This window comes from Tyto alba, unplaced genomic scaffold (assembly GCF_018691265.1).
Source record: "Tyto alba isolate M040663 unplaced genomic scaffold, T.alba_DEE_v4.0 Super-Scaffold_20000042, whole genome shotgun sequence".
Lineage (NCBI taxonomy): Eukaryota > Metazoa > Chordata > Aves > Strigiformes > Tytonidae > Tyto > Tyto alba.
Window position 1 is genome coordinate 8,786,411 of NW_024881293.1, and position 243,793 is coordinate 9,030,203.

At 58.7% G+C, this 243,793-nt stretch overlaps 15 protein-coding genes across 42 annotated transcripts; 6 read left to right on the forward strand and 9 right to left on the reverse strand.

The window, feature by feature from the left end:
• Window positions 1-89,559: 89,559 nt before the first annotated feature.
• Window positions 89,560-111,005, reverse strand: NPHP4 (nephrocystin 4). Its single transcript, XM_042794826.1, has 29 exons — window positions 110,921-111,005; window positions 110,289-110,454; window positions 109,620-109,751; window positions 107,371-107,543; window positions 107,010-107,074; window positions 106,584-106,739; window positions 105,442-105,578; window positions 104,919-105,085; window positions 104,697-104,823; window positions 102,523-102,705; window positions 101,720-101,849; window positions 99,422-99,468; window positions 98,632-98,819; window positions 98,332-98,523; window positions 97,499-97,683; window positions 96,730-96,890; window positions 96,145-96,325; window positions 94,963-95,091; window positions 94,583-94,785; window positions 94,287-94,513; window positions 93,994-94,183; window positions 93,757-93,840; window positions 93,523-93,679; window positions 93,137-93,222; window positions 92,383-92,468; window positions 91,863-92,034; window positions 91,145-91,324; window positions 90,233-90,376; window positions 89,560-90,116 (listed from the first exon to the last, which is right to left on the reverse strand). Exons 2-29 carry the CDS (start codon window positions 110,421-110,423, stop codon window positions 89,976-89,978), a joined length of 4,158 nt encoding a protein of 1,385 aa, XP_042650760.1. The 5' UTR covers window positions 110,424-110,454; window positions 110,921-111,005; the 3' UTR covers window positions 89,560-89,975.
• A 362-nt stretch (window positions 111,006-111,367) lies between these two features.
• Window positions 111,368-130,454, forward strand: KCNAB2 (potassium voltage-gated channel subfamily A regulatory beta subunit 2). Of its 8 annotated transcripts, XM_042794711.1 has the most exons (17): window positions 113,290-113,451; window positions 113,602-113,615; window positions 116,977-117,095; window positions 117,435-117,476; window positions 125,358-125,401; window positions 125,774-125,811; window positions 125,963-126,042; window positions 126,368-126,412; window positions 126,544-126,588; window positions 126,661-126,704; window positions 126,821-126,907; window positions 128,039-128,124; window positions 128,340-128,460; window positions 128,630-128,724; window positions 128,942-129,062; window positions 129,146-129,234; window positions 129,519-130,454. In XM_042794711.1, the coding sequence occupies exons 3-17, from the start codon at window positions 117,019-117,021 to the stop codon at window positions 129,606-129,608; spliced, it is 1,104 nt and encodes a 367-aa protein (XP_042650645.1). In that variant the 5' UTR covers window positions 113,290-113,451; window positions 113,602-113,615; window positions 116,977-117,018; the 3' UTR covers window positions 129,609-130,454. The 8 variants fall into 8 exon arrangements, with proteins under 8 accessions (XP_042650646.1, XP_042650645.1, XP_042650648.1 ...); XM_042794712.1 differs by lacking the exons at window positions 113,290-113,451; window positions 113,602-113,615 and adding an exon at window positions 111,368-111,390; XM_042794710.1 differs by having other exon boundaries at window positions 113,291-113,615.
• A 1,552-nt stretch (window positions 130,455-132,006) lies between these two features.
• On the reverse strand, window positions 132,007-162,410 carry CHD5 (chromodomain helicase DNA binding protein 5). 7 transcript variants are annotated; one of them, XM_042794841.1, is made up of 42 exons: window positions 162,266-162,410; window positions 161,188-161,315; window positions 157,067-157,246; window positions 156,102-156,220; window positions 155,340-155,578; window positions 153,914-154,038; window positions 152,050-152,173; window positions 150,016-150,182; window positions 149,717-149,935; window positions 148,846-149,049; window positions 148,541-148,752; window positions 146,931-147,062; window positions 146,279-146,387; window positions 145,791-145,982; window positions 145,505-145,705; window positions 144,966-145,103; window positions 144,291-144,412; window positions 143,540-143,713; window positions 142,637-142,778; window positions 142,291-142,422; window positions 141,726-141,843; window positions 141,122-141,246; window positions 140,496-140,727; window positions 140,281-140,406; window positions 139,974-140,146; window positions 139,125-139,299; window positions 138,560-138,652; window positions 138,048-138,136; window positions 137,741-137,874; window positions 137,229-137,373; window positions 136,661-136,820; window positions 136,429-136,508; window positions 136,182-136,311; window positions 135,535-135,624; window positions 135,020-135,160; window positions 134,716-134,824; window positions 134,402-134,534; window positions 133,769-133,964; window positions 133,319-133,482; window positions 133,115-133,229; window positions 132,942-132,992; window positions 132,007-132,658 (listed from the first exon to the last, which is right to left on the reverse strand). In XM_042794841.1, the coding sequence occupies exons 1-41, from the start codon at window positions 162,327-162,329 to the stop codon at window positions 132,985-132,987; spliced, it is 5,859 nt and encodes a 1,952-aa protein (XP_042650775.1). In that variant the 5' UTR covers window positions 162,330-162,410; the 3' UTR covers window positions 132,007-132,658; window positions 132,942-132,984. The 7 variants fall into 7 exon arrangements, with proteins under 7 accessions (XP_042650775.1, XP_042650776.1, XP_042650774.1 ...); XM_042794842.1 differs by having other exon boundaries at window positions 138,566-138,652; window positions 161,188-161,318; XM_042794840.1 differs by having other exon boundaries at window positions 135,020-135,157; window positions 161,188-161,318.
• Window positions 162,411-162,606: 196 nt separating this feature from the next.
• On the reverse strand, window positions 162,607-164,743 carry RPL22 (ribosomal protein L22). The gene is made up of 4 exons (XM_042794853.1): window positions 164,623-164,743; window positions 164,217-164,321; window positions 163,467-163,591; window positions 162,607-162,825 (listed from the first exon to the last, which is right to left on the reverse strand). The coding sequence occupies exons 1-4, from the start codon at window positions 164,632-164,634 to the stop codon at window positions 162,681-162,683; spliced, it is 387 nt and encodes a 128-aa protein (XP_042650787.1). The 5' UTR covers window positions 164,635-164,743; the 3' UTR covers window positions 162,607-162,680.
• A 528-nt stretch (window positions 164,744-165,271) lies between these two features.
• RNF207 (ring finger protein 207) lies at window positions 165,272-170,982 on the forward strand. Of its 3 annotated transcripts, XM_042794846.1 has the most exons (18): window positions 165,272-165,763; window positions 166,156-166,346; window positions 166,478-166,610; window positions 166,711-166,855; window positions 167,279-167,360; window positions 167,429-167,504; window positions 167,594-167,719; window positions 167,847-167,893; window positions 167,976-168,048; window positions 168,125-168,193; window positions 168,300-168,368; window positions 168,484-168,605; window positions 169,533-169,722; window positions 169,803-169,988; window positions 170,071-170,122; window positions 170,204-170,321; window positions 170,411-170,491; window positions 170,561-170,982. In XM_042794846.1, exons 2-18 carry the CDS (start codon window positions 166,156-166,158, stop codon window positions 170,739-170,741), a joined length of 1,941 nt encoding a protein of 646 aa, XP_042650780.1. In that variant the 5' UTR covers window positions 165,272-165,763; the 3' UTR covers window positions 170,742-170,982. The 3 variants fall into 3 exon arrangements, with proteins under 3 accessions (XP_042650780.1, XP_042650781.1, XP_042650782.1); XM_042794847.1 differs by having other exon boundaries at window positions 165,273-166,346; window positions 170,579-170,982; XM_042794848.1 differs by lacking the exon at window positions 166,156-166,346 and having other exon boundaries at window positions 165,273-165,763.
• A 1,212-nt stretch (window positions 170,983-172,194) lies between these two features.
• ICMT (isoprenylcysteine carboxyl methyltransferase) lies at window positions 172,195-176,612 on the reverse strand. The gene is made up of 5 exons (XM_042794852.1): window positions 176,348-176,612; window positions 175,679-175,767; window positions 175,434-175,603; window positions 174,433-174,650; window positions 172,195-173,629 (listed from the first exon to the last, which is right to left on the reverse strand). The coding sequence occupies exons 1-5, from the start codon at window positions 176,570-176,572 to the stop codon at window positions 173,447-173,449; spliced, it is 885 nt and encodes a 294-aa protein (XP_042650786.1). The 5' UTR covers window positions 176,573-176,612; the 3' UTR covers window positions 172,195-173,446.
• A 498-nt stretch (window positions 176,613-177,110) lies between these two features.
• ACOT7 (acyl-CoA thioesterase 7) lies at window positions 177,111-183,245 on the reverse strand. Of its 2 annotated transcripts, XM_042794850.1 has the most exons (10): window positions 183,114-183,245; window positions 182,438-182,555; window positions 181,991-182,147; window positions 181,395-181,486; window positions 181,146-181,260; window positions 180,474-180,488; window positions 179,753-179,839; window positions 178,807-178,923; window positions 178,395-178,579; window positions 177,111-177,750 (listed from the first exon to the last, which is right to left on the reverse strand). In XM_042794850.1, the coding sequence occupies exons 1-10, from the start codon at window positions 183,164-183,166 to the stop codon at window positions 177,646-177,648; spliced, it is 1,044 nt and encodes a 347-aa protein (XP_042650784.1). In that variant the 5' UTR covers window positions 183,167-183,245; the 3' UTR covers window positions 177,111-177,645. The 2 variants fall into 2 exon arrangements, with proteins under 2 accessions (XP_042650784.1, XP_042650785.1); XM_042794851.1 differs by lacking the exon at window positions 180,474-180,488.
• A 923-nt stretch (window positions 183,246-184,168) lies between these two features.
• On the forward strand, window positions 184,169-195,622 carry ESPN (espin). Of its 9 annotated transcripts, XM_042794866.1 has the most exons (15): window positions 184,172-184,500; window positions 185,192-185,385; window positions 187,544-187,730; window positions 187,820-188,002; window positions 188,111-188,242; window positions 188,326-188,545; window positions 188,625-188,905; window positions 190,453-190,614; window positions 190,703-190,877; window positions 191,156-191,182; window positions 192,283-192,428; window positions 192,525-192,806; window positions 194,788-194,867; window positions 194,948-194,959; window positions 195,049-195,622. In XM_042794866.1, the coding sequence occupies exons 1-15, from the start codon at window positions 184,207-184,209 to the stop codon at window positions 195,194-195,196; spliced, it is 2,523 nt and encodes an 840-aa protein (XP_042650800.1). In that variant the 5' UTR covers window positions 184,172-184,206; the 3' UTR covers window positions 195,197-195,622. The 9 variants fall into 9 exon arrangements, with proteins under 9 accessions (XP_042650792.1, XP_042650794.1, XP_042650795.1 ...); XM_042794858.1 differs by lacking the exons at window positions 194,788-194,867; window positions 194,948-194,959; window positions 195,049-195,622 and adding an exon at window positions 193,044-194,781 and having other exon boundaries at window positions 184,169-184,500; XM_042794860.1 differs by lacking the exons at window positions 194,788-194,867; window positions 194,948-194,959; window positions 195,049-195,622 and adding an exon at window positions 193,044-194,781 and having other exon boundaries at window positions 184,169-184,500; window positions 190,456-190,614.
• Window positions 195,623-195,734: 112 nt separating this feature from the next.
• TNFRSF25 (TNF receptor superfamily member 25) lies at window positions 195,735-199,531 on the reverse strand. Of its 2 annotated transcripts, XM_032993266.2 has the most exons (7): window positions 199,159-199,531; window positions 197,593-197,788; window positions 197,365-197,496; window positions 197,127-197,279; window positions 196,955-197,036; window positions 196,818-196,879; window positions 195,735-196,732 (listed from the first exon to the last, which is right to left on the reverse strand). In XM_032993266.2, exons 1-7 carry the CDS (start codon window positions 199,186-199,188, stop codon window positions 196,122-196,124), a joined length of 1,266 nt encoding a protein of 421 aa, XP_032849157.2. In that variant the 5' UTR covers window positions 199,189-199,531; the 3' UTR covers window positions 195,735-196,121. The 2 variants fall into 2 exon arrangements, with proteins under 2 accessions (XP_032849157.2, XP_042650802.1); XM_042794868.1 differs by lacking the exon at window positions 199,159-199,531 and having other exon boundaries at window positions 197,593-199,035.
• A 127-nt stretch (window positions 199,532-199,658) lies between these two features.
• Window positions 199,659-211,843, reverse strand: PLEKHG5 (pleckstrin homology and RhoGEF domain containing G5). 3 transcript variants are annotated; one of them, XM_042795039.1, is made up of 22 exons: window positions 211,690-211,843; window positions 208,598-208,674; window positions 206,507-206,636; window positions 206,234-206,333; window positions 206,093-206,153; window positions 205,914-206,005; window positions 205,699-205,835; window positions 205,474-205,622; window positions 203,840-204,025; window positions 203,508-203,678; window positions 203,337-203,432; window positions 203,198-203,248; window positions 202,924-203,073; window positions 202,736-202,846; window positions 202,510-202,659; window positions 202,280-202,417; window positions 201,877-201,996; window positions 201,650-201,782; window positions 201,456-201,571; window positions 201,230-201,384; window positions 200,389-201,156; window positions 199,659-200,278 (listed from the first exon to the last, which is right to left on the reverse strand). In XM_042795039.1, the coding sequence occupies exons 2-22, from the start codon at window positions 208,649-208,651 to the stop codon at window positions 200,269-200,271; spliced, it is 3,078 nt and encodes a 1,025-aa protein (XP_042650973.1). In that variant the 5' UTR covers window positions 208,652-208,674; window positions 211,690-211,843; the 3' UTR covers window positions 199,659-200,268. The 3 variants fall into 3 exon arrangements, with proteins under 3 accessions (XP_042650973.1, XP_042650972.1, XP_042650971.1); XM_042795038.1 differs by lacking the exon at window positions 211,690-211,843 and adding an exon at window positions 210,347-210,613 and having other exon boundaries at window positions 203,337-203,414; XM_042795037.1 differs by lacking the exon at window positions 211,690-211,843 and adding an exon at window positions 210,347-210,612.
• Window positions 211,844-213,016: 1,173 nt separating this feature from the next.
• Window positions 213,017-220,038, reverse strand: NOL9 (nucleolar protein 9). The gene is made up of 12 exons (XM_042794626.1): window positions 219,832-220,038; window positions 219,537-219,762; window positions 219,201-219,328; window positions 218,876-219,014; window positions 218,224-218,320; window positions 217,380-217,477; window positions 216,446-216,607; window positions 215,953-216,241; window positions 214,979-215,090; window positions 214,439-214,616; window positions 213,663-213,796; window positions 213,017-213,351 (listed from the first exon to the last, which is right to left on the reverse strand). Exons 1-12 carry the CDS (start codon window positions 220,021-220,023, stop codon window positions 213,223-213,225), a joined length of 1,884 nt encoding a protein of 627 aa, XP_042650560.1. The 5' UTR covers window positions 220,024-220,038; the 3' UTR covers window positions 213,017-213,222.
• Window positions 220,039-220,123: 85 nt separating this feature from the next.
• TAS1R1 (taste 1 receptor member 1) lies at window positions 220,124-224,838 on the forward strand. The gene is made up of 6 exons (XM_032993241.2): window positions 220,124-220,278; window positions 220,364-220,670; window positions 221,010-221,786; window positions 222,197-222,409; window positions 222,743-222,863; window positions 223,900-224,838. Exons 1-6 carry the CDS (start codon window positions 220,124-220,126, stop codon window positions 224,829-224,831), a joined length of 2,505 nt encoding a protein of 834 aa, XP_032849132.2. The 3' UTR covers window positions 224,832-224,838.
• Window positions 224,839-224,879: 41 nt separating this feature from the next.
• On the forward strand, window positions 224,880-229,798 carry ZBTB48 (zinc finger and BTB domain containing 48). The gene is made up of 10 exons (XM_042794627.1): window positions 224,880-225,388; window positions 225,484-225,707; window positions 226,448-226,559; window positions 226,922-227,014; window positions 227,365-227,451; window positions 227,761-227,915; window positions 228,479-228,615; window positions 228,981-229,145; window positions 229,251-229,339; window positions 229,436-229,798. Exons 1-10 carry the CDS (start codon window positions 224,975-224,977, stop codon window positions 229,730-229,732), a joined length of 1,773 nt encoding a protein of 590 aa, XP_042650561.1. The 5' UTR covers window positions 224,880-224,974; the 3' UTR covers window positions 229,733-229,798.
• Window positions 229,799-230,634: 836 nt separating this feature from the next.
• KLHL21 (kelch like family member 21) lies at window positions 230,635-240,600 on the reverse strand. The gene is made up of 5 exons (XM_042794625.1): window positions 240,514-240,600; window positions 238,498-239,579; window positions 236,687-237,092; window positions 233,798-233,870; window positions 230,635-233,410 (listed from the first exon to the last, which is right to left on the reverse strand). Exons 1-5 carry the CDS (start codon window positions 240,573-240,575, stop codon window positions 233,117-233,119), a joined length of 1,917 nt encoding a protein of 638 aa, XP_042650559.1. The 5' UTR covers window positions 240,576-240,600; the 3' UTR covers window positions 230,635-233,116.
• A 79-nt stretch (window positions 240,601-240,679) lies between these two features.
• On the forward strand, window positions 240,680-243,400 carry PHF13 (PHD finger protein 13). Its single transcript, XM_042794628.1, has 4 exons — window positions 240,680-240,850; window positions 241,306-241,407; window positions 241,805-242,357; window positions 242,755-243,400. Exons 1-4 carry the CDS (start codon window positions 240,812-240,814, stop codon window positions 242,979-242,981), a joined length of 921 nt encoding a protein of 306 aa, XP_042650562.1. The 5' UTR covers window positions 240,680-240,811; the 3' UTR covers window positions 242,982-243,400.
• Window positions 243,401-243,793: the final 393 nt, after the last annotated feature.

Below are 243,793 nucleotides of genomic sequence, written 5' to 3' on the forward strand. Positions count from 1 at the left end.
ACTTATATAGAAAAAATGACGTGTGAAATGAAAGGCCTGAAGAAACGGCATAATCTGTGTTTGCTTTGCGTAGACGTGCAGGGTACGCGCCCGCTCCGCTCCTGGGTGGCTGCAGCGTTGGCGCCGGAGCAGCTCGTTAGCGCTGCGGCTGAGCTCGGGCACCGAAGGCAGCGCGAGGGGACCGCGTCCCTGCCACCGCCTTAATATTAAGGCGTGTGGATGCTGACTGGGTGGGGATGAATAATTCATCACCGGGACAGGGAGTAGAAGGATTTTGCCTCATTTTCCTGCCCCATTGCAATCCTGTGTGCAAAGGGCATCGCCGCCCGCCCCGGCGCCTGTCGCAGCCTCCGGAGGAGAGCTGGGCTGCCTGGAGAGCATTGCCCCCCCTCCCATTCCCCGCGGGAGTACCGCTCCAAAGGTAGCGGGTTTGGTGGGTTTGCTGGCGGTGACTTGCGTTGCTCCACGCTTGAGATTGACTTTGCATCTGTTCCTCCCGTTATACGGAGCGTGTCGTGCCACAGTATGAAAAATTAGCCATGGATCTTTTTAAAAAAAAAAAAAAAAAAAAAGTACAAGGCTATAAAAGCAACAGGTTGGCGAGGAGCGAAGGAAGGTACCGAAGCACTCGGTATGTTGCGACTCCCCCGGCAGCCCATTGTTCCCTTGTGCCTGAGGGAAAACTGCTCGATCCTGCAGCTCTTCCCTCTCGCTGCCTTTTTCTGTTCCTCTTCCCCCCTCTTTTTTTTTTTTTTTTTTTTTTTTTTAAACTCCAAGGCCTCAGGGTGATAATTACTTTTTGACAGGAACAATAAGCCAAAGCTCCGCAACTGGCAGGGATAAATTTGGGTTGTTATTTATTTTAAATGACTAAACTGGTTTGCTTAATGCTCATCTCTCAGCTGGGGACACAGAAGGGGCAGCTCAGCTCAACCTCTCCCTTTGCAGCTGTGGAGGAAAGGTAAATATTTCCTTGGGCAGAAAGCTTCCACAGGCCTTGTGAGAGGTGGCAGCCACATCCTCGGGGCTCCCCTGGGAGTGGGGACAGAGAAGCAGAAGGATGAGACAGGCTGTCCAGGGTCCTGTCCATCCCCAGTGCCAGGGTGTGAGCATCCCGCGGGGCAGTGAGGTCGGACACCAGCACCCAGAGCCCGTCTGCCTTTGGCAACGCTGCCAGCAAGGGCATGTCTCCCTCAGGTTGCATCAAGAATTAAATTCTATCTAAATTTGAATATTTTTTTTTTTTCCTCCTGTTTTTTGAAGTTTGCCAGAAAACGTGCTAAGGAGGCTAATATAGAGGTTTAAGCCTTTCCAGAGCAAAGCCAGCTGACCCAGTTAAGTCACCTGTCCCCCGGCATAACAGCAGCTCTGCTAAATTCCTCAGCGCTGCCGAGGAGCCGCTGTAAATCCTCCCCGACAGTGTGAGGTGTCACATCAGGAACAGGGGATGGGGAAAAGCATCCCGCGGGCTCTGGGCTGTGTAACAGGGTAACGGGGGAAGCGCCCCGCGGGCTCTGTGCACAGCCACATCCTTCCCTGCGAGGTTTAATTTGGTCCCGGGAAGGATTGAGATCATCCCTTTATCCTCAGGCTCGCCCAGAGCACTGGAAAGGACTTGCCTGATGGTGGTTGTAGCTCTGCTCTGCTGTCACTCCACTGCTCACTTGCCTCTTTTGTTTTTACTTTATTTTCACACAAAAGCCAGTCTCTGCGGTACAGCCCTGGCAGGCAGCAGCCTTGGCCTCCCGTGCTTGTGGCTGGGTGCAGAGGACACTTCAAAGGCGCTTAATAAAAACCAGCCCTGACTATTCCAGTGTGTCATAGGGTGCTCTCGGGGTGCTGCCTCCTAGCACCCCTTTGGCACGGGTGCCGCCGGTGCCCCGTGCCCCTCCGGCAGCCCGAGGAAGATGCTGCCAAACCACGAGTGGATGTTTTACACGTACAACTGGGCCAGGAAGCGTCTCTGGTACGAGCTGCCGCAATCCTCCCAAATATTTGCATTGCAACAGATGTTACTTTATACATTTTCTTTCCCTTAAGTCTGTGGTTATTACTGAGAGGCAGAGATGCCAGGTGGGACTCTAACTACCAAAATCAGGACTCGTTCAGTGCTTTGATGACATTAATTAGCTTCAGGGTGCAAGTGCCAAGATTTCTCCAATTATGGCAGGTAAATCTCTCAGTCTCTAATAGTCTCATCTGAAGTGGTTCAAATTAGTTCAATTCCTGTTACATGGAGATCTACCTCCATACGCACCTATATATGCACAGTAGAAAACTGCTTGCTATTGCTTTGACTTTGGCCTATAAAGTTTGTGTTTACAGATGCAATAACTTTCCTGAAGAAAAAAATCTTTTTCCACTGACATCCATGTGAGGATGGAAGCCCCAGTGAGTCGCCAGCCCAGGGAGTTTTCTGCAAGAGTAGAAATGCCTTCCCAGAGCGAGCTGAGACCTTCCCGGCAGCCGCTGAGAACTTGTTTTCAGATCAATGTGGGAACAAGCTTATGGAATTATGAGTAAAACAAGAAAAAGCACCAAACCAGCCAGTTTTCAAGACGTGGAAGATGAATTTCAGACTGTCTGGGGAGCCTGTTCCTTCGAGGACTCTGGTTAGATGAATACTAATGCAGTTTTCCAGCGCTTTTGCGAGGAGGGAGGTGCTCGGCGCTGCCCACCGCGGTCCGCGGGGGCTGAAGGGCGTTGGGATGATGGATGGATGTCCAAGGCGATGCCTCTGCGCTGGGCAAACTCCTCTTGAGCAGTTCAGCCCAAGCAGGAGGAGGAAGGAACTTGAGAGAGAGCTGTATAGAGGGAATAATTCATGGGCATTCTTTGGCTGGAAAGCACCTCATTAAATCTGGGGGAGAACAGGGCCCATGGTCCAACGTTGCTGCCAGCATCGGGCAAGGCTGCCCGCGCAGGAGAAACCTTGTTGTCCTTGGTGTAGCTGCTCGGTGGATAAACAGCCAGGTTTAATCTTCAGGCCTTTCACTCAGACACCTTTAATCAGAACTGTATTAACTTATTTTCTTTTTTTTTTTTTTCCTTTTTTTTTTTTTTTTTAATGAGAGAGTATTAAATCCAAGAGGATTTGCAGCAGAAGTGAGTTTCATATCCCAATTTCCGCACCCAGGAAATCAACTACTGAGTCCAAACGTTGTCAGAAACAGTTACCAAAAAAAAAAGAAGAAACTCAAAATCTGCACAGAAGAAACACAAAGTCTTTGGTGTGAAGGGAAGAGGCGTATCTCCCTGGAGAATATGATAATTTATAATGAAACATTATCTACAGACCCATATGTTACATTTTCTATTTATGGCTAATTTGCTTAAGCATTTATAATGTGTACCCCAAGGGAGGACAGTTTGTCTTTGGGCAGCTGGCTAGCCAGGGAGGGAAGAAACGACACACTTCTTCATCCGAGCCCACCAGCAGCCAGGCAGCGAGCGGCACCCGGGCGAAAGGTGCTGGGGGCTCCGGGGGGAGGCTGCCCCGGCTCAGCCAGCTCTGGCCCAGCTCGCTGCGGTGCAGGGACCCCGGGGCAGGAGCTGGGGGCAGCTTTTCCTGAGCCACAGGGTATCCCTGGCATTTTCCCTGAGCATCTCATCCCTCCTGGCCAGACCTGCAGCGGGGGAGGCTGAGGAAAGGGCTCCGGCCAACCCTTCTGCTGCAATCAGGCTCAAGCTGGGAGCGGTGCTGGGTGAGAAAGCCCCGCAGCAGCCTAACGAGGGTGTGAGAAAATGATGAATGCTCCTCTCAGCCTTGCTACGAGGCTGAGGAGATCCTGGGATATAAACATGACAGTTTATATGCCGGGTCTGACTGCTCTGCTCTTCCCGGATGATACTCAGCCACAAACATTTCAATCACATCCTCAGCGAGGGGTGGATAACCCAGATGACTCTCTGAATCACTCTTTGCATCACTAAAATATTTTCAGATCTGATCCTAGACGTCTCAACAAGATGTTCACAAATCAGCCCAGGAATACATCTCCCTGCCTCTGATGTTCAAATTTTGCCCTTGAGCTCTCAAAGTAGGAGGAAAAAAAAAAAAAAAAAAAAGATGATTTGGAGATTTCCTCCTGCTATTTGACCCAGATGGCTCATCGCAAGCAGACAGGGCTCCTCAGGACCCGCGGGCCCCCGTGCTCCCAGCAGCAACGGCCCCACCACAGAAGATAATTCCCTTTTGCTCAGGCAAGGCTTGCCTGTCCAGCCGTGAGCTGCGTGTGGAAAGGACGCAGTTCTGCTTCGGAGGGAGGCGAGGGCTGAAGTCTGAGTTACGGGCGCCTTGCACCCACGGGGCTGCAGGAACAATGCATTCCTAATTCTGAAATCCCTTCTGCGCTCGGGGATGATCCCATGAGGATGGAGTGCTGATCGTTAATTTATCGGCTATCGGTAGTATTGGTGATAAGTTCAATCATGCTTTTCTTTCGGGGAACAGAAGATGACGAGCCTGGATTTCTGCTTTGGTGACCGTGTGTGTCCAGGCGCTGTTGGCTGGCCTGGGGCTGCTCGGTGAGAGGGGCGGGTGTAGGGCTGGAGCTGGCCGTGGGTGGATGTGTCTGGCAGTAACGTGCGCGTCAGAAATTAAAGAACATGCCAGTCAGCTCCTGCCTTCCTCTGGCCAATTACATTCCCATCCGGCTCGGCAGCAGTGGAGGAGAAGCTCCCCCTCCCCAAATACTCAGATGACAATTTTATAGATACTTCACACTCTGGCAACATCAATCCAGCTCTCAGCTTTGCCCAGGTTATTGATTAAAAGCATATTAGCGATCGATAGCCAGACTAATTGCATGGCTGCTGTAATGGCCGCGGTGCTTGGCAGCAGCAGCGTGCCGTCCCCCTCCCTCCCCCCTGGAAGCCGTGCAGCTGCCTGGCGTGTGACCGGGGATCTCACATCTCCCCGACACGGTATCAGCCTCCCAGAGTCGATTTCAATACAGGAAATCAAAGTGAACTATTAAAACTCATTACCATTTTTATCTCCAATGCTGCAGATTCTATTTGCTATAATTTTATTTGGATCTGAATGCACATTGTATTTGCATGGGCAAGAACGCCCTCTCTTTCTCCCCCTTGTTCCAAGGAATACTGAGTTGTAAGCAGAAGAACAGCAGCCACACGCATCCCTTTCACAGCCAGGCTTGGGAGAGAAAAGCGGGTTGGAAGTGCTGAAGCTCTGGTGCTGCAGAGCCACTAGGAAGCCTGGGGAGAATGAAGTTCAGTAATACAGGCAAACCTTTCAGCATGTTTAAGGATTTTAAACCAGTCAGCAGGTGTACTCGTTGGTGTTTTTCCTCATCTCAGTGCCTGTGGCCTCTGAGCTGTATAAGGACAAGCAGGAAGGACAGGCTCCAGTCAGCTGCTGGGCTCTGGGAGCCCCCACCTTCCCCAGCCCTCGCACCGCCAGCCCGGGCATCTTCTCAAGCAGATGCCGGAGTCGCTTCCTTTTGCCAAATTCAAAGTTTAGCATCTGTTTTTACAGTAAGCCATGATGCTGTTCCTCCAGTCCCCTTCCAGCGCTTTCACGGGGCCGTGCTCCTGCGCTCCCCAGGGGGGTTCCCAGTTGCCTTACTGGGACGCAGGGTGCAGCACCCGCCTCTGTCCCTTGAAACAGCTGGACTCGGTCCCCGGTGGTGCCGGGGCTGCTCCCTCAGCCTTTGGCACAGGCTTGGACTCCTAAGCTGGTGCTTAGGAGCAGCATCAAGAAGCTTGACGCATCCCTCGGGGGCTGGTGAGAGCAACTGCTGGGGCTGGGGCGGGTCAACTCCCCCTTGGTGGAGGGATGCCAGCCGGCAGCGGGCTGGAAGGAGCCAGCCTGGCAATTACCCCCGCAGCGTGCTGCCGGGGGGGCCACGGCTGGGTACCCCACAGCAACTGTCTGGGTCTCGCTCCCCCCCCCGCTCCCCGGGCAGACTCATTTTCACAGCCGCCTCCGCCCTGGGAGGAGCGGCACATTTCCCCTCGCATCATGTGCGAGCGCATCTCGCCGCAGCCCACGTGCTGGTTAAAGTTAGAAACAGATTGACACGATGCTAGCACCGAGACGGCGCGGGGAGCAGCACGGAGCGGGGAGCGGCAGGGAGATGGGGTGAACCTCCCCCCCCAGCAGCCAGGGGCTGCCAGGCTGGGATGGGACCGGCTGGATGATGCTGGGGCACGGGGTCATCCCCAACCCCGGGGTTCCCACAGTGGCAGCAGCACTGGCAACCGTATTTCCCATGCTGCTAAAAATGACCATCAAGCGGCAGATTAATACACACCTGTAAAGCTGAAGGGCTCAGATCTTCCTCCAAGGCTGGGCCTTGATGTTCTGCTCAAAAACACAAGGAGAAAGTGCCAGAAAGGGAGAGCCGCAGGCCCGTATTTTTAGAGCCCAGCATGTGGCTGTTGCAGCTGCCGAGGCTGCAGTACATTTGGGCACATTACAGCCAGTTTGAGGTTCTCCACTCGGACGGGCTGCTGGTGCTGTGGGTGCAACGATGCCCTTGGCTGTGCCGGGGCTCGCAGCTTCCTCATCCCCCAGCAGCCGTTTGATGAGAAAACGTTAATAGGGATGAAGATGCAAAAACGTGAATCACGAGGTGAAACGTTGCCTCGGTAATTTGAATGTGTCTGAGAACTTCGGGATCGTTTCCCTCCTGAAATAAACGGTGCCCAGTTGTGCTTGAACTGCGCGCTTGCCCCATCGTTCATACCAGCGACAGAAATGCGATAGCCGGGAGAAGGGTGACGGTCCCCATCCTGCCAGCCTCCCGCCTGCAGACGCAGCTGAAGGTGGCGCTGGGGACCGGGCTGGGGGACAGCGGGGAAACGGAGAGCTGAGACCACAGCCCTGAGAGCAAAGGCTTTTGTGACAGAGCAAAGCTGCTCTGCCCCTTCCTGGAGACACGGAGGGGGCTGGGAGCCCTCGTGGGGGGAGGCCGGGCTGGTGTGCGGGCAGCAGGACAAACCCAGCCGGCACCAGGAGAGGGACACGACCGCGGCGGGACATCACGTACTCCTTCCCATCCCCTGCTTTCCTTCTCTCTACCCAGCGTCAGTACGTTGCCATGATGTTTTTCATTATGAAAACAATATATTTCATAGTTTGCCAAAAGAGAATAACAATATTGATTTGCCCACAACAGCACATTTCATTTGCCATTAAATTTTTACAGGGCATAACGAGCTGTGTGGTGGGTGTGATCGTTCATGAGCATTAATGTAATAGCTTCAGTAGATGTGAACGTGGCTGGTAAGAGTTTTCATACAAATCAGCTGCTCCAGGGTGTTGATCCCCGGGTGATGAAGGCTCCCCAGCCCCAGGAACCGTTTCTCTGCTTCCCACCAGAAATCCAGAGGCTCCTCACCTGGCCTCCATTTCGCCATCACCCTTTACAGTCAGGCTCAGAACGGGAAGGGATTCAGAGCAGCAAAAAGAGGCTTATTCTCAAGGCAGAGAAAATGCTTCCGTGCAGCTTGCTCCCTGGCGCAGTGAACATTTACTCTCTGAAACAGTTTTCCACCTTGCAGCTATTCACGAGTTTCCCTGAGACACAGTTCTGTCTATCGATGCACAAAAATTCACTCTCTGCTACTGTACGCGGGGGCTTCGTCTCACTGTAGTTAAGGCTCAGGACACTGAGGGGTTGGTTTTCCAGCACTGGCTGCTCTGAAGTTTTCTTCACGTGTGCCACAGATGTTAAATCCAACTTTATCCAGCCTGACAGCAGAGGGAAATAATTTACAGCCAGGAAAAGACGGTCCGGCTGATCGCAGGTAACTTCCAAAATCTTTCCTAAGACATATTAGGCAGCATTTCGTGATTTCTCTGTACAATTTGTCATTGCTGTGCCACTGTAACTTCTGCCTGGTATTAGGTGCAGCAGATGGTCTGTGGCGATTTATATTTTAATGCCTAAACCACGCATAAACATACCATATGTAAAACCAGAGGTGTAGGTATAGTCGGCCTCTTGCTGAAAACAGGTCTGGCTTTCTGGCCCATGTCTCGTTCGCTAGCAATATCCTGTCTGAAAAAATAAAGTCCTGGCGTTTCTTAATTGGGGCACAATCCTCCCGTGCGCTGCAGCCTGCCGAAAGTCTCCGCCGTGTTAATGTGAGCTGCCCACTCCTCCCCGGCCGGGCACGGGGGAGCTGCAAAGGCATTACCCACCAGCTACCGCCGTGGCACATGGCAAACTCATAAAAACTACATAGGGAAGGAATATAATAAAATTTAAAAAGCTATCAAGCAATCGCTTGCTCTTTAACAGCGGAGAATCTCAGCACTTGGCTGGATTACCACCCAGCGTTGCACCAGCATGTGCCAGGGTTGCACGCAGGTGCCTCTTGCTCTCCCCGGCGCAGGCACGTACAGGAGGAGAGACAGGCTTTCCCAAAACGCCCTCCTTCACTGTGAAATCCTGTCCCCTCCCCAAGTTTTACCACGGGAATCTAATCTTTTGCAATGAGCAGAGGTTCTTTTTTGACAGCCAAATTAATATTCATTATTCATCAGGGAAGAAAATGCTGAGCTGTTTATCATTGCTTCATTAGATTTAGCCAAATACTGGTGAAACATAATTACTTGCATAAACTCCTGTGGCAGGGCTCGAAATTTGTAGTCGAAAAAGGAAATTTAAGGAAGGACGGTGGAAATCAGACTCGTGGGTTTTTGCAAAGGCCTGAGCTGGATGCCGGTGTCCGAGCTCGGCTGCTGGAGGAGGGGGATGCCGGGGTCACCCCACGCCTGGCGCTGGGGAGAGGCAGACACGTGCTTTAGAAAGTGTCTCCGTGGCCTTTGTCACCTCCTTTTCTGTTTGTTTTCAACCAGTGGGCAAACACAGAAGCTATCTCCCTGCCGGTGGACCTGGCCACTCCGTTTCTGCGTGCCCAGGGCCAAGAGCCGCCAGTTCCCAGTCCCTCCCAGCGCCGCCGGGGCTGGGAAAACCAGCAACATCCCCGGGCTTGAGCTCAGCCCCTCACGGCTGTCCCAGACACGGAGCAGGAAAGCTCCTTGTTTGCTCCCTTTAGCCACCGTTTTACTTTGTTCTGGTTTATGATGGTGACGGCCACGGTGGGGAGGGTCAAACCTGCCTCCAGCCCCACCCCCAGGTGCTCCCGTTGGGTTTCATGGGTGGGGAGGTGCACCCCGTTCCCTCTTCCCTTCCCACTTAATTAAAGTAATGAGGCCTCACCACAGTCCCCCCCCGGGTCTGGGCAGTGGTGAGGGGCGGCGGGAGCCCACCCAGGGACACCGTGGGTGCTCCCCGGCACGCCAAAGGCAGGTCCCCTCTCCTCCTCCCTGGGTCCTGGCAAACACGAGGTACCTCTGACAGACACCCCATGAGGAAGCAAAGGCTCTTCTCTGCCTTTCAGATCCACTTGCTAATTACAAAGTGCGTTCATTTTAGCACCCTGCTATCCCATAATTGATGTTGGATACCTCTCACAATGAGCCTGATTTAAATGTATACATGTTTCTCCTTCTCCCGAAACCCTGCTGGCTGTGAGACACCTAATTAACAGCAGAGCTTTCAAAGTCCCCCTAACAAATGCATCCCTGTGTTTCTTAGCAAAAGGACTCTCATTAGTAAAACTGTGCTTTGTGATTATTTATACCCTTTCTATAATTAAAAATTCTGAAAGCTAATTACAATTATCCATCAGTTTTTCAACATACCGGGTCTAGAGATCTTCACCTTTTTTTTTCACCATTGTTTTTCTTTTTTCACCGATGTCCTTCAGGTGCCCAGGGGCGTGCACCAACCCCCTCCCAGGCTCCGGTAGCCCCCTCCTCAGCGGCCGCACTCCAGGGCCGCCGAGTATTTGCATTTATGATGTGCTTTGCTCCGCTGCCACCTGCAACAGCATTTGCTTTGGGAGCTACAAGCAGCAGCGAGCGGCAGCAGCAACTCCTGGCTCCCCAGAGCCGAGGGAGCACGCGAGTTGCTCGTGCACATGTGCAAGGGCGCTCACGCACGCGTGCAAGGCACTTGCACGTGCGAGGCGCTCGTGCAGGTGTGCAAGGTGTTTACACATGCGAGTTGCTGGTGACCCACAGGCTGAGTTGGGCGCTGCATCCCTCGTCCCCGCCCGGTCACCCCTGGGAGTGTTGCCCACGTTGCCCCCCTCGTGTCATGACCCCCTGTTGTGCTTTTGGGGGGTTCAGAGCAGGCCTGAGAAGGGACTGTGAAAAATGATTTTCGAATAGAGCGTGTTCCCTGCACAGGCTGAGTCTGGGAAGTCATAATCTTAATATGAACATCTTTAAATATCCTTACTAATGGGCTCATTCTTTAATTTCCTGAAGCAATGACAGCTTCAACAGACCCTATATCACAGCTAAGATGGGATCTGTCACTGAATGGCTGAATTATATTTCATCCTTTATTTTTATCAGCTCCACTGACTTATTTATTACAGTTAGAGTCTCGGCTGGCTTTTGTCTGGCCTGTACTTTGCTGCTGCTCATAGAGGAAAAAGCAATAGTTTATAAAGCCATTTTCACAGCGTCCCCATAATTTCAGGCCATGTCTGAGGCTTCCTTTTGAATGAAACTCGGTAGATAAACTGTTATTCATGGTGATGCCTGTGAAGTCCTTGGCAGCCCCCAGAGAATGCTGCCTGCTTATAAAGGGCTTTCCCTCAGATTTATTTTTGAAGAACAAAGGGTAATTTTCCCATCTTCGCAGCAGCAGCCCACATGGCAGATGCTGCTCAGGGTGTTATCTCACAGCACTTTTTTTTTTTTTTTTTTTATTGAAAACGTAATAAAATCCCAGGCCGTGTGTGGCCGGAGCGCGAGCCCTGGGGATCGCTCCCCGCGCAGGAGCTGGTGGGTTTGCAGCAACCCTGGCTCTGCCGCGCGGTTCATCCCGGCGTGGGGGCGAGAAGGTGACTTCCCGAGAGCTTCGCACCCAGCCCGTCAGCTGGGAGCGAATCCCCGCTGGGCTTTAGGGATCTGGATGCCACAAAAACGGGTGTTATTGAGCCAATGGAGCATTCTTACGCGTTGTTCTGGATGCGTTCCCGCACTCCCTGCCCCGCTTGTGCGCTGGCTTCGGGGTCGTGCGTGTCCCCTGGGAGCGGGGAGCATCTCCCACTGCCGCACTGGGACATGGAGAGAGCTGCCAGCAAATGCCGGTGACCTCCAGCCAGCCGCAGCTTCAGGGACAGGGCGTTTTCCAGGCAGAAGAGGAGAGCAGAAAGGAGCTGGGGGAGCAGAGGCGAAGCACACGAGCAGCTCCGAGAGCTTCTCCCAAGGCCCAGCAAGTGCCAAAGTTAATACATTTAATATATTTGTACATGTTATGCCAGCCATTAGAAATGCGCTTGTTCTGTCATTGCTCTGAGGCAATCACGGTGAAGCATTTGTCCTCTGAGTGTACAGGGAAAAATCAGAGTGCCCTGAGCTGAATTTGCGAGCCTGAAATAATGTATGGCTTTATCCTTGGAAGGAAATAGGGCATTGATTGGAGGACAGAAGCTTGGCGCCATACTTAAAGCAATGTGACGTTTCCATTCGTTAGGGAAGCAAGCACAGTCGGTGTAATTCAGGGTGTAAATCACCGGTTCCCGGTCGCGCTCCTTCACCCCGCGGTCGGAGCGGAGCGGCTCTCGCCGAGCGCCGTGTCCCGGCCCCCGCTCAGCACCTCGTCCCGCGGGAGCAGCCGTGGTCCCGGTGCCGAGGCCGCTGCGAGGATCGGAGAGCGAGCACCGCCGTAATCCAGGGGGGAGTGCTGGGAAAGCTCGTACAGTCCCTACCGCACACTGATTTATCGGGCAGGCGGTGGGGCAAATTAGCTTTGGTGTAAATGCTGCTGGCCTGGCCCCAGCCTGCCCCACTGATCCGATATCTGCCCCACTGATCCGATATCTGCCCCACTGATCCGGTACCTGCCCCATTGATCCAATATCTTCCCCACAGATCTGGTACCTGCCCCACAGATCCAGTACCTGCCCCACTGATCTGATATCTGCCCCACAGATCCGGTATCTGCCCCCCGGGGCTGCTGTGCGGCTCAGCACTGGGGAGAGTGGGGTGAGGCAGATACAGGGAACTGCTGCAGTTTTCAGGTAGATGGTCTTTGCATCAACAGCATATTTCCAAGTCTTTTCATATTATTAAAAACCTCCTTAGCAAGTGTTTATATTCCTTCAGTTCCCATGCCGATATTAAGAGGGGAAAAAAAAGCAACTTCTGGCTGTGGTAATTATGAGATTGCTTGTATTGCTGCTGACACAACGGTGGGAGTATCCAAGCTGGATTTCTTCCTGGAGGAAGGCTGAGCAAAGACCCAGAAAAGAGCCTTTGCTGAAGCCTCCTGCTAGCACGCATTGCTGCCTGCACACGCTGCCCACACACGCTGCCTGCACAGGCTCAGGACGCCCTGCAATCCGCCAGCACCTTCTGTTCCCTGCTCCGGGGAGCAGTCCCAGCCTCGTCGCGGGGTGCAGGAGGGACAGCCCGTTGCTGCTCGTGAATAAAAGGCCTACAGAAAAATGCAGCCTGGGGACCGCGGTGGGACCAGCCCCGGGTGATGGCTCCTGCAGCCGTTTTGCGCTCGCGGAGGGAATTTCAGTGGTTCCCGTGCATCCATCTGAGGAAGCAGGAGCTCAGACGGGGATGGCAGGAGGAAAAGCAGCGGCTGCGTTGCTGCACGGGAGTAAAGCGGCTTCGGGAGCCTTCGGGATGGGTTCCCGCAGCAGCGCTGCGGGGGAACTGGTGCACACCAGGGTGAGAACAGGCTCCCTGCAGCCTTCCTGCGCCTCGCCCCCGCGCAGCTGAAACTGCAATAGCCACGGAGCAGCCAGCGACCAGGAGCAAACGCTGCGGGAGCAGCCCCTTAACGGCGTGCTGGCTCCCGGTGCCGGGCTGCTGCTGCCACGGGTGCAGGCTGGTGAGCCCCGGGTGACCAGCAACACGATGCCCGGGCTGGGACGGTGCTTCAGGGAGCGGCAGCCGTGGGAGAAGAAGCTGCTCGGCCCCTTCGGCCGGAGGCACTTTCCCCATCACAGCCCATCCAAATCATGAGAAATTTCTCTCTGGCCCTATAAATATTTAAAGTGACTTGCAAGGAGCTCAAAGGCTCCTATCTACCCTTCTTAGGCATGGTAATGATATCTGAATATGAAATTAGGAATAATTATAATCCATTCATCCCTTTAGTAACAAGTCAGATAATTCCAGTGCTCATTGGCAGAAGTTCTGTGAAAGTTTTCTGTCCTGTGTGAGCCACAGCAATTTCACTGCTGGCTCAGTTTGCAGCTTTTCTCGTTGCAGCAGCTCACGGTCTTTCAACGCCCGGGGTGAAGGGGCCGGGGGTGTGTACCTGCCCCGGGGCCACCCGGCTCTCCTGCCCCTGCCCTTGCACTGGAGCCCACAGAGTCTCCACATAGCACAAGCTCCGGTGCTGTGACACGAGCTCCGGTGCTGTGACACGGGCTCTGGCTTTGCCCAGCCAGCAGACAGTTTCCAGTTCCTCTCCCTGCGTGGGAAAAGGCATCGAGAAGCCTCCTGGTTTTAATTTAATTGATTCTGCTGTGGTTTTAATTAGCAAAAGGGGGATCAACCTCCAACTCTTTGGTAATGAGGGCATTGTTTGTAGCTTATTTATATTTTTCCATTTAACGTGCATTGGTCTTTATCTCATTGCATTTTTCCCCTTCAAATAACTCACTCCTAATTACCTGTTCTCATATGGATAGGACGCTTCCATTTCATCAGCTTGGTTTTTAAAAAGGCTGCTGAGTGTAAATGCCAGAGACCCGGCGCCGAGTGACGCGACTCGCAGCCGGCTCCTGTGCTCGCTGCAGGGGTCTCCTCTGTCTGCTGGGCATCGCCGGGGTCCCTGGGTCGTGGGCGTGAATCAGTGCTTGTATCTCAGAGCAAACTTCCCAATTCCAGCGGTAACCTGAGGAATTCCCAGGCACATCCAAGGATGGAAAGCCAAGTGCTCTGTTCCCAAAGCTAATACATATATAGACAACAGGAGAAGAAAGGAGCCTATGACTAAACGTTACAGTAGCCTGAAGAGCACAGCAGTATTTTAAGCTGCTGCTTGCTATCTTTGGACTGTGACTCTCTGATGAGTAACAAAATATTTGCTTTTTTTGCCTTTATGGGTCTGTCATTTCACTGGCAGAATCTTGTCCTACTGACCCGAAGAACCTCAATTTCAAAGCTATTAAAGCCTAATTTTCTATACCAGGCTCCTGAGACAAGCGCTAGCTTTCATAGAATAATCCATTTCTTCCCTCTGAAAAAAAAGAGAGGAGACGTTAGAGCAGCTGCTCGGAGGGAAGCCCAGGACAAGCCGTGCAGCTCCTGCCCATTTGCTGCTGCTCTGTGCCCCCACAGTGCCCTTCCCACGAGGAGCAGGCATGCTCCTCGGGTCAGTGCCCATTTACACGCTCCTCGGGTCAATGCCCCTTTGCACATTCCTCAAGTCAATGCCTCTTTGCATGCCCCTCAGGTCAACACCTTTCTGCACGCTCCTCGGGTCAATACCTGTTTGCACTCTCGTGGGTTAACGCCCATTGAGCAGCCCCAGCAGGCGCCAGCAACCTCCTCCCTTCTCATGGCACGAAGTAAACCTCCAGCCTCCTCCTCCTCCAAAATCCGTGGGTTTATGCCAGGAGCTTGGAGTTGATGAGGCTCCAGGGTGTGTAGCCGCTGGGTGAGTCGATCCCACATCGCTGCCACTTCCTTTGCCAAAAATATAAACGTACTGGAAGAGAAAGGCGTGACAGAGTAACGCCTGAACTGCGTTTCAGCACCTGGAGGAGGGTTTGCTGAAGAGCAAAGCCATGATCCCAAGGTGGGATGTGTTTTTCCAATCCATCACCAAAGACTGGATTTCGAAGGTTGACGCCAACTCTGCTGCCTGGCCTGCGCTCACTGATCTCATTATGGATCAAAGCACACGAGGAGGAAAGGGGCGGTCGCAGCGAAGGAAAAACTGCCAAGCAAAACCTGCCATTTTCTGGGGTTGGCATTGCCTTTTGGTTACTGGGGACCCGGTGATTGAGCAAACATCCCAAGGCTGCCTCCTGTAAGAGGAACAGAGGGAGCGTTTGGCCAGGGGATGAGAAGGAGGGGGACCTGGGGGGCATAGGGAGAACTGGGAGTTGTGTCGTGGGAGCAGAATAAGTTGGGAACCTGGGGATTCCCCACTTGGGTATTAGGAAACCAGTGGGAAAGGGCGGGTTTTTTGCTGGGCTGTGCTCTAGTGGGAGCTGCCCCGGCGCTCCCCTCCCGCTGCAAACCCCTCGCAGTGCTCACTCGGGTGCCAGCAAGCCCCGCAGCTGGCGGTGCTCCGCCGAGCCACCGCTTAATATTCTCAGACGTGATAACGCTTTGTTGGATAAGTGCTTTTTAAACCCTACAGATAGATAGAGTATCTGGAGTGGCATTTTAAAAGAGAAAATTGAGACAAGATTCATTACAGGCACCAGTAAATGTCAAACATTTTATCAACTGTGTAAAGTGCCGTGTTAAGCTGTCTTTTCCCCCCAAAGCTTGATTAAAACTATAAATGCCTTTTTAATATTAATATTATTCTCTTCTCTGTGCTGCTTGTTTGGTTATTTGCAATGGCAAGGCAGGGCTGGCGGTTAGCGGAGGAGGCAGCGTGGGCAGAAGCCGGGGTGCCGGCAGCGGGAGCCCTGCGGCTTCACCCCGGCGCTGCAGGTGCCGGGCTCGGGGCTGCCCCAGGGAGGGGAGCGGCCACCCACCCACCACCCTGTCCGGGCTGAGCCCTCCCGCTGAGGGACCCCCATCCTGGGCAACCTTCCAGGCTCGGTCCTGCTCGGAAATCCTCCTGCACGCATCTCCTACAAGGAGCGTTGTCTACAACAGGTCCTTCTCGCTAAGCTCTGTTTAATTAAAAGCTGGCTCTTTGTTGCATGCGCTAATTAGCACTCTTTGCTTGGAGGCTCAGACTCAATCAATATCTAAATCCGTGGCTGAAATCTAGTGCAATAATAAATAGCCGTGCAGGCTGTTTCACCAGGATCCCAGCGTTGTCGCTGGCGTTGTCTGCAGCGCGAGTTCCCCACCGGCAGCACAAACGGGTCTGCCAGTGCCAGCCCGGGGGCCGGGGGGACCCCGCACATTTCCCTCAAGACTCCCTGAACTCGCAGGAAACCTGCACTTCAATGTGATTTTCCTCCAGGAATTCCCTGCGTTCCCCCACAGAAGAGTAGCACGCCAGGGGAAGAGCCAGCTGGGCGTTTCTTGCTCGCAGGACGCTGCTCGCTTCCACCCATAGTGGGGTTCAGTCCTGCTCCGGGGGTGCAGCCTGATCCCCCCCGCAGCCCCTGAGCCCCCACCGGTCCCTCCAGCATCCCTCCTGCCCCCGCTGCAGAGCCAGACTGCGATTCTTTCACCAAGATGATCAGCACCAGCTTCTCAAACAAATTATTCATTATAAAAATTACTTCTGTTACATCTGATCTTCTTAAAGGGTGCAGTTTCTGATAGCGGAATGAACTCATGAAAAATACATGACCCGGAGCATCTCTAGAATATTTATTTCCCCAGGCAGTCTCACTCGGGGTGTTAGGGTGCTGCCGAGGGTGATCTGAGGTGCCAGGTGCCGGCACTGCGCTCTGCCCGTGGCACCAGCCGTGGTGGTGGCTGCTGCCCCCGGAGCCACCAGCTCGGGCCCCGTGAGACCTCAGCCATGGCCTTGGGGACTGGCATTTTGGGTTTGGACACTGGCATTTTGGGTTTGGTCACTGGCGTTTTGGGTTTGGTCACTGGCGTTTTGGGTTTCTGCCCTGCTCGGTTTGGCCAGGCTCTGGGGAACCGCGGTTCCTCCTGCAGCCAGACAAGGCTGAGCTATTTTTTCCTGTATTTTCTTGATATTTCCCTGCAAGTTCAGCCAGGAGCTGGTCTGGCAGCTTCAGCCTGCCTTCCTTTCCCTAATTGCATGAATAATACTGCCGTGCTGTCAGATGGACGTGCTGACACAATGAGTTGTGCTGGGCTGTGGCATAGCAACGAGGCTATCAATTAATTTTGTTGAGAGTGATAGGTAAAATAAATGATGGTAAACGAATTAACTCTGCCTGTGTGCAAATGGAAAGGCGGGCGGGAGGACGGTGCAAGCATGGGTCCCATCACTTCATTGCGAAACTGTAAATTAATTTTAAATTCACACCACTGTGCTAAATCTGCAAACTGATCCTTAAAGATCAGCACTTGCCCAAAATGATGTCATTAACTGGTAGAGATATTAACTGATGCTTCTTGCCTGTCACCTCGCACCGATGCTCGGCCTCAGCTCTATAAACGCCGCTTAGCAGAGGCCCTCAAAGAGCCGTGTACAGTGAGAGGAGGAAGGGATGTGGAGAGAAGCCCAGTGAGCGCTGGGGGGAGTCCAGAGGTTGCTCAGCTGTGATAAAATAGGCATTTAATGGCACCGGGCAAGACCGATGCGTGTTCTGTGGGCAGGGTATGATTCAGTCCCAGTGACTTTGCCTTCAAGTGCTCGCACTTTATAAATGAGGTAGTTGATAACTACTTTGCCGTCACTTAACAGCCCCCCCCCGATGGGTTTGGGGTGCAGTGGTCCCCTGCCTGGTGCCGGGTGAGAGCTGGCATGTCTCCCCTCGCTCCGAGGGACGTCCCCAAGGGAGAGACACGGATGGAGGACGCTTTTTGGGGATAACTTCATCCCCACATCAGCACTGATATCAACCTGTGCTTTAAACCGCAATATCAGAGAGTCTTAAATCCCACACCAAGAGCACCACTGAAATGGATTAGAGCCAGATATTTAATTACCACAGCAAAGATTTTATTTATTTTTTAGGTATGGGCTGGGAGAGGGAGGTTCACATGAGCACAGAGAAAACGGATGGTTGGCAACTCCCAGCTGTGCAGTCCTACAAATCACCCATGATTCACAGTTATATAAAGCTTCTTATATAGTAAACAATCTTGTTAATAAAAGCAGAAGTACAAGGTCCAATGTAATCCAGCGAGTGTGACTAACTGGATTTATAGGCTCGCTCCCAGTGCTCAGTGCAGAAGCAGACAGATCCCTCAGATCTTACAGGAACAGATTTTTGCAAAGATCCTCAGCAGTGATTGTTCCACCCCCCCCCCCGGAGAAGGGACAAAGCCATGGAAATTGGTTAGCGCAGTTTATATTTTTTCCACCTGCCCTTCCCAGAATGACAATCTGAACAGCCCCCACAGGTACTACCTGCTGTCCCCCTGCGTGGGCTTTGCCTCCGCAGAGGTGAGTCCAGAGCCCCACTCCCACCTTCCCCCCAGCCATGCCAGGGAGAGCCCTCTGCTCGTGCTGGGGCCTTCGCTGACCACCACCAATCCCTTCCCCCTCCTTCGGCCCTTCCCCGTAGGCTCTCGGGCCATTTTGGGGAACAGCAGTCAGTTGCTGCCCACCCCCTGCTCGGCTCGCTGCTGCGGGTGACCCTCAGGTTTGGCTCCGGCACTGATGGGCCCCAACTGCACCCCCAGCCTCGGTGATTTCTTGTTGGCTCAGTGTCAGGACAGAAAGTTCTTTTTCCTTTCAATAAAGCAGTGATTATGGGGTGACCATCACCTCCTGGGGTGCTTTTGCAGAGGCAAATGAGTTCCCATCATCTGCGGTGCTTCACATCTTCCCTGTAGCAGGAGCTTTTCCAGCTTTCCATCCCCAGGCCTGGGGTGTGATGAGTTGGGGCTTCATGTCCCTGTGATGGGTTTTTTGTGCCGTTTGTTGCCCCTGGAAAGGGAAGGATGAGATTTGGTGCACAGTCTGGAGAGGGGAGCGGGTTTGGGGGAGGGCTGTTGAGAAGCAGGCTTTGAGAGCAGCGAATATTTATAGAATATCACAGCAATGGCATTTGCAGATAATTTTGGATATTAAAGAAAAATAGCAACATTTGCTTTCCTAGCTACGCAAGGTATTTGTGCTGACAGCCTTCCCCGCAAAGGCACCGTTCCCATCACTCACTGGCAAAACCTCTCACGACTCTGTTCTCCTCAGACACAGCCACTGGGAGACTTTCATCCCTCCCGAGGCACCGCCAGCCCCAGCGCTGCCTTCAGCGTTCCCGAATCGGGGCCCCCGTTGGGCGCCTGCCCCGGGCGCTGCCGTGGGGGTCTGGGGGGGTGAGCCCTCACCCAGGCGGGGCCGCTCGTCAGAGGAGCAGAGGGTAAGTGGAAACAATCAAACTAATTTAAGCACCTCCCAGACCTCCGCCTTCACTCAAGTGGAGTAAAATTTTATAATTACGAGTGCGTGCTTTAATTATGTGTTTGAAGAACTAGAGGTTCAGCTTTGGTGTTTGACAAGGAGGAGCCTGTTAATTGGGTTATTTTATCACCCGGCGCACACCCCGGCCAGGTAACGGCACGGGGGGCAGCAAGCAGCGTCCCGGGGGGGGACGGGGCACGGGGGCCCTCCCCAGGGACTGTCCCTCGGCTCTATTTTCCCTGGCCCTACCAGTGCCGATTCGCCTGCCGTAAGCTGGGGTGCCATATGTCATCTTTTCCTACAGCCTTTTTAAAGTGCGAAGAACGAGACAACTGTGAGCGATGGCATTTCCACGCTCGCTACCACAACATAGGCTTTTGGGGAATAAACTCAGCCTATCCGGATACAGGCAACAGGTAGCGTGACAAAGCGCTGGGCTGTTGCTGAGTTTTGGGAAGCACAAGCGATGGCTCTGAGCTGGCCCTTGCGCCGGTGCTGCCCTCCCGGGGTGCTCGGGCTGGGTCCGGGGCTCTCGCCACAGCCTGCGGCGCTGCGGGTCCATAAGGGCAGCTCAACTCACCAGCACAGACCATCTTTCTGGCTCATCCAGCTGCAACAGCTCTTCAGGCCGCTAACGGACGAGATCCAGCCGCTGGCTGCGGGCTCCCCGCTTCCCTAATTTCCCATTTCTCTCTTTCCTTCCTTTAAAATTCTGCTTAACGCTCCCTGGGCTCAGGAGCCGTCGCAGCATCCCCGGCAGCGGCCGGTCGGGCTGGCTGCCTTATGTAACTTGGGGGGGACCTCACAAAACTTCCTTCGTTCTGAGACTTATTTAATTAAAAGCCAGTTTTATGGTGCATGCGCTAATTATAACTTTTTAGCCCAGAGGATCAAAATGAGCCTGTTGCTTATAATTCTGTAATTCAAATCTACTACAATTAGTTTGGATGCTCAGGAATTTTCAAAATAATTCATCTACATAAATGTGGTTTGCTGATATGATTTTTTTCTCACTTGACCTTTTTTGTACACTTATATGCAAGGAAACTGCCTGGGGATATGTTTCTCGCAAAAAGTAGGGATCCTGATTCTTGAAAGTATAATGCAGGCGAACAGTAATGATTATCCATGTTTTTTTAATACCGCAGTGTAAGATATCCCGGGCAACTGAGCATTGCAGAAGGGGAAACTGCCCTGGGGAAACACCGAGGCATTTTCTCTAGCAAGAACAACAGCAATTTCCCACTGGGGCAAGCTGCTGAGGTTTTAATTTGGTGTTTTCTTTAGAAATACGTAGGCTGCTGGAAAGCCGGACCTTGTCTGCGATCGAAAGAGGAAGGGTGGGAAAAGCAAGACCCCTTTAGTCCCCTGCTACTGACCTGCAGGTATTTCTCCTCTCGAGCAGCGCTGAGGATCCACAGCAGCAATGAAGATGATTTCAGGGTTTGTCCACGGTGCTTTTGGTGTAAAGTGTAAGATTCGGGGAGATGCGAGGTGCTGGCTGGCGAAAGGGGGGCCCGTTAGCACCTTGCTGGTGTGGGGGGCGGTGGGGCGGGCGCGGACCGCGCTGCTGAGTGTCCGCGGGGACGTGGCATGGTCCGACCCGGCGCTGTGCTCTCGGTTTCCTTCCCTCTGCGGCCGGAGGCGTTCGCCGTTGGCTGTGCCAGCGATGGCAGAGCCACCGGCCGGGAGAGCCGCCGTGTCCCCGCTCGCGGTGCCTGCGCCTGCGTTTGCCGGCGCGGGTTCGGGTGCCGGCGCACCGCGGCTCTGCGAGGCACAGATCCTTTTCGTCAGAGCGCACGGTCCCTTTGCCGCAAGATGGTTCGAAACGACACCCTCATCCCTCCTGGCACGTGCGCTAGGAATCGCAGTAATTCTGTGCCATGATGAAGCCAATTAGCGCCTCGGCTCTGCCCCCTGGGAAGCGCCCTGGGTGAGGATGCCTGCGCATCCCCGGAGCGACCTGCCAGGCGTGAGCCGTGCCAGTGCCGGAGTGTAAGCCCATGCTCCTGGCATCTCCGTTCCATGCTGGCACGCTGCTGCCGGGCGCCGCGGGGAACCAGAGGGAACTGGAGGGAACTGGAGGGAACTGGAGGGATTCAGTTGCGTTGCCTGCCCCAGCTGCGGGAAGTCACAGCCCCTGCGGCACATGCCCCAGCATCGGCACTGACCCACCCTGCACGAGCCATTCATGGCTTCTGTGCCACTTTGGGGCAGACTGGGAAAACTGAAAGGGAAAAAAAAAAAAAAAAAAAAAAAAGATACTAGTCTAAGTTCAGAGTGGACAAAGGCAATGCTGAGTTTATTCTAGATCGTGGATCTGGGCCTCCTGAGTACAAGCAGCGGCTGGTTTTCCTGAACACACACTGGAACACTGGGGAAACATCTCCCAGGAGTTTTTAATTTTCTGTCTGGTGGTTTCAGAGCTGTTTTCATCCCGACTTTTGAGCCTGGGCTGATGCGGGGAGGCTTCTGGCAGCGCTGGCCGGGCCAAGATGTGCTTCTCCATCAGCTCCAAGGCCGCCGGCCCCCACAGCTCCTCTCCCAGAGCACGGATCACACCTTCCTGCTCTGTCCGGAGCCAGCCTGGCAAGCAAAGGATGTGGAAATGTTTCCCACCGAGCAGCAGCCCCGCACCAAAGTGCTGGGCAGCCTGGGGAGACATTGCACCAGCAGTCCTGGCTTATTCAGAATGACTTATTTTGATAAAATAGATTAATTTGGGGGAGAAAGAGGCTGTCTGGCCCTTTTCAGGCTGATTTGGAGTAAATCAATGTTATTTTCCTTCTGCCTGGGTTTGTTTGCCATGCATCCCAAGCCCTTGGGTAGAGGCCGGGTGCCAAGTGCTGCAGTGGCTTGTTCTGGGCATCGGTGGGCAAGCGCTCGGAGCTGGGCACTGGGTCCAAATGCCACCTGCAGCCAGCCCAGGAGCCCTTACTCTGAGCTTCCAGGAATACCTGCAATGAGCTGCTTGCTCCACTTCCGCTGGGGAAGATCATATTTTTGCTGCAGTTCATTATAAATAAGCATCCAGGGAAATATTAAGTCAGGAATTAAATTCCAGCTACTTACAGGATTGACACAGGAGTACATCGTCTTAGTCTGAGGGGTAAGACGACAGAAGCTTATGTAAATCGAGCAGCTCACGTGTGGCTCTGGCTCCCTGCTCGGCTCGTGCAGAGCCCCTCGGCAGGATTTGGGGGTCCTGCCACAGGGGAGGGAGCAGGGGGCTTAGGCTCCACTGCTCAGCCCCGTCCTTAGCCACCTCCTTCCATCCTTCCTGTGCACGAGGAGTTTGCATTCAAAGGAGAGAAACGCAATGAATCTTGCTGAAAAGGTTGCAATCTGTTAATAAGCAAATTGCTCATTTAATTATCTTAATTATGGTTTCGCTGAGCTAATGTTATTGCCTATACAAAGGAAAAAAAAAAAAAAAAAAGGAGAAAAGAAAAAAAATCTCCTGGATTAGCAAAGCCTCGATTATGGGCAAGTGAGTAACATGTTCCTTTTTAAAGCCTCGGTTACTCTCTGCCGCGCTCGAGGGGCAGGGGCTGAGGAGCGGGACAGAAGGACGGACAGGCTGCTTCCCTGCCGTGATCAGTGCCGGTAGCTGCCTCGCTGCCGCAGGCTCAGGGCACGTCAAGGCTGGGTTTGCACTTGGCTTTTCACCGGCACGAAGTTCCCCGGCTTTGAAAACTCCGGGCAAATGCAACAAATGTGTCCAGAGCCAAGGAGGAGCGACCGACTGCCGTGGCTCGGTGCCCATCGCTGCCGTGGCTACGCATACGCTTTGATTTCTCCGTGACGTGGTAAACTGATGCCGCGCTGCTGCCGAGCGCTGCGTGGCTGCTGGCCAGCTGACAGTGGCATGGCCGTTTTCCAGGTGGGATTAAAACTGCATTTCCTCCTCCCTCGGCCGAGGATGGGGAGTCGGCAGAGCTCCGTCGGGAGATGCTCTTGGGGCAGCACCCGCTGGGGGTGGGCAAGCACCCACGGCTCCGTCCTCACTCCGCCTCCAGCAACCCCCGCCGGGCGGTGGCCTCTGTGGGAGGATGCAACATTTTGGTGTCTGAAACTCCTTACGGCCACGCACCGGCCGGCATAAAAATAACTTCAGGTTTTCAAGGTGCCCAAATGTCGGCTCTCACTGGCTGCCCTTGCAGAGCCCGTGGTAAAACAGCCACCGAACAGCAACGTGCTTCAGCATATGCTTAAACGCTGTGCTAATTAGGGCTTGTGAGAACATGTGTGGTAATTATATTTTTTTGCTTTTAAAACCACAGCTACTATTATTGTATAAATAGACGGAACAAAAGCAAATATGTTTGTTTCTACCTTACCTTGTGCGTTAGAGGAAGAAGCACCAGCTGCCTTAAAAAACATATTTATTATTCACTCAGAACACACTTTAAAAAAAAACAGGAATAAACAGCAAAATCAAAATATTTGGTTTCCACAGCAAGCCGAGGCTGCTGTAGGACTTCTTACAGCACAAAAGCTGAGGAGCCACACGCCTCAGAGCCACAGCCTCAAATGAAGGGAAGAACATTTTGAGATCAAAAGGTTCCTGTTCAGCTCGAGTTGCTTTGGCATCGAGCTGTCACAGCGCTGAGCCACGTCACTCCAAGAGCACGGATCCACACCCCACGAGGGAACCAGCCACCTCCACTGCTCCCGCAGGAGTGAAGCTTTTCTGAAACCCTCCTGTTTGCCGGCTCTTCACACCCAGTAAATCCCACCAGCCCCTTCAGTGGCCCATTTTGGCAGGAATTAAGGCACTGGGAGACCTTGCAGCACCCTGCGACTGCAGCAGCCAAAATTCCCCGCTCCGAGGTGGGCGGCGTGCATGTTCAGCTGCCGCACCATGTTTGCTCTGCTCGCCGGACAGGAATTCCTGGGCAGGATTCATGCAGCCAGCACCCACACAGACATGAGGCACATCAGTGCAGATGTTACTGGAAGAGATACCCACGGATACTGGGCTGGAAGGAGAGCCACCTCCCAGCAGCATGTGGATAAATTATTTAGAGCCTGAGCAGTCAGGCTTTTCTGAAGGATGCTTCAAGGCGTAGCAGGCGAGCATTTCTGGTCCCATGTAGGTCCTGATTGAGCATTTATGGTGATGGCACGTATAGTAATTACAGGCATTTTGTCTGAACACATCTAGGCATTTTCTCCTATCAAACTGGGGCCATTTATCAGGTTAAATGATGATTATGGATTTTGGAGGATGAGTTATGGGCAGCGGAGAAAGCAAGAGGCTCCAGAAAACAGAAGAGGGGAACTTCACCTCACACCAGCGCTGCCGCAGGAGATGCTCATCCCCGCTGCCCTCCTGCTCCCTGCACATTCCTCCCCACCTCTTCTTGGCCCCTCCCCATCCTGGGGAGATGGAATATTAGATAAATAATAGATAAATAACAAGTGCTGTGGCGGGTGCTCCCAGAAGCAGGGGAGCAAGTCCCGGCGCCGTTTCAGAGCAGCGAGCCGATCTCCGTGACCCCCTCACCAGCCCAAAGTTGGCCAAACGTTGGGGCGCTCCGGAGCCCCAGTAGCCAGGGTGGGAGGTCTGGAGCCACCACGGTGGGCACGGTTCCCACCACCCGCCTTCTGCGAGCTGGGGAGCCAAACAATCCGGTTTTCCCCAGCCCCAGACAGAACAAGCACGTCATAAATATTCATCCGCTCAAATGAAAGCATTAGCCCTTGTTTCCTCGAGTGGAACTAACTGAAAATTGATGATAGTTTTCTGAAAAATGCAAGATTATGTACACAGAAGCAATTATATGTAAACTTATTAATTATTTAACAGCTTGTTAATGAGAGAGTTTCGGTCTCGTGGCTCGGGCCGTCCCACCCGTTTGCGCTGCGGGCGGCCGGGCGCGGGGAGCCGGGGGAGCGAGGTGCGTGTCAGGGCCGGAGCGATGACCCCGGGAGGGCTGGGGGGGCAGAGCCCAGCGGTGGGGCCGGGCTCCGGCGGCGCAGCACACCCCGTCCGCTCCTGCTCCAACTGCCTGCTCGCAGCCTGGAAGCATTAGCTGCATCGTACGCTCTTGAAATTCTCATTAAACATGTATAAATGCAAATAATCTGATTTTCTAATTCAAGCAAACAATTTGCATTGATAGAGAATGCATGTTCCTTGAGCAGCGCTGGCGTGCCGGAGCAGCCGGCACCACGTAGCTGCCAGCGCCCACTTCGAGCCTCTTGTAAATGGAATTTCTCACTTTTATTGGAATTCCCCAGCAGCCCGAGCTCTGTTTTGTGCTCTCGGCATTAACTGCTTTACGCTGCTGGGTGTGGGAGCTCTCGGTCAGGTCCTGCTCTATCACAGATACGCTGCGGTCACTTTGGAGGTGACAGGAATAACGTTTCTCTCCATACCCGTTGTGGTGCCGCTTTCAGAAATGTTTTTCACATCATGACGACCCGTGCCAGAATGGAGACACGTGCCTGTAAATAGGTGCACGGCAAGCAGGGATTTGCAGAGAATGAAATCCAGCAAGCTGTTTTCCTTCAGCTCGGTGGAAGATTTGTGCATAATAAAAGTAAAAACTAATAAACACTTACAAATGCGAGTAAGGTGAGGTTCATTACTTATGTTAAGCAGATTATACGCATTACTTACAGATAGATTACATATGTGTTAGTGGACATGGAAAGCAAAATATTCCATGTAATTATATATGCGGATTCCTTCGCATGCAGGGGCAGCCCCAGCCCTCCATGCAGCAATGGGAAGGATGCTGGTTCCCCAGCTGAGGAGCAGGATCAGCAGGAGCCGGTCGGGCCCACACAGGGCTCGTTTGGGAAATTAAGCTCAGCTGCAGAGGAAGCGGCTTTGCTGGCAGAGGGTGAAGCTATAAATTACCCCATCAGAGGGCAAGGCCCCTCTTAGGGTTTTCATAGCTTTTCTCCCTCTGTGTGTTGTTCCAGAGCAGGAAAGCCTCATTTTTTTCTCACCAAGCAAAACCTACAAGCCCAGGGAAAGCTGCATTTCCCTCCAATTCTGTGCTGAATCGGTGTTGGGAGAGAATGGCAGGAATATCCCCTGGGGTGAGTGGTAGCAGGGACGGCTCTCCACGGTCCCTGCACCGGGCAAACCAAATCCTTTCCCCGGGACAGGTGAGCACCAGCTTTTCCTGTTGGACGTGCTGCTTGGCCGGCCAGCAGGGACATCGCTGCCCTCGGGGTGTCACAGCCCTTGGGGTGTCACAGCCCTCAGGGTGTCACTGCCCAGCCTGGGCTGCTCCCGCAGGAAGGCCCTTGGGAAGAGGCAAGAGCCGGTCGGGAACCGGCCAAATGGGTGAGTAAAGCACAAACTCACGGGCGGAACTGTTTGCTCTTTAATTCTCTTTCCCCTTCAGACAAGGGGATGTTTCAAAATGAAATGTAATTTAGATTGTTCAAATTTAGTATAATCTGCTCCCATATTTCAGAATCAGGTTGATGTCAGTGTTTTTCCCCCATGAGTTAATTTGCCTGTTCCTAAAGGTAGTGATGCAAGCTTTTGTTAACAGAAACCTGCAGAGATTGTGATTCAGCTTGGGCAAAGAGGAGAGCTGCTGGGCGGTAATCCAAGCAATGGAAAAATTACTAAGGACATCATTAGAGACACGTAGATCCCATTAGCATAAATGGCGACAGGTAGGTAGGGTTTCTGATGTCTTCGGGATCATTACTGGGAAAATGGGATTCCACGTCAGTCAGAAAAACACATTCCTGTACTTTATTGATCATTACTTTCCTGTGTACATGACAAGAAGAATGGATGTGACTTCTTTGCATTTTAAACATTAAAAGCTGCTGCAGAGGCTCCCTCGGCCCCAGCAAGGCAGGGCCCCTCGCCTGAGCCCACAGGCTTATTTCCACGGGCAGGCGTTTCCTCCCAAACCTTCACAGTTAAAAAGTTCTTTTAAAAGCTGCTAGCAGAAGCTGTTGACAGCAGGTATTTAGATGTCTCGGTGGAAAGGCTTGCTGCAGAAGATGTGTAGGTTTGAGGGGGGGGGGGGGGTTGGGGAGAGTGGAAAGAAGTCCTCTCACATTTTTGAATATGTATCGTTGATGAGGAGTTTCATTGCATTATTCATCCTGGAAACTGTAAACCAAGAAAGTTAAAAAGAGGAAAATTTCTACTGTAAGCTGAGGTGTTTTAACATGCAAATGACAGCTTTTATTCCTAGCAATAGAACTGCTAGATTTTTAATTTTACACGCTATGTGCTCGGTTCGCTGTCTGTGCAGACACGGCAGTCCTACAGCTCTGACTGGGGTCTCCCCTATTTCCACTGCTGTCGAGCAGCTCTCAGATCTGTGATAATTTAATTAGCCTGCCTTATTCTGTGGTGTCTGTTGGAACAAGGGAAAAGGATCCAGACATCCAGGGAGTTACTTCTTTGCCTGAGAACATACATCTCCTATACAAAAGTCAAGGAACAGCAATTTTCCCAACTGGAGATCTCATTGTGGGTTTTAAAATTGTAGATCGTTTTCATAGACACATGTCAACTGCTCGGGGGAAAGAAGAAAGCAATCTGTTAGACGGCCGAACATCGACACTACGGGGGAAGCTGGGAGCCAGGGCTCGCTGAAGTATGGCACGTCGTCATGTTTGATAGCTGGCTGAAAAACCAAGGTGCTTGCACGAGGGCAAAGGAATTTCAGAAGTTTAAAGGTAAGCTTTGACCCCACCGCTCGTCACTGTGATGCTTTGTCACTCTAAAAATAGACCGTCTCTGGCAGAGGAAAGATATTTTTGGAAAAGCTAGTTACTGCAGCCAATCTCCTGTCGTTACCGCAGCCCTGGCTTGGAGCCTTCCTTTAATTTCCTTCTGCACGTAAATTTTATGAAGTGCCAAGAGCGAGCTGGCAAGTGCCCTTGCAAAGCAGCGGCACTCTCCAGGTGAAGGGACCCCCTCCTCCCCGGGGGGGTCACATCCCACCCCGGCAGAGGTGAGGCGGGGGGTCCCTGTCCACCCTGACATGACATACAGCCCGTTTGCAAATCCTAAGCACCCCCCAACCCCTGAGGGTCAGCTGGGGGTGTCAGACCCGGGCAAACATCCCTCGATGCCTCTGCATGAGGGCTGGGAGAGCTCCGGGGGGGTGGGAGGGGAGCGGGGGGGGCGCAGGATGCTGCAAAGGGAGGGGGAGCACAGGGGGCATTGCGGTGTCCCCCCTCCCAGCCGGCCGGCCCCACACAGAGGTGCCGGGCTTTCAGAACCAAACTAATGAGCTGCTTGCAATCAGGTAGTGGGGCCCGAGAGCTGCAATTAGTCATCGCTTGGCTCAGGGGTCTCCGGTGAAGCCTGGTTTGAGCTGTTAGGAAATCTAATCCCGTGGGTCGTGCACGTGCCTCGTGGTAAACTGAAGGGAATGCCCCTGGCAGTTTATTTACCAAAATCGCTGCTCAAAGTGCGCTTTGAGAGGGACTCTGTGTTTAGGGAAGTCGGTAGGAATTATCAACTCCAGCTAGAAATCTGCTCAGAGCGTGAGGTGTATTTTTCTTTTTGTAAGTGAAAACAGGAAAGTATACTCTTCTTTTGCTCTGGGCTCCCAGCAGACAGCTCGCGCCAGCTCCGCCACGGCTTTGTGGTAATGATGAAAACTGCCTCAGATGTCTCTTACATTCACTGAAATTAATACCCTTCCTCATTAGAAGTGGCATGTCCAACTGCTTCCCAAAAAGTGAGCATTAATACTCTGATTTTCAGTTGTTAGACCTGTGCTCTGGCCTCAGAGGTGCCAAGATGGGGGAACGAGGGAGGAAAGCGCAGCTCTGGAGTTTGGGTACCCCAGCTCCATCCCCGCAGCATCAGTGGAGAGAAACACCCCTGGGGAGGCACAGGATCAGGAAGGTTGTGCCGTGACAGCCCCCACATCAGATCGCTGTCTCAGAGCATTTTCAGTGCAAGAAAAGGAGAGAAATCTTCACAGATGCAGCCTCGTTATCTATCTGGCATTTAAGCGTAATTTATGCCCAACGTCTCAGCACTTCTCTGGTAGGAAATTGCATTGTTGGTTTCCCATCTCTCGGCTTCTGCAGCAACTGTGTCAGAAATATTGAAATAAATCGATCCAACTTGAGTTCCCTGTGCATTTTTATTGTCGGTTTATCAACGCGAGCAAGGCGCTAAATGAGTTATGTTCATGGGAGGAGGAGGAGGAGGAGGGGGAAGGCAAAGGAGTGGTGACCTGGCTGCCTGTGCTCTTGCTAAAACAGGGTTTGGGCATCTCAGCAATCACGCTGCCTGTTCCAGGGATCTGGCTGAAGTCTCTGTACCTCGAGTCTTCCTTCTTTTCTTTTTTTTTAATCGCATCCTAATTAGGGAACCAGCAAAAGCTTTAAAAAAAAGAAAACAAACAAAATTAATGAGCAGCATCAGGGGAGGAAAAAAGTGTTTCCTGGCCAGAGTCCTTGGCATGGGTAGGAAATATCTGCTCCTCTTGGAGAGCATTTAGTCCGCTGTGAGCTGCCAGCTGAGGAAGTCAAGTGAAAACCAAGTGCCTGGAAGCCGAGTTCGCCGCAGCCTCCCCCTGCTTCGCTCATTTAGTGCCTCAGCCTTAGCAGTGGGTACTTGGATGTTTATTCCCAGACTAAATTGCTTTTGGAGCTCCGACTCATTTGTCAGCGAGAGAGAAAACAAGCTGTCATTTGGACTAACAGCCTTCACAGCTCCTTCTCCTGGCTGCTTGTGCTCGCGTCGAGGAGGTGCGCGGGCGAGCAGCCTCAGCCGAGGGCCGGTGCCGACCCGCTGAGCGCTGCTGGGCTCCGCGATCGAGGCGCCCACTGAGCAGGGGAGGAGCCATTAGCATCTTGTTAATTAAACCCTTCCACAAAGGCCCAGCCTGGCAGCCGGCCCCACACATTATCGTGGGGCTGAGCATCCCCGGGGCCAGTGGTTCCAGGAATCCCTGGGAGCAGCCCGGGCTCCCTCCCAGCTCCGCGGCGGCTGCGCTGCCCGGAGCTGCTCGGTGCCAAGGTTTGCCAAGGTTTACCGCACGTCGGAGCTGCAAACTCTTGCAGGAAGAGATTCACGTGTCTGGGAAACATCAGAGTCTCTGTCCAACGTTGGAGCTTCCTGATTCCTCTGGAGAATGGGCTTTGCTCAAAGCAAACATCACCAGGAGCTCACACAGAGGAGGAGGCTGCCTGGCATAGACCCCAAGCTAAGCAAGGGTTGATAGATCCCCGTAGGCAGCTCCTCTTCATGTACAGCATGGGGTAGCAGCTCAGGGGATGATCCTCCCCCGTTTGCATATCCTCCTGGACAATTTGGGGGTCAGGTTTCTTACCCTTGTGTTTGATTCTTTCTGGCCAGCGTATATTCTGGATGTGAACTTTTTAATTGTTTTCACTTTGAGGGGTTTTGGCTGGTTGGCCTCTCTTGCCTCTGGGGAACTGGTCCGTCCAAAAGCTGAGTCTTGCCCTGCTTTTGGGCACCAGCTGCCACTGCAGGCAGCCACGCTGCTTGGCTGCGGCTGAGTGTGTGAGTGCACACAGGTGAAATACTGGAGCTCTCAGATTCATTTTCTGTGGCTTTAAACCTTCCACTGCGAAGGTTGTTGGTATCATGGGCCACTTCTGCATCCAGTGCTCCCTTGCCTACGGCAGCGTTACCTTTCCTCCCAAGTGCTGAGCAGCAAATGTTCTCCTTGTAAGATGTGTGAAAAACTCATTGTGGGGGAAAGATTCATAAAACCGTATCTTCATCCTCAGGGTCTGCTTCACAAAGGCAGTAGGAGGTAACTCTGATCTTCACTACCTCTGCCGTACATTGGCCTGTGGAAGTCCTTGCTCCTTGTGCACGTGTGTTCTTTCTCTCTTTCTCCATGGACCATCCCAGCTCCCTCTAGAGAAATTGGTAAGTTCTTTCTAGTCCATGGGGAAGCAATGCTCCTATTCAGTAGAACTTCCAGAATTTGCCCCAGAGTTTTGGGTAGGAAGAACAACACAGTTTTCTTGCTTTGGCATGAAGTTAGGAACCCAAACGGAGACATTTAATGCCTCACAGGGATTATTAGAAACAAAAAAACATTGGAAAGAAAGCATGCCATAAATCCAAGCCTTTCTGTAAGCTCTAAATCTGTTACATGTTAGACTGTAGTCTTCTAAAACAAAAGTGACTGCACCAAATAGAGACTGTTATTGTTTAAATATTTCTGCTGGGAAATGCTGCATGAAGAGAAGACACAATAGCTGCCCTGACGCAGGATTTATTAGAGCAAGTTGGCACCAGCCTATTTGTAGGGAGCGGAATATGCGTGTAGAGATTATACCAGATTTACAGTGATTAATAATGGATTGGACACGGCAGACTTCAAAGGGTTTGGCTCCCTCATAGTTTGGTGGTAGGTTGAGTTGAAATAAAATTGCAGATTCGCTCCAGTGGTTCAAACAAGTCTTTTTTTCCCCTTGGAGAGCAGGGCTTTTGGCTGCCCAGCGGCAGCGAAGCCCCCGCTCCTCATGCCCTCACCCCCCTCGGCTCTGTGCCCGCCGGTACGGTGACACGCCGAGGTTGCCCCCCGGCTCGGCACGGTTCCCCCCGGGGACCTGCTCACCACCACGGCCAGACCCGGCTCGGGGGCTACAGCCCCGGGGGTGCCCCACTCCGGGAGAGCCGCTGCGCCGGCCGGAACGGCCCCACGGCAGAGGGAGGCGGCTGCCGGGGATGGGGCGGTCTCTTCGCCGGGGTGGAGCGGCAAGATCACCTACCAGGAGGGTGAGCAGGGATTCTGTCATCAGTCTGAGGGATTAAGCGAGCTGGGAAATGTAGGACATCCCCCTTGCTCACAGTGTCGTCTCTGCACGCACAGACCTCGAGCTATGTTTAAAGACTCCCAGCACACGCTGTGGCTGTAACTTTTGGCATTAAACACTTGAGATCTGCTCCTTGCAGCAGGAGCTCCCTCTCCCACTTTGTCTAGAGGCTCCCGACCGTGCTGAGGACAGCACAGCAAACAAAGATCAAGACTTTTGAAATTAATAATAGCGTACGCATTGTTATAAATGCGCTCTCATTTGATCTTTGTCACAAGATTTAGTGGAGTCCCTTGCCCTGTCCGCTCGAGCGCTTGGGTGTACGCACGTGCGTGTCGGCGTGCCGTCACACAGACGAGCTGGGAAAGGGCCAGGGCAAGAGGGAGCTGCCGGGGAGCCTCAGACTCTTGTACTTCCCAAGTGATAAATGCTGCGGCGTTAATCAAGCATTATTGCGTGTTTTAGCTGGGAGGCATCCCGAGCTAATGAAGACGTTTTCCCTCGATCTGCCGTTATCTGGGCGCCTGGAAGAACTGCGGAGTTGCTCTCGTCCTGCTCCCGGCAGGGCTGATGGGATTTGCACCGGTCCCAGTTGCCATGGAGAAAGTGTTGGATGACTTTAATACATCTCCGCGAATTCCTCCCCAGAGTTTTCCCGTGACAAGCTGGACTGGAGGTAGTGTATGAGAAGCTATAATCTTCCAACTCTATGAAAAAATGATTGATGGGGCATGAGGGGTGTAACCAGCTTACTGGGGCTCTGGCAGCACCGGGAGGGACCGGCCGCAGTCCCCAAGGGATGTGCCCCTCGGCCGGGGCTGCCCCGCACAGCCCTGAACCGCCCCAACCCCACTCTGCCATCCAAATCCCTGTGTCACCGTGTCCCCTGGAGCTGGGGGGGACGGGGACAGCGGCCGGCGGGCAGCCCGTGCTCCTCTTCCCCCTCGCCAGAGCCGCCGTGCCTCTCATTGCGGCAGGGCTGACCCCCACCTTCTCACCAACGTGCGTTCACCAGGAGTTAAAGGGAATTAAACCTCTATTTGTTTTCGCATCAATGTATCCCCATTTAAAAATCCTAATGTTTACATTTGCCTGTTTGGTTTTTAAGTTGATGAAAACATTAATCATTCATAAAAACAAAGGGAAAAATTACTTCTGGCTCAGCACGCCAGAAGCAAGTTGCTCACCTGCCCACATAGCCCGAGTTTTCATTTTGGGCTTTTGTCAATTGATTGACCGATCTGCCCTGCCTTTAACCTAAAAGATTATTGGACACGGACTCTGGTGGCATCCAGTAAACCTGAGATGGACATTTTCAAGGAGAAAGGAGACGGCAGGGAAATTAGAAGCAGTGGAGAGAGAAGGGTTGGCTGTCCAAACCTGCAGCTGTTTCTGGAAACTCCAGGAACGGGATGTGGGCCGGTGGGTGTGGGAGCCAACCCTGGGGCCAGATGGGGAGCTGGCAGTCGTTTTGTCAGTGCCAGCTCCTTCCTCTTCCTTTTTGACTTTTTATTTCATCATTTTTACCCACCTCCCCTCACCACCAGTGGTACTTCTAGCTGCTTTAGATTCTCTAAACATTTTCTCTTCAGCAGCTCACAGGCTTTCGAAATATGAAGTCCATCAATCACCGGGAAATGTCATCACCGCAGCGGTTTCTGCTCCCGGGCAGCCTCCATCTGGGCCAGGTTTGGTGAGTTGCTGCTGCCATAGCCAAAAACCGGGTTACCCAGCTCCTTCTCCTCCCCTTCCTTTGTTTTCCAGGGGATTTGTGAAATCCCCCCCAAATTCAGCTGCTCTGCTGGAGGCTGCCCCAGTGCTCAGCTCAGAGGATGATTTCACGTGGAGTGCCATGGAGAGGAGAGGTTGCACGGCAAAGCATGTGCTTCAGCTGATATGCCGGGGTTAAAAAGTAATTAATTAGCGAGTTTATGGTGTTTTCCCATCTGAAATTAAAAACAAAAATTATGCAGAACATACAAGGTAATTAGGAAGCAGCAAGCTACAACACACCTTCAAACGAGAGCTCTAAAAAGCATGATGTTCAGCAGCAGATTTTTAATGTAACAGCTAATAAAGGCTCATGCCCTCGATCGCGTTCCTGGGAGCGCTCATCACACTTCGCCCTTCCCTTACGGATCCAGGTAGGGCCCCAGCAACACCCCAATTTTTAATATTCTCAGTGCTTATCCATGATCAGATTTCCCATTTAAAATCTATTAGCTAAGATGAGAAAATTGGTTCATATTTTATGTGTCTAGTTTAATTTTTTTTTCCCTTGCATTTACAACTGGCCCCTAGTGTTCATCCACCCTCTAATGATTTAGCTGTGCAAGATGTTCCACCAATTTATTAGAGTGGAGTGCACAGAGCAGGTCATGCATATTAATCGTGAAGTTTTTACTACAGTTGGTTCAATAATCTGAAAGGGAAACTTTTTTTCTCTCCCTCATTTTTCTCTGCATGCCAGCTGCTGCTTTTGTCAGGACAGTTTCTCAACGGGGCGTCCCTGCCCACTGTGGGCAACGAGCCTGGCACCGGCGAGCCGGTGTAATGGGGTACGTATAGACTTCACCATCACCTTCTAGGAGATGAGGCAACTGTTGACCCATACATCTCTCTCGGCACTAAATCAAAGCTGGAAATTGAGTTTTTGCAGGATTTTTCCTTTCAGCCAGGTCTGCAGCACTGGCAGCAGCAGTGTTTGACCTGTGTGCCGCTCCCCAGCCTCTCCTAAACCGCTTCTCCTCCCGGGCACCTTGCCCTCCGTGCACCTTCCCAAGGACTCCTCGTTCTTCCGTGAGAGGTGAAGGCTCATTCTGGGAGCCGTGACCGAGGAAGCAGAGGGACGATGTGTGGGGATCTTCGTAGCCCTGGGGTGGCCAACAGCCACCCGGGCAGGCGGCCAGAGCTATTTGGCCACATAGCAATATTTCCCTGTCTGGGAAATGCTGGCCTTCCTGCAGTCCCCTTTGTATTCAGCAGCCGCTCAAGTTTCCAATTGCACTTTTGTCACCTTTATCCGTCATCGCCTGCTCTTAATTGCTGGCCTGGAGAAAATCTTTGGTTAGATGGGAGGTTGATTTAAACTATTTTGCTTAGGTTAGCATGTGGGGAGGTCCATCACAATGCTGTGAGCGCAAGCAGGGCTAGTAAGTCCCTGGGATAAGTCCGACTAATTAACATACAGCCAACTGCTGCTGCTCTGCTTCCCTGTTTCTTCTGCTTGTCAAACTCTGAGTTCTAACGTACATGGAAATTTTTAGGAACAATCATTTTACACAAAATACTGCATTTCCTCTTTCAGTGCGTGAGGTGGCTCATGGTCCTGCCGAGGCCGATGGCTGTTTGCTTCCCACTGGCACCAAAAATAGCGTGGGGGGGTCAGGACTGGCAGCCGGCTGGGGCAATTAGCCACGGGGTGGCTGGTTCCCCTCGGAGCCAAGTGAGGTGGCAGCAGGAGGGGATGGGGATTAAACAGCCAAAACTATGGTCTGAGCATCTTCTGCTGCTGGAGTCACGGTGCTGGACTTGTGGTCCACTGCTGTGCTGGCTGGGCAGCAGCTCTTGAGGGACTCCTAAATGAAGTTTCTGATTATTGTGGGTAGTAATCACATCGGTTAAATAATTTTAAAGACAGACCATTCTTTTTATTGTGTTTCTTAATAGTTTTCCCTATTTTTCCTCCATTCTTCAGCCTGTGCTGTTCAGCGCAGCACCTCTCACACTAAAAGGGGGGGATTGGCATGAGAAATGGTGGCGACGCGAGCCAAGCCAAACGGACGGCGGAAGAAAAATCGTTCTTGCAAAAACGCCAGCGTCAACCCTGGCAGGTAGAGAAGGAGAAAGATGGTGTTTGAAGGAGGAAAACGTTAAAAGCCTCTGTGGGATCAGTACCTGCCCGGGAAATATTGCCCCAAACTACAGCGTTGGGGGATGTCAGAGGTAATGACTCTTCTCTGCTTTATTGGCTTCACACACATGCTCTGGGTAATGACTGATCATGTTTATTCTGCTGTTTCTACAGTTTTTCTCTGTATTTTCTGTTCCTATTCGCTTTCTCCCTTGGTTTCCCTTCTGCCTCTCTGCTGTTATCTGCCCTTCCCTTTGATTTTAGGCTGCTCCCCCCCAAAGACAACAGGCACGTCCGTGTTCCCGGCAGCAGCAGCCGTAACTCTGCTCGGGTGCTCTCTCAAGCCCCCCAGACCTGTTCTGCCTGGTTACCCCCTTCCAGGTAATTCGCACTATCCATAATTTTGCCCCGGCTCACACTGCCCGGGTTTCGGGTGCATTTTCCAAGCCTGTCCCCCTATACCAACCTTCGTGCCACCTTTGCTTGTCCCAGCATGCTCAACCCCCAGAAATACCGAGGGGTCTCCCTGATGCACCAGCTTGGGTCGGGGGTGAGACTTTCTGTGATGAATTTGCCGCAGGAAAAGGCCTTTTATTTCTATCCTGGAGCTTGTGGGTGGGAAGGATTGGAGAAACGCAGTGAGATGCTGGTTTGCTCTCCCCTCTTCATGCCAACGTGCAGGCCAGGGCAGTGCAGTGAGGAAGAGGAGACAGGACCTCGTGGTGGTGAAGTCACCAAGGCTGGTGGGTGCAGAACAGGCACTGCCGGCACAAGGGCCTGCACGTTACAAGCTTGGTTCAGCGCCTGCAATCAATACGAGTTTGCTCGGGGTAATTCTTTTGTGTCTTTAGAACAGTTTATTTGGTTTCTAAAGTGCTCATTTTCTAGAGTAATTCCTCAAGCCTTGTCCGAGCCTCTTGTCATGTCTGCACTAAGTGAGTTTGAGGGCTATTTTCTAGTCCATTTTGTCATCTCTATTTTATTTTTTGGTTGGCTCTAAATTTACATTGAAGTGTAATTCTGTTTTGTTTTGCTGACTTGGGCATGAAAACACGTTCCCATCATCCGGAAACCCCTACAAGGCATCTGTCTCTCAGGCAGCCTGCTGAGCTTTATGGGTTCTGCTTTTTTCACCCCAAGCCCCTTTCCCCCGGTTTATCCTTCGTGGGGATGGGGGATGTGGGGGTGCTGTGTCCCCCCTGCTGCCCCAAGCGCCTCTGAAATCAAGCAGTAAATTAAAAGATGGCCCACGAGCACGGAGGAGGGAAGAGAAAGACTGATCTTTACAGATGACATTTAAGTCTGTGGAAGGCCGATGTATTTTACCCACTGTCACATTTAAAAGGCATTGAATTCGTTATACTGTTGAATAAATCTTTTTTTTTTTTTTTTTAAATGTATTTATTCAGAGAAGAGCCACCGCTTTCCAGTCAAGAGCTCCTCCTGCTAGGGCAAAAGCTTCCATCATGGGAGCGATCTGTCTGGCTCCCTCCAGGCTGGCCAGGCCCGGAGCTCGGACCCCACGCCGCCTTTCACGGGGGGACGAGGAGCTGAGGCTTTGCCTGGGGGAGCGGCGGAGGGCTGACAACGCGCCGATGTGCTCGCGCCCTGCTGCCGGTCGCAAAGGGTTAAGTTGCTGAGATGGAGGTTGGTAAATCAGGCAGGAAAATAATCAGGTCCCAATTGAAGTGAGGAGACGCTTGGCATTTTACAGCTTCTTTCATACACTTTACAGAAACTAATGGTTACACAAATAATACCTAGGGGATGATAACAGGCAATAAATAATTCAGGGCTCTCTGGCACCGAGCTGCCGCGTGCAGGTTTGAGGAGCGTTGCGGGGATGGATGTCTTGGGTCCCACTGCTCCCCAAAAGGCACGGGGGGACCGTGCCCTCCTCCCGTGCACTCCCCAGCTGCCGCGGGGGTTATCGGCGATGCCCTTCGCCGATGGTGCCGGGAGAAGCCAGAGATTTCCCATCCATGCTGGGACCGTGCAGCCGGCTCGCCAAACCCTTCGCCTTCCACGCAGGTTTGCACGGGAGCTGCTTTGGCGTCCGCCTGACCCAAGGAAATGTCTGTGTGTCTGCCTCCAGCGAGCCGTGGGTCACGGCCGGGTGCGCACGGGGAAACAGCTCTGCCCGGCTTGGTGCCTGCCTTTCTCACAAGTATTTGAGGTTTGGGTGGTTTTTTTTTTTTTTTTCTTTTGAGAGCCATTGTGCAGAATTCCCCATCTGCGGATGTAGTGGTTGCAGTTTAACTCCGCCGCTAAATATTTTGACAGCCTCTCTTCTTGCAGCCTAGCACAGCGTGTCATGTACGGTAACAGTCCCCTCGGCTCCCTGCCGCGGCACACCGCGCTCCGTGCCGGCACGCCACCTGCTCCCCTCGGCTGGAATGGGCTGGGCTGGGCCGGGCACCCACCACCCCCCCTGGGGGGAAACGCTCCCAGCTTGAACCCCAGAGCTGGGAAAGGGGGAGAGGGAGAAAGCTGGCTGTCTCAAGGCAGGGCACGCCTGGCTGCTAAGGGGGAGGCTCAGCCTGTCTCACCCCAAAAGATTCCCAAACATCAGGTCCCCCAACTGCCCCCCGGCTATCTTAATATTTAGCCCATGAACTTCTTGCTCTCTTAATGAAAACACAATCAGAAAAGTTGGTGGCAGGACCAACGGCTCAGTAAACCAAGAGAACAAAAACCTCCTCCATCACAATTTGGAAACAGGTTTTTTTCTTCTCGTCCCATTTTGGAGGGAAGAATTGATCTCTCTAATCCCTTACCTGTAACCATGAAATTGTATTTCCCTCTTAATAGGCCTACAAATGTTACAGATTAATAGTTTGGGAGACACACTGAAAAGGGCAGGAATACTAAAAAGGGACATTAGGTTTTGCTCACTTTGGGTTGCAGAAGCCAGCACATGGAAATGCCAGGATCTGTACCGGCTCCTTGGAGACCCATCTCAAACCCCAACATTTGTGCCCAATTCCTGCTTAAATGGGGCTGGGGAGGGCTCTAAGAAGCCGTGATCAGTTCAGGCATCACGCAGCTGCCCCTTCCCTGCCTCGTGAAGGAAGAGGCGGCAGCGGCAGACCCGACTCTTGCTCCACTAATCCCAGTTTCCCACGTGGGAAGGAACAGAAGCCTGGTTTTCCCATGCTGGGATGGCCACCAAGTCCCTTGGCCATTTAAGCCCCGCATCGGGGTGACAAGTGCCACCTTCCAGGCGGCAGAGGAAGCTCTCAACTCCTCCCCCACCGTCATCTCTGCAGCTTCGCCAGGTTTCTCCACAATTTTGCTTGCGAGTTTGTCGGCGCTGGCTCAGTGCTTTGATATTTGGGTTGCAAAACCCTGAGCTGACAATGTCCGTTCAACCTACGCTCCCCTCCTCGCGCCCACCGGGGCTGTCGTGCTCAGCAGCATCTCCACCGCGGACAATGTGTTGATGGGAAGCGCCTCCAGCCCCGTCCGCCCGCTCCACTTCCATCCCCAGGAACCTCCTGGGACCGAATATCCAAGAGGAAGCGGAGGTGAAAAATGTTCATTCCAGCCTGGGAATTTGGGGCTGCAAGCTGAGGTCCCAAACCACCACTAAATGTTTGAGGAAGAGGGCGAAAACGCCAGCCTCCCTCCCCGCTCGCTGCTTCCAGAAACGCGCACGGGCAAAGGAACGGGAAAACAGGGAAGCCCTGTGCTAAAGCTGGTTGATGAATGGAGCTGGGGCGTCCGTGGGGATGTTTTGGGAGGAGAGGAGGCTGTGCCCGTCCCCCCACAGCCCTCGTGCCTGTCTGGGCAATCACGCCCTTCGCAGGTCAACACTCGGCACAGCCCTTGTCACCGAACCGTCACAGTATTTAAATACATCGGATTAATCACTTTATCATCCAAATACAGGTGGATTAATGCAGTTGCTTAATACTCTGTTTAAGCAGCTGATTTCTAAAAAAAGCTAAATAATTGAGGGAATTATTGTAAAATTAGAAAACTTAAGAGTTTATTTACTGCTTATTGTCAGAGCTGCTGGCCAAGAAATGCTGGTGGATGCACACTGCTGTCCGGGGCTGGGGGGACAGCAGGGACGGGGGGATGGCAGCACCATGTAGCCCCAACTGTGGAAAACAGAAATGTGAGAAGTGGCATCCTTTTATCTCCCTTTTAGGCACGAGCCAAGTGTTTGCAGTGATTGCTCCTGCCAGTGTAGCTGAGTGCTGATACCTAAATGAAACAGGAAAGGTGAGTAAATAATTAAAAAAAAAAAAAAACAAACAAACTGAGGCACCATTATTTTCTCTCGATCAAAGTACTTGTTTGCTAGAAGTGGCATCAGTGAGCTCTCGCTTCATCCTCTACAGCCTCTCTCCCTCTGTTAACACAAATCTGGTGAGCTGGTGCTGCCTGTGGCTCGACCTCGCCCGGGGCAGCTGAGCCGACAGCAGAAGCATTTGGGTTTTCAGCCCCCACGTTAGCATTCATTTATCAGCTGTGGAAAAGGCATTGTTTTAACAGGTCTCTATTTTTTTTTCAGTGAGAAGGGGCAGCTCCTTCACGCCACGTGGCAGCAGGATGATATGTCCTTACCAAGTTTTGCTGCACCGGCTCAGCAACCGGGCCGTACCCGATCCAGCACGGAGGCTGCAGGGAAGCGAAGTGTGATGTCTTGTTCTCCCCTTTTCTTTATTTTTTATGGCATTCCAATCACTTGTGCCTTGGTTCTTGTTGAGCACGTCTGCCGATGGAAGGCAGCTGGCTGGCTTTGGGGGGGCTCGTGGGTCGCCTCGTGCTCCAGAGACACGGCGCTCGCTGCCAAACACGGTGGGGAGCAGCGGCAGGAGAGCGCCCGGTGCTGCCGCCTGGGTAAAAGCCCCATTTCCTCGGCACGAGGGAACCACAGCTGCTGCCAAATGACAGGGGACATGCCGTTCCTATCACTTGGGAATGGCACAAAAAACTGGAGAACCGTGTGCTGTAGCGGGTGGAACCTCGGTACCCCCTTCTCAATCAGCAAGAAGAAGTGGTACAGAAGGATGTTCCTTGGTGGATGCCTGCCCAGGGCACGGACTTTGCTGCTGCCCTGAGCAGATGCTGGAGCTGAGGGTCCAGGTCCAGCACTAGCCCCAGAATCCCTTTGGTCTCCCCAAAACACAACCGTGGAGCAGGAAGGGGCCCCCAGAGCCATGGGTGGGTCTCCTGCCTGGACCACTGCAGCCAAGGCTGAGCAGGCAAGTGTGAAAATACCTGTTGTGGGAGGAAACCAGCTTCATCCCCTTGTGTTTTAATATGGGAAATGTCAGCTGCTCCTCCAGCTCCTCTCCTAAACAGAGAATTTATCTGTCAGCAAGCTAAACTAATATAAGTTGAATAATATTTGTTGATTAATGTAGTCGATGAATTTCATATTTTCTTTAAAATATTTGCTGCATATTTCTGTAAATTATTCATCTGGTTTATAAGGCAAAGCAAATATTTGTGAATAGATATGAATTTATGTGATTTATAAAAATGAAATATTCATGAATCATTTTCATTATTCACCTCGTCCTAGAATTGCTACATAAATCTGATCAAGCAAATAGATTTGGTGAAGCTCAGCCCTAATTTACAGATATCATGGAGCTCGCTGGCTCCCACCCAGCAAACCAGAGTGGATTTGGACCCAGTGTTTGGTGCATTCGGCTGCTGCTTGGCTTTGAGGAGAGGCAGGAAAGGACGCGGCAGCTGAGTCGGCAGATGCTCTGTAGCACCCGCTTCACGAGAGAAGTCGGCTTTAACCTGAATTTCAGCAGAAGCAAGGACAAGAAGAGGAGACTGACTTTCTCCCTCCCCGAGAAGGACGCCAGTGCTGCTGGGAGGTCGCGCAGTGCCGTGGGGAAGGGCACCAGGGAGAGACGTGTCGACTCAGAGGGATCATCGGCTGTGCAAAATAAGTGAAAAACTGGAAGAAAAGCCTCGCCATTGGGGGGCTTTGAACCCGGCGCTCGCAGATGCCCTTTGCCAGCCTTTGGTGAAACCCGAGTCAGTGTGGCTGTGTGGTCTTGAGAAGTCCCCCCGAGCCACCCCGGCTTCCCGCACATCCCTCCCCACCCGCCTGCTGCGGGGATGCTCGGGCTCCTGGGTCTGTGGGCGCTGAGCCCCAGGAGGGAAAGCTTTGCCCTCTGCTCTCTCCCACCGATGTCTGTGGAGCCCTCTCTTTCCGTGAGGCAGGCTGCTCTCCCATGCACATCCTCCAGAACATCATCTTTGCCCTCTACCTCTTCATTAAAAGTGATTTATTTGACCAAGCGCTGCCCAGAGATGTTGCCCAAGCGGCTGGAGCAGCACCTCATGAAGGACATGCTTGAGTGAGGGGCATTTATCTCAGCCTCTGCTTTCCAAAAAGCACCTTGGCATTGTGAAACGAGGACAAGTGTGGTAAACACTAACAGCAGAGCTGTGACCCCCAGGGAGAGCCCAGGGTGGCGCGGGACAGTGGGACCACGGCTGCCTCGCAGGGCCGGGGTGAGTCTGGGAAGGGATCTGGCACCAGTCTTGGGGTTAAAAACAAACAAACAAAAAATTTACCATTAAAAATTCTGTTAAGCAGATGCTTAACTTTTAGGACGTGAGTAACACCTCTGACGGTGCTGGGACTGTGCGTCTGCTTAAAGTTATGCGCACGCTAAGTGCTGCTTGGACCAGTGCCACCCGGCGCTCGCTGCTGCTCAGTAATGAACTCGGCTTTTTCAGAAGCTGGAAAATGAGCACTCAAAAATTCAGCTTTGGGGACCTTCATATTTTCCAAAGTGTTAAAGTGCTTTCTTTTTAAATAGCAAGCTTCCATTTAGAAAATAGACTGTTCCACAGATAGCATTATACATCTTCTGCCACTGGCGTGTTTTGCTCAACACTGCGCAGGGACATCATAAAAACCATGTGCTTAGCCAAGTGGAATTGCTGACTCTATTACACTGGTCAGAGAAAACCGTCTGTCTTCATCCTCCCTCTTACCCGTCAGAAGAGGCCAGCGGTTCAGCAGCGCTACGTACTGCACATCCCAGATCTGCAGCTGGAGCTGATCGAACTGAATTAAGCGGAAGCTCTTTGGCGATGCAGAACCCAAGGCTGTGGCTCCTCTCTGCCTGGCGAAGAGGTTGGATCAACCTATAGGATTATGTAAATCCACAGGAGGGAGGACGAGCAGTGTGGACCCGCCCCCGCACCCCCTGCTCCCGCGCTGAGGCTGCAGCCATCGGGGCACGCTGCTCTTTTCCTGGCACCCCAGAAAAGAGAGACCCGTTCCTGCAGTGGCTGTGGGTAGCAATGGCTCCTCGCCCTTCTGCGAGGTGGGGACAGCCGAAGGACCGAATCCCCCAGGTGAGGTGTGGGCGTGCGGGGACCCCCGGGCATTGGGGACCTACCTCCGGGCATTGGGGACCCCCAGGCATTGGGGACCCCCAAGGAGCCACTCCAAGTAAGGACACAGGAGCTTTGGGTCCCGGCAGCTCCCTCTGTGCTGCCAGCACACTCGCTCACAGCCCCTCTCCCAACGATCGCGTTGCTGCCTGCAAGGCTGAAGCAGCGATGTTTTATTCTGGCCAAGGCAGTTCCTGAGTTTTCTCACTAAGCTCCAGACTTGTTTAACCGTGCAATGGCATTTTTGCCCTTGTCAGCTCTGGAATCACCGCGGAGGAGCCGTTTATCAGCACCGTGTGTGCATCCAATCTCCAGAGCCCTCTGCTTCGCCTCCCGTTATCGGCCATCTCTGCAGCACTTAATGAATTAGCTATTTTGAGGCGACGGCCTAATGAATTTGAAAAGTTTTTGACCCTTTTATTGCAACGTCTCAAATATCAGGTATCTGGAAAATAGTTTTAATGTTGCATAGACCATTATGAGCCAATGTATTTATTCTGGGTGTTCTGCTCTGTGATGTTCCACAGAGCTTTGGGCCAGCAGCCAGCAAACTTTAGACAGGGTTTTTCCTTAGAGAGAAGTCTCCATTTAACACTCCTTCCCCACAGACCCTCTCTCCCAGGCATGTCACACCGTTGAGGGGCTGGAGGTTACAGCGGGTGGCAGGGAGAGCCGGCATCAGCTTCACTGGCACACCAAGGCTGGCACTGAGAAGCCGCCTGCCCAGCTGGTCCTTCCCAAAGCGTAAAGAGATCAATTCTCTCTGGCAGGGGCACCCAAAGGGCAAACAGAAGTCACCTATGGGTGCCTTCCCCCTTAGAAAACAGGCTGTGGTGTTGAGCGTGGGGTAAGACCCCCAGGATAAGGCGGCAGCAAGCGGTAGCTCGCCGGTCTGCACTGGCACGCTCCAGGAGGGCAGGTCGGCGCTGGCCACCGGGCACCGAGGATCAAAGCCTCTTTTTCCAGAATATCAGCGTTTCCATAAATACGCCTTTCCCGTCAGAGGGTACAGCGGGCTGCTAAGCTGCTTAATAGCTGCCAGCGGCAGCACATCCGACAGCGAGCTGGGCTCGCCGGCACCATCTCCCCGGACAGTGCCCCCACACGGGGTCTGCCCCCCCCCGGGGCTGCTTCTGAGCCCCCTCACCCTCTTCCTGCCATGAAGACTGTGTTCCCTCAGAACCAGCTCGCTGTTGGGAAGCCCCCGTCTGTGCAAGGGCATTTCTGCAGGTTTGAGGCACCGACAAGAGCGCAAAGCCCCGGGACAGGGCGGATTCTCCTGTATCTGCACGTCTGGCCGGCACGCCTCAGTGTGCCAGCAAGGGCCAGACCGCGCCGTGGCCGTGTCCCACTGCATCCCTGTCACCCCACGTCCAGCCAGGAGCACCCATGGGCACCTCTCCCTCCATCCCACGCCGCACACAGCTCCTGGACCCGGGATTTTGGGGGACATTGAGCCAACCTCTGCAGATGGGTTAAAACCACGTGGGTTGTTCCGAAGCGGGAGGATGCAGAGAGGTCAGGAGAGGTCCCGCTGCTGCAGCAAGGCCTCTGAAACAAGAGGGAACTGAGAGTTTTCTGTGCTTTGGCTCCAGCTCAGCAGCAATACACAGGTTTAGTCGCAGAGAGGAATTGCACCCTGGGGTTGGTGCAGCTGGAAACACACCAGCCAATATCAGCCCATGTTTGTCTGGATTTTTTCCTCCTGGCTCTACATGGTCTCAACAAAATGAAGCACAGCGCGCAGGTGAGGGATCTGAGCTCAGACAGCAAACTTTCTAGTTGCTTTGGGATAATACAGAATTTTACACAAGGAAGTCAAGTGTTTGGTGGCTTAGAGACGACCAAAGCTTTCAAGGAAGAGCAATAAATTGTCCCGCATTCGCAGTCCTGCTCTGGAGACACTCGCGCTGCATCCGAAGCACATCGCTGCTCCGGGGTCAGGGGATGCTGTTAAATTATTGCAAGTGTGCCTCAGTAAATGCAGGGTCCCCAGTTCCCGGAGGCACAGGATGCTTTCCTGGGGGCCACAGCGCGTCCTCCCCCACCACTGGGTCCCTCCTCGCACCCAGGGAGGGGAGCACAGAACGCAGCCACCGCAGCCCCGTGGCTCAGGGATTTCTCTTTTCAAGTTTCTCCCTTTCCCCTCTTTGCTTTGTTGAAGAAGTTTGTCATTTATTCAGTGAAAGAAAACCACGATAAAAATCTCTAGTCCTCCAATGGACATTAATTGCTGCTACTTTAGAGCATACAGGGCAGATAATTATATTTTTTGCTCAGCAACTGATGGACTTGGAAACAGCTTTTAACCCTGCAAAGGAAGGGAGAGTCATGCCACCTCCCAGGTAAACCAGGTACGTGTCTTCAAGCACTAGGACAATGCCTGCATTCCCCAGGGCAGCAGGAAATCCCACAGCAAGAGCTGTGAGTAGTGGAATTGAAGCCCCAAAGCATCTCGTGGAGGCTCTTCCCCCATCGCTCCAGAAATGCTTCTTGCAAATCCTCCCTCGCGCGGGACGGTTTGTTTGTCAGCATCAGGAAACAAATGCAGCCAAAGCCGTCGTTCACTCGTGGCAGTATCGGCTACAGTTTTAAGGTCCGTTAAATATGATTTAAATATTTTTTTACTCATTAGCAATAATTTAGAATTATTCTCTTTTTTTTTGGAAACTTCAAGTATGATTGTAATAGCTTTGTAATTTGGGGCTCTATCATTAAAATTAATGATATCCTAATGCTCTATGAGCACTAGAAAAGTCTGATCAGTTTTTTCCCCTTTATATATCATTACTAATAGAACATTTTAATGGCTGTAATTTCCAGCCCTGTAGATGGAAACCTAAAAATAGGAAGAAAGCCTATTTCATCATGCCATGCCAGCCCCTAAATAATTCAATTACATAGGCTGGAATATCTGAAGCTGGGTGTGTTCCCAGCTGCAGATAACCAAAAGTACTTGATATTACTTTTAGAGCTGCCTTCCCAAGGCTGTTTCCAGCCCAAACCTCACCAAAGCTGTCGGATTTGCCATCCTCTTCCAGCAGGGAACTGCAGGCACAGCTCATCAGCGGTTTTTCCCTCATGCTCGGGGTCCCTTGCAAGCGCACGGCGACAGGAGAGCCCGCACCCCTGGCCAGAGCTGCCCCATGCCAGCCCTTCCCAGGCTGTAAAGCGACTACCAATCTATGCAAAACGCGATCAGATGGAGCTCAGAGGGCTGTTAAATCGATCTGGCTGCTCTCAGGCATCCACATCAAAACAAAAAGAGGCTCCGCCGAGAAAGAAAAATCAAGGAAGGTTGGGGAAAATTACATTTATTTTCAGGTGGGCAGCTGGTGGTGGCCTCAGCTTGGCAGCATTGCCTCAGGTGTCCAAATCAATGTTTACCACAGGATGAAGCATTTAATGTAGGTTATTCTGAGGAGCTAATATTGGCCAGCTGCTAGCTGTGTGTTCAGGGAAGAAAGAAAACACTGTTATTCCAGCTCATTTTTGGGTTCCCAGCGTGGCGATGCTGCAGCACCAGCCCACGTTTCGGTTTGCCTTTCTTGTTAAAGTCCAGGTGCCGAAGGGAATACGTTATCGCCCGAAGAGCAGCATCCACATCAGCGAGCTGGAGAATAATACATCAACTTCAAATTGGCAAGAGCAGGCTGAGTAAAACAAGGTGCCGTTCCTTCCGAGGCGCCGCTTTACAATGCGTCGGGCCTGACCCTGCCGGTACCAGCAGTGATTAGCGGCTGCCAGCCCTCGGCCGAGACGCGGCACGAGGAGCTTCCCCGGCAAGATTCTGTATTTCCATTGCTCTGTACGCACGGCTTGCCCAAGTTCCCTGAAGCGGACCAGGCAGAGAGGGTGCAGGCACCCGGCTTTTCATGGGGATGGGAGGATGGGTGGGTGGATCTGCCACTCTGCTCCCGGCGGGTTCTCATTTTGCTCCTTTCCCCCTCACAGGTGAGAAGCAAAGTTACTAAGCAGGAGGATTTCCACTTCTGCAGCGGATCAGAAAATCACAATAGCTAAACATTTGGACTTGTTCCCAACCTATTGCTGCATTAAAAAATAATTACTGCATTAAAGATACAGCTTTTAAAGGCACACACCTAAAAACACCAGGGTTATCTCCTGTCATCATTTGAACAAAACAGGTCTGAAAATGTGGTGCCCTGGCAAAACACTGCTAAAATGAAAACGCTGGCCAAATTCCCAAAGAGCTGCGTTGGTCTGTTTGGCGCTCGGGGTGATGATGTTTCGGGAGCTGGGGTGTCCTGCTCCCGCCCCGGGTGCCGCACACACGTCCCACCCAGGCCAGCATCCCCCGGGCAGCAGCTCGTCCCATCGCCCTGCGCACGGCTGGCAGCCACCGGAGGGGGAATCCCCCCCTGCTGCCCCACTGGCACGTTGGGAAACGGCTTTATAGCACCTGGGCTCTTCTGTGGTTTATGAAAGGGTTGGCCTGCACGGTTCTGAAGGCAGGTCTTCGAGCGCTTTGAAGTGTTTTTCCTCTGTGCAAGGATCAACATTTGCTCAGAAAACAAGAATTTGTCATCACACTTCCCCCCTCCTTTAGGCAGCGGGAGGTTTTCCTGCCCAGCGCTGGGGGGCGCAGAGGAGAGCATGTGAAATCGTGGTGCGGCCCTGCTGAGCTCCACGTGTGCTGTGAACAGCCCCAGGACAGTCGAGCTGTGAATATAAAACCTTTCCACAGCAGTATGTTCAGCATCTGTGTTCAAAATTGATACCCTTTTCTATCTTAAAAATACTAAACGCTTTTTATCGGTTGCATCAGACTCCTCCGTGTGAGTACAGTTCCACTATCTGGTATTTGCGTGTTACAGTGTGGTAAAAGATAGTAGAACATTTTCAAAGCTGTATTTTGCTCTTTGGAAACTCAGTTCCTGGTGGGCTGTTCAAGACGGTGGTTCTCGGGTCCACCCCCCGCTGCCCCACGGACCTGCTGCCGCAGGCGCCGGCACAGATCCAGCTGCCGGTCACGCCAGGGCTCTGTCTGATGGCACTCGGCTTCCTTTAATGCATTCCAGGTCCTCGGCCGCTGCTCATGGAAGGAGATTCCCAGGTACAGGAGCAGGAGATGGCCGTGACCTCCAGCAGCGGTCTCTGAGCCCGTAATGCTCCCTGTAACTCTCCAAAACTTCTTTTCTCAAACAGTGCTCAGGGCAGCTATTAAAGTGTAATCAATCAGTGTCAAATAAAAGTCATCAGAATATGACTAAGAGTCTGACTGCCTGTAACCAACATAATTAGACGGTGAGGATTTTCTTTCTTTTCCCTTTCTGCAAGAAGACTAAAAGCCTCCAAAATTGGAGCTAATATCCTGTGTCTGGAACAAGGTGAATTCACATTTGACCTATTGTTCAAATAAAAATTCTCCTCAAATCCAGCCCAACCTGGCGACAGCACTCATGGCAGGGGCTTCAGCACAGACCTATCCAAAGAACACTAAAAAAAAATACAATCCTTGAAATTTGTTTCTGCTTAGTATGCACGATCAGGCAGATTTCAAGGGTGACAGAGCGGGAGAGAAGGTCTTTGTCTCGCTCATTAATCAGCGCCGTGCGAGCAGCCTTCATCCCAGCACAGGTGAGCATCACGCTGGAGGCAGTTGCTAAATAAAGCCGCGTGTGCATCAGCGGCGAGGCAAGGGACGGCGACATAAACTGGGCTGAGGTGGGAGAGAGGGGACGCGCCACAGGCAGGGCCCCCTCCCCTGTTCCTGGCATCGTCGCATCTCTGCTCGGGGAAGCTCCGCCGAGGACAAACGGCTGTGGGTGCTGGGTGGCCCTGGATGGATCCGGGGCCTCAGCTGCTGCCTCCCGGGCTGGGACAGTGAGCCTGGCGCTGCTCGACGCGGCGACGAGCGGGGGTCTGCCTGTCCCGTGCCAAAGCGGCTGTCTTTGCATCTCCACCAAAGCCGTACCGATTTCGTCAGGCTGACAAAAGTAGGCCGTGTTTCCATGTTCCATCACCCCCCATCTGCCCCTCTCGCTCTCAAACCCTCCTTCCATTTCTCTTGGCTTTATGCAGTGCTGCCGTCCCGTGGCACCCATCCGGCACTGCCTCACGTACCAGCACCCTGACATTGTCCAGCTGAGCCCAAGGCCAAAGTTACGGCTCTTATCCCACATTTGCAGAGGTGAAGCACGAGGCTTTCTGCCTGTTTAGCCATATGTCTGGCTGATGTTTACGGTGGGTTTTTTGCCTCCAGCTATTTCTTTTTTATTGGATATTTGATGTTTTTTGCCTGTCACCCCGCCTGTAAGGCAACCTGCGAAGGAAGCAAACAAATAAGGCTCTCATTATTTTGCCCTTTTTTTCTTCACTCCTTGAATGTTTTATTGATCCATTTCTTCCTCACCTCATTTGTGCATGTTTTGGCATGGAGCTTGTTTGGGCAGGCTTTTGGGAGGAAACGCCACGTCCTTTCCCAAAGTAATTCTGCTCCTGGTGAAGGTGACATTGCTAGTTGGGGGCTGGTGGCACCAGGGTGCTCTGGAGGAGCCGGGCACCGTGATGGGATCCCTGGACCACGGATCCTCTTCCCAGGGCTGGGGGAGGTCAGGAGCCCAGGGGGCGCTGAGCAGCCTGAGATCACAGCCCAGGTGGACATCCCCTGCCATCCTCCATGGGATCATCCACCAGCTTCATCAGCTGTCTGCTCCTCAGCATCACCCCAAAAAGTCCTCGGCATCACCCTGAGAGATCCTCAGCATCACCTACCTCAGGGCCCCACCTGTGCCGAGCATCACCGGGCTGCCACAGCCAACAACCAAACCATCCAACTCATCTACTTTCCTAAGCACTGAGTAATTAAAAAAACAGCGAATGGAAGTAATTCCCACTTACAAGGAAGGACCTGCTGGAATTCATGATGGGAAGGAGGCATTCAACAGATGTGCATTAGCATAATGTGGAAACGGCGTGAAGCACGATGCTATTTTTCTCCCCAAGCCTCTCACTGTAGCGGAGCTGCCCTCGCCTCCGCTTCAGGTTTTCCCAGCAAAAGGGAAAGTCAGAATAAAGAAAGTCAAGGACCGGTGTGGCTGGAAGCGCCAGTCAGTAAGCAGCAGCCTTTCTCCCGCGAGGGTGCAAACCAGCTCAGTAGCCCAGTGTAAGCTGGGAGAGGTTTCCATCGGAGGTGGAGGGGGTGGGTGAGCCAAGCTGGGGTAGTGAGAACCCCCCCCGGGGCACCCGGCCCCTCGCCGCCCCTGCAGCCTCCCCAGCTGCTGACATTTCTCCTCGGGCTCTGGCATTTATTTTAATCCGTCTTGGTTCTGCGTTTCCCTCTCAGGATTAGCAGGCAAAGCAGTGAGCCGTCGATACACAAAGAATAATTCTCCCTGTGTGGGAGTCCCTGTTGTCAGTCACAGCCTGCGGTGCGAGGGGGGAAACTGAGGCAGCCTCAGCATCCCGTGTGAGGGATGCAAAACCCCAAAAAAACAGGTTTTTTTGTCCCTTTTGAGTACTGGCAGAAGTCATCTGTGGTTAAAGGCTGTGCCTGTTGCTTGCTCACCTGGAGGTGGCCTCCCAGGGCGCGGGGCTGTCAGGTCCCCCTGGGAGCAGCTCGTCTGTGTGCTTAGGGCTGGAGGGCACACGCGTGTGCACACACACGCTCAGACACACGCACACACATGAGCAGGGGCCCGCCACAGGTCCCCAGTCAGCTCACACCGCTGAGATGGGTCGAGAACAGCCGCTCTCCATCCCTGCTCAGGCACTGCCCGAGAGCCAGCCAGCCAGCCAGGACACCCTGCATTGCTCTTCAGGCACCGCCTGGGAGACAGATGGACAGACAGACCACTTGCACATCGGGCCGGCTGGCTGGACAGACAGACAGCTGCTCACCGGCCGGCCGGCATCCTCCCGGCAGCACATCGTCTGCCCGCAGGCTCCATCTTGTGGAAGATACTCCGACGGAGCCGGGGTGGGCAGCCGCCCCTCGGCGTGGGATCCGGCACGCGTGGGCCCACTCGGCACCACCAGCGTGCTGGCACAGCAGGAGGATCCCCGGCGAGCTGGCGGCGCTGGCACCCAGCCGGCACCCCGGCTCCCGCTCTGCCCCCATGGGCTTAATAATACATTACACCCCCTTGTACAGTTGCTCTGAGGAATAAATGCAGTGGAATTTATTTCAACAGATGGAGGGCAATTTTCTTCTCGTCATTTAACCGACACACCAAGCGCGTCCCCTCACCGGGTCCCTGTGCGGCAGAAAACTGGCACGGAGAGCCACTGTTCTACACCATGCCTGTCCCGCTGCTCTGCCACGGGGAGAATTTATCTCTCTCCCAATTTCAGGGAATTGAGATTCAGCAAACAAGGGGAAGGAATGAAAAGCGGTGGCCAGTTCTGTTGCGCTAGCGATGCCTCGGGCTGCGGCACGGCAGCACCAGGGCTTTGCCAGCAGCAGCACTGGGCAGCTCCCGCCGGCCCCCGGCACCCCGCGCTGCAGCAGAGCGGCCTTTCCCTCATTACACCTCTCAGCTGTGGGATAAAACTGGGTGGTTTTCAGCCTGCTGGATGTTCTGCCTTCATTGAGGTTTATTTACCATATAATGTGACGCAGTAATTTCACTGTATATAATTTAATGACACATCAGGAAAGAATTAATCACTGGAAGCGGCGCTCGTGCCAGGCTGCTTGGCTGATCTGCGGCGAGTGGAGCCCCACTCCCAGCCCTCGCCACCCGGCCCCGGGCAGTGCAGCCCCTTGGGAGCGAGGGCTCGGTGGGCAGAAATGCTGCCGGCACCATCGCTGCCAGCTTTCTCGCCCCAAGCGGTGCCGGTGCCTGTGCCATTGGCTGTGCCCCACGGCTGGGGGGATGCGGTTGGAGATGGCACTCGGTAGGAAAACAGGATACACAAAACTCTCAAGAGCGCATCCAATTTCCACTCATTAAGCCATAATTTCCATCATTTTAATTACACAAAAGGCAGATAAATGGCGAGTATGCCTCTACTTGTACCTTTTCTCTTAATTATTAGTCCTTTGCACGGACCAGTTTGCAATGAATCAGCCTTTAAACAGTGTTCAATCGGAACATGTTCTGCTTTATTTGAATTATCTTGTTGGCCGATCATTCCCCAGAACATAATAAAACAAACATTAATTACTACTTCAGCGGGTGTAATCTTCTTGAAAGCACTCAGCGCTACTCAAATGCCATTGTAGCCTCATGCTCCACGCTCTAGGGCACGTGGGTAAATGAACTCATCGAGCAGGTCCGAGTACGCAAGCAGAGCCCGTGCCTGCCACTACAAACAGGCGGCTTCGGAGAGGTTTGGAAAACGGGTGAGTACGCAAAGGAAAAAGCCAAGCCCCTTGTCCAGAGAGGGTGGAAGACGCGGTGGCTGGGTGGGATGCAGCAGGGTTGGGCTGCACCACGTACCGCCGCACGCCGGGCTCCGGGCAAGCAGCCGCGGGAAGCTGCACCGACACTTGTGTTCCAGCGCTCACAGGGCTTATTTGGGTCTCGCCTCGATCGATTCGAGACATTTCATGCGGGTGTAAATGGCAGCCCGGGCATCACACTGTGCCTCGCCGGGGGCTGACGGAGAGCCAGGTTCTCAGCGAGTGCAGATGTCTGCTAAAACTCAAGCTGAAGGCTCGGGCCGAGGTGGCAAGCATGTGCCCAGCCTCGCCAGTCCAGCTCCTTTACCGGTCCCAGCAAGGTCAGTCTGGAGGCAGGAGGAGGGGAGGGGCTGGGGCCACACTTTTCGGGGGTGGGTGGGCTGCAGGGGCCGGGCGGTCCCTCCCCCCGGGAATGCTCACAGCTGGGGCACTCAGCACTCCCCCGCAGCTCGCCCAAAAGGGCTGCTGCAAACCCAGGGAGGGCTTTTGGGTGGAAGGAGAGGGCTCTGGTGTGGGGGATGCTCAGCAGGTTTCACTCCTGCTGAGCTTTGCTTCAGAAAATCCCTGCCTGGGAAAATCTGCTGAGGAAGCCTCTGAGCATTGGCTGCTGCCGGCTCCTGTGTGTGGCCAGGCTTTGCATCCCCAGGGCTTCCCTGCCCTCGGGAAAGGCTTTCCCACCAACACAGTGGTCAGAGAGCCAGGAAAACAGTGCGAGGCAGGGAAGAGGATTTTCCAGGAGCAGCCAGCTTTGTTGAACATGCGTGAAGCCTACTCACAGTCGCACCGGGCCAGCTCTGGAGACACGAGGTGGGTCAGGGTTTGGGCTTTCCTGGCTGGGGAACAGTGGCTTGAAGATGGCTCGGGAGGTCTGGTGGTCCTAATTGCCAACACTGAGGTTTGAAAGCTTTAGGGGGGTCTTGTCACCCAGGGAAGAAATCTGGGGGCACAGGGAGCAGGGAAAGGCAGGGCTGCAGCCAGCAGCCGTTGCGACACTGATCTGAGATTCGGGTGGTGCTGAGACTGTTTCTGTACCGGTTGCTGCAGGGATTTGTTCTGTTGGGGGCTTTCAAACACAGGGGAGAGAGGAATAAATCTCAATTCCCTACATCCTTCTGCCACGCTGACTTGCAGCAAAGCAGTGCACATCTGCCTCATTAGGAGCAGTACTTCTGGCAGTGGGGGTCCTCCCTCTAGGAGATAAGTGGGATTTCTTCCCACCAGCACATTTCGAACACTCCCTGACAAGGGAGACCCTCTGTGCTCCTGTGGCCAGGGTAGCCCTCCCATTTCCTTCGTGGGTTGTGGCTGAGGAAACATCTGAGTTGCTGGTGTATAGACGTAGCCTCTTCCTGCAGCCTCAGGGTGCTCCTGGCTGAGATGCCCCCAGGACAGGGATGGGTGCTGGCCTGGAGGGTGCAGACTCTCACTAGCCAGCTTGGAGATACAGCATTGCCTCTGGCATTTTGGCTTTTCTGCAAGCAAGGAGCGGCTTAGCTGGGTGCCATCCAGCCGTGTTTTAGCTGGGAGAGGGAAGAGACATGTCTAAAGCCAGGCAGCAGTATGACATTTTTTCAACTGGTTTAAGTTCAACATCATTAGACATTCCTCCTACACGTATCGAGGCACAGAAACGCTTCGGCAAGGTCTTTCCCTGGTGAGGCCGCATTCTCTGAAGCTGCTCCCCACCTTCCTCCTGCTCTTCCACCTGCAGAAACCCAGCCGCTTAGGTTTTCTCTTGGAGTTACTAAAAGCTTTAAAAATGAGGGCAATTTTCCTTGCCCATAGCCCCACTGCCAGCTGCAGTGCATTTCCAAGAGGTTCTCTGCATTTCATTAGGTGCAGAGCTTCTGTCTGAGAGAAATCAATTGCAGCCTGAATCTTAAAGACAAAAATCAATGGTAACTCTGCTTTCCAAGTGTGGGCTCATATGCATACATCGAGTGAAGAGGCTCGGGCCGCCTCCGGGTCTGAAGGGACCCTTATGGACTGTCGTGTTAGGCATCTGCAAGAACAGAAATCAGATATGAATGCAAAGAAAGCACAGGCTCTTCTTTGGGGTGCGGTTGTTTAAGGAGCTGGTTCTTGTCAGTGTAGGAATATACCCCAATGTAGTGAAAAATCCGTTGTCTGTGCAGGTTTCCATGGAGAGCTATGTGGAATCAAAACTTAGCCTGAGTCGATGTGTTCTGAGGCGTACCTGTTCAAATACAGGCACATGTCAAAAAGAAAATATCTTTGAGTATCTTAAATATTTGATACTGTTACTTTTAAAGTCTGGCTTTACATCTGTAGAAGAAAAAACAGGAATTTAAATATGCTTTTAAATAAGAAAATTGTTTCATGTCATTTTGTTAACACCCCAGCCACCCCCAAAAGGCTGTTTGCCCCGAGCAGGGTGCTCACAGCCAGGGTGAAGGGGCACAGGGCAGCCAGGGAGAGCCCCGGTCCAGCCCCAGCATCCCGGAGGAGGAGGAGGAGATGCTCTGCAGATAGAGCCATATGTTGTCAAGTTAATAAAAGACCTTGAAAAGCATAAATTCTCTGTATGCTGGCTGCTAGCCCAGGTGCATAATTTCCTTGCCATTGGGGGGGAGCAGACAGCATCTGTACAGCTCCTGTATTGTGAGCTAATGAAAAAGCCCACAATGAAACACTCCATCCCTCAAGGACGAGGGAGTGCAGGTCCCTCCTTCAGAGCCGTTAGTTGTGTTGGAGAGGAGCCTGGCAGGCTCGAGCAAGGCTTCCCCTGCTCCCAGGTCCGGGGAAACACCATCCCTGCCCCAAACTGCTCCAGCTCAGCGCACCTGGGGGTCCTGGGAGGCACAGCTGGAGAGGGGCTTCTCTGTGCCAGAGCCCCCGGCGAGCACACGGTGGGGGGAGAGAGCTGGGACCCTGCCTGCAGCACGGAGGGGAAGGAGCTGCTCCTGCAAAAGGGCCTGTGGCACGTAGCTGATCTGCAAAACTCCTTGCTGCAGAAAGGAAAAGTTTTGGGTGCGTTCAAGGGGATAAGTGTGGAGGGGAGGAAGCAGCGAGGGCTGCGGGACCCCAAGACCTTCACTCAGACCCGTCGGGTGCTGTGTCGGGCAGCCCTGGCCCTGCTGGCTTCAGGATTTATTCCGAGAAACTTTTTTTTTTTATCAGTAAAACAAATTCTCAATGACCCACCTGAGGTTTAGAAGGAACAGGGAAGCTATTGTGTATATGACTCACCCGTAATGCAAAGCCATTTCGTTTCTCATTTGTGAACCTGAAAATTCAGACATATACAAATTAATGAGTGTTATTATGAGCCTCATTAAAAGAACTGTTCTTTAGGGGGAACCATCTTCCCCAATACAACCACCGTGTTTTGTTTGCTCGGCTATTCGTCCATGGCAAGCTGTGAAGGTCTCAATTTCATGATGATTGACTTGCTGATCACCCTCCCGGTGAGAGCGGGGTCACGGTGGCAGAGCCAGGGCTCACACCCAGCCCGTGGAGACCGAATCCTGCCCTGCTCGGCTGAGGGCAGCCCTATGCCTCAGACACCAGGCAAATTCACTTGCGCGGCTCCAGCAAAGATGCCAGACGTTTTAGGGAGATAAATATCACTGATTTGTTTTTTTTCTGTCCTCACGCTCATGTGGACTGATCCAATACAAGTGTTCATCCTCACCTTAAGTAGAGAACCAGCACTGCATCTTGAAGCCTCATTTTCGTCTTTTGCCATTAAATTATATTAAAAGGGCTTTCATGTTATCTCTTAAGTAGGTGCTTTTCATTCCAGCCACATTTCCTCCCTTAATGCCAGTCTTTTCAAAGCAAGAGCTTGCCTTGCATGTACAGAAACAGAAGGCATCTTGGTTATTTCAGGCACCTTAAACACGATGGCGTGTTACGATCTTTCCCACGGGCACGCGAAGAGGCGTGATCTGTTCCTCCCCCCCACCTCCTGGCAGCCCCTCCAGCCCCTGGGAATGAAAAAGACACGCAGCAATTAGCTGAACACTGGCGTGTCTGGAGCCATACTGGCTTGCTGAGGTAGAGAGGCGTGTTTTCTATCGCGTGCCCATCTCTAACAGAGCTGCTGGAAAGTGAGGGCGGGCATGGATCCTTCTGATTGCAAGTCGTCAGCAATTATCTTTCTGGAAAAGGCTGTGCTTTCCTTGCAGGCGTGCAGACCAGGCTCCGGGGAGGCGGAGGGGTGCAGGAGGGGCTGCTCCTGCCCACCCACCACGGTGGGTTCCCTCAGGTGGATCCATCTCCGCCTCAGAAACAGGGAGGAAGCTGGCCAGCTTCCTGACACACCCCCCTCATGTTCCAACCGTGCCAACACAGTGCTGAGCCGCTGCCTTATGCCCCCAGTACCCACAGGATGGTGTCAGCTGGGGGACTGGGACCATCACTGGTGAAGTCTGCAATTGAATTGGTTGGGGAGGAGGAAGACGAGGAAGGATGGCTAGCTCGTGGCCTGACAGGAGAGAAACCATCAAGCCAGCATCACCAGTCCCTTGGACGCCAAGAACACCACTGACTAATTGGGAGCGATGCTTGGCCTGGGCCCCATTTGAAGTCTCGAGCAGATTTTTCTTTTACAATGGATGAAAAAACTCAATTTTCAAGAAGTGCATCAAGCCCTTAATTGGGATTTTAATTCCTAAATGGCAGCAGGTACGGCAGACCTGGCTCCCCAGGCTAATGCATCCTGGTTATTAGAGAGCAGGGGTACCCCTTGAACAGAGGAGAGGCGGCAGCATTTGCATAGCAATGAGGCGGTCTGGCAGTCCCTAAAAACAAAGTTGATTTCCTTTTGCATCTGAAAGCAGACATGAGTGGTACTTATTAATTTGAGTCCACCTCTGAATGCACTTAACGATTCAAGTCCAATTAGTTTTCAGAGTGCCCAGGTAGGAAGTAATCATTAAAAACATGTAAATTAAGTTACTGGGGAGCTTAATAGATTAGTCATTGACTTTCTAGCTTATGTTGGCTCTTAACCTTCAGCTTAAATTAATCACCAACAATTTCTCTAAACTGGCTGCAAAAGGTTAGAGCCTGGGGGCTGTGGCATCGCCAAACCCAGAGCTGACCCTGCTGGCAAGCGGGCAGGGGCTGGGCAGCTGCACTGGCAAAGGGAACCTTCCCTTGGCATCTCCCTTGGGAAAAGGAGCCCACACCAGACACTGTGTCAGAGAACCCCTCTCCTTCCCAAAGAAAAGACCCAGGTTGCTGCAAGTGCTTCGTTTGCGGGTAACAAGCTGCTGTGCCTGGGCTGGGGGCTGCCTCGGGCAGAAGGGTTGTCCCTGGGCATCGGAGCACCTGGGAGGTCCCACTCCCCTGTGACTTGCCTGGATCCAGAGCCCCAGACTGTGGCCTGCATCCAGGAATGATCATTTTATTCAGTAACAAACATGGATGTGTATCTTGACACGGTGCCTTGGGGACCAACAGATTTGTTGTGCAGGTCTCTGTCTAATTCTCCCACTGACAACTCTCTTGCCGGGCTATTTTCCCTCCACTTATCACTACCATGTTTCCCATCCTGTGGAAACTGAATCTCAGTTGCAACTGGAATTAATAAGAGTTTATCTGAAATTGTTAGGATACTCCTAATAGATTAGGAGACGCCTAATAGAAAGATGAAGTCTCCTGGGGTGGCACAAACCTCCCAGTCTGGGGAAAGGGAGCACCCACAGACCCGATGCTAACCCCAGGGCATCCCCCGGCCCGGCTGCCTGGGGCATGTGCCACCACCACCATGGGCCGCGACTTCATCATGGAGGGGAAAATGAAGGAAATATCTTTTAAAAAGATATCAGGCTGTGAGCATTTGAAAAAGCTATTTCTAAAATTGCAATTACCAGGAAAGAGAACAAATTACCACTTCAGGGACCGTCACACATGGAGAATCAGAGCTTTGGGAAATAATCAGAAGAATATATTCACAGAAGTGCATTATTTATATTGAAACATTTTAAAGTAAAGGTCACAAGGAGAAGCTGAAGATTAGTAAATAGGAAAATGCAAGGATCGCTTTACTGTTGTAATGATTACGGTCCATTTTGATTATGAGTGCATTAGTCGTCGAGACACACACTGCTGCAGATCAGTGCCCAGGCTTTCAGGAGTTAAGGAGATGGTGGATCCTCAGCGACACCTTTGCCTTTTCCTTCTCCGGACCAAACACTTGCACTGTTGGCCTCGTCCTCAGGAGCTGGGCAGCTCCCTGCTTCCCTCTCCTCCTCCTCCTCCTCTTCCTCCTCGCACCCTTCGGGGAGCTTCGCCTTGGAGAAGTGGATTCCCCTGGCTCTGCAGAGCTCAGGGGTCCCTCAGCTCCTGCACTTGCAGGTGACACACGGACCCTGCCTGTGCTGCCTTTCCACCACTCGCCTCACACTGCATCGAGGTCTTAGCGTTTATTGATGGTGCCAACCACTTTTAAAGAAAAATCCTGAGCATGGAGGGCTTTTCTCCCCCAAACCCAACAGTTCGTGTGTGCAATAGAGCGGAGCTGTTAACCGCGTTCCCTTCTGTGCCTTTCAGAGATGACTTCTTGTAAGACAGAGGTCGCTTTTTCCTCCCCTTTTATTATAATAGATCATTTTTAATACTGTGTCAACCTGTCAAGCTTCCCCTAGCTCCATCTAAGCTATTACGAAGGACTAAAAGCAGATATACGGAGAGGGCATCCTGAGCCCGCACGAGGCAGGATGGAATGGTGCTGGGCCGTGTCCCGAGCCCCCCGTGTGCCGGCTCAGTGCGTGGGGGGGACACGCGGAGCAGCCACATCCTCCGTGGGATGGAAGAGCCAGGCGAGCTGGACCATGAGGCAGGTTCGGCTGCGCTTGGCTTTGCTGGCAGCCCCCAGTTCCTGGCCTCCTCCCACAGTCCCTCCGTGCTGAAGTAGCCCTGAGAAAATATTTGCCATTTATAAGCAGCAAAAATAGGATTGATTTACTGTTGCAACATCTCAAAGCATGAAGTGGCAGTTTTACATTCGTATCACCCATTAGACATCTGAAGGCATCAGCACAGCCCATTTCATTTTTAAAGATGTACAAAATGCTCAGAGGAAGCCATTTGACATCCCCATTCTGGGAGCTATGATAGTGTGCTGAAAATAATACAAATGCATCAGAAGTCTTACGTCTCATCATTTCAGTCCCCGTTTTCCCTTTGAGTTGTGTCAGTGTGCTGCTAAAGAGCTAGTAAGTGCTGCTCTGTAACGTTTCTGTGTGTCACAGCTGCTGAAGAAGCTGCCTGTGGACAGTGCACTTAAATGAAAGCGGCAGGCGTGCCCACATCTGGCGGGCGCTCCCGCCCCGTACGCGGGGAGCATCCTGTCGAGGATGCAGGAGCACCTTAGGGGAGACGCAGCAGCATCTTCTGTCAGAGCCTTTTCTGGAGGCGGCGTGTCTGAGCAGCCTCTGCTGCCCAGGAGGAGGAGGAGGAAGGCACTCTGCGCGAGGAGCTTTCCTGCTCCTTGCTGAAGCTGGGCTGTGACAGCCTCTGCAGTCGCTGCCCTGCACAGGGCATCCCGTCTGCACCCGAGTGTGGAAGCGCACGGGGCGCATCGCCCACGGCCTCAGCTGCGCTGGGGGTACCCCAACTCTGTGGGGCCATTTCTCACCCTCTGGCTCTGGGGCTTTTCTCTCAGGACCCAGCGGCAGCTCCGTGCTGGAAACACTTGCAAATTTAATGGTATTAATCTGTCACCAGGTGCCAGGCGGGAAAGAGCCCGACTGCGCTTCTGAACTGTAAGAGCTGTGCACTGAATAGTGCCGGCCCTGATTTATTAACAAGATTTCACAGGCCTCTATCTACTGACAAATGGCCACAATTTTAGCCCTCCCCTCCCCCCAGTCAATACCTTTTAATCAAATCCAATAGCACCAAATTAAATTAAGGAACGTGTCCAAAATAACCCCAAAGTGCTGGGGGTGCTGGTCTTGGCACAGGCCGGCACTGGGAGCTATAGGAATTAACCATCTCTGTGCTGCCGGCGAGAGGAGCCCTGGGGGCCGGGCAGGGGAGGAAAGGTGGGGAAGGCTTCTACCCCTGGCACCGGTGCAGGGAGCCAGCTAATCCATGCAATCCCCAAATTTCCTTGCCTGAACTCCAGCGGTTTTCCTGACTGTACCCCAGCCCTAGAGCTGCTGGAAAACCCATTGGATTACAAGGTTTCCTGTGGCCAAGGGCTGCTCAGGCAAAGTGTTTCTACTGCCCAGGTTGTGGGGAAGCAACATGCTCAGGAAACAAAAGGACTAAATATATATACGTATATTGAGCACACAAAACTAACAGTGCTGTTCCTCTGCTGTCCAACTTGGCACAGACGAATCCAAGGAGCTGCATCCTTCTGCCATGCAGGAGAAGCTGGTGACGAGGGAGGGGACCTGCCACCCCTTCCCAAGGCTTTCCTCGCTGCCACCAGAGCTATCTTGGAACATTTTTTATCATTGCTCCTGTATTGCCCTCGCACTTCCGTCATGTTCGTGCAGTTCCCTTGTTGTTCCTTGGGGTTTGCTCTATTTAGCTGCTTATGCTTCGACTAAGTTTTAGAGCTATTTCTGCGTATGAATTATTCTCTGACATAATTTTGCAGCACTGGTTATATTTAGAGAGCTCGTTCATTGGGTGAGGCTTTCTCATTTTCCATTTCGTTGGGTGAGCTCCTCTGATTTCTGTATTCCATATTTCAGGCTCCAGTTGATGTGCGCTAACTAATTACATTGTGGGATGCCAGATGAGGCCGAGCTCGTGCTTCCTCCAGTTTTTATAGTGATCTTTATTTGTGATAACGCAGACGGCAGCCGTGGAGAGACACATCCCCCTGCGTGCGTATTACAACTGTATCAGCTTGCGCTAGATCAACTATGAAAGAAATTTTCACCATGACAAGAGAAAAGCTGCTGCAGTGGGACCCGGATTACTTTATTATGCTTTCTGTCTATTAAGGGCCCGGCTCTCTGCTGCCATCTCTGCATTTCATGTCCTCGGCCAAGCGCGTCTTTCTCCGGGGCAGTCCGGACAGCTTTGCAGGACAGCTGGAGCCTCCCAGTCCCGGGGGGGCTTCCCTGAGGGCTGCGGTGGTTTGTCCGTCCGTCCTTGCCAGGCTGGATGCTTCCCCTCCATCTTACACTGCTCCTCATCTACCACTCCTCGCACGGGCTCTCATCTCCCCAGACTCCTCTCTCACCTCGTTACCTTGATCTATTTTTAATGCTGCTCTTGGTTTTCCTCCTCGTCCTTCTGCCTTCCATAAAATACTTGGCTTTTCACAGCGTAATTGGCATTTTACAGGCACTCCTCTTGCACGTGCCCTGGCTCCCTCGACGGATGGACAGACAGAGGTTTCTTGGGAGCCTCCCCAGCCGCTCGCCCGGCGCTGGGCACCGCCGGCGTGCCACCGGGTGCCACGGGACCTTGATCCTGCCGGGATCCACCATCACCCAGTGGTGGTCATTGGTGACCAGCCCCTCTCCTGGAGCTCCTCATCTGGGCCCAGCAGCCTTCGGAGAGGCTGCTGGAGCCGCACCAGCTGCGCCAGCTGGAGCCTGGCAGAATTAAAGTCTTAATTGCCTGTGATAATTAAAAATCTGAGGAAGTTTCCCTAAAGCATGAAGCTGGCCCAATCCAAGCATGCGCAGTTACAGGCGGTGGAAGGACGTCTCGTATGTGCCTCCAAATCAGCCCAGTGAGGGCTCGGGGATGGTTTTGGTTGCATTTTTTGGACTCCTGCAGTGAAGCTGCCCAAGCCCTTTTCCCCAGGAGGGGATTTGATCCGAGCCCTGGACCAGTGGTACCGTGCAGGCAGCTTCTGCAACCTGCGCCGGCATCTAGCCAGCAGCTTCTGGGGAGGGGGCTGGCAGCGCTGGTTAAGAGCAGTGCCAGCCCACGGCTAATTAACAGCTCTGGAGGAAGGGCAGTGCTGGGGTGGGGGGCACAGGTATCCCAGCAGACTCCAGCCCTTTGCCAGAGGTTTGGGATCCATACGTGGTCAGCCCCATGTGCCACGGAGAAGGTGCCGTCAGGATTGAGGTCAATGAGGGGATGGCCGGGGAGGGACGGCCGGGACGGGGAGAGCTGCAGGTGTGGAGGGATCGGCTCCGTGCGCACCAGGACCCGTCTGGGCCACCAGCACGGGAGCTGGTGCGGGAGAGACTTTAATAACCATCTTCAGTCCTGTGCATGCAGTTAATGCAGCTGCAGATTTACGGTTCCAATTTAATTGTGCGAGTAAATTAGAGGCACCCAGGTGAAACCAGAGACAGGAGACATTTTCTACGTGCTTTTCCTTCCTTGGCGCTTGCCCATCCCTGTCCACCCCTTGGAGGGAAGGGCAGGCTCCTGCAGAGCTCGGTCCTTCCCCACCAAGGGAGGTGTCAGGGACGCTGGTGTTTGTCCCCAAAGGCTGGTGCTGTCCCCCGTGTGAGTCCATCGCCCCCCATGCCCCCCGCACGTCTCCTGGCTCTCTGCCCCTCAGCCTGGCCCATCATCCTGCCCCTCCTTCATCACCATCATCTGCTCAGGGGCCAGGCGCTCCCGAGACCGTTCTGGGGGGTGCTCCTCTCCCTGTTTGGATGCACGGCTCTGCGAGCACCCTCCTCAGCGGCGCAGGGTGCTGGGGGACAGCCCCTGTGCTGCAGACCCTCAGCCATTCCAGGAGGGGGTCACCTCTCTTGCTGGGGCCAGTGTTCGCAGCAGCCTCACAGCTCTCCTCCCCTGCTCAAGACGAGCCCTGGCCGAGCGTTGCTGCTGTGGGAGGATGACCTTGCAGCCCGCGCTCCTCCGCTCCCTCTCCCCGCCAGCCCTCAAAGCCGCGGGTGAGCCGCCGCTTCCCAAGAGAGAGCTCCATCAGCCCTGCTGACGGTGCATCCCAACTCCCAGCCATCAAGCAAATCTCATCAAGCTCCCTCCTAACCTTTGTGCAAAGGTTCTGAGAAATGCCAGGGCCGTATTTCACAAGAAATATGAGTCCGAGCAGTCCCAGGCTCGTAAAGTCTTCAGCAGCAGGAATTACCCAGCCCCTGACAAGCGCCGCAGCAGACACCTGGGGATGGTTTGTTTGGAAGAGGCCAACCCTCTGCGATGGATTAGGAGAGCCAGGCTTGCCTGCGCTGCCTTATCTGCCTAATAATTGAACGGAATAAGCTCTCTTATCTCTCTGGTCCGGCTTTTCCCTGGCAGTCTCCTTATCTCACAGCCCTTGAAGATTGCAAGCGGCCGTCGAGCCTCTCACGAGGGTGCTGCATCCCTCCGCTCCTGCCAGGCTTGGGTGTCCCAGCGTGGCGGGGCCACAGCCCCTCCTGCCCCTCATCCTTCCCTGGAGATGCGGGTCCAGCCGGAGGGGCTGGGCCGGGAGGATGCTCCAGCCAGTGGATGCAGGAGCAAGGATGCTGCTGAGGGCTGGGGCTGTGGCAGCCGAGCAGCGGCAAGGGATGCACAAAAACCTCATGTTTTCAACACGAATGACACCAGCAAACCAGCAAGGACCCCGCCTGAGTGCCCGGACCGCCCAGGGTTTCTGCTGCTGACACAGCGTAATTCTTGCCGGCGCTGTGCTCTGCTGCATGGTTTGCTCATTGCCTGGGTAATACAGGGGAAAATTGAGTCTGCTGCCGGATCTGGCTGTGGTTCGGGGGGGACGCACGGGAGGGTGGGCGCCTCTCGCTTGGGCGAAGCAGAATTGAACTCTTGGAAACAAACTCAGAGAACTGCTGCGTCCTTTTTGTTACTGACCCCTCTTTGCTTTGCCTCCCGTTAGCGCCTTTCATTGCAGGCACCCCAGGCCCCATCCGTCAAGAACCTTCATGCAGAGATTATGGGGGAAAATATTGAATGTTTGGGTTTGGTTATTTTATTAGCGGTTATTGTATGAGAAAATGGAAGATAAAAAGCAGCTGTGAGCGAGTGCTGCTAGATGGCAACGAAAATGTCAATGCGTCTTGGCGTACGTGGGCTGGCCGGGCTCGTGGCCCCGGGCTGCCAGTGGCACAGCTCTCTGGAGTCACCCCCAGCCACTAACGGCCCCCCAGGAGCGAGCTGGGCCCCCGGGCCAGGGTACCCCAGTGCCCCGCAGCCTCCTGCCCGATCCCGAGCCCTCCCAGGAAACCAAACGAGGCGGGACACGAGCCGTTCTGCTCTTTGTTCTTCTACCCAGAGAAGAGCTCTGCCGCGGCCGAGGCGCCCGGCCGAGGGTTTTGTTTGCGCCGTTCGCAGTCAGCCCGCGCGGAGAAGCACGTAATTGGGTCTCTCTGGTAAACTGCGCCCGGCTGAAGGCGGCTGCAGCTGTACGAGCTGATGGACCACTGAGGGGACATTAGCATGTGAAATGATGACCATTAACTTGATTAAAGAAAGGACACAACACGCATTTTGTTCTTGTATAGGAGCCGCTTCTTCCCATGAATTGTTGGTTGGGGATTTTGATTTCCTTATGCCAGGAGATAAAACACCTCGGAAGCGATGGGTAATTGCTTATGGGCTGAGTTTTTCTAGGCTAACCTAATCTTGCCAGGGATTTGCTTTTAGCTTCAATGTGAGGATGGATTTTCTTTAAGATCAGGATGAAAAACACTGTCATATATTAGAAACAGAATAAATGACTTCTGAGCACTGGATTTACACAGGCTTTTCTTAAGTGGCGGCTTACCCGAAAAAGCCAGCCCCGCTCCTATCCGCAGGACCCAAGGAGCAGCTGCAGTGGGCGCGATCCCGCCCGCGCCGTTGGCTCCTGGCAAAGTGGAGGAAATGGTTGGGTATCCTTGAGTCTGGGACGGTGGCACGAGAGAGTCTGCCCACTGCCCTGGGGATGGCCGGGTGGCATCGGGGGCTCGCAGCCGGGGGGGACGTCCCCACGTCCCCGGAGAAGAGCATCCAGCAGCACCAAGCAAGCACCGCTGCCCCAGCCCTCCCTCGCGCCACGGGCCCCGGGGCCGGCACGGGTCGGCCGGGAAGCTGCGGGAGCGGGCAGATGTGCTTGTAATTAGGATGCATCAAATCACTTAAAGCTGAAGACAAAGAAAATTAGAGAAAATGAAGAGGAAATGAAACGGCTCGCACAGATGCAGGAAAAATATTTTTAGTCCTTCTAAGTCCATGGCGTCTGTTGTTTTTGAAGAATCCGCGCTGAATCCTCCTGGGACTTGCTTCCTTTCAAATGAGGTTGCCATCTCCCAGCGCTGCAATTAGACATGTCCGCACAGCTTCTATTTAGTACAACCAAAGCACTTAATTTTCATTAAAAAGATGACATTGCGAGCAGTTATGAAGGACAGGCGGCAGCCACTGGTATCCATGTTCCTGAGGACAGAACGGGACACAGAGATGCATAAATTATCGGGTTCCTTTTCCACGTTTCTTCTTCTGCTTCTCTGCAGAGAAGATTGACTCAATTGTAGGTGCCTCTCCTGATACCCCTTTTTAAATCCTAGTTACATTTCTGTTAGATGATTCGGTATATCCATAAATTAGTGTCGAACATCAGTTTGGTTTATGGAAGTGCTGAATAATCTCCGCCTCATGTATATTCATGGTCCATACCAGGATCCCCAGCAGAGGAGGATGGGGCTGGTGAGCGCTCACAGAAAGGACCCCGACCCCCCGTGCACCCCCATGGAGTCCCACCGATTTACCACCAAGCACTCACTGGGCATCGTGCGTGCCGAGGCCATCACCGCGGCGTGGCCAGCGGCCCGGGCAGCTGTCCTCGCACACCAGCGCCAGCCTGGCCACTGAAACCCCGCAGAGCACTGCAAGAAAGGAACCAGGGCTGGGTCAAACAGGGTCATTTTTATTTCTCAAGTTTTCCACATCCATGAAAGCAAAGACTCATGTGGCTGAGCCTGAAGACAAACTGCTTCAAAGAGCAATTTTAATTGAAATGGTAATGATGAAAGTTTTGCAGCCAAAGCTGAACTATGCATTACAAGTATTCCCTCCTCCCATGAAGCGCGTCCATGAAGAGCAATAACAAAACAGGGATCTGTCATGAGAGCCCTTTGGCCTCAGTCTGCAAGTGGCAGCATTTTCCTTGTTCCATGGATTATCTTTTTCTCTGTAAAAATCCATAAGCGACTGTACTATCTGACTCCTCTGCAGCTTTTCCCCTGTCTCCCCCTTCCGTGTGCTCCAGGCCTGCTGAGCATCGCCACAGCATTCCCCACTGTGCCAGGGATCCCTGTTTTCCTTGAAAGGGCAAAATTTAAGACTTTTTTAGAAAGGAGAAGGCAGAGGTGCTGGAGCTGGGGCCTCGGCACGTCCCTCCTGCGGAGCACCACTCTCCCTGGAGCAAAGCTGGGCGGCATCGCCTGCCCCAAGGAGGGTCCTGGGGCTGCAGAAACACCTCTGGGGTATCTGACATTGCTTTGCTTTTCCTATCAAAGCCCAAAAAAAGGGCAGGGGCAAGGTGGTGGGAGGAGAGCCTTCATCTCCCCCACGGGAGAGCAGCAAGGAGGGGAAGGAGTAGGCAAGCCTGAGTTTGGGAAAACAGTCCTGAGCGGAATAGCTCTCATCTGATTTTGTTGAATAACCATCGAAACCAGCAATGTTTGCTTTTTGGCAGGCTGGCACCTGGGGATTTATGAAAACAAACCTGAGTGGTGGAGCCAATGAGGACAGTGCAGGCAGGGGATGCTGCCAGGGCGGAGGAAGGGGCTCAGCCACCTTGTGCTGCTGCCGGTGCCCAGGGAGCCCAACTGGGAAAGGGGCTGGGTGGTGCTGGAGTGACCGGTGCTCCCACAGCGCTGGGGCTTTCGGGTCTGTGTCCAGGGGACGCCCCTCCTGCCTTCCCCCGCGAGCAGCTGCCTGCGCTGCCAGCATCCCCCGGAGACACCCAGCACCGGCGCTGCGGACCTCCGGGTCACATCAGGGAACCTGCCCTGGGCAAGAACCACCAAAAAAAAAAAAAAACCCACACCTCTCAGTTCCAAAACATTATATTCATGGCACATTCCTGTACAACCTGTGACTGCCCAGAGCGATGGCCAGATGAAACCACGTGTAATTCTTATTACCCAGCGCCAGACGTTTGCTGTTGCGCTACAAAGCCAGGAAAGAACAAAGCGACATTCGACGGGGGGCCGTTATGAGAACATGTGTCTCTTAAGAGCAGAAGAACAGAAACGCATCTCGATGGAGCCGAGGAGCAGAGAGGGGCTGCCCCGCGGGGTCAGCGCCGGCGCGGCGTGAGCAGAGGGTCTGCACGGGGGTGTCATGGGGTCCCCTCTGCTCCGCACCTTGTGCAGGTCGTGCTGCCGCCGGATTGAGCACCGCTCCACTGGGTTAACCTAACCGGTGAAAGTGCCGAGCTTCCTGAGCGGGATGCTCCAGGATGCTCCCCCCAGGGCTGGGGTGGTTCTGAGCAGGGTCAGGATGGAGCCCCAAGGCCATGCCCCCCCCCGGCTGAGCCGCTGCCGGCTCCTGGCAGGAGCATGGAGGCCCAGGGGGTGGAAAGCTCCTCCACTCCCCAAACAGAAAACGAATGCTGGTTCCCCGCTCCTTGGCATTAATCTCTGTCCCTCCTGGGAAATTACGCCACGATAAATCTTTATTTCTCATGATGGCTTGCCAGCTTTAATAACGGTTTCACAAGGGACAGGAGAAGCCGGCGAGCCGGAGCCAGGGCACGGGCTGGAGGATGCTCCACTCCCCCTGCAAACACCGACAGGTCAGGACTGATTTATCCTCCTTCCCCAAGCCCTGTTTGTCCAGCTGTCATGTTGGGCCAAGTGAATAACTGCTTCCTCGGTAAATTTAGCCTCTTCTTAATCTTCAGGCATCCATGATTTTCTAGAATTTATTTGCTACCCAAATGGAGCTGGATGGCGAGAGATGTAGGTCTTCAGACCCTCCCTTCTCAACGATGCCCACCTTGCTCTTGCACCCACAAACGTGGGCAGAAGAGCCGGTCCCCAGTGGGTGCGAGCCGGAGCCGGCAGCATCCCACCCCGCCAGCCCCAGCACGGCTGGGCAGCACGGGGGGACGGCGGCTGCCCGGGGTCCCAGCACCGGCAGCACAGCAATGCTGGCTCCTGTTCTGCCGATGTCTGGAGGGAAAACACGTTGCACTGCAGCACCTCGGAAGGGCTGCTCAGTTGCTTCATTTGCTTGAATGTACGAATGTTGCTGTGCCAGGGATTTTTATTGTTTTCTAACTCAATAGAAAGCATTTGTAGAACTGTGTATAAGAAAAATGGAATTTGTTCTCGGTTCCCACGGTATCTGACTGGCGAATGTGAATAATTGTGTTTTCCCTTATTTGTGGAAGTAACTGAACGGCCAAATCCAATTACGTCTGGAAAGTCTGCTGCGAGGCAGGGACCAGCGTGAGCCCCGAATCTGTCTTCTCCGGAGCGGGGTGGCCGGTGCTCCCCGTGAGCCTCGGGATGCTCAAGAGCCAGCCTGGGCTCGGCCATCCAGCTCCCTCCTGCTCCTCTTCTCTGCTGAGAATGAAAAACGCCCAATGAAAACGTGACCTACAGATGAGGATGGAGACAGAAAGATGCTGCACGGGGAGAAAAGAGCTGTTGCACCTCACCCTGGGGGTCGTGAGAGCCGCTGCCCAGGGCACAGGGCCGGCACAGGGCTGGCAGGCTCCCCGCCTCCTTCCCCTCCTGACCACCGGCGATTCTCAGGGAAATGCTGCCAAACAAACCCCAAAATGGAGAGGCTGCCCCTATGACCAGCCCGCTCCCACAGCCACCCATATGGTGCTCGTAATGGCTTAAACTGGGTCCTGTAACGGACGGACAATCTGAGTGTGGGGACCCCTCGGCCGCCCCTCCAGCCAGGGCTGCGCCGCTCAGCCTGGCAATCCGGGCGGCACAACAGCTTTCGCCGGGGTGAGTGTCAAATGCTTTCGCAGGGAGTTACTATAGAAACTATCTCAACTCTTCTTTCTGTGCAGCCTCGTTGCTGCTAATAAATAGCCTCATTATTTTGCAAAAAGTGCTTTGGAAACCAGCAGCACCACAGTTCGGGCCAATACAAAATTAATGATTGAAAAGAGCGGGGCCATTTTTTTCCTGTACCATAAAAAGCGGGGAGGCCGGGGTTTCCATTAGGGAGAGTTATGGCTCATTTCTCAGCTTTTGCTGTATTTACGTTTTACGTATTTGAAAATGATTTCAGCCACTATCACAAATTACTAATTCCCACATTATGTTAAATGTCTGTGAGCAGGAATGGCTCCTGCCTATCAGAATAAACCAGTAATAACTTACTGGTGCCAGCAGGGACTGGCTGGGGAGCTGCCCGGCTGCTCCTGCCGTCCCAGCTCCTCCCGGGCATTTGCCGCACAGCTCGGGCGATGGTCCTGGGGCTCCCATCCCGAGGGGATCACTGGTGCCCAAAGCAATGGGAGCCCCAATTTTCATGATGAATTTCTCCTTTCTCCTCTGCCCCAGTGCTCATAGCCACCTCCACCTGTCTGCCCGGCTTCTTCAAATGTGCCATCGCCTTTCCAGTCCAAGCGTGCTCTTTGCAGTGCCCCCGAGCAGCCCAGGAGAGGACAGTTAAAAATAATAACAGGAAAAACACAATCCTCCAGGGAGAAGCTAAAACACATATTGCTCTTTATATATTAAAAGGTCCCATTGTTAATCATTTTTATTGCTGTTTCCCTCTCAGCTGGCAGCGCCCCGTCGGCGCAGGGCAGTTCCTGGGCTCAGGCGTGTGCTGGGGAGAGTGTGGGGTTTGTAGGATTTGCACTGGGGCCTCAGAAGTTTGTGGCCATCAGCCCTCCGATCGGCCCGACGTGGTCACCATCCCCTCGTGCACACCCCAATCTCACTTTTAGCAGACCCGTTCCTCGCTGATCCCTTCAGTGCTGGGGCTCCCACCGCTTCCCCTGGGCCTGGAGGATCTCGCCTGACTCAGGCTCCTCGGTCTGGCCCACTTGTGCCGTCTAGAAAAACCTCCAGATTTGGGTACCTAAAGCTGGAGCACCTCGCTCGCGCGGCCAGGCTTCACGTCACTGCGGATACCACTGGCATTGCCGCAACCGCACGCGTACAGCTCAGCACTGGGCCACTCGTGGAAGGGAAAATGGAGCATTTTGAGGGAAGAGCTCCCCAGCCAGCTCTCAGGCCACGTTTTTTCTGACAGACAGCCTGTCCTCCTCTCGCCGTGGAGAGTACAACCACTCCGCTGGGAAAGGCTGCGTTTTACTCTTTGCGCTTTGCACTGCCCATAACTGACTGAGTTCTGATAAATTAAATATTATAATCCATGGATCCAAGAGGAGAATAGTGCCCAGGAGAAGGTGAGTTCAGTATTTACCCTGAGAGAGGAAGGAAGCTGATAGTCCCCCCAAGAAACCATCAGCACAGGTAGCATATTGCTGTGCGCCTTCCCTGTGGTGTCTGCAGGCATCTCGTCTGTGCCACCAGTTTGCAAAACCTTCCGCAGCCAGAGTTTTCTCTCCTTTGCCTAGTAAAAGCTGGGCGTCATTGTTTATATTCTCATGCTATGTCTCTATATGTAGGCATTTTTGTAAAGATCTGAAAGAAAACTAGAATTGATCACACTGGTTTGCCCCTGGCATGAATCACCACATACAAATAGGAAATGCTGCTCTCTGCGGCTCTTCTTGGAGATCACGTTAATGACTTTCCGTGGTGCAGACCCAACATCTCGATGGGAGGCATCCAGGCATCAGAGAAAATGATGGGGAATATAATGAATCATTTGTCTTCCCTGGAGAAGGAAGAGTGGCAGTGGAAAAAACAGACCCTTAACTCTTCAACAGCCGCCTGCTGCTGCTGCTGCTGCTGCTGGTGTTCTCAAGGTCTCTGCCGGACAAGCCAAAGGGGGAAAAGGAGCGTGGGAGACAGATGAAAGAGGACATTATCATGCTGGCATGTTTTCAGTATTTAAAATGGATGCAGGCTTGCTCTCCAGAATAGCCTGGATGTCAGCAATTGCTTATTTTGCTGTTAGCAATATAGGACGGCTCATGGAAAAGGACGTAGCTTTCTCAATAACAGATAATAAAGTGGATTTGCCTTCACACGCAGAATCCTTCACCAGAGGCCCTGGGGATGCTGGGGGCACCTGGCGGGCCGGCGGCTGCTGGGACAGAGCTGAGAAACCAAGGTGGGGGAAGCCCCAGCCCCTGCCCAGAGCTGCCCTTTGCCCGGGGGGGGGCTTTCCAACCCATGGGCATCAGGTGGTTGCATGGTCATGCAGTGTGATATAAAAGGGCATGAGCCTTGAAAGCCTTGGGCTTAGGAACACAGCGACATGCAGCTCAATTAGAAGAGTATTTGCTCAGTGTGCTCAGCACCAGCCCCCTAATTACCGGTGGTGAACCAGTGATTTTACACAGCAGCACCAGCAGCTTCGTTCTACCGGGTTTGACCTTTCCTTTATTGAACAATAAAAATGGAAGTGCAGGTGAAAGAAAGATTCTGTGGGGAGGGCAAAGGTAATGCATCTGGACAACCTGAGCGTCCCCGTGATGAAGGACAAAGGGGTCTTAAGAAGCAGCATGGGGGTGAATAATCCAAAATTACATTTTAAAGCTTTATTACAAAATCTGCTAATATTTCTACAGTTGTATTAATATATTTGCACATTTTGCAAGCGGCGCCTCTTGAACAGTGGGGGAAGCACAGAGCACGAGGAGCCACACCGTTAGCCATGACCACGAACAAATGCCTTTGGACTAGGGTGCAGAGGGACCTCCCCAAAGGCAGACCCCAGCACCCCGAAACCTGGGGTGCTGGCGGGGCTGGCTGGTCCCCCACAGCTGCCACAGCCCTGCCCGCAAGAGCACCCACTGGGAGGAGCGGGCGCACCGTGTCAGACCCGTCTCCCTTTCATTTAAAAATACAGCAGGGAAGCTGCCAGGAGCTAACTGCTCGCAGGCAAGCTGAGCCGGGGGCGCAGAGCTGGGAGTGGGTCCATGCAAGGAGCGTGCCCGGGCTCCTGGCATGGGGGGGTTCTTGCTGTCACCCGGGTAGATGTGGAAGGGAATCATTTCTCTGTCGGCCAGGTTTGCAGGATGAGCACCCAGAAGCCGCTTTTCAGGTCACTTCTGCATCCCCACGGAGGCCAGAGCTGGCTGGGGGGTTGGTGAGGGCCACCACGGGGGAAACTGGTGACAGAGGAGGGGACTGGCCCGGCCCGGCTGGCCCCATGGCTGCAAACTTTCTGAGGGTGCTTCAGCTGCTGATGGCTGGGAATAAATTACCAGCTCCCATTTAATCAACTCTGCTCATTGTTTCCTGTTGAGTGAATTAAAAAGCTTTCAGTGGCACACAGAAATTGCGGTCCAAACTCATGACTGATAAATGTTCCCTTTGAACTTTAGCACAATAGGGGAGCCGGTTAAACTTTTAACATTTTTAATCATATAATTTATTTAAAATGTATTAGCTGAAAGAAAAGAAAGTGGAAGATTTTTTTCTTTCTTATTTTCTTAAAAGGAGTTGATGTTCAAGATAGATAATGTAGTCCAGAGAGCTCGCCTCAGACGTTACCATGAAAACCGAGTCCCACCACTCGGGCTGAAATTGCCAACTTTCAGCAACATCCAGGACTCAGCCAGGGCAGGAACTTCCCCAGAAAAGTTTGGCAGCATTTCCCCCCCAGAGGGTCCCATGGCAGAGCCATGGATTTGCACGGCTCTTCTTTAATCCTGGCTCCTCAGATCCTCAGTTGGAGTCTAAAGGTAACGTCGTCCCCACGGGACCCGCGGGGCAGAGCTCGGGGCAGGGCCCGGACGGCACCGCTGCACCTCGCAAGGCAAAACAGAAGCGACGGCTCCCCTGCCTCTGTCAATTAAGGAATTAAAGTTGTTTCCCTGATCAACCACCCAAAGAGAGAAATAATCAATCTAAAGCAATTTCATTAATACAGATGCGATCGTCTTTCTTTTCTTTTCAATAAAAATGTGACTTGTCTTCTTGCAGTCCAGTTCTGCACTTTAACTCGACCGGTGCTGGGATAAATAACCCCCAGCCACCCTTGAAGCCTGACAGCAAAACTAATATTTGCAATCTAAATAGGCCAAGTGCCTGCAGAGCATGAAGCGCCCGTTCCAGAGCGCACGGCTGCCCAGGTCTGCTCCCGGTGCTGTCGCGGTGCTGCCGTGGTACCCCGGCCCTGAAACCCGCGGGACATCCCAGCCGGCCGGGTCTCATTAACCACCGCACGTCCCAAGTGGAATTTGCACAGAACAGCACGGCGCATACACGCGTTACAGCCCAACGGGCTTTCCGTGATTATTGTTATTACCATAATTACCAAGGGAATTAGCAATGATGAAGTGTTGAGAGTTAAAGCACTGATGGCTGAAGAGCCGTCTGACACGTTGAAACGGTGAGAAGGGTTTTCCTCGGTGAGAGCCAACCCGCATTTTCCCGGGGTGGCAAACACGAGAGGGTGGCAGGTACGCAGGGCGCTCGGCACAGGAAAAATTCTCGGGATGCTTGGAGCAGAGGCTCTGGGCTGCCCTCGCACCAACGGGTGTAAGGAATGCTTTAGCTCACCAGACCGAAAATCAGTGCAAGAGGAAGGATCAAGGCTGGGCAGAGCCGAATCCCACCCGCCGTGGGCTGATAGCAGGGATGCAGCTGCAATTCCCTCCTGGCTGGCTGCTGCAGAGCAAATCCCCGCTCCGGCTCGGCACCATCCCTCACCCGTGGTGCTCGCCACGAAGCCGAGCTTGGGTTTGCTTTTCTCCAGCCACGTTGCTGCCGCCCAGCGCAGAGCTGACAGGATTTACACCCTGTCTCCAGCCGAACAGGGGCCCGTTGCTCCTCCGGCAGCTCACCCACTCCATTTAGCAGGGTGCCAGCACGGCCAGCACCCAGTGCCCCAGCAGTCCTCATCCCCGCACGGCTCCTACCTCAGGCAGCAGCCTTAAACCCGGCCTATCGATCTTTTTGACAACTTAATCTTTATTTGCTACTGACAACGATGTATGTCATTGCAGCCCTTGACACATCCGATGGAAAGAGCGCTCCAGACACCGCAAGGCATAAATGGCAACGCGTGGTTCGAGCCTGGCACGTCGTCCCCTCTTGAGCTGTCTGCGAACATCTCTGAGAGGGCGATGCTCCCGCCCCTGAGCCCGGCCCCCCCTGCCATGCTGGACATTCACAGCCATGGGAAAGTCCTGTTAAATCCAGCGGTCGCACTGGATCCCCGCACAGCCCTTCGCTCCGGGCACTCCACCGGCTTCGGTGCGTTCTCGGGGGGTGAGGACGGGACGTGCAGCGGGACGCCGAGCAGTCGCTGCCCCCTGCAAACCTTATTGCTGCCTCATAATCGATACCCCTGCCAGCAACGATGCCAATAACTTTAACTCTTGATAAATGGCAGGCATAAAACTGAGCTATTGTATGGCTAAAAGAAATTTAATTAAGGGTGAACAGAAGGGATTCATCACTTGGCAGCGTAGCTGTGGAAGTCGACTGGTTGTCCAGCCCCCATCAATCGCCTTCCAGCTCCGGCCGCAGCTCGGGCTGATGACAGCGGCTCCCTGGGTGCTCACAGCCTCAGGCCCCGCTCCCCAAAACCAGCCCGTCCCCGTCCCACGGCTCGGTGCCTCCCATTGCTGAATAGCCAAGCAGGTCCCCAGTCCTCTCAGCACCCCCTCAGCACCCCCCCTACCCCCTGCCTTAGGGCACATCCCAGCACTGGGGACCCGGGGTCACCCCGGTACCCCTGCAGCCATGGGGCCGGTCCCCTGGGCGGGCACAGAAGAGACTTTTGCCTTTGCTAAGTTATTTATTACAAGCCGCCTTTTCTTTGGGACTGACACTTATTTATGTCTGATTATTTTTCGTAACGTATTTGTGACATAATCAGGGTTTCCTCTGCACGCACAGGAAGACTTTCTTCATTAGTTATTAGATTTCAGTCCCAAAGAGCAAATTAGGGGACATGAATATTCAAATCTAATGCTTCTAAACTGATAGCACCAGAGCTTCCTCCGGAGGGGATCAAAGCTGTGGTGACATTTGGCTTCCAACTCTTTGCATTCTGGGGTTGAGGTTCTTACGCTTCCTTTAATTTGTTTTTTGCACTGGCGAGAGCTAAAAATAAAGCTTCCATAAAAGTTTTTCTTTTGGCTTGCTCGGCTGTGTTTGTTTTGACTTTTTATAAACACTCTTTGCACCGTGCTGACGAAGCTGGCCAGCTTTCTGCCGGAGGGGCTGAGGCTTTTCCAGCTGGTGCTCAGGTGCCGCTGCAGCGATGCTCTGCCCGCTCCCAGTTTGACACCAGCGCGGCTGCCAGGGTGAGACGATGAGCAGGAGGGACAGCTTGGGGATGTGCTGGATGGCACGAACTGCACAGCATCACAGATGGCTTCAATTTGGGCTGTAGCTTCCCCAAATAAGCCATTTCCCCCCTTTAAGCTTTTACAATCCCACCCCTGGGAATCCTGCGGCAGAGCAAGAGAAGTCAATTAAAATTGCTGCCGGCTCCGCTTTGCCAGCGAGCCCACTGCGGCCATGCAGGGCCGGGCCCACTGCGAGATGCCAGCACCTAATGTAGGAGAGGGAGGCTTGAAATTCCAAGTAATTTTGCAGACTCAGGCTCCCAGCCCAAGGTTTTTAAAGCCCTGTAGGTCAGCGGTGGGTTCTTCCTGCCTGTCAGTGCTGGCACAAACACCCGGTGCCGGGGTCCGGGACAGCCCCCCCAAGTTGGGCGTCCCTCCCGGCCAGCGGTGCCCCCTCGGCGGGGGCTCCCCAGGTGGCAACGGCAGGTTTAACCACGGCAATTAAAACAAGCACCTCCAGAGGGTAACAAATGAGGGAACGGGGAAATCAGGGGAACAAATGAGGGGAAGGGAGGAATGAGAGAGGAAGAACGTTAAATTCTGCACATTGGGAAAGAGGGATATTTTTAACAAATACTCCATTAACTGCCAGCAGGATTTCATATTTTTTTTCTTAGCGTGCAAAATGCTCAGGGAGCCTCAAATGGCGCGTGGTGGCAGCTTGGCTCCTCCACTCCCATCTGTGCAATGCTGCGTTCAAATTAACAGCTACACCAGAGCAGCCCCCACCCTGATGAGCTCCCCCAGCTCCCCCCCCCCCCCCCTCACCCCACTTCTGCTGGGGCTTTGGCTCTGCTCAGCTGGTTTTATAGGTCTGGGGCTGGACCCCCTGCTGCTGCCTCGCAGGGATGGGGGCAGGCAATCATCCTCGCCAGGATGTTATTTCTTTATAAGGGAAAAACGCCCTCTTTGCATCTTCGTAAAAGAAAACCACCCTCTGCATCCTGGCCTGGCTGGAAACGAGGTCAGTGCCGCCAGGACAGTCATCAGCGCAATTACTGGGAGCAGTCAGAATTTGTAGCTTCTCCTGACACGAGGACTCAGAGCGAGCACAAGTGAGGCGAGTCCCACGGAGTTAATGACTATGGGGGCGAAGCCGAGGGATGCAGGGGGGGGGAAGGTGGGGGGGCTGTGCTGTGCACATCACCCTCCGCACACGGGTGCACGGAGGGAAACAGTGACAGACCAAGACCTGGGTTTGGGGGAATTTCTGAGCACCAGAAAAAGAGGCAACAATTTACCAAACGTCTTTTATCTAAATTATGTGGCACTTCAGAAGATTAAAGATTTCACCGAAGCCGTCAGCCCCCAAGTTATCAGTCCCCAGGAGGAAATACGAGCTCACAGGAGCTGTGCCTTCGACGTTCGCAGAGCATTGGTGGTAATGGATTTCATCATTCTTTGACGCGGATTGGAATAAAAAAGCCTTTCCATGCAGAAGGAGAGACAATATTTCACAGGAAAGGGATGTTTGTGAAATCATCAGGCAAAGCAGCAGAAAACCTCTGGGCGAGGTGCTGCAAACCTCTGGAGGAGCATTGCAAACCCCCAGCACTTTCACACGTGTTCAGTGTTAACACCCCGGAGCCGCCGAAGCGCTTGCAGGACCCCGACCCGCTCCTGGCACTGATCCGTCACGCGGGAATTTCTGCCGATGGGCCCCAGCTCCTTTTTCCCACCGTATCGTGGGTTTTATCACGGCGCCCATCTCTTCTCGTAGAGTTCATCCCAACTTGCAGAGCCGCCAAGGCGGGCGCTCGCCCATCGGCTTGTTGACAATGTGGGTGCAGCCAGGAGGGTTCCCCACGCTCCCCAGGACAGGGTGCACGGCCAGGGCATCCCTCCCAGCCCCAGGACACCCCCCCAGCCTCGCACCCACCCCCGGCATCGCCTTCCCCTCCTTCCCCTGCCTGCGCTCATTAATAACAAACTGCAAACCAAAGCTAGTGCTGCGCACTCTTTTCATATCTAATTGCAACAGGGAGAATTAAAGCTGCTCCGAAACAAATGGCTATGCTTTCTGTGGATGGCTTTCGGGGGCTCTCGCAGTCAGCGAGGCGAGCCGGCGCTTATGTGCATAGAAGACAACGTGTCCCTGGCCTGAAGGCGACCACATGCCAATCCACCCTCCTCACTTGGTGGAACGAAGCCCACGCAGCCCCGTGTATGGCAGGGGGATCAATGAAACGGCGCTGCCAAGAAGAGCTGCCGGGATCCAGCCGGTGAACCCCCTCAGCCCCCCGGTTTCCAACACCACGTGAGCCCTCCGGGTTCTCATCCGTGCAGCTCCCACAAAGCCCCAGTAACGCATCCCAGTCACCACCAGCACCCAAACGAGCCAGGCTCAGGAAAGCGCCCTTGCCAGGGGGGACTCAGCTGGCACCACCACATCCCCCATCCCGGGGACTGCCGAGACAACTCCTCTAGAGGCATCGGGAATGCGGGGTGGATAATAAGGAACTCTAATAAACTCCCAGCCAGAAACAGCTTAGTTCATGTCCTGCCACTCAGGGCTGTGGCTTTTGCCAGTTCAGCCTCTGTTAATAAGTAATTAGGAGATAATTAACATCTGTAGCATACAATGGGAAACATCTGGGCCTCATAACATATGAGGAGCCTTTGAGGGTGATTAACAGGGTCCAGAGGAAGGAGAGCTGTGGGTGGCTCAGCAGAATGTTATGCTGGTGAGGACTGGGACTGGGACTGGGACTGGGACTGGGACTGGGACGCCTCTCTCCACCCTCTTCCCGAGCAAGGGTGGGAAAGCAGCATAGTGCCCACAGGAAGGGAGTTTTTTCAGCTGGGAGCTGATCACTCAGAAACTACCTGGACTTGGAGGAAAAACAGAGGGCATTTGGTGGAGCTGGAATTTATTTCTTATGACTCCTACTTAATTAAATATTTCATTTGCATAACCTTGTGCAGTTACTCACTTCTGTCATCATGAAATTCAGCCATGTGCAAACAGTTAGCAAAAATAACACACATAACTCAAACTGATGTTTGTTGTAAAAATGGTTTTACATGATGCGGTTAAACGGGCCTGACGTACAGCCCAGAACCATCTTTCCTTCGCCTTTAAAGAGAGGAATAAATCTCTGCATTGATTTCCCGGGAAATTATTTAGATTTTGCTCAGCTCCATCAGCTCATCTTCAGCAGATTTCCCTTTCTGATTGCTCCACTGCGAAGCTCTGCAGCGGAGGGACAGCTATCAGTCTCCCCACAACCGCTCACACATTTCTTTCCCTGTAAATTAGCAAAAGGCCAAGCCAAGGGGTCCTTAAGGTCTAATGTAACCTTATTAAACCTTTCCCTTGCTCTTAAAGGTTACCTGTGTTCAGGTCTCTCCAGCCTTTTAACTAGCAGCATGTGTGTTGAATAATGAAGCAGCCAAAAATACATAGGTGCGCATACAGAGACATATTTTTAGGGCTGCTCTGACCTTCTGCAGCTTGCTGCTGTCCTCCCCAGGAGACACCAGGAGAAATGTCCCTGGTGACACTTGGTGGCTGCCTGCGAGTGGCCTACGAGCAGGCAGCACCGTGCTGGGCGGCTTTCGGGTGGCCGGGGGGGCTGAGCGCTGCGGGATGCTTGGCAAACCCAGCTGACATTTCCCAGCATGACATTAATAACGGTGGGCTCACACCATGAACGGAGCTCTGGAGGCACCAGGGGAGAAGCCGGAGCATCCCCGAGGAGGGGAGCTCCAAGGTCGGTCGGATCCTGCCCTGCTTGTTTCTTTTCTCACCTGTGCTGGAGCGATGCTGAGCACCACAGCGCACCCTGGGTCCTCAGCCACCCTCACCACCTCACCGATGCTGCAGCCGAGCCCTCCTGCAGCCTCAAAAGGGCCCAGCACGGGGCAAAGCATCACCCCAGGCGGAGGATTTTCACCGTTACCTGAAGGTTTCAAAGGCGTTTGAGATGTTTTAACTTGTTAAGCAGGAATAGGTCCTGTCTGGCGGCCTCTGTGCCAGGCCCGGGGCGGCTGCAGCATCGCTGCTGAGCCTGGAGGTGGGGGGTTATTTCCAGGCAGCCACACGTTTCCCTGGGGCAGCTCACCGTCTCAGGTACTCGCCATGGAAAGCTTGTCCGGCCGTGCCACGAGAGGCTCCAGGGAGCAGCCGAGCCCAGGGTGCCCCACGGGACGCACCGATGGGGTTACACCCTGCACAGGGCAGCTGCTGTGCTGAATCCCCTCGTTAGCAATATTAGCAAAGAGCAACTAATCCTCCCCGTGCCTGCGCCTCCTCTTCTGCCCCTGGATCTTCCAGCTGCACCATCCTGGTGCCGCATCGCCAGCAGCACACACACTTGTTCCTTACAGCGGAGGAAGAAAAATTCAAAGTGTCTATAAATACCCGGGAAGGTAAATGCATTAACCTTATCTTGATCCCAGAGTGTAATTACATAAAGCCTGGCTCCCAAGTAAATTAGTACATTAATAACAATTTTGTGCCTGTAATTACTATCATTTCTTAGATCTCGCAGCTATTTGCTAATTCAGCCGCACATGTGAGGGCATTTCCGCCACTGAACCTGCCGCTTGCGATGGTCCAGCCTTGGCCAGACAGCTCCATGCAATGCTCAGAAAACCAGTTTTCAGACTACAAAGACTAGTCAGAGTTTAAAGAAAGCTGCTACAAACAAATCAACCCGATTCTCGTCCTGTGAAAGGGCTGGTCCCCACCTGGAGATAAGCGTTTCTGCCAGCCAAGCTCCCAGGGCAGCTGGGTGGGATCGGCTCTGATGAGTGAGAATTTAACCCGAGAGCATGAAGGAGCAGCGTGGCGTGGGACGTGCTGGTGTGGAGTGGGGCAGCGGCAGTGACGAGGAACCATCTACCTGGGGAAGGAGACGATGTTTTTCACAAGGTGCAGGCAAAGATCCCAGGAACTGCTCTGGGAGAAGCCCGTGGTCACCAAGCTCGTGGTGCCCGGTGCTGCTGGGCAAAGCGGAGCCGCGGCAGCACTGAAGATGCTGGGTCTGCCAGCGGCAACACACGGCAAACGTGGCTGCGGAGCCCCCAGGTGCTCAGGACCCCCCGGTCTCCCCCCTGGGAAGGTGCCTCTCCATCAGCTCCGGAGGAGGAAGGAGCATCCGCTCGGATTGCCATGGAAACCTGCACGGAGCGAGCGGCGGGGAAGGCTTTAATTTGAAGTGCTGATTTGGCTGCAGCCCTGGGAGCAATCGGCAGGAGATGAGCTGTATTAAGAAGCAGCAGGGGTGGGATGCTTCTCTGAAAATGGGTGCCAAAAGGGTATCTGATACCATTAGGCTTGAAAACCTGCTTCCAAAAGGCAGGGAGCCGAGCTGGGTGAGCCCGTCGCAGCGAAGGATTTATTTAATTCATTTGGCCCCTTTTTTCTGTGTGCAAATTACCCATGAAAAGACTCTGATTATTTCTTTTTTTTTTTTTTTTCCCTGAATTTATTCATTAATTTGAAGTGAGGGGGCAGATGGTTCGTGCAGGCAGTGCTCAGAGCATCCTCCAGCACACACGCCGGGCGAAGGCAAACCCCGCCGCCGTCCCACGCTTCAGGGACCTCAGCCACCGCTCCGCCAGCCCAGGTTTGCAAAACCACTTCTTGAGAAACGTGCGGGCCCCAGGATTTGGGTCGGGTATTTCCAGGGCCAAAACGCTGGCGCTGGCTGCACCGGGCACTTGCACCATCAACAGCTCGTGGGGCTCACCCAGGGTCGGGGGTGAGATGCCACACTAGTTATTTCCAGTTTGCCAGTGTTGGAGTTAATCACCAACAATTAATGGGTGAGATGGGATGGGATGAGGTGGGGTGGGATGGGTTTGGGGTGAGATGAGGTGGAGTGAGGAGCTGCACGAATCCAGAGCCCAGGGCTATTGGCGATGCTCAAGCACCCACCATCCGAGGGGCTCCAGCCAGAGACCCCCAAGGCCGAGCAGAGGCTTCCCTCCCGTGGATCCCAGGGGCTCCCAGGGCAGCATTGGGGGGTGCGGGTGCTGCTGTATCCACAGAGGCTGGGGGAGCCAGGGGCAGAGACCCCCTGCCCTCAGCTGATGCTCACACAGCCAGGCTCACTCTGGGAGAGGGCTGGCAGCAGGTAATCCTGGAATTACTCCTCAGCAGCAGATGTAAATGTTTGCCTCCATCCCCAGGGGAGTCGAAACCCGCTCTGAGGGTGGAGGATGGCTTTCATGATCAATTCTCTTTTACATCCTTTCCCCAGCACAGCGGGTATAACAGCAAGGCACGGCTGTTTCCCAAACCCTGGGTGACACAGCGTCAGATGCCATGAGGTGACTCACCAGAAATTTTAAGAGATTTCCAGCTGCAAAAGCAAAGCCTGGCCCATCCGGCACACGGCGGATAACCACATGTGCCACAACTCCAAGCAGGAAGGGCAGCCCCCGCCCCTCCGCGGCCCCGGCAGCCCCACGGCAGGTTTTCTGGCACCACTGAAGATGCTGGTAGGATCCCCCCGGGCGATTTGCACAGGGCTGGTTTTCAGCTGACTTGCAGTTCTTGTCTTTCTCTAGGACAGACACATCTTTCTTCAGGGAGAAAATACAAAGCACGGAAGTATAAGATGCTCCATCATACACGGAGCCACACAGTAAAACTAGCAGAGAGCTGGCCTAGCCCCCTGGCATCTCCCGTTCCCATCTCCCACTCCATCCATATTTTGGAGATAAACAGAAGGCCATAGCCTCTGAGGATTTTATTCCAGGATTTTTCATTTAATTTAATTACTGAAGTATGTTTCCCCCGAGATAAGATCCGCATGACATTTGATAAGCCGTACCTCCCGGCGTAGTCCACTCTCCCCATGCATCAGCTACCAGCTGAACAGCTTTACAGACGCTGATAAAGGGGTTTTGCTGCAGGAGGCAAAAATGTCCCCAGGAGGAGTGTTGGGGCAGCTCCATCGAACATCTCCCAGATGAACAAGGGGGTTGGCAGGTCGGGGGAATGGCGGGCGAGAATCAAATGTTAATCCTGGCTGGGAAGTGACGAGTGGCTGTCAGTGCTTGGCTCGCTGTGTCCCTAACATCACGGGTGAATCTGGGGGGCACGATCTGCCGTGCCCCACACCAGCCTCCAGCCACCGAGCCAGACAACCCGGTCCCGCTCCCCCAAACGCCTCATTGCCGGCTGCTGTGAGTGGGAAGAGCCTCGCCACAGGCACCTTCATTGCCTACAGCACCCACACAGGTTATTTACAAAGCTTAATAATATTTGGGAATAACAGGTAAACACTCCATGCTGTTGACCTTCACTAAGGCAGCTGCTGCTTCCCACCTCTGCACAATAAATTAATTGGTAAATGAACACAAAGCCTCAATTCTTCCACAAATGTCAAGCCTGGGACAAAAAGAAGGGAAATGATTTAAAAGCAGCCAGCAGTTTATAAATGCTACAAATTCCTCATTATGTAGCTGCAAATTATTATTAAAAACTAATCTGCATGTCAGCATTGGTCTACCTGCACAGAGCAGTCCGTGGTCGAGAGGCCCTGGCTCCTTCACATGATGGCTGCAGAAATTCCCATCAAAACCCCCCCAAACCAAAACCCTCAGACATTGCAAACTCGGAAACCCCACTCGACTTTAAACCCAGGCGGGAGATGAGCTCCGCAGGGAAGCAGCCGACGTTTCTCATGGTGGATTTTGACACAGATTTGTGAGCATCATCCCGGGCCGAGCATCCCCTCGGTGCAGAGGTGCTGCCCCCCCCCAGGCAGAGGCCACCGCTGTGCCGCTTCCCCTCGGAGCCCAGCGCGTTGGTGCCCATCGCCCGCTTCCCAGCGGGGCCTGAGGAGGCGGCAAGGATGGGTTTTGAAAATGCCCTTCACATCTCATCCATCCCGGCTGAACGGGAGCGCGGCAGCCACCGCTCAGTGGCTCATCATCGCCCCTGCCAGTGCTCCGCTCTGCTGGGATGCTCATAAAACACAGCTCCTACAAACATTGTTCCATCCATGGAACCTCCAGCCTGCTTTTGATTGAGTGCACGTAATATAGCTGCTCTTTTTGCAGAAAGGATTTTGAGCCTGGTATTTGACAGCCTTGATCTTAAAGAAATCCATTAAGAGAAGCTTTATCTCCATGTTTTCTAACCACTAGGTCATTTTTTTCTCAAGTTGGTGGTGTGTTTTCAGGAAGACGTGTGGGAGAAATAGGGAGTAAACTTCCCAAACTCCAGCACTGGGACTGCTGTTCCATATTTGGTCTACATGTTGCTCACCAAAAGATTTTTCTCTGCGGAAGAACATCTTGTGCCTCATTTCAGAGAAGTACAGGGCCTCAACTTCCAGGGGACAGGAAAGAATTGTAATTGTCCTCATAAATATCCCTTAGCATCTTCCCTCTGGAAGGTGAGCACCAGGAATCACATCTGGCTTCAGACATCGGACATCCACGGGTCCCAATACCGGCAGCCACAGGGACTCCGAGTTCATGTCCTGTTGGAAATGCCTTTTCTTCCAACTCAGATAGGAAAATGATCCTTGAAGACAAAGCTTTTAAAAGAAAATTTTTTCTAAAAGACAAGGTGCTGGGATCCTCACTGGGGTGAGGTGGAGCCGGGCACGGCCCGGGCTGTGCGGGACTGCTGGGATGCTGCCTTTGCACCTCAGCCAACAGACCTTTGTTTTTCACACTTTCCTCTGGAAAACCATCCTGAGGAAGGGGGACAGAGCCCGGGCTCAGTCTGCCTGACCCTGCCGATAATCCTCGAGGAGCCTGACACCCCTCTCCACCCTGCACTGGCTCCTCTGCAGTAATTTGCTTGTCTTAAAGCTAATGTATAATTACTACCAGCAACTATTTCTTCGCTGTGAAGCCCAACAGCTCCCTGGAGTAAACTTCTATGGGTTTTCCAAAACACTTTCTCGAATGAGGAGCAGCGTATTTCAAGTTCTGCTGAGGGAAAGGCTGCAAGCACACATCAGCACCCCGGGTGCAGCCGCCGGGCGCGGGGGCAGGTGCAGGAGTGGGGGGGTCACAGATCACTTGTCCCACCAACAGCACGAGAACATCGCAATGATCTTCACCAACGCTGTCAGCGGCGTCCACACCTTCTCCTTGCTTTCCAGCAGGTTTTTTGCTCTCCCCCTGCAGCCAGTGGCTCTGCCCCCAAGGAGGGTGATGGGGAGAGCTGGCAGCCCTGGGGGTGCTCTGCCTCTGCCCGGGGCGGGTCCAGGGCTCCTCTGCCTGTAGCGCTGCTGGTGCATCCAAAGAGCTGCTCCTCCGAGAGCAGCCGGGGCCCTTGGAGGGCCTTCCGCTTCCCCCAGGTGAAATGTACTGTTAAATTAAGAAAGGAAGGGCTGTGCGGTGCTTGGAACCTGAGAGCAATTACCGAGCCCCCAGCCAGCAAGGGTTTGGGCAACCTCCTTAAAGGCAGCTCAAGAAAAAAGTTGTTGCATCTGCATATAACAGAGAGATAGATATAGAGAGATAGAGAGAGAGATAGAGAGATATAGATAGATAGATGATAGATAGATAGATAGATAGATAGATAGATAGATAGATAGATAGATAGATAGATAGATAGATAGATAGAGAGAGAGAGAGAGAGAGAGAGAGATAGAGAGAAATAGATAGAGATAGAGAGATAGATAGACAGACAGATATATATAGAGAGATAGAGATAGATAGATAGATAGATAGATAGATAGATAGACAGACAGACATACAGACAGACAGACAGATAGATAGATAGATAGAGAGATAGATAGAGAGATAGAGAGAGAGAGAGAGAAAGATAGAGAGAAATAGAGATAGAGAGATAGATAGACAGACAGATATATATAGAGAGATATAGATAGATAGATAGATAGATAGATAGACAGACAGACAGACAGATAGACAGACAGACAGATAGATAGATAGATAGATAGATAGATAGATAGATAGATAGATAGATAGATAGATAGATAGATAGATAGATAGATAGATAGATAGATAGATATACACACACACGATGCTTTGCATCGCATGCATCGAAGTGAGCAGAGCAGCACTCTGAAAGGTCAAAAGGTTACCTGGAGCTGATGGCCCCTCACACGGCTCCTGCACAGCCCCCAGCAGCCACCAGTAGCCCCCAGCAGCCTGGCAGTGGCCGTGGCGGTGCCAGCAACGTGCCACATCCAGCACACATCCTGCATGCCGGCACGCAGCCAGCAGGTCAAGTTACCGGGTGCCAGCCACAGACAAAAACTAATAAATTCATCTCAGGTGAACTAAAGCGTTTCATTTAGATTTTGACCTTTCAAAAGAAAATGAATAATGCATTTCAAAATAAAAACTCATTTCAGACTTGAGACTCAAAACACTTCCAGCTGGAAATACCAAGGCAACACATGGCAACATTGAAGTTTTCTGGTTCCCTGGGTGGACAGAGCGCTGGGAGCAGCCCCTTCCCCAAGGAACACGGATCCACTGGCTGCTCTCGGCAGGGCCGTGGCTCAGAGGGCACCCGGGCTCCCAAGGGCTGTGGCTGCACAATCACACCAACGCGCCAAGGGAAAGTAAATTTAAAAAAAAAAAAAATATATGTATATATATATTTTTTTTTTTTTTTTTTTTGAGGCTTGTTCTCACAGGTTTCCCTGGGCGTTAAGTTGGCACGCTGCTCCCTTAAATCGTGGTGCCAGCAGCCACCCCACGGACAGCTGCCCCAGACCAGACTGCTGGGTTTTCTCTTCCTTCCTCCTCCTCCAGCCCCACTGGGCTCCTTGGGGAATTCCCGGGAGTTTTTCCAGAGCTGACAGAGCGGTGGATTTCCCCGGTGTTGCTGTTGCAGGGCACAGCATTGGGCTGCCCATCACCCTGGGCTCCGGCAGCACTGCCAACCGTGCTCATCCACCAATAAATTCATAGAGCAGCCATCCCTCCCTGTGTCGTTGGTTAATTGATAATGAAATTATGTCTGGGATATAACTGCCTGGAGGAGCGCCGGGCCGGCACGGTTGGCACGGGGTTTTCACCAGCCTCGAGGCCGGGTGAGGGGTGACGGCAGCCGCCCTCTGCGGCAGGTTACAGCAGCGCTGGCTTGGTGCTGCTGTGCCGCTTTCGAACGTGTCTATCAGCTTTCAATTTGGCAGAGGCTCTAAATACTCATTTCAGCTAATACAGAGACCCAATAACAGCGTATTACAAGGCTGGCAAGCTCCCAGCAGATATTATGGTGAGCCTTTGTTTAATTAGAGGTTTCTCAGGCAGTCTCAATTTTGTCCTCATAATGGGAAAGATAAACTGGGTTTAAAAGTTTGAGCCTGAGGAGTAAGTACCCTGCTGAAGCCTGGGCATCTCGGAAGCCATTTCCCAGTCTGAAAGGGCATTTTGCTGCTGCAGGAACTTTTGCACCCAACTCCTTTTTGTTTGTTTGGGTTTTGTTTTGTTTTGTTTTTAATTTATTTTCTTGTTTCTAATTGCCATCGAGGGTAGGGCTGGCTGGGTGTACGGCTGAGAGCTGGGGGCTGATTTAGCTGCTCTTCCTACCCCTCTGCTGCTGCTCTTGCAATGCCTCCGCCTGCCTCTTGCCTCTGAAAACCTGGTGGAACCCTCCGTGCCAGGGCTGGGGTCGCAGCAATGCCGGCACAACTCCCACGGGAAGGCAGCACAAGCAGCCGTGCACACACGTCGGGCAGAGCTTTCCACCTGCTCCTGCCTCCCCCAGGCTCCAAACACAGCCCCGGAAAGGTTGTTTGTTCTGAGGATCAGTAAAGTTCAGCCACTGTGGCAGCGCACCAACGGCAACTCCTGTCTGGGCAAACAAATGAATTTTGATGGGATTTTCCATCCACCTGCAGCTGGGGAGGGAAGGGAAAGGCGCCGGAGCGGCAGCACAGTCACCCACCACCCCAGAGATATTGAAACCACGGAAAGTGGCTCCCCATCTTCCCTTCGCCATGCGCCTCGGTGATGAGATGTGAGCCATGATTTTGAGGCTGAATTAATTATATCCTTACTGGAATCCAATTTTCTTCCTGGCATGAGTGAAACGGGAAGAGGACAACAAGTTGTATGCTAGGCAGGCGGTGCTACGAGTTTATTGTCATTAGCCAGGACGGCTTCGTTAACAAGCGTGAGCCCCGGGAGCGGCTCCATCCCAGCCCCTGCCCTGCAGACACTGCTCCTGCACTTGCCAAGGGCCGGGCTCCGAAGGCTGAAGCAGCACCGTGTGTGGCCCCAACCCCAAAAAACTGCAGCCCTCGCACCTCTGCGGGGGCCCTTTGATCTCCAACAGGAATGGGGCCGAGCCCCGATCTGTCAAAAAACCCCTTGGGATCAACCACTGTGGTTTGCTTGTGTTCAAAGGAAACTGTCTAGTTAAAGCTAATGTAATGAAAACAAACCCACAGGTGCCAGCAGGGCATGTGAACGCCCTACAAAGATTTCGGGGACTGTCAGAAGGGTATTCTGGGCTGAGGGGTTGCGTGGCTCCCACCCACGCTCCCTCCCTGGAAACACAGGGAACAGAAAACCCCAACCTGTGCCACCACCTCACCCTGCCCAGCTCCTGGTTTCCCGCACCCCACTTAAACCCTCAACGCAGCCGCCTCGTTACACCTCCGTCCCCTGCACCAAAGCCGCCGGCATTAACCGAAGCCACCAGCTCCGTCACGGCAGGGACACAGGGCTCTGCAGAGCATTCTGCCATGTACCTCAACACCACTAAAAAGGGACAAATTCTCACCCTGGTTTACCCAAACCAGTGCTGTCAGAGGGTTTATCCACCAGCCACGCAGGCAGTGCCGCAGAGCAGCAGCCGTGGGTGTCCAGGTCCCTCCCGAAGGAGCCCGGGACAAAAAACACGTTTCCTAATGGAAAAGTCTTTTTTCAGCTTTTCTTTTCTCGCCAGCCCTGCAGCTTTCGGGGTGCAGCTGTGGCACAGCTGTGCACTTTGGGGGAGCAGGCAGCACCTCACCAGTTCAGCTCAAAAGTTCCTGTGTCGGTGTCCCCTGGCCGCCAACACATCGTTTACCAGCAGCCGTGAACTCCTGGTGCTCGAGCTGCCGCCCCTGCCGCGGCCGAGGATACAGCACCAGCTCATTCATAAGCCTCAAGAAAGAGTGTTGTAGAAAAACGTAATGAAAATTATTCAGCTAATCTACTTTAATAACCCGACTTAGGGGCCTCTCTGTGCTGCAGACAGTATAATCATTTTTAAAATATTAGCTGTCATTTCCGATCAGTCCTAGGGAGGCAGAGGAACTCGGCACACAACTTCATCGGGGCTACTAATTCACCAGCCTCAGACCCGTAACGAGAAGCGGCTCGGTGCTCATGGGGGCACAACTCTCCCAGGGGGGGTGGGCTGCCCAGTGGGCTCTGACCCACCACAGCGAGGGGCAGGGACCCCCCCTCACAGGAGACCCCTCGCTTTGCCTGCCTCAGCTCCCTTCTTTCCCCACCTCTCTGGCTTTTTTCCCCCTCCAGACACTGAACCAAACACCGGCCAGCGCGAGTGAGCGGCGATAGCTGGGCTGGGAACGGGAGGAGCCTTTCAGCACCCACCTGGGAGGGGGCCGCTCTCCCTCGGCCCCGGAGCTGTCAGCTCACACCTTCATTTTCCCCCGCCATTCCCCTCCAGGATGCTCTGGGGAATTGGGGGTGTCACAGGGGACCCCCAGCGCTCCCCCCCGCAGCACTCGCCTCCGCAGTGTGGGGACGCTGAGGGTTCCCACCTCCCCCGGAAGCAAACACAGCCACATGCTGCCAGTTCTGTGCAGCAAATTTAATTCATCAAGGATGAGTAAAAAAGTACCGAAAAATCCCAGAAAACTGCTTCAGTGTGTACAAAACTCACTGCAGGATATAAAATACCTTAAAAATATTCCACAGAATCAGATCTGCAAACTTTTCAAGTTAAAAAAAGATTCCAACGTGCCTAAAATACAGTAATGCTTAACAAAAATAAAGACATCCTACGGGCGTGATGCGCAGTAACAAATACATCCGCTCTCCTCGGTTTGTGCAGACGGAGCCATGTGGCACCATGGGCACTCACGGCGATGCCCGGGGGCCCAACGGGCAGCAAGGGGCCCCGGCTCGGAGAGGTGACCCCGAGGGGACCGGGCTCAGAGCCTGCCATCGTGGAGCCGTGGGCTTTGCCATGGCGGGCGGGCAGCCTCACTGGTAGATGACCTTCACGCAGAAGGTTTCCTCGTTCTTGTCCTCGTGGTCGTTGATGTGAATCAGGATCTCCTCCTCGCCCACGCCCTGGCTCGGGGAGAAGCGCAAGCCGATGGTGTAAACCTCCCCGCCGGCGACCTGCAGGATGATGGGCGGGAGGAAGGAGACCTGCAGAACCCGGCCAGGACCCGCTCAACCCACCCAGCTCCCACCCAGCATCGCTCCATGCATGGTCCGGAGGAATGGGGACGTACCTTGAAGGAATCCTCCTTGAACTGCAGGAGGTCGGGCCGGTTGGTGCACAAGAAGTAGAGCCTGGGCGAGGGGTAGGGGTTGGTGTAGGTGATGCGCTTGTTGCAGCCTCTCCCGCCTCCCGCGGGCAGCGAGATCTCGAACGCCTGCGGGTCGAGCACAAGCCGTGGCAGAGGCGGCCTGGGGGAACAACGGGGGCCCCCCCCAAAGTGGCAGCAGAGAATTGCCTCCTGCACAGACGCACTGTGGGGCGATTCGGGGGCACGTCGCCGCCTCCTGCACCTGACATTTGATCTCTGCCTGCACGTACAAAGAAACCTCCTTCGAGCACCAGCATCCTCCTCACGCTGCCGCTGGCACCAGCGCGGTCACTGAAGTAATTACGAGCCCAAACGACAAAGAGCCAGGGAGCAGCTGGGACCCGGCAGCTCATTCTCCAGATAATTAACAGACATCCACGGGGAGAGCCACGGTGCTCGCTCAGGTGGCACTGGAGGCTGGCCGGCACTTGGCAGGACCCTGGGGCAGCAGTTTAAATGCCAATCTGAACTTCGCCCAGTACCCAGGGTTTCAGGAAAACGTTTTTAAAAGGGACGCATTAGCTGGGAAATCTATCTTTGAGGCAAGGCTTCTGCCAGCACAGTGCTAATAGAAAGCAGCATGCTGTAGCTTTAATTTCACAGCCAGGGATACTTCGGCGTTGACACTCCTCAGCATGGGACAGCCTTCAAAACAGCCTGAACAACGTTTTCCCCGTGGTCTTCAGTGAGATTACTCGAGCACTCGAAGGCTAAATGCATGCTCAGGGTGGCCAGCGCCAAAAAACCCGTAGATGTAAAGAGAGGAAGAAGCAGGAGACAGCCCCGGGTTATTGGCCGGACTGTCAGCACCGGCCCAGCGCCGTCACCGCGTACCTTGGAGATGAGGGGCTGCCGGCAGGCCAGGCAGAGCAGCCAGGAGGACAGCAGCTGGTGGGACTCCACATCCACCAAGTTGAGGTAGATGAACCTGCTGCCAGCCCGCCGAGGCCTCACGCCCACATACAGGTCCTGGATGCCGTTGGCAGGGAGGAGGAAGGCGCCGTCCGGATCCACCTGTGGGAACCGACAGCGGGAGCTGCAGCCACCCGCCGGGACCTCCGCGACGTCCAGCCGGGGGCGTGGGCTGCACCAAATTGCCCTTAAAACCCCGTGCACCTATGCCACCGCTGCCGAATCCCACCCCATGAACGCACTGGGGCCGGCTTCGTGTCAGGAAGGCTACAAGCACCCAGGGAGAGCCAGGGACTCCCTCCCCATGCAGGCTTTGCCTGGGGAGACTTTTCCTTTTGTTTACGGGACAGTGATGGAGTTTTTCTGCCTTTTATTATTCACATTCGCAATTATGGCTGAACAAACTCTAAAGAAATTGTTAGTCTTCAGACGGTCTCATTAACACAGATAATTTGCCCTCTGGGGTTTTGTGCCAATGATCCTACACGTGACAGCTCTAATCAAAAGATAATTATTGCAAACACTTTACGGCAGTAAACTGTCTGTAATTCCGAGGGGGCTGCCCTTCCCTTTCCGGAGGGGATTTCACCCGGCTGGTCCAGGCCAGCCCCCCGCTCGCCAGCCCCACGCTGGGGCTTACCTCCAGCTCCTGGGGGTGGGAGGTGAAGGCGCGCACCCTCCGCGGGGCCGGGGTGCCCCGCAGCAGCAGCGAGAGGCGGGCAAGCTGCCCGGCCGTGCAGCTGATGTCCAGGCGCTGCAGCGAGTGCAGGTAGAACTGCCAGATCTGGACGGGCGCCGCCAGCCAGGCATCCCTGTGGCACAGACAGACGGACGGGGCTCACCGACGGCTTCTTCTAAGGAGCCCAGCCCAGTCCCACCCGGCCCCAAAGCAGGGGCTGGTGCACAGGCAGCCCGCCTGGCTCAGAAGGCATCAGCGTGCACCCTGGGGATGCTCTGGCCAGGGATTACTTAAAGAGAATGACGTAAAACCCCAAGCTGCAAACGTTTTGGGAAGCCTCCTGCCCAGCTTTCTGCTGCTCAGCGAAGCCAGCCGGGCTCAGGGAGCCACGAGCAAGGAGAGGGTGGCACGAGCTCCCCTCCTGCCCTGCCACAGGCCCGGGGCTAGTGCTTCTCACTTTTTGGGGGGTCCTGCTACTTACGTATAAATAGCAACAAAGAACTTCTTGATCTGCGGGCTTGGTCCTCCGGCTACTTTTAAGAAGATGTCCTGCGGCTCCCCAGGTCCCTGTGTGCAGAAATCAGAGCATCGTTCCAACAGTTAACCTCAAGATCACACCAGCTAATGAGGACTCCAGGGTTTCCTTCCCATTAACAGAAAAACCCACCACCAACCCACTTAACGAAAGCAGATGCTTTCAGCATCTAGATAAACTATGTTATTAAGTTATTATACAGCTTGGCTGAGCTCTTCCAGTATTTTTAATTACAAAAGAGGATACAAATGACTATCGCATTCCAGGTCTGCATCTGTAATCAAATTTTGGCAAATTTTCCCCAAGTTTTCTAACAAGCCATAATCCAATTACCACACTGATGCATTTCTACAATGGTGATTAGCAACTACCCTTCGTCACCATTTGCACATATGTGCCCAAGTTTATTTTTCCTTTCTACCTCCCCCAGCTGCGGGGCAAGCCCGGGATGCTAAGCCAGGAGGGACACGGAGTGATGCACGGACACAGTAAGTGCAACGCTCAGCTTCGACCGCAAAAACGATGCGGCTCCTTTTAATTGGGAATAAAGGGCAATTCCCCCTTCAGCACTGCCAGCGTTTCATTACCACGGGCTGATAAATGGGGACGCTCCGTGGGTGCAAGGCATTTCTCTGCCGGCGAAAACAACCCACAGCAGGGGGACACAAAGGACAGAGAGATGCCAAAGCATAACCGGTACCATGGTTTTGGTTTCGCAAATGATGTCAGGGTCACTGCAGCGAACAAACATCTCGGGCTCCCCTCCCGGCATCCCCACTGGCGCGCCTGCAGAGGAGAGAGACCAACATGAAACTGTACGCAGCATTCGCTGCCCTGCGCCCCGCACAGCCACAGACAGAATCTCTTATGCCGGGCTACCAGCATCGCACGGTGCAAGGAATTAAACACACAGTTAACGCAGGCAAGAAGGTGAGGAGCGAGCAGGGAGCCCGAGGCTGTGAAAGGGCGAGGAAGCAGAGGTGGGCTCTCAGGTGCTGGCCACAGCTCCAGGCAGGTCCCTAGGAACCATGGATGGCGACTAACGAGGAAGAGCCCGAGCCCCCACCGGGCACGCCGCGGGCTCACCGGGGAGCGTGTGCCAGGGGGGCAGCCGAATGGTTTTCTTCAGGAAGGTGAGCTCCGGGTGGTAGAAGCGGAAGGTCTGGTCCACCACGTGGGGCTGCGGCTCCACCTTCACCCGCAGGAGCGCGATGGGCTTTCCCCGGCTCACCTGGAAGGAGACCTGCCCGGGGGGTTTTGCCAGTGATGCTTCTCCTCCCGCGCAGCCCCTCGAGTGGTGGTTTCACCCGGTTCCCTCACCTGGATGTGCTTTGTCTGCCCAGCCCCACTCTTCCCCAGGGAGCAGGCGGCTGCGTCGGCCCCGGCACCCAGCCCCGCCGGCCCCTGTGGGGTGTGAGAGTGGGTTGTGTCGGGACGCAGCATTGCGGCGGCTGCACGGTGGTCCCCGTGCTGGTACCACCCTGCCCCGCATGGGCAAACCCGGCCAAGGGAAGCGCTTCCCACCAGGAACAGCTCGAAACGAGGGCCTGCGCCTACCTGCACCGCAACGACTGCGGGGTCTGCCAAGAAGGTCTGGTATTTGAAGGGGATGCGGACGGTCTCATTGGGGCGCAGGTAGACCTGAGGCCTGCGGTCGTCACGGAGGTGGAACATGTCCTCCTCCACCGGCGTAACGTTCTTGGTCAGCTCCTTGAAGTGGCGCCATTCCCTCGGGTCCAGTATGACACTGGGTGAGCGAGCAGCAGAGGTGCTGGTGAGGACTGGTCGGGAGCCAGTGCCACCCTGTCGCCTCCCCACACACACAGGGGACACCCCGCTTCGGCCCCCACCTGAGCTCAGGGTGGTCGATCTCAATGGTCACGGTGTGCTGGACGCCGTAGGGGTTCCTCAGGGTGAACTCAAAGAACTCGGCCGTCCCCAGCACGGCGTGCACGGTGTGGGTGGCGGTGATGGCCTGGCTGAGCATCCGGGAGATGCTCTCGCCCTTGATGTGCTCCCGGTAGGCATCGATGATCTGCAGGTCCTGCGCGTGCCGGCTGCGCTGCTCCTGCCAGCCCTACGGGGAGGGGACCGTAAGCCCGGAGCCACCGTGGCACCCCTGGCCCCCCGCTGCCCCTCTCCTCACCGAGAGCTGAGCCGTCCTCCCGCCGCCGGCGTCTTCCTGCTGCCGCACCAGCGCCATGCGCCGCAGCTTGCGCCGGCGGGCGGCCGTGGCCTCGCCAGGGGCGGCCGGGGGGGTCGGCCTGGCCTCAGGCCGGCGGCTGCGCAGCGCGGCCGCCAGCTCGCCGTCCACCTCCACCAGCCTCCGCGCCCGCGACACCCGCCCGCCTGCGGGCACAGAGCACCGTGGCACCGACCACCCCCGGGCTCCGCGGTGGTGCGGGGCTGGGGAGCGCCGGAGCGGGCAGCCACCCCGCAGCTGGGGGCAAAGCGCCGGCACCACGGCGGCAGAGACCCTGCTGCCAAACCCGGCCCGTGCCAGGGGACCAGCCCGGCGGGACTCACCGCCGGCAGCGTTCAGGGACATCCAGCTGCCAGCCGAGATGCTGACAGCACCATCCGGCGCGGGCACGATGCGGGAGCGGGACGGCAGCGAGGACGGCAGCTGCCCCGGGGCATCCTTGCATGAGTGACCTGCCACGAGCAGAGACAGGGGTGAGCGGAAACCATCCATTTTTCACCGTTACAAAACTCTACTGCAAATTTTTATCCTCGCTGCAGCTCTTTACAAACAATTTTTAAAAAGCGGGAGCAAACATCTCGTTGCTGACGACGCTCCGCGAGCCCCATGGTGCTCACTCTGGAGCCTGTTGCTGTTACCACCACCAAGCCGCCTGCCCAGGGCCAGAGCAGCATCCCATGCACGGTGCTGGCCCCAGCGAGTCACCACCAAGCCCCTCGCCAGCTCCAGTTCTCATTTCTGGGTTCTCCACACTCGGGCTGCGGTGCTGCCACCGGCACGGCCACGCTCCCGCTAAGGTTACACTAAGTGGGGCCGGACAAGGCTCTAAACCAGGCTACAAATCCCATCCCATCCTTCAGGCAAGGGCACCAAGCTTTTCAATACTGATTTTAATAGCACTACTTTGAAATTTAAAAAGAAAAGAGGACAGGGGAAAAATAAAAAAACAAAACAAAAAAAAAAAATCCAAGGGTGGCTGCTGTCCTGGTGCAGCATCCCTGCTTCCTCTCCCCCTTCTTTTTCAGGGTGAGTTAAACCTCTCCCTGGGTTGTGGATCTCAGATTCTCCTTCTCAGGAGCTTATCGTCCCTTTGCAGGCAAAGTATGAAAATGACGATTTAAGATACCTTAAAATGGAGCTAATCTTTCTTCTGAAGATAAGATTTTAAAACCTGGAGTCACTGCACATTTATAGGAGAGAGAATGAAATATATAAAATAAAAGCAGCCAGCAGATTCCGGGAAGAACAACGTCCTTACAAGTGTGGTTTTTGGTGGTGCACAGCCCTGGGTGTTTCTCCCGCAGCCCCATGCTGTTTGCCAGCACCTAACCTGCCCGGCACTGGCCCCGCACCCCCGTCCCCGCAGCCGAGAGCCGCACGCCCAGGGGCTGGCACTGGGCCGGGAGCTCTGACCGGCACTGGAGGTCCCCGGCAAGGGACACGTGCCATGGGACACCGGTGCCGGCTCCCCAAACCTTTGGGCCGTGCAAGCAGCAGGTTCTTACCGACGTTGGCCAGGCAGAGGTGGAGGCGGCCCCTCACTGCCACGCGGACACCGAGGGGCCGCAGGGCGCCGTGCCGCAGTGCCTCCCGGCCCAGCACCGTCACGTCTGGCTCGTACTCGGTCGTGGCCACCTCAAGCTCGTGGTGGGTCCTGACGGCTGCCCGGCCCTGGCGCAGCAGGGGCTGGGGACAAGGCGAGGGATAACGAGTTACCGGGGAGTCCGGTCTGGTGGGGTAGGGGGTCAGGATGTCTCTGGATGTCCTAGGTCTGGGGGGGAGTTAGCCCTAGAATCCTGCAGGAGTTCCAGGGAAGTGTAAGAAAGTTAACGTTTTGCCATCACTTTCGAGGAGAAGATGACAAATCCTGTGATGAGGGGCTCGTCAGGCTGACATCTGCCTCGGCTACACATCAGGGCTGACAGCAGCTCAGCTACTAAAGGTGTGAGGGTAATGCAACAGCATCTCAACACGGGACCAAAGGAAAAGCCCGGCTTGTCCTTAACACTCCTGCACACTAAGGCCAGCGTCTCCTTCACCCTTAGCAGTCCCCAGGGCTTAAGGGGAAAGACCTCTGGTTTAACTGATACCTCCAGTTTAAGGGCAGCGGATCCAACAAGGAGCAGGGAGTCTCCATCCCAGACGTCAATCTGGAGGCTGTGCTTGGCCAGGTACCGCACAAACCAGCGCTGCTCCCCGGGCCGCAGGAAAGCCGGATCCACCATGTACTTCAGCTGCAAGCCCGGCGGCCCTGCGAGACACGCAGCATCGTCCTGGAAATGGAGCTTCTGCAGGCACCGGGACACTCCTCTGCTCCGGGGAAGCCTGCCTGCTCACACACCCACTCTCCTCCACTTAATGAACCCATTGGTCAATTAGTAAGGTCCAAGGCCCCCCAGGACTGGCACTCTCCCACAGAAACACTTGCTCTGTACAGATCCCCCCCTCCCATTTCCATTAACAGCTCCACATGGAGAAGGAGCTTCATCAGCCACGAGTGCCTGGTGTCTCTTGGGACCAGAATTCAATAAGACACAAAAGGAAACAAAGAAGAGCACCCAGCCAGGAGGATCAGAGCCGCTCACCCCGGGCGCCGTGCTCTCACACGTCGCCTTTCTTTTCCAAGGTGCTCAGCCGCAGCGGGAGCCAGCAGCCTCAGCGTGCAAATCGCACCACCTACGCTTACTGGGGTTTTACTTCAAATGTTGGACGTTTTGAACATTTTTCAAGATGTGCCACACAAACTAGCAGAGGTTTGCTATTAAAGCGGACACCAGCCCATTCCTCAGCCCGGAGGCAAGCCCAATTCTCACTGATGGAAGAGGAACAGCCATCAAGGATGATAAAACCAGAGCTTACCGGTGCCGAGGGTCCCATCCTTGTTCACCTGGACAAGGAGCTGTGCTGGCACAGCCGGCCCGGCCGCCAGCCCATCCGTGCTGACCAGCTCCAGCCGCGGCGTGGTGACTGGTGGGAAACGGTAGAACTGGAAGGTGAGAAAGATGGTCCTCGGCCACGTCCCCTCCGCGCCACCCCGGGCATCCCTTGAGGGAGAGAGAAGGGTTTGGATTTGCTCATGGCACGGCACTGCCTCCCCATCACGAGCTCCTCGTGCGTTTGGCACGCGCCGACAGGCAGAAGAACAAGAGAAGATCGGCAGCATCACAAGTATTTGGACTTCTCTGAAGACAGCGGGCATATGGTTTGCTTTGGCTTTACAAAAAGCTTCATAATTCCAGCTGTCTCCCGCCATATGCTGCGATGGAGGAGCCCAGCAAAGGCGGCGTTTTACCTTCACACAGCACACCGCCATCCACAGAAAAAAACACAAGTGGGGCCTTACCCAGCCAAAGCCACCCCCACAGGCGCCAACTTTCTCAGCTCCGTATGCATTTATGGAGAAACCCTGCATTAACTCACTTTTACACCACAATGTAGCTAATGGATACAATAAAAAAAATTGGACTATGATTTAAGAGTGCTTGGAAAGGACAAGAGCATCATTGCAAAATCCTCCAGAGCTTTGTCTCCAGGACGGGCGCTGGAGAAAGCAGCACCTTTGCAAGGACTTCTCTCACTCAAAGAGGGAAGGGGGTTGGGGGGGATTTTAGGAAAGGGCTCTCCCCCCCCCAACCCCCAGGAGGCCCCTGGGATCTGCCCACAGAAGGCACCACGAGGAGCTGCCGTCCCACCTGCCGAAAGCCAGGAACTGCAGGATTATTTCGTTGCCTTGCAGAAGGTCGGCCTCCTCCAGCTGTAGGCTGAAACTCCCCGGGTCCGCCGGCTCCGAGATTTCCACCGGCTCCTGGTTGCGGTCCAGGATCTCTGGGAAGCCAGCGGCGTGCAGGCGTGCCAGGGAGGCGCGGGAGAGCAGCGTGCGGGAACTGACGGAGAAACAGGGGGTGAGGCGCACGGAAGCGGGCGCGGGGGACCCCGGCGGGCCGGGTGAGGGGGGCCCAGGACCCCAGCAGGACGGGCAAGGGGGGCATCACCTGCCTGCCTGCAGCCCCACGGCAGCGAGGGGCACCTGCAGCGGGGTGAAGGGCAGCGCCTGCAGCCGGTCGCTGGCACAGGGCTCCGAGTCTGGCGAGCCAAGAGCGGCCTCCAGGTGTGTGATCCCCCCCTCTTGCCTAGAGCCGCGCAGCACCGGGGGCTGCCCACACAGCTGGGACACCGATAGCTGGGGGGAGAGAGGCAAGAGTGAGCCCCCTGAGGTGGGGGAGCTGCCCCCCTTGCTAACACAGCCCGGCTGCCCCCCTGGATTCGCACCTCTGCTTTCTATTTAGCTGCTGCGCTTTCCCCGGCAAGGGGAGGGATGGGGAAATGCAGCAGGAAGATCAAACCGCTTAATGCGGTCTTACGAAGCATTTCATTTCATCAAAAATATTTGTGTGCATTGATCCCTGCATCAAGATATAAAAAAAAAAGGCATAAAGAGGGATCTCGGTATTCATAGCTCTCCTTAAATCCCAGTAGCTCCGCACAAAGAAACCGTGCGTCACTGTCAGCACATACCAGGGACAATATTCCCCAGCAAATCTGGGCTGTCAAAAACCAGAACTGCCCTTACAAATACATCTGGACTGTGAAAAGATCTTGGGGAATCTTGCCCAGAACGTTACAGGCAGGCCCCGCTCTGCTCCCCTGGAGCGGGTGGATCTAAGCAGGATGCTCGGTGCCTCCCGGCCACAGCAGCCAGGAAAAGCGGTGGAGGAGGGGACCGGGAGCATGTCCTCGACACAGGGGCCATCCCCCGGGACCGCCACTGCCCGCGCCACTTACCCCCGGTCCCTGCGGGGAAGCTGCCGTTCGCAGCGGGGCCGCCGGACCTGCCAAAAGGGACGGGAGAGATGCTGCAGCAGAGCCGTGGCCCCCAGGCTGCACCCTCCACCACTGAGCCCCCCCCAACCCTTTTAAATTTTGGGGTTGAAACCAGCTCAGTGAGGTAGCTTACCATCACTTAACCATTTATTTGACTTATTTTTCCAATAAGAGTGTTGCCTGGGGGGGTAGCATAGCACATCTCCAGATCCATCCGTTATTTTGCCAGGAATTAGGCTAACTCTGCCACGAAAGGCAGCTCCTCCCTCCCCAGACAGTGCCGCGGCACCCTCCGGCCATGCAGCGCTGCCTAAGTGCGATGCTTAATGAGACGTGAAAGTTTTAGGATACTTAAGGTTTTCATCGCCCCTCCGTTATTTCTTGTCACTTCCTTCATCTGTTTGTGCATTCGTGCCCCGAAACGGGGCGAGCTTTATCATGTTTATATTTGGCTGCTCGGCTTGCGTGCCGGCACAGCTGAGCTCACGGGTCCTTCGCAGCAGACCAGGGGCACAGATGTTCTGTCTCTGCCTCCACGTGATGCTGAGACCTTATTTTGCTTTCACCACCACGTATACTCCAGCTATTTCATGCAGACTGCTGTGCAAAGGAAACCACCCTGTCTCCCTTACATCTAAAATACTGTTTTCTTTCCATTAGGAAGGCTTTGGCCAGCATTAAGGAGGGGATGGACAGATCCATCAGCACCACCGGCAGCTGAGCTGACAGAAGATGCACTTGGCGTCCCCTGGCCAAAAGGGCCAGATGGTGACATGTTTTCCAAACAGAGCTATACAAAAAGTTAACACCAAACACTTTTTGGCAGCTTGGGGTGCAGGCTGGCTCTCGTGCGTGGCCGCTCACCTCACAGCATGGCTCCAGGACCATCGCTGCACTTCCCGAGCAATCCCTGGTGCCACCAGCCCCCCGGGGCGATGCAGCTCATCCCTTAAAATCACCCTGCCAGGGCCTCTCCCCTCGCCGGGCACGCTGCCCACACTCCAGCATGCTCCCTGCAAGCCGGAGCACGCCAGCCCCATGCTGGGCTGGAAGCTCACCATCAGCACAGGCTCACTTCTCCCTTCACCCCACTGCAACTCCCTCGAGGTCCTGCCCGCCGGCAGCCCAACAGCCAGCAAAACCTCCCAAGCAGCGCCAGGGAGGTACCAGCAGTGATGCAGCCACGTCGCAGAGAGCCTAACCCCGCGCACCCCCAGATCCCTGCCCTTCACCCCAACGCTTTCTGCTCTAAAGCCCCTTCCAGCTGCAAACGTGGCTGCTCGCCGGCAGAAAGCCAGCACTTGCTGCAGCAAAGCCATGGTGCCACTGCCATCTCGTGGAAGGCAAAGCAGTGCCAGAGCCGGTGCGAGAACGGGCGTCCACCACACCGGGCATCACCCCGACCCGCCGGCTGGCAGCTCCCAGCTCGCCAGAGGAGCTGGATAAGCTCGTAAAAGGTATTTAAACACCTTCAGGTATCTGGAGCACCACACCAAGACCTATATAGGAACTGGAGCAGGAGCGATGCTGCAGGGGAAAGGGAAGTTTGTTTCCCACCGATCACAAAACGGTTGGATTAGAAACAAGGATTTCCAGGAGCCCGGGGCATTGACTCAACTCTGCGCCCAAGCCCAAGCCTACAGCAGTTTTCTTTCCACCTCTGACACACACAGCAGACGGGCACCGGAACCCCAACTACCCAGCACTCCTGCTGCACAGACAGACAGACGCACACGTGCACACACACGTACACGGCCTGGTTTTCCCCAGCAAGGCACTGGCACAGCCCAGGCACAATGACCAAACATGTGCTGCTATCACACTCCCTAAGCAGCAGCGCGACAAGATTTTTTTTTTTTTTCCCCCTCAGCCTATAACTGACACCTCTCCTGTCCTCACCCCTGGAGGGATTCTGCATGCAGGGAGACAAGCAGCAGCACTGGCAGAGAGCACTGCGCTGCTGGTGCAGCCGGCGCTGAGCTCGGGAGCCCGAACACCCTCAGAGTGACCCAAAACAGGAGCGGGCTGATGCCACGCTGGAAATCCCCAGGGATTTTGCACGTGGTTCAGCGCTACTATCAGTGCGGAATTCTGCAAAGTTAAAAAGCGAGAGCTGAATTCAACTCGATGGAAACTTGGTTCACTCTGGTAATTCATAAACTAGCTCACTGAAACGCCGCGAAGTTGTGGTTTTTCTCCTGAGCAGACACCAGTGCCACACTCTATATTTTAAATGTCAGCGATCTGGAAAACACTCACTCAGCAATGGCGTGGGAGGCTTCTCCGACTCGTCTCTGTCCTTACGTAGGATCTCCGCAGCAGTTACAAAATGTTCTTCTGAATCAGTGGAAACATGGAATTGGACAGTCCCAGACTCCACATGCTTCCCCTGAAATTGGAAATGCAATACTTTTAGACAGCGTGCTACACACAGCCTCCCTCATACCTCCAAGAGGTGATTCCCTTGCCCTGCAGCCAGAGAAACGGTGGAGCAAGCCAGAGGCAGAGCTAGCAAGGGGTTGTACTTTCATAAGCTGATAAAATACCTCTGTCCTTGCAGAGACAAACACTCACGCACCTGCCAACTCCACCCAGTATAAGATTTCACTGAGCAAGTTCTGGAGATGCTCATCCATCCCTCCATCCCTCCCCGTGGCAGGGCGCAGCCCGTGCAGCTTAGCACCGTGGCCGCAGTTTGGCCACCCCCCGTGATTCCCCAGCCCTAATGTCCTTCTGCTGATGAATACTCTGCAGTGATGTCTTTATCTTTCCCACGTGTGCCACTCAGTATAAGCCAGCTCAGGTCGCAGTAGCCTCCAAGAAGGATCACAATAACCGCGCTGACCAGCGGCACAGCAGCTCATCCTGCACGTCTGCACTAACCAAATCACGTGGCACCAGAGGGCCTGGGGGGCTGTCACCCAAACCTCCCCGCACCTCCTCATTCACTCTCAGCTTTGCAGAGCTTCCCACCGCCCGGCACTTAAACAGGCTTTGGCAAAGACAAAACAGCGAGCCTGCCCAGGCACCGGCAGCATCCCCGTGTATCGGCAAGCCCTTACCTGGCGGGAGCTCCTGCTGCTCGGTGGGGTCTGGTAGACCAGGGCCTGGCAGGGGCCACGGCGGGCACCGCCGCGCAGGGGCAGGACCACGTCCCCCTCGCTGACGCCCGGGCCGGGGCTCCAGACGGCCCAGCGCACCGAGCGCACGTCGGCCATCTCGCCACGGGCGCTGCCGGGCAGGGCCTGGGGGGAGCAGGGGGGAACGGGGTGAGCATCAGGGCACCCCAGCCTTGCCGACGGGATGGGGGAGCGGCTGCCGCTGAGCAGACGTAGGGACTCACTTCCCGTGTTGCAGAAACCGCTCCCCTTCAACCCATTCCAGAGACATGCCGCTTTCCAGCGCCTTATTTCTCTTTTGCACCCATTTTCCCCCCACACCTTTCTGCTCCCACCTCTTCACAAGCTCCGAGGAGCAGCAGGGGTGCTTCTCTGATGGAGAGGGACACACCAGTCCCAGGGAGAGGGCCTGGGATTGCGAGACCTCTCAGTGAAAGAGCACCGAGACACCTTGCAGAGTTTCAAGGTTTGCTTCTCTCCCCTCTGCCAGCAGCGCCGCAGGCAGAACCGGCACCTTCCTACGTGATTTCACCTCCTCGAGGCTGGCCACAAACCCGCAGCCAGAGCTCCGGGTCCTGCTGTCTCCCACCAAGCCCTGTACACCCATCCCACACAGCCACTCTTGGGGTTTTCTGGCATGGACCCGTTTACCCAGCCTGTCGCCGACATCCCTCCCCTTCCTGCAGGCAGCAGCCGCCCGTGCCCCAGGTAATTGCACCTCAGCCCTTCACCGAGTCACACAAGGCACTACACCTCTAGATTATGGACCAGCACAAGCTATAATGCTGACACAACGTAAAAACACAATATAATGCTTTTCAAAAATAACAGGGTGTTCATCCCTTGTATGTATTTAGCCACATAGGCTGAGACAAAGGCACCAGCACCCAGCCAAAGGGCTGTAACCCCTCACTCAAGCAGCTGCATTAAGGGATGTATGTTTGACCCCACAGCCCTGGCATAAAGGCTTTCACTTACCCAGGCGCGCACTCAGCCTCCCCTTAAACCAAAGAAGAGGTGCAGAAGCAAACTGAGAGGTCTCTACCGGCACCCACAATCACCTCGCAGCCTGCTAATTATGGCACGGGGGACAAGGTGATCAGCTCAGCAAGCGGCTTTGGGATTAACTGCTCTGCCCGAGGGCTGTGCTGCAGGAACTGGCCCCACCACCGCCCCAGCACCCAGCACACCCAGAGGGATCCGTGTCTGGAGCCCCAAACCTCTGCAGGCCCTTGGGTTTCAGCTTTGTAAAGGACTTGAACCCAACACAGAAATTCTGACAGCAAGGCTCAGCTTCTCCTTCCCCTCTCAATACAAATCCCTCCAGCCTGGTACCTGTGTCCCACTTTATAAATACTCAGTTCCCCCCCAGTTTTGTTCTGAACAGCTCTAACAAGAGAGGACAGTTGCTGCATTTTCAATGAGCATCTTAGCATGGTGATTAGGGCCTCCTAACAAACCCATGGCCATGGATTCAGCCATACTACGCGCTAATGGTTCCAACAGCAACAGGTGTCTGGAGGGGAGGACTGAACAGCTCACTAAGCTGGGTTTAACCTGCAAAAAGGTTAAACTGAAATACATGCAAACGATCGGCAAGTAGGTGTTAGTGAGCACGGACCCCTGCAGTCAATACAGAGACTTCTCTTGGCTTTAGGGTCCGGAGAACACCAGAAAAACCCAGCATTCAGAAAAAAATTAAAGAGCAGGACGGGTTAACTTCTTTTCAGCATAAATGTTAAATTCTAAAGAAAAGACTAAGTTAAAAAAGCTGAAATTTTCCAAATTAGCTGGCCAGAACACTATGGGACTGCTGCAGGCTACCCTTCTCCATATACATACACATGGCAGAGAAACGGAACCACGTGTAATTAAAATGATTCAGAGAGCCCATTGGCAGGATATTTTGCGCAGCGCTGCGGAAAGCACCAGGACACTCTGCGGGGCCGTTCATTGGGCAGCGCGGCCGTGCAACGAGAAGCCACTGCATCTTGGGGGTGCAGGACAGCAAAAGGGGGGCAGAGGATGGAGTTACTCAGCAGGGCTCACTCCCCCAGCAGCAGATCTCCGCTCTTTAATAAGGGCTGGAGACGAGGCGCACGTGTGCCCAGCCCTACCTGCCTGCCGGCTCTCCCCGAGCTGCAGAACACGTACTCCAGCTGGAAGCAGACCCCGAACGCCGGGTGAGGGACCATTTCGCTCAGGTGGATGCGGCTCCGCAGCACCAGGGCTTGACCCGCAGCCCTGTGCCGGGATGGAGAAGCGGCTGTCGGCAGCGCCCGAGGCAGGAGGGAAGGGGCAGTGGCAGCAGGCGTAGGGGGGGGGAGTCTCCCCCTTACCTGGCTCCAGCGCTGGGCACCCCCGGGCAGCTGCCCCGTGTCACCTCCGCCTCCGGCACCAGCACAGCCACCTGCGGTGCCTGGACGAAGCGCAGGCCGTTGTGGACACCGACGTGCAGCCGCCGCTCCCGAACCGCCACCCCAGCGCCGTCCGGCACGGCGTTCGCCTGCGACAGGCAAGTTTTCCAGCTGGGCGAGGAGGCACGGGGCGGCACAGCGTCCTCCCTCCCTGCATCACCCGCGGCCGGGAGAACGCAGGCAATTCGTCAGAAATGCAAAAAAATGGGACCCACCTCCCCAGCGGCTGATGGATATTAAAATCTTTTGTCTTTACGGCAGAGTTGGTGCAAAAGCAAGCAAAAGGCTTGCATAGCAAAAAAAAAAAAAAAAAAATTGGAGACTCCAAGCGAAACAAATACATGAGCACCATTTATCTGAACCTCTCCACTCTGCCCACAAACAGAGTGACGGCGTTACTGCTCGTGCACTGTGCTTTCCCCCGCCGTAACTGCACCGGCAGTACCTGAAGTAAGCGATCGCTGTTCAATAAGTCCAGCAGTTCTTCCTCAAATTCCTCCAAGGAAGGGTACAGCTGGACAGACAGCCTCTCCAGATAGCAGGTGACCGGCTTCATCAGCCGGGGTTTCTCTAGGCAGTCCCCTGAAAAGACAAAGCGGTGGCCACAGGTCATGGTGTGGCCAGGGGGGACGTTGCTGGGACCACGGGGGCACCCACAGCCGGACCCGAGCCAAAAGCAACACCGGGGAGAGGTCGTGGCCGTGCACAGGCTCCTGGCCACAGGGCCACCACCTTCAGGTGAGCGTGGGGTGTTTGCAGAGATGCCCAGCAAAATGTTCCGGCTTCACCCAGTTTCCCCAGCACACATAGGCCTCCAAGGCTCGGGAGAGACCTGGAAACACCCAACACCTTTGGTGTCAGTGGATGCAATCTGCGGGGCTACTGCAGCCACCACACTGCAGCGCTGGTGTGCCTGCCCAGCGAGCCGCTGGCTCTACCCTCTTCAGCTTCCGAGCGGTGGTCTCGGCAGCACCAGGGACTCGGCTGCTTTGGAGACCTCACTCAGCTTTAGCATTAAATTACAACCCCAAAATGGTTAGCAAAAGGGTTTTCCAGACAGTAAGCTGAAGAATAATTCAGCTGCAGAACCCAGAGTACTTTTTAGCCTGTGAATCTTCAGATCACATCATTTTAATTGCAGCAGCTCGAACAGCAAGGCGGCTACCCACAGGGAAAGATTAACGACGGCTGAGCGTGGAAAAGCCCGTCCCCCCAAACCTGCCAGACCCCCAGTGATCCTGAGCCCCGCCACTGAGGAGGATGACTCTAAACAAGCTGCGAGGGCTCCTCCTAAGACTCCACTGAATGACTGTAATTAAACCAACCACCACTTATCCCTAGCAGCTTCCCAGGAGCGAAGCAATTAACAGGAGAACAGACTGAACCCATTTTGACACCTCTCAGGCTGAATACGAATGCAAGGGCTGCAACCCCACCAGCCTGCGCGGGGGGAGATGCTCTTGCCAAGGGGCAGCGCTGCAGAGAACCCGCTGATGCTTCCAGAAACCCCATGCCAGCACCCTGCCCGCAGCCTCCCCGGGGACCCGCTGCCTTCAGCAGGAGCAGGGAAAGGGAATGAGCCCTTACCTGCATCTCCACGCGCTGGCAGCAAGCCGGGAACAGTCTGCAGCCCAGACACGAAAAGGTTTTCGGGAAGGAGGTGAAATATCGTCTCCAGGGGCTGGTGGGGCTTCAGGGTGTACTGCAGGTGGCTCTTCTCCATCACCATCAGGTATTTGTTCTCTGAAGAAAACATCCCGAAATGACCAAAACCATGGGAGACAGCTTCACGGAGCTGCTGTTAAAGAAATCGTTATCCACGAACGCATGCATTGGGAGCAAAGGAAAATCCAGGTTTGCCCAGCCAGGCTATTCCCGGCTGGCAGTAAGGCCCATGAGCTGAGCACTACCCGGGGACAGACCACGTATCACGTCAGCCGGGCACACACGGTACTCATCGGGGTGAGAGGCCGCCAAGAAAGGAGCGAGACACAACGTCTTGCTGCCGCTTACTTTCCACGGGGTCCTGGAAGCGTGGGTGCAGCAAGGCACGCGGCGTTCCATGGTACAGCTTCAGCCTGAAAGCAAAGAGCACACACACAGCGGTCAGTAAATCCACCCTGAAGCACATCTTCACCTTCCACAACGCCTCTGTTCAACAGGAAGAACCCGTCCTGCTCTGTACCCCTGGTACAAACCCTGTCCTGCAGGGAAAGGACAGGTATCACTGACAAACCCATCGCTGCTTCCACGGCAGTGAAGAATTCCAGGTGTCTAAATGCTCCAGGATCACCCTTACCCCCTCCAAAGCAGCTGGGCACACTGCCACCCCAATTCCCGGCGTGCCCCATCGCGCGGCAGTGGCGGGACCTACGCTCTGTCCTCAGCAGCCAGCTCTGTCGCCTCCGACCCGCTGCCGAAGAGGCGGATGAGTCCAAAGCCGCAGGAGAGATGCTGAGAGTCCCCATCCCCTTTCCCGGCCGTCGCCACCACTTCCACAACAGCGGCGATGCTGGGGTGCTTCAAGGAGGTGTGGAAGTAAACGGTCTGGGGAGGGGAAGGAGAGAGAAAGGGTATTTCCAAGCTGGCAGTGGCAGCTGCAGGCAGAGCAATGCCTGTTTCATTTGGACAGCCAGCGGCACAACCAGAATAGCCATGAAAACTTCCAGAGATCAGCTCACGGCAAGTGACCTCCGGCACCACTCAGAAACCTCAAACTCCTTAAATCTCAAACACCATTAACTTCCTTTTTTTTTTTTTTTTTTCTTCGTCTCTTTTTTTTGTTGCTAACACCCATTTTCCAGAGTAACTCGCAAGCTACACACCCTGCACAAGCGGGGCTTCAAGGTGCCCCTGACCTACAGCATTATAGCAAGTCCCACATGGGGAAAGCCAAAGGAGCTGGAAACCCTTTGGGGTGATAGGTGGCCTGGACCTGAGGGCAGGAGAGGAAGGGACACAGGTCACCTCCCCAGGACAGGATTTAAAGCTAGGTTAATCTTTCCATTAAAAACTCATTACAGCAGTGTCCCAGGAAAAACGTTTACTGTAATCACAGGCTGTCAGGAAGGGATAACAGAGAGAGACATTACCGCTTCAACCCAAGGAAATAAATCGTTATTCTATTATCTTTTATTGCAAAACGTTGAAATAATGACCGCTGGCTGCAGACCGATGCCTCACTTTGCAAGGACACCGAGAGCCCTTAAAGCGGATCCCTGATAAAACCAGGCTTGCTGTTCCTTTTGTGAACACTAACAACACTTCGCAGCAGCTCGCTCCTCTCCCCTCAGCCCTGGGAAGGGGATGATGCAGCACGGGGGGTCACCTTGACCCACCACACATGCAGACCCCATCCCCTGCCCCCACGCCTTCCTCCTCCGGTGCGGCTGGTGAACGTGCAGGCAGCGTGCGCAGGCAGAAGCCCCGCGTGGTGCAGGCAGGGGATGCCAGATCCCCCGAGGCAGCCAGCAGCTCCTCCAGCACAGGCAGCAGCGCCTTTCAGTATCATGTGCATCCATACCCAAACTCTTTGCAACACTAAGCTGCTGAACAGCACGAAGTTAAAACATCTCAGCGGTCGGCCACGCTGGCAGCCGGTCGCATCACGCCTGCAGACTGCCTCTCCTCTGCCCCAGCACTTCTGCCAGACCCCGAGCGCACTGCAGCACCCCGCAGCACGCTCTGCCGTAGCTTTTCTCCATCCCTCTTCCAAATAGCAAAGGGCAGCCAGCAATTAAAACACTCACGGAAGAAATGCACCCATTAATGCCCCTCACGTACCACTACCAATTTAAATAAAGGCGCACGGCTCTAATCAGTGCTGCATTTCATCTGCGGCACAGAGCACTGGAGGAGCTGGGAACAAGAGCTTAACTAGAAAACGTGACATTGTGGCTGTCTCCAACACTACAGGGCAGCAGGATCTCCCCAGTAAGGGTCACCCCAGTTTGCTGGTGCCCACAGGGGATGGAAGCATGGCTTTGGGCAGGTTGAGCTCCCAGGTAAGGAGAGGAAAGTGCTGCGCCGGAGGGCGGGCGGCTGCTCCTTCCCACTCGTGAAGAAACACTGCTCTCTGCCGCTGGCTCTGAACACAGCAGGCAGCACACAGCAGCTCCCACACCCCGGAGATAACCCAGGGCCTGACTTCCCCATTCCAATAAACTGCACATAAAAGTTTAATGCATGGGCAGTGTCTGGGGTGCTCCCTCGCAAAGGATCGGGACGCGCCAGAAGGATGAAGGGTTTGCTGCTGCTGCCTACGTGCAGAACAAACCGCCACGGACACGGCTGAGCAGCAGACAGACGGACAGACCACACGCACGCTTATGACTCGCTGCTTTAAAAGGCTCACGGCTACAGCGTGCTGCTCATGGGCTCCCAGAGCTCTGAGCTCCACTGCCACCAGTGCAGAGGAGGAAACCAGCATCAGAGAGCAGCTCTGGGCTGAACTGAAGCAGCGATGGCTTTTCCCTTCACACATTAAAACCGCCTCCTCAGCCTTGGCTCCTGCCACCTCCCCATGGGATCGTTGCCCCCCTCAGCTTCTCGCAGCCCCTTCCTGGGGGGCTGCCGGCGTTTTCCCAGACTCAGCCGCCCGCCCACAGCCCCCCAGCACCCTACCTCGTTGAAGGCCACCCTGGCCGGGCGTGGCGGGACGGTGTGGGCAGCTCGCCGGCCGCTCCTCCACGTCCTCCCGAAGAAGTGGTGGTAGGTGGCATCGAAAAGGGAGAGGCGCAGCTGGTACTCGGCTCCCTGCAAGGCATGACAGCACAGGAGGTGCCAGCCTCCGGGCCAGCTCAGGGACACGCCAGCTCAGCGGTCCCCAACGCTGCAGAAAACACACTTCAGTAAGAAGGGACAGATCATTCCCGTTTTCTACTAACGCCCAAATGAGGCACGCGGCCGCGTACAGCTTGGTGCCTTGCTGGACAGCCTGTCTAAAAGCAGAGCAAAAGCGGGGAAACGAAGTATTAAGCATATAATAAAGTGGTAGCAGACTTTTAAAGTGCCACCTGGAGATTTTAATTTAAAAACGCTTACCTAAATTAAAAATCAACAAAAATTAGATGAAAAATTAGTTAAGCGCTAGCTCAGATTTGCAGGTAAAAGCGCATGGGGTTGACACACAGCTCTGATGTGTGTTTCTGGGAGATTTATGGTTAGTTCCTCCCCCCCCAAAACAAATATCCTGGTTTTGAAAACCTCCAGTTCTGTGAGCTCTGGCCCACACGGGCAGCAGGTCCCTGCGGGACGGCCAGGCCCCGCTCTGCGGGGCCGAGTGCTCCCTACCTGGGCCAGGGCAGCCCCTTCCAGGTGCTTCAGGACACAGCGGAACGCCGTGGGGCGCGGCGGGCGGGCCCGGCTCCGCTGCCCGTGGGCGGGGAGGGCGCAGCTCTGCGCGAACACGCTCCCCCACTCGCTCATCTCCGTCCCCGCGGCGAGGGCGAGCGCCGGGCTGGAAAGGACGGAGGGAAGCGCAGGCTGCGGGAGCGCGCACCGAGCCGCGACCCCCCCACACACACCACCCGAGGGGCAAACCCCATGGGCGGTCGCGGGGCGGGGGGGACGCGCAGCATCCACGCAGCGACACGCCGGCCTTGCACACGCGTATGTGCACACACACACAGAGCCCCACAGACGTTCGTGCGTGTATGCCCCGACGGCCACCAATACACACGCACGCGTGTACAAGCGGCAGCCCACTCGCTGTTGGCGCACACGGGGCCACGGGTGCGCGTCCCGCGGCGCCGTGGGCAGGCAGGGACGGGCCGCTGCCCGCGCCAGGATGCGTGTGGGTGGCCCACGCCGCGGGGGGAAGCGGCGGGCACGCAGGGCCGACGCAGAGCCAGGGGTGTCCGGGCCGAGCGGCAGGACCCGCCGCCCAGCACCACCGCCGCATCCGACCCTCCCCGCGCACTCACCGCGCCCCAACGCCATCTTCTCGGGCCAGACCAACCTCGCGCCGGGCCGGGGGGGTGGCGGGACACACACACACATACAGACACAGACGCGCCGCCGCCGCTCCCCGCCCCGCTGTCCGCGCTCCCGCGCTCCCCCGCGCCGGCGGGCACCGGAGAGGGGCGGCGGCGGGGCGGCGCGGGGGCGGCGGCGGCGGTTCCCCCCCCTCCCGCTCCGCACGGGTGGTCGCGCCCGGCTCAGCATCGGGTTACTAGGGCGATGGTGCCGCACCGCGGGGGGCGGTGCCTGGTAGCCGGGCCCTGTCAGCGCTGCAGCCAATGGGAGCGGCGCGGGGTGCCCTCCCCCAGCCCGTCATTTGCCATGCGGCCGGAGTGGCGGGCGGTGCGGCCAATGGTCGGTGGGCGGGGCGGGGCGCGGCCTGCCCCCCACGAGGGCGCCGCGGCGGGGCGGCGGAGCGGCGGGCGGCGGGCAGGTGAGGGGCGCGGGGGGCGCGGGGGGCGCGGGGGACATGGGGCCGGGCACGGCGGCGGGCGGAGCTCCCTTCACCGCCCCTTCGCCGTCCCTCACCCCGCAGCGGCCCCGCGGGTGGGCCTCGGGCCGCCTGCTGCCGTGGGGTCCCCTCAGTGCGGGGGGCCGCGCCGTGCTGCACACCCGCGGGCGGCGGGAAAATGGGGCGGGGGGGGGGGGGGGTGATCCCACCGCAAAGCATCGTCCCTTGTTTTCCCGATCGGAGCCGCCCTGCGCACCGCGGACACCTTCCACAGAGGACGGGGGCTTCATTAACCGGTGTGACACGTTGGGCCGTCGGAGAGGAGAGCCCCCGTCCCCATGCCCCCACTGCCAGCGCTCCCCTTGGGCTGTCCTTCAGCCCTGCCTGAAACTCGACGGTTTCTTTGCCTCGCCAGCCCCTCTCCGGCCTCTCCTCTTCAAGGGTATTTTCCTTGTGATGGAGGAGCAGCGTCGGTCCCGCTCCCGCTCAGCCAGCGGTTAGGATGCTGGGCAGTTCTGGTTAGCTCAGGGGTCCCGGGAGCATTTGTGCGGCCGCCTCGGGCTCTCGGCCCGGCTGGAGCCCCTTGGAAGGCAAGCAGAGCTGTGCTCCACGCCGCTGCAAGGCAAGACCGGGTCACCGCCGGCTTTGCGTGGGTAGGGCATCGAGCCAGCTCTCCAAAAACCACAGGTTTCTTCCAAAAGCGTCTCTGGGAGCCATGGTGCAACGTCGTGCCAGAGCAGGCAAGCTGGGCAATATATATAGCCAGTATGTTGCATATATATTGCATATATGCAGTGATTTTCCAGCTGGTTAACAAGAAGCAGGGCGCTCACAGCTGCTAATGGAAGATACACAAGAGCTGCTTTTAGAATTATTGTTTTTATGAGGAGGGTGCCGTGGACAACCATCGCCTCCCCGCTCTTGGCACATGGGTCTGCGGGTCGGACGCGTGGCGGAGCACGAGCAGAACGACCTGGCCTGCGGTTTCCACTGTCTGCTGGGGAAGCAAAGCGGCCGCCGTGCTGCTGCTGGGGCGCGCTCCCCGAACAGGACGGGGCTCACAGCCCCCCCCACCTCTCGCATGCTGATGCTGGAGCTGCTGCGGCATGGAAAGCGGGCAGCCCACTGGGATCACCCACCCCGACGGTGCCGAGCGGGTCCCCGTCAGCGCTGGCACAGTTCGGAGCAGGCAGCATGGTTGCTGGCCCCGTCACCAGTAGGACCAGCCGGGAGGGCAGAGGAAGCAGCAGGATGCTGCCATGAAGCTGAGCGGGACTCAGCTGTTGGAGAGAGGCCGGGTTTTTCTCATTTATAAATGAAACAAGCACTGCAACGTGCTTCCGAAACCCTGACCCCTTTTTGCTGGCTTGGCCTCCAGATTTCACGTTAAATCCAGCCTCCAGCTGCATCAGTGCTGTTATCACTCCAGGATTACAGTGCCACGCTGCTGCCAGGGACCAGCCTGCTCCAATTACTGGGGTGTCTCCGAACCACGCGCTCCAGGGTGGGTTTTTTTGCCCAAGACAGCCAAAAAGCAAAAGCCACCGAGAAGGCGCAGTTGGCACGCACGGAGGAGGATGGGTGGCTGGCTGGTGGGACGCAGCGGCTAAGCGAGCCCGGTGCTGGGAGGCAGCCCCGCAGCATCGCCGGCGTCTGCCCTTGTTTTATTTTTTAAGAAAAACCCCCAACATGATTTAAGGGCATCTGATGATGGAAGCATCTGGCTGCAGGCTGCCAGCGGCTGCCAGACAAGCCTCCTCTCTCCTGAGCTGCGCAAGGGTGGCCGGTGCCCAGTGGCAGCCACTCGCTCGCCCACGCACGCTGCCAGTGCCGGGCTGCGGCGCCGACACGGTTAAGGCACCGGCAGGATCGGGGAGCCAGGATGCACGCCACGGCTGCACGCCACCGGCGGAGCCAAACCTGCCGAGTCAGGATGTGAGAGGCTCTGCAGCATCCCTGGGTGCTGCTGCATCCCGGGGCGCGGAGGGCTCGGCTTTGCCTCCGCCGCTGGATGCCTTTTCCCAGGGACGGAGCAGGAATGGGGTAGGAACTGGCACTCGCTGTCTTTGCCTCCCGGCTGCCGCAGCTGCTCGGCACCAGCACTGCTTCCCGAAACCCACAGAGCCTCTGGCTCTGCCGGCAGCTGGGTTTTTCATTTTTTTTTTTTGCCGCCTGACCGCACATCTCCATTAGAGCACCGGAGCCAGGTAGGTGCGGTGCTGGGGTGGTCGGTGCTGCTGATGGGTCCGCGGTGCCGTGGTGGTGGCTCGGCCATGCCTGGCTGGCAGCCCCAGAGCAGCAGGCAGCCTGCTCACTGGGGAGGCTGCCCACCGGGGAGCTGCGGGTGCTCGCTGGCCTGACAGACCCCCGTTACTCTTGTGCTGGCATACATGACGGCAAAGCAGGAATAACCCCCCCGTCGGATGTGTCGCGTGTGGTTTTGGGCTGTGTCATTGGCTCGGGGAGCCGAGCAGCAGTGGGTGCCTGAGCTCTGGCGCGCACAGCGCGATCACGGGCATCCTCACGTGTCGCAGCTGAATCCCCAATGCCTGCCGTGTGCGTTAGTGACCGGCTTGTACCCGCGCCTGAGCCGCGATGGCAGGCTGGGGGAACACTGCTGGCAGAGGGAAGGGGCAGGGCTGCTGCTCTGCGGTTCCCTGCAGCGCCGGTGCTGCAGGCGGGGGGCCGGGAGCAGGCGGGGGGTGCACGGGACCCAGTGCAGAGCATGAACAGAGAGGGGACAGCAGGAGGTGCCAGGTCAAAAGCCATTCGCCAGCCAGAGCAGGGCAGCGTGAGTAATTGTGCTAAAGTCACCTTTCCCATGGTGTGTTGGGGGGGAGGGCAGCATTTGCTGCAGGTGCTGTTTGCAAACCTCGTAAAAAGGGGGGACAAATGCCGGGCCGGGTACCCGGAGCGGGGAGCTGCTCGGTGCCGTCTCCCCTGCATCCCTTGCCTGAGCAGCTGGGAAGGGTGCTGGGGTGCCCAGGGCAGGGGTCCCGCAGCTCCCCCCACCCCGATGCCTCATCCTCGGAGGCTCAGGCTCATCGGTAGGTGCGGAGGTTTCACCCCTATATTCAAATTAATACCACGTGCAGTTTCACCTCCTTTTGCTCCAACCACAGCGTGTTTGGGAGGCAGTGGTCCGCAGACCATCCCCCAGGCTGGCCCAGCAGAACTCTGGCTCCCAGGGGCTTCCTGGCAATAAATCCTCCCCACAACCCAGCACCCACATTCTCCCGCCCCATCGTGCTGGCCGGGGATGGGGATGGAGCCGGGTGGGACCACAAGCTTTCGGGGCACCCTTGTGCCCAGGTGCCAGGCACGTCCTGCAGAAGAAAACATTTTTCTGCCCTGCAGAAACTCCTGTGGTTGCAGACTCGCGGCTGAGTTTTGCCGTGAGGAAGCTGAAGGTGTGGGAATGGTTTTGGAAAAGCACCAAACTGCTGGAATGGAGGGGACTAGGCTTTTGGCAGCACCTTTGGGTCAGGGGACCCCAAGGGGCAGGTTGGCCCCAGCGGCTGGGGTGCTCTGGCTCCTCGGGGTGCGGAGCCCTGCCCAGTGTGCCAGTGCTCTGGCGGTGCTTCCCAGCAAAGTTCCTCCAGTGCTGCTAGAGACTTGCCGGCCACCGCGCTCGGTCCCCTCAGCATTACCACAAGGTAATGGATAAGGGGTGTCGGGTCCTGCTGAAAATTGTGAAGAGCTGAGCTCATCGCAGGGCTGAGCTCATCACACCACAGATCCCCAGGATGCATAAACAGAGCCAGTCCTAAGCCCTGCACTGAGTTTGAGTCTTGGTTTGTGGCAGGGCAAGCAAGCAAGCCGCACGGCTGCCCCCACTGCGGCTGGGGCAGGGGGGGTCCAGCCATCCCCCAGCTCGCGTCACCTTCATTACACTGCTGCTAATTAAGTGATGCTGAGCGGGCAGGAAGCAGCTTGCAGGGGTGTGCGAGACGGTGCCAGGGCTGGTGGCTGCTGCTGAACCTGTGTTGTTGCAGGCGAGGGCCGCGAGGAGCCATGAAGGTGACACAAGCAGCCCCCGGGAGAAGCCAAGGGGGTCATGATGGCTTTGGGAGCTCAGCAGGGTCCTGCTCAGGGCACACAGTGCAACAGTGCGAGGCCCTGGGGGGCCAGCTCCCTCCTGCCCTCTCAAAAATAAACCTGGCTTTATTGAGCCTGCCTGCTCTCTAGCCCTGGGGTGGCTGCAGCCAAAGGGAGCTGTGTTTCTGCAGTGCTGAGGGGAGGAGGGAGATGGGGCTCTGCACCAGGGGCCACAGAAGGGCCAGGGGCTGCAGCGGGGCCGGGGGCTGCAGCGGGGCTGGGGGCTGCGGTGGGCAGGCAGGCGGCTCCGCGGGGATGGGCTCGGCTGCTGCAGCCGCTGCCATTGGGCTGCGTGGGCTGCAGGGGCTGCGCCGGCATGCAGGCACGGCGGGCCAGGATGCCGGAGGGATGCAGGATGCGGGAGGGATGCGGGAGGCAGGCACACTGGGCCAGGGAGAGGGAAGGATGCAGGATGCAGGCACACAGTGCTGGGATGCGGGAGAGATGCAGGGTGCGGGCATGCCCTGCTGCGATGCAGGCAGGATGCAATCTGCAAGCATGCCATGCTGGGATACAGGAGGGATGCAGGATGCAGGCATGATGTGCCAGGATGCAGGCAGGATGTGTGCCAGGACAAGAGCACTCTGTGCAAGGCTATACTCCCGCTGTGCCCAGGGCAGGCAGGGAAGGAGCCCGGAGTTCTCTCAGTCTCCAATCATGGGGAAAAAACAGCTCGTGACCTGCGGCATAAAGATGGCATTTCACAGGCATAAAGAAAGATGGGTTCAATTTTAAAATTAGCCCCAGTTTTGCAGGGAAATGCTTTGGGTCTCTGTGACACTGGAAGCTGCTGGTGGTGTTGTGGGGTAGGGAGCGGGAGCAGGACCACAGCTCCCTAGGGAGTCATGCCAGATGCCCCCCGGCATGGGGATGGGGATGGGGACAGGGAGGATCAGGGGTGCCTGGGGGCGAGCCCCCCTTTCCCTCAGAGCTCCTGCACCCCCACTCACACAATCACATTGCAGAAAAAGTTGAGCTGTTTTCCCTTCCTTGGCTTGTCCCTTGCAGAGGGACCCTCTAGGGGCTGCTTTAGTATTAAACACCAGCAAAATGTCTAATTTTTCATGCCCGCGTTTCTTCACCATTCCTTGAGGCGTCCTAAGACCTCCACGGCATTTGTCGGTGCCTTGCTGCCGCAGCTGGGTTGCCCCACAGCTTGCCCTGCTCACCTCCCCTGGGCAGCGAGGCTGGCAGCAAGCAGACCCGCTCTGCCCGCCCCGGGAGCCCCAGAAGTTGGGGGAGAGCAGCCAGGCTGGGGAGTCAGCGGCACAGGGCAGGGGTGGGATGGGTTTGGGAGTGGTGGTGGGTTAGGGCGGGGGTCTGGGGGTGGCAGAGCTGCCCAGCCACTGCCCGCGCTGCTGCCCACGCCGCATGCCCTTCCGGCTCATGAGCTTCTGCAACAGGAAGCACCATCATGCGCGTGCCCCAGAAACCCCCATTTCTTCCTCTTTTTCTCTTCCCCTGTGGCAGGGGTGAGGTGGCGAGTGGCTCCGGGGAGCCCAGGCTGGCTCCATGTATCCCGAATCCACCACTGACTCCCCGGCGCGACTCTCGCTGCGGCAGACGGGCTCCCCAGGGATGATTTACAGGTAAGGGTGTGGGGCGGCGCTGGGGGGGTTACTCTGCAGGGCTTCAAACCTGGGGCCACGGCACCCCAAAACCACCCCGGCACGCTTGGTGCAAAAACTTTCAGGACTGAAAATACCCACATGGCAGCAGCAGCATTTCAGGGCGCTGATGCCTGTTAGGAGAAGAGTGGGTACTCATGGGGAGCGTGCCAGTGCCCGCTGCACAGTGCTCCCCCGTGGCACGGTGCGGCGGGCATCACCGGCCCTTCCCACAGCCGCCAGCTCTGCCGCTTGCTCCCGCTCCGCCTTTCTAACGGGGTTTGTGGCATCTTTCTTCTCTCTCCCCTTTGCTGTCGGAAGCGCGAGGTACGGGAGCCCCAAGCGCCAGCTCCAGTTCTACAGGTAACCCAGCCCTTCCCCCTCCCCAAAATCCTCCTTCCCAGCGAGCAGACACGGCCGAAGCCCCGGCAACCCCGGGGGGATGCTGGCGCAGGTGCTGCTGGCACAGCACTGCCCTGCCCGCTGCCCAGGGGTCCCTCCGTGCTGGGTGGGCATCACCGGTGCATCACCGCGTCTTCGCCTGCTCGTGGGTTTGGCGGTGCGACGTGGGGACCCCACCAGTGCGGCTGGGTAGGTGGGATGATCCTCACCGGGGTCCCCAAGCAGCGGAGCGTGGCCGCAGGGCTACTGGGGGGGCATCCACCGCAGGGCTGCGGGGCTCGGCTTGGTGGGGACCATCCCGCACCGATGCTGCACCGGGAAGAGCCCGCTGGCTTCTCCCAAGGGCATCTCCAGGAACGCAGCCAGCCACTCCCCTGCTCCTTCCATTAACAGAAGCGTCATTAAGTGGTACAGAAGGCAATGCTTTACTCCTTCGCCGCCCCTCCCACCAGCCCCTTTTACCATCTGAAGTGAAGGTGGCACTTTGCCCCACACACTGTGCCAGCAGCTGCTTTGGTGCTCCCAGGGCTGAGCAGCCCTGTGGTGCTGGACTGGGGTCTGACCCAGCTGCGATGGGGCTGGAGACGAGGGGCTGCCCCCCAAGGGAGCCCTGGCCTCCCCGCTCCATCGCTGCATGTGGCAGGAGGAGAGGCTGGCCAGCATGGGGTCGGCTCGGTGGCACTGTGAGCGTGCCTGTCCCGGCAATGTGGCACCGCCGGCACTGCCGAGCCCGAGCCACAGGTGGGTTTTGGCTGCCAGCACGGCCAGGCACAGCCACGCACCCGAGCCATGGGGCACGTCGGGTGTGAGCGGCTCCCGGGGCCGGCAGGCAGGAGCCAGCTCACCCCTCACTGCCGCCCGTCTCTGTCACCCAGCCCCGTTTCAGGGCTCCTGCCCCAAGAGTCCGTGTTTCAGTCCTGCCACAGCCGAGCTCCGACCCTGCCGCCGTGGGGTCCGCAGGAGGGCTGCGTCCGCCTTGGGGGACCAGCTGTGCTCCTCAGTGGCCCCCGATTGTCCCGCTGGTGGTGCGGGACCTGTCACCACAGGGCGAGGGTCGGCCACGGGCGGAGACAGCGATGCCAGCGTTGCTAAAGCAGCGGCGCATCCCTGGGCTTTTAGCAAAGCGGCCATGAATAATTTAGATCCCCTTCACAAGGAAGAAAATCCCCTAATAGGGCTAATGGAGCGCGGCGAGAAAGCTGGGCTCTGGGGGGGCCCGTCGCAGCCGCCAATTGCTTTGGACGCCAGACACCGACACTCCCCTAATGCAAAAAACCCGGCAGCCTCACATCTCTTATAGCTGCCCCAGGGCAGCCCGGCTGCCCAGAGCTTTGGTGCTGGTGAGCAGCATCCCCGGCGCACGGGTGAGTCGGGGCCGGCAGCGCGGGCGGCGAGCGGGGACGGGCGCAGCTGGCGGTGCAGCCCGCGGCGGGCGGCAGGGAGGATTTGCTGTGCGGGGTGACTCAGGATTCGGTGGCTTGGGGAGGTTTTCGTTTTGGGGTTTGGGGTCTTTTTGGTTTTAGGCAGGCTGTCACCAACAAGTTCTCAGCTTGGCAAGCCGGGCTGAAAAGACGCCTTTCCAAGCAGCTACCCTGCGCACCCGACTGTCACCCACTTGTTGTGCCCCTGACGCACGCTAACAGTCCGCTGTTATCCCGCAGAGCCTGTGTCCTGTCCCCATCCCCACTCCTCCCCACAAAACAGCCTCTCCCGCTTGGGCACGGTGCTGCTTGGGCTCCGGCAGCTCCTGCAGACCCTGCTGCTTCTCATCCCTCTGCTAACAAACGGCCCTCAGACAAAGCCGCTGCCTCCACGCTCTCCCTGCCGCCCCGTAACATTGCTCAGCCAAAAACTAGAGAGGTGTCAGAGTGGGGCGGCTGGTGGATTCCCACCCTGTTCCTCAAAGCAGACCAGACCAGACGCCCCAGCCGCACTTGCTGCAATAATTTCATTGCAGCACGGTGAGGTCGTAGAGCAGCGGCACAGCTGGCTCGGACTTTTCCCTGCCATTGTTGGTTGAGGGGATCCCAGCGGGGGCAAGGGGATCCCACCGGGGCTGGGTGCTGCACCCGTGCCCAGCAGGAACCACCAGCTCTGCCCTAATTAAAACCACCAGCTGTGGAGAAGGGCTGGTACCAATGGTGACAGCTCCAGACTTCAGCTTTGAGGCACGGCAGGAAGAGGAGGCTGGTGGCCAGGGTTCAGTTTAGCTTTGCTGCAGGAGAGGGGTCCGCTTTGCCCATCTCTCTGTGTTCCCAAGCCCTTGCTGCGGAGCAGGAGGAGTGTGGGAGGGTCTCCAGCAGCGTTGGGTATCGCAGGAGCTCCCCAGGGTTTCGGTCACCCCTTGCCAGCTGCTGCTCTGTATCTTCTGGGTTTTCTTTTTCCTTGACGTCACACCTCAGTGGGAAAGTGCACTTTGGTTCTGGCTCCTGCTACCGTAAATGTGAGCTTCACAGGGAAACAAAAAACCACCGGTGGGAGCCTGGCTGGAGCCTGATGCCAGTGCAGCTCCAGCACGGTGCACTCCCAGCTCCAGCGGCCACTTCGGCACCAGCACCGTGGTTTTGGCCTCGGTTCCTGCTCCTTCTCTCAGGCACTGAGTGCAAGGGACGCTGCAGAGCACAGCAGGGAAATCGATGCCGGTGCCACAGCCGGTGAGATCTCAGCCATAGAGGCGGCGAGCACCTCCAGCGCGTAAGGAGCCCGTTCTGCGGCAGGCTATTTTCGGCAGCCTGTACCGGCTGGGAGGTCGCTGCCGCGGCTGCGGGGAAGGTGTTGGCTGGCAACACAGGTTGCGGCAGCTTGCCGCAGGCACGGCAGCCACCGGCAAGCACCCAGCACCCACAGCCCCTCTGCAGATGCCCACCCCCCCCAGGGGACGCCCACAGGGGCACCTTTCCCGTCCTGACCTCTTCCACTCGCTGGCACACGGTGCCGGATTCTCACCGGCGGCACTTGTGCCACCACTCACCGGGTCCCACCAGCTCCCACAGCCCTCGCAGGGATGCAAACCAGTGGCAGCCCAGCTGGTGCGAGCTGGGAGGCAGCGGGGCCAGGGCTTGTGCCAGGCTGCAGCAGCTCGCCGGGCTCGGGGTGGCCGTGGCGGGCACCCGCTGCAGCCCCAGCTCCCGTCGCCGCCCAGCCACAGGCAGCGCCGCATCCTGCCCTGCCGCGCTGCCGCCCTCTCCCTCCCCTCACTCTCCGGCTCCCCCGCCAAGGCTTTGCTCCGCTGAAGTGACTGGCTTTGCCAGGGTCCCTGCTCTCCTCACGCCACAGACCCACCGCAGGTCCTTGCAAGGGTGGGTGCCACCACTCCGGCATCACGGCGCGGGCACAGCTCTGCCCCGTGCCGTGACGGAGCCCGGTGTTGCAGCGGGGCGCTTTCCCAGCTCTCTCCGTAGCGTCGCTGAGGGGTCGGCAGCGGGGCTGGCCCGCAGGGCCCACTCTGGGGCGGCGGGATGCTCTCCATGACGTACAGCGAGAGCCTGCGCAGCGTGGCCAGCCGGCACCCCCCAGAGTGGGGGCTGCCGCCAGCCCCCCGGCCAGCGGACGGGCTGGAGCTGCGGCGGCTGCGGGACGTGCGGGCAGCGGCGCGGGCGAAGACGCTGGAGGAGTTCCTGCGGATGCACGGGCTCTCCATGGCCGACAGCACCGCCCGCGCCACTGGCATGAAGTACAGGTGAGGCAGCGCCGGCGGCGGACGCGGCGAGGGCTGAGCACACCCAGCCCGAGATGCGGGGACGGAGCGGGGGATGCTGCTTAGCGCTGGTTTTACACCGCATTGGGGAAAAGCCCGGCTTTCACCGATTTCCCTGTGCCGCGCCAAGGTCGGGAGGAGCTGGCGCCCTCGGCACAGTCTCGCGCGGGGCGGGCAGGAGAGGCTGCAGCAGGTCAGTGCCGTTACCTCTTGCTTGCTCCATGATCTTTGATCTCCTCGCTTGATTTTTCCCTTTTGTTGTTGGGAAGTTGCAAGTGCAAACGCACTCGGTGCTTTTAAAGATCAGGCGGTTGGAGCAACCAGCTACAGAGGTGCTTTATCCGTCTGACGAGCATTCATTACAGAGCTCCATTAATTTTGCATGTGTGTCCCGGGCACGGCGCGAGGCATCTCTGGATTTCAGCTGACTTTTGTCCTTGTTACCAGCCCGTGCCAGGGAGGACGCGCCAGGAAGCTGGGGCCGTCGGCCGCGGCTCCTCTGAGGGCGCATGGCTGGTTTTCCCAGCACATCCCTTCCTGCTCTCCCTCAGCATCACTGGTGGGGCGATGGGGTGCAGGGCCAGGCACCCCCAGTAATCCAGCTGGGGCTTGGACCAGGGGCACTGGGGTTGGGGACGGTGGCTGGTGCCCCCTGTGAAGCCCCAGGGACCGGTGGCTCTGCCGGCTCCTGCCGCGCCGTGCCACACCATGCCGCGCCATGGGTCAGGTTCCCCTCTGCTCACAATGTCAGAGATAACATTTACACCATGGCAAGAGCCCATCTAATATTCATGGGGCAGTTATTTATTGATGGGGAGAGGCTGGCACAGTCACTCCCAAGGATGCTCCTTTGGGCATGTGCCCACTGCCCCCAAAATTTCTGGGGTTCCTTCTCCACCGGGGAGCTGCTGATTGGGGCCAGGTCCCCCTCGCCCCGGTGCCAGAGCCAGAGCCAGCGGGATTACTAGGCTAAGGAGCTTTGTGGCAGAGGGAAGCAGAGGAGATTACAAGATTTCTCATTAGGTCAGGGCTGGACGTGCGTGATTTCCCCTGCAAGCCAAGCCCCAGCCCCACTCCTTCCTTCTTATGGAGGGGGGGCACGGTGGGTGCCAGCAGCTGGCACGCAGCCCGGGGCGCAAGAACGGTGCTGTGCCATGGCCGGCTTGCACCCCTCCTTCAGCAGGAGATTCTGGGCTGGCGTTTGCCTCAATCTGCTTAGCTCGCGCTGGGCAAAATTTGGGGGACTCACTGCTGGGGCCACAGCCCTGATGGGAGCAACCGGTCCAGCTTCGGCAAATCTCCAGGCTCTGCCCCCAGGGTGGCCGGCGGCATCACTGATCCCCAGGGCTGTGTATTTGGTGATGTGCAGGTGCTCCTGCCGGGAGATTTTTGTTTGGGACTTGCGTCCGCCTGAGAGGAGGGATGCTGTGCTGCCGCGGCATGGCTGGAGGGAGCCAAGCGGCCCCTTTGCCCCCGTGGCCTCAGCCCCCCCCCCCCCCCCCCCCCCCCCCCCGCGCCCCAAACCGGGGAAGCTCAGGAAGCATTGCCTGCAGGGGATGCCTCGGGGGGTGCCTCCGGGGGGGGGGGACACAGCTGCCTTGGCTCTCCCCTTCCTGCCCCCCACCTGCCCCAGCGCCGCTTGCTCGCTTCCTGAGCTCATCAAATATTGAGGGCAGGAGGGCTGACGGGAGCCGGCTCCGTGCCCGCCGCCTTGCAGCCCCCCGCCGTCACGTTGGCGGAGCAGCGGTGCGCGGGCGTGCGGGAGGAGCTCCCCGCCTCGCCCGGGGCGCCGGCTAAATTTAGGCAGCTGGCGCGGCTGCCCGCCGGAGCAGCATGCAGGTCTCCTTTGTGTGCTCCGAGCACAGCATCAAGAGCCGGAGCGCCGAGGACCGGCTGAACCGACAGAATGCCGGCAGCCCCAGCCTCGGCACCCGCGGCAAGTTCCGGGCAGTGGCCATGGTGGCCCGCAGCCTGGGGCAGCTCTCGGTGCAGAACGCCCCCTCCTCCAGCGAGTCCAGCATCAAGCAGCCGGGGATGAAATACCGGTAGGAGATGGGCAGATCCGCTGCCTGCTCGGCTGCTTCCTCTGTTCCTCTCTGGGCTCCGGGCAGCGGGGGGGGCTGGGGGGGCCCGGGTGTGCTGCACTCCCCTGATCCCTGGCTCGCGTCCTGCTCCGTAGGTTTCTCGGTGCTAAAAGTGCTGACCGTGTGCCCCCGTCGCTGTCCTCACTGTTTGCTCCTGTCCCCTCTCGGGGCGGCTTTGATCCAGCCTCGCGTAAAACCAGCAGGATGAGAGGGGGAGAAGGACCCTAAAATTTGGGGTAGGATTAGTAGCATCCCCGGCACCTGCCAAGGTGGGCAGGCTGCCGAGCCGGGGGGATCTGAGAGTCGCGATGCGCGTTAATCTGGGGGGCTGCCATGGCATCGTTACGGTGCTGCCGGAGCCTCGCCGCCCTGCACGGTGTGCACGGAGCTGTAAGCCAGGAGTCGGCCCTCAACTGCCCGCTGTGGGTCTGGAAACGAAGGGTGGCACGTTGTGCCCCCCCCAGCCAGCACCCACGGGGGCAACGCGCTCCACGCCTCTGGCACTGGAGCAGAGCACTGGTGGCTCCCCCCAGGGATGAGCCCGGCGCTGCGCATGAGTCCAGCCGTCACCCACCATCATCGTCGAAATCAGCCCAGTCCCCTCGCCCAAGCGCCCTGGGGGGGTCAGGGTGGCCCCCTCCGGCTCTCAACCACTGATCCCTTGTGGCGGCAGTGCTGGGGCCACACGCAGTGACATCCCCTGGGCTTGGCACTCGCGGTCACATCCCCATCCAGAGGAGGAGCGCACCAGGGGCCAACCTCTCCCAGGCTGACCGGCTCAGGGGATCCCCACCAAACACTGCGGGGGGGGCTGGTGGCACAGGGGGATGCTCTGTGCAAAGGGACGGGAAGGCTGTGGCGCTGCGGGGGGATGCTTGGCCTCCCCCAGTATCTGCCGGTGTCACCCTTGGGTGACCGGGCAAAGATGTGTTTGGGCAGGAGAGCCAAGAGCGGCGATGCGTTGCCATGACCCCCACCCAGCGGTGCCCCCGCAGCCTGGAATGGCCAGCACAGGGCTGGTGCCCCCCCCTCCACTGTGACCACCCCCCCATGTCAGGGGCTTGAGCCACCGCTGCCCCATGGCCTCTCACCGCCACGAAACGCTCTAAAAATAACGCGGGGTTGGGGGGAGCGCCCACACCTCCAGATGTTGGGCAATAACGCGGTGGTGCGGAAGGGAGATGCCCCGACACGGCTCAGCCCACGATTCCCCGCTGCCGCTGGACCGCGGCCGCTCCCTGCGCAGCTCCTGGTGCCCGTGCCGGCGATGCCGGCGATGCCGGCGGTGGTGGTGCCTCCCGGTTGCTACGCGACACCCGCGCGGGCGAGCTGCCGCGGCTCACCTACACTTTATTTATTTTAACGCTCGTTCCTCGAGCCTTTGTCATTTTTAACGAGGAGCTGGCTCTCCATCACCGCGGCGAAGGCGTCTGCCAGCCCGGCCCCCTTCCCAAAAGCTCTTCTCTGGCTCCTGGTGCCAGCCAAATTTTCAGGGGTGCTCCATTTCTCCAGGACACCACTCTGCTCCTGAGCACCCTCTCCCCATGCAAGCCCTGTGCTCCCCCACGCCACGCTGCAGAGGATGGGCACAGCTCGTGTCACGTGTGGGATGCTCCAGGCCTGACTGCTGGGCTGCCATTGCCCCCTGCCCCTGGCCTGTCCCCCCGCGCCGGCGGCACTGTCGGAGGAGCCGGACACGCCGGCCTCGCCACAGGGAGCCGTTTTATTGAGGTCACCGCCCACTGCCACTCTCAATTACCCTGGGGGGCACGGCGATTATTTCGTGTGCAAGGAACAGCATCGCCGCACCAGGGCTGGCCATGCTGCCGGTGAGCCATGGCGTGCCTGGCCTGGGATGGCTTTTTAATCAGTCATGGGGGGACCCTCGCTGCGGGACCATCTGAGGCAGGATGGGGACGGGGACCGGGGATGGGGACAGGGACCAGGGATCGCCACCTCACCTCTCAGCCCACGCAGACGGTGCGCTCGGTGACATGCGGGTGCATGCAACGGCGTCTTGGAGCTTTCTGGCAGCTTTCCTAACGGGTCTGTGTCTTCCAGGAACCTCGGGAAGTCCGGGCTGCGCGTGTCCTGCCTGGGCCTGGGTAAGTGCCAGGGTTTGCCGCGGTCCCTCAGCAGCTCCTCCGTCCCGTGGCTGCTGCTGGTGCTCCCTGGCCAGGCCAGCGTGCGCTTGCTCCAGCGAGGCTTTGCCAAGGGAAGGAAAGGGTTTTCCCGTGGCCTGGTGGTGGCTTTGAGACATGGCCCAGAATTTGTCAAATTATTTTCTCGTCTTCTCTTCCAACGTGATAGGAAGAGACTGGGCTGTGCTGGGAGCACCGTGCTGCACGCAGCAGGGCCAACCGCGGCCACTGTGTGCCAGGGCTGTGCCAGGGGAGCCGGGGTGGGTGGCCAGGGGCTCAGGGCAGCAGCGTTCAGTGCTCACTGCGCTCACCGTGCATGTACTCTCTCCTCTGCAGGGACATGGGTGACTTTTGGAGGTCAAATCACAGACGAGGTAAGGATCGTGCCCCGAGCGAAGCAGGGAAGGGATGGGGCCAGCGAAGCCACAGGCGCTGGGCTTGGAGCACACGGTGTGCCGGAGCTCACCTCCACGCTCCGGCTCTCGGCCTCCCCCAGCACTGACCCTCCCTGCTCTCCCCTCGTAGATGGCGGAGCAGCTGATGACTTTAGCCTACGACAACGGCATTAATCTCTTCGACACAGCAGAAGTCTACGCCGCCGGCAAGTAGGTACTCTGCTTCGGCAGCGGCACAAGGGGCCTCACCGCGCGCCCCAGCCCCGCTGAGCTGCAGCAGTGCTGGGAGTCTCCCGGGTTTGCTGACTGCAGAGCAGCTGGGGGACAGAGCAGGGAGCGCTTGCTCACACGGGGTGGTGGCTCGCGCAGTCCCGTGCTGCCTGCGGCACACGCGTGTAGCTGTGCACCCTCCCCGGCACGGCGAGCAGCGGCTGCACCCGGGGCACGGTGACCCAGAGGCAACGCAGCGTGCCCACACGCCTGCTTAAAAATAGCAAGCTCCCGCGTCGGCGGCTGATGTCCCCTTCCCTTGTAGGGCCGAGGTGGTGCTGGGGAACATCATCAAGAAGAAAGGGTGGAGGTAAGCCGGGCTTCATCCCTGCGTGGCAAATCTGGTCACCACGGTGCCAACGGGCTGGGGCAGCCCCAGGCGTGGCTGCATGTGGGGCTTTGCAGGTGCCACCACCAGTGACTCTCCGCTTCTCCCTGCAGACGGTCCAGCCTGGTGATCACCACCAAAATCTTCTGGGGAGGAAAGTAGGTAGCGCACCCGCCCCGTGGCAGAGCGGCCGGAGCACACCGGGCTCTCATCCACCTTTCCTTTTCCAGGGCCGAGACGGAGAGGGGCCTGTCCCGAAAGCACATCATAGAAGGTAGGGGTGCTCGCTGGGTGCTGCCGGGCTCGGCGCCAGGCTGTGCCTGCACCGGCTGCCTCACCGGCTGGCGGCACAAAGCCCGGCAGCGCCTGACGGTCCCGGCGCTGCGGCAGGTCTGAAGGCGTCGCTGGAGCGGCTGCAGCTGGACTACGTGGACGTGGTGTTCGCCAACCGGCCCGACCCCAACACGCCGATGGAAGGTGGGTGCCGCGCACCGTGCCGCGCTCCTCCCCGCCGCCTTTCGTTGCTGTCACAGTTGGTGTGTGCCAGGCTTTTATCTAAAGGGCGTTTTCCCTTCCCGAGCAGAAACCGTGCCTCCGCCGCCGCAGTTAAGCCTCTGCCAGGCACCGGGACCTGCCTCGGGCCGCGGCAGGGGCAGGTTGGGGGCGCGGCGGTGGGTCACTGCCCCTGTCCCAGCAAGCCACTTGCTCTGCTCCGCCAGCAGCAGGCGACTCCTCTCTCTAAATCTCTCTTTTATCACCAGGGGACCCATTTAGTTCCTCCAAGTCCCGGACTTTCATCGTAGAAGGTACAACCTGCCCGCACTCTGCCCGCACCCCAGCGGCACCTCCTGGGGCAGAACCCCCACTGCCCTGTGATTTCCGTCCCTCTCCCCCCGCCCCGAGCAAACCCCGCCATAGATGGCACAGGCAGCGGCAGCACAACAAAAACACTCCCCTGCCCCTTCATCTTGCGGTTAAAGGGGAAAAAAGCAAAGAGGCTGCCCAGCCTCCTTGCCACGGGGTGCCTGTTGCAGCCGTGCCAGGGACCGCAGCAGGGTCCCTGCTCGCCGGGGCGTGCGCTCCAGTGCCGGCCCGGTGAGCCTCGTGCCCATCGCTCTCCCCGCTGCCCGCCTTTGGCTGCAGGAGCGCGCCTTGGCTTCGCCCCGGCCTGCATGGCTCGGAGGCAGCCCCCCTAGAGACCCCCCGCGCCCCTCGCATGGGGTCGGGGGTTCCCTCCCTCCCCTGGATCTCGGTGCACGGGCGATGCTTCAGGTCCCTCCCCTCGCAGCGGTGCCAAGCGCGGTGCCCGTGCTGGTACCCCACGGGGCGTAAGGCCACTGCCAGGAGCCTCAGGCTGCTCCGTGCCAGCAGAGCGCCGGCACCACTGTGACACATCAGGGTCCGCCGTGGTCCCCGGCGCATCCCGAGCGGCTGCTCCCCCTGGTCCCCATCCTGCTCCTCTGACAGCACCCTCCGGACACAACCCGCCTCCCGCTTCGGTGCCGCGGAGCGGGATGCTCGCCAGCCGTCGGCGCGGCGCGAGCCCCCTCCTGCCGGCGCAGCGCCCCGCTAACCCCCGCCTGCCGCTGTCCCCTTCCCTCCCGACAGAGACGGTGCGAGCCATGACCCACGTCATCAACCAGGGGATGGCCATGTACTGGGGGACCTCACGCTGGAGCTCCATGGAGATCATGGTAGGGGCCCGGGGGGGCGCCGGGGGCGGCCGTGGAGGAGCAGCCCCGGTGCTGCCGGTGACGCTGATTTATTGAGACAGCGGCTGTCAGGAGCCCAGTGCTTGCAGATGCACTTGAGCCTTAATTATTTTTTGGGCAGCTGCTCGGGGCTCTGCCGGGGGGTGAGTGGGGGAGGCTGGGGGGGCGGGGCGCTGAGGATCCTGGCTCTTTGGCAGGAAGCATACTCGGTGGCGCGGCAGTTCAACCTGATCCCGCCGATCTGCGAGCAGGCCGAGTACCACATGTTCCAGCGGGAGAAGGTGGAGGTGCAGCTCCCCGAGCTCTTCCACAAGATAGGTACTGCGGCAGGGGTCCCGCCCTGGCCCCCCCAAAGCACAGCACTCCCCAAAGCCCGGCGCTGCCGCAGCCAGGAGGGGCACAGTGAGTGTCCCTGGGGCTGGCCAGCCCCTGTGCTGCGGTCCCGGGGACAGCAACATCAGCCCCCCGCTCTGCTCTGCCCCCCCAGGCGTCGGAGCCATGACCTGGTCCCCGCTGGCCTGCGGCATTGTCTCGGGGAAGTACGATGGGGGGATCCCCCCCTACTCCCGCGCTTCGCTGAAGGTGAGGCCAGAAGGAGCTGGGGGGGTCGCAACGGGACAGGCAGAGCCAGGGGAGCGGGGCCGGGGGGGTCGCACAGGCCCCAGGGGAAGCAGGAGCTCCAGGAGCCACGACCCGGGGGCGGGGGGGGCGGTTTGGGGATGCCCTGCCTGCACAAGGTCCTGCTACACCACCATCCCACTGTGACACCCCCTCTGCCCACCCCCCACCCCCCCCCCAGGGATACCAGTGGCTGAAGGACAAGATCCTGAGCGAGGAGGGCCGGCGGCAGCAGGCGAAGCTGAAGGAGCTGCAGGCCATCGCCGAGCGCCTGGGCTGCACCCTGCCGCAGCTCGCCATCGGTAAGGGGCTGGAGGGGGAGGCCGGGGGGGGCCGGGGGGGGCCGGCAGGCCGTGCTCAGGCTGTGCTCTCCCTCCCGCCCCAGCCTGGTGCCTGCGCAACGAGGGCGTCAGCTCCGTCTTGCTGGGTGCCTCCAACGCCGACCAGCTGATGGAGAACATCGGGGCGATCCAGGTCAGTGCTGGGTGCGCCTGGGGGGATGGGGCGGGGGGGGGGGCCCTCGCCACGGGGGGAGCACCCGCCTGCACCCACGGAGCTGCCGCTCCCCACGCTCCCGCGCCGCACCAGGGAAAGAGGGCGCGAAGTCAGTGCAGAAGTTACAGGGTTGGCTTGGAGCGCAGCTGAGCGGCGGAGACACGAGGCTTGGCCGGGGCTGAGCCCCACCTCGGCTTCCTGCAACTGGGGCGCGTCCCACGGGGGTGCACCGGGCCCTGCCTCCCACCGGCCTCCCCCCGCAGGTCCTGCCGAAGCTGTCCTCTTCCATCGTCCACGAGATCGACAGCATCCTGGGCAACAAACCCTACAGCAAGAAGGACTACCGATCCTAAGCGCGCGCGCCCGCCGCGCCGCCCGTTCCGCTTGCTTGCGCTTCGTTGGAGCAAAGTGGGGAGCTGCGGTTCGCGCCGCGAGCGCCCAGAGCCAGCGCTCCCACCCGCGCCTCCACCCCACCCGAGGCAGCCCAGCCAGCGCGTGGGGGAGTGAGCCCCCAAAGCCGGGCGGCCCGCAGTGCGGGGGGGGGGGGGACCCCAGTGCATGCGTGGGTGCCGTGGCCGGAGGCGGGGGGTGGGGGGTGGGGGCAGCCGCAGGGGTGCGAGCGGGTGCTGTACGCCCACGAGGCCGACAACACGAAGCTGTTCCCCAGCCCCTCGGCTCTGCCCTGCCCGCGTCGCACCCGCCCCCCTGCCCGTACAGGGGGTGGCCCTGCGGGTGGGGGGTCCCCGCCGAGGGGACTGGGCTCTGCGGGGGTCCCAGGGGCAGTGTGTGAGCACAGCCCCCCCCCCCCGGGCCGTACCTGCAGCTCCACCCGGCAGGACCCCCAGCTGTGCTGCCCCACAGACCCAGCCAGAGCTGCACCCCCCGCGGCTGCGAGGGGGGTGCCCACACACCCCCACAGCTCCAGCTGCTGGCAGAGCTGCTGCAGGCCCGTCTCCACCTCAACCCCCACAGCTACACCCGTCCTTATCCAGACATCAACAGCTAATTATAGAGATATACGTATGCAGATACATATGCGCACACCTATGAAAATTCCATATATAATACGTATACAGACACACAAATGTAGATGTCTCTTTGTGTATATAGACATATGTATCTATGTGGCATATGTATATCACTTATGGAGATATAGAGACGTGTACATATCGATGTAAATATATTGATATGGCTACATATATATTTGTATGTATATATATGCACACATACATGAAAATTACAAAGATATATACATAAATGTGTGTATATACAGATATATGTGCAGATATACCTCCATCGATACCCAGGTCTATATACTCGTATCTATACCTATATATAAACATATGCCTGCATATATACACAGACATATACATATTTGTAATTTAGCTATAGATATATCTCTCTATATATGTGTTCTCTCTGTGCAGGAACACACGCACCTTTGCCAATATCTATATATATATCTATATCCACATATATACATACACATGTACATCCCTATATACATTTACACATCAATATAAAAATTATAAAGTTATGTTCAAAACTGTAGCTCCACACATAGACATGTATATATGTATGTGTGCGTGTATGTATATAAATGGGGGGTGTATACACACACACACACCCCCTTGAGATATGTCCATTTTTCTCTATCTATACCAACATACCTCTATCTATATAGGTGTATCTATTTATATCTATAGAACCACACAGATGTTTGTATGCAGATATAAACATATATATACTCATACATATGTATAAAGTTACAAATACATATATATGTGTATACACACCTATGTATACTATATATGTGTAGCTATATCTATACACCTTTATCTGTATCTATTTATATCTACAGTTATGTATAAATATATAAAAGTTACCAATACATATGTATGTGTGTCTGTGTATATATACACACATACAGATCTATATACCTATATATCCATACAGAGATACAGATACATAGATATATCTACATATGCATGTGTGTATATATACATAATTAAATTACAAATCTATATGCGTCTATGTATATACACACACAAATACATGTGTATATACACCTATGTAAATACAGATCTAAACATCCATACCTACACATATATACCTATGCCTGTTATACACACCCTTAAATACTTACATATGTACATAAGTATATAAGTATATATACACAAGCACACATGTACTGAAATTACAAATCCATTATAAACACACATGTATAAAAATATACAGATGTGTGTGTATATATACACACCCCTGCACAGATCCAGCTGTGCCCAAATACCTACACCTTTAGCTGTACCTATATAGTGATACCTATTTATGTGTGCTTACATAGATATATATGCACACACATATATCTAAAACAATTCTATGTACACCTACACATGTGTGTGCACACATATAGATACACATCCTCATACAGCTGTAGGGGTATATACATGCATGTATGTAGATGATGCAGATATAGGTACATATATGTCCATATATATGCACCCATGTAAAAATCTCAGCATAGATCTACACACACACATGTATGTCTGTCCGTGTGTCTGTGTGTGCAGCAAGAGCTGGGGTGGGGGGGAGCTGCCATGTCTGTGTGTGCGTTTACACACGCATGTATGTGTGTATACGCGTGTGTGTGTATGTGTGTGCACACGTGTGTGTGTGGGCCGTGAGCGCAGGCGGTGCCGCCGCCCCCCCCCCGCGCCCCCCCAGCCGCTCGCCCCGCCAGGCCGTGCCGGCTCCTTCCGAAAGGATTTATTAAAACACAGAGAACAGAACCCGGGACACACGCAGCACGAAGTGAATGCGGGGGCGTCGCTCACAGCTGCCGGCGGCCGCGGCGCGGTCAGTGTCCCCGCGCTCACCGGTGTCCCCGTCCCAGCCCTGGCCGGCCCCCCCTCCACCCTGTGCCCCACACCCGGAGCGCCGGGACCCCCCCCCAGCCCAGTGCCGGGCTCCCCACGGCAGCGCTGGCGCGGGGCTGGGCAGGGAGGCGGCAGCGGGGCTGGCAGCAGGCATGCACTTGCTCAAACACCACGAGGACGCAGAAACGGACCGTACAGGGAAGCACAGGAGCGGGAGCCGGCTCAGCCCCGGCCGGGCACCCACCAGCCTCCCGCCCCGCGCCAATAAAACCAGACATAAACACCGTGACTCTACCTCCCTTCTCCGCTCAGCCCACCTTGCCCAGACAAACTCTTCAAGTCTTCAAGAAGAAAGTGCAAAAAAATGTACACGGAAATGAACCCCCACCCAGTCCCGGGCGCTCCAGCGACGGCGGGGGCTCGCATCGGTTGAAGCACACTTGAAGTGGGAGAGCCCGGCAGCAGCTCGTCGCTGCGCTTCCCCCGCTTCCTCCAGCGACGCGGCGGCTTTCGGCTGGGGGGGGCCGCTGCAAGGAGAGGGGGGAGCTGCCCGTCAGCCAGGCTACCGGCCCTCCCCCGTGCCAAATGCAGGGCAGGGGGAGTGCGCTGACCCCCGCCCCGGGCAGGGGCAGCCAACCCAGGGGCTTGGGGCAGGATCCTGCTCCCACTGCGGGTGCCAGAGCTGCGGGCCACATCCAGACACCAGTGCTGGGGGAGGCAGCGCAGAGCGGAGCCCTGGTACAGCTCCCCCCCAGCGCATTCCCACAAGGCCCTGGTGAACGCAACGGGGCGAGCGGCGTGAGCCCTTACCTCAGCTGGAACCGGGAGCCACGGGGGCAAATCATGGGGACGGCTAAATATCTGTGAGGAGAGAGGGGAAACGCTGGGCTTGCCCGCCAGGCTCTGCCGATGCTCCCGGCCTACCCAAATCCTCCGCCGTGAATTTCTCTGCCTGGGAGCATCCGCTCGAAATCCCGACCTACCGGTCACGTACGGTCCCAGAGGCATCTGACTGTAGTTGACAATCCCGCCCGGCCCGGGACCTCGGAAATTTGGCCCGAAGTTGTTGTTGTAGATCTGGGAGGAACCGAAGGAGCCCTGGGCAGGTAAGGAGGGAGAAGAGCCGCTGACCTGCAGCCCCGGCCCCGCCAGCCCCGGCCCGGGGCTCCGTCCCCGTCCCCGCTGACCTGCTGCACAGCGGGGTCCCCGCCGCGGGTGGCCAGGCGGCTGAGGATGCTCCGCTCCGACATCTGCAGCCGGGCGGCCACGGGCGGGATGCGGGACAGCATGGAGGGCAGGCGCGTCACGTCGGCCTTCATGTCGCTCAGCAGCTCCTCGAGCTGGTTCAGCACTGCGAGCAGAGCGAGGCGGCGCTCAGGCCGGGGTGGGGGGAACCCAGTGGACCCCCCGGAAGAGGCGGCACCTCCCAGCCCCAGGGATGGGTGAGCTCCAGCAGCCGGGAGCCGATGGCAAAGGGCACCGCAGACCCACCGCCGGCTGCACCAGCAGCGTGCCGCTTCCCAGTGCCCTCGCCAGCAAAGTGAGCTGGGGAGGAGCAGGCAGCTCCTGGCCAAGGGAATGCGAGATGGGGACACTGGGCATCCATCCCTTCCTGGCCCCCCGCTGCCGGCACGCACCCTTGTGCAGGACGGCGTTCGCAGGCTTGTTCCCAGCCAGGGACTCTTTGGAGAGGTGCTGGTGGCTCTCGGCAAGGCACTCCACTTCAGCCAGACGGGCGTTCAAGGCCATGGCCGGGTGACTGGGGTCTTGGGTCATGTTGAGGTACGCAGCCCTCCGCAGCTGCTCCTCGATCACCAGGGCCTGCTCCAGCAACTGGGGGGTACAGGAAGGGAAGGATTCAGGACCAGACCCTGCTCCAGTGTAAACCAGTACCGCTCCGAAGGCCCCAGTGCCCACGCGGATCATGACAGCAGGGCCTCAGTCTCAGCCCTGCCACACACCCCACTGGCCTCGCTCCCAAAAACTCCTGAGGAACAGGCTGAGCCCTTATGTTTTCTTATCCCATTCAGGCTCTGAGCATCCACCAGCCCTGACCTGTGCACCTCACGGCACAGCCCGTGAGCACCCTGGGACCAAGCCCCGGCTGCCAGGCACCTGCTCTCCTCCAGTGACCACGAGCCCCTCGCAAAGCCCACCGCTGCTCCCTGCTCCGCTCCCAGAAGGCACTGGCGGGCTCCCCGCCAGTTTCGGGGCACCGCTCTGGTCCCCCCCACCAGTAAGGACTCACCAGCCCTAGACCTGCAACTCGCCTTGAACCGCCGGGCAAGGAACTTGTTCTTCATCTCGAGGTAGTTCCCCTTATGTATCTCCGACTTGAAGGGCTCGTTCAGGATCACGTAGCGCGGGTCGTTCTGGATGTCCTGCCAGCGGGCATAGCCGTGACTGGTGCGGAGGGGGCGTCAAGGGAAGAACCAGCCAGCTGACAGCATGCCCACCGCCTCACCAGCCCCCCCTCCCTGCTTGTCACCGTGCCGTCACCCCAGCTCCCGCGCCCTGCAGAGGCCATCCTTGCCTCCCTGCCTCCCGATGGCGGGGGACGCGCTCCCACCCGGCCAAAGGGTACGTGACAATTCCTGCCAACAGCCAGTAGTCGTGTCGGCGGTGCCAGATGTCATAGATCTTGCCGGAGGAGATGGCAGCCCTCTCCTCGTTCTGCCACAGCGTGTGCAGCTCTGCGGAAGCGGAAGCGAGGAGCCTGGTCAGGCAGCGGGACCTCGTGCAGTGCATGAGGCAGGGCCAGCAGTGAAACCTCCCGGGTGGCCACAGGCACGGCACAAAACCGAGACAGCCCACGTGAGGCGAGGCCTCGCCCCGCCTGCAGCCTCTTCCCGCACAGAAGCAGCCAACGCCCCGTCTCCTGCTCTCACCTGTAAAGCCACCGTCAGCAATGTTGAACATGAATCGGAAGTTCATGTTTCTGTCGTCCTTCTTCCCGTCCTCCTCTTCCTCTTTGTCACCATTTTGCTGAGCCTCGCTTTGCTCCTTCTCTTCCACCTTGGCGTCCTCTGCTTGGCAAACACAAGAAACGGCGCCTGTTTAATGATGCTCTGACCGGTGCCCTCCTTGCCGCTGCCAGAGGAACTCCCCCTGAAGCCACTGTCGGAGGAGCCACCGGCCCGCGTGCTGCTCCACAGCAGCCGACCACCCGCCTCTTCCAGCGGGTCCGACCGTTCACACGGCCGGTGCAGGCCGTGCCCACCACAACGGCAGCTTCTTCTCGCTCGCGGCTCCCCGGCATCGCCGGAAGGCAAGCCCCAGCCGCTGCAGGTGCCGACGGCCGTCCCCCCCCCCACACACGCTCCCTCACCCCCATGCCAGGCCCCAGCCTTGCTTTGGACGCCCTCCGCACTGCTTCCCACCCCAAAGCCTCCTTCTGCCTCACCTGCTCTGACTTCTCTGTCCTCCCCTTTCCCTGGGCTGCTGTTCAACTCTGGCTTCTCCGAAGGCTTCTCTTTCTCTTGAATCCCCTCATCTGCAGAAGGGAACGGGACATGAGAAAAGCTCGACCTGCAAAATGCTTTTCAGGGAACAACTTATTGTCTGGGTAGACTTTCAGCACTTTCAAGTGATTATATTGTTTGTACATTCCAAGGCGTTCAAAAAACTTCAAACAGAGTATTCTTCTGCATTTTATCATGAGAACTTATTTAGTTTTCCCTCTTCCTTGAGACGTCTGGAAGAACATATTGCTGGGTGCAGAAAATGCCCCCCCAAAATGAGAATTTTTCATCATTTACAACCTGGAACCGTTACTTTTTCAGGAATTTCTGCAGGACCTTGTGACATTCAGGCTTCCCACAGTGACATGGAGAAGAGAGAGACCCGAGCGAGGAGCCTCCCACCAGGAGCACCGGCACAGCCGCGGCTGGTCCGGTGTGCGCCCCGGTCCCCACACGAATCCAGCCGTAGAACTTCTCCAGCACAAACCGACGCCACTGCTGGGTGCCGCAGCCCCGCAGAAGCCGCAGCCATGGCCCAAAGGGGAGCCCACGCGTGGGGATCACGTTCCTCCGAGCCACAGAGACTCGCCTTTCACCAGGGGCTCGGGAGAAGGCTCAGCCTTTTCACTCTCCTCTTGCTTCTCTTCCCTCGGTTTCTCTTTGCCATCACAGTTTTCCGGGGGCTCTTCGCTTTCCACCTTCTCTGCGCTCGCAGGCACCTTAACGCAAAGCACCCACACCAGATCAGCCCAGCCCTGCCCCTTCCTTGGGGAGCACTCCAAGCTCCCGGTCAGGAGAAGGCTTCCCAGAGGAGATGATGAACAAAACCACCCTACCTGGCTGTCAGACACCTTCCTGCACTTCTGCTCCACTTGGTCCTTCTCCTCCTGGAACCCGAGCTGCATTTCTGTTTTGTCTGTAGCAACAGCAAATCAAGGAAGGTACTGAACGGGCCACGCACGCTGCCAGGGCAGGCAGATACCTGCGAGAGCTTCTGGTGGCTTGGCCCTCCTCCCTTCCCAAGGCAGAGCAAAGCCCCCCGCCCCGGGAAGCCTCAGGCTCACCCACCCACAAGGGCCACGGGTCCCGTGGGCATATGTGCTGGGCTGGCCGGGACAGGGGTGTTGGGATCTGAAGACACAATCTCACTGGACTTCTTGCTCTCCGGGCCCTCGAGAATCAGATCCGGGGTGCTGTACTTGCCGTTGACATGCTCAAACTCCTGCACCTGGGGCAGACACGCACCATCAAGTCAAACACAGCGGAGACATTTCCAGCCCAGCGCGTTCAGGCTGCTTCACCCGCAGATGATTCACACCAGGGTCACTACACCCATCCTGCCAGGGATGTCTGACACTACAGCTGAGAGCCAACAAGTCTCCAGCGCGATTTCTCTTTTTTGCCAGCCAGACTATTAAATACTTGCTCGTCCCATGTCCCTCCCAAGGGCAAGAAGCGGAGGGTTTGTAAGGCACTTTGCATTACTATCACCTATACGTTTATGACAAAAACAGATGTGCACGGAGCCTGGGAGATTCAGCAGGGGATGCCAGGCAAGAGGCATCCAGCAGTCAGGGAAACCCACAAGTCTCCAGAACGTACCTGAAATGTCGTATTTAAGATTTTACTCACCCACCTTCTTCCTTACTAGTGACATGACGCCTATGCGAGTCAGGACGTGCTGGCGTGACAGCCCTTCCCGGGGAACACCGTCTGCGAAGGTTTCGGCACCATCCGCCCCGGGTTCACACAGATGCCTCATGAAGAGAGACACGTACGCCCTGCGGAAGGAAAGCCAGACCTCAGGGTCCAGCTTGGCCCATGGTCATGCTGCTGAGCCAAGCACCCACCCTGCCTGCTCTCACCCGTGGGCCGGGGCAGAGCCTCACACCCAGACTAAGATTTAGCCTGTGCTCAAGAGAACGACAGCAGCCCTCAAATGGAACAGGCGCTGTCTCCCCAAAAAGAAAGCCCGGTGGGAGTGTGCAGGCAGCTGGCTTTGTCACAGCACAGCCTCTGCCTCGCCCAGGGGAGCGCGGCAGAGATGGCAACACAAGGGGGTGATCAGTTTGTCCTGAATGAGCGAGCCGAGCGCTTCACTGAGATCAACCGGAGCCCAGGACAGACTTCGCCGGGCCCCCCCCCTACCTGAACTCCTTCTCGCTCTTCCCTCGCAGGTCCCGGACCAGCCAGTGAGAGTTGAAGGCGTCCTGGGGCGGCATGCCCCAGCGCATGATGGCGTTCAGGAAAGCCTTGCGCTGCCGGGCGTTGAAGCCAAGAACCTGCGGGGAGCCGCGGCATTGCCGGGATCACAACGTGGGCTGGGGAGCGTGTGGCACCCCGGAGCCTGGCAGCTGTCACGGCTGTGCTGGACCGGGACTGGTGCGCGGGTGCCTCGGCACGGAGCAGCCCAGGCACAACCATATCTCGTGCTCTGTCCGAGGCTGACACTCACCTCAATGTTCCCCCCAACTCTTGCCAGCAAAGGAGGGAGAGGCTTGTCCCGGTCGCTCTTCAGCTGCCTCCGGGATTGTCTTCTGCCACCTAGAGTCACGCAGCCACAGGGAAGGACGGGCTCAGGTCACGAGCAAGGACGGCCAAAGTGCTCAGGAGCCCCAAGCTGCCTGCGCTCCCTCCGGAGGGAAGCAGAACCCAGGCAGAGCAGCAGCCCGGGCTGCAGAATCCCTCCCGCCCAGCCCCTGGCCTCCCCGAGCCGGGATACCTGCTCCTCCAGCCGTCCCCGTCCTCCTGCCGCGAGGACCAGACCGAGGGCTGGCAGCGGCCAGCGAAGGAAACAGCCGGTCACCTCCCCTGCCCCTCCTCACCTGGCAGCCCAGCGGGGACACCTCCCCGAGCGCGGGCCCAGAAGCGCGCCAGTCCCTCCAACCCAGGTGTTTCTGCTGCACCCGAGCGCCAGGGGCTTCCCACAGAGCAAAATCCCGTGGAGTATCAAACGCATTAACTCACTCTGACCTTCTGGCCTCTCTTCAAAGTCTTCATCCTCATCCTCGGAGCCAATGGAGTACTCTGACTGGTTGTCAGAGAGCTCGTCCTGCCACTCTGCAGACCGCAAGGGAGGCCAGGTTAGAAGAGTGCCCGAGCAGCGGGACCCTGCCCAGGAGGGACATGCAGGACCGGCGTGAGCCTGCCCGTGGCTGCATCCGCTGCCAGGCAGCGAGGGGAGGACACAACAAGCAGGAAATCGCGTTCTCAGGTTTTCCAAAATTAGCATTCTCCTATACAGAAAAAAACCAATTTGAAAGATTTTGCCCACAGATGCGTTTTTTTCCTAAATTCTTCCACCAAAAACACCATTTACAGACCACAAAATAAAAAGAAAAAAAATCTTTGAAGAATTTCTATCCTGGAAAGTTTAGGAATCTGAGAAGTACAGAGCCACGCAGCCTACCAAACTGCAGGGAAACACCAAGCAACGGCTCAGCCCGCGTGTCCCTGGGGGCACCTGCTTGTGCAGCTCTCCAGCGCCAGCCCAGCCCCAACCCAGCCAGGAGCCGAGCAGCCGCAGCCGTACCCTGGTCCTCCTGCGAGGCGTCGTTGTAGTTGACCTGCTTGCGGATTCTCTTCCCTTTCCCCAAGTTCCTGGCCAGATCTTCCTGCTGCTGCTCATAGTGGTGCCGCAGCAGCTTCTCCCAGTAGTCGGGGTCCACATTCTCCTCTTGCTTGATGATCTCACGTTCCACCTCCTCCTGCAAACCAAGGCAAGAGGCTTGAAATCGGGCAGCCACAGACCTGCCCGCATCTCGCCGCAGCCTGTCCTCTAATGAAACCTGGCCACTGGCTGGGATTTGGCTCCCGGGTCTTTGCCCAAACATACTGACCTCGGTGCGGGGTTGTCAAAGGGCCGAGACAATCTCCCACCCAGAAAGAGCCCCTCCGAACACTGCCATCCACCCCGCCCTGCAGTGCCCGCGCTCACGTCGAGGGGAAAGCCACAGATCTGCAGAGACCTCCCAGAGCAGCAGCCTACGGTCGGCCTCGCCAGCAGATGAAGGAAATAAGTCAGGCAGCTAGTGGGAAAGCAGCCGGCGGCAGCAGCACCATGCCCGCTCCCTGTCTGCAGGGAAAGGGCCTTCAGAAGGACAGACGGCGCCTGCGGGTGCTTTGATGGAAACGAGGTCCTGTGCCAACAGCGAGTGACAGGGCCTGGCTTGCACGGGACAGACAACTGAGCTTCCTCTGCCTCAGCCCGGCCTGTCAGCCCCGGGACCCCCAGCGCCGGGACAGCCTCCAGCACCCGCGGATGGAGAGCAGGGAGGAGCCCTACCCCACGCCGAAACACTCGCCAGAACAGGAAAGGGAGCAGAGGAAACAGAGACGTACAAAGAGGTGCGATCGTAAGACATGATACTAATCACATTACCACACCGTCCTCTTCTCTCACAACATACTGGGCCACTTTAAAGGAGCTGAGATACTCGTTCATGTTCTGCAGCTCCGTGTCATCAGTCGCGTCCTGGTTTCGGTCCAGAAGTTTGGAGATGGCAGCATCGTCGTAGTGGATCACGCTGCTGTCATCCACGTCCTTATTGTCACCTGGAGAGCAGAGCGAGGGGAACAGAAGCACAAATCACTGTCGGAGGCAGCCTGCTCCCGGAGCCAAGTGAGCTCAGGTTGGGTGCAAGGCCAGGGAAGGGGACAGGCCACCCCAACAAGGTGGGGCTACACACCCGGTGGGGTGCCACCGTGCTTTTTTTTCACACCGGGAGTCACTGCACCCCCCTTGGTTGACAGCGTGTCAGAGAAAGGGGTGACAGCATCTGGCATGGCGATCCGCTGCCCCTGAGACACCATGCCTGTGGGCGTAAGAAGAGGAGAACGAGCCCAGCCGCTCAGGCAGGGCCTCGCCTCGCGCGGAGCATCCCCAGCTCCTTCCCGACCGCACCTTCCACATCATCCTTGAAGAGCTCTTCTGTCCCAAACTTGAGGATGTCGTCCAGCTCTTGCTTGGTCATGGAGCCCGACTTGGAGCCGAGCCCCGGGCGGACCACCAGATGGGTGAGCATCATCTTCCTTTTGGCCACCTGGGTGATGCGCTCTTCAACGGAGGCTCTGGTCACGAAGCGGTAGATCATCACCTTCTTGTTCTGCCCGATGCGGTGAGCTCTGCTGAACGCCTGCGGGCAGAGGACGAAGCTGTCAGGGGCGGCACTGAGCCGGCTCGTGGCCAGTCCTGAGCTAGGGTCTGCCCTGGGCTTTTGGAAACGCAAGTGGAAGCTCCCCAGAAGAGGAGGGGACACCCGGTTGTGAACAAGCAGCAGGAGAAAGCGAGAAGCCCACAGAAGAGAGCTGGTTTTACGTGCTGGGTCTCTCCCATGCCGCAGACAGGCCAGGGTGAGGCTGGTGGATGCAGGAAGGGGGCTCCTGAGCAGAAATGTGCCTCATAAATCCTGTAGAAAGGGTCGGCAGCTCTCGAGAGAGGAGACTGACACCCCTGCCCATGGTGTGCGAACAGAAGGCAGAGCCACACACGTACTCACTACACAGGAAGGAAAAAGAAAAGCCAGAAACCTGGATGTCATTGTGGGGATTCCAGTCAGAATCATAAATAATGACTGTGTCGGCTGTAGCAAGGTTTATGCCCAGACCGCCGGCGCGGGTAGAGAGGAGAAAGCAGAACTGCTGAGCACCAGGAGCTGAGAAAGACAAACCCACAGGTGGCAAACGGTGAGACAGAAAGGAGCACAGCTTACGTAGAAAGGTGCAGTACCGCGCTTCAGGGATAAAACAGTGGGAGCTGTCAGTCTAAGCCACCGGGCAACAGGCAGGGAAGGCAAGGAGTGAAAATACATCGTTCCCTGGGAACCCATCACTGGAGGAAATGCAGCTCCAGAGCCGAAGGGGAAGCGCTGCTGTCTACCGAGGCCTTGAAGGGAAACGCTGGAGTCCCTCAAACTAGGCGGCCTGCCGTTGGCACGCTCAGGGTTCGTTGTGGGACGCAACTCAAGGGCTTAACGACGCGGTACGAGCTGGACCTGCCACGCACAGGCAACCCCCCCGCGCCTGTCCTGCGGGCGAGCAGGGGCTCTGGGGCACGGCCAGCCCGCCCCACCGCCGGCCGCGCTCGGCGAATCCGCCCCGCACCCTCTCCTCGGCGAGGCAGAAACGCGAGTACCGTTAAACCTGTCTATGGCCTCCTGGCGCAGGCCGCCGGTGATGCCCCCGTCTATCCGCTCGTACTTGTAGCCTTCGTACTCCAGGAAATCCTCCAGCAAGTCCAGCATCTTCGTCATCTGCGGGCCAAGGCGACCCTGGCACGAGCGGCTCCGCACGGCCCGGCCCGGCCCCCCCCCAGGACCTGCCGCAGCCCAGAGGCCGAGGTGGCGGCACCGCCAACGGCAGAGCGTGGCCAACGGGCAACTGCCAGAGCCGCGACACCCGCGTCTCGTCTTCCAGAGGCGGCTCTGCCGGCCCCGAGGGGGAGCACTATTACTTTATCTCCTCTTTATCCATAGATAAAAGAGGTTTTAAACATTACAGGCACTCCCTCAGGAGCGAGCTGGGACGCAGCCCATCTTCCTGACTGCCACAGCTGCCTCGCTATCTGGGGGATAAGCTGCCACCAGCTCTCCCACCTACCTCTATCTGTTCCTAGCGCAAAATTCTCATACAGAACAAAAAAAAAAAAAAAAAAACAAACCTTAAAAATGTATTTATTATTAACCCTCCCCAACACTGACCTGGGAGAAGATCAGAACTCTGTGGCCTCCATCCCGTAACTTCTTCAGCATCTTTTGGAGCAGCATCAGTTTCCCAGAAGATTTGACCAACGAATTCCCATCGTAGGATCCGTTGGGCAGCACTGGGGCCTCCTGTGAAGGCATCCTGGTTAGCTTCTTCGAGGACAACGCTCATTAACTTCACAGAGAAATTCACATGTATTTCAAAGACAAAATCCTTGTATGAAACCACTTGCATGAAAACCCACACCATTAACCAAAGCAAGATCATGGAAACAGCCCCCACCGATGGCTTACACACAATATTTTGAGAAATGTCTTCATGGTGCAAATACAGTTGACGTACCACCGCCGCCACAGGAAAGAGGTACGGGTGATTGCAGCACTTCTTCAGGTCCATCATGATGTTGAGCAGCGAGACCTGGTTCCCACCACCCTTCGAATTCAGGGCTTCAAAATTCCTCGTCAATATGAATTTGTAGTACTTCCTGCAGGAACAGGGATGGGACAGACACCCATGTTAATTCAGCCAGATGCGGGACTGGCATAAACAGGACAGCACGGAACTAAACCCCACTTGTGCCAATGAAGCTTCAAAAGGGACATTTGGACATTTTTAGAAGAGGCAGCTCCACACCCTCAGCCCAGGGCCGGGTTTATTCAATTGCTCTGCGGACATCACAGCCCCTGTAAGCGGGATGGACTCAGGGGCACAGCGCCTAGGAACGCTCCCCGCTGCTGGGTATAAACCGAGCCTTGTCCCACCGTGCTGGGAAGACGCGCCATGCCCTTCCCTGGAAGTCCCCAGTCTCGGCAGAAGATGCTGCTGAAGCTGAACAAGTCAGCCCGAAACAAACAGAACTGAGCAGCATCCCCGGGGGCAGCAGCAAGGCTCCAGGCTGACGCCAGGCGAGCTGGCAGCACAGGCTGGTGCCCCAGTGCCAAGAACTGAAGAAGGGGGTTCAGCTCCGGCTTTCTCTGTGTCCCCCAGAACTAGCAGAGCCACGCTGACAGCCTGCCAGGCATCAAACGCTTCCCGCTGAGCAGCCAGGACTGCGCGGAGCCCAATTTAGCCAGACTGAACGTGCTCCCTGGTGAGGCATAAAGCACTCCAGCTCTTCCCGCAGCAGGCTTGAGGACAGCGGGGTGTCTGTGACCTGCCGAACCCCGCTGACGCCCCGCTGTGCTGCAGATGAGGAGGGGTGAGAGAAGCCAGCCACCCCGGGGGAGCTGCACTGGAATTACTCACTTCTGCATCTGGCTCAGCTCCACTCTCACAATCAGCTCCGTCTTGGCCGGCATGTTCTTGAACACATCCGCCTTGAGCCGCCGCAGCATGTGGGGACCCAGCAGATCATGGAGCTTTTTGATCTGGTCCTCCTTGGAGATGTCTGCAAACTCCTCCAGGAACCCCTCCAGGTTACTGTGAAAGCAGCCAGAACCGCACAGTGCTGAGCCAGAACAGGGCAGGCGAGGGCAAGGATATCTCTTTCTTTATGGCTTCAAAACAAGGGCAGAGCTCTCATGGTATACGATAAGGTAACTCCCCTGTGCCTATATCTGAGCAGAGCAAAAGCCAGACGAAGGAGCCACACTGGTGGCTGAGGAGAAATTTGCAGTAAATGCACTAATATGAGGTCTGAACGTGCTCTCCAAAGTACCTCTGGCTCCTCAGAGGAAGGGAAGAGAAGCCAGGTTTCAGTTCCTCACTCACAAATCTCCTGACTGATAGCAAGGCAATAGCTACACACAGGACCCAAAAGGTAGCAGTCCACAGGAATAAAGGTGGAATACATAAAATGTGCATGCAGCCACGGGGGCGATGCGCTTTGCCATCTGCCTGCCGGCACAGGGCAGTGACACCGGCACAGCAGTAACTGGATCCAGGCACCCCCACACAGGCAGGAGCCCTGGAAAACCGGAAAACCTCCGCCAAGCCATCGCGCTGGGCAGGTCCCGGCTGCTCTCCCTTTCTGGAGGGGGGAACCAGTGCAACTTACTTAAACCTCTCGGGCGTCAGGAAATTGAGCAGGTGGAAGAGCTCTTCCAAGTTGTTCTGGAGCGGGGTCCCAGTGAGCAGCAGCTTATAGTCGATCTTGTAGCTATTTAATACTCTAAAGAACTGGGAAAAGAAATGAGGTTAGGTGAAAAGAGCCCCGAGGGGCTGATTAGTCATCTGGGGACTCTGCAGCTTGCACACACAGAGACGCAGCAGTGACCTCTCCCCTCCACTGCGCACACAGAGCCAGACTGCAGCTTGCACGTCCTGCTCCGAGCCGTCCCCACTGAGCACAGGCAGCAATCCTGAACGCCCTTGGGTCACAGCGCCAGCTGCCTCCTGCGCCAGGACTGTGTGAAGGCCCCAGGGGTTGCAGACTGCATTAAGCCTCAGGTAAAGGGGAGAGGGAGGAGAAGGATCAATACCCTTCCACAACAGCCCATCAAAGGACTGCCAGGCAGGCAGCCAGGCTGCCACCTCCTCCACTGCTGAAGGGCTTTTAATGCCAGAGAGAGTAAATCCACGGGAACGCGGGTCCCAGGCAGAGCACTGTGAGGTGAAGACGTCTTTCAGCTCCCAGGGAGGAGAGCACAGAGCAGACCACCAGTGCTGGGGTGTCGTATCTTTGTGGCACCAGCCACGCCATAAAAATCGCTCACAAACATCTGCTACCTACTTTGGACTGGTTGTTCTTCAGCCTGTGCGCTTCATCCACCACCAGACAGGCCCACTCGATGGAGCCCAGCACCGCCTGGTCAATAGTGATCAGCTCGTAGGAGGTGAGCAGGACATGGAACTTGATCTGGGCTTCCTTCTGGAGGAGCAGAGGGAGAGAACAGCCAGGGTAAGAGGGCAGGGAATGGGACGGCCTCCACCTTTCCTGCTGCTGTACGTGACCCAAGGAGAAAAGGGGGGGCTGCCTGCACTGCACTGCAGAGCACCAGCCGCAGGGCCGAGGCACGAGTTGTGCCAGCAGAAAACCCACACCCATCTGAACGTTAGAACCAAGCCAGGGACTACAGGAACAGAAAAGGGTCTCACAGAAATCTTCAGAGCTCATCACAAATCTCCTGCATCCATAAACAGTGCCAGCTCCCCTCTCTGGAGAACAGCTGGTTAGGGACCTAACCAGACTCCCTCTCCAGGTCAAATTCTGCTCTCTCGCCTTCTTACTTATGATTAAAGCACTGGGTAGGGCACAGACTTAGCTCCCACCTTCATCCGGAAAACCTTCTTTCCACTCCGGATGGCGTTGTCTTCAAAAGAAAACTCATTTTCCCGGATGACTGACCGGCTTTCTTTGTCCCCCGTGTAGGTCACAACATAGAAGTCAGGTGCCCACATCTCAAACTCGCGCTCCCAGTTGATGATGGTGGAGAGAGGGGCACTGACCAGATACGGCCCTTTTGAGTGGCCCTGCTCGGGGAGACAAAGTCCAAACTGTTCTCCCTGCACCAAGCAGCTCTCAGCCACCTCAGGGACTGCTGGATGCTCCACTCACCTCCTTGTACAGGGAATACAAGAACACAATAGTCTGCACAGTCTTCCCCAGCCCCATCTCATCGGCCAGGATTGTATCCGTCCCTTGGGCCCAGGAAAATCTCAGCCAGTTCAGCCCTTCCAGCTGGTAAGGATGGAGCGTGCCTCCCGTGGCATCGATGTACCACGGCTGCTTGTCAAACTTCACCGTAGGCTGAAAAGAGAGACACACGACGCAAAGCAATGAGAACCAACTCCCCATCCTTTCTCTGCAGCCAAGCGCATCCCTCTTTAGCCTTGTGACACTGAACAAAAAGGACGCAGGCACGGACCCCAGCACAGCCCAGCCCTCGGGCTCCTCACAGCGAAACCATCCTGGAGCTTTCAATGAAAAAGAACAGGGTCCCCAAAGGAACTAGAGGAGAAAAACGTAGCAGGATGGGGGACCAGACAGACCTCCCTCTCTCTGGGCTCACACACCTTCACACTGCCACTGCCGTTCTTACTCACGTCCACGAGAGGCGTTTCTGGAGGCTTTTCCAGCTTCTCCTCTTTCAGCTTTTTCCCTTTCTTGTTCAGCTTCTTCAGAGGGCGCGTGTCTTCCCCCAGCATCAGCTCCCTGCAACAGCCACTGCGCATCAATGGAAGGCAGGAGGGCACTCCTCTCCCAGTCCCCAGGCCAATGGACAGACACCCCTCTGAAACTCCACTGCCTCTTCCCCACGGGAGCTTTTCTGGCCCAGTTAGCACAGCCACTCATGGAGTGTTAATTTGCCCCTCCCAACAGTCCACACAACATTACCCAAAATGAAGAAGAGCAATCTCATCAGAATATTGTGTTTTTTCCCCAAAACAGACAGGCAGCAGTAAGAGCAGGAAGACCAGGAATATTTCGGCAGCATAAACGTAGGGGAAGGGGAGCACGGGCTGGAAAAGAACAGGCTGCAGGATGTCCCAGCAGCCCTGCAGTGGCATTTCAGGAGGCCCAGCTCTCCGCAAGCGCTTGGCCACCGCTCTCTGAAGAGAGGTCCCCGCTAGCAGTGCCAGCATGTTCGAAATGGGGACACCCACAAGCCCCCCATCGTCCCAAACGCCTGCGCAGGCTGCCCCAGCTCTGCCTGGCTCTCCCAGGCTGCGGTCCCACCACCCGGCCAGCTCCTACCTGTGGTTCCAGTAGAGGTGTTTGAGGTTTTCGTAGTAGGGGATGTCTATCTCGTCGATCTCCCAGGTGCACTGGTCGTACGGCAGGTCTTTCCACTTGATCAGGTAATGGATGTCTCCCTTTTTGTCAAAGCTGTAGCACAGGGCACAAAAAGCCTGTCAGTGACATGACGCTCGGCCCCTGGGAAGCAGCTAGCCACCTGCAAACCTGGATGCTTCATCCTCTGCCTTTACCTACAGACCACAACATCCAGGCAGGGGTAGAAAAACATAAAGTATCAACACTTTCCAACAGAAATGCCTATTAATCTGCTGTGTGTGTTAAATCATTAAGCTTTAAAGGCTGCTCTTCCATTCCACTGAACAACTTCCTTTTCCTGTTTTACCAGGACTGGATGAATACCAGCACTTACCCTCTTTCTCCTGCAGCATTCACCGCTCTATCAAGTTTTCCTTACACTGAAAAATGAATAAACACACTGCCGAGTCTGATTATACGCCTACAGGGAAAAAACCCTTGCCTTATTAGCAGACAATGTAAAGCTTGCATGAAAATTAGCCAGGCAGCTCAATTTATTTTCCGCCAAGCAGCCTTCAAGCAGAGTTGCTGCTTGAAATTTCAAGTTGCTACTTGAAATGTAGAAATTCTATAAAAATTTTTCTCTAGCTGCTCAGTGTGAAAAAACCATCTGCACAGCACATTTCATATGCAGGAAATTTCTTCCATGGAAAAAAAAGGCAAATGTCAAGGCTTCGTAAGGGAGTCAGGCACCTGCTCCGAGTCCCCTCCTCGGGCACCGTCCCTGTCAGCACCCGGGGAGGGCAGTGGGAATAACGGACCTCCCGGGTACGCGCAGAGCACAGATCCCTGCTGGTACCTCACCCTCAATCGTGGGCACAGAGCGACTGTGCCGTTTCTGAGAGGAACAAACGAGCTAGATGGAAACGGGCCGCGGTTCCAAAGCAGCTTAGGTGAGCAGCAGCAGCTGCAGGGCAGTCGATGGAAGTGAGACCTGTCACTGGGTTGCAGCACAAACTTACAGAATGATTAGGCTGCAACAGGGACCCAAACATGTCTGGGAAGAGCGGAACAACTGTGCATCCACCTCTGGGAAAATTTACTGTCGCTGTTTTTAACGTGCAATGTAGCAGAAATTAAAATAAGGAAGGCATCGATTCCCTTCTGGCTTTGGCTTCATCTCAGGAGCAAACCTCCAAGGTGACAGAGACCTTGAAACAAGCCAGCAGCTGAAATCCCACCAGTCCAAGATTTTAGCTTTGCAAAAGGACAGGAGGAACTTCCCAGTTCCAGCAGGGAAAACTCAGCTGAGCCCAGAAATCCCGCAGCAGGCAGTCCCAGAGGCACATCTAACCGTGTAAAGTGTCCGTGTGGGAGCTGCACCCGAAGGGAAAACCCACAGAGAGCACAGACCTGCTGCCCAAAGCTTCATCAGCAGAACTCGCAGGGGCCCCGGGGAGCACGGCAGGGCTCGCCCCTGCCATTTCCCTCCCTGGCTTGCAGCGGCATCGCTCAGCGCCAGCGCTACCCGGGGCTCAGGCACCCTGGCACGCCGTTCCCGTGGCCCGTCCACGCCCCGCACCACTCCTCACCTGTGGTTCAGGATGCGGTGGATCATCATCCACTCAGGCTTGATGCCGTAGCGGTAGAACCGCTCCTCCATCTTGGCGTACTGGGGGTCTTTGTTCTTCCGCTTCTCCCTCTGGCTGTCCTCATCCCCAGAGCCGTAGTCGAAGGCCGGCGGCTCATCCATGTCGTTCTTCCGTTGGTAGTTGCGGTACATGACGGTGTGGTAGAGCTCCAGCTGCGGCAGGAGGAAGCCACGCTCAGCCCGCGGGCCGGGAGGCAGCGGGACGGGCAGGGGTGGCACCACCACAGTGCTGCCGCGCCAGCTCACCTGCAGCTCCTTGACCCAGGAGCAGTGCCAGTAGGAGAGGCCTGCCCACTTCACGAAGAACTCGCGCTCCGGGATCCCCTCCAGCACCTTGGGCGGGGGCAGAGCCAGCTCCGCGTCCGGCAGCACGGGCGGGAGCGGGGCGGCCGGCGGCTCCTTCCAGGCCCAGTGCAGGATGCGCTGGACTTTGCCCTTCAAGGGAGGGCACTGGGGATAAAAAAGCAAACGGGGAAGAGCACAGAGCTTAAGGGGAGCCCCTGTCAGGGACTGCAGGGAGGAGGGCGGAAGGGGTCTGGCAATGCCCAGCGGACGGCAGCTGTGCAGGCGCGGCAGGGAGAGCACAGCCAGGGCCCCGGGGAGCGTGCTGGCACAGCCTGTGCCAAAAGCTGCTGCCAGAGCGACAGCGCAGGGCGCAGAGCGACCGTGGATCCGGCCCCGGCTGTGGGGAGCCAAGAGTGGCAGACGGGGTGACCTGAACGGCCCCAGCCCCTGGCTGCACTGGGCAGCAGGCTCCACACACAGCCACCCCTCTGCCATTTCGAGGAGGCGGGACGGTCACGCCAGGCGTGCCTGAGAAGTGTCTGTGACACCGCTGAATCCCCCGCGGGGAGACGGGTCTTGCCACTGGGAAACAAAAACCCCTCTACACAGGCCACGCATCAGACGGGGCTTGGCATCCCGTCCAACGGCCGGCCGGGAAGCCGCCAGCCAGCAGAGCCCTGCCGGGCCCTGGGGTGCACATGGCCGGCAGTGCTGCTCCCCGGGGGAGGGGGTCTGTGGCGGGGGGCATGGGGAGAGGGCGCGAGGGACACCCGCTCCCGGGCCAGGCAGGTGCGGGAGCAGGGACGGGGCGAGGAATGTTGGTAACACTCACTGTACAGCGAGGGCAGAGCCATTCACCGTTTGGTATTTCTGGCAGCGGCGGGTTCAGGCAGTGGAGGTGGTAGGACGACGGGCAGGTGTCGCAGCACAGCAGCTCCCCACCGTCCTTACAGACCCGACAGAACTCCATGTGGTCGTCCTCCTCCTCCTCGCCACCTTCCTCTTCCTCCTCCTCCTCCTCCTTCGGCTCCCACTGGATGCCCTCCTTCTCCTGGGGGAGCAGAGCCAGCGTAACGCCGAGGGTTTCCGTCGCCCGTCCGCCCGCCCCCACGGGGCCCCGACCCCACTCACGCAGTGGGGGCAGCTCCACTTGCCCTCGGGGGCCTTCTCCAGCTCGGGGTCCAGGCAGACGAGGTGGTAGGCGCGCGGACAAGTGTCGCACAGGATGATCTCCCCGCCCTGCTGGCACACCTCGCAGTAGTCCTGGTGGTCCGTCTCATAGCCATCCCCTTCTTCGACTGCAAGCAAGGGACAGGCACGCAGTCAGAGGGAGGCAGAGCTGCCTGCTCTCCTGGGAGGGAACGGGACACTTGCTCCTCTACAATACAGTTAAGGAAATAAGGAAAGTGTTTCGCCTCGGACCCCTTCTGTCCCCCTACCTCTCTGTCCCTCAGCACCACAGTTCATCTTTGCACACAGCATCATCTCACCTCTGTCTCTCTTTCTCTCTCCACACTGTATCATCCTTTGGTTCCTTCAGGCTCTCAATGGAGAATGCCAGAACCTGGAGAGGTTGCAAGGGAGGCCAGTCAGAGAAACCTCCCCAGGTACCACCACCACCAACTGCAAACGCACCATGCAAGGGTGACACGGCCGAGGAGGAGGACTCCTCTCCTGGGACTACTCTGCTCTTCCTGGGTGCTCACTGGTGCAGAGGCAGGAGCTCTCTCAACTCGGCGCGGACAGGAAGAGGAAGGAAGGGACAAGGTCTTGCAAGCGCCCAAATGGCTCATCTCGATTCCCAGCTCTGCCACAAACTCCCGGCATGGACCTCCAACCTTCTGCTCCTCCAACACGAGGGCCCTCATACGGCAGCAAGCCAGAAGGAGAAGCAAAGCCCTTCACACCCAAGTCATGGAGCCAGCCCTGCCTCGTCAACCGACGGTGAGGCCAGCCAGCATCGCACCCTAACTGACCCCCAGCCCAGAAGCCGTCCTTCCATTTCTTGGAAGTAAAAACCTGTCAGCAAAGCTAAGAAGCCAAAGGACGCGCCTGGATCTGAAGCATCTCATCCCGAATGAGGACACAAGGAAAAAAGCAGCACAAGTCCTGCAGCAGCACAGGAGGCAGAGCCGGTGTGGGAAGCTGGGCAAAGCAGCACCGGGAAGCCGGGCAGAGTGGCACCGGGCCCCAGCACTCCCCGTCGGTGCTCGGAGCTGGAGCAGGGCTTGGAACACCTCAGTGCCAGGGGAACTGCTCTCAATAGCAGCACGGGGATGGAGGTGCCATCACATGGAATCCACCTGCAGCCCTCCGCAAGGGAAGGGATGAAGGAACACGCACACAAACACGGCCACGCAGCCGCTGGGAGACCCCGACAGATGCTCTCCACCGTGCTTCCCTTTTCCAACATCCTACCACAGATCTACCGCCTGCCCATTTCACGCAGACAAAAAGTCCCTTGTCTCAATGCCTTCTCGCCCGCAGCCTGCCCCACTCCGCTGGGAGCTTGCCACAAGCCACGTCTCCCCTGGGACTGCTCCTCAGAAAATCACTTCCCTGGAAGCCCCACAGGTTCTGGATCTTTGCTGCTAGCAGACAAATCCTGGCGGGATCCAACGTGCAGGCAGGGTGCCAGCTGCCCACAACGCACCCCGGTGCCCAAAGCGCAGGCAGGGTGCTGGGGCGGGCTGCCCAGCGCTGCGAGCAGGCAGCGGGACGGGGCCGGCGGGCTCTGCGGCACCGCGGCAGGGCAGAGCACCGCGACCACGGCTCTACCGAAGCAACCCTGACACAGAGCTGGCTCGGGGGCACCGGAGCCTTGGTCGGTGGCTGATGGCTGGAGAGAGGCCCGGAGGGAAAGCTGACTGCGGATCGAGGGAAAAGCCCTGCTGGCAGGCTGCTCTGCCACCACCGGCACAGCGGGGGTGAGCCAGTGCCCCGCGGTCGGACCCGCTCGCTGCCTTCTGGCAGGCACGAGCCCACCAGCAGCAGGGCCCACACAGCAAGGAAGCACCTCGCACTCCACACACACGGACAAGCACGAGCACATCCGCTCCCACCGAGCCAGCGCCAGACACAGCCTGGAGCTGCAAAGGCCGGGAAAGCACCATCTGACGAGGGAAATCCAAACAGAACAGGAACAGAGTACAAAGGATGGCCTACTCCTCTTTTTCTTTCTCCTCCTCTTCCCTCTCTTCCCCAGGCCAGCCGAGCACTCGGAGCGCACTGAGGAGCTGTTGATGCTGGCACTGTCGAAGTCGGATTCCTCCCGCTCTTCCTCTTCGCTCTGCAGAGGAGAAAACCAAAGCGCATACAGTCCAACTGCTGGCATCCCAGCAGTCACTCCCCAAGAACGTCGCTCGGCAGCAGAGCAAACCCCAAAGACCCACATAAACCCACGGGGGAGCATCGACCAGCGGCTGAGCTCCTTGGGGCACCCTCCCTTCCACATGAGCAGACTCTCCAGAGCCGCCGGGACGGTGGCAGGCAAGCACCTGGCACCGACAGACAGGGTTCCCAGGAGCGGGTCACAAGGCATTAGAAGCGGGGAAATCTCCTCTGTCAGAGCCGTGTCCCAGCCAGGCAATCCGTAAGCGCAGATCTGGACCGTCACTGCAGCCTGAAGGCACCTACCGCGCGCTGCTCAGCACCGCACAGGGACGCCTGGTCCAGTTCACAGCACCATCAACGTGCAATCGCCGAGCAAATCTCAGAGCACATTTAAAACACATAAATCGGCGTGTCAGCTCCCTGACAAAAGGTGGGCTCTGGGCTTCCCCTGCAGCCTGCCGTCCCCGCTGGCACCGAGTGCAGAGATACGGCACGGTGCGGCTGGGAGGCACGCTGGGAACAGCTCAGCACCTCGCAGGCATCGGCCCGCTGCTGGGGCAGCGTTATCCTGGGTGCAGACACCCAAACCAGAAAGGCACGGGGGGACGAGCCCCGGCTCCCACTCCTGTGCAGTCAGGGGCCCCCTTCTCCACCGCTTGGCAGAATTTTGCTCCCTCTCTCAACACCTGTTTCAGCTCATGTCAGCCTGTTTGTGCGTGCACATACGGATTTATGCTTGACCTTCCTTATGACGTGAAAGGAGTTAAACAGGCCCAGCTTTTAAAAGCATCAAAACTTAATAACACGTCTGAATTCTTATTCTCTAGACTTACGCATGTAAATCCCCAGTTTGCACACTAGTAATTGGGTGCTTTGCGCTCCGGCTGCAGCAGCAAGCCCAAGCCCTTTGTAACTCTCAGAAAGGCGAACGCACAGATCCAGAGTGCACCCAGAGGCAGGATGAATTTTTCATGATGTGTGATTGAAAAAATGCAGCAGCGAGAAGCTGCCTTGGATTGCTTCTTTCGCTTCAGCCTCTGATGCACAAAGGTATTTACAAACAAGTTGTGTTATGTGCATTACAGAGTCAGTGAGCTCCAATGAGGGCGAACTAATGGGATTTTGATCAGTAATAGTATCAAGACCTACAAGAGTTCCACCCCCATTCAATACTTATTTAAGAGATTTATTCCTTAAAACACGTCTGATACTCGTGTGCTGTCAAGAGCACAGCACACAACCTGCAGCAGAGCCCTGTTGCCGTGCTCTTACTGGGAAGCTCTGGTACTCCTGGGCTATGCTGCGGGGCCACAGATGCCCGGAGGCAGGCTCTGCTAATGTAATTAAAGCATTTGATAATTCTCTTTGACGTACAGTTCAGCTGGAGTGCAAGCCCTGAAGAATTCCTTTGCAAATGAACTCTGAAATGGTGGCATTACCAACCTCATCACTGCAAGTAACTGTGGTTATACGGCTTTAGCAGAAACCATGCCCAGCTGCGATGTCTTTACAAATCTGAGCCTGGACACAGCTCTCTGTCACAGGGATGAACGAACGTGCCGATCAGAGGCTGGTGACTCGCAGAGGGGCATGAACAAGGCTGTGACACCCCCTACACGAGGAGGATTCCAGGGGAGGGCTTGTCGCAGCATTTCCCTGCTGCACCGCCCCCGCACCCAAGGCTCCGCACGCTTACCGAGGAGCCCTTTTTCCTTTTGCTGGGGATTCCTCCAAACCGGAATTTCAAGCCTGCCATCTTTTTCCCCTTCCCCTTTTTCTTCCCGTCTTTGGAGCCCTTGATTTTCTTCCGCACGCCTGGACCTGGAAAAACAGAAGACTTGTTTGGTACTCTACAAACTGCTGTCCCCCCAGATCACCCCCCACCCAACCCAGGGATTTATAGGGACAGCGAGAGAGCGCTGGGGATCCCGGGGAGCAGGGCAGCGGCTAGCACCATCCACAGAACACATCCACCAGGGAAAAGGCTGCACGCCCAGACCCAGCGCTTGGGAAGAATCGGGGGCAGAAAGCATCTGCCCCAGGATCCAGGAGAGGGTCGGCAGCCCACGGACCACAGGGCTGGGAGTACCAAAGAGGGACTTGGGGGTCTGCAGGGCGGGGAGAAAAGAGGCAGCCACGGAGAGGCAGGAACGTGGCGCGGGGCCCACCGCACGGGAAGGCTCTCGGTCAGCTGCCAGCTCCGAACTGCTTGCTCAAAACTTCTCAAGGCGTCAGGAATTGACGAGTGCACAAGTGGAACAGCAACCTTCCCAAGGAGGAACATGGCGCAAACCAAGGGAGATCCCTCCCGTTCCCACCACTGCTCAGCTGCTACAGCGCTTCACACAGCCCCCTCCAAGCGCGGGGAAAGCAGTACCAATCTGCTGTCAGAAATAGGAAATGCCGACAGCAGGAGACCCCTTTCAGTACAAATAAGACTATTTTCAGAGGAGCTACTGCAGATCTATACAGTCGGCTCCTTGCAAGTGGGCTTTGAAGCCAGTCACCTTCCACCCAACTGCCAGGAGAATAAATCCCTAATTCTGAAAAAGAGCTGCAGCCTTACTGCCAGTGCCTTTCCATCGCTGAACTCCTTGCCGTGTCAGAGATGAAGCACCCAACTCAACTGCCAAACGCTGCACATTCATCTGGCCAGATCATACCTGCTCTGCCAACGCACCTCTGCCCTAGTCTTGCTAACCTCCAAATCCTCTTCAGCTTGGACACCGGACTCGGAGGATACTGCTGGTTTCTGGAGGGATTTACAACCCTGCAGAATCCCCCACGAGAGGAGATGGCACAGGAATACATGTCCCAATCACTTATCCAAGATAGAAGAATGAAGCTGAGCGTTAATTGCCACAAACTGCCAAAAATCCAAAAGGTGCAGAGGCTACCAGAGTGATCTGTCATGGGTCACAAACCACAGCCCCCTCCAGGAGTTCTGCGACGGAAACGGGAGCCGCAGCCACACATCTGGCGCTACCTTCGCCTCCCCCGTTTGGTGAAGCTCATCTCCTGCCGGGATGTGCTCTCCCACCTTCGCCAGCCCGAAGGTGTGGCCCAGCAGGCGGGCAGGACAAGAGCAGCCACTCCGCTCAGCCCCCCGCGGCTGCACCTACCCTTGCCCTCCTTGGTCTTGGCCTTCCTGATGACGGTGGGCACGGCGCACTGCTGGGGGCTGGCGGCGAGCGGCGGGGTGACACTGACGGTCTCCACAGCTGCAGCGACGGCCGCTGCCGCCGCTGCCGCCGAGCTGCCCTTGAACGGGTTGTTGGCACTGAACTCCCGCCACTTGGCACCGAGCACGGTCATCATCTTGGACATGGGGATCTTGGGGTTCTTCTTGGCGATCAGAGGCCTGCAGGGGAGGGGAGAGGGAAAACCACGCATTAACAGAAGCGCTGGATGCGCCTCTGCTCCCGCTCGTCGTGTGCTGATACTTCAGCCCAAGAAAAGCACCAGTTGCTGTGGCCCCCTGGTAGCAGCTCCACTGGAAAGGCAGCAGAAAGCAGAGCTTTCTTAAACAAGTACATATACAAAAGGGGGCACACCTCAACTTCCTTTCCCTGAAATACCTGTTGTGTTTTGAACGGCTCACAGTACACGCAAAAATTCATTACTGTTGCACAATTTTTCTCGCGTAACTTCAAATAAGCACACACCAAAAATGGGGGTTTGGAGAGAGGGAGAGGAAAGAAACACTTCAGCTGTTTTCCAATCAATCCTGCAATTAAAATGGAGTCCTGAGGACTGGGTCAGGTGGGGAGAAGCAACAAGGAGATCATGATCCAGAATTTACTTCACAACTTCACCCACCTGACTGAGCAATGCCCAAACCTCAACCACCAACCAAGGCCCCATCCAGACCTACAGTTTCCTACCTGAGGAACTGGCTGAAAGCCTTGTAATTAGTCAGAGTATGATAATCTTCTTCTGAGAAAACATAATCTACATCATCGAGGCCCCATTCTTCCATCAGCTGGGCTGAGCTCTTCGGCTCCTGTAGATTTAGAGACACATTTAACATAAATGACCGTGGCTCCGCAGGCAAGCAGCACAAGGCTGGGTCTGTCACATGCTCCGTATCAAATGCTCTCCCTATGCAGCACACGCAGGGATTTATTTCTGTGATTTATAAAACAGAACATGCACAAGTGCTTAATGAACTAATGCTTCACACACTTCCAAGAAGCAAAGTAACACGGCACCATCTGAATGCTCCCTGCACCACATAATACAACGCAAAGCCTTGGCAGCTTTCATGTCTCCAAGAAACTCAATTTCTCTCTGCACACAAGACAAACAACAGGCAAATACAACTCTTCCTCTCCCAGCTGTTCATCTGCAATCTCTTCCTCAACACAAGTTTCTCATGAAACCCCCAGGCCCCTCCTCTAAGCACAGGCTGCTCTGCCACTCCATCCTCATGTTCAGAGGACAGACGTGATGAATCTGTTACCAGTGGGATATGGGCAGACGATCCAAGACAGCAAGCTGCCTCAGACTAAGAAGCTGCTGTCTGTAAGGAGATCCAAGCTACCTGAGCAGGCCCCTGACCTCAAAGTAAAACACACTGGCTTCATCACCATGAAAGGTTCCGTGAGGACTTGTGAGCGCACATCGCCGCACGGCCAAGTCCCCGGCCCGCCGGGCAGCACTCTGCTTACGCTGCCCTGCTTTACACAGAGGGAACTTCTCCATCAGCACAAGGCAACTGGCCAGAAAACATGGCTCGGTTCTCACACAGTGACTCGCTGAATGAGGTAACTCGAGCCCTGGCAGGGATCTGGCCACACCCTGAGATCTCATGTTTTAGCACAAGCTCAGGGTAAAGGAATTGTTGTACCTTCAGACCTCCATCTTCATTGTCATCCTCCTCTTCATCCTTCTTCTTCCGTTTTGGCTTTTTCTCCCTCTTGTCCTTCAGTTTTTTCTTCTTCTTTTTGTTGGGGGAATAGTCGCTCCCTTCACTCTCAGATTTCTCCTCGATCTCCTCTTCGTTGTCTGACATTTCATCATTGCTCCCCTAAAACAGAAAGTGACAGTGGAGAAAGAGCAGGGCCTGCCCCCCCTCCACTCTCCTCCAACAAACCCTCCCAGCCAGCACAAAGCAACTGCTGTCACCAGCCAAAGTCACCCCTCCCTCGAATAACCCTGCCGTTACATTGCGGGGCTGTGGGAAAACACCACGAAAATCATTTGGGAACAGCAAGAAGCACCTGACCGCAGCAGACAGAGAGAGAAAGAAATCCTTGGTTTATCTGGCAGTGTTTCTTTAGGGTAGTTGTGAGCCCCAGCCAACCTTCTGCCCCAAGGCCCCCCCCTGTAAATGGGGCCATTCCCAGAGCCCTGTAAACACATCTGCTCACACAGGGAGACCCATGCCCTGTGGAAGCACCGGAAACAAGAGAAGGTCATGCGATACGGATAAAACTGTGTTCTGGAAAAGCTTGTCTAGGCCATAGTACGTGGGATGGAACCTTCATGCTTTTCCCTCAAGACTTGTTCAGCAAGGAGGGCAAGAGAAGCAATGCTGAGCCACAGCTGTGCAGATGGATGCTGGCTCTGCCTCCATATCGTAACGTGCTCCTCTGAAAGTGCCCAGACACCGCAATACCACAGTGTCCAGTTACCATTCTGGTGAGCAGTGGTACGAACAGAAAACCAGGAGACAGAAAGCCAAATCAGTGAATGTGTGCATTAAAAATAGCTGCATAGTCAACCAAAGAGTAATGCCTGAGAGGCAACTAGCCGCTCTGCTAAAAGATCCCAAATTTTCAGACAGAGAACACTTAGACAACATTTTTAATTGCTGTAACACAGGTAACATAGGATGTTCCATCTTGTCTTTGCTTACAGCTTTACACAAATATAGTCCCATTCTTCTACCACCGTGTGAATGATAAAGAAACTAAAGGAAAGGAAGAGAAGGTCTCTTTGGCCACGTGCATCTTTTAGGTCACCAGACAGTTATTGTGCTAGGGTTTTGCTTTGTTGCTGTTTCCTTTTTCTGTCCAGCTAGGCACTGTGTGCTACAGGAAGATTTCAGCTGTCACAGGCATAAAACAGTCCTGGTGGATGCACAGAATCTTGAAAGGGGCAGGAGAGCAGAGTACGTCAGGTGAGCCCAGCTGAACTCCCTCACTTTCAGAGACAGGTGGTCACATGAAACCTCCCATCGCCAGTGGAGACTTGGTCACACACAGCTTCAGCACCAAGGCAAGCCAACTGCTGAACGGCTGACAGATGATTCTGCCTCCCCACAAGAGACCAGGCTCAGATGGCAGCACCGAGCTGCCAAGAGTGGTCAGGCAGAATTCGGGCTTCTTTCTGAGAGAGAATGTGACCCGCTGCCCAACTGACAGCAACCACATCACCATCCTCAGGACCACTTGGGTCCCGAGGGGGCCTGCGAGGGGAAGCACGGGAACGACCCCACGGGGCGGGGCTCAGCACCGTGGCAGCACTCGGCCCCGGGGCTCAGCACCTCGGCGGCACCCGACCCGGGGCTCAGCACCGGGCTCAGCACTGCAGCAGCACCCGGCCCCGGGGCTCAGCACCGCGGACAGCGCCCGGGTTCAGCACCGCGGACAGCGCCCGGCCCGGCGCCGCCACCGCCCGGGTGCCCCCGACCCCCCGCCCAGCCCAGCCCCTCCAGGCCCCCCCCGAGCCCCTCCCCAGCCCCTCCCCGGGTCCCCCCCGGCCGGAGCCGCCGCCCCGGCACCGGGAGTTTCTCGAAACGCCCCAACGCCAAGGGCTGCCGACGGGCACTTTCACTCAGCCGCCATTACGGAGTTCGGGTCCTTCTGGGTTCGGAACAAATCCAGCCTTTGCTTCAGCAGGGTTATGCACAGTTGTAATTTGGCACGGAATAATTGGTTGCCATGGTAACTGCTGCAGTACAGGTTGAAATTCTCCCTCTCCGCTCCCTGTTCTGACAAGGACCTTCATCTCCATACGCTGAGGTTCAAACCACAGCCTGGTTATTTGATGCAGATTTTTCCAGGGGTTTGCAGCACCAACTCCTGCAGCGGGGCTGCCATCGGTGCCGTGGCAAATGGAACGCGTTCCACTGTGGCTGATGCAGGCCAACTCCTGCACAAGTGCAGCGGGGCAGCTCTCCGGCCCCACGCTCCAACAAAACCACAGGGACTACAGGGAGTCAGTCAGCCATGGCGCAGGCACTGGCCCCACACCACAGGCTCATGCCTCCCACCCTCCTCTAGCAGGGGGAAAGTCCACTTACCCCAAAAAACTCTGGAGGAGGAGTTTAAGAAAAGGAAGCCCTGCTCAAGATGCCCCTGTCTTCTATCTCCTCATCCCAAAACAGCCTGGGTACTGTTCAGTGCCTACTGACAGCTACAGCACCAGCCTTTCACTGGCTTCAATGAAAAAGGGATCAGTCTCCCACAGGCAGAACCAAGGCTGGTTAGCACGGCCCACACAAGGCATAAATTAAAAAACCACGCGCACTCAACGTTCAGCCTGTTATTTTCTCCCCACTCCCAGTAAGGCAGCAGTCAGACTCAGCCCAAGCTGCTCACGTTGCTGCTGGGCTCGAGCAGGCCAGCGTTGACAGAGAATGAACAGACGTGAAAATACCACAGGGTTTTATCTTATTTTCCCCCCACCAGAAAAGCAGCATAAGAAGAAAAATGCATCCAATGATGGCAAAGGCACATGGAAGCAGAGGGCCTGAGCCAGCTTTGTGTGGCATCTGCAGAAAGAGAAGAGCATCACCATGGCCATGAAGGAAAACAGCTTCCTTGGGGCCCCGACTTCTGCAAACAGCTGTCAGGCAACGCAGCGCAGGACGGAATCAGTTTTCTTTAAATCAGCAGCTCATCATGCTCTCATCAGCAGCAAAAGCACTTTAATGCACTACCTCGTCCAGCCAATCTGGTTTTACAGATCCCACGGGGTGCGGCTGGAGGAGGGGATGACTGGAGGAGATCAGCATCACTCAGCCCTGGTTTGGCAAGGGAAGGGCTGGGGTTGCATCTAGTCAGGCTAAGGAAGGAAGGGGCTGAAGACCCTCCGCTCTTTGCCTTTTCTTCCCAGTAGCCTATTGGCATTTAGTCAGCAGAAGCTGACACACAAGCCGTCTGCTCCCGTCCTCGGGCTCAGCGCTGCCCGGGGCCGGCAGCACAAGGGGCAGAGCCTGCACGGTGCAACGCGGCAGCAAGCCCAGCTCTGGGACCACATCGTGTCAGAGCCAGGTGCCCCGGCAGAGCGCAGGCAGCACCGGACAGCAGCCCCCCAGCGCAGCCTCGGGAAGGCCTGGTCCTCGAGGACATGCCGCCTCGTCTTTGTTTTCCTACAGAAGGCCCAAGAGCCCTTCCATGTGCCAGGTCACAAAGGCCCCTACACTGTCTCACTTGCAAAACTCTCTGGATGAGCGCAGCCAACACCGACGTCTGCAGAAACCTCCCAGCCCTGCCCCAGTCATGCCAACGCGGTGGTTTGCATCTCCCTCCTCAGAAACACGAGCCCCAGACGGTGCATTGGCACGGGACATGCCAGAAAGATTTACTGCCTGCCCCCGGAGACAGCGGCAAGGAGGTGCTGCACTGCAGTGTGGGCAGGAGGGCTTCAACAATGGGGATGGACAGTGCCATCACAAACACTGTGTGCCCCGCTGCTGAGCCCCTCCCAAGGGGGGGGCAGCCACAGCACTGCCCGAAGGCGCAGTGGCCACTTCTCCCCCCAGCCACTCTCCAGGGACCACTCATAGGGCAGATTTCCACCCCAGAACCTCTGAGCTGGACAAGAACCACTCTCGCCCTGGCTCTGGGTCACCTCCCAGCCAAGGAGAGCACCTGCTTGGCAAGGGAACACCCCGATAACACCCCCCCCCTCCACCCCCAGCCACCTGAGAGGTGCCCGTGGCCGTCAGTGCCCCGAACAGCCTGCTTCTGCACCACGGCCCAGAGTGTCCCAGCCCAGCATGAGAGCACACAGCGTTACCTCCTTCTTCCTCCTCTTGATTTTGGCAGCCTTGCTGTCTTTCAGCTTCTTTGATTTCTTCTTCTTCTGCACAGCAACTTGCTCCTCTGCGAAAAACTCCTCCAGTCCTTCCAGCACCCCATCATCTTCTTCTGGGGACAAAAGGGACAGCTCACGCGGACCAACCGCACAGGCATGCAGGGCACCATGCACGTGTTCACCCGGGCGGCAGCATCAGGCCCTGAGACACGGAGCTGGGGGGCCTCTCCCGCAGCCCCTCGCACCCACAGGTGCCCCTCGTGGGAGCCCAGGCAGAGTCCTGCCCGACCTGGCCCCCCCACATCCCGCTCCCCGCCACCGCTCGCACCAGCCTTGGGCCAAGCTGAGGCGCGGGGAGGCCCCCGCACGCCTCCGGCTCTTGCTGAGCTGGGCCCGCGGGTACGAGCGCTCAGCTTTTACCTTTCAGATCTCCAAGTATAGCCCACGAAAACGGGCTCAACGGAAGATGAATGAGGAAGACCTTGCATGGAAGGTACCGGCCGCAGCTCCACGTTCAGAGCATGACAGGCACGGGGCTGTGTTCACAGTGCAGGGTCGCCGGCCATGGGCACAGGCACCCACAGGCTCTCGCCTTCCCACCCCCGCTCCCTCCCCACACACAGCGCTCCCCAGCGAGTCCCAGCATCCTGGCCAGCCTTTGCATTTCTTTAAGGCCTACATCAGTAGGGGTTTTTTTTTTATTATCATTTCATTGTTTATACAGTAATAGCGCTCCAGAGTGGTTGGGACGTTTCTGCTGTTGGGTTTCAGGCGGTGCCGGTGCGGGCTCGGGCAGTGCAGGGCCGGGCCCGGCGCGCCCCCTCCCCACACACCGCCCCGGTACCGGCCCCGCTCCCAGCGCTTTGGGGCGGGAACACCGCGCAAGGACCGCAGCCCGGAGGGTCCGGCCCGGGAACGAGCTCGGCCCCCGGGGAGCCGCCCCCCGCCCTCCCCCCGAACCGGGGCCGCCCCTCCGTGAGGCGCCGGGATACCGGGGCTGAGCCGGGGCAGCGGCGAGCCGCGCCCCCCCATTTTCCCCCCCCCCACCCTCCCCGCCTACCCGAGACGTCCTCCTCGTTGTCCGCGCCGCCCAGCAGCTCCCGGCCGGCCGCCGGTCCCCGCATCCCGGCAGGGGCCGGGGCCGAGCGCCGGGCGCGCCCGCTCCGCGCCGAGATGGCGGCCGCCCCGCCACGCCCCCTCCCCGCCGTGACGCGCTCTCGGCCACGCCCCCCGGTGACGCACCCCCGGCCACGCCCCGCCCCCAGCCCTCTCCCCTCCCCTGGCGCTCCCCGGAAAAAAAAAAAAAAAGAAGAAGAAAAAAAAAAAAACAACAAAAAAAAAACCAAATCCCCCCCCGAATGAGCCCCCCGGGGGCCCGCCAGCCGCCAGCGGAGCGCGGGGTATCAACAACTCTCCCCGCCGTTTATTCCAGGAAAGCAAAACTGTACAAAATGGCTGCCGGGCGGCGGGCCGGCTCAATCCTCCTCCTCCTCCTCCTCCTCATCCTGGTTGATCTGGAAGTAGCGCAGCTCGTAGCTCTCCTTGCTGTTGGCCACCACACGCAGCCAGTCGCGCAGGTTGTTCTTCTTCAGGTACTTCTTGGTCAAGTACTTCAGGTACCTGCGGGGGAGAAGTGGGGTGTGAAAGCGGTTCTGTACCCCCAGATCCGCAGCGTTTCTCCAGCGGCACCAAGGAGCCTTTTCAGGGCACTCTGACCCCCGGGCAAGCTCCATACACAGTGCTTTTGGCAAACAAAAACCCCCGTTCCCATGGGCTTCTACCTGCACAGGAGCAATGCGTCCCACCTGACATGTCCCAGCAAAGCTTCTACCAGGAAACACCATCGCCAAGGGATTCACACCGCCAACGCCGCGACACGGAGCCACGGAAATTATTTCCCTCCCCTCTTCCCACCACTTCAGACCTCCAGCTGCCTCACACGAACCACGTTTATGGAAGCCAGAGAGAGGACAGGCAACCATGGGAAGCAGGAACCCAGTAGGACGAGGTTAACAATACAGGAGCAAAGCAGCTTGGCGGCATACCAAACCCCGGAACTCTGCACATGGCATCCCTCTGGCCACCCACCCCAGCAGCAGGAAGTGGCCACACGTCCCCCTCTCACACCACTCACAAACAGAACCACCGCAGCGAGTGCCACACAGCACTGAACCCCGCATCGGCACGGCTCCAGCACCAAAACATCCCCTTGGCACCAGACCCTCCCGCCGGCGGGATGCGGGGCCGCCCTCCCGCCTCACCTCTTGGAGAACGGCACCTCCGACGTGACCGTGATCTTGCTCTTGCTCCTCTCTATGGTCACCACGCCCCCGCCCAGGTTACCCGCTTTGCCATTCACCTTGATCCTTTCCTGCAGGAACTGCTCCTGCAAGAGAGGAATTGCCATCGCTTAGCCAGGGCTGCCAGCTCCCGCTGGACGAGGCCTCCCCAGTTCGCTCACACCTGGCGCTTCAGCTTTCTGTTTGGAGCTGGGGAGGTGAGAGAAGCACCATTATGCCCTGGGAAAGCAGAGGGGAGCCACCTTCCTGCAGGCTGGGAGGCTGCGAGCCCGCCAGCACCTGCCACAACTAATACAACCGGCCCACTCAGAGCGGCACGTGAGTCCGAAGGCACTGGACCAACGAGGCAGGGATGCGCTTCCTGCCGCCCGAGGGGACAGCCAGTGAGTGAGGATCCTCCGAGGGCACTTCAGCCCCATCAACACGCGCTCATGCCGTCTGAATGGACACAGGTTTACCAGGCAGCATAGAAACGCAGCACTCGCTGCCCTCACCGTGCCGCACCACAGAACGGACAGCTCGCCCCACGAGGGGTGAGCGGTAACACTGACAGGTGGGAAAAACGTTCGCGCGTCGACTACAAAGTGTTTAAGAGCAATAAACGCCCGGTCGCCTCCAGCCCCACTCGGGCTCCCTTTGTCTGCAGAACGTTTCCCGGCGCTGCCGGCTTCGATGGTGCGCGGGGGCTCGGGGCGGCAGCCCCGCACTCACAAAATTGGCGGCGTCCATGATGCCGTCCTCCACGGGGTGGGTGCAATCCAGGGTGAACTTCAACACCTGCTTCTTTTTTTTGCCACCTTTCGCTGCGGGCTTCTTCTGCGAGGGAGGGAGTGGAAAGAGAGAGCTGTGAGGGATTGGCGCCGAGCAGCGGGCCCGGCGGCAGCCAGGGGGGCCGGTGCGAGCTCCGCGCTGGAGGCCGGGGGGAGCGGAGAGGGTGCGGGGAGGGAGCGGGAGCCGATCCGGCGGCAGCGGGGGGCGGGAAGGGCCCAGCCGGCCGCACGCCCGGCGCTGGGCGGGCCGGCCCCGAAGGAGGCCCAGGCGGGGGCCCGGGCGGCACCAGGGCAGGCGGGAGGGTGACGGCGGGGGCAGCGTGGCCTGGCCGCCGGCGGAGACTCACCACGGGCGCCATGGCGGCTGCAGCCCCGGGGCAGAAAGGGAGCGCGGCGCAGCGCGCATGCGCGGAGAGCACGCTCCGGCCGCCGCGGCGCAGGCGCGGGCCGCCGCGCCTCCACGCGCCCACGCCGCCGCCGCCGGGCCGCGCGCCGCGCACCAGGCCTCCCCAGCCGACGGCGGAGAGCGTCGATGGCTTCCGGGCCCCCTCTCACGCAACGCCTCGCAGTTGTTCCGCCAGCGCCTAGTGCTGCCTGGATGGGGCGGTGGGCAGCGCGGGGGCGGGGCTGAGGGCGTCGGGGGCGGAGCTTCGCTTGGAGGGTGGGGTCAGTGATAAGGGGCGTGGCCTCCGCGGCCCCGGAGGAGGGGGGCAGCAGGGATCGGGGTGGGCGAGGGGGCACCCCGGGGTGCGCATGTCCCTGCACCCCCACCCGAGCACCCCTCGGTGCCCCCCTGCACCCCTCTGTGCTCCCCTGACCTTCAGGGTGCCCCTTGCACCCTGAGGTGCCCCCTGCCCCCATATGCCCCTGCACCCCCCGCCGGAGCACCCCTGGGGTGCCCCCCTGCACCCCTCTGTGCCCCCCTGACCCTCAGGGTGCCCCCTTGCACCCCTCGGTGTCCCCCCAGGGTGCCCCCCTGTCCCCATATATCCCTGCACCCCCTGCCAAGCACCCCAGGGTGTCTCCCTGCACCCTTCAGTGCCCCCCAGGGTGGTCCCCTGACCTTCGGGGTGCCTCTTGCACCCCGAGGTGCCCCCCAAGGTGTCTCCCTGCCCCCATATGTCCCTGCACCCCCTGCCCGAGCACCCCTCCATATCCCCCTGCCCTCCAGGGTGCCCCCTGCACCCCTCAGTGCCCCCGGGGGTGCACCCTCACTTCCCGGGGCCATCACCAGGCCCCACGGTCTCCCGTGCCCTGGGTGCACCCCAAGGCCATATAGCCCCGTGTCCCCGCAGCCCCTGCACCCCAAGACCCCTCCCTGGGCACCACAGGGCTATTTTTGGGCTGTGGCGTGGCCACCATCCAGCAGTGCCGGGAGGGGGGGGGGCGGGCCCATGTCACGGGGGCAGCCAGGCCTCGGCAGCGCTCTCATTCCAGCCGGCGCTCAGGGAGCAGCGGCAAGGCACCCCAGCTTAGGGACGGGGAGAGGTAAAGCCTCCTCCCGGGGACGGGGGCTCCCCGGGGTGCCCACGGAGGGGACGCCCTGTTGCGAGGGACGCTCATTCCCGGGGGGACACCCAGTCCTGGGGGATGCCCCCACCCCTGTTGTCCTGGGGGGATGCTCCTTGGCAGGGGACACCCCACCCCAGGGGACACCCACCCCACCCAGCCCGCGGTGTCAGGGGTAAGGGGTGCTTTGGGGGCAGCCTCATGCTGCACGGCTCATAACCTAAAAATAGGCTGCAGCTCGCAGGCCCCAGGGGACAGGATTCATCCTCCCCGCAGTGGGTACGGTGCCTGCGCAAAGCGGTGCCCCCTGGGCGCAGGGGGGGAAGCGGGGTGCAGGGAAGGGGGGGGGGGCCCCGCTCTCTGTCCCACAGATGGCCGGCGGCATTTTCTCACCGCTGGGGAGCTGCTCGGAGCTGGAGAAGGCCAACTGTCACCCGCTGGTCTGCCTGCTCTGCCATGAGCCCTACCAGCACCCCTGCCTGCTCGACTGCTACCACAACTTCTGCGCCAGCTGCCTGCGGGGTCGCGCCAGCGATGGCCGCCTACGCTGCCCGCTCTGCGGGTACGGGACAGATCCTGCACAGGGTGGGGGACACCGGCACCGGGGTGCGCAGCACACGGCCGCCAGCCCGGCGCGGTCCCCATCCTTCTAGCTCCATCCTCTCCTCTCCGTCCCATCCCTGTCCCCTCCAGGCACCCCTCGGTGGTGAGGGGGGGCACGGGGTTGCCCCCCGTGGACCGGCTCCTGCAGTTCCTGGTGGACAGCTCGGCTGACAGCGAGGAGGACGTGCAGTGCGCCAACTGCGACCGGCGCTGCGCCAAGGCGGTGAGGGCAGTGGGGCTGGGGGGGGGGGCGGGACAGGCAGGGGACCCCCGCCAGGGCTGTACCCACCACCAGCCACCCACCCCCCCAACACGCCGCACAGGAGCTGGACACCATGTGCTTCTGCAACACCTGCGGGCAGCCCCTCTGCGCCCCGTGCCGTGAGGAGACCCACCGCGCCAAGATGTTCACCCGCCACGAGATCGTCTCCCTCTCCAAACGCACCAAAGACATCCACAAGAAGTGCCGTGAGTGCTCCGCCATGCCGTGCCACACCATGCTGCACTGTGCCATGCCACGCCGTGCTGCGCTGTGCCACACCATGCCACGCCGTGCTGCACCGTGCCATGTCACGCCATGCTGCACCGTGCCACACCATGACATGCTGTGCTGCACTGTGCCATGTCATGCCACGCCGTGCTGCACCGTGCCATGCCACTCTGTGCCATGCTCCACCATGCCATGCCACGCCACGCTGCACCATACCACACCATTCCATGCCATGATGTGTCACTCTGTGCCACGCCATGCCATGCTGCGCCATGCCGTGCTGCACCATGCCATGCTACGCCATGCTACACCATGCCATGCTGCACCACGCCATGCCGTACCACGTCATGCCATTCCATGCCATGCCGCGCCATGCTGCCTGACTCTCCCATTCCTTGCAGCACTGCACGAGGAGCCCTACATCATGTTCTCCACCGAGAAGAAGTCCATGCTCTGCATCAACTGCTTCAGGGACATGCAGGGGTGAGCATCCCTGGCCCCGCACCCCCCACCCTGTACCCCAGCCCGTGCCCTGATGCCCGTGCCCACAGGGAGAGCCGGGCGCACTGCATCGACATCGAGACGGCGTACATGCAGGGCTGCCAGCGGCTGGACCAGGCGGTGATGGTGGGCAGGACCGTGGGGTCTGGGGAGGTGGGGGGGGGAAGGCGTGGGGGTGCGGTGCTGGCCGCAGCCGCCCCACTGCCCCCGGGCAGGCTGTGAAGGAGCTGCAGACCTCCACGCGCGAGGCCATCGTCCTCCTCAAGGCCATGATCGAGGAGGTGCGCAACAGCGCCAGCGAGGAGGAGGCAGCCATCAACTCCCTCTTCGGCCGCATGCAGGTGTGGGGCGAGCACCCACGCACTGTGCCCCGCGCCCACGTGTGCCCGACACACAGCACGGCAGAGCCGGGGCAGCGGGAGGGGACCGGGGCGGCTGCGGGACATAGGGCTGCCATGCTGTTTGCAGGAGCAGCTCTCTGAGAGGAAGAAAACACTCCTGAAAGCTGTGCAGAGGTGAGGGGCCGCAGGATGAGCCCCCTCCCAGGCTGTGTTGGGGTGCCCCACAAAGCCTGTGCCATGCTCCACTCTGCTGCAGCCAGCACGAGGAGAAGGAGAAGGCGTTCAAGGAGCAGCTTGCCCACCTCGCTTCCCTGTTGCCTACCCTGCAGGTAGGACCTGGGGCTGGGCAGGGTCAGGCTGCCCCAGCCCCGAGGAGTGCTGGCAGTGACACCCCCACTCCTCTAGGTCCACCTGGTAACCTGCTCGGCCTTCCTGAGCTCCGCCAACAAAGCCGAGTTCCTGGACCTGGGCTATGTGAGTGGTGCCAGCGCTGTGGGGCGGCTGGAGCATCCTGCCGTGGTGCCAGGCTCACGGGCTGGGTGCTGAGCACCCCTCAGCACTCCTCGCTGCTGCCTTCCAGCAACTGATGGAGAGGCTGCAGAGGATCGTCAAGCTGCCACACCGCCTGCGACCGGCCCAGACCAGCAAGGTAGAGCTGTGCTACCCGCCTGGGGCCCAGCCCCTGCCCTCAGCACCCCAGGGGCAGCCCCAGCTGCTGGCTCTGCCCTGGCCTCAGCCGCGCTCACCCCCGTCTCGCCCCCCAGATCAACAGCGAGTACCGGGCAGAGTTTGCCCGCTGCCTGGAGCCCCTGCTGATGCTCAGCCCCCGTCGCTCCGTGGTGGGCAGTGCCGGCGGCATTGGTCCTGGCATCACCGGCACAAACATGTGAGGTGCTGGGATCGCAGCCGGGGCGCATCCTGCCGCGCACGCCGCTGTGTCCCGCGCATCCCGCCATGCCAAGCTTGCCCCCGCTGCCGCCCTTGAGCCTGTCACCTCGGGGACAAGTGCGGAGCGCAGCTGCGCTGACATACGACAGGCTCGGGGGCTTCAAGTGACACTTCTGGGAAGTGGGGCTGGCAGCAGGGTGTCTGGGTGAGCCTGCACCCTGCTCCCCAGCCCGGCCCCCCACCGCGGTCCCTGGAGGGCTCTGGGGCCAGCTCCTGCTCGCCCGCACACCCGCGGCGCCGCAGCCTCTTTGCCCGCCACTATTTTTATCAGAATTTCAGGGAAGTGCCCGGCCGTTCCTCGCCTAGGATATATTTAGGCCCGTTGATGTCACGGCAGCACCAGCCCTGCCAGGCACTCCTGGCTGGAGAGGACAAACAGGAGCTGCCGCCCCATGGGGACCGCTCCTCGCCCCCAGCCAGGCTCAGCACCGCGGGGCGGCTGAGCTCCTGGGGGCTGCAGGCCCTGGCACGGGCAGGGGGAACGTGGCACCACACGGTAGGACTGATGGCAGCAGGGCAGCAGAGCCGGGGTGGTGGGATGGGGGGAAACACAGGGGCAGCGGTGCCCACCAAGGGGACAGGAGATACCGGCGGTGAGGGAGTGAGCTGCATCCTGAAACCGGAGCGTGCTGAGCTCAGCGCCTGCCTTCTCCTGCCGCAGCTGGTCCCGAAGCTGTGGGCATGGGGAGAGCAGCCCATGGAAATGTGACTTTTAGGGCGGCGTAAGGTGCCTCGGACTGACTGCGTGTGCCTGGGCGAGGGAAGGGACGCACAGGGCTGGCACGTCCCCAGGCACCCCGGGGGTGAGGGGCCGTGGGTCCCCGGCACCTCGCCTGCAGCGTTGCCGGTCACCCTCTCCGCACAGGCTCCCCGGCGGCCAATGCTCCAAGACGCTGATGGTGCCCAGCAGCCCCCCCGCCGGCGATAAAATGTCCACCGGCCCCATGGTGCGGAAGCCGACGATGCACCGGTACATCAGCACCAAGGTCCTGCTGGCCGAGGGGCGCGAGACCCCCTTCGCCGAGCACTGCCGCAGCTACGAGAACACCTACCGGGTAGGGAGCGCAGGCCGGGCCGGGCCGGGCCGGGCCGGGACCGGGCTGCTCACGGGGCGATGCCCCCCCGGCCCCCGCAGATGCTGCAGCTGGAGATCCAGGGCCTGAAGGACCAGGTGCAGGAGCTGCACCGTGACCTCACCAAGCACCACTCGCTCATCAAGACGGAGATCATGAGCGAGATCCTGCAGAAGTCCCTGCAGATGGATGTGCAGATCGCGGCCCACTACTCCGCCGTGGAGATGATGCGCAGCGTCTTCGAGGAGGTACGGCCGGCGCGTCCCAGCGGAGCAGGTTCCCTCTGTGCCGTGCTGCAGCACGCTGCCCAGCTCCCTCTCCCCCTTCCAGGTCTGGGAGGAGACGTACCAGCGGGTGGCAAACGAGCAGGAGATCTATGAAGGTACTGGCGAACCCCGAACAACCCCCCTGTGCCCATTGTGGGGGGGCAGCCGTGGCCACAGCCCGCTCCTCTCGCCCCCAGCCCAGCTCCACGACCTGCTGCAGCTGCGGCAGGAGAACAGCTGCCTGACCACCATCACCAAGCAGATCGCGCCCTACGTCCGCTCCATCGCCAAGGTGAAGGAGCGTCTGGAGCCCAGGTGAGGGACATGAGGAGCTTTTGAAGCTGGGCTGGGGAGGGGGGATGGGGTGACATGCACATCTGTGGCTCACACCCATCCCGCCACAGGCTGCAGGAGCCCCGGGAGCCCAAGGAGGAACAGGCACGGGTGCTGCTCAAGATCTGCGATGACAGCGAAGCAGCACCAAGGTAGGTGATGGCGAGTGCCCGGTTGCCAAACTCCTCTCGCACCCTTTCCCGGCCGCTGACCCTGCCAAGGTGCCTTCCCTTCCCCAGGGAGGCCTCGCCTGGCAGCAAGGAAGGGGCTCCGGCCAGCCCCGGGGAGGGCTGCGTGCCCAGCAGCACCCCCAGAGACCCCTCCCCGAAAAGCAAAGACTGCTGCAGGGGCCAGCAGAAAAGCGAGGCCGAGAGCACTGCCCAGAAGGAGCTCGCACCGTAGAGCCCGATGCCGAGCAAGCGCACAGACCCGCTTGGTGCTCAGTGCCCAAAAGCCACGTCCCCATTCTCAACCAGCTCCTCTCGCCTTGTGCCACGAGCGAAGGCAAGAAAACAGCCCAGTAACGCGGTGTCTGCAGCGTATGGAGAGCTTGCCTCAGGGCAGCTTTGTTCATCTGAAAAAACAGTTGTCTTTATACTCTCCCTCTCGTGTGTTAGAAGTGAAATAAAAGGGCACAAGTGTACATGTCTGCCTGGTTCTGTGGCTCTGCACAAAGCAGGCGTGCCAGCCCGGGGCATCCAGCTGCTCTTAAAACCACAAAGTTTGTAAACATGGTGAAAAATAAAAATAAAACAAAGCAGACAAAAAAGACTCCACAAAAAAACAAAGCAAACAAAACAAACCAACAAAAATCCCCCAGATGTACAGCCAGGAGCTCACCACAGGGTCTCAGAGCATCCTGCGAACTGCCAGCAGGCAGCAGAGCAAAAACACAGGCAGGGCACTAGAGACGCCCTGCCCCTTGCGCATCCGTGCGATTTAAAAGCTTACCAAGTGCTGCGGCGCAGGAGGGCAGGGCTGCACGGCATCCTCCGGCTTCTCGCTAAAGATTCAGACGCCTTCCCCAGGCCTGGGGAGCTCCTGTCCCCTCACCAAGCTGGCAGTCATGGGATTCAGTCTCAAAAGCACCAAAAGGGCTCTGAAGGTTTTGCTCAAAGTGAAGTTTATCCCTTTTTTTTGGTGCCAACGCATCCCACCTTGGGCAGACCTGCCACTGCACAGATGGAAGCGGGGTCAGAGCTAGCGCTGGCACGCTCCCGCTGATTAGGACTGAGGAGCATTTACTGCAAAGAACAACCCGAGAATAAGGTTTAGTTTCGATTGTCAGTTCATGTCCAACCCAAGCGACAATTGCTGTTTCAAAGTACACTTGTGCAACTTCACAGCAGAAATGTCAACGCCTACAAAAACGTTAGTTAAAAATCAACTTGTCCAGGGCACATTGGCTATGATGGAAGGTCGCAGGTTCCATGAGGACGTGTGTTGGAGGCACTGAAAAGCTTGAGCAGGGGCCTATGAGCAGCTACGCAGAGAAACCAGTGCTATCCAGCTGATGCATTTCCATGTTTGCTCTTTTCTCCCAAGCTAAAACCACGCTTGGTAAGAGACAAATATTACCAGTGAGGGCGTTAAGCTGATGCCCTGTGCAGAACGGGCTCTGCAACACAAAGCAGTCCCGGTGGAGAAAGGACTCTGCATGGATTAAGGGAGGTGACAGAGAATTCGCCCCGACCCTGCAGCTGCGTGGCCTCGCGAGCTGCTGCGAGTCACAGTCGTGCTTCAACACAACACCAGAGTGTTCTGAAAAGCCGCTGGGAATTATAAAAGTAAGGATTCCGGTTTCCATGATGTCACCGGCACGCCAAGAGGTCTCCAAATAACCATCAGACAGAAGTTGGCAAGATTTTTTCTTGTTTTTTATATTAAAAAAAAAAAAAATCAAAGCAATTTCCATCAGTGCCCCCTTTCCTGAGCCACACCACAGCAGCTTCACCAAGGAACACCGCAAGCCCCAAGCGTGAACTGACAACCAACTTGTTTCCATTCCAGCTAGGAAGAATAACTCAAAACTCAAGAAAACAGCGAACCTCTTTGGTATATAACGACAGAATAAGTTATACCACAAAGCTCGAGTAGGAACCATTCCCAAAATGATAACTTTTAAAATAGCGTTAGCTAGCCGAACTTTTTTCCTGTTTGGAGAATTTCCGTAGAAGCATATCCTAGCTGCACTGACATCCCTGCTTTCGCCCAAAAAAGCCGGCAAGGATCTCGAGTGCTAAAGCCCTCAGCAAGCCCAGCAGCTGCGTTTTTTTCCCCAACCCAAAATCCTGGGATCTCTGCAGGACGGAGGCGGCCTGGGAGGATAGGAAGCAGCGCGATTTGGAAGCAGGAAGAGGGAACAGAGGTGGTGGTGGGGAGGCCCGGGAAGGCAGCGGCCGGAGCGGTGACTCCAGAATTTGCGGCAGCGGCCGAGGGAGGAGGGAACAGACTCGCTCTCCTGCTGCTTTTCGGAGGCGATCGCAATCCAGCGGCATGAGGCAAGCGGAAAAAAACCCTCCCTGTGAGCATTAGCGCCCGGGGAGAACCGACGGGCGCCGCGCTGCCAGCTCTGCGGCACGCTGAGGGCCGTAGCCCCTGCACCTGAAGAGAGGAGAGCCAGGGCTCCTGCGAGCCACCCCAGCGCCAGCTTGCAGAATCGGGCCTAAAGAGATTAAAGCCGCGCTGCCTGGCTCGCAAGGTCAAAAAGCTTTAAAATCTAATTATGCCACAGGAACAACCTGCTGACCGGCGCCTTTCCTGCACGGGGCGGGAGGGCAGAGCTGTTCTCCGGAAGAATTGGCCCGGAGGCGTTTCAGTACAATTCAGCTGCTGCAGGCAGGAGGGGTCGATTCTCTTTAGGGTCGCTACAGCCTAAGTTGTCTGGAAGATCCCTGAATGTGCAACAATGAACTTATCTCGAGGAGGACGAACTAGCTTCTGATCTGCTAGTGACCCGGGAGGCTGCCCAGCTCTGCAGCCCTTCGCCCAGCTCCTCCTGGGTGGCCGGGAAAGACTATCGGGTTACTCCCGATGCCACGCATCGTCCCTCGCCCCACGGCGCCTGGAGCCGGGCGTTCGCTCAGCCAGTCTGGTTTTCGCCCGTATTACAGTTCCACTTTGACTCCTTTAATAAAAGGGAGACCCGACGGCACCTTCCTTTTATACTCCAGGTACTCTTCTCCAAAGAAGTGGATGAGTGTGATCTCCTCCTCCTCGACCCGCTCCCTGAAGAAGCGCCACGACACCAGCGCGTAGCCCACCATGCAGATGGGATTGCAGAGCAACACCTGCGAACAGACATGGGCCGTTAGCGTGCCCCTGCCTCCCAAAGAAACCAAAGCTACCTCCCTGCCCCCACAAGATAATCACCCTTCATTGTTTGCCACGAGGTCTGAGCACTCTCCAAAGAAAATAAAAGATCCCAGCGCTTTCTATGGAATATCATTCCAGGGAGAAATCGGTGCTTATGAAGAAAGCAGCTCACGGGCAGCTGCTGGCTAAGAGAGGTGCCCCAGCTCTGGAGAGTGACCACGCTGCTCCCTGTACAGTCTTTATGGTCTCTCTCCAGAGAAATAAAATCAAATGCCAACCACGAGAACAGCATGACTAAGGCAGTGCTGAGCTCCAGCTCCACCGCAGCTGGCCGGGGCCCTGGGCACTCTTAGAGGGAGTTTTCTTTGCCATCCAGCACAGGACTGGTATTTGGCAGCAGTGAGGTTGAGTCTGACCGCTTACAGAAGGCATCTAGCCACAGGGATGCATGGAAACTCTGGACACCAGATTTAGGCTAGCAGCAGATTGCATCCCGAGCCTCCCAGGGCGTTCCGGGTCAAACCCCAGCCCTGCCACCCCTGCTTATTCCACACATAAAATTAAGGTGATGGGTTCTTCCCAGAGATCACGCGGGGCAGAGCACTCGGGGTTTCCTGGCCCCCCGCATGCTGGTGGGAGGCGGGAAGGTGTCAAAATCTGCATCCTGGTCACCCCTGCCGCTGACCGCCAGCGGTCTGCATCCCGTTACAGTGGGCAGCGTTAAGAAGAAAGACCCAGGTTATAAGTCGAAAGTATCTGAGCACGTTGTATACAGTACCTGTGTTCCAATACTCCAGTAAAACCATCCCACGTAAGACGGGTGCCGGAACCACCCATACACCCCACTTGTCACCAAAGTATGAGTATCCGATTTCTCGTTCTGAACAATATGGTTGAAGTTGGAGCCAGCTGTGAGCATGGCCGCTTTCCTCAGACAATCCCCAAAGATCACCATCAACAACCCTACAGTACTCAGCCAGGTGATCTGCTTCAGCTCTGCAAGTGAATAAGGACGGGTCACAAGAGGTTGACACAGGTCACGCTCGCGGTGCGGGGTCACGGGGGGCTGGGTAGGCGGGTGGGCTTTCCCCCTCCCCTCTCAAAACACAACAATGCAAAAAACACAGCCAGCGCTCTGTGTGCTGCCATTCTGCCACCAAAGTAAATAAAAATAGTGTCCCCTGCCAGGGAGGCAGCCCCTACACGGGGTCTGTACATCCTGGTTGCACATCTCCCTAAGCGGAACCCGGCATCCAGGCAGAGCTCGGCTTTACAGCATAAAGCCAACATAAAGCACAGCCATGCAGACGTGGGGAGCTCAGCAGCCCATACTGCCATTATGGAGTGGGGAAGGAGAACATCTCCCGTCACCCAAAAAAAAATGGAAGCACCCCAGATTGGGCGAACAGCAACAGGTTCTGCTGGTTTGATTTTATTCCAGGTGAAAAGAAGACGCCCAGCTGTAACTGCAGCGTCGTTCTTTGTACCACCAAAGCAGCTTGAAAGATGCAGGCAATAAAAAAAAAAAAAAGAGGGCTGAAGACCTGCTGCATGGCAAAGGTCAGAGCCTGGCGTGTCAGAGCGAGGGGGGTGCTCCCTCTGCCCCCCGAGGCTGAAACCGCAGGGCTTTGAGCACAGAGAGCCTAACGCCAGGTCAAAGCCCTCCTGCAGGTCAGCAAAGCGGGGGTGGCCAGCGCTTTGCTACCAGCTGGCCAGGCACCGGGTGAGCCAGGGGCCGCAGGCGGGAGGGCGGGCGGCAGGGAGGGGATGGTGGCCGACCTGGGAAGAGGAGCTTCTCCAACGTGAACTCCACCCAGGAGGAGAAGGCAGCCAGGTTGTACTCGAAGCTGTGGTTGAGCAGGAAGGAGTCCAGCGAGAGGCTGCGCGGGTTGTTGATGGCCGTCACCAGATACTCCGAGTAGTGGAAGAGGGAGAGGGAGCAGACGTACCTGCGGGGAAGGGAACGCTTGGCATGGCCGGCGCCCGCTGCACCCCCCCAGCCCCTGGCCCTGCCCTCCCCTCACCATCCAAAGTGGCGCCAGGCGGAGCGGCCGGCGCTGAGCAGCAGCCCACACCCGAAGGCGAAGCCCAGGAAGCAGGCGCGGACGGCGATCTGCGGGCAGGGAGAGGGAAGACAGCACTGCCACCACCGGCCCCTGTCCGCCCCCTCCGGGCCCAGTGACCCCCCAAGACCTTCCTCCGTCCCGGTGACCCCCCAAGACCTTACCCTGATCCCTGTCCCACCCCGCCCCCGACGCTTCCCTCGGGCCCTCCCAAGACCTTCCTCCAGTCCCCGTCCCCACCCGAGACCTTCCCCCAGGTCCCATGAACCCCCCCGAGACCTTCCTCCGGGCCCAGTCCCCAGCCCGGTGCCCCCCCAAGACCTTGCTCCGATCCCCGTCCCCCCCGAGACCTTCCTCTAGGCCCGGTCCCCGTCCCCCCCGGCCCGGTGCCCCCCCAAGACCTTCTCCCGGTGCCCGTTCACCCCCGGAGACCTTACCTCGATCCCCGTCGTCCCCCCCGAGGCCTTCCCCCCGGGCCCCATCCGCCCCGCCCGCCGCCCTCCCCGGTCCCCGTCCCCCCGCTGAGGCCTTCCTCAATCCCCGTCCCCCGGCCCAGTGCCCCCCCAAGACCTTACCCCGATCCCGGTCCCCATTCCCCCCCGACATCCCCCCCGTGCCCCGTCCCCGCACCCTGTAGAGCGGCCGCGGGTAGAGCAGCAGCAGGGCGGCGTTGACGCCCGCCACGTGCAAGGCGAGCGCCAGGCGGCCGCGCAGGCCGGGGGCGGACAGCACGGCGTGGGGGGAGCCCAGCGCCAGCGGCAGCGCCGCCACCGAGGCGCCCAGCAGGAAGGCGGCCAGGCTGGCGCGGCCCTCCCGGCCCAGCCGCCGCGGGCCCGCCGCCGCCGCTGCCGCCATGATGGCGGCGCCCGCCCCGCCCGCGTCGCCCGGGAAACGGCCGCGCCGCTCTCGCGAGATTGAGAGCCGTCCCTGCGCAGGCGCAGCAGCCCCGGAGAGGGGCGGAGCGCAGGCGCCGTGGCTCGGGTAGCTCAACGGTGGCCGCCGCCGGAGGCACAGGGCGCTGCCACAGCCGGTTTTGCCTTTTTGTTGTCGTTTAATGTCGCGGACCGGAACGGCCCGCGCCGTTCCCAGCCCGCCGTGCACCCTCCGAGCCACCGCCCCCCTCACGCCCCGTCCTGGGGCTCCCTCAGGCCCCGCCTGCGAGGCCGAGCCAGAGGCGGGGCGCCCGGCGGGAGGAAGGCCGCGCTGCTCTCCCCGGGGATGGCTACCGCAGGGTGCCCATTCAGAGAGCCAGATTGTCTTAAAAACAAGAGCGGGAGCCTGCGGGGACACCCAGAGGATGCAGGGGGAAGCGCCGTGACTTTGTGAAATAAAGCTAAGCCGGAATTGCTGCTGCTTGAGACAAAAAACAAAAACAAAACACCCACCCCTTTCATTTCAGTCAACAACAACAGACTTTATTTATGCCACAGGATTCCTTAAATTACTCAGATGTGCACAGAAAAACTACCTAGAGATGTCAACAAAACGGTCCAAGACATTCAGCACGATACTGGGGCGTGTTGCTCGTCACAAGTATCGTACGTAAGCTTTGGTGTGCAGTTTTAGGACATACCGGCAAGTTTAACACAGCATCACAAAAACAGGGTGGCCTCGCGCAGCCCTCGTGCTGCCACGCACCTCTGCCCTGCCCCAGCACAGGCAGGAGCTTCGCTTCAGGGGTTAAAACTGCGAGAACAAGGCTCCGGAGGCGAATGGCGAGTGCCTGGGAAGGCTCCTGGGGGCTTTGGGGGTGCTTAAGCCACCTAAAGCACAAGGTCTACAGCGCTAAACCAATCAGCAGCGAAGCAACCACACCGCCGCGGCAGCGCTGGGGCGGGCGAAGGCGCAGGACCCGGCGCGGACTGGACACGACACTGACGGGAACCTGGACGTTCGGCGGGCGAAGGCTGCGAGAGCGCGGGGCGGGCTCACTGCCGGGCAGCCTGCTGCATCTGCGCCTGCCGCTTGGCTTTCGTCTGCAGGTACCTGCCCTTCCCTTCCTCGAAGCGCCGCTTCTCGTCCTCCGTCTCCGTCTGCCGGCAACGGAAAGAAAGCGAAGCCACCGGCGTTAGCCGCCTCGGGGCAGTGCCACTCTGCCGCACCGCACCTCGCAAGCGTGTGCGGGAGGGAAACGCGCTTCCCCTTCCAGGAAGCGTAAAGGAAAAGCAGCGCTCCGTGAGAGACATGTTTTGACAGCTAATGTACTCCTGCACAGAGTACAGAGATAAAATAATAATCAAGAAACAGCCCCCAGTCAGCAGCGCCGCGTCAGCAGCGCCTTGCTGGGATCAGGAGAGCTAGAAATAGGCAGGAGGGCTGGAACAGGGACACCCTGGGGAGTGGGGAATGGAGATGTGGGGGCTTCCACCCCTCCTCGGGGTCCTCTCCCACGCATCTCCAGCATGGGCAGGAGGGGAAGCTGCAGAGCCTGCGCGCAGCCTGTCCTCAACCGCAAGAAAGGAAAACCCACCCAATCCCCACATCAGCAATTTTCAGAAGTTTAAAAGAAACAGCCCTGAAGCCCGCTTTGGAAAGGCTCATTCATGCTCACATTTTCCTGCTGGATAATTCAAGGGAAGAGGAAATGTTGGATAAAAAAGGTGGCCAGGGTCTGCTGCGGGAGGAGCAGGAGAGGGGCTGGCCCAGCTGGCTCAAGCCCAGCGGGGAGAGCTCTTACCAGCAACTGCGGGACGGGCAGGGGCTTCCCCTCCTTGCTCAGAGAGACGTAGGTGAAGAAGGCGCTGACGGCACGGTACCGCTCCCGAGACTCATCCACGAATGGGTCAGCATCCACAAAGACTTCAATTTCCATGGATTTATTGCTTGTGAAGGTCATGCGCCCTGAAATGGTGATGACGCTGCCTGCAAAGCAGAGAGGGGCTGGTTAAGAAGGCCCTCACTTCTGCTCAGAGGAAGGGAGCAAGGGGTCCCACATGTTTTATGCTTAAGCCACACCTTAAGCAAAGCTTCTCGACACAGGACAAGTCTAACAGGAACTAAATTTCACTGCCAGCATGTCCCAAGCTGACCCAAGAAAGCCAGGACGTGGCACCACGGGAGAGCAAAGTGCCCACCACCACCCCCAGTACCTTTTTTGATCTTCTCGTGGAAGTTGATGGCGTCCACCGAGGCTGTGACGATGTTGGTCTTGCAGTGGCGGGCAGCCACAATCCCAGCGACCTCATCCATGAGCTTCATGGTGACACCTGGAGGGGGGAATGCAGAGGGTCCTGTTTCAGGGAAGCCGGTAGGATTTGGGGAAAAGCCACACATAAGGCCTTTGCTCAAGCAAAGCTACACCAGGGAGTCGGAGCAGAGACTGAATCCCAGCTGCAGGAAATCCCCAGTACCTGCACAAAGAATCCTGCCAAAAGTACCACCAGGGCAACATCCTTACAGGCCCGGGCTTAAGATTTAGGCCAGCTCTGGATCTACTGAATTCTTCGAGCAAAACTTGGCCTTGAAGGGCAAGATCAGTCCCAGAAACCTCCTGCTTGGCAAGGAACCATGTTGTTACTCGTTGTTATTATCTTTGGGGTTTTTCTTTGGGGTTTTTTTTGGTTGTTTTTTTTTTTTTTTTTTATAACGATGCAATTAGATGAGGAGTGGCATCCAGCGTGGTCCAATCCCTTGGCAAACATGCTTCTCCCCCGGCTCACACCACACATATCTGCCCTGCCCATACAGCAGGCGACAGGCACTGCCAGCCAAGAGGAAATAACTCCAGCAAATGGCAGTCATTGTATGCTGTGTGTTTATAATCCAAGATTTGCAGTTTAAGAGATGATGACAAAATTGTAAGATTTACAGTTCAAGTACGTCAGCTTTTAGGGCCTTTTTTAAGCACAGAAAAAGACAAAGCTTTTGTCTCAGCTGAAGCAACGCTGAACCTTACAGATGGTGGAAATGGGCCTGCACAGCTCCAGAGGCAGAGCCCGCCTCCTGAAAACACCGAGATGCATGAGCTGCTCTCAAAATGCGCTTTGCTCCAGGGAAAAAGTGTCCCAGGCATCGAACAGGGCAGTGCTCACTCACCTCCGTGCACGAAACCCAGCAGCGTGCAGTCCGACGGTCCCACCAGGTGAATCAGGCTGGACTGGCTGTAGCCCACGGTGTGCGGCTCTGGTTAGGGAAAGGGAGCAAAGCGGAGGTCAGAGCTGCTCGGCCACCACCCGTACACCACCACAGACCCCTGTCTTAAACCTCCTGAAGGGAGAAAACGTGGGGCTGGCTTATGCAAAGCTGAGGAACATTCAAACCACTGTTTAAATCAGCCCTGAGAAGTCCTGAGAGCTATTCACCTGACAGGCTGCCACCCCTAATGCTCACCAATCAATTTTATTCCAGCTCAGCTCATTTCTCCTTTTGAAGCTTTCAAAGAGCCCACAAGCAAATGGAAGTGAACTGGACAGACACGTGGCTGTATGCTTTCCTCCCTCGGGCCACCAGCTGCAGCCAAATCTCCCTGAACCTGCCACCTAACACTGTCTCCAAAGAGCCACGCTTTGCCCTTGGCGTGGAGACCTCAGCCCCCCACGCTCCCCAGCCCTGGCACATGCTGGTGACATCTGACTTGCCACTAAACCCAGGGGACAGAAGTGGCACCCTCCGACTGCTGGAAGAGTAAAACTGCTCTCAGGGGTTTTCTGTTTTCTGTCTAGTGAGAGATGCTAAAGGCGCTTAGCGCAGGAAAAAACAGCAGAGGCATCACCTCCTTGGGGACGACACCCACGTGGCCGTGCCTGCGGAGCCTTACCTTTTGTCTGCCTATCTGTGAGCATGGAGAACAGAGTGGGGAAAAAAGCAGTTGAGCAACTTTCATCTCATGTCACCCTCCCGACAATCCCCGCATGCTGTCTCTCTGCCTCTGCCTGAGGACCACAGCTGGTCCTGGAGGCCAACAGCCCCTCGCCCCTCCGCCATCAGCACTGTCACCATGTTTCCAGAAGTCGAGGCAGCACTTTTGGTGCTCCAGGGATCCCTTGGGCAGAGCGTGGCCCCCAGCTCCTCCCTGTAGCTCATCCTCCCCCTCAAACACCCTGGCCGATGAACTTCTTGCTGAAAACCAGCTTTCAGAGTGGGGGTGCAGCTGCAGAGTGTGCAAAGCCCTCACTCAACATTTGAGTTTACCCAGTGCTGAGCAAAACGAGCTCCTGCTGCCCCGGAGCGCACAAGGGATGCAAGGAGTGGTGGCAGGAACTGTGTTTCAGATGAGGGCATCCCACCCACCAGCCGCAGCGGGGGATCACAGGTGCCCACCCAGCTCCCCCTCCACGGCTCCAAAATCCCATCCCATCCCCGATGCGGTGTTGCGGAGCACGTCCTCGCAGCCACAGATGCCCGGGGATGGCCGGAGTTGCCTCAGGGACCAATTCAGCCTCCCAGCAGCACTGGGACATTTCCGCGGGCCGCACACCGCCTGCCTTACCTGGGTTGATGATGGGGAAGATCACGTCACCGTTTCTCTGCTTAGTTTCCAGCCGATCCAGTTTTTGCTCCTCATAACGCTTCTTCCCCTCATCCTCCTGCTCCTTTCTCACATACTGTAAGGAAAGGCCGGTATGAACAGGGTCAGCAAAGCCACCGGCACAGCCGGGGGTACAGACGGGGCCAGGTTAGCACCATGCCGCCGGAGAGGGCGAGTCTGTTTTTTGAGGAGCAAAGCAAGCCATCCTACCTGGATGGGGGGAACCTCAAGGACCTTGTTCACGTTCTTCAGGGAGAGCGGCACGTACCACAGCGTTGCCTTGTTCGTCACCTTCTTCGCCCCTGGAGGAGAGGCGGGCAGAGGGTGACCATGCCGATGCCACCAGCGCTGCTGCGGTCCGGGACTGGCCGCACACTGGCGATGCCGCCGGCACCGGGCAGCCCCCTGCCCTGCCGGCTCCTGGCAGGATTTGGTTCAGAGCGGATGTGACAGTGCGCTTTTGGGAAGGCGTCCCGGCAAGCAGAGCTGGTTGCCACAGCAACAGCAGGAAAAGGGCCTTTTTCAGGCCAAAGGCAGCCACAGGCAGCAAATTAGGCAGGAGGCGCTAACAGCAGATTTTTCGGTTCTTTGATAAAAACGATCAATGGAGCCGTGATCCCCAGGGAGCCTGCCTGGCTTCCCTTCCCAGCACCACCCCTCCCCGCCGCCCCCAGCACTCTCGATTAAAAGGCAAGACCTCTCTTCTGCCCGATGCGGTGGGCAGAGGACGGAGTCACCGCTGTGAGCTTGCGGCTTATCATCGTTATTCCTGGAGTTTTGGGGCAGAGCCGCCGGAAGTCACCCACCTGTTAAAATGTTTTCAGACATGACGTTGACCTGGACCTCCACGGAGTGCCGGGAGGTGTAGGTGATCTCGGCGCTGACGTTGGCCACCTCACCAATGCACATTGGGGAGAGGAAGTCTGTCCGCTCCACCCGCGCCAGTGCGGCCACGCAGGGTTCCTGGGGATGGTGGGACGGTGAGGGTAGTGGCCACGGCCACACCATGCCGGACCGCAGACGGCGGCTACCTGGGGCCAGCCCACGCCACGCACAGCTCGGGCACTTCGACCTCTTGCCTTATCATCCCGTAGCTGTGCTTCCTTCCTTCACCAAGGGGATAACCGGGGTGGCCCCGAGGGTTTCCCAGCAGTCCCAGAGGACCCCCCCGCTCCCAGCAGCCCCCCAAGGTGCGGTGGGGAGGGTTGGAGTCACCGAGCCAGAGCCCCGCGGGCACTCCGGTGCCTACTCACCCCAGCCTGGGAGTTGCAGTGGCGAGTGCTGATGATGGCTCCCGCCTCCTCGATCATCTTCAGGATGGTTCCCCCATGGACGTTGCCCGCGATGTTGGCATCGTCCGGGCGCATGATCCTGCGAGGGGGGGTGAGGGAGAGGCGGGAGCTCGCACCCCTCTGCCGTGCACGCGGCCGGGGTGCCACGGCCCTGCAGGATGAGCTGCCGGGACACCGCAGCACGCTGATAGCGGCACCGGCACCGTGTGGCTTCCTGCGAGCGGCAGTGGAAGCCGCCCTAAATTACCGCCGAGAGAGGAAGGAGGTATCGCTCTACTGGGCTGGGGCCGCATCCTGGCATCCCACTGCGGCAAAACGAGACCGAGCCGGGCGCCGCTCGGCCCGGTAGCACCGGCGACTTTCCCCGGAGCAGCAAAGAACTGACCGGAGGAGGGAAGGCGAGGCCGGGGCCGTGCCCGGGAGCCGCAGCGGGCGGAGGCAGGAGAGCCGGGGCGCGCCCCACCCGCCCACACGCACCGGAGCCCGGGCGCTGCTTGCTGCGCCCGGTGCAGGCAGTGGTGCCGGTGCCGGCCGCGGTACATCTCGCACAGCCGGTAGCGCCCCGGTTGCCGGCCGGCCGCAGACCCCCCAGCCCGCCCCTGGGTGCCCAGCCGCGGGCGGCGCGGCGGGGCCGTACCTGGAGACCTGGATGGCGGCCGGCCCCGGGCCCGCGGACCCCCGTTCCGACATGGCGGCACCGGCGCCCCGCCCGCAACGGCGCTGCGGCACCACCGCGCCCGGCCACGCCCCGCCCCGGGGGACAACCACCCCCCCCCGCACCGCCCCGTTGGGCGGGCAGCGCCTCGCCACGCCCCCCGAGCCGGCCGGGGGGGCGGGGCCAGCGCTCGGAGGGTTGGCGCCGCGCGGGGGGGAAGGGGGCGGGGCTCCGGTGCAGGGGGCGGGGCTCCGATGAAGAGGGCGGGGCTCCAGTGACGCTCGGGGAGCCCCTCCGGTACAGGGTCCCTCCGCCTCCCCTCGCCCAGCGAGGCAGCGGGGATGGGCGGCTGCCCAGCACCGGCGGGGGTCGGGATGGGGACAGGGCCCGACGGGGCGGACTGGCGGGGGTGGAGCGGGGCGGTCCGGGGCCGGGATTGCGGCCCGGTGCTCGAGGGGGACATGGCGCTCGGGAGCTCCGGTACCGCCACCGCCGTTGCGGCGAGCGGGCAGAGCACCGGGCAGGGCGGCCGCTGTCCGCCGTGCTGAAGCCGCCGCCGCCGCTGTCCTCGGTGCTGACGGCGGGGCTGTCCCGCCCGCGCTGCCCGTGACCGCGGCAACCGCCGGCGCTGCCCACGGGTCCCGCCGCCGGTTCCCGCGGTGCCGGTCCCCCGCCTCCAAAACCCGTCCCGGCCCTCCCGCGGCGGGAGGAGCCAGGGCTGCCCGCCCAGCACCGCCCCGCTCCTGCCCGCGCTGCCGGCACCGGCAGGCGCACGTCGGGGGCTGCCGGAGGAGCCCCTCGCCGCGGCGGGCGGGGGAAGGGGGCACCCGTGGGGCTGGCGGGGCGGCAGCTCCCCAGGGCCGCGCTTGGGGTCCCGCGGGCCGGTCCCGGCAGAGCCCGGCAGGGGCCCGGGCAGCGGGCGGCCGTCGGGCGGGGCGGGCGGAGGGGCGGCCCCGGGGGAGGAGGAGGAGGAGCCGTCGGGGCCGGGGGGCGGCGAGGCGGGAGCGCCGCGCAGTGCCAAGCGGCGGCCGGTGCCGCCGGGGCCGGCGGGGCCGGGGCCGGGGCGGGGGCCGGGATGGCGCTGGAGCGGGCGCTGCTGGCGGCGCGGCAGGGAGACGTGGAAGCGCTGCGGGGGCTGCGGGCGGCCGGGCTGCTGCGGCCGGGGCTGCGGGACGCCCTGGGTGCCTCCCCCGCGCACCACGCCGCCCGCGCCGGCCGCCTCGCCTGCCTCCGGTACCTGGTGGCCGAGACCGCGCTCCGCGGGGACGCGCGGGCGCGCAACGGGGCCACACCGGCCCACGACGCCGCCGCCACCGGCAACCTGGCCTGTCTCCAGTGGCTGCTCACGCAGGGGGGCTGCGGCGTGCAGGTGCGAGCGGGGGGGCGCGGGGGCGAGGGGGAGGAGGGGGGCGCGGCGGGGCCCCCCGTGGGCGCGGGCAACCGGGGAGGCTCTCCCTGGCCCCGCCTGGGTGGCCGTGGCTGCAGGGAGATGGTCGCGCGTGGACCCTTCCAGCTCCGCTGCTGGCGAGGCGGGGTCCCCGGCAGGACACCCCAGGCTGGGGGGACCCCGGCGACCCGAGGGGGGGGGGATGCATACCCTCCGGGGCCGTGCCTGGGGCTGCGGGCCCCTCCCGGGCTTACACAACGGCGGGACCGGGGCAGTAAGCGGCTTGCCCCGGGGCCGGCCGAGAGCTAACGACATGTGACGGCCGGAGGAAGAGGAGGAGGAGGCGGCGGAGGGGCTGGGAGCGGGGATTAAGCGGGAAGGACGGGATCAGCACTCTCCAGCAGCCTCCGGGCCAGGGGCCGGCAGCCCGAGGGGGCCTTTGGGCAGCGCTCACTGTGCGTGGATGCAGGCCCGGCCGGTGGGCAGACATGCTTGTCCCATGGCCCGTCCCCTCCCTCTGGCCCTGCTCCACACAGCCGGGACTTCCACACTGGCCAGCCCCCCTCCCCGGGGCCAGCTCCCAGCCCCCCACGGCCTCCAGCCCCACACAAGTTCCCTTGCCAGAGGGGCTCAGGGTCCCCAGTGCCGACGGCCACCCCACTTCCTCCCACAGGACACAGACAACTCCGGTGCCACCATCCTACACCTGGCAGCCCGCTTCGGTCACTACGAGGTGATCGACTGGCTCCTCCGCTTCGGAGGCAGCGACCCCACGGCAGCCACTAACACGGGAGCGCTGCCCGTCCACTACGCTGCGGCCAAAGGGGATTTCCCTTCCCTGCGCCTCCTCTTGGGACACTGCCCCAGGTAACAGCCCCGGCTGCCGGCGGGCGAGATGGGCTCCGTGCTGGGGGCTCGCCACCCACCGCAGGAGAGGGGCTGGCGGGGAAGCGGGGTGCCCGCTGCCGCTCCATCACCTCCCTCCAGCCAGCGCTGGGGACAGATGCCGCAGCCGCCCTCATCCCCCAGCTCCAAGGGCAACGCGGCCGTGTTATCAGGCCGGGCAGCCATCTGCAGCTTCTTTATGGCCCGGAGAGAAAGGGCGAGGAGGAGAGCGGCGAGCGCTGGCAGAAATATTGCCGTCGGGTCGGTTCGCTGGGCTCCTGGCGCGGGGCGATAACACAGCCGCCTTTGTCCGGCCGCCGTTATGTAAATGGATTAGGCTGCCGGCTGAGGAGAGGCCGCTCCCCACGCCGGAGGTGACCTTTCCACCCTGCCTGGGCTGCAGCCATCGCGGGATGTGGCAGCCCCGCTCGGCCGGCAGCTCAGCGGCAGCATCCCTGCTTCACCTCCCTGGGCCGGTGCCCCGCGGCACAGGGCAGCCCGCCAGGCTCACGGCGCCAAGCCTCGCCACAGGGCTGCGGGGGGCGATGAGGTGGCCCCTGATCTGTTTTCCTGCGGTGAGCAGCACCCGCTGGAAATAACCCACAGCCCCGGCTGCCGTGGGGATGTGCTGTCACCCCTCGCCGTGCCCGGCGGGCTCAAGGGCCACGGCTGCAATGGGGTGCGCAGCTCCGCTGTATCCCGAGGCAACGGGAGGTGACCCGGAGCTCAGCACCCCTCTGTCCCCAGGTGCCACAGCCCCAGACCCCCCCAGCCTTCCCGCCAGGTGGGGCCGCAGAGCCCACAGGAGGGTCCCCGTACCCCTGTGGCACTCACTGCCCGCAGCCTCCCCAGCCCCAGCCCCGGCTCTTTATCCCCTGCCCCAGGTTTGCCGGCTCAGCCCTGGGCACCTGTGGGGATTAACCCCCCGTGGCCCGTAGCCCAGCTCGGTGCCTGTGGTGTCGGCCCTGGTGCGGTGCTGGCGGCAGCCCTCCCGCGTTGGCTTTCACGCTTCTTGCCGGGGTTGCTCTGCTGCCGTCGCCGCCTTCCTCCTGAATAATTTAGGGCTGGCCCCGCTCCCAGCCCCGCGCCCGCCCGGAGGCTCCGTTACAGCTACGAAATCCAATCCCTGGGTGCCACCACGGGATGCTGGCGCTCCCAGCCCACCTTCACGCCGGCCCCGCGGGGTCCCTGGCAGCCGGCAGCCCGGCATGGGGTCTTGGCCATCTGGCAAAGCAGTTTACCGGTGCTCACTCAAGTGGCTTAACGCTTTCCCCATTAATGGGAAATGACAATCAGGGGTTGAATGCGTGCCCGTGCCCCTGCTGTCCCCCCGTGCCCCGGCTCAGCGGTGTGCCGGCCTGGCACCGCAGCACCGCGGGCAGGCACCCTGCGGCACGGCACAGCGGGAAGGCAGCGCTGGCCACGGCCCGTCTCACGGTTACAGGGATCAATTATTAAGGGCCCACGATCATTGCGATAACAGAGCAGAGTATTTATTGCTCTTCCTTTTTTAAATATTCAACAGGGTTGGTTTGGTTTTTTTTTTTTATGGAGCACTTAATAAAACAGCTTCCTGTGTGGCGGGGATGTGGGATGCGGGGCTATGGGATTTGGGATGCGGGCTGTGTGATTTGGGACGCACAGTTCAGGATGAGGGACGTGGAGGTGCCAAGGCCCGCGGGGGCAGTGGGGGGACCCCCGTGCCCAGGAGTGGGGCTGGCGGGGGGCTGTGGGGCCAGCCCTGGTGCAGGTTGGCCTTTCCCTGCCGGCTCCTCCACGGCCAGCGCTGCCTAAGCTGCTTACGTACAAATACTGCTAAATTGCAGTGTCCAAAAACAGCCGGAGGAAGGAGCTTAGCCTAAGCCGGCTGATTAACTTAGTGACCTCCCGTCGCAGCACGGGGACCCAGCGTGGAGCTGTGGGGTGGACGGCTCCTGGCCCACGCTGCCCACGCTGCCCACTCTGCCCACGCTGCCCACACTGCCCGCTCCCAGCACTGCCCTGCCTGCCCCCAGCCACCATGTCCCCTGTGCCCCGGGTGTCCCCTTGTGCCCCCCACATGTCCCCGCTCCCTGCAACCCACGCGTCCGGGTGCGCTGCCAGCAGCCACGGGTTACGGACACTGGTGCCCCGCTTGCAGCACGCTGAGTGCCCAGACCAAGACGGGGGCCACCCCGCTGTACCTCGCCTGCCAGGAGGGCCACCTGGAGATCATCCAGTACCTGGTGCAGGACTGCGGGGCCGACCCCCACGCGTGCGCCCACGACGGCATGACCCCGCTGCATGCCGCCGCCCAGATGGGCCACAACACCATCATCGTCTGGCTGGTAAGCGCTGGCCGGGCCACGGCGGTGTGGCGGCAACGGCGCGGAGGGGGGGTCACCGCGCCCAGCGCTCAGCCCGCCCGCCCGCGCAGATGAGTTTCACGACGGTGAGCCTGTCGGAGCGGGACACCGAAGGCGCCACGGCCATGCACTTTGCCGCCAGCCGTGGCCACGCCAAAGTGCTGAGCTGGCTGCTGCTGCACGGCGGGGAGATCACTGCCGACAGCTGGGGCGGCACGCCGCTGCACGACGCTGCCGAGAACGGCGAGCTGGAGGTGGGTGCCGGCGGGGTGCTGGGGTGGGGAGCGGGGTGGGGATGGGGGGGGGGCGGGGTGCCCTCCGGCCCTGCCACACGGCCCCCCCGCCCCCCCTGCTCTCCCCAGTGCTGCCAGATCCTGGTGGTGAACGGCGCCGACCTCAGCATCCGCGACCAGGACGGCTACACCGCGGCCGAACTCGCCGAGTACAACGGGCACGGCCACTGCGCCCAGTACCTGCGCACCGTGGAGAACATGGTAGGGCGGCGTCCCGTGGCTGAGCGTGAGGGGAGCACGCGGGGCTCTGCTGCACCGACCTGACCGCGCGGCTGTGCCGGCAGAGCGTGGAGCACCGCGTGCTGTCGCGAGACCCCTCGGCGGACGGGGAGTGCCGGCAGCCCGACTCGGGCATGTCATCGCCCAACACCACGGCATCGGTGCCCCAGGCACGCTTTGAGGTGGGCTCCCCTGCCAGCACCCTCTCCAACTACGACTCCTGCCACTCCAGCCAGTCCAGCACCGGGGAGAAGAGGGGCGGCCCCCTCGGGGCCCCCACCGCCCGTGAGTGCGGGGCCGGGGGGGGCGTGGGGCCGGGGGGGGGTGTGGGGCCAGCCCCCCCCTGACCTCCTGCCCTGCGCAGGGGTGCCCGAGCCGGCGCTGGCGGACATGCAGGCGTACATGGACATGCTGGACCCTGAGACGCGGCCGCGGGGCCGGGGGCTGGTGCGTGAGGGCCCCTCCCCACCGCCGCCCCCCACCTTCCCCCCGCCGCCACCCCCGCCCCCTGACACCCAGCCGCCCCCGCCACCCCCCGACTACCCCGCGCCCCCCGCGCCCCCTGCAGCCCCCCACACCGCCGACATCTATGTGCGGGCCAAGAACAACCTGCGGCATGTGGAGAGCCTGGCGCTGCGCCGAGAGGTACGGCCCCGTGCGCCACGTCCCATGCACGGCTGCTCCCGGCCACGCAGCTCGGGGGACGTGCCACCCCGGGGTGGGGGACATGCCGCCAGGCACCAACCTCCCCCGTGGGGAGCTGCTAGCTCTCGACGGCACTGGGAGGGGACAACCCCGGCTTGAGGCCACGCGCCCGAGACACCGGGAGGGCCGGGGTGCAACCAGCGGCGAGGGTGCAGCAAGCCAGGGCCGGTGATGCTCCGGTGCCTCTGCGGCGCCGGCTGCGGCCCCTGGCAGCACCATGCAGGCCATTGCGGGGCCAGCCATCACAGCCATGCCCACGTGGTCCCGGCGATGCCACCGGCACCACGCCGAGCCAGGCGTGGGCGGCTGCGCAGGCTGTAACCTGAGCGGGCGGCTCCGGTGTCGCCCGCGCCGCAGGTGTCGGGTGGCACAGCCGGCGCTGCCAGGAGCTGAGAGGGCTCAGCCGGGCGTGCACAGGTAAGAGGGGTGCAGCCCCCTGGGGGGGGGGGGGCACTGGGACACGGTGGGCTCAGGGCCGTCCCGACCCCCTGCCACATCTCTCACCACCCCACTGGGGACGGGATCCTGGTGCACGGCTATGGCCGGGGCGCTGGCACAGCCCCACGCCGTGGGGGACGGGGGTCTCGGCGGGGCAGCATGCTCCAGGCCCCTGCGGGACTTGGGACCGTGTTGTGCTCGGCCCTGGCTCGTTAGTGCTTACTGGGATAACGAGCAGCCCTGCCTGGTGCTACAGAGCTGGGCTGCCCTGGGGAGGTGCTGGAGCGGTGCGGGTGCCCCACGCAGCGGGGCTGAGCGGCGCAGACACTCGCGCGGGACCGGGGCTGGGGGTGCCGGCTTCGGCTGAGCGCCCGCAGCAGCCAGAGCAGGAAGCGCCGGGCTGGAGCTTGTTGACTTAAGCTGGCGCTGACGGCAGCGACGAGCGCCTGGGCTCACCGTGCAAATGCCACGGGCAGAGGTGGCGCACGGGGAAATGCAAATAGTGGCCCCCCCAACTCCATCTCCCCCCCTCCCCCAGCAAGGGTACCCGGGGCTGTGCTGCTGCAGCACCCCCAAACCCAGGGAACAGGCACAGCCCCCTGCAGCGCTGGCACCCAGCAGCACAACCTGCAAAGCCGCTGCGGTATGTGCTGGGGTGAGCCGAGGCTGTGCTGCCCAAGAGCCCTGTTCAGAGCGGGGTTTGGAACCGGGCCGCAGCCCCGCAGGGGATAAGCTCCCGGTAATCCTCGGGGCCAGGGCTCGGTGCTCCTGTTCTAAAGGGGGGTTATCCTGGGGGAGGCTCCACCAGGCTCCAGGGCACAGGGTCACTGTGCCAGGCGCCAACAGAGCACGCTGCCACGCCGGCATGCAGCCCCCCTGTGCAGCTTCACACTGAGTGGACCCCTGGGGCACGCACTTGCCATCCCCCCAGCCTGGCATCTACCCCACGGCCACTGCCAGCCTGGCCCTGCTGCCCCACGGCTCTGCCCCACAGCCCTGCCCCACGGCCACCCGGGCACGGCTGCGCTGAGCCGCGCTCCCCGTTGCAGCGGGCGTCACGTGAGAGCAGCCCCGAGGGCCTGCGCAGGGCCGATTCCACCAGGCGATCGAGGAATTTCAGCAAGCAGCCGAGCACCGGCGACTACTACAAGCAGCTGGGACACGGCGCGGCCAAGCAGCCCGGCCCGTGGCGAATGGCGCACAGCGAGGAGGTGAGCCCCCCGGCCCCCCGCCACGAGCCTGCCCGCGGCTCAGCGGCACCGGCGACCGACCAGGCGACGCCTGCCCGTGCTCTTCCAGGCATCGCCCATCTCGGCCGACACCATGCGCAATGGGGAGAGCAGGCCCGGTGCCGAGCTGCCGCCTCCGCCACCGCCCCCGCCGCTGCCTGACGCCGCCTGCCCGCTGCCCCCACCGCCACCCCCGCTGGCCGAGACCCCCGCCGGCCCCCGCCGCTCCTCTTCCTCCACAGGAAGTAAGTGGTGGGGCGCCGGGCGGGCGCGGGGAGTGATCCCAAGCACCGTCCCGTTGGCTGCATGGCCACCCCAGCGCGTCTCCTCCTGCGGCACTCCAGCTGCGCGGCTCCTGACGGCCTCTCTGTCCTTCTCTCCTCCGGTGTCGGTGTGGGGGTCCCCACACCCACCCATCCCCGCCTGCTCTCACTGCTGGGCCCTTCTCTTCTCTCTTGTCTCGCGGTGGCTAAATCCTTCCTCTGCCGCGCGCCCTGCGCCGCCTCTCTGCTTCTCCCCCTAGGAGGAAAGGCGCTCAGGCAGATGAAGAGTAAGTATCACGGCCCCCCACTCCTCCCTGCTTGGGGGGTGCCCCGGCGCTGGGGCATGGCCACAGGGTCCAACCTAGCACTGTCCCACGCCGGAGCTTCGGGGCATCGACGGTGGCAGCCGGGGCTGGCACCCGCCTGCCAAACCCTCGCTGCTGCGTCGCCCGGCCGGCGTGCCATGGGGCTGCTGGAGCGGCCAGGCAGGGCTGGGCAGGCAGCTGGGTCCCCGAGCCCCCCGCGGCCCCACCGCCGGCCCCGCGCACAGAGGGGCCTTTGTTTGCGCTCAGCCGGCCGGCGTGACCCCGCCACGTGAGCGCACCGGCCGCTGCTCGGCACCCGCTTTATTAACGCCGGCTCCCGGGGCCGGGGGGGGGTCTCGGCTGGCGCTGGATGGCAGCGGCTGTGCCCCGCTGGGCCCTCAGCACCCACCGCGGGTGCCGGCGGCGGGGAGGGGGCTCTGCCTGGGCACGGCCCCATGGCCCGTTAGGGACCTGCGCATGGCTGGCACGGACGGTGGGTGCTTGCGGGGCCGGTGGCATGGGCGTCCCCGTGGGGCTGGGGGCTGGCAGAGGGGCTGGCTCAGGCCATCGCTGCGTCGCTGCCAGGGACTGGGGGGGCGTGCAGGGGGTCCAGGGCCCCCGGTGAGGCAGCACGGGGCCGTCTGGCTGAGGCAGGGCTGCCGCCAGCCACAGAGTTATCCCTCCACTGACAGGTCACCGCAGCACGGTGGGTAGGTGGCATTCGGGGCTGAGGCTGTGCTGTGGCCCCCGGAGGTGGGTGCTGGGGTGCTGCTCCAGTGGGGTCTCACCCACTATGCTGGGTGTTGGGATACCGGTCCCACAGACCTAGGGAGCCGGGTGCTGAGTGCTGGGGTGCTGCTCTGGAGGGTCCCATGGACCCAGGGAGTTGGGTGCTGCAACGCTGTTCCTGTGGACCCAGTGAGCTGGGTGCCGGGGTGCTGCTCTGACAGGGGTCCCAGGGGATCCCGGGGGTGGGGGGCAACCAGCTGGCCTCCCTGCCACCCCCGGGCCCTGTGAGCCAGCAGAGGGGCGGGGGGGCTACCGGCACCAGAGCGCTTACTGCCTGCCCTGCCTCCTCCCAGGCACCAAGTCCTTCAACATGATGTCCCCCACCGGTGACAACTCAGAGCTGTTGGCCGAGATCAAGGCCGGGAAGAGCCTCAAGCCAACGCCGCAGAGCAAAGGCTTCACCACCATCTTCTCCGGCAGCGGCCAGGCAGGGGCCAACGTAGGTGTCGGCAGCGGGGCGGGGGAACCGGTGGCACGGCGTGGCATGGGGCGGCAGGGTGGGTTCCCATCACCCTCCTCCCTCCTTCCTCCACAGGCAGAGTCGCCGGCATCCTCCCCGTCACCCACAAGGACGCCCACCCCACCGGCCACCCCCGAGGCTGCCGGGCCACCGCGTTGCCTGGCAGGGGGCTCGCCCGAGCCGGTGCTGAATGGGAGCTCACCGGTGCCGGCGGCGGGGGCAGGGGTGGCAGGGGAGGCCGAGGCGCTGGTGCCGAGCCACGACGAGCAGGGCCGGCCCATCCCCGAGTGGAAGAGGCAGGTGATGGTGCGCAAGCTGCAGCTCCGCATGCAGGAGGAAGAGGAGCAGCGGCGCAAGGTAGGGGGGTCCTGCATGCTTCGGCGGCGAGCGCGGCGTGGGCACGGCCCAGCAGCTCAGGACCTGGCGAGACGGAGTGCGTGGCATCGCCCCCGGCTCCCGGCCGCGCCGGGGGACCACCCCCCCCCCTGCACGCAGGGTCGTCACGCCCCGGGGGTGCCGCGCGTGGCGGCAGCGGCGGCACAAGGCGTGCGCGGCACGGCCTCAAGAGCCCCTTTGCCCTCTTTCCCGCCACAGCCCGGGAGCTACTCGCCGCCCCTGTGCCGGTGCAGGCCACCCGCCCGCGGGGGCACGCCGGGACCCGCCGGGCAGCCGATGCGGGAGGAGGACTTGTGGCACCTGGAGAGGCAGCTGGGGAGCCTGCGGGTGATGCACCATGCGCAGCCGGTGCAGCCGGAGGATGAGCTGCCGCTGCTCCCGCCGCTGCCGGCCGCCCCGGCACCCCGGCGCTTTGCCCTCGCCCGCGATGACCCGCTCGCCCGCAGCCGCCAGCCCCCCGCGCTGCCAAGGAGCACGGCCATGCCGCCGGCCACCCTGGGGGGCTGGGAGGGCCCCAGGGCTGGGGGGGCGGAGGGCGGCCCCGGCGCCCACCACGATGCCCAGCGCGAGATCCTGGGCTGCGGTGTCTCCGTCCGCAGCCTCAAGGCCAACTACGAGGGGCCGGGGGGGGCCCCCGCGCCCCTCCCCAGGGTCACCAAGCGCAAGTGGGCGCAGCCCCCCCGCAGCACCCGCCGGCCCGTCCTGGAGGAGGAATATGGGGACGGGGCACTGCGGCGGAGCCGGCCGGCACCGCCGGAGCTGAGCGGCCCACGGGAGCGTGCTGAAGCGCGCAAGGAGCGTGCCGTCGTCTTCTTCCTGGAACACTGGAAGAAGCGGGCGCTGGCGGCGGTGTCCAGGGAGGAGCGGCCACAGCGGCCAGGAAGACGGCGCCCGGCGGCGGGGCGGCTGCTGGCCCGGTGGAGGAGCATCGCCCGCCGGGTGCCGGGGCGGCAGATCCGGCGGCTGAGCCGTGCCACGGTGCTGTACTGGCCCCAGCACTTCCTGCCCTACATCGGCGGCTCGCCCATGCCCCACGACAGCCTCCCACTCGACCTCTTCATGCTGGGCTACTTCCAGCTGCTGGAGATGCCGCTCAGCCCCGAGGAGCGGCGCTTCCGCCACCTCCTCTGCTACGAGATGTTTGACCGCCTGGGCAGCCACAGTTGGCACCACGTCCGACGCTTCCACCGCGCCGCGCTGGAGCGGGTCGAGGCCGGCCACCGCCACTGGCTCGACGGCTTTGAGGATCTCGTGCAGGAGTTTTTTGGGGACGGCACCGCCGCGGTGGCGGAGAGCCCGCCAGAGCCCCCCCCCATGGCCCTGGGAGGGGAGGGGGCAGCAGCACCAGTGCCGGTGCCAGTGCTGGAGCTGGGCGAGTTCAGCGAGGAGGACGTCTGCCGCTTCATCGACCGGAGCTTCTCCTTCTGGAAGGAGAAGGAAGCGGAGATGTCCGACACCTGAGCCCGGCGGGATGCTACGGCTGTGCCAGCAGTGTGGTGCGGGGCTGGCCAGGAGCGGGCACCGGGGGCCGCGAGACCCAGTGCCCGGGGATGCTCAGCCGCCTCTGCGGCTCTGGCAGTGCCGCGGCCTGGCTCAGCGCAGGGCTCAGGGTCGGTTTGCGTGGCCCCGGGCCGAGGTTGCAGTGTGCCGCTTGCCGTGGCTGTGTGTTGTGCGGGGGGGGGGCAGCACCGGGGCTGCGCTCCCCTCTGGCGTGGCGTTTGCGGTGCTGGGGCGGCGTGGGCCCCCGCGTGTCAGTGCAATAAAGCTGTGGTGTGCTGCGAAGGGCTGGCCACGCTGCGCGCTCCTTCCTCCTCCCCGCGCCGGCAGAAGGCGGGCGGTGAGGGGCGGCGATGGCGAGGTGCCGGGGCGATGCCGCTGCCCCGTGGCGCCGGCGGTGTGGGTGGGCTCCCGGCGGTGCCAGTAACGTGGCTGTCTGTTGCAGGAGAAGGAGGAGGAGGCGCGCCTGGCCAGCATGCCGGCCTGGAGGAGAGACATCCTGCGCAAGAAGCTGGAGGAGGAGAGGTGAGCCCGGGCCGGGGGAGGCTGCGCCGGCGGCCGCCCCGACGGCTCTGCTAACCCCGCTCTTCCCTTTGCCTTCACAGGGAGCAGAAACGGTGAGTGCCGCAAGCCCCTTCCCTGGGCGGGCGGGCGGGCACGGTGGCTCCGTTGACCGCGGTGCCCCGTGCCCTCCACTGCTGAGCAGGAAAGAGCAGGAGAGGCTGAAGCGGGAGGAGGAGGAGAAGGAGAAGGAGCAGTCGGAAAAGCTAAGGACTCTTGGGTACGATGAGACAAAGCTGGCGCCCTGGCAGAGGCAGATCATCCTCAAGAAGGGGGACATAGCCAAGCACTAGCCACGCCACACCGCGCCCTGGCTCTTCGCGGCGGGAGGAGGCCGGCAGGTCCCGCCACGGGCCGGGACGCACCTCAGCACCCTCCTCCCGCCACGGACGGCCACGTAGCCCGACCCGGAGGAGTCCCCACTGCCGCCCCAGGCACCCGTAGCCCCCGTCCCGCCGCCACCCAGCGCTGCCCTTCGCAGAGCGAGCTGCCGCGGCATGGGGCTCCCGGCTCCCCGCACGCCGCCCGGCTCGACGGCTGAAGCCGGGTTCGCCGCGCCGCCCGGCTCCCCGTGCTCCCCGCCGGCACCGCCCGCCATCACGGCCCCGGCGCGCTCGCCCCCGCTCCTGCCCCTCGGCCTCCGGAGCCGCTCAAGGCCGGCTCCCGGCCGGCCTCGGCCCAGCCTGCCTTTCCCGCAATTAAAACGATAAACCCCGTCAGCAGTGCCCCGCGCCTTCCTGGGGCTGCCCCCGACACCCCCCTGCCCACACCGCGCTGCGCCCGTCACCGTCCCCATCGTCACCTGCGATGGCCACCCCGATGCCAGCGGTGCCTCGGGTGCAGCTGGGCCGGCGCAGCCCTGGGAAGAAGGGCCGGGGACCAGCGGACGGAGAACTCACCATTTTATTGGGGCAGGGGCAGGCGCGCCCGGCAGCGGGCGGCCTCGAGAACTATCCCATGGTTTCGCGGCGGGCCCAGCACCCACTCGTCCCGCGAGCGGCCGGGCAGCCGGCGTGCCAGGGTGCAGGGTCCCCCCGGCCCTGGGTGCAGTGGGACATAAATACAGGGGGTGGGCGGGCAGGTAGGGGACATAAAACTGACATAAAAATGTCTACATGGCATAAGTAACAATACTTAGGGGTATGGCTCAGCCAAGGCACCCGGCGAGCCGGGGAGGTGCCGGGACCTCCATCTGCTGGGGTGGCACTGCCGGGGGGGTCAGGGGCTTGCCGACAAGCTCCGGCGCAGTGCCTCGGCACAGCCGGCCAGCTCCATGCGCTCCAGGGCGGCGAAGACGTGGTCGAGCGTGGCGCTGGTCTGCTGGCACCAGCGTTTCAGCATCTCATACTGCTGGTCACGGATGTGGGCCACCTCCAGCTCCACCAGCTCGATCTCCGCCTCCCGCAGCTCCAGCACCCGCATGAACTCCTTCCAGCGCCGCACCGGCACCGCGTCGATGACGGCATAGAGCTGGCTGCCCTGCAGCAGGGCACCGCGGGGCTCCGGGGGGGCGGAGGGCTCCGCTGCATCACCGGGCTGCTCCGGCAGCAAGGCCCGGCGGTCGGGGCTCTGCCTCACCGTGCCGGTGGTATGCTCTGGCACTTGGGGGGAGTACTGCTGGCTCCAGCACGGGCTGTCCCACCCCCGAGCACTGACCTGGTGCCACGGCGCAGCCACGGCCCCGGCTGCAGGGGTGGCCACCTGTGCCACAGGGAGGGGGCCGCTTGTCAGAGCATCGTGCCGGAGCCGCTTCCTCTTGTGATAGATGGCGAGGGCACCCAGGAAGAGGGGCCCGGTGAGCGCCAGCAGGACGTACTCCAGCCCCGAGCCTGCAAGGAGGAGCAGGAGCATCCCTGTCAGCCGGCCAGTGCCGTCACCCCCGCACCACCGCCCCTGGCCCCACCGCCCCCGCACCTCGGCCACTACCGCCGCCGCACACCCGCTGGCACTCCTTGCTGCACGTCTCCGGGGAGCTCCTGCGAGGAGAGGGGAGCTGTAGGCGCCGTGGGCCCCGGACGTGTCACCGGGGGCAAGGGGGGGTCAGTGCTTACGTGTGGCACGGCCGGCACTCGCCACCCTCGGCATAGAAGTCGGGCTTGCAGCTACCACAGAGCGTGTCCTGCGCCTCCGAGCCTGGGGAGAGGAGCGGCGTCAGGCAGGGTGGCACAGCCGGAGGCGGCATGGCTGGGGGGGATGCGCCGGGGGACAGCCGGCAGCACTCACAGGGCCGCTGGATGAGCCGCCCGGTGCAGGGCTGGCACTGCTGGCAGGAGAAGTCGCTGCAGCGGTCGTCGAGGCAGTCGCGGAAGCGGCCGGGCTCGCAGCCACAGGCGACGTTGCTGGTGGCTGAGCAGTTGCTCAGCACGCTCTGGAAAGCTGCGGAGGACGGGTGGTGAGCAGCACGGCGCTGCGCGGCACAGCACGGTGCTGTGCGGCACGGCATGGCACGGTGCTGGCTCACCGTGGCGGTCGCACTCGTAGCAAGCCTGGCACTCGGGGAAAGTGTTGGGCTGGGCGCGGAAGGTGCCGGCAGGACAGGCGGTGCAGACGCTGTCGTTGCCATGGCTTGAGCAAGGGGCATGCAGGAACGTCCCTGTGGGGACAGGGGGTTGACGGGGAGGGAACGTGGCCACCCAGGGCCACGTGCCTGGTGTGCCGGGGCCTGCCGCACCGGGCGGGTGGCTCTCACCTGCGGGACACGGGGCACAGCACCGGCGAGCCCCCTCGATCCAGTTCATGCCGGCAGGGCAGAGGGGTCTGGTGATGTGCTTCTGCGGGCGGGTGAGCGGCCGCACCGGGACCCGCTGCCCCCAGGGCACGGCACAGTCCCGGCACCCCGGGGGCTGCGACTCACTCGCCGTCAGCACCAGCGCTGCCAGGATCACCTGCGGGCAGGGAGAGGGCAGGGATGCAGGCAGCCGGGGCGTGCCGGGAGCCGGGCACCCAGCACTGCGCAGACACCGGTGCTGTGCCGGGCAGGATGGGGGGAGCCGCGGCCCCGTGGTCCGGAGCTGCACGGGTGTATGGTCACAGGGCTGGGAATGCCCCACGGCAGCCCCTGCACCGTGCTCTCCCCGCCATACCCGAGCAAGCACCTTCCTGCTGGCACCGTGGGGCCCACCGTGCCCCCCCCCCTCCATGCTCTGCAAACGGAGCCGCCGGGCTGGCTGGGGTGCTCAGCCCCCTGCCCCCGCCACGTCGACAGGGGCTGGTGTTCCTGCCCACGGCACAGCCAGCCTGGGGAGGTGCCAGCAGCCAGGCACGGGAGGGTTAACGCTGCCGGCGTTGACTTTCCTGGGGTTTATCTCCCTCGAAGAGGAGGCAATTTCCTCCCCGAGAGGAAGCCGTGCCGGCTCACGCTCTCCCCGATGCTATCACGCGCCTCGTACGTGTGTCCCAAACTAGGTCACCGCTTCCCCGCCCCGGGGGTGCCGGGCACTGCACCCAGGGGAGCCCCGCTCCCCAGACGGCCCCAGCGGGGGTGGTGAGGGGGTGCCCGCGCCTGCACCCCACGTCCTGGCGAGGGCAGGGGGCCGGGGAGGGCCGCGGTGCCGGCAGCGCGGGCAGGGAGCCAGGGGATTCCTCGCTGGGGGCTGGATTTCCCAGCTGCGATGGCCCCGATTACGGCAGCTGAATCATTTTCTATCAAACCCGCCAGCGGACTGGAAACCGCGCACGGGCCGCCCCGCTCGCAGAGCGCTGCCGGCAAAGCAGGGCGGCTGCCTCGGCCCCGGCTGAGTCACCACCGAGGCACGGCCTTCCCATGGCGGGGCCCTGCCTGCACCGGCAGCGGGTGCCCGGCGGGCAGGGGAGCTGTCAGCACCGGCACTGTCGCACCGCAGCACCAGCAGCCACCGCTTCCCGTGCCACGCAAGCACCACCCCTACCTGGAACACGGCCCCGGCGAGGCCTCCGGTCCCAGTCCCTGTGTGCCGGGGCAGCCGGTGCCCAGCCCCGGCCCATGCCCACGGGTTGCCAGCACAGCCATTCCCCGCGGCAGGGCCGTGCCCGCGGCCCCGTGGCTGACCCCACGCAGCCGCGTCATGGCTGTGCCATGCCCGCAGTCTCCGTGGCTGTGCCACACGCTGCAGGCGCTTCGGCGAGGTGGACCCCGCTCGCAGGCATTCGGCTGGGAGGGGGGAGCTTCCAGCACGCTCGGCACTGGGTTATCCCCCCCCTCCCCTCCCCCTGGCCCCCCGGGGTACCCCAAGACCGGTGCCAAGGGTCCGTGCGACCCCGGCATCGCCGCACTCACCCAAGCCACACCCGGGCAGCAGCGCTTCATCCTTGTGGCCGATGAGGCTGGGTCATGCCGGGGCAGCGGGGGGACCGGGGCGGTGGGCACAGCGGGGTGTCAGGGCGGCTCAGCGCCCAGGCAGGGTGCCCCGGCACCCCATTGCCGCCGCCAGCAGCACGCAACGCGTGGTGAGTGAGTGCCAGCCCTCCCCACACAGGCTTTTACACCCAACAGCAGCAGGAGGAAATGCTTTTTTGGAAATCAGTCCAGGGGGTGCGAAACCACATGACGGGAGCGCCGGGCGCGGGAGGGACCTGCGCCGCCTCGCTGCCGCCCTCTCTTCCCCGCTGCCACCAACCCACCATGGCTGGGGGGATGCAGGGGGCGTGGGGAGCAGCGCTGACCCCCTCCCCAGGGCTCCGTCCCCATCCCGAGGCCCCAGACTCCTCTCCCCCCCGGGGGGTCCCTCAGCTGTGCCCAGTGCTGCTGCTGCAGCCAAAGGAGAGGCGAGGCGGGTGTCAGCGGGCACCGGTGGGGTTTATTGCCCGGCCCGGGGTGGCAGCCGGCACCCCGGCCACCACCACGTCCCCCCGCGGCTTCCACCCTCCGGCCCCGGGCGCTGCCGCCCATCCCACCCCGCAGGGCCAACCCTGGCCCGGGCAGACCCCGGGGCCACCGCCCACCCCATCCCAGCACCGTCCCCTCCTGCCACCAGCCCTGGCCTCCTCGCCCCGCAGCACCATGTCCCTCTCGGCACCTTCCCCACTCACCATCGCCAACGTCGTCGTCCCTTCCTTGCCCCCGGGAGCCGCCCCACAGCCCCCCGCACCCCCCTGCCCGATGCACCCCGGGGTGGCTGAGCCCTGACCCACAACCCCCATCTCTGCAGATGAGGGTTTTGGCACGAGCCACGTGCCGTGTCTGTCCCCGCTCTGGGGAGAAGCATGCAGCCCCACGCCGCCACGCCTGCAGCACGTCCTTGCTGAGGGGACTGGTCTGCATCCCCGTGTCCCCACCAGCATGGCATCCCAGCGCCCGCTCTGCCGGGCCCCGGCGTTTCGCTACAGTTAGAAGCAGGAGCAGCTCCTTGGCGTGGCCGTGCGTCCATCCTCACCGTGCCGGTGGCTCTCAGACCTCCCTGCAAGGCACGGAGCAGAGAGATGCTGTCAGTGCTGGGACTCGGCTCCTGGCAAGCGTCGGGGAAGGCTGGAGCATCCTCAGGGAGCGTGCAGGTGGGAGCGTGCTTACGAGGCTGTCAGCGTGGAGTTGAGCAGCAGAGTGGTCCGGATCCGGTAGAGCTGCGCCAGCGTCAGCTTGCGGTGCTGTGCCGACTGCGGGTCCGAGAGGGTCCGGCGGGCAGCGGGCGGGGGGTCACGACAGAGCTCCCCTGGGAGGGATGCCGGGCTCTCTGCCGGCTTCTCCGGCTCCGAGAGCTCTGACGTGGAGCTGCCGCTGCTACCAGGGGCAGGCGGGGGGCCAGGGGCTGGGCTAGTCCGGGGGGGGCCAGCGCAGAGGTCAGAGAGGCTGCGGCTCTGGCTGAGGGGGGCCAGGGGGCCGGGGGGCAGGAGCTGGGGCAAGCTGGCCTCTGACTTAGACTTGAGCACCCTGGGCGGGCAGGGCAGGAGCTGCACAGGCGTCCGGCGGCGCAGCCGGGGTGAGGGGGGCCGGGGGTTTGGGGGGGGCTCCCTCCCTTCCTCCGCCATCCCCTCCGGCTGCTGGCCAAAGTCCCGCAGGGAAGAGGGAGACAGCGTGCCGTAGGCACTGTCGATGGAGGACGAGCGGCAGCCCCCGGCTGGGGGGGCCGTGCCATGGGGCAGGGGTACAGGCAGGGCGCCCACAGGCAGCTCCCGGGTGGGGGTCTCCGTGGAGGTGGGGGTGTCAGCAGAGGCGCCGGTGCCGATGGAGGAGCCATCCGAAGTTGAGCCGAAGGGCCCCACGTCCCAGTCCGGGGAGGAAAGCTCGTCACCACCATCCGCTGCCACCACGGCGAGGGTCTCGGTAGAGCCATCAGAGGGGCTGTGGGGGCAGCAGGGTGAGGAGGGGTCTGCGCCAGGCTGGGGGTGCACGGGGCCCCCCTCCCGCTCCCTACCACCGCTGCGAGTCCGGGCTGGCGCTGCTGCGGCGCAGGACGGTGGGCGAACTGGCGGCCGAGGCGCTGCTCTCGCCATCCTTCTCCTCCTCCTCCTCCTCCTCTTCCTCCTCCTCCTCCAGGTGCCGGCGCTGCCGCAGCTGCTGCAGCAGGTTCTGGGGAGGGGGAGGCATCAGGGAGGCACGGGGTGGCCGCAGGCACCCCGCCTGCCACCCGCGCCCCTCACCTGGGCGTTGCGCACTGCCTCGACCCAGCTGCGGCACAGCGACTGCCCGCTGGCCTGGAAGGTGTAGGCAGCCACGGCGCTCCCCAGCTCGTTCAGGTAGATGAGGAGGAAGGAGCCTGTGGGCAGGGGCTGTCAGCAGCACCTGGGGACCGCCCCCCCCCCCCGCACCCCTCATCGCCCCCAGCACCACTCACCTGGGTCCCTGAGCTCCCGGCAGATGACCTTGTCCACCAGCAACGGCTGCCGGACCACCTTGGTGCGCTCAGCCTTCTTGAGGGGCTTGGTGATGAGGAAGAGGTCGGTGAAGAGGAAGCAGTAGACATCCATCTAGGGGCGAGAGCAGGGCCGTGGGCACTGGCCGGCACAGCGGGTGGGGGCGGGCAGGCAGGGGCTGGGGCTCCCCGTCCCCCGCGGTCCTCACCTTGCTGTCTTTACCTTCCCGCATCCGCAGGCCGCCCTCGAGGAGGAGCTGCCGCGTGTCCTCCGGGGAGGTGCCGGGGATGGGGGCGGTCAGGTCCAGCCGCAGGAACTCCTTCAGCAGCTGCCGGGAGCCCCCGGCGTCAGCACCGGGCACAGCACGGGGTGGCATGGCATGGGGTGGCACGGGGTAGCAAGGCATGGCATGGGGTGGCTTGGCAGGACATGGCATGGGTTGCCTTGCCTTGGTGCGAAATGACACAGAGCGGCATAGCACGGCACGGGGTGGGGTGGCATGACACGGCATGAGGTAGCGCGGCACAGGATGGCACTGAGGGGCACGACACAGCTCGGGGCGGCAAGACACGCCGGGGCATGGCATGGCAGCTCCACCACGCCCAGCCTACCTTGTCCACCTCATCCGTGCTGCCCTCCACCACCTCATAGGCGTCGATGCGGCTGAGGATGGCAGCCAGGCGTTGCCTCTCCTGCCGCTGCCGCATCCGCGAGTTGACGTCGTTGATGAAGCACTCCACGGAGCCAATCTGCGGCCGGGGCGGTGGCAGGTTCAAGGGGCTATGGGGGGGACACACCACCCCACGCTGTGCCCTGCTTCCCCAAGCCCCCAGCCCCTTACCATGGCAGTGACAGCGTCACGGGCACGCGGGTCGTCGGTCTTCTTCAGCACGGACTTGAGGAGCAGGGGGTACTTGGTGAGGCGCTGGTGGGGCTTCACCAGCATGTCGCTCAGCTTCAGGCGGCTGCACTGCTCGTGCTTCTCGGCCCACTGTGGCAAGCAGGCATCAGCCCCAGCACCGGCACCGGCCCCGGCCCGAGCCCCGGCCCTGGCCCACTCCCCTTACCGTCACGTAGGCACGGAAGAGCTCGCTGTCCCGCAGCAGCGCCCGCATGTACTCCATGCAACCCTCCTCCTCCATGCAGTACCTCACGTAGGGCTTGAAGAGGGAGCCAAACTGGGGGGGTGCAGGGGTGCGGTGTCACTGCATGGTGCGGCACAGCCCCCTGCCACGGTGTGGGGGTCCCCACTCACCATCTTAAAGCTGTCGAGGAAGTCGATGGGGTCGAGCAGTGCCCCGGTCTGGCGCGCCTTGGCCAGCACCGGGGCCATGACGCCGCGCCACAGCTCGTGGTGCAGCCGGATGATCTCCCCGATGTTGCCAAAGAGCCGCTCGGCGTCCACCTGCGAGGATGAGGCAGGCAGCTGTGCGGGGACCAGCACCCTCGCCCTGCCGCCGTGGCCAGACTGAGGTCCTGCCCCGGAGCTGGGGGGTCCCCGTCCCCCCGCAGCCCCCCCTGCCGCTCACCTCGCAGAGCAGCCCCGACTCCTGCAGGTTCAGCAGGCAGCAGAGGAAGAGCTGCAGGGACAGAGCGGGGACGTGGTGGGGTGCAGCCACAGCCCCCGGCCCCCTGCCGTGGCACGGCGCGGCTGCTGCCGGCACTCACGTCAGTGATGACTTTGAGCTTGCGGATGTAGGTGGCCTCAGTGTGCAGCAGCTCCCAGATGGCTTCCTGCTGGTGGCACTGCCGGCGGGACAGGGCCTGCCGGGCTGAGTGTCAGCGCTGCACCGGTGCTCGGGCACAGCCGCTGCGGCCCCCTGGCCCCCACAGCCCTACCTCCACACCCCGGATGATCTGCTGCCAGCTCTCCTCCAGCACCAAGCCGGCCTCGTCCCCATCCTCCTCCCAGGAGTCGCGGTCGAAGCGGAGCTGGGGCGGCAGCTTGGGCAGCCCAAAGGTGCCGTAGGCGTGCAGCCTGCTTGCCAGCTGCTCCAGCTTCTCCGTCTCCTGGACGAAAGCGTGGGGCAGAGCGGCTGGGACATGCCACAGGCCCCCCTCGCCCTGCCTGCGGAGCTGGGAGGGGCTTGAGCCCAGCGGGACTCACCCCAGCTCCCCGGCATAGCCGCCGGCAGCTCCCGCTCCCCCTCCCCGTGCCCTGTCCCACCTACCCGCCCGAAGGAGCCGGTGCTGGTGCCGGAGCCGAAGAAGCCGCTGAAGCGGCTGGCTGCGCGGTTCTTCCAGGTGTCGGTGCCATTGGCAGGCAGGGACCCGCCACCCTGGGGGGTGGGCTCGGGGCTGGGGGTGCCGGCATCCCCCAGGAACTCCGTCATGTTCTTCCTCCGCCGGCCCAGAGCCTGCAGCGGGGACAACCGGTGCCCCCGGGGTCAGTGCCCAGCCCCGCGTGCCCGTGCCAGGGGAATGGGGACAGCAGCACGGCGCAGCACAATGCTACAATCAGGGATGACGTTGAGCACCCGTGGGACAGACAGACACCCAGATGGTACCCCCGGGCACCGGGGTCCCCCCGGCCACGCTCCCCTGCCCGCACTGACCTGCCTACCTTGCATCCTGGGGCGCGGGGCCCTGGGTGCTGCTTGGCCTCGCTTGGCCAGCCGCAGGCAAGCGGCCCCGGCAGCGCAGGGGCTCAGGGCATTCCGTGGGGCACAGCACCCCAGCCGAGACACCCACCCAGCAGCACTCCCAGCTCGGACGGCGGAGCCGGAGCCAGGCAGGCTGCGGCCGGGCTCCTCCGAAACAAAAGGAGGTGGGGCCAGCATCGAAAACCTAATTTCCCTCCTTGCCAGATAAACTAACCAGAGCCGAACAATTCACCAGCGGAGATCAAAGCCCCCCAGCCGGCCGTGAGAGCTGGGTCACGGCCAAGCGGCTCCTGCTGTCCCGGGCACCGCTGCACTGGCTGCCTCCCCGCACACCCCTGGGCCGTGCCGCAGCCACTGCCACCTCCTCGCCCCAGCACAAAGGGCGGCAGGGCCGGGGCTCCCCACTTGCCACTGAGCCCCAGGATGTGGTACGGTGCCGCCAGCACTGCCGGCATGGCCTCACGCCCTGCCATGTCCCCCATCCCTGTTACTCACCGTGCCGCTGCATCCCCAGGCGCCCGGGCTGCTGCCGGGGTCAGCTCCCTCCTGCCCCCAGGAAGGCAGTTGGGGCCAAGACCCCTGCGGGGGTGGGTGCTGGTTGCCCACTGGGCCCCCCACTGTGCCGGGGATGTGCCAGTCCCGCAGCCAGGCATCATAGTGCTGGATGCGGGCAGCCACCAGCCCCGGCCACGTGGCCAGCTTGCCACCCTTGGGGGCTGCCAGTGTGGGGTCAAGCACCGCGTCCCCCTCACCGGCCCCTGCGGAGCCCCTTCCCGTGAGCGTGGCAGCCTGCTCCCACAGGGAATGGCGGCCAGCCCGGCCCCACGCCTTATCTGAGGCCAGGGTCCACGGGGCAGGACTGAGTTGTGCTCAGCAGCTGCCAGGCGCCACAGTGAGAGGAGGGCCGGGGCCAGGGTGAGCCCCGGGGCTCCTGTTTGACTTTGCTCTGGTGCCAGCCTGTACACAGCACAGCCGTGGGGCCGGTGCCACCGGCCAAGCTGCCATGCCTGGCACAGGGCACCGCCACGAGCCAAACTGTCTCCTGGGTTGTCTTCAGCCCACACCACAGAAGGCCATCCAGGAGACACCGTGTTGTTGCCCCATGAGCCCATCTTCCCAGCGAGGATGGCCATGGGGTATCCTGCACCCCGCCACCTCCTGCTCCCCAGTTCCTCCTCCCCAGGGCTGGCACTGGCACTCACCAGGCTGTCGGCACCTTCCCGGCGTCCCGGCACGGGCTCTGGTGCTGGCCCGAGGACTGCAGCGGTGCTGGCGGGGTGCAGGATGGGCAGGCTGGCTGACCTGGCATCCCGTGCTGCCTGTTCCACCTTCAGCTCGTCCCCGGGCTTGGCTGCGGGAGCATCGGGCAGTCAGAGCCCCACTGGAGCCCCGAGGTGGCCCAGCGTCCCGCCAAGCCCCTGCCGCACCTTTCACCCGCAGGTAGTGCCCCCCGAAGCGGTACGCCTCGAACTGGAGGGAGAGCGGCGTGTGGGACTGGTCCAGGTAGATGTCCACCTTGCCCGGCTCGATCGCCTTCCTCTCGAAGACCGGCAGCAGCACCTCCCTGCAGGGACACGAGCCCCACATCTGTCCCCGTGTCTGTCCCCGCGTCTGTCCCCACATCTGCCCCCAGCAGACTCACCCCAGGGACTTCTTCTTCGCAGCCGGCACGATCTCCGCCTCGATGTCGACGCTGAGGTCGAACTTCAGGGTGAAGCACTCCTTGCTGGGGTCCTGGGGGGAGGTGGCAGCTGCTAACACTGGGGTCCCCCCCCGCCCGCTGCCCCACCGAGCGCCCGGGGCGAGGGGCCGGTGCCTTACGTCGGTGTGCCGGCGCCGAGCCTTCTTCTTGGGCAGCTTCAGCGCCGAGCTCCTCCACTCCCTGCGGGCACAGGGTGGGCACAGTGACGGGGATGCCATGGGCTGGGGACATAGAGGGAACGCGCAGGGCCCGGGGCTCACCCTCTGCTATCCGCCGGTCCTTCCTCCTCCTCCACGTCGGAGGCAGGGCTGGTGCGTGGGGGGCATGAGCGTGTCGACATGTTGCGGGCCAGGATGGAGCCTGCAAATAGGCGTCGAGCTCGGCTGTGCCAGGACCCCCAGCCCCGTGCTGGCTCCAGATTCACCCCACTCCTGTCCCTCCACGGCACCAGCCCCAGGTGCATCCCACCCCCACCCCTGCGCCGCGCCGGCCCCGAGCGCGTCCCGCTGCCGGCCACATCCCGCCCGGCTCACCTTGCGGGGGCAGGTCGAAGCGGATGTGGCCGTCGAAGTGCATGGTGCCATGGAGTCGGCCGTCGCAGAGCTCACACAGGCTGAGGGGGCCGCTGCAGTTCAGCTGCCGGCACTCTGCGTGGTGGCATACCTGCGGGCACACGCATCGGTCGGGCACGGGGTGCCTGGGGGCTGTGGCACACCGGCGGGAGGGATGTGCAGCACCGTGAGCAGCGGGGACCCCCCTTTCCCGCCCCGAACCGCTGCTGGCACACCGCTCACGGGCACCATTGAGGCCAGAGAGGGTGCGGGGAAAGCAGTGTGAGCAGGATACGGCCACGATGTGGTGGTGGGGGGTGTGGTGGTCTGCACTACAGGGACCCCTCCCCGCTTTGTCGCACTGAGCGGGGACCCTGGGAAGGCTGGACGTGCCTTATCATGGAGGGGGAGCCAGGGGACAGCCACCTGCAGCTGTGCCACCCGCACCTCACCGGGTGCTGGGGGGGCCGCCCTCCCGCACCGCAGCCCCTTTGTGCTGGCGCGAGCAGCGTCCCCACGGCAGGACAGAGGAAGTGAGTGTCTGTGGCGAAACAATGCTCAAAGCCGGCGCGTTTCCTCTGATTGTGTGCCGGCCGTGGCCGCGGCCCCAGCCCCGCCAGGCATTCACAGCAGGTTATTTTTAAACCCCCCACCGGGCCCCCAGCGCAGTGCACAGCCCATGACCCCCAAACCCCCCCTCACTGGGGGCTCTGGCTGGCCTGGGGACCACCATCCTGAGCTGTGCTGCACTGCCAGCACATCCCCATCCCCGTGTGGGACGGCCATCGCCACCCTGCACAGGGAAGGGTGTGAGGGGCTGCCAGGGAGGAGCGAGCCCTGCTCGGGCTTGCCTGCCGCGCACCGTGCCGCTGTGGGGAGGAAGCGCCCGTGCAGTTCCAGCCGCCCCCGCTTCCTGCCCTCCTTCCTCCCGGCGCTGCTGAGGTCAGAGCTGACGCGCTCCCGCCACCCGCGCGCTACCCGAGGGGCCACCGGTCCCTCCGCAGCACCCACCGCCACAGCACCCACCAGGGTCCGACCTCAGGGCACGAGGCAGACCCAGCACTGGAGACGTGCCGGCCCTACCCTGGACGCTCCCCCCCAGCCCTCCTCCTCTCTCACCACATGCCCCAGCCCAACACCGTCGTGGCCATCGTGGCACCTGCGTGGCCACAGTCTCCAGACTGACTGTGGCCAGCGCTCGCTCAGTGGGCACCCCCCAGGACCCTCGGCAGCCACCTCACCGGGATGTGGGGCTCCCCCTGTCCCCTGTGCTGGTAGCTCAGACCCAGGCTCGGCGCCGCAGGAGGGGCCCAGCAGGATGCCCAAACTCCTCTGCCCACCCCGAGGACCAGCTCCCAGCCCCACCGCACTCCTGGCACGTGGCAGCTTTGCACTCAGCAGCTGCCCCACGAAGAGAGGGGGGGACGCGATGCAGCTCCCTGCCACGGCAGCACGAGCCCCAGCCTGGCCAGGACCCCCCCACCCCACGCTACCTGCTGGGTGCTGTCTCTGGCAACGGCAGTGGGGTGGCCCCAACTGGGTACCTCCTGTCGGTCCCAGCTGTGCCCTGGGGAAGCCACAACCCAGTGCCACGTGTGCCCCTGCCAGTGCTGGCTCTGCCACCCCAGCCGTGCAAACAAAGCGCAGCGGCACACCTCCCGGCGTGGCCGGGCTGCCGTGCTGCCTGCTGCACCAGAACGACACCCCCCGCGGCCCGGCACGGGAACCCCAGGGACTCACTGGGAGCCGGTGCACGGGGCCAGATCAGGGAAGAGAAGGGATCCTAAATCCGCTCTGGCACCACATTAGTGAGGAGGGGGATGGATGAGCTGGAGCCTGAATCACACCAGCTAGGGGAAACGGGCAAGCTGCCACCGCGCCATGAAATGCCAGCAGGACCGCGACACCACTGGGGAACGCGTGTCCAGCACGGGCTGGGGGGACACGGCTGGTGAGGGCTGTCGGCCACGCCGGGGGGGCTTTAGGGAGCCGCAGGTCAGGCAGAGCTGCCCACTGCCCCTTCTCACCCGTGCAGCAGCTGCCCGGCGCTGCTCACAGCCCCACAGGACCCACCTTGGCCGCCCTCCTCTCGCCGGTGCAGTCGGGGTTCTGGCAGCGCAGCACCATCTCCTCCGCTGGGCACGGCTCGGCTGTGGGAAGAGAGCAGGGGTCAGTGCCGGGGTGCCATGGTGAGCCCCCCCTCCAGCACTGCTCCCGGTGCTGCCGGCGCAGGGGGGCTGCGCTGAGGCTCCTGCACCACCAAACCTGGGTTTGAGAGCCTGGCAAAGCACTCCGGCTCGGCTCTGGCCCGCTCCTGCCTGCCCCGCAGCCCATCCAGGGGGATGAAACCCCACGCCCGAGAGCCAGCACTGCATCCCTGCTGGGAGAAGGGGCTCTGCATCCCGCAGCGTCAGGAGCCGGCACCTCCTGCCCAGTCCCTTTGAGTCGCAGGATCAGGACACGGACCTGCCCCAGCTCCCCCGGGGATGGCACAGACCGGGGCTGCAGCAGGAACGCTGAATCTGCCACTTGCCGACCCCCAACAGGGCTGAGGAGCCACTTTAAGCATTGACAGTTAAATCAGCCTTAAGGACAAATCCTATTTTGAAGGCTTTTGTTATGTGTCGCATCTAATTGTTTAGAAATAACAGACTCTGGGCAGCTTGAACGAGCAGCATGGACACCCTGCTGCGGGGCGGGGATGCTCTGGTGGGAAGCTGCCCAGCTGGGCACGGAGCCCATGCAGGGGATGCGGTGAGGCCAGGCGGCACGGCCGCAACGGACAGCACCGGGGCTTCCCTGCCGCTCCCCTCTCCTGCATCCCTCCTGACAATAAAAACAGCATCCACGCCGGCCTGAGTGGGACCGCGGCCAAGGCTGGGGTTAGACTCAGCCTGGGGGAAAAACCGCCTTTCGGGGCAGCGCTGAAAAAGCTGCTGCTTCTGCCCGGAGAGGGGGGTCGATGCAGACGGGCGCCGGCTGCAGGCAGGGCTGCCCGCGCTGGCAGGGGAGCCGCGGCACGGCGGGCGCTGCTGGACGGAGCTGGGCTCGCTGAGCCCGGGCCAGGGCCGGGAGCCGGGGCTGCCCCCGCGGCAGGAGCACAATGAGGGCTCTGTCCCCGTGGCCGCCCCGCAGCTCCCGCCAGGCCAGGCCGGGCCCCCGTCCCCCGCCGCTGCTGTTTCACTTGACCTATCGGGAATAATAACGGAAACAAATAAGAAATTCTTTCACACACCCAAGGGAAAGTTTTCCAAGCTCACTGAAAAGTCAAGGCTGGACAGAGCGGCTGGCAGTGCCGGGGACCAGCCCAGCCAGAGCCCCATGGCTTTCCCAAACGCTGACCCTGGCAGCAGGTCACGCACACACCAGGGCCCGAGGCACACCGGGCGGGAGCTCCTCGGCAGGCACCATGCAGAGGGAGCCCCAGTTTTTGGAAATGGCAGGAGGGTGTCCAGGTCCCCACTAGGCACTTTGGGGGCCAGGGGAGGGATCCTGTCCTCACCAGCTCCTGTCTCTGGCCAGTCACCCCCTCCTGCTCATGCTGCCGCAGGCGGCGTTATCACACCCGGCTTTCCCGGTGATAGCAAACGAGTTTGCAACCAGACCGTCCTCGCACCGGCGTGCACCGCGGCAGCTCGCTGTTTCAGGTGCCGGTGGCGCGGGGCAGTTTGCTGGGCGCTCCCTAGCTGCACCTGCAGCATCCCTACGGCCTCACCGCAGCATCCCCGCTCCGGCCAGAGCTTTCCCCGGCCCCTCGCCCTCGTTGCCAGTGCTGGAGGTTTTTGGCCAAGCACCGCCGCCCGCAGCCCCCCAGCCACCTACCCCCGAGCTCCTCGCTGATGTCCAGGCTGGAGCTCCAGGAAAAGCGCTCCACCACCCCGTACTCCAGCCCCGCCAGCCCGGCAGGTAAAGCCTCCAGCTCGTAGGCACCCCGCTTCTTCCAGTACAGAAACATCCTGGGGTCGCGGCCGGGGGGGCCCCCGGGAGCCGTGCCCGCCCCGGTAGGACTAACTGGGGGAGCCCAGCTCCGGCTTTAAGAGCGGATCCCAGTCTCCGGACAAGCGGCGCATTCACGCCGGCAGCCGGGAGCTGCGGGGCGGCGGAGGGTGCTGCTGGAGGCTGCCCAGCACCCGCGCGGGGGGCACACAAAGGGCCTTTCTTCAGCCTCCTACAGACATTGCACAAATTTCACTTTCCGCCGTCTATGAAAGACATTCGGCCACGGAGACAAGACGCGCTTGTGATTAAAATAATCAGCATGAAGAGGGGGGCTGTTGGGCGATTCTGCCGTCGGACAGCTTTTGGAGGGGGCAGGAATGCGCCGCCCCGAGCCCCCGCCGCACCCCCGCACCCCCAGGCACGCCGAGGGCCCCCAGCCCGCCCAGGGAAAGCCAGGGGCCTCTAGGGGGTTTTCCCCCCTGATAAATCCGCGCAAATGGGAAAGCACCAGATAGGGCTTAAAATCTGCAAAGGATGGCGCCTTTGTCCTGCCCCACACAAAACTCTCCCTAAACAGGGGGAAAAACAAAATACCACACAGGGTGATCAGACGGGCTGAGACCACCCCAGCCCCAAAACTCATCGGCGTCAACAGCATCTTCTCCCGAAGGCACCACATGCTCCTTGCTTTTTTGCCGCTTCTGGGCGCCTTTTGCAAGAAAAGGTAGCCAGAAATTAAAAAAAAGAAATCATTGCTTCAAAGCTAACAGATGCTAACAGATTAAAAATAAATAATCCTGCTTTATTTAGCACAGCCCTAACGCTTTCAGCGCTAAGTAACCGATCTCCTACTGATCAGAGTATTGAGTGTCCCCACCCTCACCAGTGGGATGCTACGCGGAGGTTTACGCTCCAAAGGCCCCGGCCACCCCACTGCCGCCCTCCCCCCCCGGTGTGCGCCGGGAGCTGGCACCATCCCCCTGCCCAAGGCTGCAGCACCTGCCTCTGGGCCGCAGTGGGCACCGGCAGCTTGGTCCCCCGCGGAAAGGTCCGAAACCGGACACTTGGAACCTCGCGCAGGCACGCAGGGGTTACTCGCTCAACCCCCGGCTCCGAGGGGGGGTCCCTGCCCGGCCAGCGAGGGGTGTGACAGCACCGAGGGGGATGCCCAGCCCCGGGGGGGTTTGGTGCTGGGCGTTTCACCCATGCTGCTCGCCCAGTCTCACCTTTCCCAGCGCCTTTTCCACCAGCTCCCCCGCAACATGAACTCCTGCCTCGCCCTGCCCGGGATTTTCCCTCTGGCTGCACGACGGCCCCTGTATTTGTTTTAGCCACTGTTCAGGCCAGGTTGCCAGCCAAGTCCTCCCTGTACTGCCAGACCCAGCCAGATGGGGATAATTATGTCTGGATTAAGTTAAAGCTTTAACTCTAAAAGGGAGCAATGCTGCACAGCCCCGCACAGCTCTATCCCCTCCCCGCTCATCATCCCATTTCATTTGTTCGTTTACATGTACACGTTTCTGGAGTGCTAGGAAATCTCCCCGCAAACCAGATAAAAGCATTTTTTGCTGATTACTCACGCCCACAGCAGCCACCAGCCGAAAAGATCTGGCACCGAGCGGCATGCCACGTCTTTCCTTCCTCCGCAGGGGAGACCTGGCCCCCGGGGATCTGAAATGGCACCTGTCTGGGGGTGCTGCAGACCCTGGGGCAGGCTGCCCCCCTGCTCTGGGACACGGGCAGAGCCACGCCACGTTAGCACAAACCACTCTTGGAAGCCAGGTTGTTTTTGCAGTCGCAAGCTGTTTTCCCAAAAAGGCTAACTCAGCCCAAGATGCTCACTCACCTCTGCGTGAATCCCACCAACCTCATCGTCACTCAGACACAAATCATCGCCCCAGCAAAGAGCTGAAAGAAAAAAAGAAAACATCCCTCCAGTATCTCCCAGTGGGGCACAGCCCAGTCAGGGAAGACCAAGCTCCCTGGTGCTCCATGCAGCACGTGGGTAACAAGTTCCTCCCCACTCTCACCCCATTTTAGCCTCTACCAGTAGCACAAACTATTTGGACAGAGCTGGACGACACCTTCAAGCTACACCCAGAGCTCCTCCCAGACCCGCGCTCCAGGCGTTGAACTGGAACTGTAACAGTACGCGGCCAGCACCGGCAGCGAGGTGGAACCACGCAGCGTCCCCAGGTGCAGAGGGCTGCGCCGGGCTGTCACCAGCGCGGCTGCCTCCCTCCGGCGGCTGCATCTGCGGCCACCCAGCCAGCAGGATGGATTTTCTGTGCCGCTCCTGCCGCCGCCGTCCCCCCAACCAGTGGAACACCCAAGGACGCGGGTCAGGCGCAGCGCCGGGGTGAGAACCACCCGCAGCAGCGGCTCCCAAACCACGAGCGGCCCGGGGAGCCAGAGCTAACCAACGGCTAGGCTTCAAACGGAGAGCGGCGGCTGGTTCAGGGCACAGAGCGCGTCCCGATGGTAACCGCCCCCAGCCGGTACCAGTCGCGTCCAAACCGGCGAAGGCTGAGGGAAAAATTCAAACCCAACCCGTGTTTTTAATAGGTATTTATTACAAAACACCAAAATACAAACTGTAAATATAAAACATTATAAAAACTGGACATGCTGTAGTACCTACACCGGACACCTGCCCCGGGTCTCCCAGAGCTCTGTAGCACCCAGGGCCTCTCTGACCACACCTGGCTCTCGCCAGTCTCCACACAAAACAAATCCCACGGCCCAAGGTCCCCAAGGCTTTAGGTGTAATCACACTCGAACGCATACTCCCTCCTCTTGAAATGCTTCTTCTTTTTCAGCTTCCCAGACCCCAAGATGCTGTAGTTATAATCAGATGTGACATAGGGGATCTCTCCCTCAACTGTTTGCTAGAAAAGAGAAGAAACAAAGCCAGAGACAACTTTAAGAAACTGGATCTCCAACAGAACAGGAAGCACTTCACAGACCAACAGAGCTGACTGGCAGAAAGAAGCAAGCTATCACTGAACAAACCCCGCGCTGGTATCTGAAACATGAGAAGAACGTTCTCCTCTCCCTCGTTTCTATGCGTTAAGGACAATTTCCAAGAGAGATAACCATCTGCTAATGCCCAGACATCTCTGGGCATGCATAAGCCTCAGCAATAGGAAAACAGAAAACCTGCCAGCCAGCTTCCACCCTCTTCCTGTGCAGCTCCTACCTGGCCCACAAAAACACAGTTTGGGATCGCAATATTTCCAAGGAGCAGACAGTTCACTAGTCTCAGGCTTTCTGGAGGCACCGGCGTCAGAACATGGTAAAGCTTCTTCTCCATCTCAACCCCTCGGACAATTCCTGAAAAAAAAAATGTATGCAAACTACAATCTTAACTCCACCCGATCATTTTGCACAGTACAACCAGATGCAGCTGAAGCTCTTTGAGTAAATGGCTCTTCTAGAACCAATGGAAGCATTCGAGATACATCTTGAGAAACACCTGCATTGCTGTACCCCACTCCTCCAGCAACTCAGCGTACACACCAACAGCTAACTTCCCAAACCACATATCCTTGCTCACTAGCACAATTCCTACAGAAACTTGAAGAGCTCAGCATCAAACTCCAAGTCAGAACTGTAATATTAAATCAAGTCATAGCAGGAAACTGACAACTAAAGGAATTCTGCGTAAGCCACACAGAATCTGCGTTTGAGAATGTGAATCCAGGCACCAATTAAATTGTCAAGTTATGAAAAAGAGAAGCAAGCTACAAAAGGTGCTGCTCAGTGACACTCCCTATAGCTGTTATTACAAGTTAATTAAAGTCGAAGGACTTGAAGTACAGCTTGTAACAGAAAAGAATACATGATTATTCTTCTCTTATCTCATCCCACTTTTTCAGTTGTTTCTGAAAGGGAAGGCAATTCCGTCCCTCTGTAACCTATCTGTCAAAACAGGACAGGTGAGAAGGCAGCTCAATGTTTCCCCAGCTCGCTCACCGAAGCCAAGGCAATCACAGACTGGTGTCTGTGTCAGCAGGACTGGCCCATCGGTTTGGCATCTGATTTCATCTGGTATCCTGCAGAGCCCAACCCAGCTGGCGTTCACCGCATACATGATGTTGGTTGGAGCAACATCGGTGTGAATAACCCTGAGTGCAATAGCACTGAAAGGTACCTGAGGGGGTAAAAAGAGAAAACTGTCCATCAGCTCAACATCAGTCTAGTTGGAGTTCAGAGATAATGCTAATTACACAAAACCGGAAAGCTCCCAACCCACACCTACAGACAGGCATTATCTCAGTGGCAAACGTAACAGTTTCCACATTAACAACTGCACACACAGAAAACACGTGCCACACTGACATCTTACCAAAAACCTCACTTCTAGATATGCTAAATAAAGTCGTTATCTTTTTTCAGATTACAGAGCGTTTTTCCCCTGTTCCAAAAAACAAATGCAAGTACAAGCAGAACTGCTGATTACTACAAGCTGGGCTCTCTGCAACATCTCCAAGCCCTTCAAAAACGCTCATTTACCTGATATGGCACAAGACTGTGCAGAGGAAGCACCGCCCCTACATCTGGGGATTGCAGCTGACCCAGGTAACCCAGTATGGACATGTCACGCAGGATGCCGCTATGTACTCGCCTGGAAAAATAACCGCAGTAAGTCAAGGAAAGGCAGCACACCCTGACACAGCAACTCCAACCAGATACCCCAGGCAGTCCTGAGTATGCCATGCAGCATTAGCTGCTATTTCACACGAGTTTAGTTTTTAAAACTTCTACCACTGAAGAAAATTAAGAGCGATGTTTTTATTACCTCTAAGGCATCAGAGGATTTAGGGCATTGTTTCAACTTTCAAAAGGCCTTAATTAAAAGGGGTGATGTTTGGGTTTTTTTTGTTTAACGAAGTCTGTTATTAGATAATGGTTCCCTTCTCCAACCCTGATGTCTGCACACTCTGTCTCGAGACTGACTGACTGAAAGGTAAGACATTTGTTTTCTTAAACAGCTCATCAGCAAAGGCTGAGTGTAAAAAAAAAAAAAAAAAAAAAGCACTTAAAATTGGCAAGGAAGACTCAAGGTCCAGTAAAATACACATTTCAGAGATGCTCAGAGTACGAGAGAAATGAATGTGATCATCATCTAGGTCTGCAAGAACGAATAAGGAACCTCCCAATTAGAAGAAAAAAAAAAGACAATATTAAATGATTCCAAGTCTAAGTCATGCCCAGTGTAAAAGTAGGTGACAGTAGTCAATGGCAGTAGGGAGGAACAACTCCCTCCCTCCCAACCTAAAAAACAACCCTACACAAACCTCCTCTCAAAAAATACCCAGAAAACCCAAACAAGCAACACCCAAACATAACCCCCTAAGAAATAAACTAATGAGCTCTGACCAATGGAGCCCTTGAGGCCAAAGCAAAGCAAGAGCCTTTACTGTCAGGACTATGCATGATTTTGTGAAGCCCACCAACCACCATGTAGCACTAAGCCTTCTACTTACGCTTCACCTGCAATCCCTGCTCGGGGGAATTCTGGATGGACGTACAGCAACTTATAGTCAGGAACCGAATCATCTCCCTCTCCTTCAGAGGGCTTCCAGCTCTCCGCTCCACTCGTACCCATCTGCTTGCATTTGGCTTGCTGTTTGCCTTTGGTGTACAGGCCAGGAGTGAGATGAACGTACTCTGGGGTGAGTGGAGCCATGGCCTTCCAGTCGTACACATCCATCTGAACAATGTGACTGGGCGACAACAGCCGAATTATATCAATCAGAAGCAGCAACCCCTCACCTTCAGGGAGCAGAGAAAACACAATTGCTGCCATTACACAAAGAGGTCAGAACACTGTTATGGAAGACTAGTACTAGCTGTACAGGGGGAAGGGGATATGCTGTATTTTCTGGCTCAAGACTCCCTAAAAAGCATGGTGGTGTACCACTGTAATTATTACCTTCCTTGCACACCACCTGTTATGAGCAGATTTTTCCTGTTTACCTTTCACCCAGCCCATGGTGTTGATGACTAAAGGCACTTCCTTCTTGTAGGAGCTGAACACATACTTCACAACATCGAGGTATCTTTCCGTGTCCTGCTCACAGCTAGTCTGTCCATAATAAACCATCTTACGTGGTGTTTGTTGATGAGTGAAGGGTGGACCTGAAAAAGCAACCAGCAAACCTCTAGTTGTTTAAGTAAATCAAATAAAAAAAATCCCATCCCTGTAATACTTACAACCAATCCCTTCCAAAATAACTGTCCTCTTTTCACATGCTAACAGTCCTTCTTGTACAGCCTACGTCCATGGAGAAACTTTTCTGTCACTTGCAAGACGTCATGCTTGTTTTGTTTGGGGTTTTTTTCTTGTTTATTTTAAATCACTAGTTACACACTTGCGAATTTTAAAACAGTCTTCTATGACACAGTATCCAAAAAGTAAACCAGCCTGGCCATATCCTTTTTAGAGAGCAACCCAAATCCACAAGACCACAAATATCAGCGATTTCTCTGACTCTAGTTTTTTTACACTCGTAACAGGCCCCAACCTATGTGGATCCACTTTGTATTTCTCAAGCTAGTTTTATCTATGCATACCAAAAACCGGGGAATGTTTTCCTAAAGAGAACTTTCAAATCTGAAAGGCTGAAAAAATCCACTTTGACATGCCATGGCCTGTTCCACTACCTTATAAACAACTATCTCCTCTCTTTAAAACAGGAAAGACAAGCAGCGAGAATAGCTGCATGTTACTTATCGAGACTTTCACATGGAGCTTAGATGCCTCTAGCAAGAAAACTTTAATACCTGTTATTTTCTATATGCACCTTTGACAGATGTGTCAACTTCTTCTGAAGCACAGCCTCTACTCAGAAAGCACCTTCTGGAAATGAGAACAGTTTCTGGCAACTGCAGAAAATGGCAAAACACGTACCAAGAATTGGCTCTGTTATGTTACTTAAAGACACGCATCCAGGCGGTGTAAATTCGGTTTGACCTATGTCACATTCCATGTATTCAATCAAGGGAACGCTGCAGTGAAAGAAGCCCATATATTAGCATCCACTAAAAAAAGAAACTGGACACAACCTGGAACACATCAGAAACACAATCTGATTTTGTTCCAGGTCGTCAAAATTAAATTTTTGAATACAATCAAACCACCACTTGTCTTGTCTCTCCTTCCCTCACTTGAGAGGGCATTGAGCGAGAATATAAAAGGCTCACCTACACTTCAGTATGATATTACAATAGCTCCATACCCATCCAGCTTCAAGGGAGGTAGCTATAACAATAATCTGAGGTGGTACTAAACAGTGTACCGCCTCTCCCACATTAGCTGGGCACCCTCAGACCAGCCATTTGAGACTTGCAAACTTTATAATCTTTTAAGCACTCAGTGGTCTGAAGAATAAGCTTCTATGCCTTGCTCTGCAAATAGTCTTCAAAGACACTAACAAACTGTAACTCACTGCGTGCTTTTAAGTAGTTTAACTCCTAATTCCTTACTGAACCCTAACTGCTCAGTGACCAACTAGTTCACATACTCCAAGACAGCAATTTAGTAATACTTCAAAAGAAATGTTTCAGTAGTCAACTTTTCTGAAAAGAACCCAAGACAAGAATGCCTATTTTTCCTGAATTTTTGTTTGCTTGTTTTAAAAAGATAACCACCTCCCAGTTGTAACAGTTTTTCTGAGACTCTCGACAGGCAGATTTTTTCCTTCTCCTAAATCCCATGCAGTACTTAAAAACTTGTAAAACATGAAAAGACTCACCGATTCAGTAACAGATTAATTAGGTATCTGTTAAATGTCGATTTCCCAGTGTTTTTTGGGCCACACACCAGAACCACGGGGACACCTTCATCTTCCGCTGGAAAAAGAAACATACTCTGAAATGGAACAATGCTGTCAGTTATTCTGATGTGCCCTTCTTAAACACAAAAAAAAACCAACCCAAGACTCTGACTAGAATATTTAATTAAATAATAAAAAAAAACCCAACAAACCAAAAATGTTAGAGAAGCATGTTAAATGTACCAGGATAAAGGGAAAAGGCTCCTGAAGAAGCAAGCCCTAGCACTATAACACAACATGTATGAACACACGATTGCTCACAGTATTTTAGATGTTGATAGATAAAGGGGTGTTTTTTCTACCTGATACAAAAGAGAGCAAAATGGGAGTTTTGACATCAGACTGGGAAGTACCTTTACAGCAATGAGCTGCCTGTCTAGCAGGAGGGGCACAAACCCACCTGAGGTGATGCATGACCTAAAGACTCCCACTATTTAGGATAAAAACATGACCCTCAATCAGTGCCTGTCACCAGGGACGCTCTCCCCAACTTTAACTCAGGAAAAGCCTTGTGAATTTCCTTTCTTCAGGCTACTCAAGCCCCCAACCTCACCAAGCACACATCACTCACCACAGCAGGCTTGGATCAGCTCCTCCAAAGCCAGACACATGCTCTCCGACACCAGCAGCCCGTGGTCGGGGCTACACTTCACAATGCCAACAGATGCCAGAACTGCATCTTCTGGCGTGAAGCTGGATTCTTCCTTTTTCTAGAAAAGGTGGAAAAGCGCTCAGAGGTGTGTGTAAGGCCTTGTAGCTGCGTTGCTGGACGCTGTCAGGCACGCCAAGCAGGGCAGCCACCTCTTGCTCCGCAAAAGGGAGGTTTTTGGAGGAGGCGCAGCATCCACACTGCCGCGTAGGGCAGGGCGGGCATCACGCCGTCCTCGGGGTCTCACCTGGGGCTCAAAGAGCCGCGACAGCGGCGGGTGGCTCAGCAGGAACCGCGTCACTGGCGTGTCCAGGTGCTCCAGCAGCACCACGGCGCACTCGGGCGAGAACCGCGCCATCACCTTCACCCGCGCCTCTGCAACGGGGGGAGAGCGCCGCCCTCAGCCCGCGCCGCGCCGCTCGCAAAATGGCGGATGCCCCGCAACCGCGCCGCATACAAAATGGCTGCCTCCCCGCACCGCACGCAAAATGGCGCCCACCCCGCACCGCACGCAAAATGGCGGCCCGCGCTATCCCCCCCACCCCGTCCCGTCCCGTCCCGTCCCGTCCCGTCCCGCACTCACGGCGGCGGACACTGTGTGCCCGCATGGCAGCGCGGGCAGCGGCGCGGAGCTGCCGGAGGTCGGCGGCGGGCGGTCGGTCGGCGGGCAGCGCCTCCAGGGTGAGCGCGCAGTGGGTGGCCGGCGAGAAGACCGGCAGCCCTGGCTGGTGCGAGGCGACGGCGAAGCCCAGGAGGCGGACGGCGCCGTAGAGGCAGCGCAGGCGGCATTTCCCGGTGAAGGTCAGCGCCTGCGGGAAGAGAGCGCGGTGAGGCGGCGCGGAGCGAGCGAGCGGCGGGGCCGGTCGTCCTTCCCTCACCTGCCGCGGCGCCAGCAACAGGACGGCGGCACCCTCCGCCGCCTCCACGGCCGCCAGCCCCGCCTCGGCCGGCGGCACCATGCCGGCGCGGGCGAAGGAGGCGGCGAACTCCCTCCACGCCGCCTCCGCCCGGCCGCCGCGGGACGGGCCCCGGCGGGGGCGGCGGGCCGGCGGGCCGCGCCGCGCGGGCATGGCCGCCTCAGCCTCCCTCCGCCTCCGCCGGGGCCGCCCCTCGGCCCGGCGCCGCCCGCCCCGTTAAGAGGCGCCGCCCGCCGCCCAGCGCCGCCCCGCCATGCCGCTGCCCGCCCTGCTCTGTCTTTGCGCGGCCGCCGCTGCCGCCTCCGCCTCCCTCCCCAGTCGCGGCGACTACCGCCTGGCCGGCCTCTTCCAGATACACGGCCCGGCGCCGCGGGCCGCCGCCCGACCGCTGGTGGACGGCTGCGACGAGTGAGTTCCCCCCTCACCCCGCGTTCCCCTCCCCAAAAAACCCCGCGGTTCCTCCTCCCTGCAAACCGCCTTTGCGTTCGCACAGCGCTGCCACCTTCAAGAGCCACGGCTACTGCCTGTCCCAGGCCATGCGCTTCGCCGTGGAGGAGATAAACAACTCCAGCACCCTCCTCCCCAACGTCACCTTGGGCTACGACATCCACGACACCTGCTCGGAGCCCGCCAGCCTCCACGCCACACTGCGTGCCCTTGCACGGAAAGGCAAGAAGGAGGTCGAGGTGCTCCCCAACTTCGGCCGCTACGAGCCCGAGGTGGTGGCCGTCATCGGGCCTGACAGCACCCAGCTCGCCCTCACCACAGCGGCCATCCTTGGCGTCTTCCTCATGCCCGAGGTAAGTGCAGCTCCTCTGGCAGAGGAAGAAAAGGGACCCCCAGGAGTAATGGTTTGAGGGAGGATGGGCTTGGAGCCGGGGAGATGGGCAGGGCTGGAATCGCAGCCCCCCAACGCATGTGTTGGCAGGGTCTCTTCCCAGGCACTGTCAGCTGGCAGGCTGGAATCATGGCTGGCTTGCTGTCCTTCAGAGGTTTCTCTCACAGCAGCATGTTTGGCTCCAGGTCCACTGCCTGGCCAGCCCCAAGTCTCTTCAGGAGACGGGCTGCCTGTGCAGTTAGCTCTTAGGGTGCCGCTGCCTAGGGGAGCGCAACCCCCCTTCTCCGGCCTCCCTTTACAGATTAGCTACGAAGCCTCCTTGGAGATGCTGAGCCTGAAGCGGTTCTACCCCTCGTTCCTGCGTACCATTCCCAGTGACAGGCAGCAAGTGAAGGCCATCTTCCTGCTGCTGCGGCAGTTTGGCTGGAGTTGGGTTGCGCTGCTGGGCAGCGACAACGCCTACGGCAGGGACGGCCTGGATGCCCTCTACAAGCTGCTGACCGCAAGCGACATGTGTGTTGCCTACCGAGGCATCATCCCCGTCAACAAGGACACCAGCAGCCCGGAGCTCCACAACCTGGTCAGAGTCCTCACAGATGCCAGGGTCAACGTCACCGTCGTCTTCTCCAACAGACGAAGTGCCCACCCTTTCTTTGAGGTGGTGGTCCAGAGGAACGTCACAGGCATGGTGTGGGTGGGCTCCGAAGACTGGTCTTTAGCCCAAACGATCTGGCAGGTGCCTGGCATCCAGAATATCGGCTCGGTGATTGGGATGTCGGTTGAGAAGACAGATTCCACAATGCTGGGACGCTTTGAATCTTGGAGGAGGGCAGAGGAAGGCCCTGCGGCTGAATGTGCCGGCAGCACGGAGGCAGGCGGGGGGATCAGAGGGAGCACCCAGCTGGACTGCACCCAGCGCTGCACTGGCTGCCACTTGCTCACCGCTGCCCCCAACACATATGATGCTCAAGCCTCCTTCAATGTGTACTCAGCTGTGTATGCTGTGGCCCACGGTCTCCACGAACTGCTGGGCTGTGCCTCAGGGGTGTGCACCAAAGGCACGGTCTACCCCTGGCAGGTAAGAGCAACACGAGGAAGGATCTTCCTTGTAGAAGAGGATCCATGAGGATCCTTCCTCACAGGGAAAGACATCCCCCTTGTGCTCAGGGATTTGCTGTCCCTCTGAAAGGCTCATGTCCTAGCTGAAGAGCCTTGTGGGCTTCAGCTGCCCATAACAGTCAAAGCAGCCTGGACCTAGACCCAGACCCCCCCCCCCCCCCCCCCAGATTGCTTCTGTTCCTCTACTGCCAGCTCCTTGCAGAAACCTGGAATTTCTGCAGCTGGGCATACGCTAGCTGTTTGGTGGTTGGAAAGAGGAGCCAGAGCAGAGAAGGGGCCCTCTAGCACATCTCCCTCCAGAGACAAGGCACTTCTCAGTAGGAGTCTTGTTACCAGGAAGGGCTGTTCTCTTACTCTTCTGTTTTACAGCTCCTACAAAAAGTCAAGCAAGTGAACTTCACACTGTACAAGAGCCGAATCTCTTTTGATGCCAACGGGGATATTCATAAAGGCTATGACATCATCATGTGGAACTGGAGTGGCCTGAGCTGGGCTTTTGATGTGATAGGAACTTTCCGTGTGAACCCCGACAGGCTGAGCATTGACCAGGGCAAAATTGTGTGGCACACAAAAGATCAGCAGGTACTGTTCTGCTTACTGCCGAGCCAGCTACATCCCCAACACTACCAGTTCTGGGGTATTTCCCCATAGCAGGACAAAAATGAGGGCAGATGGAGGCAGTATGGGCGGGTGATTGGTGTTCCGAGTATCAGTTTTCATCCTTCCAAAAACCAAGCAGGGCACATGAACCAAAAAGGCCCCTACTTTTACTTTTAAACGGTCTCGTTTTCCCACCACCTCTGTAAGAGCCATGAAGTGGCAAGCTCTCAGCTCCTGCCTAGGGTCTGCCCTGAAAGCTAGCTGCAAGCTGCCTGGTCCCACTCGCCTGCCTGACCCTCGCCGTGCTCCCGACAGGCTCCCACCTCGGTGTGCTCCAAGGCCTGTCAACCGGGTGAGAAGCGGCTGCAGCAGAGCCGCCACCGATGCTGCTTCAGCTGCGTGGCCTGTCCGCCAGGAACCTTCCTGAACAGATCGGGTCAGTATGCTTGGGGGGGCTGCTCCTGTCCCCTTCCTTCTCACTTGGCTCCCCTGCCCACAGCCTGCCTCCTCCTCCTCCTGTCAGCTCCTTGCTTCCATCTTGTTGTTTCCCCAGCCTCATCCCTCCCACTCTCTCTTCCTCCCTGTGGTCAGTGAAAACCTCTGAGCTGACCTGAGTGTGGTCAGTCTGACTCTCGTTTGCTTACCCATGGGTATGCAAAGCCCATGCCCCGTGCTTTCCGGGGAGTGCTGCCCACGAGTAGGCCCACGGAGTCAAACAGCCAGCAGAAACGGCGCCAGCAGAGTCCTGTCTCCCGTGGCTTGTGGGCAAGGGACGCCTGGCCAGACAGCTGTTTCCTGCACCACATCCTCCAGGAGGGAAATTCAAGCAGGTGGTTGCCTTTGTGCCCCAGATGGCACTCAGGGCTTCCGCACCATGTGGTCACCAGCAGCTGGTGTATGGAAATGTCCCCTGCTAGGGACAGGCAGCAGGAATCTCCTGTCTCGGAGCCACCAGCCACAGCGACAAACCCCTTGCTGGCAGCCGGTCGCTCGGCAGCCTTGGCCCACACTTGGGCTGAAGGGAGTGGAAACGCCAGCTCTGAGTAACAGCAGGAGTGGGGAGCCCCCAAACATGGCCAGATGGCATTACTGTTCCCCTGCCCCAGCCTGGAGAAGCAGGGGCTGCTGCTGACCCGTCCTGGCCTTCCCAGGTTACTGCTGGATGCAGAAGCCCCTTCCCACCCACAGCCCCTGAGCCTCAGCTCCTGTGGGCCTCGCGCCTCTCAACCCAAGCAATGGACTTTTGGGAAGTCCACTGAGGGGGACCTTTTGGCGGGGGCGTGTCTTTTGGGAAAAGAGCCCCCTCTGCCTCTCAAGGCTTAGAAGCACCCAAGAGGCAGGAGCAGGATGCGAGGAGCATGCAGCTCTCTCAGAGAGCCCAGAGGGCTGGGCACTCCACCGCGTCAGGTCTCTTACCGGGGGTCTGTGGTGTGCGAGGTGCCTGTCACCACCCGGGTTCGTGTCCTCCGCAGACCTCTACAGCTGCCAGTCCTGCGGGGTAGATGAGTGGGCCCCGGCGGGGAGCGAAGCTTGCTTCAATCGCACGGTCGAATTTCTGTCCTGGTCCGAGCCCATCTCCTGGGCACTGCTGACCCTCACCGTCCTCCTCATGCTGCTCATGGCAGGCCTGGCTGTCCTCTTCGCCCTGAACGCTTCCACACCGGTGGTCAAGTCTGCGGGCGGGAAGATGTGCTTCCTCATGCTGGGCGCTCTGGCCTGTGCCTGCGGCAGCCTCTTCTGCTACTTCGGGGAGCCCACCTGGCACACGTGCCTGCTGCGGCTCCCCCTCTTTGCCATCAGCTTCACAGTCTTCCTCTCGTGCGTGGCAACGCGCTCCTTCCAGATCATCTGCATCTTCAAGCTGAACGCGCGCTGGCCGGCCCTCTACGAGGCCTGGCTGCGGCGCAGGGGGCCGGTGCTCTTCGTTGCCGGCAGCACAGCGGCTCAGGCGGTGCTGTGCCTGGCTGCGGAGGCCGCCAGCCCCTCGGTGCCACGCAGGGACTACAGCTCATCGGCCGAGCGGGTGGTGCTGGAGTGCGCCGCGAGCACGGCGGCGGGCAGGACCGCCGCCATCGCCTACGGCGTGCTGCTCAGCGCCTGTTGCTTCGCCCTCAGCTACGCGGGCAAGGACCTGCCCGCCAGCTACAACGAGGCCAAGTGCCTCACCTGCAGCCTGCTCCTGCACCTCACCGGCTCCGCCGCCGTCGTCTGCACGCAGGGCGCTTTCCGCGGCCGGGAGGAGGCGGCGGTGCTGGTGCTGGGTGGCCTCTGCACGCTGGGCGCGCTGCTGGGCGGCTACTTCGTCCCGAAGGCCTTCATCATCCTCCTGCGGCCGCGCCTCAACACGCCCGAGCACTTCCAGATGGCGATCCAGCTCTACACGCAGCGCCTGGCCGCCGCCTGAGCCCCGTCCCGTCCCGTCCCGCAGCCGCCCGCCCGCCGGTCCCCGCAGGCGGCGGCTGCGCGTCACATCCGGCGCGCCCCCGCGTCACGTCCGGCGCGCTGCCGGGATGGCGGCGGAGCCCGGGACCCGGTAGCGGCGCGGCCATGGCGGCGGCGGCGGCCCACAGCGTCCGCGTCCTGCGGGAGCTGAACCGGCAGCGGGCCGCGGGGCAGTTCTGCGACGCGACGCTGGGCGTGGGCGGGCGGGAGTTCCGCGCCCACTGGCCGGTGCTGGCCAGCTGCTCCCGCTTCTTCCGCGCCCGCGGGCCCGGCGGGCCGGTGGCGCTGCCCGAGGGCCTCGCCGACACCTTCCAGCTCCTCCTCGACTTCTTCTACACCGGCCGCTTGGCGCTCACCGCTCACAACCGCGCCCGCCTCCTGGCCGCCGCCGAGCAGCTCGGCGTGCCCGACGCCGTGGCGCTCTGCCGCGCCTTCCGCCCCGCCGCGCCCCGCCGCCGGCCCCGTCGCCCCCCTCGCGACGCGGCCGTGGCGGCGGCGGAGCAGCCCGGCGGGCAGGCGGTGCGTACCGGGGCCGGGAGAGCCGGGTGGGGGCGGGGGGGTGGAAAGGGGGAGCGGGGAGGGAGGCGCGGTGACGGCCGCCTCTTCCCTCGCAGGCCACCCCCCCGGGCCCGGAGGCGGCGGCAGCGGGCGACGGCGGGCGGGGGGGCAGCGGCGCCGAGGCCCCTCCCGAGAAAAAGGCTCTGCGGAGCAGAAAGAGCCCACCCCCGGGGAAGGCGCCCGGCGGCGCGGGGAGCAGGAAGGGCACGGCGGCGCCGGCCGAGTGCCCCACCTGCCGTAAAACCTTCCTCAGCAAATATTACCTTAAAGTGCACAACAGGTAAACAGGCTCTGGCTTCTCCTTCCCCGGCCGTTCTGCGCGCAGGGACCGTCCCCAGCACCCCGGGGGGCTCCTACACGGTGGGTGGGTGTTCGGCCCTGCCTCATGCCGGCTGCTCTCCACGCCTCAGCATCTCCCGGCATGGAGCAGCAGGCCCCCTCTGCCCCCCGGGGAGGGGTTGCTCTGAGCTGGGGGGTGGTGGTGGGGTTTATACATCTCTAAAACGCTTTCAAGAGCTGGAACGACTGTTCCGGGCTCTCAGGGGTTGGAGCAGCCTGGCTCAAAAAGGCAGCGCTGAGGGGCTCCTTTGGGGGATGCGCTGGGATGGTGGCAAATTGTCCTGGGCTTTCAAAATCGGCACTGGCTGCGGGGGGGGGGGACGTGCCTGGGTTGGGGGGAGCGCACAGGTGTGGCCGGGCACTGTGAGGAGAGCTGCGGGGCTGATAACTGAGGGCGAAGCGGGCGCCTGCAGGGAGGGCACTGGCTCGTCTGCAAGGGGCGAGCTGCAGCCCTGTGAAACTGAGGCACCGGCAGCTCCACTGCTCTCCGACAGGATCAGCAGAGGTGGGGGAAAAGGCGGGTTTTGGGCGATGGTGAATACTGGCGCTGAGGGACGTAAAAGCTGCCAGGTCCTGCCTTCTCCCTTCCCAGTCCCTTGCCAGTGCCCTTGCCAGGCCTGTTCGTGTGTCTCTGCTGTTGGACTGGCAGTGACGGATGCTCTCCATTTGTATTCTCCCTAGGAAACACACTGGAGAAAAGCCATTTGAATGTTCCAAATGTGGCAAATGTTATTTTAGAAAAGAGAATCTCTTGGAACACGAAGCCAGAAATTGCATGAACCGATCTGAGCAGGTATGCCCGGGAGGCTGTCGCTGGCAGCCTGGAAAGCGGGTGCTGCTTTTCCAGCCAAAGGCCACGTCGCACTCAGCTACTGAACAAAAACCCCTCGTCACTGCTGCACGGCACGTGTACCACAGGCAGGGCCCCCCCCAAGCCTGCTGCTGCTGAGGACGGCAGCAGCTTTTGGTTGATTTGCCAGACAACTCACATTTTGTCTGCGTTTTCAAGCACCTGAGGGTACTCTTTGTACTGTAAAAGACCCAGATCGCTGCGGGTGGGGGTTAAACATCGTTCCCAGGTCCTGGCGCCGGAGCCACAGGGTCACATCGAACTCTTGGTTCTGCGGAAGCTGATGCCTCCCCCATCTCTTGTAGGTTTTCACGTGTTCGGTCTGCCAGGAGGTGTTCAAGAGGCGAATGGAGCTGCGGCTGCACATGGTGTCGCACACGGGGGAGATGCCATACAAGGTCAGCCGTGCCGCCCTTCGGCGTCCCCACAGCCGGCTGCTGGGCTCTTGCACAAAGGAAGAGGGGGCGAGCCTTTCTCTTTCGGGGCAGCCTGGCCGGGGAGCCGAGCGCACCAGCTCCCTTCCCCGGCCTGCAGCAGCCCGCTGAGGGTCATTCCCATCTCTGAGCTGGAGCTTGCTGCAGGGAGGCACCAAGGCCAGGCGCTTTCTGCGGCCTTACCAGGGATTCGTGTTCCCCGCCAGCATGGCGCTCCCCTCCCCGTTGCGCCGGCGTGCTGCCGGTCCTCTCCTCGCCCCAAAATCGCCATCTGGGGGGCGGCTGGAAGCTGACCCTCCTCTCCTGTCTTCCAGTGCTCCTCCTGCGCCCAGCAGTTCATGCAGAAGAAGGACCTGCAGAGCCACATGATAAAGCTGCACGGCGCGCCGAAGCCCCACGCGGTAAGGGGGGTGGGCAGGCGGTGGTGGGCTTTTGGGAGGGGATCATCCCGCGCTCAGGCCTGGCCTAGAGAGTGGTGCCCATCGTCCTGCCTGGCTCCGCTTAGCAAGGCGGGGAGCCGCAGGAAGTGGTTTTTTGGGGTGCAGGAGCAGCCCTCGTCGTTTTGGCTGGTGGACCCAAGTACCGACCAGCATTTCGCCTTGGTCAGCGTCAGGTGGAGGGACAGGCGGTGAGCGGGTCTCCTGCGGGCGTACGCTGCAAACCGCGCCCGGGCGAGCTGCCTAACCCCGCGCTCTCCTGTGGCCTTGCAGTGCTCGACCTGCTCCAAGTGCTTTCTGTCTCGGACAGAGCTGCGCCTGCACGAGGCCTTCAAGCACCGGGGAGAGAAGCTGTTTGTCTGCGAGGAGTGCGGGCACAGGGCCTCGAGTCGCAATGGCCTGCAGATGCACATCAAGGCCAAGCACAGGTATGATGCGACTCACGTCCTCCCCCCATGTCACCCTGGCTCTCCTGGCTGCGCTTCCTCCCCCGAGGGCCTGGCTGGGTGGTGCTGGGGAGAGGAGCTGCCTGGAGGGCGGCCAGCACCCCCTTCCTGAGGTGCTGGGCTGAAACTTCTGCCAGAAATCTGGTGAGGGAGCCAAGCAGCATTCTGCTTTTCTCTCTTCCAGAGGAAGTGCAGGCTGGTGGCACTTCTCTGAGCGTACCACTGTAGCAACACAGGCGATGACTGAAGCTCATCAGCCCGGCTAATTTGTATTCTTGAAGTGGCGAGTGTGCGCCAGTGGCTGTTCTTCACCCTCATCCTTAGCGTTCTGTTTCCTGGGCTGGTTATAATGCCCAAGGGGTGGGAGGCTCCAGCTCGGGATCCTGTGGCTGCAGAATAGCATTTGTGGGCCTCCCGAATACTTCAGTTTGAGAGGGGTTGAAGTAGGATGTAATTAGAAGAACTTTGGGTGAGGAGCAGCAGCTAACCGGAGGGGCTGAAGCTGGCAAAGGCGGAGATGAAGGTAACGCTTCCCCTGCCTGCAGGAACGAGCGGCCCTACGTTTGCGAGTTCTGCCACCACGCCTTCACACAGAAAGCCAACCTCAACATGCACCTGCGCACGCACACCGGCGAGAAGCCCTTCCAGTGCCACCTCTGCGGCAAGACCTTCAGGACGCAAGGTACCCCCGGGCGCGCGGCGGGGGCTGGTAGCGCCGTGCTCCGGGACCTCCAGCAAGCAGCCGTGCTGCGAAACCCGCCTTCTGCCCGCTTCCCCCTCTTGGGAGCGGGTGTTAACGCTGAGGAAGGCATGGTCCTGTTCTCTCCATTACCCTCGCGGCACAAAAGAGGAAGAAATGGAGGAGTTTCCCCCAGTAACGGTTAGCTGGGCAGGCTGCTCCTTGTGCTGAGCCTTCCTGACCAGCCCGGCACAGACCGAAGCGCCGCGCGTGTGCGGTCTCCGCTGCGGCGTGGCCCGTACCGGAGCCCTGGGACGGGCGGCACGTGGCGCCGCTGACCCGCGGCTCTCTCCCTCCGGGACCGGCAGCGAGCCTGGACAAGCACAACCGGACCCACACCGGGGAGCGTCCCTTCAGCTGCGAGTTCTGCGACCAGCGCTTCACGGAGAAGGGGCCCCTGCTGAGGCACATCGCCAGCCGGCACCAGGAGGGGCGGCCCCACTTCTGCCAGATCTGCGGGAAAACATTCAAAGGTAACGGCCAGGGCCTCGGGCTTTCGCATGGCTCGTGAGAAGCTGCCCTCCTTTCCGAGGTGCCGGTGGGCGCCGCTGCCAATGGGCTCTCGCTTCCCTTCTCAGCTGTTGAACAGTTGCGCGTCCACGTCCGCCGGCACAAGGGCGTGAGGAAATTCGAGTGCACCGAGTGCGGCTACAAGTTCACGCGGCAGGTGAGGCATTCCTCGACCCCAGCCCGCCGTGCCCGGGGAGCCGGCCCTCACCCGGCCCCTCGTCCTGCCCCCTCGTCCTGCCCCTTCCTTTCGCAGGCTCACTTGAGGCGCCACATGGAGATTCACGACCGGGTGGAGAACTACAACCCCCGGCAGCGGAAGCTGCGGAACCTGATCATCGAGGACGAGAAGGCCGTGGTGGTGGCACTGCAGCCGCCCCCTGAGCTGGAGGTGGGCTCAGCCGAGGTGATCGTGGAGTCCCTGTCCCGTGGCTCCCTGCCCGAGGAGATCCCCGTGCAGAGACTCTGCTCAAATGAGAACTTCTCTACGGCGGATGTGATTGAGCAGTCACTAATTATAACGACGACCATTCCCGGAGACTGTGAAACGTAGCATGACCGCCTGCCTGCCTCCTCCCTACCAAAACACAATAAAGTGTTGGGCTGGAGCCACACTCTGCCACGCCTGTTCCTTTCTTTTGAACTGTGCCCCTTCCCCTCCTTCCCCACCAACCTCCCACCCCAGGCTGCAGGGAAATGAAGGTACAATGAGGTTATAATCGTGTCTGAAATGAAGAAACAGGAAGCTGCTCAGACTGGCTACTTAAATAAATGTACATGTCTCAAATGAGGTGGGATGTGACTCCTTGTGTGTAATACTGTGAATTACTTTTTAACGAGCTCTGGTTTTCGGATGGAGGGACGGCTGTTGCTGGCCTCCCCTTTCCTCCAGGGCTCTTGCTGGCAGTTCTGCATTTGCATCCAAAAGCTCTCAATTAAAGCTCACCTTCCCAGAGAGTTCTGCTCTGACCCTTTTCTTAAAGGCTTGCCAAAAGGATTGTCTCCTGCTAAAGTTTGTGCCTTATTTCTACTTTGTTTCGTCAAGCTTCCATTAATTGCTGTTTCTTTACCACATTAAAGGTGGGACTTCTCACCACTGAGATAATTCAGCTGTTACTTAACTTGAAATACATTATCTCAAGGAGCTGGACAATGCTCTGAGCTCCTGTTTGTAAGTGTGGAGATTTATATCTGTCTGAAATAACACAATCTGAGGTTGCCGTGACATTGAGAACCCTTTCCCAAGTATTCCCAGGGTGGGGAAAGTGTGCCCACATGCCCCGAAAATCGCAGCCCTGCTCTCTCCCCTTTCCCTCTTTTACTCACTGAGAAGGCAGAAAGTCTCTGGTTTAAGTGCACCTCGGGCCTAGAATGAGAAACTTCACAGTAAAAACTCACTCCAGTAATCTTCCCCTCAAAGACGAGATTTCTGTAACATATTTTATTTAACTTGACTGCTGCAAGTAAATTTAAAAACAAACTAGGAGAATAAAAATACATTATCTGTAAATGTAAAATGCCTTTGTTTCAAAGGACGGTATTTAAACTGTACTCAGAGATTTGGACACAATGAATTTTACAAAAAATAAATACAGATCCGTAACTGTTCAGCGGTTGGGGAGTTTGGGGGTGGCAGATCCAGCAGCGAGCACTACAGTCTGAGACGGGGTGTGTGTACTATTTATAGGTCAGCAGAAATACTTCAGTCTGCAACGCGAGTTCAGCTGCGCGGCGCGCGCCGGCTCTCCCCGGGGCATGGGCTGCTTTGGCCTCGCGGGTCGGCACAGCGGGATGCGGCTGTTACTCCCAGGAACAAAAGAGCCACCCCAAATCACGGGCCCCCGCGCATTCCCCCCCCTCCCCCCCGGCTCCTCCGCCCAAGGGGGGCCCCACCGCACCCCAGCAGCGCCAGGGAGGGTTTTAAACCGAGTTGCTGCCGCGGCTGGGCAGGGCCCCTCCGCAATCCCGCACGCGGCAGGTTCAAGGCACTGTCAGTTTCAGACTTGGAGAACAGCCCAGATCTTGTGAAGGGCTTTCCCAAGTTCACAGCTGAGGAGCAAGGCATAAAACAGCATTCAAGGCAAACCAGATATTTTTAAAGCTGTGAAGAGCTGATGTGGAGATGGGGCTCCAACACTACTCAATCCAAGGGCAAGCCAGGAGGCCTGCAGTCAAGTAGACAGGCTTCCCATCTCTGAATTAAGTTGAAATGCAAATTTTGTTTCCTATTGGTTAAAAACGAAAGATGGAAAAAGCGAACACATCCAGCCAACGCTTCAGCCGTTACCATGCTTTACAGTTTTCCCAAAGGTGCAACGCTCGTTTTTGGGCGAGCTGTACCAGTTTTAGCCATTTGCTTGTTCAAGAAATGTTCCGCGAGTAAACTGCACACAGCTCCTCTTCAGCTAAGGTAGATAGAGGAAATACAGCCCAAGCTAGCTAGGTCACTCGGGCGAGTATGAAGGCAAATCTTACACAGGCAAAAAAACCCAGCAAACCCCAAACAAAAAGAAGAAAAAAAAAAACCCTAAAATAACTACCTCTCAATCTGCAACACTCCGGCTAACTCCTACAACCTTTGCCAAAACACCTCAGCAGCATTTTCCAATTGCCCAAATCCCAAGAGCTCCTGCAACCAGAGGCGTGACAGGCACGAGACCCCTCCGAAGGTCCGGTGGGTTCCTTCACACAAAGTGATGCATTTGAAAGCAATTCTGCATCAACGTACCTAAACACTGCCAGCAGTTCTGCAAGCATGCAGTGAATCCCTTGAGGAAGCTGCACTCACCTTTCCCAGTACTTTTTTTTCTTGTTTTTTCTAAAATAGTACAATGCCAACTTAGCTCCTTTAAAGTGGTGAAGAAACAAAAGCTTGCCCTTGCTGCATGGGGCCGATCTGCCCAACCCAGCACGCCGGCTGAGAGCTCAGCGCAGGAGAAGCGACAGCAAACAGCCCTCGCCACAAGCAGCAGTTTTTGCTGTGTAGTTCAGCCCTGCTACCAAGGAGCCCGGTGCCAGCGGGAGGGAGAACGGCTCCTCCCCGCGAGGGCAGCAGCAGCCAGCCCCAGGAATCGCTCCTCGGGCCAGCCAAGGGCTGCTGGCTTCTCCCCTCCCCTAAAGGAGGATGCCGCAGGGGTGGTCAGAAACAAAAACAGTCTAGCTGTGCGAATGCAGTTAAAAGATGAAAGGTGTTTCTTCTTAGAAGGAAAAACTTCCTCTGCTAGGAAGGGCTGGAAAACACCTACAGAAGTTTAAATGCTGCAACTTAAAAAAAGCCCCAGCAAAATACAGGCAGAGCTGAAGTTAGACAAAGCGAGATCCCTGCTACGGGACGTCTGTTCCTTCTGAAGGCATGAACGGGAGCCAAGGACCATGGCGACAGGGCAGGAAGGGCCACGTTCTCATGTTCACCTCTCACCACTAACAGACCTCCAGCCCTCGTGGGAAGGCCTCTCCCCCCTCTAACCATGCAGAGGAAGACGTGTGCAGGAGGTCCGTCTTCCTCCGAGGCACAGAACAGAGGTGGGGGTCCAGACCACCGTCCCACCAGACAGAGCCCTCCCAAAAAAGAAAGCAAAGAAAGGAGTTTGGAGGCAAACGAGGTGTTACGGGGTGAAGGAGCTCCCGGTGAAAGGCTGTAAGCTGTGGTGCGGTGGTGACGTTCGACGCGCCTGCTCTCCTCAGAGTTCGGGTCCCCCCTGGGGGCCGCGCGCCGCCTCCTCCCGCGCCCGAGAAGGGCCGAGGTAGGCCGCAGCGAGGCCTCGCTGTTTGCCGGCCACGGCTCCGCAGCAGCACGTCAAGCTTTCAGAGTTTTCACTCCCTCTATGATCAGTACATTTTTTTTTTCCAAGCACCCGTTTGCCTCTGTCTTCTCTCAAAGCAACACTGGTTCTGGATAACGAACTCGCCTCGAGCCGGGGGATAACGCCTTCCCCCGCTAACGAAGCTCGTTGAGGTTCTGGTTGTGAAGGTTTTGCTGCTGCCTGTTCAAGTTGATGGTGTTGTCGAGCGTGATGCTGTCATCCTCCTGCGTGGTTTCTGGCATAAACTGCCGGAATATGCTGACGCTGCCATGCCAGAAGATGGGCTCGGGGAGTCGGCCCACCACGCTCCACGTTCGTGTCTCGGGGTCGTAGGCTTCCAGGACGTCCGAGAGTTCAAACGTGTTATCGTAGCCACCGGAGACGTAGAGCTTCCCGCCGAGCACAGCCACGCTCCCCCCAACATGCACCTACAATTTAAAAATAAATAAACACAACGGTGAGAAAGGAGGGTTTGGCCCAACTAGGCGGATGATAAAGGTGTCGGGCACTGTCCTGCAACTGCTCGCCCTGACAGGGCTCAGCACCCACCAGCTGCTGACCCGGGCTCTGAGCCAGCGCTGCCCCACCACCGGGGGAGATGGAGCTTTAGGGCTTCGCTCAGCTCCCATGTGCTGGGCTGAGCACCCGGCTACACCAGCACAGTCCAGGAGATTTCCTTCCAGGTGACTGTGATAGGCTGAAATGCACTCCATGTGCAAAGGTTTATAATCTAAAGAGCACCTTGTTTTCCAAAGGTAAATTAAGCCAATTTTTAAGACTGATATAAGCATCCAGTAGGTTGGTAAGCGTCCTACCTGAAGCATGGCAGGGATTTTATCCCATTCATTCTTTGCTGGATTGTAAACATCCACTTCAGCTGAGTCGTCTCTGTGGGAGATAACACAAAATTACTCCTCTGCATTCTAAAAACCTTCTGCCTTCTGAAGCCCCAGTTCAACAGCCTGAAATGCCACCGTGAGCACTTCTGCTCCAGTCCCGCTACACAGATCGGAGACCAAAGGGTTCCTGTATGACGGCGCAGGTCTCAATGCAGCCCCCAGCCCAGGCTTCTCCTGCACCAGCAGTGATGTTCAACCCCAGAAAACGCCTGGACGTCTCTGCTGGCCCCTACCCACGGAGCAGGCTGGCACAGACATCGTGCAGGAGCGTCTCGTTCTCAGTGCCAGTGACCTACTCCCAAAGGGCCCAAACGCCCCTTCCGAGCTTCTCGACAGGCAAAGCAATGCGCTTTATTCTTTCTGGTGTACACCGAGTTTTGGGATGCTACCTAGGCAGACGAGGTGACTGGAGACAGAGCGAGCCAACAGCATGCGCTGTTTTCCACCTCCCTAAGTCGGTCGCTCCACCCGAGGCAGCGGGGTGAGCTGCTCCAGACTGGGAGTCCAGCGTGCAGCTACACCACTGCTGGAGTGGAAATCGCTGCGCAAGCCCGAGCGCTTTCTTCAATCCAGTCTTTTTTTTTTTTAACGTCTGCACCTTGGTAGGTGTGTTCACAGACTAACTTTCTGCAAGCCTGCATTTCACAGACCAATCTGGCTTTGGTGCCAAGTGCTTCAGGGTCTGGAAGAAAAATTACTGATGTCCTGGCGAAGCTTAAACCTCCATTCACTTCAAAGTAATGGCATCCCTATTGCTTGAGGTTTTCGCTGACGCCAAATTTAGATGGGCTGGAGGACTGTGAGAGAAGAGCTGGTGGGCGCAGCGTAACCCCCCAAGGCTTCTGTCACCCGCTCTGCTCGCGAGACGGCAGGCGAGGGGTGGCTGCGAGGCAGGAACACGCAGAGGACATGGTCGGGGCAGCCAGAGAAGTTCTGTCGGTCACTCTGAGCCACCCCTGTTACAGACAGACCCAGAGGGCTGCAAGGAATGTTTTATTGTCTTTGGATCTATACCATGACATCACACATTGCCATGCATTGTGCGGGTGACAAGCTGTTGCTGTTGATTGCTGACATGAATCTGAGCAGGCGAGGGAGCGCAAATAAACACGCAGCTACAACAGCAGGTGTGTTTAGCAAACCACTACCTCAGGAATCTGTCTGCCAAACCTGAGGTGAAGCCGAGGTGCGTGCCACAGGACTTGCTGGCTACACTGAATAATGTTCCTAAGGTACCCAATATGGTACACACCAGAAAACCAGTTTCTTTGGTTTGAGTTACCCTTGTGATGTACCTGGAACTAAACTGATTTTCGCCTGAATGAAATATCTTCAATGGGAGCACATGTAAGCCCCGTGGAGCTGCACTAAGACCAACCTGTCTTACTCAGAACCAAGAGCTGATACCTGCCTTGGGTCCCAGCGCTGGGGAGCTAAATGCTTTTGCCAAGCCATCTGTACCTGGATGAAGTGCTGCTGTTCACAGTGCTTCCCGTAACTAATGGCAGCAGGAGAGACAAATACTTCCAAGGAAGAAGCCGAAAACCCCAATGGACTGGAAGGGAAATGAGGGGCAAAGCTCTCACCACGCAGTTCCAGGCTCTGGTGACAGTCAGCCCAGGACCTCCTCCCCCATCTTGGGGTTAGCTCAAGAAGGATGCAGCTGAAGAGCTAAGCCTCGCTGCTGTGCCATATTTATAGTTCTAAAACTAGTCCCACTAGAGGGTATCGTCAGTCGGAGGCTTTAGGCTGAGCTATTTAAAACTAACCAAAAAATGAGTTTGTGACTTTTATTCATAACCTATTCCTCTGTCCTTCAAAGATTATTTTACAGCTTTATATAGAGCAGCAGCCCACATGCAGCTCATGAAACAAAGGGAGAAAAACCTGACCCCAATAACCTCATTAACTCCCGCAAGTTGCATAAGTGATCAGAAATCCTGAAGTGTCAATCATCAGTACTTCAAAATGGAAAAAGGAAAACCTATAGAATCAGCTTGTGACCAGAAGCTGATATAGCTAGAACACTCCTGCCAGTATTTACTGAAAACCAAGTGACTCAAACTGCTACCTGCAAATAACTGCCAGGAACCAAGACACTCAAACGAACCCAAATGAATCAAATAAAAGGTCCTGGGTCAAAGTTGCTGCTTTATGCAAAGCCAAGAGGAGATTAAAAAAAGAAGAGCGTCTGGAGGCCATCACAGAAGTCTAAGTTTGCTCCAAGTCAACACAAGACAAAATGCTTCAGCGCTAGCATGCCTTTCAGTTTATTTTTAATTAAGTGGATAACCAAAGTATTTGCGCCACCAGGACAGCTTCAGATGGGTAATTAAGTCCCAGTTTGGAAAGGCGCTTAAAAATAGTGACCAATCATTTCATCTTCAGTCCTCTTATCTCCGCTGAGATGGAAGATGTTCCCTCCTGCACTACGGTTTAACGTTTTCTTGGAGCTTACTTGCTTATTTATAGCAACAAGGGGCGTTGAACCAGAAGCCAAGAAAACTGAGAAGCCTATTTCCAAGCAGCGCTGCTGCCTTCAGCCAGATTTATACCTGGCTATTCCTCAGCCCTTGGATTTAGACTCAGACATTTTTACAGAATTTTAAGTATAGTTCTTTGAGGTCTACTTATACCAGAAGTAAAGGAAATAGGCGTGGTGGTTTACAGACCCAGTCGCACCATCAGAAGAAGCATTGCTGTGCTTTCCCAAGGCAGCATGTGCCTACAACCACCCCAAAACCCTCATGCCTTCCCCGGGAAACCCTGGGCTTGCCCCGTGGGGAGGGAGCTCCCGCTACTCACCTGATGAAGTACATGAGGCCGTTGAGAGTGACGGTCTTTGGGGCGAAGGACCAGGGAGGCAGGTGGCCGCAGTTGACCAGGGACCAGAGGTCGCTGTCGGGGTCGTAGCACTGCATGACCATGGACTCCTTGCCAGCCAGAGAGCCTATGGCAAACAGCTTGCCGCGGCACGAGGTGGTGGAGCAGTTGTCCATGGGGTAGAGCATGGGCTGCAGGGCCTCCCAGCCGTCCACTGAGTGGTCGTAGCGCTCCGTGCTGTCGGAGGCGATCACGTACAGCAGCCCGTCCAGGACCGTGGAGCTGTGGTATTCTCTGGCTTTCAGCATGGGAGACACCTCCGTCCACTCGTTCACGCTGGAATTGTACCGCCAGACACAGTCGTACAGCCTCGAGCCGTCCGATCCCCCTGCAGCACAGCACGCCACGTTTCAGAGGGTGGTTTCGCAAAGGGACATACTACAGGGCAATGGAGGAGAGGGCTTGGCTCGGGCTGGGATTGTTACATCTTCCAGCTACACCTTCTTAATACCCACATGCACTTTTCTGCTTCCCAGGGCTGTACATTCTGAAAATATTTCAGTACTGTGGGACCACAGCAGTGTGCGCTGTGAGGATTTTAACCAAAGTTTTACCCTGTTTCTTTCCCAGCAAGCCAGGAAGGATTTCTCCCATGTCATTCCCAGCCCGTACCCAGCCACAGATCAAAACAAGTCTCCCAGGTTTGACTACCTCCATCCTTCCAAATAACTATTTTCTTGCCCATTTTGCAACCCCCACTCCATCGCTATCCAGAAGCTGCTGTCATGTAGCAGAGACTAACACCAGCGCCCAGCTGCCACGGCAGCGTTACACCCGGCAGCACAGAAACCTTCCAACCCACCCGGCTGCCCGTGCTACGACGCTGACACTGTGCAGGACGACCCAAGATCCCTGCCAGCAGCGGCCTTGCTGAAGCACGGGGCTCCCAGCAGTATCAGCACCCCCAGACCCGCCTGGGATTGCTCTGGAAAGCTCCCACGGGATGCAAGGACATCCGTACAAATGAGCTGTGTGGAGCCCATCACTTGTACAACTCTGCACTTAAAGCAGAGACTTGCTTTCTGCTTGTGACTAGAGACAGAGAGTTTTCTGTTTACCTGCATTTTGACCTGCCCTTCAAATCTCTGTCAGCCCGTCCTGCACACCCGGAACAAGCTGTTCCGTAGCGCCTGGTTTCCCAGGCCTTGGTTTGTTAGGGCCACTGCAGGGCTGTCTCTCGAGCTATGGGGATCTGGTTCAAAGGAGGCATCTACATACAGATTAACAGCCAAATTTACACATCTGTGTCACCTTGACAGAAGTAATTATAGCCCCAGCGGACTGTGAGGAGGCAGGATTCGTGCTGAGGAAGGTGCTGTGACTCAGAGGCGCTGGCTGGCTGAGGAACCTGGGGCTTTCTGACATGCATCTGCCTCGAGCACGCTCTTGGCTTGTGATTCATGGGGCTCCAAACACAAACACCTTTTTCGCAGCCAGAAATTCAAAACCCTCCCAAGCCACTCCTGTCCTGCAGAGCGAGCGGTTAGAAAGTTCTACCAGCGCAAGATCTGTGACTTCTGCCCAGGCGTGTTAGTCATGACAAAACACCTCCTGGACTGAGACCAGCTGCTAAATCCAGCACTGACTCCAGGAGTCCCCATGCCTGCCTTCGGGCTGCAGTCGTGCTGAGCCCGAGCAGGGTTTCAAACCCTGCTACCCCGAGGAAAGCTAAGCCTCGCTGCTAGAGCCCACGGATTCTCAACACTGCTGCTTCCGTGCCCCGCGCGCCTTACCAGTGACATAGATGTCGTTGCCCAGCGCGGCGACGCTGTAGCCCCCACCCAGGTGCTCGGGGAACTCAGCCAGGTAGCGCCAGTGGCCGGTGCGCGGGTTGTAGCAGTCAACGGTGACGAGCTCGTCGCAGTCGCGGTCGCAGCCACCGACGAGGACGAGGATCTCAGCCAGGCCGGTGGAGGGCCGGGGCCGCATGCGGGCGCAGGGCCCCCGGTCGTGGCGGTCGAGGCGGGCGGCCTGGAAGTCGCGGGCCTCGCGCAGCAGGCGCAGGCAGGGCGGGCAGCGGGCCACCAGCGGCTCGCCCTCCACGTGGGCCAGCAGGTAGAAGCGGCGCACGAAGGGCAGGCGGACATGGGCCAGGAGCTGGGGCAGCAGCGGGGCGCGAGCGGCGGGGTCGGCACGCACCCAGCGCAGCGCCAGCTGGAAGGCAGCCTCCTCCTTGGGGACGCAGAGCCCGTCGTCCCGCAGGTAGGAGAGCAGGCGCGGCAACGGCAGCCGCTCCAGCTGGGCTCCCAGCTCGCCCACGTGCCGCAGGACGAAGCGGTGGGCCGCGGCCGCCAGCGCCGGGCAGGCGAAGGCCTCGGCAAAGTCCTGCATGTCCAGGGCGTTGGCGGGCTCCAGCTGGCGCGCCAGCCAGGCGCCGCAGGCCTCCTTGACGGCGGGGAACTGCAGCAGGTCGGCGGCGCGCAGCAGGCGCTCGGCGATGTCGGGGCCCAGCCCGCCCACCCGTCCGGTGTAGGCGAAGTCGAGGAGGCGTGCCAGGCACTCGGGCTCCACGCCGTGCAGCCGTACCCGCTCGGCCCGTGCCTCCCGCAGCGCCCCGCCGAACATGGCGCGGAAGTAGCCGGAGGCGGCGGCCAGGACGGCGCGGTGCGCCCCGAACTCCCGGCCGCCCGCCACCACCGTCACATCCAAGAGGCTCCGCTCCGCTCGCAGCGCGCTCAGCCCCCGCAGCAGCGACACCGCGTGCGCCGGCTCCCCTGCCGCCGCCGCCGTCCCGCCGCCCGTGCTCGCCGCCATGCCGCGCCCGCGGGAGAGCACAGGCTGTGTCACGCCCTGCCGGATCCGACCCTGAGAGCAGCTTGCAGGGCAGAGAGAGAACAAAATGCAAAAAGAAAGAGAGAAAGAGGTGGGTTAGCGCAGGGAGAAACGTCCTCTGGCCTGAGAGTGGGATAAACTAAACAGCCCTTGAAAAAACATCCTCCTTCCCCCGTCACAGGGGAGCAGCAGTTGCATAACATGCTGGCGCTGCCAACCTCCCTCCCTGCTCAGTCTAATTATATTTCTAAGGAGCCCGTGTTGAAGTTCCCCGGGATTAAGGCGGACTCAGAGGCGCCGGGCTGAGCTCTGCACACCCGCCAGCTCTGCGCCTGGGCGCCTCGTCCCTCGACGGGCTGCCCGGAAGGAGTGGCCCCCGCGCTGTTGGAGAAGCACGGCGGGGTCTTCCTCAAAAGCGAGGTGCCGGGGGGGTGCTCCCGGGAGAGAACCCCTCTGCCTGTCACCGACGACGAGGCTCGGCCGCGGAAGCCCGGAGCCCTTCTGTGTCCCGGCCGAAAGCGCGGCGGCCGCCGTCCCACCCGGCCCCGCTCCCGGGGAGATAGATACCGCAAGAGAAAACGAAATTTTTCGCTAAATTCGCGGCGTTTCCAGCCTTGTGGGATGCGGCGGAGCTGCGCGACGCGCGTAACCCTCGCCAAGGCACGCGGGGCCGCGACAGAGGGCTCTTGCCCACGGCGGGAGCCCCGGGCAGCGGGGGGCGGGTCCCCGGGGCCGGGCCGCTGCCTCGGGCTCCTCTCGGGGCCCCGCTTTGTGCCGAGCGCCGCCTCGGGGGCCCCGCCCGCGGCCGGGCCGGTCACAGCGGGCGGGGGCGGCGGCGCGCTAAACCGAGAGGTCCCCCCGGGGCCTACCGCAGCCCTGCGGCGGAGCCCGAGCCCGAGCCCGAGCCCCCCCCTCCCGGACCGTCCGCTCCACTCCCCAGTGCCCCCCGCGCCTCCCACTCCGCGCCCCGGGCTCACCTCCACGCTCCGTTCCGCTCCCCACTGCCACCGCCCCGGCCCAGCCCCGCCCTCCCGCGCATGCCCGGACTACGGCTCCCGGCAGCCCCCGCGCGGGCGGACTACGGCTCCCGGCACCCCCCAAGAGTGCGGACTACCGTTCCCGGTACCCCCCACGCGGGCGGACTACTGTTCCCGGCACCCCCTGCGCGGGCGGCCGCCCCTTCGCCGCCTCCCGCCGGTACCGAGCGGTTCGCGGGTGTCGGCGCTGCCCGGGTGCCGCCGCCGTTGCCGCCGCCTCCGCTTCCCGCGCCGGGACATGGACTCCGACTCCTGTGCCTCCCCGTTCGCCCCGGAGGTAAGCCGGGGTCCCGGGGGGAGAAGGGGGGGGGGGGGCGTCTCCCGCCGCCGCCCGGCCCGGCCCGGCCCGGCCCGGCCCGGCCGCCGGTACCTGGTACTCGGTACCCGCTCCCCGCCGCCGCCCCGCCGCGGGGCCATCTTGTACCGCCCGAGCGCCGGAGGGCCGGGGCGAGGCATGGCGGCTGCGCGCCCCGCCGTGTGTTGCCGCCGGGGGGCGGGGGGGGCCGCCTGAGGGCCTGGTACCGAGCCCGGGGGTGTGGGGCGGGAAGGGGGGCACACGGGGACGGTGGCGGCGGCGCTGCCCGGCTGCCGCCGCCGCGGGGGGTGGGGGTGGGGCGGCGCGGGGAGCGGCGGCGGGCGGGGCCCGGCTGCGGGGAGCGGCGGCGGCGCCTCCCCCCCCGGCACGGCCCGGCCCGGCCCGGCCGCCGCCGACCCCCTCCCCGTCCCCCACAGGACTTCTCCCCCGCCTCCCGGCGGCACCGGACCGTGGAAGACTTCAACAAGTTCTGCACCTTCGTCCTGGCCTACGCCGGCTACATCCCGTACCCGCAGGAGGTGAGCGGGCACCGGGCGCGGGGCACCGGGCGTGGGGCGTTTTTGTGCTGCCGGCCGTTGCGAGGGGCTTGCGCCTCCGCGCCGCGTCCCTCAGACAAAAGGGGGAACTCCGGCAGCTGGGAGGGCTTTCGGCCGCTTTTGGGGCGGGGTGAAGAGAGTCGCGGCTCCCGGAATCGCTCCCTCGGCCCTTCCGGGGCCTGGGCAGCTCCGGGCGGCGGCTCGGCCCGGCGGGAGCTCCCGCGGCAGCGCGGGGAACCGGGCGGGGAGAGCGGGGCCAGAGCTTGGGCGAGAGCGGCTGTGCGAGGCAGCGCCTCGGGGGGAAGGGTGCACCGCCTCGGCGCCGCACACGAGTCGGCTCCAAATTAAGGCTTTTATCCGCTTTTTCGACCTTTTCCAGGAAACGCCACTGAGGAACAGCCCGAGCCCTCCCAACAGCACCGGAGGCACAATTGACAGCGATAGCTGGGACCCCCGGTTCAATGACATCCCCTCTTCTGTTTCCTTGCCTGCCAAGAACAGAAAGAACTTTAGTCAGCTTAAGCGAGCAAAACCGTACGGTTCCCTGTTCCAGCGGGCAAAACCCGGCAACTTCTTGCCAGAGCGAAAGCAAATCGATAAAATCAGGAAGAAGAAAAAGCTGAAGAGGAGGGAAACAGAGGTGTCTGCAGAGGAGGACTACGAGGAGAAGCTGCTGGAGCTGGAGGCAGAGGACTCTTATGTAGAGACACCGATGAGCCCCTCATCCGAGGGCGACCCCCAGTCTGCGACCGAGCACTGCTCGGTGTGGGACTCTGACACCCCCTCCAGTGTCTCCTACCCTGCTGTGACGGCCGAGCAGACGGTGGAGATCCAGAGCGTGGGCAAACGAACGGTCATTCGGCAGGGCAAGCAGGTGGTCTTCCGGGATGAGGATGGCACCGGTGACGACGAGGACATCATGGTGGATTCGGGTAGGTGGCTTGGCTGGCGGAAGAGGAGTAGCCAGGCGGAAGCTGCGGTGCTGTTGCTGATTTGGTACTTTACTTGTAGCATAACATTGAGGTGCGCTGCCCGGGCAGAGTTAAGCAGCAGCTGGATTTTGGGAGGAAGGGGAGGGTTGGTTGGCTGCTTTTGTGATAAACTGAGTGAAAAGCTGCGACTTAATAAAAGCAGCTGGTTCTCCTCTCCTGGATTACGGCCTCTTGTACTGCCAAGCGTCTCTTCCCGTGCAAGAGATGCCTGGAAAAAGCAGCAAAGTGCTCGTCTTTGAACCCTAGGTAGTTAATACAGTGCAAAAGCAGAGTAAGTTCCTGGCATGGGTGAGGGGAATTGGCCGTTAAAAACGTAGCTTGCTGCTTCTCTTTGCAGACGACGACTCGTGGGACCTAGTCACTTGCTTCTGCATGAAGCCTTTTGCCGGGCGGCCGATGATCGAGTGTAACGAGTGCCACACCTGGATCCACCTCTCCTGCGCCAAAATCCGCAAGTCGAACGTCCCAGAGGTCTACATATGCCAGAAGTGCCGGGACTCCAAGTTTGACATTCGCCGCTCGAACCGCTCCCGGACGGGCTCGCGCAGGCGCTTTCTGGACTAGGGGCGGGAGGCGTGTGCTGGGGCGCTGCTTGGGCGGGCGGGTGAGCCGCGGGCGCCGGCCAGGGGGCCGGGGACAGCTCCCCCGAACTGCTGCTGCTCAGGCTGACGGGCTGCCCGGCTGTGACAGGGACGAGAAATCGCCAAGTCGTGGGCAGCCGGGGCTGGAAGAGGCTGGTCAAAACTGCTGCTAGATACCGATTAGCTCGAGGGACAGACTAAGCTCTCTGGGTTCGGTGGGGTTTTGTCCGGTTACAACTCTGAATTGGGTGATGTCTGGGGAATGTATAATACCTTTGCCACGTACGTTTTCTCATCATATCGGGAAACTGCAAACCTTCTCTGTGCTAGGAAACTGTGTGAAGAGGGAATCTGTGTGAAGAGTCTGAAAAGTAAATGGCCATGTGTTTTAATGTAATATTATACCTGCCCATTTGTCCGTATATATCAATCTTAGATATTCTAAGGCTCCGTAGGAGTGAGCGTCAATGCATACCGACCTCTGCGCGATCTGCCACCTCTTCAGCGGGCCCGGGCAGAAGGGGAGTTCTATGATTTGGCATCATTCAGGTGAAAACAGGACTTCCTCCTGTGCCGAGGGACCAGCGCGTTCAAAGGAAGAGAGTGACCTTTTTTCTGGACAGGCAGCGCTGGGGATTAGTGACACCGGATCTCTTCCTAGAAGGTCTCCTCTTATGGTGATTTTTTGTGACTTTGTTTTGCATGATCGGCTCAAATGTGTGTATGGGGGAATACCGTTTGCTCCGTTTCCCGGCCCTTTGTTAAACTCTAAGGTGCTGTTTTAAGAAGACGATG

What these genes read in the sequence shown, in the direction of transcription:
- NPHP4 (XM_042794826.1), bottom strand. Translation starts at nt 110,423, where the DNA reads ATGAGCGAGTGGGGGAGCGTGTTCGCGCAGAGCTGCGCCCTCCCCGCC. An exon ending in GCCAGCGCGTGGAGATGCAG is followed by an intron (nt 105,579 to 106,583) that starts GTAAGGGCTCAT and finishes TTGTCTTTTCAG; the next exon opens with GGGACTGCCTAGAGAAACCC. An exon ending in GGAGGACGGCTCAGCTCTCG is followed by an intron (nt 94,514 to 94,582) that starts GTGAGGAGAGGG and finishes CCCTCCCCGTAG; the next exon opens with GGCTGGCAGGAGCAGCGCAG.
- KCNAB2 (XM_042794717.1), top strand. Translation starts at nt 120,974, where the DNA reads ATGCTCTCCATGACGTACAGCGAGAGCCTGCGCAGCGTGGCCAGCCGG. An exon ending in ACTCCCGCGCTTCGCTGAAG is followed by an intron (nt 128,725 to 128,941) that starts GTGAGGCCAGAA and finishes CCCCCCCCCCAG; the next exon opens with GGATACCAGTGGCTGAAGGA. An exon ending in AGAACATCGGGGCGATCCAG is followed by an intron (nt 129,235 to 129,518) that starts GTCAGTGCTGGG and finishes CTCCCCCCGCAG; the next exon opens with GTCCTGCCGAAGCTGTCCTC.
- CHD5 (XM_042794837.1), bottom strand. Translation starts at nt 162,329, where the DNA reads ATGCGGGGACCGGCGGCCGGCCGGGAGCTGCTGGGCGGCGCGGACAAC. An exon ending in CAGAAACGCCTCTCGTGGAC is followed by an intron (nt 145,983 to 146,278) that starts GTGAGTAAGAAC and finishes CTCTCTTTTCAG; the next exon opens with CCTACGGTGAAGTTTGACAA. An exon ending in AGAGAGGCCAGAAGGTCAGA is followed by an intron (nt 138,137 to 138,559) that starts GTGAGTTAATGC and finishes GCGTGACTCTAG; the next exon opens with GTGGCAGAAGACAATCCCGG.
- RPL22 (XM_042794853.1), bottom strand. An exon ending in TCATGGACGCCGCCAATTTT is followed by an intron (nt 163,592 to 164,216) that starts GTGAGTGCGGGG and finishes CCTCTCTTGCAG; the next exon opens with GAGCAGTTCCTGCAGGAAAG. An exon ending in GAGGTGCCGTTCTCCAAGAG is followed by an intron (nt 162,826 to 163,466) that starts GTGAGGCGGGAG and finishes TCTCCCCCGCAG; the next exon opens with GTACCTGAAGTACTTGACCA.
- RNF207 (XM_042794846.1), top strand. Translation starts at nt 166,156, where the DNA reads ATGGCCGGCGGCATTTTCTCACCGCTGGGGAGCTGCTCGGAGCTGGAG. An exon ending in CTCCTGAAAGCTGTGCAGAG is followed by an intron (nt 167,894 to 167,975) that starts GTGAGGGGCCGC and finishes ACTCTGCTGCAG; the next exon opens with CCAGCACGAGGAGAAGGAGA. An exon ending in GGCATCACCGGCACAAACAT is followed by an intron (nt 168,606 to 169,532) that starts GTGAGGTGCTGG and finishes CTCTCCGCACAG; the next exon opens with GCTCCCCGGCGGCCAATGCT.
- ICMT (XM_042794852.1), bottom strand. Translation starts at nt 176,572, where the DNA reads ATGGCGGCAGCGGCGGCGGCGGGCCCGCGGCGGCTGGGCCGGGAGGGC. An exon ending in GGAGAAGCTCCTCTTCCCAG is followed by an intron (nt 174,651 to 175,433) that starts GTCGGCCACCAT and finishes ATTCACTTGCAG; the next exon opens with AGCTGAAGCAGATCACCTGG. An exon ending in ACTGGAGTATTGGAACACAG is followed by an intron (nt 173,630 to 174,432) that starts GTACTGTATACA and finishes GTCTGTTCGCAG; the next exon opens with GTGTTGCTCTGCAATCCCAT.
- ACOT7 (XM_042794850.1), bottom strand. Translation starts at nt 183,166, where the DNA reads ATGTCGGAACGGGGGTCCGCGGGCCCGGGGCCGGCCGCCATCCAGGTC. An exon ending in GCCGCCATCCAGGTCTCCAG is followed by an intron (nt 182,556 to 183,113) that starts GTACGGCCCCGC and finishes CCCCCCTCGCAG; the next exon opens with GATCATGCGCCCGGACGATG. An exon ending in TGCCCGTCCCGCAGTTGCTG is followed by an intron (nt 177,751 to 178,394) that starts GTAAGAGCTCTC and finishes CGTTGCCGGCAG; the next exon opens with ACGGAGACGGAGGACGAGAA.
- ESPN (XM_042794858.1), top strand. Translation starts at nt 184,207, where the DNA reads ATGGCGCTGGAGCGGGCGCTGCTGGCGGCGCGGCAGGGAGACGTGGAA. An exon ending in GGCGCTCAGGCAGATGAAGA is followed by an intron (nt 191,183 to 192,282) that starts GTAAGTATCACG and finishes GCCTCCTCCCAG; the next exon opens with GCACCAAGTCCTTCAACATG. An exon ending in GCGGCCAGGCAGGGGCCAAC is followed by an intron (nt 192,429 to 192,524) that starts GTAGGTGTCGGC and finishes CTTCCTCCACAG; the next exon opens with GCAGAGTCGCCGGCATCCTC.
- TNFRSF25 (XM_042794868.1), bottom strand. Translation starts at nt 198,043, where the DNA reads ATGGAGGGGGGGGGGCACGGTGGGCCCCACGGTGCCAGCAGGAAGGTG. An exon ending in CTGTGCCCCGTGTCCCGCAG is followed by an intron (nt 197,497 to 197,592) that starts GTGAGAGCCACC and finishes CTGTCCCCACAG; the next exon opens with GGACGTTCCTGCATGCCCCT. An exon ending in GAGTGCCGGCCGTGCCACAC is followed by an intron (nt 196,880 to 196,954) that starts GTAAGCACTGAC and finishes CTCTCCTCGCAG; the next exon opens with GAGCTCCCCGGAGACGTGCA.
- PLEKHG5 (XM_042795037.1), bottom strand. Translation starts at nt 210,479, where the DNA reads ATGTTTCTGTACTGGAAGAAGCGGGGTGCCTACGAGCTGGAGGCTTTA. An exon ending in CATCAGCGAGGAGCTCGGGG is followed by an intron (nt 208,675 to 210,346) that starts GTAGGTGGCTGG and finishes CTCTTCCCACAG; the next exon opens with CCGAGCCGTGCCCAGCGGAG. An exon ending in GCGAGAGGAGGGCGGCCAAG is followed by an intron (nt 206,637 to 208,597) that starts GTGGGTCCTGTG and finishes GTGTGCCCGCAG; the next exon opens with GTATGCCACCACGCAGAGTG.
- NOL9 (XM_042794626.1), bottom strand. Translation starts at nt 220,023, where the DNA reads ATGCCCGCGCGGCGCGGCCCGCCGGCCCGCCGCCCCCGCCGGGGCCCG. An exon ending in GCTGATCCAAGCCTGCTGTG is followed by an intron (nt 218,321 to 218,875) that starts GTGAGTGATGTG and finishes TTCTTTTTCCAG; the next exon opens with CGGAAGATGAAGGTGTCCCC. An exon ending in CTGTGATTGCCTTGGCTTCG is followed by an intron (nt 213,797 to 214,438) that starts GTGAGCGAGCTG and finishes TTTTTTTTTCAG; the next exon opens with GAATTGTCCGAGGGGTTGAG.
- TAS1R1 (XM_032993241.2), top strand. Translation starts at nt 220,124, where the DNA reads ATGCCGCTGCCCGCCCTGCTCTGTCTTTGCGCGGCCGCCGCTGCCGCC. An exon ending in CTGGTGGACGGCTGCGACGA is followed by an intron (nt 220,279 to 220,363) that starts GTGAGTTCCCCC and finishes GCGTTCGCACAG; the next exon opens with CGCTGCCACCTTCAAGAGCC. An exon ending in GGCACACAAAAGATCAGCAG is followed by an intron (nt 222,410 to 222,742) that starts GTACTGTTCTGC and finishes TGCTCCCGACAG; the next exon opens with GCTCCCACCTCGGTGTGCTC.
- ZBTB48 (XM_042794627.1), top strand. Translation starts at nt 224,975, where the DNA reads ATGGCGGCGGCGGCGGCCCACAGCGTCCGCGTCCTGCGGGAGCTGAAC. An exon ending in GCATGAACCGATCTGAGCAG is followed by an intron (nt 226,560 to 226,921) that starts GTATGCCCGGGA and finishes CATCTCTTGTAG; the next exon opens with GTTTTCACGTGTTCGGTCTG. An exon ending in CACATCAAGGCCAAGCACAG is followed by an intron (nt 227,916 to 228,478) that starts GTATGATGCGAC and finishes CCCTGCCTGCAG; the next exon opens with GAACGAGCGGCCCTACGTTT.
- KLHL21 (XM_042794625.1), bottom strand. Translation starts at nt 240,575, where the DNA reads ATGCGCGGGAGGGCGGGGCTGGGCCGGGGCGGTGGCAGTGGGGAGCGG. An exon ending in GGCCTCATGTACTTCATCAG is followed by an intron (nt 233,871 to 236,686) that starts GTGAGTAGCGGG and finishes TATCTCCCACAG; the next exon opens with AGACGACTCAGCTGAAGTGG. An exon ending in AAATCCCTGCCATGCTTCAG is followed by an intron (nt 233,411 to 233,797) that starts GTAGGACGCTTA and finishes TTTAAATTGTAG; the next exon opens with GTGCATGTTGGGGGGAGCGT.
- PHF13 (XM_042794628.1), top strand. Translation starts at nt 240,812, where the DNA reads ATGGACTCCGACTCCTGTGCCTCCCCGTTCGCCCCGGAG. An exon ending in ACATCCCGTACCCGCAGGAG is followed by an intron (nt 241,408 to 241,804) that starts GTGAGCGGGCAC and finishes GACCTTTTCCAG; the next exon opens with GAAACGCCACTGAGGAACAG. An exon ending in GGACATCATGGTGGATTCGG is followed by an intron (nt 242,358 to 242,754) that starts GTAGGTGGCTTG and finishes TTCTCTTTGCAG; the next exon opens with ACGACGACTCGTGGGACCTA.